The 288,358-nt window shown below is 40.4% G+C and overlaps 1 protein-coding gene and 2 long non-coding RNA genes across 3 annotated transcripts; 2 read left to right on the top strand and 1 right to left on the bottom strand.

The window, feature by feature from the left end:
- Positions 1-28,090: 28,090 nt before the first annotated feature.
- On the top strand, positions 28,091-29,189 carry LOC147650837 (uncharacterized). The gene is made up of 2 exons (XR_015275202.1): positions 28,091-28,186; positions 28,541-29,189. It is a non-coding gene; the product is annotated as an uncharacterized LOC147650837 (long non-coding RNA).
- Positions 29,190-98,817: 69,628 nt separating this feature from the next.
- UQCRFS1 (ubiquinol-cytochrome c reductase, Rieske iron-sulfur polypeptide 1) lies at positions 98,818-101,790 on the bottom strand. The gene is made up of 2 exons (XM_086846999.1): positions 101,500-101,790; positions 98,818-99,594 (listed from the first exon to the last, which is right to left on the bottom strand). The coding sequence occupies exons 1-2, from the start codon at positions 101,708-101,710 to the stop codon at positions 98,984-98,986; spliced, it is 822 nt and encodes a 273-aa protein (XP_086703125.1). The 5' UTR covers positions 101,711-101,790; the 3' UTR covers positions 98,818-98,983.
- Positions 98,954-232,461, top strand: LOC147650836 (uncharacterized). The gene is made up of 3 exons (XR_015275201.1): positions 98,954-99,631; positions 219,521-219,773; positions 229,199-232,461. It is a non-coding gene; the product is annotated as an uncharacterized LOC147650836 (long non-coding RNA).
- Positions 232,462-288,358: the final 55,897 nt, after the last annotated feature.

Here is a 288,358-nt window from a genome sequence, read left to right as displayed (position 1 = left end):
TTAATACTTCAGGATCTGTCAAGGTCAAGTTTGAAGTCTTCATTTTGCTCAGAGGTTTGACTTATCATTCTACAACTTTTCTAAGTAGAAGCAGCAGTTCTGCAGACTTCCAAAGAAAAAGGATGCCATGGGCCATAATGATCCCTTCCCTTTCCATTTCCACAGAGTTTAAAACACGTTGATCTTGACAACTGAGGGCTTGGAGACCGAGGTCTGGCACTGGGCTGGGCAGAGGCTGTGCCTGGCTTTCCTTCTCTAATACCAGCTCCATTGGCTGACTCTCCCTTCTGCATCAAGTACTTAACACTGATCATGTGCACCCTGAAGCTATTAGGGGTGGCTTAAAGGTAAATTTTTCATCTTAGATTGCAGTTTGGCTGAAATATTTTGCTTTGTTGGGTTTGAGTTTTGTGCTTCTGAATGGTCAGATCTCTGTGCACACACTTTTAATTTATTGTGCTATGAAAATCACACCTGAGTTACATTCATTTGTATCTAAATCTAAAAAAATAACATGAAATAAGGGAAAGTGATTAAATACAGCCACTGTGTTTTTTTACTGGAAAATTTGTACTATCGTTAATTGGGTTGAACTGTGCCATCACCTGCTGTAAACATATTAATTGTGGTAAACAAGATACAATTTTTATCTGCTCTCATCACTTCTGACAAGAGGTGTGAGGAGCTGTGCAATTGTCTTTGTTGAGGATGACTCAAAATCAAGGATTGTGATTCCACAGGGAATGAATGAGCTGGGGAGATGCAGCTTGGGCAGGTGTCTCTCAGCAGCAGCTGCACCTCCTGAAGGCTGCAGCACAAGTTCTTTGGCACCTAATTCTTAGCCCAGGAGCTACAGAATTCTATAATCTGTAAGAATCATAAGAATGAAAAGTCTAGCAGAAGTTTTGGTATTTCACAGGTTATATGTTTATATGGTTTATGTTTCCCCATAGTAATAATGGATGACAAAGCAGACTCTAAAGTGTCTTTCAAAACTGTTTTGATTTCAATTGCCTAAAAACTTTATTGGGTATGGAGATCAAGGGTTTTCAGTTCTTGGCCTTATGAACAGCTTTTACAGAAACAGAAACAAGTAAGTGAGGGTTATTCAGGTTTCTTTCTTCCCTCCTTCTAATTTTGAAATTAACCTCTAGTTCTATTTCTGTCAGCATTTTCTTTTCTCTCTTCCTCTTTATATGTAGTAGTAAAAATGGAATATTGGTTCAATTTAAGCAACTTAATGGTTCATTTTCTATTATTTGTACTTTTTATTATGAAGATAGTATCAAATTTTCTGAAATGATAAGATGCTTATATCCACCATTGTTTTTCTTTCTGAAAAGCTGTTCTAAATTCAACTAGCAATGTCTTTTGTATTGTATTGCTTCCTATTTGGCTGCATTATGTGTAGAAGGGTCAAAATACATGCCTTTGATTTATGTGGCAATGTAAAGAACAGCTACAAATGCCATAAGGCAGAGACTTTGAGTCTGTCCAATTGCTGAGTGTTTCTCTGTGAAAAATGACTCCTTGTTCTTTGGATCACAGAGATTGTACAATTACAATTTTAATCAATCCAACACAAGATTCATTGGTTCTTACTGTGCAGAGCACATAGTCACAGTCCAATAAATCTGCTTCTGATGTGCAGATCCAGACTCCTGGAGCCTCTGGAGACTGTGTACAAATGACAGGGATGTCTGCCTTGCCTGTGGATTTGCATGGTGTCAGGTGCAAGGAAGGTGTGCTGATATTGTTCTGACTTCTAATGTGGCATTTTATGGCTTGCATTTGAATGATTAGAAATGAGGAGCTTGACCTGGTGGATGCAGGAGGTGCTGCTTATTCCCGGATGCAGGAGGTGCTGCTTATTCCTTTCTCTAGTTTTTTTTTCCTTTCTTAAAGTGACATCTTGATGCACTTGGATTATTTTGTAGTGGTTAACTCTGGGTGAATAAGATATTAATTTTCTAAGAACAGAGAAAGGATTGCAGTAACAATTAAACAGGTTATATATCAGGGAAATGTTTTCCAGCCAGAGGGTGGTTGGGCACTGGGACAGGCTCTCCAGGGCAGTGGGCACAGCTCCAAGCCTGGCTGAGCTCAAGAAGCATTTGGACAATGCCCTCAGGCATGAGGGAGGATTGTGGGGGTGTCCTGTGCACGGTGAGGAGTTGGGCTCTGTGATCTGATGTGTCTCTCCCAACTCATAGTTCTGTGATTCTATGGTTCTAAAAACCTGTCTGGCAGGGTCCTTTTGGAAAAAGCACTGAACTGTCAAGTCCTGGGGAGTGAAGCAAGTGGTGGATAGGCTAAGATACATTTGTGTTGCCCTGAGGATCAGGCCTTTCTATACTGTTTTTCACAAGTTCTAGCCACTTTCCCAGGAAAGTAACTACAAATATATGTGTTCATACATCCCATTAAAGATACTCCTTTTGAAGGATGTCTCTCACAGCCAGTGTGGTTGGGAAGGTGGTAACCTGACTATCCAGTCTCTGGTTGTTGTCAAAAACCTATAAATACTGAAAGAACAAATAAACTTTTCTTTTTTTTTTCACCACACTTTGAGCTGAGTCTGTGTGAATAATTTTGTGTCTGACAGTGACACATCTGGGTGAAAGCAACAGGAGTGGGGAGAGTGAAGCTTGCCCAGCATTCCCTGTGATACACAGAAGTGTTTGTAAGTTATGCATCACCAAAAAAGAGCTCCCAAAGACAATGAACAGTTTTTCCTGAAAAGCAACTTTAGATCTAAGGGCCACGAAGTCAGCGAGGAGGGATATGTCCTGGGAAACCTCTCTGGTGAATTTAGACAAGCTTTAAACTTCTGAGACATTCCAAACATAATCCATACTGGTTTGTTGACAACTGCTACCTTGACTCTTGGAACATTTTGTGTTTACTGAATGTGGTTAGCACCAGTCCTGATGGTGGGTTTGCACTATAGCATCCCTGGACTGAGAGACAACAAACATGCTCCAACATGCAGGAGACAGTAATCAGGGAGGCAACTCTGTGCTGCTGTACACAGATTTACTGCCTGGCACAGCACCTGAGGGTAGAGAGTGTCTGTGCTGGGCTGAGAGTCTGGAGGCAGCAGGAGACACCTGCCTGAGCTGAATGTGAAGGAATGGCAAGAGAAGATAAACAGACAGCAACCTGCTGGTGAAGGAAAGGGCAGATAAGAGCAGAAAACTAAAGTGTATGAAGGGTGATAGATAACAGTGCTGAATAGGAAAGCCAAGGATGCTGTGGAAGGAAATAGCAGGATGTGAAGGAAGCAGGAACAGAAATGGTGCTGCAGAGGAGAGGGCTGGGCTGCAGGGCTGGTGGGAGCAGTGCAGGGCATGGACAGGAGCCATAGGAACGAGGAGGAGAAAGGGACACAAAGAAATAGGTTGTGCCATTCCTAGTGTTTCCTTAGGTGCAGCTATGGGATTTTAAACCAAACTTCTTCTGATGCAACCTGGGTCCTTTTGGATTCAATATCTTCTGACTGTCCTTTTAGTATTTAATTCTTTCCTGATTGAGGAAATAAGAAATAACTTAGAAGTTACTGCAAAAAATGTAGACTGAAAAAGGCATCTAGAAAATCCAGAAAATATCAAACATGTATCTGTCTTTTAAAATGTTTGTTAATTTAAAATAAACTAGCAAACAAGAAGCCATAATTTATGACTGACGACATGTGCAGTTTTGTTGACATCTTTTTTTGATAACTTTAGAGATGCTACAGTAAAAGTGAATGAAAAAGAAGTAATTTTGAAGATATTTTTTGGTAGGTATTGTCTGTTCATTTATAGGTCTTCCTCAGGGTAATACTGCAAATGCTATTTTTGAAGGCTTTGCTTTGTAACAACAGATGACATGATAAGGAATATAAAAAATTGAGGTTTTGTTTAAATAAATGTTTCTGTATACACAGGGATCCTGTACACACAGTTTGGGATTAAGGATCTGTTTTTTCTGTATGGCAATCTACAGGATTTCAGTTTGGGAAATGATCTTGTACTTACATCCAAACATTGCCTTCCACAGTTTGTGCAGAGATTTATGACTTCTGCTTAGGAGCAGCAGCTTTCTCTGGTGCTGGTCTATTGGTGCAATGTTTCCAAAATACTTTTTGTTGTTCATAGTAAATACAAAATATTTTCACAGCTCTGCTCTTGCCATGTTTGTGTTCATGAATTTTTGTTCAAATCTGGGAGTGGTGGTAGACAGTACATATTGGCTGTGGTGCTTGAGAGAACATAAAGAAGTATTTAGACCCCCGAGGGAACAGACCCAATATTAATCTGAAGTCACATTTCACTTTGCAGTTTGCTTTCCAGCCTACATTCATTTCTCCTGTGTGCTGCTGATATTCTGCCTGCTGGCGTAGACTGCTGGACATAGTCCAGGGAAACAAAGCCTTTCCAAAGAAGGAAAGGTTTTAGCATCAGGATGATTTATTTTGAGGAAACTTTCATATGCTCTATCAAAAAGGAGGTAGGATTAGTTACTAAATAAATTGTTTATGACTCTGCTGCATAATAAATGTCTTTCTCCTCTTACTTGTCCTACTTACGCCTCAGTGTAACCTGGTCATGTTATCACTGAGCAACATTTTCCTAAGATCCAAATCTTGTCAAGCAGCCAGGCTCAAGCAGGAGAGAAGCAAAGCTTTGCCAGAAGGAGAGGGGAAGGAGACACTGAGAGCCAGGGATTCCAGTCTCAGAACTGAGTTATATCTCTGAGTGAGGCAACTCAGTTTCACTGGGACGTGGAGATAACAGAACCTGACTGTGATGCTGAAAGGATTAGGTAGTTTTGGACATAGGAAGAACCATCAGAGATGAGAAGTCAGGCTTTAGATTATTCTTCAGGAGCCCAGGGCAGGAGGGTTTCCAGTGCTCTTAAGCATTTCTGGAGTGCAATTCTTCCCTGGAGCACAGTACCTATCCAGTTTTCTTCAGGACAAACGTTACCAGTAATGTAATCTGCCTATCTTTTTTAGAAGCTTTAGAACACAAATAGCCTTTTCAGGCCTGAAAAACAATTTCATGATTTATTTCATATTCCAAATGCAGAATGGCATGGGAGACTAGCATTGTTTTCTGACAGATTGTCAAGCCTGAGGCTAGTGTGCATGTCTGGCTGTACTGAATTCAAAATTGGTATTTTTTAGAGGAGGATGGCTGACTAAATTCCTGCTAGATTGGTTTCTTTGTAGAAATGTTCTGTTCTCCTGTGTTGTGATTCAGATTGTCTTTTCCTTCATAACAGGTGGTGACAAGTCCTTGGGGTGCCCTTAGAATTCCAGGAAAGTCATGTAGATTACATGGCACACAAAAACTCACTGAAGCATGTTCAAAACCTTTCTCTACAGTCATGTTTCTACGTGTGCTGCCCTCAAATTTGAAGCACCCATTTCTCCTTGTAAGCTATCAAGAAGGACAAGGCAGAGTAACCTGCTGTGAGCAAATTTAGTGCAAAAGTTTCATTCCTGGGAAGTGTGAGGCCATGCAGATGATTTGAGCAGAGAGTGCTTTAGGATTGTGGGGGCTCTGAAAAAAGGATCCCTTGCTGTTAGATGCACCCCGCTCCCAAATGCTGGGAGAACATCACAGCTGTCAAAGAGAATTCCATTATGCCAAAGTTGGTGCAGAGTTCTGCCAATACGGACAGAAAAAAGTTTTTTACCAAATACATGTGTTTTGCTGTTACATCATGTTCTGGTGTCTTCATTTAACTTTGGGTTATGTGATTGAAGTAACTTAATTTCTCTCCTCATTATGGTGGCATAGTTTTTTGCTTTTCCAGTCTTATTTTTAGAGATGTAGGGATACCATTCATGACAATTCTTTCACTTTACCTTTTCTCCTAATGCAATTAATAACACTCCAAATGATGCACTGGGCCGTGGTTCAATAGGCAGGGGCAGGGAGAGTGCTAAAAATGAGAAAGGCACTAATTTAGCTGGGTTGTCATACCACTTTTCATAAGGGTGCAGATGGTACCAGTGAAAAGAATTTCCTCTGCAGACTTTAGCATCTGAAGGCACACAGGTGTATCTTGGCACCAGTCCATAAGTCTTTAGCTGCTTTGGCCATGCCTGATTTACAGTGCCAGTCCAGCAAATAACAGAGGAGAGGAGCTGAAGCACTGTGGGTGAATTTACTGTATCGAACACAGTCATCTGTGATGGCTTCTGCTGACTGAAAAGGCTTTAAGAGGTAGACCAGGCTGAAACAAAACTTCAGGAGACAAAATACCACATGAAACATTAATCCATGCTCCTTGATTTCAGTTATTAGCTGAGTCAATAATTTTTGGGATTTTTCCCCCATCCTTCTCTTATGTAACTGTCCCTATCTGCTCAATAGCTGACATAATGCCTTTATTGCTCTTATTTTGTTTGCATTAAAAATCCAGTGCCTGGGACATGACAACACGTGCTTTTGACCTTGCAGTGCTGCCCTTATCAGCAGAGTGTTTCATAACCTCTCCCACTGAAGAAGATAAGGTTGACTAAACTGGATCTGTCTCGAGCCATCGGGCATTCATCCACAATGCTAAAGCCAATTTCAATGAGGTCACTTTTTTACACAACGAAACTATAATAGTTTTTGTCTCCTACTGTCTGATTTATTCTTCTGGCAAGGACTGCTGGTTTCCCTGAAACTGAGGAGGCAGTTTTTATTTTTAATTTTTTTTTTTTTACTCTAGATAGGAAAGCAATGTTTATTTTTAAGAGCATAAGTTTTTATATATAATACTTTACTATGCCTCGGTTGTGAAATTACTTCACGATTTTCCTTTTGATCTGCCTGCATTCTATGCTCCTGCAGGATTTGCATTGTGAACTGTACCCTGTTGCTATACATACAATGCAAAGTATTTAAATACTTTCCTACTTTATGGAGATAATTATAAGCTCTATTTCTTGAACAATGAAAGCAAGACAAATGCGTAAGTCTTCCCATTTCAATTGTAATAAAGCAGATGTAAAATGAGTTCCAAGGGATTAAACACCCTGGATGTACTTTGAATTGTCCCATTAAACACCTTGTCCCAGAGAGCATTGTAATTACCACATCTATTTGATAGTTTCTCATTAATTACACTGCCACTAATTCTTGGTATCCTATGCATTCTCTTCTCAAAGTTCTCAGAATGAACTAAAAGGAAAGCAGATAAGCATGTGTGTGCCCTAGAGGAGTTATTTGGGTCATTTTCACACTGGGGTTAAAAAGGAAGTGTAGCCCCTCACTGGGTTTGCCCAGGGCACAGTGGGGTAGGGGAATTGCACGTCTGAGAAGTGTTTCTGCAGTCTCAGACACTGACCTGGCACTATGACTGTGCTGCATAAATCAGCCATGGATACTCAGCAATGGGCTGGGGGATGAGGAATGGAGGCAGTGACTTGGCTCACGTGGGTATTGCTCAAATACCTGCACACAGACTGATGGAGGCACCTAGAGGTGTAGTTAATGTCCTGGAAGGTACAATTGCAAATACACAGCTGAGCAAGAATGATCCATTATTGCATGTCAGATTAAAAAAATTATAGTTTTTCCTTATCAAATCAAACTGTACTTCTTAGAATGTTAAAATATGGATACCTGCTCAGTCTCTTTTCAGGATAACCTCTCGCATCTTTTGTATGCACAGTCACACACATAAACTCACCCCAAGCAATCATCCCATGTCAAGAGAACTACATTTCACAAGCCTGTGAACCTTGGGTCAAGTATGTCCATAGGGTTAATATAAAATTAAAATATAGCTGCAGTTTACTCATTGAATTGATGTAATGAAATGAAGTTGGGAAAAGAGAGAATGTTATTTTTTTCTTTGACCAACAGATACCAATAGAACAGACAGGATTTCTGACTCGACATCAATGGTACACAAGGATGCTATCAAATTTATTTCTTCTACATGATTTCTATACTTTTCTAATTAAGATAGGTTTTAACATATTCTAATTGAATTAATTTAACTTTTGTCCCACGGTAATCTTCTCACTTCCCTGAACCCATTCTTGGTTGATAAAGGAGGGAGAAGTATTAGTGTGATGTCGTAAAATGATAAATTTCTTGCTTATGGTCAAACCCTTCTTCAGATACCATCTCAATCTAGAAAAGGAATGATGCCATTAGTTCTGATGTCATGGTAGCTTCCTTGGCTGACTTTGAGTGCAAATCATCATGACCTGTGGATTCATCACTCCTCCTGAGCCTTCTCCTAGTGGAGGAGTCTCAAATGCAGCCAGCAGGAAGCCAGCCCTTCACCCGTCATTCAGGAGGAATGGGTTTCCAAAGCTGCCACAAAGAAAGGGATAACACATCTTCCTAAACCACAGAATGATGTGGAAAGTGTTGAAATGCCTCACTGACAAGAATAGCAAGGAATACTGCAACCTTCAAAACCTTGGTGGTGAGGCTTGCAGTGATAATTGTGAAATGGCACAGATCTTCATTAGCTTTCAGTGGAGGAATTCCTTTTTAGGGTATTTTGTTTCTGCTGTCATGTCTGGATTTCCACAGTTGTGTTGGTATGTGGTGCTGTAGTAGCATCAGTCTTTAGGGCACAAATGTTCCTAGATTTATAATGGCACTGGTTTAGAGTCACAGTAGATTTTTTCTTGTGTTGCAGAAATGCATCTGTGTCTTTCATCACTGTGTTATAACTTTCTCTGGGGTAGTGTTTCTAGCATTGCAATTTTAAACTACAGCTCTTTCTTACTAAGAGATACCTCCAAGCAGGGGTTCCCATTATTTTAAGCACTGTGTTATGCCTCCAGAGGAGAATTCCTGAACCAAACCATAAACTTACCCTTTTTCTTTCCTTCTTTTATTTTTTCCAAAAGAAGAGCTTTTCCCTGAGTTACTCTGACAGTACACTTACATAATCCAAATAGCAGCACAAGATTCCCAGCTCTCTCTTTAGAGACATGCTTATACCAAAGAACACTCACAACTGGGAGGACCAGCAGCAATCTATGACAAATGTGTATACAAATTAATGCATCTCTCTGTTTTTCCTCCACTCAGACATTTAATATCCACGTGAAGTTCTCCCTTTTGCCTTTCTGAGGGGCTTCACTGCCATATATTCTTACTGTATTAATTACCTCTGTCCACTTGATAACTGCATCACAGGGGGAGATCATGCAAATAAGCAGCCAGTCAGGATAGAGCAGAGCTGGTACATAAAGCAGATAAATGAGTAGTGAATGTGTTTTCAGTCACAGCAAGCAGTAGTTTTGAACTAGCACCTTTTGCCATTTTTCCTTGCAGTGTTTGGGGTTCCAGCACTTGGGCAGGCCTGACAAATATGATGAAGCAAGATTTGTGAATGGGATAACAAGTAATTATACTGCATAAATTCAGCAGCAATAATGCACACTTTGTTTCCATGTCTGGGATCTAGATATATCTAGGAACACAACCACCATGACAGATGTTAAAACAGAACAAACACTGGTAACTGCAGAGTACAAATCTGGCATTGGTGTTGAGATTTACCGAGCTTGTTTTTTTTAATTTTAGTGAACAAAAGGCTGTTAATTCAAATAGAGTCTGTTTCTGAATTTTAGCAAAACTCTCTGTAGACTAGATTTTTCAGGGCATGTGAACATGATGAATTTCCAGGCTTAATGACTTCTGAGCCCCAGAAAGCCCTAATGTTCTGCATTTATCAGGGTGAACTGAATGCTGCCCTGCTTTTATTCCTATTTAACAGCTATTGTCAGATATGCTCAACAGAGCTGGGCATTAAAATAAGGTTTGATTAAAAAATCATACAATTCAAAAAATAATAATCAGATACAATTTCTGTAGTTTTCTGGGCTCAGTCTGTTCAGTTCTTTTAGAGGAGATCTATCAGAACAGCTCAGATCGACCTGCACATTAACAAATCTCTTTCTGAATAAGCCAGGCTATGCTTAGAGAAGGTTCTTTCAGCCCTGCCTGCAGGTTGTGGTGCTGCAGCCACCTTTGTGGATTTGTTTATAAATCAGTCATGCTGAATCAGCCACTCCTGGCATCCTGAGCACTGATGCTACAATGCAGAGCTCTGCTGGAACAGGCTGTACCACAGGTGCTTTTTGCAATAAAATACATATATATCATATATATACCCCCAGAGGTGTCTGGGACAGTTTAGGGTGAAGGAGTTGATGAGGTGCAGAAGTATTTCAGCTTTACAGATTGCATTGGGCCCACAGCTATCCAATCTTTTCCAAAGAAGACTCTTTATTTTCTAAATAATTCTCTTTTTTGGACAAGAGTGGTTAAATTATCAGGATGGTGCACAGGAAATTAGGCATGTGACACCTGCTAAAAAATAACAGTGGACATTTACCATCTGATTCAAGAGAGTTGAGTTTTTGAGTCTGAAAGTTAAACAAAGTGAAATTTTTCAGCTGATATAGGGAAGTTAGAACCAGGGAGCACAGATCCTCAAAACTGCTCAGAAATTTGCTGTCATCATTATTTGTCTTGTAGTTGCCCAAACAACTAAAAAGCCTGGACAGCTACTCCCAGGGAAAAAAATTATACTCCTCATAAAATAAAAATTACACTGGTAAATGTGACCAGTATAAGCAAACACTACAGATGCATAGAGGCACAAGGTTAATAAAACATAAATATTATCTGATTTAATTTTCCAGGTTTTATTTGTTTAGTTCTGGTCTTCAGTTTGAGGATATAGGTTGTAGGAAATACATAGATTTTTCTATTTCCCTTACACTTCATCAATTTCCCTTGATTTTTTTGGTCTAATTATCTACGAGATTACACTTTAAAGCTATACTGATATTGAGTATTTAAAAAGATGAGTTTATCCACTCTGGCCTGTAAATTTGGGTTGGTTTCTCTGTGCTGTGTACCAGCAGCACCTATTAGTTCCAGGATATTCATGCTTTTGCTGGTTACAGTAGGAGCAGGATGACCAGCCTCTTCCCCACTGCACTTTATATCAGATCAAATGCTGCCTGCAGCAGCAGCAATTTGATAATGGTCTTCATGAAACTACTACAGACTCATTACTCTGGGCAAATTGCTTTGTATGGTGTAATGCACTGGGCTGGAGTCTAAGGAGACATGAACCCCAAACAGTGCTTAATACAGACCATAAAATATTTAGAGCCTGATACATTAGTTTTAAAATGCTTACAAAGGTTACATTTTATCCAAAAAGAGAGAGAAAAAAATGCTGTTCCTATTAAGTCAGTGATTTAATAGAGTTTTCAGTACAATGCATTTACTCCATGATAATCAATTACCTCCAGCAAATTAAAATATAAATTAGGTTGTCTGGGAGAAAAGGAAGCTCTAAATCAGTTCATTCTGGCTGCACATAAATACAAATTTTATAGTTATGGTTTCCTAATGTCAAAACCAACACATCATGAGAGAAAGATATTTTTAGCTGCTGTGATTCTTAATGCATCAACTGTATTGATTGCATTTTTGTCAAAGTGGGGATTATCAAAATATATTTATAACCTTTAAAATGCTCCTGCATTTCTTCATTATATACATCAGGTATGCATGAATGGTATGAGAAGCAAACATTGCATTTCTACTCAGCAAAATACTCAGAAAAGCTCAGCAGATTTTTTTTGGGGGGTTTTTGGCTTTTTTTTGGCCTTTTCCTAGTATGCAAATGTATTGAATTGGAAATTTCATTTCTATTCAGAACTAGAGATGGTAACTATATTCAAATTAAATACTGAAATTGATAACTGAGCTACTAATACCATTGTACATTGTCCTAATTAATACTGCATCATTCTGAGTAATATCAAAATACATGGGGAAGGAATGGGTGATTTATTCTGGAAGCTGTATGGGCACTGCTGGATCCAGCAATATCACAGCTGTATTTTTGTATAGCTTCTCTGCCAGTGACAGTAACACATTGAAAATACTTTGAGGGGGCATAATTACATGTCAGAGTTGTGGTTGCTGTGTTATCCCCATTCTCTCACTGGTTTGTCTGTGGGGTCAGGAGCAAACCTGTCTGGATGGAGGGGTGGTATTTGGGGTAGCATGGCCTTGCACTGCCTCTCAGCTCCAGGTGAGATTATGATCCTTATGTAATTTTCTGTGCTTGTAGCTTTTTAGCCATCTTTCATGGCTTTTATCTGCAAAATGCTAGAAATCCACGTGAGGTAGGATACAGGGCTAAGAACAGAGAGGTCATCAAACCCTGATGATTGTCTAAGAAAATTAAAAATAGCTGCTGTGTGGGAAAACCAGCTTGTGGAGGAAAGACCATCTGATGCCCTCTGGGGGGAAGTGCAAGGTTCAGGTGCAGCTACTGCAGTCAGTTCTCCTTCCTCAGCAGAGGACATTGGAAACTCCAGGGGTTTAACACCATGACCACATTCCTGGAAGGGTTAACTGAAGTCCTCAGACTGCTGATGGTTGGAGCTGCTGGAGGAATGTGCTCAAGCTCAGTAATACCCTGGGGACACCTGGTGCTTGCAGTGGAAGCCTTGGGCTGTGCATCTCCCGTTCTGGGGGTGCCAGAACCCTGCAGGGTGCTGCAGAATGCCCAGATCCCCATTCTGGGGCTTTGGGAGCCCTGCCTTGGCTCCAGGGACAGCCAGGTCGTTCCTGTGTCACAGAAAGCAGGACAGTAAATGTTCTCACCTGCCCTTACTTTGCTGTCCGTGCCAGCCTCATATTCTGGGCTCTGTGGACAATTTTAGCCTTACATCCACAGCACAATTTAATTGCTTTTGCAATTGATTTTGTAGGATGGTTCTCCTCCCATCTTGTGCTTGGCTACAATAGGAAGAAGATATGTTTTAAAATACCCTTTTGAAATATATGGCCATTTTCAAAAAGGACTTCTTTATTTTTTTTACTGTGCTGTGTGGCTTGAATATAATAAATTATGGCTAGGAGTGGAAAAAAATCAATTTTGCAGATTTGTTAATGTAACAAAGATCCCTTGTATTCTACAGGAAGAATTGATTCTTGAAATCAGACTTAGATATTTTAAGCTTGCACTCCTGAGGCTTGTAAACTCTTGTGTTATTTAATTTTTATGTATGAATGTTTTGTTGGGAGTTTCTTAGATCATAAATAAAATCAAAATCATGCGACAGGAGGCAAAGGTTTTTCTTATGAAAAATTCTTTCTTTCTGATGTGCAATAAAGCACAGCTGAGTGAGTTTTGAAAAGAAATCCAAACATAAAAGCCCCACCATGAACCAGAGCTGCTTTGTGAGTAATTCTGTGATAGCTTGATTCTGTATCAGATGAACTAGAGATTGTGTCAGTGTAGTTCAAAAAGAATTGTGAGTTTAGTTTTATGAGTTGTAGTCCTATGGTCTCCATTCTAGTTTTTCTGTGGTATTTACCATTTGATACAGAACACATTTTTAGATCTTTATTTTACTTGACATTAAAATGTTATTTTTAGACTTGAATTAAAGGTCTCAACAACATTACATCAGGGCCATATTTTTAATATGGTAATAATTAACATTGACATCAATATAGACACTGAATTATTGTGAATATTTATTTAGAGTTTACACAGTTAAGACAGTCTTCCAAAAGCTTTTCACTAGAAAGTTAAAAAAAAAATAAAATTGTTTCCCAGTACAAAAATTTAATTTTTTTTTCCTAGTGAATTCTTGGAACTTGTAAACAGAGCTTCTCAGAGGAAGCTGGGCTAAGTTGGTGCCCAAATCTAGAGAAGTTCCTCCTGAGCATTCCTGAAGCAGTGAATGAAGGAGATACACTTCTGGACTTCAGTCCTGGATTTGGTTCATTTCCTGTCTGTGGGTTTTAGCAGATCAGAATCTGAGAGATGAGACTTGGGAATGAAGGCAAGAGTAACAAATATATACAAGGCATTGAGAGACACATTTCCATATTATAGGAAGAGTTATTTGATCTTCTTTAAGTAAAAGCATCTTATTTATGTACATTAAATGCAGTATTTAAATACAACCTGGAGGCTCATGGTGCCTGCCAGTCCCCACAGGAGGAAACACCCATACCATCGGTGGGAATTTGGGAGGGACAAATGTTGGTGTGAGACCAAGTTTGTGCTCTGTCTGTGCCTAAATATATGTGCAAGAGCTGCTTGGCTGTGACCTTTGACAGCTCTGCAGAAATGTGAGGGTGCTGTGCCCCCAGGCTGGGAAAGGGCCCAGGGAAGCAGCAGCTGCAGCCAATTCCCCAACCACCACATTGGGATTGGCAGCAGCTGTGGGAGCAGAGGGTTTAAAGGGAAGGGGCTGTGCTGGGAGGAGTTCAGGAGAAACTGTAAGTAATTTTAGAGTCAGTTTTTGGTGTCTTGCTGAAGTAGAGCTCTGCTCTGAGTGATGTGTTTGGGGTGGGGTGGTGTTCCTCTGTCCTAAAGAGGAGCTGGGGCCATGGATTTGCTGCTCCTGGCAGGGCACTCAGTGGGTTCCCTCTGGTGTCACTTCATGGCACAGCTCCTGAATCTCCCCAAATGGAGTGTAAACCATCAGAGGAGAGCAGCTTTCACCACTGGCCTGGTGCTGGGTACCCATGTGAGAAAGTAAGTGATGATTTCTGCTCTAAAAAACTCTGCTGTCCTCTTGAGACAGAAACCGAAAGGTTAACTTCACATAGGCAGAAGTATTTCTGTTGTAAAAGATGTTTTTATGTCTCATGTGCTGGTGAGCCACGAGGTGAGCAGTGCTGTGGGAAAGCAGCATGGGCAGACAGGTAAAAAGCGTTCCCAGTTCCCTTTTTGCTGAAAAAAACCTACGGAGGGAGAAGCATTTGTCACAAGGGCAGGGCATGGATGTCTTGAGGAGAGATGCTCTGGGAAGCAATCTCCTGTTTGCAACTTCAAAACTTCACCTGCCCCTGTTTTCCTGGGATTGATTTGGCACCAGCAGTAACAGAAGGAGCACACCCAGTGAGGCTGGGACCTCTGGGTGCTGAAATGTGAGTGCTAAGCATTGTGTGGGGCTGCAAGAGGGGTGGCAGCAGGAAACTGGGCTGTGGATGATGAATTTGTGTTATTTACCAAACACTGCACGGTGACACTGGTCAGGGTTGCCTCGTGTCATGGTCACAATTAGTTGGGCTCATGTTGGATGAAGGTAGGGTGGTGGTGATAACCAGTAAATGTTAGCACATGATTAGGTTAGTGCAAGTGAGCAGTGGTGTTTCTTATGACTATACTTAGCTTGGACTTGCATCTCTAAATGCCAAATTCCATAGATACCTTTTGTATAAGCTGAATAATAGTGCTCCTGGCCAACAAATTCCTGTCCCTGCCTGTAAGTTTGGGTTGTGTTGAATGCATCTGCTAATGGTGTGTATTTGGCCTTGCTGCCTTGGGTTTCAGGTGTAACTGATTGTTCTTCTCTCCTTCTAATATAATTTGGGGCTACACTTTCCCTTCTGTCTGGAGGACCAGCTGGACTCAATTCCCCAATCACCAATTAACAGCAAGACCTTAAATGTGTGTGGTTAGATCTTTTTTTTTTTTTTTTTTCTTCTTTCTCCTCCTTTTGAGGATGCTGAGTGAGTGTTTTGGGGTGGGGAAGGGAGAAATCTGGGTAATATGAATAGAGATGAATGATGGCAGATGAGACTCATCCTTCAATTCTGTGTTACTGTGGTAACATCCCGCAAGTATTTTATATTCTGATTCCAAAAGATACTTTATGAATAAGGAAAAAATCTATTAGATGCTGATCTTCCATGGCTATGCCCTTAACTAGAGAGAAATGAATGTTGTAGTGATTGATTCTTCCAGAGTAGTTCAGTGCTGTAAAACGTGTTCTTTCCTGTGCCCACAAAAACAGCTGTACCAGTGGAAAATGTTTATCCTCGAGGGGCTGCAACCTGGAGATTTGTCTGCTAATGTCTCCTAGAGGGGTTATTTTGAAGCAGTAACCCTCAGCTTCACGTGGCAGAAAAGGGTGTGCATGGTTTGACGGAGTAGGTGAATAAACAAACGTGTCCTCACTGCAGAGTTGACTGGAATGCTTTCCCTGGCTTGGCTCTTAACTCTATAGAGATCTTTTTCCTTTAACAGGGACATTTTTAGTTCTTTGCTGACTAAAGCAGGAGTTAACTGAGCTTTTCAGCTGTGAACGTGAGAACTCTGTGGAGGCTTTTTCCCAAGTGTACTTTTCTCATTTGAGCAAGTGTCCAGGGGAATTACTTTTACTGAAGGAAATGTTAACAACAAAAGGTACACAGTTGAGAAGCCCCAGGCCTTTAAGATGTGCACTTGTGATTCTTTGAAAATGAGCCATATGCTGAGAAGATGTGAATCTGTGAGCACCTCATATGGATTTTTGCTACTGGACACTTGCTATGCATCATTTGGAAATGCATGCATGTATTTTTAACAGGTTTCTTTTCTGCGGTGTGGGCTTGTTTGTTTTTTAAGAGCTTGTTCATGTCTTATTTTTCTCCTTCAAAAGTTTATTCTGTGTAACTTGCAGGAATCAATTGCAAGTATATGAAGCAAATTGTCGTTTGTGTAGGTGTTTGGAGTGCTGCAAAAGAATTTCTCAGCATGGATTTGGTTTGTTGCCCGTACAGTGATATACTGACTTTTCAGCTGCACTGGTCTTGTGCTTGACATCTTTCAAACACTTGTTTCATTTGCATCAGTGAGCATATCTATGGGACAGGGAAACTAATTGACTTCATTAGAAGTACTAAACTTAGTGGTACCCTTTCAAATTATTTTAGTTATTTCATTGCCTTTTTTTACTCCAGTCACTTAATGCTACTGTTATTTTAGTCTTTTTTTTAAAGTATTTTTTTTAAAAAAATTGAAGCATGGACTATATTTAGGGACTCCTAGTTGTGTGCTCCATCTGACAGGAGATGTAACATTGCAGCTGATAGCTATGGTAACTCAAAATTATCCAGTGGGAAGGATCCAGAGGCATTGTGTGTAGCCTGCATTGGGAATAGGGTGATTTGTGGAAGCTTTTTAAGAGGAGGAAAGCTGATAGCTGTCTGACAACACCACTGTCCTGGATAGAAGTAAAAATGTTTATAGACTATCAAAAGTATGTTTTATGCAGATGAAACCCTGAGAAGGTTTTCTTGCAACAAAGCCAGTGGATTGTTCTGGGCTGTGATCTCTGTGGTCCTTTGGAGCTGCTCAGGTGGTTTGGTGAGGGGAATCACAAACATCTTGCTCTGTCATCTGGCACCTGAAGATAATCTCCATAATTAGAGCTGAAAACAGGCATTCTCATGCCCTCATTTACAAGCATGTGGCACTTCTCTGCCATAGTCTGAGCAGAGCTGAAACTTCTGTGCATTTTGTGTGATCTTGCTGTTACTGCAGGGCCAGCTTCTCTATTGTTTTTCCAGTTAGATTTCATACCTGCCTGGACTCTTGTTCTGCTAATATAGAGGTAGAAACAAAATCAATCTTCATGGGATGAGAAGCAGGAAAATGGGAAAATGTGTCACACGATGACAGCATCAAACTAAACACCAGCCCTGATTTTAAACTTAGCAGAATGTCTTTCAGTCTGGCTTTGTCTCACTGTTTACCTTAACAAAAATGGAATAAAACTCTGAGAGGCAGGACAGCTGCCCTAAGGAAAGTATTTCTGAGTTTCAGACTGAAAATAATAACTAATTATTAGTTATAGAACTATAACTAATCACTTAGCAGCCCATGGTGATACTGCTGGTTTCTGCAGTGTGCAGTTTCCTTTTCATACAAATTGCCAAATGTCTTTGTTCTCTGAAGAAATATATATACTAGTCAAGAGAAGATATTAGTGACTTAGGCAAGGATCTTCTTCTATATATTACTCCCACCTAAACAACTATAAGAAGCAAACAGTAGAATAAATTGCCTGTCTGGTTCTATAAATCAAAAATACAATCTTAGTCCAATGCAACGCAAGGCAAATACAATGATGGTAAAATCTATAGCTGTAGAGATGATAAAGTATCAAAGGCATCTGCCCTATACTGAGGCCTGAGCATGGGATACATTATTTAAATGTACAGTAGGCAGTGGAAGTGATCAATACTTCACAAGCCTTGACTTCTAAAAAGTGGTGAATTGATTTGATCTTACCAGTAGATAGCTGTGGGAGCAGTAATAGGGATTGCTAAAATACATGCCATGGTCTTTATTCTCTTGTTGCAGTCTTTGCATAGCTGTTTAAACCTGGGGAACCAAACATGGGAGTGTTTGAATTGGTAATAAATAACCAGCTGAACACAAAGCATTGCACAATCTGGCTGGCCTTTTGCGTTCTCATGAGATTATGGGCATTAAGCTCCCCTATAATGGTAATTCCATTAATTCCACTTTTGCCAGTGTCAGTGAAAACAGGGAATCCCTTATTGTTTGAGACTTTGGAACTCACAGACCATGCTGAGACCGCCTAAGGGCAGAATTTGTCCTTGCTAGGTGGTCAGGAATGCCTTTTGGGGAAGCTTCTTATTTTCCCTGCTCTTCACTTTGTCTGCTCGGGTGGTTTTATTAGTGTTAAACTTGTCTCTGTGTAACTCATGTGCTGTAATATTTCCTCTGCTCTGTAGGCTTCAGGAAAACTGTCTTGAAGCATCTTTGAATTTTGGGTGGCTGATTTTCAGTGCAACAGATCTCAGCTTCCTGAGATACTAGAAGTGCTGAAGACTTTTCTTAAAGAAAAATACTTTGTAATTGCTGAACTGCTTCAGCAATTTTGCATTGTGACAGTTTAATTAGTAAATGTTCTCAAGGACTTAGTGAATAGTGAGATGCAGTTACAAGTCCACTCACAGCTGATGGGAGTTCTGGTATCCAAGACCACAAGCTTTCATTTCTTTTGCCTTCTAATTTTTAGGATACTTTTTACTTCTTCATTATAAAGTGCTAATGCTAATAATCTCTTTACAAGATAAAAGGTTAATAACATTTTGTCTGTGCTTATGGCTGTTTTTCCTGCAACCAACTTTATTGGTGATCAGTAGGTTTTTACTACAATTATGCAAGTGGTTTTACATAGAAAAATGTCACTCTGTGTAGCTCTAAATAGAAACTAGCAGAGCACAAGAAATGGAGTAAAATACTTGGAAAACACGAAATTGGCACCTGTGAATTTTCCAGTGAGCTGTAATTGAAAGCTACATTTTTTCTACCTGTTACTCTGGGTTATATCCATATTCTTTATTCCTAATGCCCTGCTAAGCTTCCTCATGTGACCAGCTGCAGTTTTAGTCTCTTCTTGGGACAAAAATGAGGATTTGGGGTTGGACGCTGAGATGCCAGGGCAGTACTCAGCCTCCAGACTCTTACAGCAACTTCTGTTATCTGTAGCTGCTACTGTCAGAATAGTGAGGGGAGGGGGATAAAGCCAAATAAAAACCCAAACAAAACCCAACACGATAAGTTTGGGTTTCTGCTACCAAACCCTTAATATTGGTGAATCATATGGAAGACTGATCACAGCAGGCTGGGCTTTGTAGCTGTGCTTGAGTTTTCAAAAGACTGGAAACTCAGTGGGTGTTATGCTTAAGGATCCTCTAATGAGAGAGAAATAAATGAGTAGATAACTTGAAAAGTATTGGTGATCCTCTAGAAAGCTATATGTTAATATGAAAAAGATATTAATTCACAAATGTGGTGAAACTTGTAATGAAGATGAAATAGGGCTGTTGGAGAGGGGAGGATGATTTAAGGAAGTGGAAAAGGACATTGGATGATGGTGGGGAAAAAAAAGACAAGGCCCAAGTGTTGCAGGGCTGGAAAAGGACCTTTAGGCCCCTCTGACACAGAACTCTTGTTTCTGAAGCAGGATCAAAGAGCACCCCCTGTGCTATTCCTGTACTCACTGTACACCTTCTGTGTTGTCTTTTTATACTCCTCATTACTTATTCTGAAGATTTTTGCCACATTTTAGGAATGCTGCTATTGTCCTCATTCCGCATGGACACAAAGGCAAACTGTTCTCTGCAGCAGATTTTTATTGCTTCAGTTTTCATTTCTTTATGCTAAATTGTCCGTTTTATTGCAGTAGCAGATTGTTTGTGCTGAAGTCTTGGGCCTTTTGGTCATATGTTGTTTTCCAAAGCACATCTCCAGTTTAAAATTACTGTGAGTTCTGTCTGGACTTGCACTGTATTTCCTGACCCTTCCAGCTTTGGTAGTTTGAAAACTGAATAATCAAAATCCTTAGTTCATCAGCCAGGCCATTATGGTACTTGATAGGGCTGACACAAAGGATTTATTGCTGCTGACTCCCCTTCAGTGCAGCCTTTCTCTTTGGCAGGAAATTGCAGTATCTTCACTACAGGCTGGTCATGTACACAGACTCTTGTACTCTGCACAGCTCTTCTGATGCCATAATTCTAATATTTTTGTGCTATTATTTGTCAAGGTGTAGATAAAGAATTATTGCTATTTTATTCTTATAAAGTGTGTTACGTGTCTGCAAGAAGAGATCAGATTAACTCGATGTGTCTGTGATAAATCCTGCTTGCTGTTCTTGGCCTTCATTGTTGCCTTTAATGCAGTGAATCCCATTCATTATTTGCTCTGCTATTTCTGACTGTCTAGTCCTTCCTCTTCCATGGCCATGCTACAATGTCTTAAAGAATAAGTTTAACCTTTTGCACTGTAGCCATCTCTCCTGAGTTCTCACAAATAAACTGTTGATGGCTCTGAGGATTTCACCTGCTAATTCTTTAAATATCCTTGGAGGAAATTCATCTTCCCATGTGGGTTTGGGTGTCTGAGAAAACAAACCAACTTATCTTCCTTCCTAATGGTTTCATTTGCCTCTTGCACAAAAAAGAAGTTGGTAATCAGTGCAGACAGAAGTAGAAAAGTATGATTCCAAGTATAAGCAACAGGTACAACTACAGGGTAAATGAATTTTTCTTCACACAAGACTAAATTTTTGTGGAGGCTGCTGTTGGTGCAAACAAAATGAGGTGAAAATAATAATGTACAAAGGCAGCAAACAGGTCTTAATTCTTTCATTTTGGGAACTTCCTTTATTCAGTTCCTTAAAAACACGAAGGTAAGGCCAGTCAGGTGATTGTGTATGTAATGCTGTGTCAGTGCTTATTTCTAAACATGAAAATTTTTTCACCTATGTCTTTCTGAAGATCAAGATAAGTGTGAAATAACCTGGCATAAGTTTAAGGTGCATGGTGACACCAGCTGGTGGTGAAATAAATGTGTATAAAAGTGTGAGTTCAGATCCATCCACTGACTTGGATGGAGAAAGGGAAAGTCCTGGAACGGGTGTTCATACCATGTCACTGCAGCAGTGAGATGTGGGAGCTGGGTTCCTTTGCAGAAACTGTTGTTTGGTGAACTTCAGTAGTGCATTTGTGCTACTGACATGGCTGGGAGTTCGAGATCCAGAGACTCACCAGCCTGACAGAAAAGCAAAATCTCCATTATTGTTATTTAAAGCTTTGTGCACATTAAAACTCTTGGATTGCACCTTTCTTCCGGCACAAAGGAACAACAGTATCTTCAATAAAATAGTGTAAGATGGAACACTCTTGGGGCTTCACTTGAAGTAGCTGAATAAACTTGGGGTTAGTGGCTTATGAGGAGTGTTAAAAAGGATTGAACTCATATATTTCCTCATGTAAAGACCTTCTTAGTTGTTGTTTGTGGGAAGGAGTGAGTGCTGGTCCATTTTTGGTTTGGGGTTTATTTATGAACCAGTGAAGCTGGAGCTGCCACTGCTTGAGCTGGAATAACATTCACCCATGCATGTGTAAAGCATGACCCAAGAGTGTAAAGCAGGGACGAGCCCTTACAAAAGAGCAAGGTATTTTAAACAAAAGGAAACAACTCCCTAGCTGCATCTTCATAAAATTCCAAGGTTCTGTTACAAATGTGTTGGTTTTAATGATATATTGTCACTTAATCTGCATTACTCTCTTGAATTTATTAGAGCTTGTTTATCTTATTTAAGAAAGAAAACATGGCTTTGAAATGTCTTGATGACTGTCAAGACTTTCCATCTCTGTGTGTTTTTAATGGAATAATTCAGAAACATGCATTATCAAACAGTATATTAACTCCTAAAAAGCAGTCCCTGATGTGCCCTATATGCTTCTGTTTTCTTACTGCAGGCTTGAAATACACCAAGCAATTTAATTCTCCCAAGCTGCATTGTTTTGATAGGATTTCAGTATCTGATATTTCCCTGCCTTTAATGGCCATGGGGATTGTCTCTGCTGAAGGGAGCAGCTGAGCTGCCTGTTAAGCAGTTTTCTTGGAAAAGAGTTTTCTTGTGAAAGGGAAAGCCTTGCTTGGGTGTATGACATGTAGAAAGGGCATGGTCTTTCAACATAATTGCCTCAAAGGCTCAGTATACAAAAATTAAATGTTTAATGAAAATGCTTTTTTCTCCCTTCAGCAACTAGTTGTGTTTAACCTTTTATCCTGCTCCACCCCCTCTCCTTTCTTCCTTTTGCACTAGTGAAAATGTGGGAGATTCAGAATACGCAGCCCAGAAAACCAGATTATTTTTCCATTTATAACACAGAATGCATAAATCAAATTGGCTGCAGTAGTATGCACTTCTGAGGTGCAAATACAACTGAGGTCATGTGGGAGTCCAGCATGCAAACATAGACAAAAATATTCTGCTTTGAATTCTGATAGCTTTAAAAAAAGCTAAATTAGTTCTTGTAGTGTTGTGACAGTTGGCTTCTGGTTTCCTTTCTAAGAAAAAAACATTCTAAATTATAAATTTGCTCCCAGAAATTGTTGGCATGACCCCAGTCCATTCTGTGATGTCTCTATTACTGTTTCATCACTGTCAGTTTGAGACATCAGCTGTGACCCCAAAATGGCTCAGCTGACACCATCAAGGTGAAAAGTTCTTGTTTTGCTAATCACCAGGTGCCAGGGTGGTTTGTGCTTTTTAAAAATAGGTTTCAAGGCCAACAATAGAATAAAAACCCCAAACAGCCAAAAACTAAGAACCACACCCCCTAAAAAATCCCAGGCAAGCCTTTGTGAAACAAACCTTTCTTGTGCCTCCACGTGAGCTGAAGCACCCTGCAGCTGCTGTCTGAAGAATGGAAAATGACTGGGGTTATGGTGGTTGTAACGTTGTTATGACAAAGCTCTTTTAACTGCAGCCTCTAGCCTCTGAAAATTGTTCTAAACCGTGGCTTTGCTGTAATCAATGGAGCTCCCCTGAAGCTCCTTGACTTCAGTGTGGATAAAACTCTTTGATACTTATCTGCAGATTATTTGGTTTTCTGTGCTTGGAGCTGTTCTTGCTCCTCTCTTGCTGAGTATCCAAGAGGAAGTTTGCAACTGCCAGGGAATTCCTATCAATCCCCTTCATCACCTGTCCCCTTTGGAGGTGTTTTGCATGTCAGCTCTCCTCACTGCACCTCTGCTCAGCGTGTTAGGGCAGTAAAAATCTTTCCAGTGACTCAGACTGCAGCACACCAGAAAGGTCAAAGTAATGCACTTGGACATCTCTCAGAGAATGCACAAGGGGTTCAAATTCTGACATGTCATTCTCATAAAACATGGATTTTCTTAGCAACATTGGCTCAAACCTGTGGAATGGTATTTTTCCATAAATACCCCTCATCCTCCCAGGGGGGTTGGCTGATGTAGGACAATGTCATATTCCTCAGTTTGGAATTAAACCCTAAATATGAAATGCAAGAGCAGCAGTGGCTTTACTATCACTAGCATTCTTGCAAATAGCTGATGGCAAGACAAGATAAATTGAGTTATTTATAGCATGAGATTATCAGTATGCTTAATACAATGAAATGTAAAAGCACTATGAAGAAAATATACTTGGTATGCAAATTATACAAGATAAAGTAGCCATTCATGTAAATCTGTTAAAGTTACTGAGGGTATTATATCATCTAGGGACTGTATAAGGTGTTGGTAGCTGCTGCAGCTGTTATTCTTGTTCAGGGTTAGACTGAATCAGCCATGACCATAAGATGGTTTTGACCAGAAATTTACCCAGCTCTTGTACCAGGTTATACCAGAAGCTTGCACCTACAGTGATCCATAGGCTATCTGCTGCTTCCCTGATAAACTGATTCATTATGGTGGCTTGCATTTCTTTTGCAATGTAATCATTTGCAATGATATGGAAATATCTGCCTCATTATAAAAATAAAAATAAAAAATTGGAGACGATGGCAATCCCAAAGGAACTTGTAGAATGAATTAATTTTTTGTAGTGGATTAAAGTGCATGAATTCTAATTAATTCTGGCATTACCTTTTTCATAAAAGGAACCATCACATAATAAATTCATAATTAAGAAGGATTGTGCTTGGTGAGATTGACCTTTGTACCTTTACTCCTTTTTATTTTAATGCAAGTGTCTTCAAAAAGGGATTTGGGCCTTGAGTAATCTTAGTAAGAAAATAAGTGGAATGGAAAATGTCATGAATATTTACAAGTATGTTGCCTTTTTGTTGCCATAGTTTGTTTATGGTTTGCTTATAAGCCCTCTTATAGGAGACTAAACGTGCTTTCTAGTGCTAATATTTTATTCATTAAAGATGCTGTTCAGACCTCAACTGAACAGTTGGGTGTTGTCATCTCCCCATTAAATTCATTATTCAACAAATTTTTCCCTAGAGAAAACAAACTTTTGTGGTTTTTCTTCAATCTTTTCACCCTCTTCAATGCTCTCCAGGCTTAAAGACTCCTCTACACCAGTCACTCCAGGGAGCCTGATGAAGAAAAATAACTTGAATGAGGCATTATCTTCCCTTTTGGATCCCTGTGTGCCCTGGCTGAGCTCTGGAGTGGCACTGTCCTTGGGACTGGCAGTGGAGGAGCGAACAGGCAGGGAGAGGGGTTTGAGCTCCTTTGTGCCGTGCCTGGCTCAGGTCTGGCTGCCAGCCTGGAGAAGCAGCTGGGGCTGGAATGCCCTGGAAGGATGGGGAAAAAAGGGCCAGAAAAGCTCAAGTTGTCCCATGTGGCAAGTAATGATATCCAGGAAAATTTGTCCTATGAAATATGCTGGAAAACAACTGCTCTCAGTCCAGTTTTCAGCTTCCAGCAGACCCAGAAAATGTTTGTCTGGGTGCTTGGTTTGCTGAAGAGCTCAGTTGGAGGTGGAAAGTTGGCTTTGAGCCTGCACAAAACCAGGAAAACTGTGGTTTTGTTTTGTTTTTTTCTGCTCCTGGGAGTGATTTTTGTCCCTTTATATTCTCTGCAAGTTGTTCTGCAGCTTGGTTTTATTAAGATATTATTTTAACTTGGTGCTGGATCTTGTCTACAAATGAGTGTTGAAATGCAGATCTGTTATTCTGATGAATAAATTGGATGACAGCTGCTAGGGAAGAGTGAATGGATGCTTTACTGGGAGAATAAAATGATCACTAAATAAATGTTACTAGAAATAGAAAAAGAATATACTCAGGTACAATTGTTTTGTGTCCAAAGACAAAACCTACGCATTATAAAACAACACTCATAAAAGTAAGTGAAAACCCCCTTTTTCTGTCACTTTTTACAGCCTGAGTTCTAAAACAGTCCAAATTTCTAAAATTTCAGGAGACTTATTTTTCAGTGTTCATCACAATTTTGCCAATGATACCTATACTTTTGGTATTTTTGAAACCATTGCAGTTATGTATTCACATTTCTTGTGTCCCTCAAGATGCTGATATTCCTTACAGTTGAGATTTGAACAGAAAGGGGCTGTCAGACTTGTTTTAATGCTGATGTTTGGAGGTGAATGTCGATTCCACTGATGGACACTGAGGGCTCGGGGTGCTCATGGGATCTGCTCCTTCAGGACTGGCTGAGCTTCCCAGATCCCAGTGAAAGCTCAGATGAGAGAAGGAATTGGGTTTCTGGGGTTTTTTGCATCTAGATGGACGTTTTGGTTTTAAATGCCAATCTCAAAGGATCGGTGCGAGCTGCCTGCCATGAGTTAATGAGGCCAAATTGTGTAATTAATGATAGAATTGGCTTTGCAGAGCTGTTCTACTGAGGAGCCCACGGAGCATCACTAGATGGTGCTGCAGAGTAGGCTTGGCTGGGGCTTTGATATTTAAATCCAGGGAGCCCAATCGGGTGTTTCAAACCAGGAACCTCAACCGGACCATGGTGCCTGTGCTTGTAGGGTTTTCAGAAACTCTTAATTTGACCTTATTCATTTCTTTTCGTCTACTGAAGACAATAGCAGGCCTTCCATTGAATGCAGAGACCACCAAATTAAGTGCAAAGAGGTTTTGACATTACTGTAGTTTTGAATGTGATTTAAAACCAGAATTATGGACAAGCATTTGCTGAAACTTTTTATTCAGGGCCAGACCTTTATTTTATATGTATCTGACAGAAGTTTTGTACCATATTGTTATAGAAAACAGAGATATTTTAAAAAGCATGGAATTGAAAGTCTAAAATATTTGTGTCATTGCTTTATGACAAGAGCTGTGGCATCAAGTGTTGTCCATGCCACAGTGCCCTGATGTCACCTCCCTACAGTCCCACAGACAGCAGATGCCCCAAAATGCCCCAGAACTCCCCAAATAGGTGAAGTCAAAGGTTGCACTGGCACAGAAAATGGCTTTACCTGTCTATTGATAAAAATCCTCATAGGTTGTTGTCCCCCATTGGCTCTGATCACAGCTCATTTAAATAACTTTTTATCTGCCCAGATGGTTTGAATATTTATTAAACGAATAAAAATGTTCAACTACTGGTAATTCTGGCCCACTTTCTTCATCTGTCCTACAATTATTATTTCCAGGTAATTTTGTACATGTTTAAGTTATATATTGCACATAAATCTTTTTCTCTGCATTAGCCATAAAAGACAACTTCTAACAGTGTAAAACAAGTCTTTAAACCCTACAGTGTGTATCCTGGACAGATACAGCAGATCCAAAACCCATTCAAAGGTTTTGTGTGTTTTTATCTAAGCTGTAGCATTTGGGGTTGTAATTAGAGATAGGTGTTGGAAGTTCTGGTTGAGAATTTGAGCTTTTGCTTTGTGAGCTGCAGTCAGAATAATGGCTTTGGGAAATAAGAGAAGTTATTAAATACATATTGATGTGGGGTTCTTTTTCTCTGTAAAACAGTGTTTAAACTTTTTATTGTATTGGATTTTATTTTATAGTTTCAGGTTTTGTTTACCTTTTGTGACATTGTAAAAACTCATTATCTTTGTCCCACTCAATCTCCCCAGCAAATCTGAGATAAGGCAACCTACAAATGAAGTACTTATTTTGCTCTGTAAGAACAATATCTAAAGTATTTTTAACAAATACAGCCCTTTAACTCTCAGTAATAGTCACTATTTTAACACTCCGATAAGAGCATTTATATTCAATATACAAGAGAATACTGGGATGTGCTTAGAAGTAATTATTCCCTGCCTAGATCTCCCAGGGATGCCTCAGAGGGCAGGTTCGGAGAAGACCTGGGAATCAGCTTCCTTCATTAATGACACAGTTTATTAGATGTGAATCCCCCTTAATAACAGTATTCGTCTTACAACTAAGACACTGTGGCAGAGTTATCTGATGCTGGAGGTAGATTAGCATCAGTGCCTTACTAATTGCTGCATTTTATTTCAGAGCTGGCTTCACGAAGGATGTGTTTCACAGCTGAAGGTTCACTGGAACCTCTCTTCTCCAGGCAGGCAGGAAGTGTCTGGGGGCAGGGACGATTTTGTGTTTTCGAGGCTGTATTTTCCATCCTGTCAGCTCTCTCTGAAGCCTCATGGCAAGGCAGGAGGGGAGCGGCAGGACTGGGTGCATGGGCTGCAGCAGCAGCAGCAGGAGGTGACAGCGGAGTGGCGCTCCCCTGGTCACTGTCACTAGGTGGTACTGCAGAATCGGGAAATGGCCCTGCCTCTCCTGTCCAGCTACAGGAGGGGCGGGGAGAAGCTACAGCAGCAGTGAAAGCACCTCCTTGGGCAAAAGCAGCTCCCAGGAGCCCTTCAGAAGCGTCTTTGGTGCTGCTCAGCTCCTTTTCTGCTTCAGCACACGTGCAGCGGAGGCTTGATGTGGCTTGGAGCTGCATCACACGAGTTGGTGGCTGGTGCCATAGACGTGGCTGGTGAATTTTCCTGCTGCTTCAGGAGTTTTCCCAGCCCTGCCAGGGGGGCTGTGCACGCTCCTGTGCCAGGCCCGGGGCTGTGCCCGCGGCCCAGGCCCTCACCGCGGGCTGCTGGGCCGGGGGAGGCTCCTGCAAGCCTCCGTTTGTTTTTACTTCATAGGTAACTGAGAAAGGGTTGTGATCTTTTAATTATCTACAGTGCGACATTTGGCCAAAGTCTGGTTATTTGTTTTGTTTTTTGTTTTTTTTAAAGTAGTTTTTCTGCTTTTGCTTGTTTCAGCTGCAACTGTGACTGTAATCCAAGGCTGTAATAGCTTCCTCACTGCTGCTGTGGCTCATTATGATGAGGACTTCTAGGGATTTTTCTGCAATAACTCCCAAATCCTTTTCTTGGACACTATATTGCAGTTGCATTTAATTTTGCAGACATTCTCTCATTGGGTTTTATTGTTCCAGAGCCTCTGGTGATCACATAACAGAAAACTTCCCCTTCTCTTTCCCTTCTCTCTAAAAGTTAGCAAATCTACTTTGGAGTCTGAGTGGCTGTTGGAAGAAATGGAGGCGAAAACGAGCAGAAAATTGGAAACGAGAGCTTTCCAGCACATGCCAAGACAAAACTACAAGCATTGCTATGCTCTTTAACAGTTAGATGTGAGAGAATAATTTAAAATTGATCACCTAGTCAACAAAACCAGGTACCCTTTTGGTATATAGTAGTGTGGGAGATGTATTTATTCAATTTTCATCAGAAAGACCTTATTCCATGAGATATTTTTTTTATAGAGTAAACTGTGTTATAAACCTGACCATAGCAGTATCAGTTGAAAACATGGATAATTCTTGCATTTTCTCTAAGGAAATGATTTGTTGAATGTAACTCTGCCTAGAACGAAACAGAATTTGAGCATTGAGAAGTCTATTCTCTTTCTTGTCTGCAGTATATAGATTTGGCTTTGTATAGTCTTGGCCAGCATCTCATCTGCTCTGCCACCTACATTCTGCTGCACACAAGAGAAATTTAAGTGACTAATCTGGCTAGGATTTTTACCTGTCTTTTTATGACTGACCATAAAGTTTGGTATTTTTTTTAACTTCTTGCCCACTCTTTTTCATGTCTTCCAAAGCTATTGTGTAGCTAATAAAGAAAAGACAATAATAAAAAAGAGATGCTATTTTATTATGGAGCAAAATGGGTCTAAATTCCACAACAAAAGGTGGTCATTTCTGCCTTGCTTTACTAGAAAAAGAGGATTTGATTTGTGACCACCATAGCTTTCAAAGCAGAGTATTTAATAGACATGAAAATGGTCAGTGAGGGTAGTGTGGAGGACTTTTTAGGAGGTATCTGTTGTAGGTGTATGCAGCTGTGCTGTCTTCAAGAGATTAATTTTTTTACAAAGAAGAAAAAAATTAAAAATATTTATTGATTGAACTAAGAAAAATCATACTTTTTGAATGGCTTAAATTTAATGGTTTGGACATTTGGGGATTTCGGTGTATGGTGCCATGTGTTTGAGCCTTTTGTTTCTCATGACATTCGCTATCAAGAAACTTTTCCTTTAGTGATTTTACACCAAGCAGTGTTGATGTTCTCTTGTTCTCTGTAGTATTCTGTTTTCCCTCTACTTGTTTGTGTGACACAAAGCTTTTCAGGTAGTGGGGTTATTAACTCAAACTAATCTCAAACCCAAGATGTTGTTAGCTCTATGTCACATGTAACCTTTTCATTAAGTATTATCCCTACACATAAGTTGTGTTTTAAAGAACACTTGGAGTCTTATTCAGTGTATAAAGATCTTGTACCTGATTGGAGAACAAGTTTTTTACTTAAATTTATGAGGTCTCAAGATGCACAAGTAGGAGAATTCAGAATTATGACAAGATAGAGGTGTTGGTCTGTTATGGTGATTGGAAAAAAAATTCGAGAATTTTTAATAACAGGGATTTTTGAGCTAATTAAAAAACTTTTAATAGTATCCAATACTATACTGCTATTTTTAAATATTTGATTTAAAAATTAATTTCTTTCCCTGAATTAGGTCTGTAGCAGGGAAGTAAATATGTGGCTCCAGAACCAATAACACAGACCATGAGTTCAGAAGTATTTTTATCACTTAGTAATTGAAGCCACAGGGCATCTCCTTAAGAAATGTGTATTTTGACAACTTGATGAAGAGAGATTTAAATTTCACATGCACTGAAATAATTTTATTGATTTTAAAACAAAATGAAAAAAAATGAAACAAACCAAACCCACTTCTTTTTCCAAGTCCCTTGACAGTTTTGTGCCCTTTCAGCTGATTTTAGATGATTTTAACATCCACCAATGCAGGTATATTCATTTGTAGTATAATTATTTATACACAAATTTATTGCTCTTTGGTTTGTCTCACTAGGAATTTTATCTTTTAACTTTCATTTGAAGGTAGACCACTTTAGTATATGAACTTTGCTCTGGATTCTTTTCTGTTTAACTGGCCACTTTTCTCACTGATTTGTGGCTTTGTTTCCCCAGCTCTGGTAAGAGTTAGCCAGTTTTCCTCTTAGGTCTGTTAAAAGACCATTACTACAGCATTTCCTCTTGAGGTGTTTTTACCCTTATCACATTTGCTATAAATTCATGAACTCCCATTTCACTTCAAGATATTTATGCCATATGGGCCATTTTCTTTTATAATCAAAATGTAAAGGTAAGTTCTAATGTTAAGTGCCTGTTACAAACTTCTACTGTAGATGAATGATCGCTGCATTTTTTTGCAATTACTGCCCTAGAAGAAATGACATCATGATAAAGACATTGCTTAATAAGACAGAAAATGTCAGTAAAAGCAAAAAGCTTGAAGGGGAGTTTTGCTTTTTTTGATCCTTCATTTACTTTCTAAGCATAAAGTGAAATTTAACACACATTTTAATATACTACAGCGCACTGAATGGTAGGTCAAGATTTGCAGCCAGCAGAGATTCTTTCATTTGAAATCTGCCCTTTTACTCTGAAGGCTTGCATTCTTCTAAAATCCCAAAGTGAATTAGGATACAAGACCTTAAAAAAAAAAATGAACTCCAAAACACAAAAATGGAAGAACCCAGGCAATGCTGTCCTGTCTTGTCCTGTTAGATGCCTTTTTACAGCCACAGTGGACATTTTCCAGGTGAGCCACAAAGCAAAGTGATTTATTTACCAGCAGTGCCACCAAACCTTGCAGGAGGAATTTTAAGAGTGAAATCTTCAACCTCCAGGAAGAATTTTTCAGACACATTTGCAGAAGGCAGCAAAACATGTTTGAATCATTTGATTAATGAAGAGGAGCCAGGCTGTGTTATCTGACCCCAGATTTGCTGGGAAGAATGGCACAGTGGCTGTATCCCTGGAGCTCACATTGTTACCTTGGTCGTGGGCTAAGAACTGCATTGGACAAGGCTGGAAATCAAATGTGACAAGAAACTAAATTACTGTTTTGTTGTCATCTTTTTTTTTTATTTGAGGACCATAAAGCAGGAATCTTTTGGCTATTGCTGAAAAAGGACTGTTGTTTTGAACTAGTTAGAAAAGAAATCTTCAGATAATTGTGTCCAGTATGCAAAATTCAGTGCAGTAACAATTCAGTTCTGTGAAATGAGAAGGATTGCTGGAAAACCATGAATTTTAAGATGCAGCAAATGCCTTTGTTGCTGAAGCAGGAAACATTGTCTTTGGATTTAGCAGCCAGTGGTATTCTCTCAAGTGCAGAAAATTTGGTCTGTGATACTGTAGTATTATACTTGCTGGGAAGAAAGAAAAGCCAATAAAGGAAAGAATAATAGTACATTGATCAACCCTTTATCACAGCAGGGTAACTAAATCTGCTGTCACCAAATCTATCACACAGCCACTTGATTAAACTCATGTAATTTGCTGAGATGGATGCAGGAGTTTAGCTGTCATCATCAGCTGTGGACAGAGGCAGATAAGGAGCATTGAAACTATAAGAGCTTCCAGCTGAAAATTTCACTTTGCTTTTCAAAGGAAGAGGGTGTTCCACTGTTGTTCTCCATATTAATAGCATGAATTGTTGTCTCCTTGTGGTTTGTAAATCACTAATACAACACAGCAGAGACACTACTGGGTTCAATTTGCTTTATTCTGTTATTGAATCAGCTGAGAGAAAGGGGTGGTGCTTTTTATTTAAAAGTAAAGAAGAGGGTGGAGAGTTGAAGGTAGGGGAGAACTCCTGCAGGGTGTTCTGGGCAATGAAACCTGAAGTGAGGAAGGTGATGTTCCTTTTGGCAGCAGAGGAGGCTTTCATGCAGTAAAACCCACCCAGAACTAGCAGTTATTTATTCTCCTGCTCAGTGTTGAAGAATGAAAGTGTGCATGGATGGGGGAGCCTTAGGATGTTATAGTGAGTCCCTCCTACCTTAGCAAAATGTGACTCTTCTCATTAGTGGGCAAACAGTTGCTCAGAGTACGAGGAAGCGAGTCACTGCTGGAGCTGGAAGGTGAACGGGCATGGCTGGCCTGAGCTCACCCAGGAGAGCTGCACTGGAGCTGGCACTGCCAAAGGCTCCTCCGGCTCTCCTGGCTGCACAGAGCTGACCTGGCTGCAGCTGGCCAGCTCGTCTCTCCTGCCACACCTCTGATTCCTGGCTGAGGAATGAGCTCTGCTATAAATCCCTACTCATGTTTATTATAAGGGTCTAAATTGCTTTACTTGTCAGCAAATCACTGAATATCAGAGGATCGAGCATTAAGCTAGAAGATGGTTCTGTTGTATGTGAAGTGTAAGGCAGATCTTTAATATGTCACTATTATTCCACTGAAATATCATTTATAATTGGTCCATGTTGCCTGGCTTTTGAACACCTTGTCACATGCTTGAACTCTCAGAGGAAACCCCAAACTAGGTTGTTTATAAGCTTCAGTTTGCCCACTAGGAAAAAGCAGTGAACATGGCCATTAATGCACTGTAATAAGCATAAACACTGAGTCAAGGTGCTTTAAATCTGGCACAGTATTTAAGGATCAAATGCAAAAATCTTGGTACAGGATTGTACATCAGTTCAAAAGGTAATGTGAGTTAAGCGGCTTTTGGTTAAAAATTTGTGCAGCTGAATTTTTATAGGATAATACAATGGCTCATATTTGTGAGTGATTTATAGGGTGGGAGTCACCATAGCAATTGCAAGAAATCAGCTCAGCCTTAGTGAAAGACTTTTTCATTAGATTTTGGGAAGAAAAATGTCCAAAGCATTTTGTCTGGTACAAGGAAAGGGAAGAGATGTTCAGAGATTATGAAAATATCAGGATTCAAATTGCATCTTTGTGCCTATGAGAACTACAAGCTAAAGCATTTCACTCTAACTGCAGAGAAGTGGGCTCTCCCACTTTATAAATAAGAAGGTATTTCTGCAGTACCTCTCATCTGTGGTTTTGCTCAACATTCCCCATGTTAAGTTTCAGCTGCTGTTGGTTTTGTGTTTTCTAATCGCATTACACTCCTGAGATCATTTCATGGGGTAGAAAAAGGGCAAAGTGCTGAAGGATGCATCTGAACTCAGGGACTAGTTTGGGTAATAGCAATTAAAAATAAGTAGCTGTTGGGTTTTTGAAATATTTTCTAAAGAACTCAGAAGATATGTACTAAATAGATCTACATTTCTGCACTGTTTAAATGAGGTAATTGATCTGGGGCAGTCTGGTCAGCTCACACCATCTTTCTTTACTGATGGACAATGTTAAGTTAGTGAATAAAATCCCATCTCCCAAGTGTTCCTCCAAGTAGGATAAAGGCATCATAGAAAATGACTCAATGATATGACTTTATGCAATAGCTAGGTAAACTAAAGCAATGAAGTATTTCTGATGGTTTTTTTAGTCTCCCTTGTATGTTGAAGAAGTTCACAGTAGCTCAAGGGTACTCTTCTAATTGGTTTTCATGAAGTTAAAATATGATAAGGTTTTTCAGTTTTGTGATGGAAAATAGATACTTAATTTCTTTAATTTATTAAATCTTGTCGTTGCTTACATATTGCATAGCAACGTTCTTCATAGTTAGGAAGCACTGTGGTATTAAAACAGATTTTTAAAATGAACCTTTTTTTTGTTAATTTGTTTAGCATTGTCTGATATTTTTTGAAGGTAAACACAAAGTCTTTGTGACTTTGAGTAATAAGCTTATGATTTTCCCTAGCTTAAAAAGGGCTTGTGAAATTAAACATGGGTGTTAGTAACCTTGTTTTTTATGCTGGAACTTCAAAATGTTTGCCAGTGCTTTTTTTTCCCCCAAGGTTTTGTTTTGAGTGATTTAATATTTCTTAATATTAAGGGCATAACTGGACATCAGTTTTCCCTCTGGGGCATCCAGTTCATGTCCCCTGTGGAGCAGAGAGGGGTCACAGCTCAGACCAGGCAGTGTGCTCTGCAGCCCCTTGGCTTCCTGCTGTTCTGGCACAATTTTCTGCTTATGGATGTCTTGGTGAGCACCAGGGGACAGGAGTCCAAATACAGAACCTCTTATTGCTGCCTTCTATCTGCAAAATCAATGGTGATTTTTTTTTTTTATATACATATATAGAAGAACAAAATGGGCCATGCAGTCACTCCAGCAGGCTTTGGTGTTCTTTCAGCTATTTTTGGGTCTGCCAGGAGCAGGGGAAATGTCTGTCCAAAAGTTTCAGCCATGAGCTGGTAGAAATGAAGAGATTCCTGTGAGAGATTAAAGTACTGACTTTCAAGGAAGGAGTAGCCTCTAAAAGTCTGGGAAAGACAGGAGTGTCAGAATATGTATTTGTAGGTCAGGGGAAGGTAGGAATAGGAGTACTCTTAACAGATGTAATATGTTGGGTACTTATCCCTCAGCACTTTGAGTGCTTAGAACACCGTAAGATTCCCAATTTTAGCACAGTAGAGCTATGGCTCCATTTGGAGAACCAAATGGTGCTTTGGGGAATATGTTTTATAGGCAGTTACTAGAATTACAATTAATTAGAGGAAAGACATAGCTGTGGTATGTGAACCACTCATTGCCATATTAGTGAAACACTACCAGCTCCAACATGTGCTCTACAAAACCTGGTGTGTAATTAGGACATAATGATTTTTCTCATTTGAATTATTTGTTTCCAACTTTTTTCATCTCCTTTAGTCCAACCATTTATTATAGGCAAGGTCTAAAGCAGACCTGAGGTGGTGAGTTTGCTGTGTAAATGTGTATCTGTCTATGTACAAGAAGATGAATATGTGGTGAATGCAGTTAGTTTCCTTTGTGTGTCAGCAGTTTTATCATCAAATCACTGGCCAACTAGAGACTACAGAAACTCAAATGAAATTCTGAGCCAAAGAGTAAAAGACGTAGGAACGGGTAGGAAAGGTGCTTATCTCAAGCATCATCAGATTTTGATTCAAGAACTATCAAATTCTCATTGTTGTGATTGTTTTGTGGGATGTAGGTTTAGAGTTTTCTTTTGCTGCACTGTCTTGATGGACTGTAATCGCTTTTGTAGAGTTTGAATTCTTAGTGTGACTGTATAAAATGAACTAAACTGCCTGGGAAACAAACAGCTGCAAGAAGATATTCTGAACAGGAGTAATTTTTTTGCCTAGGAGTTTATGAGGTTTTTAAATGACTTTTTCTACTTGGGAGGTAAGGAGTCTTACTGGTTTTGTTTGTTTGTTTTTCCTTTTCCATACATAAAACAAAAAATGTGAGAAACTTGACAGTGAGGTGCAGTCCTGAAGGATGCTTGTCAGTGTCTGCTGTATTTGGGGAACATAATGTGCTGTGTAAAGCAATGCCCTGCTTTGCTGGGAGCTGCTCTTTGCCTGCCTGTCACTCTGCAGTTGAGTCATCTGTTTTGTTCTGCACTTTTCCAGTCCTGAAAGGATGATGTTTGTGCACTTACCCTGCTTTACTGCAGCAGGGCCTTAACGATGCGGTGAAAAAGGGCCCCTCCATCCGAAGGAGAGACAGATGGTGCCTGCCCTGCAGAGCTTGCAGTCTGCTCCTGAGCCTGCACCACTATTCCCAGAACACTTCAAAGGAACCCTTGGTCCCGCTGCAGGGCAGCAGCGTGTCCTGCCAGCAGCTCCTGTCCAGGGGGCAGGCAGCTGTGGGGAAGGGCTCAGCTGCCCTTCCTGGCTGGAGCTGTGCCTCCAGGAGCAGCTGCCCCAGCTCCTGCTCCTGCTGGGCCTCCCTCAGCAGCTCCCTGAGCACCTGGCTCGTGTCCCTCGTGTCCCTCAGGCCACAGTGGGGAGGAGTGCAGGGTTGGCCTCAGTGCCTGGTTTCAGCAGGAATCAGTTTCTCTGGACCTTAGAGTCATTCAGCTTGAGGGCATTTAAGCTTTCCTAGTCTAACTAATCCATAATATCAAAACAGAAAGGGTCTTTTCTCCCTTTTGCAATACTGTTTGTCTATTTGAAGTCATAGGGAATTAGGTATCTTTCGGGGTTGTGAACCAAGGTGTTCACGTGCCACAAGAACAACAGGAGAGGACAGCAGGGACTGCATTTACCTCCTCTGTACAAAATGTTTTGCTCTCCTTCCTGTCTCTTAGAAGAACACAGTGAACATGTCAAAGCAACTATTTATGTTTTGTCATCATATCATGATTAATTTGTTTTGTTGTTTATGGAAAACAAAAATGCTCCTTTGGCTTGGGCTAGATGTTCACATCCTGTACTGAGTTTTCACCTATGACAGATGTTTCAGATGGTGCCAGACTTGAGTTCCCGTTTTGCTTTTAATTGCTCACAGTCTTCTACAGAAACAGTTAACAAAAATTTGAAACTCCAGAAGCCTCCAGAAACTATGCAATGCTAATAGGTGGAACAGTCTGTTACTTGCTTAATTAGTTATGTTAAACAACTTGAGCTTTGGTGTTAACAAATGCACTTAATCGTAGTAAATAATGAGGATTATAATTGAAATTGTGACCTTTTGCCTTTTGCAGAGTTACTGAATTGTGCCAAGTCTGCTCCACACCTGCTGAAGCAGGGCTGATCAATGACAGGCAAGGGCTGGACATAATAATGTATTTGCACCTCCTAGAAACTCTAGAGGAAGGAAATCCAGTTCAAACAAGCTTTGATGATCTGGGGTGTAATGTGAATGTTCTCTGTGGTGGAAGGTAACTGCAAAAGTTACTTTGGGAAGTGCTGGTACATGTTGCTCATGCAAATACAGAGTGGCCAAGAAAGCTAATTCTGAGCCCTAAATGGTTACAGCATAAAATCAGGAGCTCTTCCCAAGCTAAGAGGAGTGAGGGGCATGAGGGACTTAGATTTGTTGCCACTGTTTTCTTAAACTTCATTGAAAAGACTAAACTGAAAAAGATCTAAAGACTATGGAAAGCTTTGGAAGAAGTCAGAATCTTCATTATGCAGTGGTACAAATGCATGTGTTCATAGCACATCAGGTATAAAAAACTGATGGATTCAAAAAGATACTGTCCACTGGCTATTCCAAGCTATTCCAGGGCTGTGCAGTACTGGCTTCACATTTTTCAGCTTTTCTGCTGTCCAAGATCAAGGAGTACGTTTCCTGTTTACAGATCTAGTAACATTAAGTACATGTATTCATCCACAGCATAAAAATATTAAGGCAAAATATGATAATACTGCCTTATGGGGTCCAAAGTGTATTTATAAGTAATTTCCATGAAAAAGCTTCCTTTGGATGTATATGTTCTGATCTGATAAATGAGGAGAAAACTTTGCCCTTAATTTCCCTTCCTACCTCCTTCTTTTTTCCTTACAGCTGTGGTGCACACTATCTCTCAGCATATTTTTGCCCTTGCCCACCATCTCTGTGCTGTTACTTTGGTTTCTGTCTAAATAAAAGCCAAGTGTGCCCATCTGTGGGGGATGAAAGGGGCAGAAAAAACAGCCCAAAGTTTCCTAAAGTAGCTGCTAATTGCAGGATTCCCAGGAATTGCTTTGTGGGATGGAGCAGGGTATAAAGTGAGTTCCCCTTGCCTCAGACCTCTGTGCCAAAGCAGTTTCCAGCCCTGTGGGGAATGCAGAAAGGGAGTGTGGGGAAATGTCACTGCTCAGGAATATTGGACTGCTTGGAGCAGAGACCTCCCTGTGCAGAACCTGGGCTGGGAGGCAGCCCTGCCATGGCAGGACCAGCCCTGTTCCTGTGAAACAGCTCTTCTGCAGCCATTGCTATAGTAACAAGCTGCAGGAATCTTCTCTGCTATAATTAATTTGGGAAAATTATCTCCCTGTGATAAAAGCAGGACCTCCAAGCACACACCTAAGTAGTTTTAGATTGTTTCCTTTACACTAAAACCACTGAGATTGCTGCAGTAGACAACAGTGGGTGCAGAGCTGTGTTATTGGGAGCCTCAAGCAGTAGGAGCCAGCTACAGTCACAATCACTTGGTTTAATTCAGAGCCTCAAGTTTCCTATATACCCCAATTTTTAATAAAATCTGAATCATTAAAAAAACCCTAGCAAAACACCACTGCCACAAAAAAATGCTGAAACAAAAAAGAAACCAACCCCCCAAACAATAACAAAAACAAACAAAGCCCCCAAAAAAATGAAAGTAAAAAAAAAAAAGCTCAAACCAACCAACCAGCATCTCTGTTGACCTTAGATGTTTCTGACAGAATCTGCATAATATATCCTGGAGCTGAGGCACTTATTTTTGGGAAGCAGTGGATAAAGCTGAGGAAGAACTGTTAATTCTTGCTACAAAAAAGACTTTGAGAAAGATGTTACAAAACATTTCATAGCATTTGCAGACTTGGGGGCATGCTGGAGCTCCTTCCAGTTTACTTAAGTGCCTCAGGCAGAAACTTGTTTGCCTGCAGAGCTGAACATTAGAGAAATAAGCTATAAGCTATCCACTAGAAATGTATGAAGCACTAGGAATGAATATGTCAAACCTGACTCGTAATGAATCTACTGTGGAGCCTTTGGTATCTCTTCAGATACGCTTGGCCTTGTCTGAGATAGGAATAAACTTTCTGATGAGTATAATGAATGCCTGTGAATAAGGGAAGGCCTCAAGTTGCACAGGAAGTGCAGCAACAAGAAATAAATAGCTGTTGCAGTCTGCTGAGATTTAACAGCTTAAGATGCAATCAGCAGTTGTGTGTCATTGGAGCTGGTATCTGTGCACATTAAGGCAGGATCCCAGGAGCAATCCCAGAACAGTGACAGAAGCCAGTGGAATTGATCATCTATTTTTTAGCCTGAGCATAGGAGCCCAAATTTTATCCCGGGACCCCACTGTGGTAGGTTCTATTTAAGTGCAAAACCTTAAGAGATTTTCTTCTGAAAAGATCATTCTGTTTGTGTTGTGATTGAGACAGATCCAGCTTGTGCTGCATTTATGATTTATTTAACATTTACACTGATTGCAAACAAGTTGAGCCCCACTTTTACATGCAGCTGAAAAACAGGGAATGACGGCTAATGCAGTCTGAAAGGTGTGGTGAGAATGCAAGAAAAACAAACAAGATGGAGAAACAGCAGAAAGAAACTGTAGGCAGCTGGGGAGGTCATCATGTTGCTGTGTTTTTAAGAAAGGTTTAAACTGGGCTTTGCACCCTGAGCTCATGGGAGCAGTTTGTGCAGACTGGCTGATGAAAGATGCTGTAAAACTATAATTTCTTGTTGTTCACAAATTGTTGTGACCTTCATATTACACCTAATAAAGGTTGCTGGTATCGACACGTGCAAAATCAGGCATAAAACTTGGACCAATTCTTGTCAGGAGAAGCTGGAAGTGAATTATTTGAAAATTGCTTAAAAGGAAAGCAAGAAGTCTAAACCCTATGTTACCATTCCTATAAAATATTGTCATTTTCCCCAGACAAGATACCAAGTTATAGAATCACAGTATTGTAACATCTATAAACATTAAGAATAAATCAAATATTCTCCTTTTGGTTTGCTTTAGATTGCTTTATAATTAACTAATGTGCTTTCCTGAAACCAGTTTTATATTGTCTTAATGGCTTTGGCTACAAAATGAGATCACCAGCTAAATGACTGCCTAACCACAAGGACCTTTAATGATCTTTTAGGAAGCTCTGCATTACCTTGGACTGAAAAATTTTGTTGCTGCACAGAAACACTTAGATACACTACAGAACTTTCATATTGCATAAAAATCATTGTAATGAAATTCCACATACAAGTATTCATTTCTCTGTTGTCAATACTCCATGAGAGTTTCAGGAACGGGACTTATATTTTTTTTGTAATTTCTTTTTAATAACCTGGTTCAGCAATGTACTGAGAAAGCATTTAAGTCCCACTGAGGTAGATGCTGAAGCTCCATAAATGTGATATATATCTGCTGAGGATTTGTCCCTGTGGCACTTAAGATATAGTTACCTGCTTTCCTGAATTGAGACCTCAGAGAACTACATCACATTAAGGTGGTTAAGAGTGCATAAAATATTTCAAGGGGGTTAAAGTGAGGGTAGGGTTGGTGATGGCTGTTCTTAATAATTTAGGGAAAAAATAGAAGCAACATAAACACAGAAACAGACTCTGCCTTCAGAGATAAAACCTTTTAATAATTAAACTTTTATCACAGGAGATGTTTGATATCATTAGTAAATCTTTTCTCTCCACTGAAGCAATTCAGTGGTCTATAAAGCAATTACAATTCAAAATCATCATTTCATTTAATAGCCTGTAGCATTGTTCTTGGGTTTTGTTCACTCTGGACAATGTACTTTTAATTAACTCATGTAGTACCTTACTGGGTTTTGTTACAGAGAAGCTAGAGGTCACCAAATGCAGTCCATTCTACTATAGAGTGGGTTTTTTTTAAGTATACCTATCCTGCCTTGCTTTCTCCTCTAAAACTGGATTCTGACAGCAGTTAATTTATTATATTTTGGTCACTGTGTGTTTTTATGTGGTAGATGATAATGCAGGAATCTTTTGAGGGGGGAAAGACATCTAAATCTTAAAACTGACAACAACAAAAATGTTTCTTTGTTTAGGATTTTGGGGAGTAAACTTGGTTAGATCTTAATATTTCAATGAAATGTGAGAAGTTAAAGCTTTTTTATTGGGTTGCCAGCAAAGGGATATTTCTTGATGCCTGTTTGGATTTCAGGTGTGCACTGCCTTTTCTGTGCTCAGAAGAATGATGTACAATGGCAAGACCACCAGGCTTTCCTGGGCACCCTTCTCATTCCTGTGAATCTTATTTCAGCTCACATTATTCAGAATTCCTGGATGCTTTTGGCTGAGAAAGTTTCCAGGAACTACACAGAAAACATGCAATTTTGTCACTTGACCTGTTGTCTTTAGGAAGCAAAAAGTATCCCATATGTAAGAGCTTTTTGTGGTGTGAATTTACAAGAGGAGGCTACTTCAGAAGTGACTCATAAATAATATTCAGCAGTGAATAGAATGGGGAGCTTCCTTTAGAGCAGCTCTCCATGTTCTGAGGGTGTTTGGTTGCTGAAGGTGGCAGGAATATTCAGGAGATGTGTCTATGATTCTGACAACAAACCTTTTTATCCTCTGAATATATTGATAAGAACTGAGATTAATTATTTCAGTCTAAAATTATTTAACTTTTAGTTTAAAATAATCATGAAGCAGAATCTGGCAGGAAAAGTAATGCCTTTACTCTTAACAGTCCTGTAAGACTCTGCTAACTATTATTTAAGCAATGAATTCCTTTTCATGTCTGTTGAGCAGCTGCAGCCAGTTGCCTGCATGATTTATGGGCTGCTTGCCTGACAATTCTGGGGTAGTTAGTTGGTCTCATACATTGTTGTACCATTTTGTGAATATATTATCAGTTGCTGAAGTCTCTGTTCCCTTTGGATTTTAATGTTGTGAAGTTCCTGAAAGGACAAGGTGGAATGAGATGCTGGAAGTCAGAGCGTAGCATTGTCAAAACTGTCAGGCTGACACAGTTCTACTTCCAAAAGCAGCTTAGCTTGCTTAGGTGTCAGGAGACAAATAGGTTTCTGAAATCAGGTTCCTGAGCACCTAAATCATTCTTGACAGCATTTAAAACTTCTGCATGTTGAATGCACTTGTTTAAGTTCCCCCCCTTCTTGAATTTGGAGTTAGTTTAGTTCTTTGAACTAATCCATATCAAATCTTTGACTTGAGTAGAATTTATTTTTTTGTTCAATTAGATATGTAAGAAAACATAATGAAGACCAAAGTTGAACAGGCCATGTGCAGCACAGAAATGGTTTCTTTGGCTGAGATTTTACCTCATGAGTTTTCACAAGTGGTAACAATTCCAGCTAATATAAATATGTCTGCAGCACACCCTGTTAGCTGAGCTGGTGCCCATCGAGTATAGCAGGAAGGTTCATAATCTCTCCTTTGTTTGATGTGGAGCTCAATGACTTCTGAGAATTTGTGACTTGCAGATTTCCCATAGCACAAATACCCTCTCCAAGCTCTCAGGAGTTTATTGGACCTGGTACAGCCCCTTCCAAGCACAGCTTGAGTGGCACCCTTAGAACAGCCCAGAGAATCTTGCAGCTACTTTTGCTCTGCAAACAGTCCTGACTGTGTTGGTTCTGTGGCAGGTCTGTAGAGACTCCCTTGGGTGGCTGTTCTGCACCCTTCCTTGCCTGGAGCAGCACAGGAGAGGCTAATAGACGTGCACAGGGAACAGAATTACTAGGAGCTGAGATATAAGATAACTACTCTTAAATGTAGAAGTGGGTATTAGAATGGAGATTATTTCTTGCTGAGATAGTCAATAAAATTCTTTATAGAAGTGGTGACGGAGAAGTAGGAAATTATGGCAAGCACAGAGCTGCAGTGTTATGGCTCAACGTTTAAAATAAGAGTCAACAAATGCATAAATTACCATTGCAGTGCATTCTGCACCATAAAAATATTTGAAACTTATTTATACTTAGGCTGACTGAGCTAATGTTTTTACCTAATATGAGTAGCATGAGTTTTCAACTGTTTGCGTTCAATATTCTACAATAAGAGCTGCATTTATCTTAAAAACATGAAGTGAACAGCTTATTCCTGGTGTAACTGGGCTCTTGCTGCTGAAGGTGTTTGAATCCCTTGGTATTCTCCACTGTTGGTTCTGGTATCCCAGGGGTGCCTGAAGGATCCTGCCAGGACAGGAGTCCTGCTCCCTGGGGCAGGACTGGAGTGGCTTGGCACAGGGGCCATCAGCCCCATCCTCCAGCTCCACCTCACCCCACCAGTGCACTGGAACCATGTGTGTGCCACTGGCATCTCCAAAGTTTTGTCTGGTGGGCGTCCTCGTGGAAAAGTGAAGCTTGGAGGGCAGGCTGGGGAGAGGAAAGAGGCAAAGCAGAGCAAGGAAGAGCCCATTTGTTTATTATCTTATGTGTGTAATTCATATTGGATGTCTTGCTCTCTCTCTGCTGTTAATGTGCCCATACAAGGTGGCAATAAGGAAACCAGTTTGATGATTGTGTAGCACTGCAGTTAAAATTTTATTGTTGAAAAGATAAAACTGGCCTACACACCTCCTGTTAAACTTCAATCTTGCCTTTAAACCTTTCAGCTGATGTCAGACCTCAGGATGGCTCTATATAATCAAAAGATTTTTCCAAGAAAAGCAAATCTTCCCATTCTGCAGCCTGAGACTGCAAAGACAAGCATTTCACTGTCAAGCAGTGTCAAAGGACACACCTGCACAGGTAGGAGTTCAGAGCTGCCTTCAGGACAGAGCCCACAGCTCACAAACTGCCAGAGCAGTTTTGACTTTAAGGGTGGCCTTGTTTAAGGAATTAATTTAGGCATTTTCTTAAATTCTATCCTGGTTTACAACTAATTGAAAAATGTTTACACTACACTTTCTGAGGGTTTTCCTGCTCTCTTGGGTCTCTTTCCCCCTCTCTCTGGGGCCTTGAGGCAGCTTAATTTCATATATATATGCCCATGTTATTACAGGTCATTCAATTTAAAATACAAGTCTACTGTTTTTGGATTTCCCCCCTGCAAAAATCACTTTTTGTCTTCAGTGTCTTGCAAATATCAGATCGAAATGCTGAGGGAGGCAGGAAAAAGTAGAATGTATCTAAATTTACATATTATTTTGTTCCAGAAACAATGTTATTCTCACTATTCTCATTTGTCATTCTTCAAAGCATCATAACTCATTGCTTAGTCAGCACAAGCCATGTGGTATCAGCAGTATCTTCCTTGTATTTTTCATGCAGTAATTTACCCCTTGAGTTACTCCTAATTTACCCTAATGAATTACAATCAATGCAAGTGGTGAAGTTGCCGTTTAAGTGTATAGTTTAAAGTTCAGGTTTTTTCAGAGTATTTTTCTCAAGGTCTCAAATGGCCACAGGGTAGGAAGAAGTAAAAGTCATATACAGCTGAAAAAACCCCAAGTTGCTTTTGAATCCTTGTGAGTGCCATGCCCTGGGTGTCCCTTCCAGGCAGGGCTGGGAGTGCCCTTAGTAGGACTGGATCTGACTCTGCCAGGGCCAAACAAAGGGGTTTGGGCAAAGGCTGCCAGGGTTCCTTCAGCTGCTGAGGGAGCAGCACCAAGGCTGAGTCTGTTGAATTGTCTAAGGGAAAGCTCTGACGTGAGGGCTGTGAAAAATGCATTTAAGAAAGAAAGGAGGAGGCAAAGACCTATTTCACCCTTGATGAACCATCTTATCTGAATGAATGTGGAATTTTTTTACATCTGTGATGTATAATCATACCTTCCTGCTGAGGTGTGAAAGGATAATAAACCCCTCTCCCTCTGGGAAGGCAGTGGGGTCTCAATGAAACCCCAGCTCCAGGGTTGGAGCCTTATGGAACAAATCCCATGGGCACAAGCTGGGTGTTCTTTTACTGCAGCATGGGTGGCATTTCCCCCCAGCCCTGCTAGGGCTGGTCTGCTGGGTTACAGCACATCTCCAGCCAGGACAGGACACAGCTCTGGTATTTTCTGTAGTTGATCTTGGGATAAACTGAAAGTGAACTGCTCAGATCTCACTGAAGCATAAAATATTCTGGTCAATTTTTATCTTGTTTCAGGCATTTATTTCATGTATTCCCCTGGTTAGGTGTCTAGAAAGGATCGACTGATGAGCTCAGGGACTCTTCAGACCTAATAGGACTAAGATTAATCACCTATAACTAGCTGTTAGAAGAAAGTGAGTTGTTAAATTGCTCTATCATATCATATTAAGTAAAAGTTATTATTTTGAGCAAAATGAAAGTAGTCTGAGACCATGGGAAAGTTTTTTCAAGCTATCAAAGTGAAGGACAGATTTAAAATGAGAATCTATTTCAGAAAAGGAAAAACAGACCAAAGACAAGTTGGATGTGAAATAGAGTGGCTGTTTGATCTGAAGTTGAATGTTTCCAAACAATGGTCTACACACAGTGATTGTTGTGGTCAAGTGGAGTTGTAGCTATGCAAGACTTTGAGACTTCTATTTTAATAGGTATAGAAAACTGGTAGACAAAAACAGTTGGAAAGCATCGCAGGAGTTTTGAAAGTGATATTTTTAAACATGGTATTGGTAGAGTGAAATGTTTGTGTGAATACTGACCACTAGATCTTTTCTGTCAGAATATTACAGCCATATCATTTTTTTCCTTTGAGCTTTTGTCGCTCTTGTTTTAGACATTGCTCACCTAAAATATCCCACATGATAAAAGGAAGGTGTTTTGTTTACTTTCTCTCCTTGTCCATCACCCACAGCTACTGCACTTTGGCAAAGCACAGTAAGATTATTGACAATGTTCCTTCTCATTGTGCTTGATGTGTCTAATGATAAATGCTGCTTCATTCTCAAATGATTTAATTTGTGGTCTTTGTTTTGTCTTGTATCCTAAAAGAAGAAATCAGTGTGCAGTAAACAATAAAGGCCATTGAATGGAGAGGCTCAAATGGTTTGCCAGACTGAGTTGTAACCGTTCTGATATTGAGAATTTTAGTAAAGAATGTTAGAAAAAGGATGTCCTGTTTCTCCTGTTTAGAAATCTTTCCAGACCTAGGATGGGAGGTTATTTTCAAGACTGAATATGATTTGTGCTGTGTTATTCCAGGGGTCAGAGTTTAACATTCTTTAATAGCCAAATTTTCTATTGACCTCAAAGAGAGCTTTGTAGGAGAAAGGACTGTGGGATACAGCTCACAGTGATTTCTGTTCTTTTTTAATAAGGAAAAGTCTCGGCTGGCTAAAAACTGTGCATTCCAATGAAATACTGGTCCATCATTTGCAGAGTAAATGTACTGTTTAATATTAAAGAAATGATTCAGTCTTTTAGTGGCAAAGTTCTTTCAGGTTATTAAAGTAGCATTATAATTTCTGTTCTGCTGGTGTCACAAATGAAGTTCTGCAGGATGGTCGTGACCAATTAGCAGTAGGTTGAGCCTTAAAAAGGATCAATTTTAATCACTTCTTTCTATCCAGTGTTCAGTTTTTCGGTGTTGAATGAAGGTTTGACACTCAGTAGATTATCAAATCACTGAGGATTTCTCAGTTTCTTTTTTTTTTAAAAAACACTGCTAAGCAGGGTTCTTATCAGTAGTAAGGTCTTGTCCTGATGTCCTAATACAGTGTTCATTTCTTACATGTGCTTTTTCTTCACTGTGTGATACAGAGTGAAATAAATAGGTGGCTTCAGCTGAGCAGGGACCCAGTGATATTTGGGGAATATGCTCTTTTTGTAGTCTAGGTAGGCCAGAATACATCTCTGCACACGGGGAGGTTAATAAGTGAGAAAGGATAAGGGGGAGTTAATGAAGTTAAACTGGTAGTTGACAGACTTTTATTATTAGAAAATGGTAATTATTTTATATTCTAAAAATGGGCTTCCCTCTTATAGTATTTTTTCCCACATACTTCCATATTTTACTATCCTTGTTTAAAAAAGCTGCTTTTCTGCAAGCTTACATCATAATTAGTAACAAATGTAGTGTCATGGTAGATATTCTATGTATCAGAATATGAAGAGAAAAACGAGGTTGAAGGTACTTGTAAGATTTGAAAATACTATTTAACTTCAGAAGAAAGGGTTTGACTGATGTTCAGAGCCGTTTGCAGGAGAAGAAAGGCTATTCATCTTGGTTTCTGGATCCAGAAATTAGCCAGGCTCCCTCCTTCTGCAGCTGTGACAAATGTTTCTTACAGCAACGCTAGTGGGAATAACCTATTTACAGATAATGTGAAAAATGAAAGATGATAAATCACCTCTTGATAGTGGAGCTAGAGAAATTTTAAGCCAAAAATGAAAATGGGTATTTATGATGGTTCCAAGGACGCTTTTAATAGCTGTCTGTTCCATTTTCCCCCTGCTGTCTAGTGTACACGATGCTATAAAAACACACGGGGTTTTTTGTGATAGAAGTGTCATTCAGAATTAAGAGATTTCTGCATGGTTATGCACACTCATGGTTCTTTGGCTGGCTGGTGGCTGGAGCCTTCATTTCCTGACACCTCAATCCTTTGAGTGCTGGATTGTTTGACAAGCCATATGCCCATTTCCCTGCATGTATTCAAGTGGTTCCTCTTTTCCCCTGTTGATACTGGGTTGCTCCTTTCTATAGATTTGTTAAAAATGTTGTATGATAAACTTGTTATTGTTGTTTAAATTCAATATTTCCATAAACACAATCCCAGAGCAGAAGGTTTTTCAGGAAGGCTGGTAACACCTTACCTGCAGTGGGTAAACACTGCACTGTATTAGGAAGGGTGAAGTGACGACACAGACTCTCTAGCCTTAGTTGCACAAGAGAGCAAGTTTTATTCTTCCAGATCTTCTTTTATAGACTGTTCTGAGAAGGTCTGAAAAGGTAAAGCTTTCATTGGTCATCAAACCAGCACATCACCATCACTGCACAGTTAGGAACAACACCCCTTGACCTTCTCTTGCAAGAAAACAAGGTGACAACACCTGCAAAGGCTGTTTTCCTTCTCTGAGGACTGTTTGGGTTCCTCCTTATGATTGCTCAGGCCATGCTATCTCAGGCCAGTGTGAGAAAGTTATGTGACTTATTTTCACACAGACACTGTGCAGCCTGCCTGATTTCTGGCATTCAGCATCCATAGGTAACCTTGGTGGTGTCCCTCCCCGAGGTGTGATAGCAGCCTCCTGTTCCTGCTCTGCCCTGGGGGAGCAGCACCTGAACCGTCTGCAGCAGCATTTCATGGCCTGTGCGTGCAGCTGCTTGGGCTGCCACTTCCACTAAACACTTCTCTTTTCCTGGGGTGTTTGCTGTGGTAGATTGCCTGCAGGGCTTCGTTCTGAGTCTGGGCCTTCAGCCAAAATAAAAGCCAGAGACACATCAAAGCACTTGCTTAGAGGATCACCAAATATTACTTTTACGTAGAACAGAAAGAAGTATTTCTTCTGAAACCCTAGGCTGGGCATGGAAAATATTTTGTAAAGGAGAAATTCGGAAATCCTGGGGAAAAGTAATTGTGTTGGACAAATACATGTGGTTGCAAAGCTTAAAAAAGGACATTTTTTGGGAGCAGTATGCTTCAGAAAGACCTTCAGCCAGTACAAGTAGATTAATAGAAATGATAACTGCAAAAGGATTTTGTGAATAATCCAAAACCCATGGCGTTGACAATAAAGCTTGTGAAGTGCAAGCAAGAGATTATTTTGTAGTGCCTGACTGAGAACCAGTTTGGAATTGGAGCAGTGAGTCCCCCAAACAGTTCATATCACAGAAATTAAAGGTAAATATAGATATATTTATATAATATAAAATATCTGCAATTACTTGTCTTTGTCAATACAAAATAAATTTTCAGGAGCCTGCTGAAACAGCCTGGCTGGCTACAGGTGATATTGCCCTAGGTAGGCAAAGGAGGTGCTGAATTTCAGAGGCAACACTTGAGCTATGGACTGGCTGGTTTGTTTTGTGTTGCTAAGATGGTGTCAGGCAGCACACTGGGATCTGTCAGACTTCTTAGCTCTGAGAGTTACTGAGCAGCACAGAAGCTTGGAAAAATGTGTGTCTCAATGCTGAGCAAGAGACAAATCCCACTGATGCATCCCTGCTCACATAATTGGAGTTTTACCAAGCTCAGGATCTGCTCCCTCAGGAGTAGGTGTGAATTACATACCCAAAAATGTTCCAAAATGAATCTGCTCTCTGATGAGCTGGTCTCCCCTTGATTGGTGTGAGTATTGAGCTGTCCTGTCACTGCTGTGATCCATCTCCTCCCGCGTGCGGAACTCTTCATCGGATCGAACTGTGCACCGCAAACAAATCGTCAGGCAAATGGGGATAGAGAGTAAATACTAAAGGTTGTGGACATCGGTCTTGGATCTTAACTTGCCTAAATATTTGTGAAACATTTTTTTCTGATTATGTTCCCAGTGCTGGTAAAAATATAAAAGGCTTCTGAAGATACTTAGCAGATAGTTTTAGATATCTGTAGAATCTGCTCATTATTTTCTTCATCTGTCTGTTCATAAAAATCGCCTTTCTCTGTCAATTTTTTTTCAGATGTTTCCATTTCATTTCTAAATTTTAATATTTATTTGCTTTCTCCTCTGGAGAGTACAGAGCCCCTGATATTTTAAACTGGCACACTTTGATGTGTGACGGTGAAACATTTTTCTGCGGTATTAACAGCAGTGATGGGGATTTAGCACTATATAGCACTACAATACAGAGAAATAATCTTCCCCAAGACACAGAGTCTTGTTTTGTACAGGGTGCTGTCTTTCATATTGAACTATTACTACTGAACCCCAGCATAAGCATCTTTTACTTGCTAATATATACCTTCAGAGAATCTGAGATTAAATTGAAGGGAAACTAAACTTAATTTATACAGTTCATATTTATTCACTGTATTTCTCTGGAAGCAGGTTTTAAACATGATCATATAAAAATATTTGCTTTTCCACATTTGCTATGAATTAAAGTCTCTGCTGTAGCCACAGAGTGCACGGGTTTGCTACAATCCTTAAAGTTACAGATTTGGGTTTGATGCTTTGATTTCTCCTCCACAGAGGATTTACAGTTTTTCAATTTGAAATGTATTCCTGGGAAAGTATTGCTGATCTCACTGTCACAGTGAGGAATATTTGTGGTATGCAAGGTTAGAAGATGACTTCTTTTTGTGTGAGTAGGTAGATTACAAAGCCTCTTTGTAATTCATGTCTAGAAAGTTATTACAGAACATTCTAGATTAAGAGAGTGTTAGACCTTAAATTACTTGTGAGAGCAGCTCCTTCCCAGGAGAGCACAGCAATGCTGCACAGTGCAAAGGGCCTGTTCTGTTCAGTTCCTGCTGCACATGAACATTTCTCTCCATGGCACTTTGCTGAGCGCCCTTCCCCTTTGTTTATAAAAATCTACTGCAAGACACTGATTTTTCAGATTTAAATGTACAGCTAAGCAGCCTGCTCTGATTAAATACTTATTTTTCCTGAGGGTATTTCTCTTTGGTACTTCAAGAAGGATTTAAACATCTCTAACCTGCTAGTAATGCACATGTGGTATCATCATGCTTAAAAACCCATGTTAACAAATCTGTGTTGGCTGGAGGTTAGGCTTTTGCAGTTTGCTGCCAAGTGTTTTGGGATGTCTTTCGTGACTCACTTGTGGGTTTGCTACTCAGATTATGCAGTATCTCAAACGTGTGCTGTGAATTTTAATTCCTTTTTATGCTCTTTCTGTTATGGGTGTGGAATGAGGAGCAGAGCGAGGAAATAGCAGTAAGAGGCACTGTAGTATGAAAACATGCTTATGAGTAATTTGATGTAAAACTGCTACAGATTGTGCAAAATAAATATTTGAGTGTATTTCTAAAAACTGTAGAGATTTATATTTTTATTTTCATGTTTGTATTACACAAATTTGTTGTGTTCTTATACAGAACTGTACCCATTCATGCCTACTGATCATTATCCTAACTGTTGTCATTATCCTAAGCCTTCAACAGGATGTTTGCTACAATTAACTTCAGTAGTCTTGTTAAATTTCATGGTCATTCAATTATAGCTTTTGATATACAATAGTTAAGTTAGTTTACCCCTTTGGATTTTAACTCAGAGCCCCATCCAATCCCATCCTGTGCTTGAGATGGAGCATCTCCCACCTCTCTGCACAATCTGTTTCCAGTGAAACTGAAAGGTTGCCATAAGGTCTCCTAAGAGCTTTCATAATGCATTATGGTTTCTTCAGTGCTCTGGGTTTCTTTTCTAGTTTTTTCTACAATTTCTTCTTTCAAGAGTGTTTTATGGCGCTTTTCCAGTTCCTCTCTTTGGCTGTGCTTGATCTTGTGTTAAGTAACTTCCATTTCCCTGTGTTAGAGGCAACATTTCTGTCTCTATAGCACAGGAGAATTTAAGAAATGGCAGGAGGTGAAGGATCTATACCAGCAGCCAGTGTCTGCCACTGCTGTGCGCACATTGGACAGGATAATAGGCGATGGGGAATGTAAGTGATCTTTGCTCTCCTGGTCTAGACACTGCCCTGAGGGGATTACAGCCATATTTTGGAGGCTCTGTGGGAATGGCTCAGCCCTTAACACAAAAGCCACCCTCTTCGCAGTGGGGAGAAGGCAGAGGGGAGCTGTATCTACAGGCTGCAAGTCAGGAAACAAAGCAATTATCAGGTTTATTGCTGTGCTCTTCTATCGTGCCCTGAGCTGCTGGGAGAGTTTATAGGTGCCTTGAGCCTCCCTCCCCATTCCCATTGCTGCTGGGGCAGCCTCTGCCCATTTCCCCTTGTTCTGAGCCCCCCATGCTGAGCACAGCTCAGGCAGCCACCAGGGCTCTCAGCCTCTGCCAAGGAGGAAAAGATGTGCCACAAACCAGATGACCAAAGGAAAAACTTGAAAAGGGCAATTTTTAGTGAACAATTTCATAGACTGTTCATGACTGTTCAAGACTGTTTCATAGTCTTCCCCCTTTACTAAAAAATGCATGAAAATTAATGATGATATAGAATTATTGCATCTCTAATTGAGCAGACTTGCAAACATTTGCTGTCTTTTGTTCTTTCTAATCTAAATTGAATCTGTGAATAATAATGATCTCATGATGCGGGGGGGAGAACAAACGTAACCCTTCTGAGCCAAGTGTTAGTATGTGAAGTCTTAATGATTAGAGTAATACTTAAGTGAGCTAAATGCTGCCTGTGTGAGTAAATATGAGAGTATAATACTTCACCAGTGCTCCTTGTTCCTGAGGCTGGTCACTCTGATTCTGTCACAGGGACTCCAAAATTATGAGCAGCTTGCTCTGACCAGGGCTGTACTCAGCTGTATCCTCAGTCAGTGCAGGAGCTGCAGTGCCACTCATTGCAAAAGCTTTGATCAGTTTTATTTAGTTGCTTTATTTTCACTGTCAGTCTTTTGTTTAGTTAAAAAAAAAAAAACCAACCTGTAGAGAATGTGTAAGGAAAAGGAGACCTTAACCTGTGGTGAGGCATCACCATTAAGAGTGTGAAATATATTTGAAATGTTGGTGTGTCTTAGCCAGATGATCCAAAGGCTTCTGTAGATCTCTATCTTGAACAAACCAAGCTCAGGAATGAAATGCATGAGATTCTACAAAAATTAATTATTAGTCTTGTTTGACATTCGCCTAGCAGAAAATTACATTGTGTTCCATACATTAGAAATGATGGTATGGTACATAGTCTCTCCCCTCATTATGTGTTATATGCATGATCTTTTCTGGCTAGTCCTGAATGAATAACTGTTACAGATATTGTCTCAAAGATCTGACTAATTCTCAGTACCTTTTCATTCTCCTAATCTTAATTAAATCTGTGACTCAAGAGGATGCATGATGAGAATGAAAAAAATCAGCTTGAGTAAATCAAAAGCAGTGATATGAAATCAAACCGATCAGGATAAAAGTGTCTTTTGTATATAGGCTATTAAGCACTTTTTCTTTACCCCCTTGCCTTTTTGTTTGTTCGATTGAAGGGACAGAATTGCTGTTCAGCTCCTGAAGCAAACAGAGGGGGGGATTCTGCAGCTGGTACAGAGGCCTCTTGTGCAGCAGGAGCTGCGCTGCATGCGATTGCTGGGAAATGCGCTGTGCTTCCAAAGAGCTCCGGCGTTTTCCCTTCCGCCCACCCCAGTTGGACCACTCCTCCTCCTCCTCCTCCTCCCTTGGCCTCTGTGCCACCCAAAGATCCCCCTTTCTGCTGGGGGTATTTTAGCCACAGTCCATGGCTTGGTGCAGGTCACAACCAGAGATGGTCAGACCAAGTGGCTAGGCAACGCTGCCAGCGTAGAGGCTGGGGGAGAACGGGCAAGGGCAGCTGTGCCTTTCTGCACAGTAAAACTTCTGGAGTGGAAATCCAGCCCTTGGCACAGCAAAACAAACTCTCCTCACTGGCTTGAGTGCTGTGTCCAACTGACAAAGTTATGTTTATTTATGGCAGTAGCTGGGAATTTGTTGGAGTGCCGTAGTGTTTGTAGGAAATCACATAAATTGCTGATTCCAGTGGATTAGACTCTGTAAGCCTGGCTTGAGTAAGAGGATGTGTAAGAGTTTGCAGAAACTGCTTTTCCTAATTTGACAATGTCTTTTGATAAACTGATGCATCTGTGGTGCATGCTCAGAGCTGTCTGGTGGTATAAATCAGGCACTACTTCATTAGTTTAGCTTGAAACCGATGCAGGATGGAGAATTTTATGCAGTTCTGAGATTTTGCCAAGTTTTTGGGAAGTAGGATAGGAAGTGGTTTATTGTAAATCAATTTGGCCATATGCTGTTACAGTAAGTAACAAACAAAGTTTACTTGATTCGCATTTAGGCATTGGAACAGCGAACTAATAAGAAGAGATGGGATGTTTTAGTATTTTTCATATATCTATATATAACCCCTTATATTCAGTCAAAATATTGAATTAACCTATCTTTCTGTCTGGACCCTTTAAAGTAGAAAGATATTAAGACCTTGGGGCAATTTGAGTGATAAGAAGTTGATTTACTTTCATCCGTTGAAGTCTTGGCTTAAAAAACATATTCAGGTCTGCTGGTGTTTTGGTTTATTCTTTGTTCAAAGCTTTTTTGGCAGGTTTACTGTGGGCAGCTTTTGGCATAATTGAATTGATAGCATGGACTGGATTGCCCTATGAAATTAGAAAAACAGAACACGCCTTCCAGTAACATCCAGAAATGGAAAATACTGTTTTCCTTAGGAGTCCGACTGATGGTAAATATTCCCTTGGAGAGCTTCAGAAGTGCTGTGTGGCACTTGGTAAATGTTTTGATCAATATTAAAATTCCAGGTGCAGCTTTCATGCATCTAGGGGAAGACTAATCCTTTTTCATTTAAACTGCCATAGCTATGTTAACTTTCGCTCCTTGCAGATCCCTCCTTGCAGCTCCCATAAGATATGGAAGCAGCAGCTGCAATCTCTGTCACTCAGGAAATGTATTACAAATGAGAGGAATTAATGTCTTGATCATTTTGTCCTTGTGCTATTTTGGTGCAGAACATCATACATTTAGTAAATAAGTGAAGATACGAACGCCACAAAAGTCACAGCTTGAGATCCCTGAATTTTTGTTTATCTGGGTTCAAAGTCAAGTATTGCCTGCGAGTACGTCTTTTTGAATAAAGCAGGGATTCTCATTTCCCAGCCCAGAAAGCATTAGCAGGGCTTGGCTCAGCATCAGGAATAAGGAACAAACAGACTCCTTGCCCCCAGCCTCTCCCAGTCCTAGGGAGGCAAGAGTGGCTTCTGATAAATGAGTTTAAATATGAATTGCATAATATTTCATGGCAATTCCAGATCCAAAAGTAGTCCAAGGAGAAAGTTCTTAGAGTAATTTAGTTTCTAGGAGAAATTTAATTTTAAACAGACTGTAATAAGAAATAAAATGACCATTAGATATGTATCATTTTATAATCAGTGTCAGCTTTGCTACTGCAGATTGAGTGCTATTACCTACCTGCTGAAATTCAAGGTTGAAAAGGCTTATTGTTGCACAGCTGACTTCCAGAAAGCAATGTTCTAGTAAGAATCTGCAGTGTATTTGTACTCTATGTGCTGTTTTCAGGGCTGCTGTATGGCTGTGTCTGTGTCTGAAGGCACTGTGCCCTCAATAAGAAGGTTTCACTTGGTCAGCCCTGAGCTGGTCAGGGAGCTGGACATGATGGTCACTGTAGGTCCCTCCCAGCTGATCCTCTTCACTCTCCTCTGCTCTAAATGCCTGTCAGTGCCTCCATTTCTGAACTGCTCCTTAGTTTGGGAATAGAGCTAATAAAAACGTGTCATATGAGCTTGCTAACTAGACATTTAAGGTGAGCTTTTTGAGAAGGCTAATTTTGGGTTGTCCTCTATGAGTCACTTTAGGTATTGGGGAAATTTGATATTAGGCTGCAGCATTTCCATTCTGGAGCAGCATGTTGTAGTGCCCTGTGGGTATTCTCTCAGCCTGCTCAGAGACTGTCCTGCAAAGGGTTGTTTTGCAATGGCAAGAGAATGGTTTATTTAGGATCATGTACTTTCCATCTTTCTGGACTATTCTGGTGACTCACTAGTGAGCAGAGTTGAAAATCTATAAAGGGGCCTAAGTGAATTTCATTTCTCTTCAAATTATTCCAGCATGCAACTGTTGAAGACCCGTAGCCAAACAGTAATCAAAGACAGGTTTGAACCCAGTGGTTTTATATTTGATAGTGTTTCTTTTGAATAGTTTTCTGATGGATTTAATGTGTTTTGTCTACTTTTTTACATAGACTGTATAAATAATGGAAGACACACAAAAATGTTTTTTAAACTCTGAAGAAGGTAAGTTCACACACTGCATTCTGTTTTCCCTGATATCTATCAATATCTACACCTGAGGGATTCCCTCCCCCTCCTTCTTAAAACTTTTGAATGATTCTGTCTTGTAAAATTTTTCCTCTAACACTGTTTCCAAAGGAGAAGTTTTGTTGAAATCAAGATAGGTTATTTTGGGACTGAGACTTGGTCCCAAGAGAGTTTTTTTTCAGAAAACAACACACAAAGGCAATGACTCAAGAAACCTTGAATATAGTCCTGAAGTGGGCAGAGAAGTATATTTTTTCACTTGAGCTATTTTTATAAAAAATAGCTTTCTACCTTTGTACTTCAAAAGCATCAGCTGATATGTGTTTCATTCTGTGTTGAAGGGGGTTTTATTGATTTTTGTGGACTTGTGGCATTGTAGATTTTGTATTCCACAATTTCTCTCACCTCACTTACTGATCATATGTACTTTGCTTCAGCAGAACTGAGGTTTTCTTTGTTATGATCCAGTGGCAGCAAAAATGTGAAAATTTGCTACCATCTGCCTGTATTTCTTATTCTGTTGTAAAATCCAATATATTTGGGAACTTGCAAAACTTTTCATCTTTAAACTAAGACGTATTTCAGCTGTATGCAAGGTTGTTTGTCAGTGTATTTTATGGAAGGTAATGTGGCTGTTGGGGAGATTTCATGTTATGATCAGAACTCTGGAAAGGGCTGTTAAAGAATTATGGAATTGATGGCAATACAGGGTTAGTCTTTTGGATTTTTTTTTCTTTTTGTCATTGAAAATTGTCTTCGGGGTTAGTTGCTACTTATTTTTTTAATTGAAGAAAAATATTTTTTTCCAGGATTATGTTCATTAAGAGCATGATTGCTCACTTTATAGATTCTAAATACTATAAGAAAAAGAGGAGTAGCCTAGGAAATACTGAAGGGAAGAGAGTGTTTTGTTTCTTTAGTGGACTGCATTTACATCTGTGTAACATTCTGTGCTCTAAACAAAATGTATCAGAAATTCTGCAAACCAAGCCACAGCCAACAGCATGAAAAATGATGCAGAATAACCCAACCTGAATATTTGTCCAGCATTTCCCACTCCAGTGTCACAACACAGGATAGTAAATTCAGTGTGATGATCAGTCCATATCTGGACAGTATTTTGAAGGAATTTGGGACCAATAGTTGTTTCTTTAGTAACTTTAGAAACGAGGAACTGTTTCAGAGTAAACAACATGCCACACTGCCCTGAGGCTTGTGGAGCTGCAGTTCCAGAAGTCCTGGATAAATGTAGAAAATCTTCCCTTTCCCCAGCCACTTACCTACTGAGAAATTGAGATAGGGTCACGGGGGCCACTGGAATTGGTGCTGGAAAGGTCTGAATTGGACACACTCCTTGGCCAAAGAGCTCATGCTCTGTTCCTTATCAACTGCTTTGAAAATTTCAGCCTTTGGCCTCCTTATAGCAAACAGCATATAGAATTTCCTTTAAGAAATAAGCTTCAAAAATATATTTGATTTAATTTTAAGTTGGACTGAAGTCAAATTTCAGGCAGAGTTTTGCTATGAATGAAGAATTCTGTCCAGTTTCATCTCCAGAAAAACTCCTTTACATAAGATTGCACTCCTCTGCCATCTTTCCATTACTGTCTGGAGTGATTAACATACATAGATGCTTCAGCTAAAGAATAAAAAGCTCAGACCTTTTAATTTTGTAAGAACAAGATTACATTCAGTAGAGAAACATTCATCAGTGTTGTATGGTGTGCTGCTTTTATCTGGGATAAAGCCATTTTCTTTGTTGGGGCTGGTATGGGGCTGTTCTTTGGCTTTGGGCTGAAAAGAGGGTTGATAATTCAGGCTGGGGGTGCACAGCACCTTGGGAGGGGACACAGCCAGGACAGGTGACCCCAGCTGACCAGAGGGATACTCCAGACCATCTGGCATCATGCTCAGCATGTAAAGCTGGGGGAAGAAAAGGAAGGGCAGATGTCTGGAGTGATGGCATTGGTCTCCCCAGGTAAGCACCAAGCACCATGGAGCCCTGCTTTCCTGGGAATGGCTGAACACCTGCCTTGCTAATGGCAAGCGGTGAAAGAATTCCTCAGCTCGCTTTGCCTGTGTTTTGCTTCCTCTGTTAAACTTCATCTCCATCCATGAGCTTCATCGCTTTCACTCTCCTGATTTTCTCCCATCCCAAAGGCAGTAAGAGCTCCTGCACTGGTGCCACATCACCAGTGGGGTTACACCACAGCAAAGGAGTGCAAGCACTTGTGAGCAGTGTGGAAAACTGACTTTCTTCATGAGCAGTTGAACTTGTGGTGAAGACTCAAGCTCTGCAGGTGACTGACTTAATGAGGAAAGCACAGTTGATTCATCTCTGGGAGCAGATAACTCACATAGATGAGACCATCGCTCAGCTTAGACAACTGCTAAACAAAATACAGCATTCAAATCTTTGGGAAAACTGTCAGTTTCCAGGGATAAGATCATAACTGTCTGAAAAATGACATTAGTCCCAAATACTGAAAGTGAGTACAGAGGGAAGCAAGATATAGCCAAGTTATAGCCATTCACTTTAATGGTAAACATTGGCATTTCATCAACAGATGTAGATTGTAGCCAATAAGTTTTTTTTAAGAATCTTGGTTTTCCAGGACTAGATTTTGTTGTTGTTCATTTGAATGAAGTAATAAGTGTCTGGATAGGTGTATCAACCAGTACCTGCTGTTCTGCAGAGATTCCCACTGCAGGTGTGGGCAGCAGCTATCCAGGGAACTGTTTCCAGTCAGGAAGAGCTGGATCCAGGAGTCGGTGAACTGGTGAAAATCGTGTTTGATAGTCCCAGGGAAAGGGAAAGGTGTTTGTGTTACTGATAATGGTCTGGACAGCCTCTGAAGCACTTTAAATTTTCAGTAATAAGAAATGGGGTGGGGAATAGCTTTTAAAGATGATCAGGCATATATTTCTAGTCTTGGAAGTGACGTTTTCAAACTTGACATGCTGCCCTGGTGGGTGGGCGGCAGTGGGGAGGGGAAAGAGTCACTTGGGCTCTGTCCTTCTGCCATGGAAATCTCTCTGGTGTTCTGTCAGGGCAGAAGAGGAGCTCTGAGATGGCAGGGGGGAATGTGTGCCTCTCCCTACTGCAGGAGGACTTACCAAGGAAGAAAACAGAATTCCCAAATTAAATGTTTTAATTAAAACAACACAACTTTGCAAAGAATTTAGCGACTTCTCTGATCTTTTCAGGCTTCTGTTTGTGAATAAAATGTTTTTTAAAAGCCAACAAAAAGCCTCAAACACCTGGATCTGAGGCATTATCTCCCCTAGGCAGAGACTGGCAATGGCTTTTTCTAATTTCTTAACTCTTGTGAGATAGTGAATGAAAGTGCATCAGCATAAATAAATGTTAAAGAATCTGAGCCAGGAAGACTTGTGAATGCATAACACCATATTGGGCTATAAATTAATTTGGGGTGCTATTTCAAGAGGAATATTCAGATAGAGGAATTTATTATAGTTCAATAATTTCTGAATTTTTACTAATTAATATATGACAACCAAATTACTTCGGTGACGTTTTGGGGACCAAATTAAATAAAATGTCTATGGTATGTTAATTTGAGCTCATAAAAGTCTAATTTGAATATGTAATTTGGATCAATTAGAAGTCTCTTCTGAACTTTAGTGATAATAGAAATGTAAAAAAGACTGGGAAGCTGTTAGGATTAAGAGTGATACATCCGGGAAAAGCAAATCACAGTCATTTTTAAAATGCAAATGAGGTTTAAAATTTGAAGATAATATGCATATATATATAAACATGTGCAATATCTGAAATAACTCACAGTTCTTTTAAAAAAATATCTCTGTAGATAGTGATTTTTTTTTTCATCATTAATCCTCAGTTTTCCCCGCAAAATATCTAGACTATAGTTACATTTTTACTTCCAAAGAAAATATAAGTTTGGGAACTCTCCCAGAAACCCAAGTAGCATTAATTTTCTTCAAAAAACTTGAGAATAAAAACTGCAGCCTAATTTTGGTCCTTTTGAATTGCCACAGTGAATTGAAACTGAGTTTAAATCAGGGTAAATGAGATTAAAATCTGCTCTTGAAGTTTCAAGAACATACACAAGAAATGTAACAAAGTCCCTTAGCAAGGCACTTGAGCAGAAAGTGTGGGTGAGGCCGGGTTTGTGGGTTTTTGCTCCCTGCACAGTGGGAGGACCCAAAGGACAGGCAGGGTTTGGGCTGTTGTCCCTCCCGTGTCCCCTGGCTGTCCGTGTGTCCTGCTGACCTTCCCAGCCTGCTCTGGGGAGCTGATTTTATTGATCCAGTCGGGAGCGAACAGCAGGAGTGACCAAAGCACTTAAAATCTCTAATTCCATTTATTGTGAGCTGAGACATCTCTTGGCCTGCAGCAGAGCCCAGCCCAGCCCTGCACACACCTGCCCTGGGATGGGCAGTGGCTCCATCTGCCTGGGCATGTTTTGGTGTGCATGAGTGCCCTGCTGAGAGCCTTTTCTGTAAATGATGTACCCCAACACAGTCTGGCCAAGGTGCTTGTTGCCTGACCCTGTGTTTGGGGAAATAACTGAATTTGCCTGGCAGCAGCCCAGAACACTGAGGTCAAGGACTGGTTACTGCTACTTAGGTGGTGAAGTCAGTGTTTTGGAAAGTGTCTTTACAAGGTAAAAAAAAAAAAAAAAAAAAGCCAGGGAATAGGTTTCCATCAAAATGTAAAATCTCAAACTGTAAATGCCATTAATGAAAATCCAAGGGTGTATTTGGAACTGCAGTGTTTTGCATGGGCAGCTTTATGCATTGCTGCTGTACCACTAGGCTTGTGAAATTAGAATTATCATTTGAAAGAAAAAAAAAAATATGGCAAAAAACCCTATTACATTGATTTGAGAAGAGACAAGAGTAATTAAACCCACAGATATCATCAATGGAATTGCTCTCTGCTTAATTTAAATCCACACTGGGTCATTCTTACATTTTGCTTTCCAGAAGTTACATAGAAAAGCTGATCTTTTTGCTGCAGGAGAACACGATTAAGATCTCAGTACCCAAGAAGTTTGTTTTAAACTAAATTGCTATATGTTTATGGGAACAAATGTGTTTGCAGTCTACAGCATTGCATTAAGTGTAGCTGTGATTTCAGTTGGCTTCTTGCCCCAGAATTCAAAATAATTTCCTTCTAAACCACACATTACATCAATTCAATTGTATATTAAGACAACCCCTACAATATTGAAATTACTTTTACCCAAGCAGATCCACAGTGAGTTTGTGTACCTGGATATTTGACTGCCTGAGCCACATACTTTAGAAAAGAGGACATTGAAAAAAAAAACCAACTTTCTTCTTTCTCATAGAGTGGATTTGTGGCAAGAAACAATGTTTTAATAAGCTGCAAATTGTAAAACTTGTTTTTTGCTGATATCCAAATGATGAATTTTCACCATGCACTTCCTCCATTGCATTGTGTCCATTGGGATGGGTTGAGCTGCAGCAATGCCAGTCAGGAATGTTCCTGCTGCACCACTTTAATGTCAGTGTTTTGTAAAAATTTATTTAACTATTGAGAAGCAGAAATGGAGCTGAAACTTGGGATAAGAAATGGATATCTTTTAAACAAAAGTAATTTGTCTTTTAGAGGGGAAGCAGTCCTCAGCACATATTTTATAAGCTTTTTTCTATGGAGAACTTATTTTCAAATATTAGTCTTTCTTATCAACTTGTAGCACACTTAGCTGTGTGTACAGGATTGGGGTTTAACACAGTTTTTCCTTTTTCCTTTTTCTTGCCACTTTAGTAAGTGAAATCTTATATTACTTCAAATATTCTTTGCCAACATCCCTCAGATTTTAGGAATTGTAGTGGTTTCACCATCTACTGATTTGTGGGATCTGACATTCTGAGGCAATGACCAGCAAATTGTTTAGTGGGTTATTTTATAGTTTGTAGGGTTTGAAGAAAATGTGAACAGGACCCAAACAAATCCTGCCTGGTCCTGTCCCATCAGTATGTGGCATGGTCTGAAGGATCACTTTTCCCATAGATTAAGCAAACATGGAGAGATGTTAGGATATGTGTGGGAAAGGAAGGCTGTAATCTGCAAATTCACAGCTCCGAGCCTCACAGTTATCCAGTATGGGCACCAGGCAACAATGTCCAAACTGTTCAGAAGAGATGAGGAAGAGTTTAACAAGCAGCAGACATCTGGCCAGAAAGTTATGCTATTAAAAAAAAATATCCAGAGGTTAATACTTGGTGGTGAGTTTGGGTCAGAAGGCAGTGAACAAGATTTTTAAGCTGTTCACTAAGTTAGGAACACCCTTCAATGCTGAGCTACTGGATGAACTCTATCTTAAATTACTTATCTTTACAGGATCTTTTCATTCTACCTCTGCTGCCCCAGAAACCTGTCACACTGAGCACACCTCTATCTTTAGATAAAAAGCCTTTTTCAACTCAGCAAGTTGTGGTTGGTTGAGATAATGCAAAGTTTTGATAGCCATAAAATAGCCTTAGCAGGAATGAAAGAGACTTGAGCCAAGAGTCTTTGTCAAAAGTTAGTACCTGTCACAGGTTCTTCACCAAGTTCACTACTTTCAAGAAGACCACTTTAGAATTAAGAGGAGTTGGATGTAGGTTAAAACAGAATTATCGGTTCTCAGTGGGGGTCTGCCTAGAGATAAAGCTTGGAACCAGAAATCCATGCTCTATGAAAAGCTGTCTTAAAGCAGCTTCTCTTTGAGATGGTGGTAAAATGCTGCCAAGAGCTGCTAATCCTGGTGATCTGAGTGTCCTTAAATTAATAGCAGCAGCTTTAAGGGTCTGCAGCACAGGATGGCTTGCTACAGGTTTGAGGGTCAGATGAAACTCCTGTGATGAAGTGTGGCTTTTCTTCTTCTCTTTGTCTGCCTGTGGGCCCATGACAGTTTCCTAAAAATCTTTGACATCTCCAGAAGCTAACTCAAGATTTGGAAAATGCTGGCTCAGTTATTGCTTTCTGAAGTATTTAGTGCTTGAAAAGGGCAAAGGTTTGACAGAGAGGTGAGTGTCCTCACCTGGGGGAGCCAGTTCCTCTGCCAGGGTCACATTCAGTATCTACTGCTGACATTCTGAGACTTCAATAAAAGTGCTACACATTTTGATCAATATTTTCAATCAATTTTAATTGCTGAAGAAGGCAGTTTGTGAGCCCGACTAGGAACCATATCTCAAGTCAATTTTAGAACTTTGGCATAAAAAGAGGAATTTTAACCTGGCCTTCTAAAATGATAAAGGTAGGTTTAATCGTTGCACAAATGTATTTGAGCATCAAATTACTATCAATCATTTGTTTGTGGATTTTTGTACTTCAGCACACTTCCATGGGTACTTGGAAGTATACTGAAAATGAGTGCCCTTTAGTGGGAAGTGCTTAGATCCAAGACTGTAGGAAAATATCTTTCAGACCAGCAAATTATATATTTTATTAATTTTTTCCCCCCATCTATGCCAAATAATGAATTGCCTTTTATGATTTAACCTTGGATGCATAGGAATCCCCTGGCAGTGTGCACAGGGGGAAAACCCAGCAGCACCTCAGCCAGGTTGGTGCTTGGTGGTTCTTATGCAGTACACCACCAAAGCCTAGCAGTGCAAAGAAGCACTACAGGTAGAATTGTATCAAGTCAGGTGAATCAAATGGCAAACCTTTTTTCTTTTTTTTTAATGTATAAATATATGCTAATATATATTTAATACCTCTGTGGTGATGGAAATGTTTTCAGAATATGTAGTTCCCATGTTATCTCATTGGCCTATGGACTTTCAGAAGACTTAGAGTCCTAAAAGTTTATGCCACATATGGGATGACAAGATTCTGAGCCAACTTATCTCTAAGAGCAGTTTTCTGCAATTTGTTCACCTCCATTTTCTGAAGCTGAAGCCTAAACCGCCTGGGCATATGTGTCCTGAGGAAGCAGAATCGCATCTTGCATCTCCCTGGGTTTATAGAGTTCGAAAGGTTGATTATGTGTTTTCAATAGCAATTTTCCAGGCCAGCAGTTTCCTGTATCAATTACTGTATGCTGGGAGATGTGTAACAGTGTCTGCTGCACAAATGCACAGCAGATATGGTATCACAGAATGGCAGTTGCAGAACTACCTTGGTTTTTTTCTTCCTTCAGTTCCTATTTTTCAGGTTTCTATACCAAGCATCTGGACTGTTGCATCAGATCTGCTGATCATTAATTTTATTTTTCCCATGGAAACAATAAAGCAATGAGCAAACACAGTGTTAAGGTACTTAAGAGTGTCAGTGAAAGTGAAATGATATTCAGTGGCAACAAATGCTAAATTATTTAAAACAGAGAAGATAATCTAGAATTTTTGGAAAAAAGTTTTCTCTAAGGCAAATCTATCAGGCTGTAGGGAAAGGAGCAAGTCAAGATGCTTCTATCTAGAATGGAAAAAATGCAGAATATAGGAGCATGGGGTTTAAACCCTCTGGTCTAAATCTCCACAGGAACTGTGCAAAAGGGCCTCTAAAGAGCACATAATACCTACTCCAGCTCTTGCCATCCACTGCAGCCCTCAAAGCAATCTCCCAAAACTACATCAAACCTATATTTTTTGGGAAAAGACCAAAAGCCAAACCATGTCCATATAGGACAAGAACAGCCTAAAAGCTTGTGTTCTATTTAATTAGTTGGGGAAAATGCTAAGAAACCCCACAGGTGATCCTAAGATTATGACTGCTCACCAAAGCAAGAGCCCCTTTTCTGGAGATCCAGGTGACTAAATGGATATGTAAATAAAGTGCAGATGTGAAATAATGAGGGAGAATTTTTTTTTGTTGTTTTTTTACAGAGGACATTCTGTACCCTGCTATTCATCAATCTGGACAGACAGGAAGCCTTAATTCTAAAGAAAACAGAGAAAGAACTTGCAGAACAATTTGATGTATTTGTGTCACCCTCAAGTTCTTTCTCCATCAATTATATACGAATAGATTGAATCTAAATCTTGCTGCTTGTTCTGCATAGCTACTGTAAGATGATAAAGAGAGGTCTGGGGACTGAACTTTTGTCTCAGGTCCTGCAGTTTACTCTTTAACTTGACGAATCTTGTTTAACAACCCTCTCCCTTCAGCTCTTCAGGATGCTACATGTGTGTAGTGAGTGATAATGAAAAGGAGCAGCGTTTGCTTTTGTAATATATGCCATAATTTACATGAGCTTGTCATTATCTGAGCATAAAGGATGTGTAGAAAAGTTTTGTGCTGTTCTATCTGTCCTTTACTCTGTAATTAAGAGTGCACTGATACAGATGTATTGTAGACAGATATTATCCAAGTCCTGACAAAGAAGGAAAATTATTCATCTAATCTATCATGATGGCCATCTTGAATACTAACTAGGGCACTTCTTGATCAGAATTGTCAAAAGACACTTCCACTGTGCTCCTGCCAGGGAACATCTTTGCTGGCAGATACTGTCTTTCCTATGAACTACAAATGTCTCCTGCTTCAGTTTGCATTTCTCTGGCTGAGAAAAATCATAGCAGCATAAATGTGTCTGTCTTTTCTTCTTTCCAGTCTCTGTTGAATTTATTTTTATAGAGAAGTCTTTCATGACTTTGTTAACATGCTTTTCATGGCAGGGTAATTCTTAAAGCTGCCTGCATATTTTTATTTTTTTTTTAATACACACAATTCTATCAATCCTTTACTTCTTCCTGTGGGGTAGAGAGCCCAGAGTGGAAGATCTAATTCTGTTCTTGGCATTTAGAGTTTTGATTCTACAGACTTGAAAGGAGTTTATTCTTATTTATCCTGTGGATATAATAGCAGACTCAGGCTTTATAATAGAGAGTAATGTGGTGTTTTTACATAGCTAGAATTTAGTTCCACTGTAGGATGAGTGTGTAAGTTCCCTCTGACATTGCACACACCATGAACGTCTTGGGGAGAGAGAGTTTGACCCTCAACAGGAGAAAAGATTCAAGCTACCACAGCTACTTTATGGGAAATTTTATCACACCCAAGGGGATGGAGCCTGTCACTTGGGAGCTATGTGCTTTGTAACCTCAGTGAGACACAGAAATTTATTAACTTGGCAGGCGTTTCCAGTATTTTATTATTCAAGGGGCAGGATCTGTTGCATATTTCAGGAGTACCGGCCAAGTGATCTACTTGGGGTTCAATTAGTTGCTCTTAAATTCCTGCAGTCCTTCTCTAGTCCCTGGTGATAACTCAATTTTTAATACAGTGTTTTCTTTCTATATTAAATTTTAATAAATTAGTGCTGAAGTTGTAGTATTGATTTTGAAAATGCTTAAAGAGTGACTCTTTCTCATTCCTGTGTATTTTGAAAGCCATGAAAGTAAAAGCTGAGGAATCTTAGAAGCTCAGTTTTGTCACATTTCGGACAATTTCTGAGCAAAAATGCAACTGCTGAGAAATCTGGAATATTAAATGTAGCCAAAATTGAAGACCCTGGTAAAGGTCACAGGTATACTGGGCTAGATCACCTCAACAGAAAGGCTGTATTTTAGCATAGATAAAGAATGTATTTCTTCCTTTAATTCACCTCAGAAGTTTTCCAAAACTCACTAATGAAATTTTTTAGAAAGCAGGGTCTGCTGTGGATACCCAGGATGGGAAACTTCAGCCCACGAAGTTACAAACTGCATAATGTTGGGTGACACACTGGGATGGCTCAGGCTTCTGGAAATCTAAGTGCCACTGCCACCTCTATCTGAACTTCATACAGTGTCCCCCTTCTAGAAATGAAAACTGGCATGCTTCTACTAACACAGCTAAAGGTTTGAATGCCTTCTGCTCTATCAAACATCTTTGTGGGGGATGATGGTCAGAGATATCAGCTGGCAGACTTTGGAAGATGCCTTCCCATCAAAGGCATCTGGGTTCATTTGCTAACAGTTTGGGCAATGCCACTGGCAGCTTGAGTTTTCCTCTATGTTATTAGTGTGGATAGGTTGCTATCAGCTTTCTGGGCTGCTTTATTCTCCTGACACCATTTTTAACTTAGTTTGAACTCTGAAGAACAAACGAATTTTAGTTCTGGTTGTGTATAAGCCCTTGCATAAATTCATTCCTTTGCAGCTCTTCTCCTTGCTCCCAAAACTGTGATTGCTCCTGTTGTGGGTTATGTTTTCAGAATACTAAGCATGTTTGGGGTAACACATACTTTTTAAAGTATCCCAAGATCTATTTTTCTTTGAATTTGAAGAAACAAGACAGAAATTTTCATTTATAACAGTGCATTCTTAGGTGCAAAGCTTTTACTGTAACCAGACCTGCTAAAATGTGTAAATCCTCAGTGCACACTATGTTGAATTAACTTTGACTGTTGGATACACATTGTGCTATGTTTTGTTCTATGAATGTCCACAATTTGAGTTCTGGGGTTTTTTTTGCCACTTTCAGTCCTTTTTGCTTAATTTCATTTAAAAATCCGCGTGTGCTGAGAAGCCAGGTCCTGGCCATGATGTAAGGACACCTCGTGAAAGCTGTAAGCTGTAGAACATAGTGCCAACCAACATCCCCCAGGCTTCAGAGTAATGCCCTTCTGCCTGTGGTGCTTTACTGTAACACCTTTTTATAGTCTGTGCAATTCTTGTAAGGGTCTAAAAATACCAATCAAATATTAATGACAAAATTCTGACATTGCTTTAAATAGATAAATCAATAATACCAGTGCTACAGTACTCTGAAAGAGTTTCAGTTCAGCAGAAGTGTGATTTTATTTATTTTTTCTGTGGATGGTTGTGTGTGAGGGATGTTGGGGAGAAGAGGGGCAGTGGCACCAGGCACTCTGGGGCACTGCAGCACAGTGGGCACAGCTGGCACCTCCAGCCTTGTCCTGCCCTGTGCACGGAGCAGCCTCTGGAGACTGTGGCTGGTGTCACTTCCCCGTTCTCCTCTCCTCAGCACCATCCTCTCTTTCTCTGATTTACAGCAAGACTTTGGTGAAGGTTTTCAGTGCCCTGGGTGCCCCAGGAGGCAGCAGGGTCCCTGTGCCCCTATGAGCAGAGGGGTGGGAGAGCTGCACTGGCCTGGCCCGGCGGGCTCAGCCAGCAGAGGAAATCAGTGGTGTCCGATCCCAGTTCTCCCCATTTGACACAAGCCTGGTGGGTATCTGTGTAAACCCATGGAAACTGACTTTGATGGCAAGTTGACAATTTCAAATTAAATTTTAAAATAATTGTTTAAAGCCCCTGCACAGCAGGGTGAAGCTGATGAGCTCTGTGCAAACAAAACCCAGCATCACTGTTTGGTCCATGGGTGAGATATTTGCTGCTGGGCTTTTTCTAGAACATGAAACAAAGCTTGATGAAAAATAATTTTGCATTTTCAGAGGGGTGCTTCTTGGTCTAGCTAGGACATGAATAATTATGTTTTCTGAAAGAAAACCAGTAGGCAATGCTGGTTTGTGAGTAAGGTCTGGTTTGTGCATAGGAACCTGCTCTGGAAGATTTTTTTTTTTTTTCTGGGCCTGCTCTTATAGCCTGGCACTATTCTGTTTTTCAAGGTCAAAGAAAGAACTTGTTAGGGATAATCCTGATAAAGTGCTTTGTTTGGCTTTTCCTTTAGAAAATGCTATTTCTCTGTTATCAAAATGGTTGGAAAAAAAGAGGTGACTTGGAATTATTTTTTTTTTAATAACTTCAAGGAACTTTTACAAACTCTATGTGCTTGATATGTGATTTTAAAATCTTACTAAACGTGCTGTGGCATAATTTACAGTGTAAAGGTGGAGGGGAAGCAACTTCAGAATGAAGTATTTGAAGAGTTTTTTCACTTTGTGAAGAAAGGATTGAAGTTTGGGAGCAATTTTGGCTGCAATGACTGTGAATTGACTGTTCAGGATTCAGACAAAGACGAACAGCAGGATTCTGGCCTGTTCAGGGGTTTGCTTGGGATATAACCTATGAGTTTGGGCTGAGCTTTTGACACAGCCATGAACATCCCCTACGGCTCAGCACCATGCCCAGCTACTGAAGTGTGGAATTAAGAAGTCATTTTACATTGCAAAGACTTTGCTGAGGAAAACTTCTAGTGCACTGATGAAATTTGATTGGAAGATAGAGTAATTGAGAAAATTTATCTATTTGCTAGTTTTTCAGAGACTCAAGTGACAAAGCTTTTAGTGTATTCAGACACTACTTTGAAATGCTGGCATTGCCAATCTCACTTGGCTGCCTTTAAAATGACTTTTCTTTTCATTACTGGATTTATGGAAAGGTTCTAACACATGCATCTATCAGGTCTTGAGTTCTAAGCAACTTGCAGGGAAAGAGGATATCTCTGGGCTCAGATAAAGCCACAATCTTATTAGAGTTGTCTTGAAATAGCTTATCTGCTATTCTTAGCTACTAGCTGCAGACAATGTAAAAATAATTGTCCTGCTGTTGAAGGTATCCATGATCTAATTATCTGTTGTAATTTTTAGGGATGCCATATCTGTATTAATATGAGATTCTATTATATAAAGACTACTTTTTCAGAAAGAAAAAGGAAGATCTAAAATATGTGACAAATTTCCCCTCTGTCTTTAGTTGCCATTTTAATTCCTGTGGGAGAAATCATGGCAAACAGAAAGGGAAAAGCTACCCACAAAGTGCTGTAGAAAGATTTTGATCACTTGTCTCAGAAGGTACTAGATAACAAAAAGATTGTTTTGGATGAAAATGAGGTGAAACAAAATCACACAGTGCTAAAGGAAACACAAGGCTGTAACTTCTCATTGTCCCTCCTTGTGGGGTTGCACAGACTCTTAGGACCTGCATGGATTCTGCTCAAGCCTTACACATTTGTAGCAATGTTATCCTGGTCCTGGGGCATCAGAGATGTTGTGTGACATCTCCAAGATATCACCACATTTGGCCTGAGCTTAGCTGGATTTTTGGATTTACTATTGTTGTTTGACTTATTTAAATTGTAGTCCAAAGCCCTGTAAACATGAACTTTTTATGAAGGCGTCAGAAATACATGCCTGGTGTGCTGCCTGTTGACCATGATGTGGAGGGAAAATAGTAAAAACTTCTGTTCCATTCTTTTTACTGTGCTTGTGTACAGTCTTACTGCAGGTATGGCTGCTGGGGGTTCTGTGTTTCTGGACAGTTCATCATTTACACCCCCAGGGGGATCTTCTTAGCCACCCTTCCTTTCCCAGTGAAATGAAATGCTTAACTCTGTTACGTGCTTCAGTTTTGACTGCAGATAATTATTGCTCAAGATGGTTTGGTTGATACTGCTGGGATCTGATGCTGTGAGGACACTTCCTGTGCTTGTGAAAATACTGGTATGTCAAAAGCTGATGCCTGGCTCTCTTTTACTATTAGTTAGCTGAGGAAAATAGCAGTTGTGCCACTAACTGTAAATAAAAGTTTATATCAAAAGGTCCAACATATGCACTGAAAGCACCTGCTGCATGTGTGCAGAGAAGTGGGTGTAATGAACATGTGTTTTAGGCAGGGAGAAGAAAAAGCTGCACATTTCTGGAGCTGCCCTGAAGCATTAGTTGCTAATGTTTGACATGTTGTGCATTCTTAATGTCCATGCATATAAACAGTGTTGGCATAGGGTGTCACTTTGCCTTATATTTATCTCATCAAAGGCTTTTAGAATTTAGTGATTGATCCTTGACATTAAGGCAGTTTTTTCTCCCTACATGATTTTCCACATTCTCTGAAACTCCAGATGATATTTTAGGATGTTTTTTTGAAAATATTCAAATCCTGTGCATGTGTCTGATTTGAGTATTGCTTTCTTTTGTTCACCTGACTTTGTATTTTAATTTTATAACAGCCCTCAGTGAGCACAGGTCTCTCCCTGTTTCCCAGCTGCAGTCCTGGAGTTTGCAGTCTGCTTTACATAGCTCCCAAGTTTTTATGTCTATAGTGCTTGAAGTAACAACAATAATAATAAAAAGAAGAAAAAGAAATACAAGTGTGGGTTTATATATTGTAATCATATATGTGAGAAACTCCATATCTGCTCAATGCACTTACTGGGAATAATTATATGGGCTGCAGTCCTGATTGCAGTGTGTTTGTACCTATAAAAATAATTATTCCTGTGAGTCATGCCTCTTTCATCATTGATGCTAAACCATTCCAGGGTAGCTAATTAGGGAAAAAGGAGTTTGTTCTTGTATTCCCTACACACAGGAGTACCTTTCCAGACATATTTATTTTCCTTTGTATTTTGAGGAAAAGCAGAATTGTTCAGGAGGCTGGGTACACATTAGATGATCTCAGGCTGATAGCTTCCTTCCAGCAGATTAGCACTGGAAATAATAGATATTGCAGTAAAGAAGGATGCCCCACTTCATGCAGTTTTGAGTTGTATTCAGCCCCATAAAAATTAGGGAATTGGTCCCACCCCATTGTTTTTTAGCAAGGGATCTTCAAAGTCATTGTCATTCAGCTTACAAAGGCTACTGCCTGGAGAATTGCAACATTTCGTTTGGCAGCATCTTTCCTTTTTTAGCAAGCAGCAGATAATTTGGGCTAGTGCTGAATTTTGATTTCTCTTCTGGTCAGTGATGACTTGCTGGTGTTGCCAAATGGTGTTATTGGGTTATATTGCACCATGGGGGCCACCAAAGTCTGAAAGAAAACTTCAAGTTGCGTTGTCCTTTACCTGCCAGTTTGGAATTTTGTCCCCTCTTCTTGTGAATGGCTTCAGCTAGGTATGAAATCAGTCTTCTTCTATTCAGGTCACGTTCATCTTTTCTGTAAAAAAGACATCTGGCATATATTGAAGCATTTATATGATTTAACTAGGATTAACCTGAATAAACCATTTTTTTGTCACTGTGATTTACCACTGAGATTTTACCTGTTTTAGCATGTAAATTATGATGGCTGCTTCTGTGCAGCCTTGTGTTTAATTATTAACACAGTTTGACTGTAACTGCTGTCTATAACCTGGAGTACCTGACCAGCACTGCAGACTCTAGGGATGTGATGGACAAAAATCTTTGAAAATGCCTTGACTGCAAACACAGAGCTTTGGTATCCTCCTGAGAAATAGGAATAATTCTTTTTTTTGGCAATTGTAGCACAGAATCACAGTACTTTGATTTGTTATTATTTATGGAAGCAGGTAATAGATTCCAGCCAGATACATTTTTATTGTCATTTTTTGTTGTTGTTCAAAATGTCTGTATCACACAAAGGATTGCCTTTGTAAACAGAGAAAAAGCCCATTTCAAATGCCTTTGTGTGCTGAGAAAGTTATGATATGAATTTACTCTCAAGCAGACCCAAATGAAATTTGGGGGTAGGGCATTTTCCATCTATTGCTTCAGCTCAAAATTCGGAAAATATTGATTTTTTAAAGAAAAATATTATTGTATAGATTAAAATGAAACTACTCCTAAATGTAACCCTTTTCCCAGCTGTATCATCTACAGTTCATGTCTTAGAGCAGGAATGAATTCCTAATTTGAATTCCAAGAAAAGTATGGATGCAAATGGCTTTATCAGTTTATTAAACAGAAGCAAAATCTAGGATTATGGTCCTGTTTTCTCCTTGTAGCCATTGAGAATGGATATGTGGATGCTAAAGGAAGGACTCATTGCCTTCAAGGGTAAGAAAGGATGGGACTTATCCTTTTCTTTGTGAATTAGAGGGTGGAAGGGTGAGATCTGGCTCTGTATCCAGTATGAAAAGGACATTTTCACTGTCCTCATTCCAGGTCCCTGAATCCAAAGTATATCAGCAATTGAAACATGCACATTTTAGTTATTTGGACACTTGGGAGCACTTCTCAGCATTACACACAGCAGTGCCTGCAGTCATGATGTCCATCCATGCTATAAGTGTAATGTATATTTTTAAACTGAATTGCTAGATCAGAAGAATCAGGGAATGGCTGTTTGAAAAAACAAAACAAAAAAACCCCACCACCTAATGATGAAGGAAATATGGCACTTTAAAAATGTGAAAATAAGCATCCTGCAGACTCTGGATATCAAATTGTCGAGAGCAGTTTATGCAAGCAGCTTTGTCACTAAGGAAGTAGAGCCTAATAATTTTTAATAGGCCTATAAATCTCTTTTATGAAATGCAGCTACTGTAAACACCTCTTCCATATTTTCCCAAGTGTTTATGCAGTGTTGTTAAGTGTTGGAAAGAGACACGATTGCCACATCTGACCCCTGCCCTCTGATGGAGTTGCAAGCTCATTGGGGCAGGAGAGGGTAGAGAGCAGTGGACAGGGCAGGGGAAGAAAAATAAACTCCTAAATTGTTGACACTAGAATAATAGCACCAAATGGAACTAGAAGATGGATATTTTAATGGAAACTCCAGGGAGTCAAGTAGTTATGTGGGCTAGTTTGTGACTCCACTTGAAGAACTGTGAGAGCTGAGGGAAGGAGGGACAGATGTGGCATCAAATCTCTGCTGGTTCCTTCAGGGATTCTGAAACCAGTGTTCCTCTGAGCAGACCCAGCCCCTACCTCCTGAAATGGTTAATGAGCCCAAGCAATGAACAAGGGACAGGCACGTGAAAAAGCCCCTTCTGATTCCTCAGCTGTCCCCTCAAGTAGAAGGCAGGTGTTGCTGGGAGAACGATGTGTCTGTGCTGGCCCTGCTCCAGGGGGGGATGTGGAAGTCCTGAGGCTGAAGGGCTGTGCTGCAGCTCCCTGCCTGTGCCAGGCAGGAGAGGAGAGGCCCATGATGATGATACAGCTCTGTACCTGCTCTGACAGGGGTTCACAGGTGCTGCAGTCACTGTTACACTGAGGTTTGGCAGGAGATGCAAATATGGACTAGGTAGATTGGTAAACCCTGGCTGTCTTTTTTATGTAGGACTTGATCCAGAGGAAGAATCTGAGTAGATGAGAGGTGCAGCACAACAGTAACATTCCTTCCTGCTGCTCAGCACGAGTCCAGCTGAGTCTTGCAGGAATGCCTGCTGAGCCTGTGACAGAAATGCTGCTAAACACAAGGCTGAGTCAGAATCTTCTTTACTTCCACTGAGATCAAATAGCTCTGATGTTTTGGGAACTGGGAATTTCTGGTTTCTGTTTTGGGAACCAGGGCTGGGTTTACATATTGCTGCTGCTCTTTATTTTGTACTGTCCTGTTGGTCTGTCTTTCCCTGTACAAAGGATTCTGGTATTCATTAGATGCGTTAACTTGTGATGCTGCTCTTACATGGTGTGGAGTGAGGGTTGCAAAAATGAGGATTTCTGGGGAAGTCTCATGGAACTAGAGTTTCAGAAAACTCTGTAATGAAGTATATAACATATGTGTAGCAGAGAATGCTGTACTAGGGGACTTTGTGTGAATGCCTCATAGCTTAGGGGAAGATTCTGGGTCCAGACCAAAATTCTCAACTTCCTTATAATGAGAAAATTTGCAGTCTAATTCTCTACTGTGGTTCCCCTTTAGGCTTATATTGGTGGATGTAATAATCTTGATTCACTAAAGGCATGAGTTGCATAAAATATGACAGCCCTCAGCCCTAGCAGGATGCTTTGTCTCCCAGGGATGAATGTTCTGAATACTTTCAGGTAATGATCAAATGGATATACCTGTCACAAGTGAGTCACTTCTCTTTATGCCTGCAGAAAGAGTTAGTGCATGTTTCAATGCCTGATTTACTCTGGTGCTATTTATATTTCAAGGTCTTGGATAGAAAACAAGAGTGCTTAAAGAAAAAATTTCTAGTTTGGGGTTTTAATGTTTTTAAAAAATTCTATAAAAATGGTAAACCAGGCCCTGTGAACCCAAGTGCAATTCTTCTGTATCTTGGGATTATTCTTATTAATATTTTAAATATGAGACTATGAAAAAAATTTACTCAAGATGCCATATTGCTCTGTACAAAGCATACATGGAGTCATTTCAACTGCTGTTCAAACATAGCTGTCCCTTGTGTGAAGAACAGAAGCAAAGCAGAAAATTTGCCCACACAAATAATGTGGTTTGAGAGAGATTTTGAAAGACTAGAGTTGAGCAGGGATATACCTCTGAAACTGCAAACTAAGGTACTGCCTTGGAAAAATTGTTTGATGGAAGTACAAGACCTTGGCACCTTTTGTGCCTGAGAGTCTTTATGGAGGTCGCTGACACTGGGTGAGTTCCACTCCTGGGGGTTTAGCAGAGCCTGGATCTGCTTGTAGAGGAGAGAATGGCCATTATATTAATGCTGGTTTAAAGAGATTCTGAACTGAGGACTAAGGGTATCTATCACTTTCTGAGTACCTGTAAACAACCTCATGATTTGCATTAAGATAAAGCTGTAGAGTACCACTGTGTTACACTGTGCTGTGGCTTTCTGGTACAGTGGCTGCCAAAACAGTTAATCAGATCTGCTGGATGAGACCCAGCTGTGAAAGGTGAAGATTTGCCCAATTTTTCCTAAATGAGCTTTAGGCTTTTCTTGCCAGATCTATTTTGTGGTGAGAGCTGTGAATTGATGGTGGTGGTGTGTGTGAACTGTGCAGACCCACACCAGAGCAAGATGACATCAGCTGTGCAAACACATTTTATTTGCTTTCCAACCAGCACATAATGCTGCTTTTGGAATGAAACCCAAGTAATGCAGGGCAGACCCTGGGTGTCTTAAATGTTAACAGACTGTTTTTCAGACAATAAATGATCTAAGGTGAAGCCTGGGTAAACATATAGAAATAACAAATTGTTTAAGGTGTTACTTCTTGGCAAAAAAAAATACGGTAAGATTCCAGATTTTTATATATATATGGGTGTGTGTCTATATATAAAACTTAATAATAAAATTAGTCCATTCTAATGCTCTCCACATCCTGACATGTTATAACAGTCTGTAAGAAATGATGCAAATCATTTTACTTTTGCAAGCAGGAGTGAAATTCTGGCCCTAGCCTAAGGCAGTGATATTTTTTCACCTAAGAGCTTTATATTTGTGAAGACTGCATTGCTGACTATTTAGAATTAAATGTTGCAACATGAAGTTCAGTTTTTAAGGATTTATCCCAAAATGAGCTTTAAAATCATACTCAGAATTAGAAAAGTTGTATAATTAGGTGCAGCTTAGCAAAAAAATAAAAAAAAATTTAAAAAAATGGAGCTCTAAAAAAAAAAACATCTCTTGAAAATTTATTTAATATTTCACATTTTTGTTAGTCACTCAACTCTGCTTAACCCACCACCAAGATTATTTCTCTTTCATTTAAGGTGTGAATTTTATATTGTGCTCAGCTACTTGCTGTTGTAGTTTTGATTTGCCATGGGGCCACAGTACAAACATTGCATCAGTCTGCTGAGAAACGAGCTACATCTGCACCACATCAGCCAAGAGACACGCTTTGGAAAATTAAATAAATGTGGTTCTTGATGCGAAGGGAAAGGAATCTCAAGCCAGGGGTCCGAGAAGGTTGTGAATCAAATAGGAAATAAGGCCTGGCTGAGCTGTCGTGCTCCGCACGCCTCTGTGGATGCAGGCAGGGGGAGCCTGAGGAGCCGCTCCGGGCAGGGACACCCTGCTCCTCCTGCCCGCATCGCCTCTGCTGCCCTAAAGGCTGCAAGAGGGGAAAACAGGAAAGAGCGCCTTGGATTGCGCTGGAGGCGGCCGGGATGTGGCTCTGGGCGGACTCGCGGGTCCCCGGCCAGAATCCAGAGCTGGACCCTGCTGTGGCTGGGAACGCGGCTCCCTCCTCTCCTCCCTCCGGGACTCCGCAGGGACGGGGCTGTCCGGAGGTCCTGCCACAGCCACCGAGCAGCTCCTGGGCAGCACCCACAGCCCCAGGATCCCAACACACCAGCCTCACTCGCCTGTTGAGGGCTTGGGCTCAGACTCTCGTATTCTGCCTTCTGTCAGATTTTCATCATGGTTTGATAAGGGACAGCTGTGGATTCAGAATAGCCGCTTTTCACCTTAGAACAGTCGATAATTGTGCTGTTTTATAACATCACCTAGCTACACATTTACCACAGTCAGCCCAAAGACAGGACCCCTCCTGTTTCAAACAAATTGTCCTAGGGATGCACACATGGAGTGGGATGCTTTCTCTGGGTTTCATTCTGCTGATGTGTGTTTGTGCAGTTCTCTCTTACAAACAGGGGAGTTCGAGCTGGAGACACAGTGACAGAACAAATGTGGAGACCATGAGCCCAGGGAGGTGAATAAATACTTGTCTGGGAAACTGTAGGAATGCCCTGGGGAAGGGTGTGGGCTTCAGAGGTGGGACCGGGCATTTATGGCCTCCATAGCTAAACTGCTGTTAATTATGGAAGTATTTGGCAGCGTCGAAACTCCTCTTCCAAGTGGAAGAAGTCAAATCCCTGACTTTCTTTCTCCCCAGTGGCCCAAAAGGCACAATGCAAGTGAAACCTCTTTCAGACACTTCAGCTAAAGACCACAATTGCCAGGCTTCTTTATTATAATAATTTATGCTGCAATGTAATTCCTAAAGTAACAATAATAATTCAGATGGTGACAGACTCTTTAATTAAAATCACTATAGAAGACATCAGCTTTTAGCTGCTTCACTCTTCCTATTGTCAGTACATATTGAGTGCAACACTTTGGTGAGATGGAGTTAAAACAGCCTGGTGGCAACTCCAGGAGCTGAACACATCTCTCAAGGGATGTGCACAGAGCTAACTAGGGAAACAGCATTTCTATCAAGGTTTTACCTTGCTTTTACTGATCTAAAGATGTTTGCAAAGTATGGGAATGGATACCCAAAGGAAAAATTGTAGTAAGGAAGTGTGTGATCTACATCCTGGAAGATTGTCCTTAGACCAAAACTGAAAATAACTGAGGAATATTGAGCAGAAGGGGAAGCTAGCAAGTGTGTTGGATGCTGTTGGCTCTTAGCCAAAGCCACAGTAGTAACCAGCAAATTCAACTCTAGGCTTGCTTCTGGAAGGGGTGTAAAGTCTCACATTTAATTGGAAGCAGCGTTTCACTGCGAGGGTGGGTGGAACAGGAACATGACTCTAAATGTTCACCCACCTCTTCCTATTGCAGAGCATTTTTTTCCTTTCTAGGGCACAGTGATAAAAAGGATAAAATTGATGATTAGCCTGACTCCCATGGCAATTCCCATTGGCCCTGTGTAAATCAGGGATTGGAGCAGTCACATGAGTGATTTCAGTCCACTGACCTAGCAAGTTCCTTGTGTTTTATTTTACTCTGGCATTCATTTCAGGCACAAGTAGACTGATAAACAGATGATGACAAATAATTGTGTTAATCCAAGAAAGCTTCGGGGCTGCATCGAAGGCTTTTACACCTTCGCAGCAGGTGTAAAAACAATGCATGCAATTTCCTGCCTGTGTCAGGGTGGATTATCTAATTATTTCAACCTTCCAAGGTGTCCATTTGCTTATGTCTCCTAGGTGGGATTTCTTCTTGTAGGAGAGAGTCACTTTCATTAACTGCTTAAACTGAGACTTGAAGAAATGTAGCACAAAGTGTTACATGAGAATATTCACCATTAGTAGTAGATAGGAATCAGCTTCAACCGATGGAAATGCTGAATAAAAGAGATGTTTTATCAAGCATGTAAAAATATAGACTTTGTTATAATCTAAGTGTGCACATCAGTTTAGATGAAAGATGACCGCTGTAGCCTTGTCTTCAATTCATTCCTATGATATTCTTATATATATAAAACTTATTTACTCTTTTCTAGATGAGTCAGCTAAGGTAAATTAAAAGTTAGACAAGCTGGAAAGGAAGAATCCTTTTATTCCTCTATTTTCCCTTTATAGGAAAAGTTTCAATAGACACTTTAAATAAGAAACTTGAAGAACAGAATCTCTTCTGGTGCAGTGATCCATCAGGAACCTTAATAATTACCATATTTGAGGTTTCCTCCATACAGGAAAAATTCTTTTCATCCCTCTGGTATCAGGCGCAGGTTGGTCATTATTACAGAAAAGAACAAGAAGACGTAAATCAAGTTCCTTGTTCTTAAAAGGTATCAGGAGGATCTCTATGTCTCCCCTCTCTATGTGAGTCCACATTTATACATGTAATTTGAATTCACTTAGGATTTAGAAAAAGACATGTTCAAGTACCTTTTTTTCTGTGAAGTAAGAATTCAATTTTTTTCCCAAATCTCTACTGCAGTAAGTCAGAATGAGAATGATGTTACATGCACTACAGATTCAAATATCTTTGCACCCTTTTTGGTGCTTAATGTGTTTTCCTCAGATACCTGTGTTAAAACAGAGAAGCAAGTCTAGCTATGTAAGGCCTTTTTTGTAATTTAGGCTCGTGTGAAGTGTTTCTAGGTAACTTTTAGCTCACTGATATGCAAACAGGCAAAATTCTTTCTCAAGCTGACATCAAAGCTAACAGTAGATCAAAAATGTTTAATGAAAAAAACCTCATAGGTAAGCCATTAAAAATGCAACAAAGTGGTCAGTGTCTGGCAAAGTTAAAGCATGGATAATAACATTCATATGCTAATCCAAAGCTGTTTACATGAGGGAAATATAAACCTATCAAATTGTCTGAAGTTGCCATTAAAGTTCATGAATCCTTTTCTGAGATGAGAGGCACTCTAATTTGAATGTAGATAAATATTCATGGGAGGCTTTCATTTGGAGGGAGAAATTTTCTATTAATAAAATTATATCTGGTCGAGATACAACAGGCTGCTACTTCTGTGTTGCAATAAAGGTGGTTTGCACTGTATGAAAATGTGAATATTCATAGATGTCTTTAAAGCTTCTCATTACAGTATCACCAAAAAATAGCTATCTCTTGGGGTTTTTTGGTAGTGTTTTTGTTTCTTTGTTTGTTCCTTTGTTTTTAAATAAGATCGTGGGCATTCTACTGGGGCTGGTTTTTTTTTTGGTCTTTTTTGAGTTTAAAAATAAAGTGCATTTCATCTCAGTTTCTTGAAGGAAAACAAAACTTTCAACAGATCCATTTGTCTAATACTTTAAGGCTTGTAGGAAAAAAGAGAAAACTGCAGTGAAAGTTTTTGCCTGGATCAAGTCAATGATATCTTAGTTGAGGGGAGTGACAAGAGAAAGGGAACTTGTGACTGTGTGAAACTAGACAAGAGTAATACTGTTTTAACTTGTCCTAATTGCTAGTGTTTACTTCATGTATGGTTTTTACACTGTTTTTAAAATGGAACATCTCAGAACTTTCATTCTTCATGTCCAAAGTACTTGCACAGCTGTTTAATGGTATCACTGCTCAAATTGCTGTTGATCAGGTGTTTTGGTGGACAGTAAATCAGTGCAGCACTCCTTCCTAGGAATGTTTTATCCTGATTTTGTTCCCTTGTGTGATTTCTGTGGTGTTTAAGGAGAAGAGTTCATCACTGGATGGTTTTTTTGGGAAGTTTTTTGTGAGAGCTTGCTCCTTTTTTATTATTTTATTATTGGTTTGGAAGGATCTGTAGGATTGTAACACATTTCAGTTCTCTAGGACTGTAAAAGGAAAATTTGTGAAGTTGCTCAAACTCCAAAACTTTTGAAGGCATTGGTTGATATATAGAGAGTGATGGGTTAAAGTTTTGGGTTCTTATGGAAAACTAGCACTGTGCAACATTATTTAAACAGGGGAAAATGCTGTCAGACCCTTAGATCATGACAGATACTTGTCAATGAGGAATCAACGAGAGGGTGTTCTCATGAATCAGCATCAAAAATAATCTTATTTAGCATTTTTGCAGCTAATAATGAAGTCAATTAAAAATTGCTAATTCAATTTGCACTTGACCCAAGAGGGAAGGTACGTATTGAGGACAGAGGATGCTGCCAGCTCCCTTGGGCTTTAGCACAGCCAGATTCAACATTACACATCCAGGGAGAAGCAGAGTGTTGGGCACGCAGTAGGGATTATATTCTGGGAAACTCTAACTCTGGAATGAATTTAAGGGAATCTTCAGCTCCAGGAATCTGCCTTTAATGTGTTTAGAATTGTGGAGTGTGGGGCTGTGTGGGCCCCTGGCAGCCAGCCAGGATGGGGGAGCTGGAAGGCTCAGAGGTGCTGGGAGCCCCCACAGGGCAGCGGGTCTGGGGACAGGGATCTGATCAAGCCAGAGCCACCAGCCCTCAACGAGATTCCTCACATCCAAGCCTTGTGTTGCTCCATGGCTTTCTAATCAGCTCCTGAGCAAATCCAGGAAGTATCTGTTTTTTCTTAGGAACAAACTAGCCCTAAGTTTTTATCAGAGATTAGCAGTTGCTAGACTACTACTGCGCTGATATTATTTCCAAAGGATTGAAAAGAAATAAAAACATATATTGCTGGAGCAGATGAAAGATGCCTAATGGGTGGAAAGGGCTGATTTCATCTAATCAGATATGGAATAAAGCTGGATTAATACTCTTGCAGTTGAATGTTGGGCACAGAATTCACTGGATTCCCTCCAGGCTTTTTGATTAGAGACTATACCACAGTGGCAAATGCTGGGGTACTCTCAAAGGAGCAGGACAACAGAATTCACATTTGATGCTTCTCTTGCAAACCTCACTTTTAGCTGCCAATGTGTTAAATGTTTTATCTCATTCGGAGCCAAAATACTGACTGGATGTTACAGATGGTGATGTGCATGTTTTTGCAAAGATGATAAATGCCTCCAGCCCTAGCTACAAATGGCTAACTAATTAAATATTGTACAGTGAGTTTTGGATTGTGATACAGTGGAAATTTACAGAATTAGCTTTGGTGAATGTTTTCATTCAAGAAACAATAGCTTTTAAGCATAATATTTATTCATCAGGGGAAATTTGCCTCTACCTACAGAACAACGATAGAATCTATGCAGCACATGATTTACCTTCAAAACAGCAGTTAAATACAGAAGAGGAATTGTGTGTGATACCATCTGCCTGTGGAAAATCCAGAAATTCACTCTGAAGGTGAAAATCTTGGTGGGTCTGTGCATGTGGCTGCAAACTGGCAGCCCTTGTGCTTTGGCCAGGGAGGCTCTGCACTAAGCCAGATCATTCTGCAGGTAATCAAACTTGTGGTAAAAAAAGGAATGACTGTTCTTTGAGCAGGTGAAGTATCCAAAGAGAAGAGGCAAAGGTCAGAGGAATAATTTAAAAATTTCCTTGCTTAGCAATATATATTTTTGAAAAAAAAAATAAATCCATATATCCAAATCATCAGCCAGAGCCATAGGCCACAAGGTTAGAGTATAAACTGTCAATATTAACTGCTGCTAATGGAAATGCAGATTGCTGGAGCAATGAAGCAGAAGATGCACAGGCAAGACATGGAACCAAAGGGAGTGACAGCAAAGCAGAGAAGAGGTTGGTGTAGGGTCACAGTGCTGGCCAGAATAGGCCTGAGAAACAGGACTTGAATATATTTGCCTTTTTTTAGAAATTTGCAGTGAGAAAATACCAGCTTTACCATTAGCTTTTTCTCATTGGTGAAACTGTCTGGTTTTGGATTCCTGTGGAGGCTAAAACAGCTGTGCAAATAACAATGACTCAAACAGTAGCCAAAGACCCCATGCTGCATTTGAGCCAATCTGCAGATCTTCAGCCCTGTGTGTTCTGGTGAACAAAATAAACCTGATTTCTGAAACACCAGGGCTGCCTCATTCTGGTTCAGGGCATTGGGTTTTCTTGTATCATTACAGACACTGAGGGCTTGTTTGCATTTGCTGAAAGAATATTTCATTACTCTGGTTGCTTTTCTTAATGAAAACAAATATTTTAAAGTGGTTAATTTACGAGTATAAATATTATTCAGCAAGTTCCTAAACTCCCCGAGGTAAATAATACGGGCATGGTAAAGGCCAGCTCTGTTATATTAATAATTGATGTTTGGCTTCCTCCTAGCTCAACTGTAATCTATTCATCCTGCTTTGTAAAAGTGCAATTAGAGCTGAATTACAGTAATCAATAGAGCAGCAGCATTTAGAACCAGGGTACTTAAATAGAGGGAAATTTTGCACATAGGATGTTTTTTGAGGTATATGGCAAAAACTGCCTTAGTTGGATGGAGTCTTAAATGATCACAAAGGAGATTAAGTTGTAATTGATGTAGGTATTTTCAGAGGTTGTCTTTTAAACCAAAACCAACCTCTGTTCAACCAACAATTTGTAATTATTTCCCTTCCTTTTACTTCTGCTGTGTCTCTCAGCCCATTCTCCTGTGCTGTGGCTGATGCAGCTTTCCTGTGCTTGTCCAAACATCTGCACTGGTTGTGGGCAGGTGAGAGGAAGAGGGGGATGTGATGGGAAGCAGGCTCCAGACTGCTTGGCAGATGTGGGGGGCTCTAAAATGAGTAGTGGTAATGGACAGCTAGAACAGGAACAGAGGAGAGCTCATATGTGCTGCAGCCAAAGGAAATGCAGTGTTGGTGTGGGGGGAATGGGTATGAAATGATCTCCAAGATTCTGTGAGAAAGTTTTGCTTCATCACTCAGGTATATAAACTATTACAGAGAGGAGCTGATAGTAGTAACCACAGTTTGCTGTGGGAAGGAGCCATAGAAGAGGAAAGGTTTTGGAAGTCCTAGGTTTGAGATAATGAAAATAAGAGTGTTACTGTGCTGAGAAGAGAGGCTGCCACAAGCCTGGGGCACTGCCCTGTAAAGCTTGTGTACAAGCTCACACCAACATCTCTGAGCATCCCTGTGACTCAGGAAGATTGTGCTTTCTTTGTATCCTTGGGACTTAGGGAAGATTTGGGTATCTTAAATAAAATCTGGGTGATGTTTTCCATGCTTTCTTTTCCTGCTTCCTTTCATGTCAATGTGTTAGGAACAGCCTTCCAGAGTTCAGGAAACCCTTTCTGGCCCCATCTCCTCTGTGGGGCCACCAAGGGCTGCTTGCACTGGGTTTGTTTCTGCGTTTCAGGGTTCCATTGGCTCCAATCAAAGCCTAATTCAAACTTACAGAGCCATCTTCCCCTATAATTTCATTTTTTCAAGGTTAAGGGCTCTCTGAAGCTGAGTTAAGGTCTGATTTTTTTTTTTGCTGGGACTTGCCCAAATCTGGCTGCTGTCCCCATGGCTGGGGAGCAGCTGCTTGGGCAGGACACTGGACACTCCTGTCCCTGCAGAGGAATTCTCCAGAGGGATGAGCTGGAGGCTGAGCTGCTGAGTGTAGTGAGCTGGATCCAGGGCTGGTGGGAGTCACTCTCAATGAAAAAGCAAATACTGTCTGATTATTATTCTTATTAATAATCACCATTGTATTCTCCTTCTCTAGAGCATTGTGGTGTTTGAGGTGAAACTAAGTGCTTTCAGTTATTTAGGAAGTGTGGAATGGCTCAATAACGTATTCCCTGTTGTGACTTTTGGACTTTATGCAATGTCAATAAAGGAATAAAACCTGTTTAATTAAAAAGAGGCTGATTTTATTGAACAAGTATGCCAAATAAAAACCGAAGGAGGAGCATTAACGTGTTGGTCTCTTCTCAAGTACAATTTTCAGTTTACTGTAGAAATCTAAAAGTTAAACATCTATTAATGTAATTAAAAAAATTAATTTAATTAATATTTATTTTTCTGGTGGAAATAGCTTATTAAATGGGCACTACCAAATAGATAGAAAGGTGTTATTTGAATTGATATGGAAGGAGATCCTGTCTTGGCTAGAGCTTTGAACTTTTGAACAAGGAAATGAAATAATTAAAGCTCTGCTTACTGCAGTCTATATTCCTGGGAAGCATTACCTTGTCAGTGTGTAATGCATGCACCACTCTGCGTGTGCATTATGTTTTAATAACACCTCCATCTTCCTCATAAGGCATATTGTCTTCTAGTGCAACCTTCTCCAATAACCCTCTCCTGGCAGTTGTCAGGTGATCTGATTGCTTTTAGTGAGTAGAATATCCTGTAATTATTTTTCTCTCCTATTAAGTTTCACATTCTCTGTACACAGAAATGCACCTTCATACAGTAGTATAATGTGTATTGTTTTTTGATTTTATTTGTATAAGCATAATGAAATGATCCGCCTCCACATCCTGAAGCAGCATAATGCTTCTTGATTTATTGCTGTACCAATTTATGTTGGCTTATCAGAAAGGTGCTTCCAGTGCATTAGCAAACCCCTGAAGTGCTTCTGGTAATAGCAAAAAGCACCTGGGTAGCTGTAAGTATAGGAAAGGAGGTTTGCAATTTGATAAAACTTAGAGCAGGAAATGCCACTTGGGCTGACAGTGTGCTTGGCCAGGCTGTCCCACTGCCAGCCTTCTCCACAGGGCGGCTGCTTGCAGGAGAATTGAGTTTCTCTCTGGCCCTGGCCTGCTGCCCTTGGCAGTGTTTCCCAAATGTAGGCAGCAATGCCCTCATTTTCTCACTTTGTTTACCCTGCACTGAAACAATTTGTGGTAATGTGAAGAGGCGGGAGCTGCTGGGTATTAATGCTCCCCTGCAAACTGAGAATTGGACACTCAGTTTAAAGACATTTCCAGAGGCTACATCAATTTAGGGTTAGGAAGCCTTTAAGTGTTGTAGCTTTCTTATGTATTTCCATGTGCATCCATCTGGGAGGAGAGGAAGCAAGCAAATCAACAAACAAGTTATTCCTCCCATAAATCTCTTCTGATTGAACCTGAGCACAGCACAGTGCTACAGAAAAATAAATAAACCGATGATAATAACAGAACCTGATTACACAGTGATGGGCAATAGCAGCAAATAGGCTTTATCTTGCACTGTGAAATAGAAACCCACAGCCAAACGAGTAAGTCTGGATTCCCAGAGAGAGCGTTTTCAGCAATCCATGAGCAGTGACCCTCAAAATTATGTATTCCAAAAAAAGAGATTATTTTCAGAAGTGTGGCCTAGGCCTGTAGTGCAGCTGAGAATGAGATATTTGTGTTGCTCAATTGCACATGCAGCCTATCATCAAACTTTCACCCCAGTGAGGAGTGCTGGTGGTCACAACTGGGTGCTGGTCAGGACCCAGTCACACATTAGCATTTATACCTTCTACTCTTGCTTGCACCATCCACTCTTCCTTCTTCCTCTCCATTCAGATAAATAATGACTTTTTAGAAGTGAGATTAGAATTTTAAGCCACTGAAAATGGACCAAGGATTTAACCCTTTGAGCATTTACCTGAATCAGCTCTACTCCCACAGGTGTACTCCCCTTAGTGTGCACTCGGCTTTAGTGTGTGGAGGATGTATTAGAAACTGGGTTTGCTTTTTCACACAACCCCCAAAATTTGAATGTGTTTGCACATTTTTCCAGCACTGGAAAGAAATATTTTGGCAAATGATATTTAGATACAGCTTTTGTATGGTGGTTGAGTTATGCGTATTATGATTTAAAACCATGTAAGTGATAAAGGCCTGACTGCTTAGAAAGGGTTGGATTTTGCCATAAAGTTTCTGTCATTTGCATTGTCTGGGGACTTGGTGTCACTTGGAGCCTCCCTCACATCTCAGGAGTGTCTCAGCAGGGCTGTGGAACACTGCAAGGGCACCATTGGAGGGGAGCTGAAACTCAAACCACAAGTGAAGCTCCTTTCCCAGTGGCTGTTCAGCATGGTGCACTTGGGGAGCACACCTGTGCATTTACTGAAGGGGAAAAAAGAGGGGAGTGGGCTGGTGAAATCTGATGTACAGCAAATCTGGCTTCAGTCCTGAGCTTTTCTGTCTCTCTCTTGTGCAGCTGCATTTTTTGCTTGTTTCTCATTTGTCAGCGCCTATCATTATCCTTCAGGTTTTCCATGTCAATTTGTTTAGAAACAATTTCTTCCAAAAAGTCCCTTCTGTCATTCATACTGTGGGAAAACACAGGATACAAAATAATTATGAAAGATGATTTTAGGTCTGATATGGACACGGAGTTCCTAGTTTATTAAATGCATCTCATGGTGTGTACCAGTACATACATAAATTTGAAGCTTTTGAGTGCACACAAACATAAGGAGTTTAAAAATGTTAAACTACGTGATAAAAGTCTAGGCAAGGAGTACATATTTATCACAAAGCAATTAAATATCTTGGTTTGTTTATTCCAAAATTAACTTGGCACATTAATTTAACATGAAAAGAGTGATTTAATGAAATCCTCAGAGAATTACTATCTGCCCTTTGAATAAGTTATCTAAAATGCTATTTTATTATGCAAAGCTATGTAAAATAAATTGCATTCAAGCAGTGGTTCAGAAAGTAGCTTATCATAACCTCATGTTCATAAAGAAATGACATAAAAGATCTGGGGATCACTGCTTTTCTTTCAAAATGGGAAAAAATTAAGCAGAGACAGTATTTAATTTGAAAAGAGCTAATTTGACATGGAGATAATTATCTTGGTGCTTTGAAATGTGATTAACTAATTATAGCCAGAAAAAAACCCTACAGGGAGCAGTGAAAATGCAGTGTGGAAGCAGCAGTGTGACCTCACGTGTGTGATTCATGTGATGGGGCAGGTCACATTCGTCCTGTTAAAATACACAAGCTTTTCCTCTGATAGAAATTCCTATTTGCACACACATTCACCCCTCAGCACGAGAGTAACATGGACAATGTTTACATTAAAGAACTGACTTCACTGCTTGTGTGGATGCAGGCACACAAACTACAGCTGGCACATCACTTAATGCAAAATCCAGGAGCTGTTTTGTCCCTGGACAATCACTGAACTTCCAGCAAGATCAGTACGTTGATTCCAAAAAGGGGATTGCAGGAAGGCAACCCAGCAAGCTGTTTACTGATTTTTATTTTTTTTCCAATTAATGGAAAAGACTGTTCTCCCAATTTAGTTTGGTAATTAATTTGAAGCGTGAGGACTAGTGGTGCTAAATAGATAGTATTGTTCTACATGGCTGGAAATAGTTTCCAGAGTTTGGTTTCCTTTTAACTGAACCTAATGAATTGCTCCTCTCACTCCTGTTTTCTGACAGTGACATCCATAAGTAAATCCTATACCATGCTGGGCTTTGGTTTTGTGTTATTTTTTAAGCCTTTCCCAGTATTTGCCATAAAAGAGATTTAAATCAGGGATCATTTGCCTCAGCTGAGGTGGCAGATACAAAAGTCCATGGAAAGAACAGCTAACTAGCATGGGTTATTTAGTACTCTCATACTGAAGGCAGTTCCTGATCAAGGAGAGGAAGTCAGAAGTCTGGCTGTCATTATCCACTTACACAAAACTCAGAGATGTGTGACTTGCCATTTCAGAAAATGCTCTCACATTCTTGTTTTATGGAAAACAGTAAATGGGATTATGGCTTTTTAGTTAGTGTGTTATATGAAGCTCTGTGTCTTTTCCCAAATGATCTGACCATTCTAACTGTTTGTTATGGAATATGGGACAATAAATGGATTATTATTTGTGTTATTGACAGTTTAGCATTCCTTTCAGACGAGCTTTTGAGTGGTGTGCTTTCTGTTACATTTCAGCCTGTTATCTCAAAATTGCCCACTGCAAATGGTTTCATTCAATAATTGAATGTTTTATTTTACCAGTTTGGTTTATGTTTGGTGGGGGTTGTTTTTGTTGCTGTTGTTTTGGCTAAGGCTTTCTTTGGTTTACTTCATGTGTGTAATTTATTGACTGATAAATTTGGGCATCACAATGTCGAATGTGGCTTCTAGGCCCTGAGCAGCTTGGTTGGTTCTGTGCGCTATTTAAACTTAGATCATTCTTTCTGCATGTGAGGAAAATAAATGACATTTTAAAACTGTAGTTTAGTTATTTGGATGTGGCAAAACCACGAGAAAAGCAAACAGATTAATTAGGTAGAGATTGTTACCTAAGTTTCCTCTTTAATATTACACAGTATTACTGAACTGAGACACGTGTGGAAACTGCTCCAGTTGTTATGACTCAGCTGATTATTTCAATCATAGAATCCTACATTTCCATCAGAATGGTTTGGGTTGGAAGGGACCTTAAAGATTGTCCAGTTCCACCCCTTCCATGAGCAGGGATTTCTACTATCCCAGAGTGCTCCAAGCCCCATCCAACCTGGCCTTGGACACGTCCAGGGCTGGGGCAGCCACAGCTGCTCTGGGTTCTCTCTTCTACTGCCCTCACAGGGAAGAATTTCTGTACTGTTTGCCTTTTTTTTTTTTTCCTTATCAGTTATACAAATATGTAACTTTTAAAATGATATATAACTTATACAGTTATCCTTTTTCATTTAGTTTTACTTTTAATCAAATAAATGCAAAAATCTTGTTCTGTAGAAAAGTTGTTGCTGCAGTAGTGGGGAATGCAATGCATGCTGTAAAAAGTGTAAAGCAAAACATTTTTACTTAAACACTAGGGAAAAATCTGAATATTTTGGATAGAAGAGGGACTATCCAAATGACCCTAGCAACCCTAGTATTGAAGTATAGGAAAGGAGCTTAAGCAGCTCAAAAGCCAGCCTGGTATGCTCCTGCCCTTGGACACAGTTCCTCTAGGCTGGACAGAGTGCTCTTGAGAATGCAAAACTAATTTCAGTCATCACATGCTCATTCAGCAATAGCCTTTCACCTTTTATTTTGTTCCACCCTGTGCCACTTGTAGCTTCTGACTGATCCCACAGTGACAACCTAAAATTTCCCATAAAAACTCCACTGAAGTTTAGTGAAGGACTCAAATTGCCAAATTTCCCATCCCCACAAGATTGCAGAACTGCAGGGAAATGTCTTTTTATTTTAACTACTGCCTAAACTTCTTTAGACAAGCTGATAAATAATGATCACATCTGCTGGCTTTCCTATATTGTATTTAATATGGTATGGAAAAATTTATTGTTCCAATTACCCAATTTTCAGGGTTGGGGGAGTTTTAGCCAGAACTGTGGCCTCCCTTGGTGGCTCCCCTCCATCCTGAAATCCACCCACTCATCCTCACATCAACCACCTCTAAAAATCACCTGCACAGCTACTGTTGGGTTCACCTTCTTGTGTTCCATATTATTGCTACCTATATTTTTTTATATTTTTTCCCAATTTCTGTCACGTATTTGCAAGCCATGAGGTGGTGATGATCCCAAAGCTGAGTGTGTTGGAAGGGTGGGAGAGTAAATGCACTAACCATGCATATAAACCACCGTGAACCTAGAAAAAAGTACTGATCCCCTTAGCTGCATCCTCATCATTCATATTCTGTCTGTGAACGAGGAGCATGTTGTGTTTCCAACCTACCTTTGTTATTTATTCTCTTCAGTAGGTCTAATATTTGCAGAAATGCTCAAATAGAGATAAATCTTTTCTAATTCCTTGGGATTTTATTATAGCAGTGTTCATCATGATTTCTTTCAGTATTTAAGAAAATCAATTGTCAATTAGCTTTTATGGGGAATTATACATTGTGATTAGTCATCAGCTGGGCATTATGGTGTTATCTGACAACAGTTATTAAAATATACAGTAATTTGCTTTAATTATCTATCAAATAGCCAGCACAGGTTTCAAAAATAGTATGAGCTTTGGAATTATAATTAGAGAATGCTTTATTGGGAATTGTTTTATTTTACAGTGTTACTGTTCAGAATTAATTATTTTGTTTGAAGAAAAGTTGTTATTTACAAGAAAAGGTAGCCTACCTGGTTTTTGATTTATTTTTGTAAATGCTTGAAGAATTACAACTGCATTAACAAGATTTAAATAACTAGATAATCATTCTAAGGTAAACAGGCTTGATTAAACAATGAATAGTTTAAAAAAATATATTTTTTTTGTTCAAAACAAAGGACCGGTTCTTACAAATCTGTATTACTGATAAAGTCTTGTTCCCCTTTGATTTGGAGGTTGGTGCTGCACTGCAGGATTGGTCCAAAGTTTCTTTAATCATTTCTGTAAGCAACATCTATAAAACATTAACCCAACTTAGTAAATTCTGTAATGAAATGGTGCATCCGTGTGTAACATTAGCAGCAAATGTTTTGAAGTAAATGAGAGCATTATTTTCTTGCTGAAGAGCACAGTAGAAATGAATTGATGCAAACCCAAACAGGATCCTATGCTGCTGCTCCTCCTTAGCTGCTGAGTGTATCCAGGATCATCCTTACTTTGCCCAAAGATATTTATTGACCACAGCATTCATTACAGAACATCCAAGTACCAATAACCTAAAATATATGCCAGTTTTAAAAGTCTATATGTAAGTTTTAAACGTTTTTGCTTGTGAGGGATGTTCTTACCGGCCTTCTCCTGTCTCATTTGGAAGATGGAATGTCTATTTGCTCTGGAACTGGCTTGGCTCTAAGGGAGTCATTACAGTGGCTATTTGAACCTCTAGATGCAGCACATCATGGAATTATTGTGGCTTCCATTCAGTGGAGTATCTTTAGTGTAGGAGGAGCATGTGAAATCAGTCTGCCCAAACCTTGGCTCCATAAACATTTTTACACTGAAAGCTTTTCTGCAGTAATAATAATAACAGCATTACTGGTAACTGCCACCCACTGTATAAAGGGTACTTCACCCAAAGAGCCCAAAATAAATCTGCAGCAATCTGATGCTCAACCATAGATATTGTAAAATGAAAGGCAGATTATTGGCACTGAGAAAGACAATTTCCAGGTGTACTGAGCTCCTTGCCAGAGCTGTGTGGGGTCATGACTGGCCCACCCTGTCTACATCATCAACCAGCAGCAAATACTGAGAGAGAGAAAAAGAAGCACACAAGACTAGAGTTGTCTTTCATCTGGATTTCCAGTGCCGATTTCCAGCACTCTTCTGCTCTGGGTTTGTCTTGAACCAGAGATTGTGCAGGAAGCTTTGAGTTCAAAATTCACAGATGGACCTTTCCTCCACGAAACTTCTGTTGCACTTGTATTTTTATGTCTTCCCCACATTCTGAAGCAATGACAGCATGTGGAATCCACATTTCCTTTCTTTTGCTTTGTTTTTGTAGTTTGATGGTTTTTTTCCTGCATACTTTTTATCCCTTCTTTGTCCTTTTATTTACTATTAATTTGAGAGAAGATCTAAATGGCCCATTGGGAAGACTTAGGGTAGCTGAGTGCTACTACTGAATGTACTTCATCCTGATACCAGAACATTCTCCTCTGCTCCCTTAAATGTCTTAAAAAGATCAGTGTTTTGAGCAATGTTAGGTTCCTGTGCAGTCACAGAGTTTTAAAATGTTTCCCTAGCATCTTCCCACCCACTTACTCTCCTTCTCTGTGAGGGAAGACTCATCCATTTATAATTTACAGCCTAAGAAAAGGGGCTGGTGTTAAATACTGTGCTAGCAGAAGGTAGAGTCTGCTTCTAAGATAGGTCTTTAAGATTTCTGTCAATTATTTGTCTTGCTGTAATGTTGTCTTCTGATTTTTACTGCATGAAACAGGAGTTTAAAGGAATTTAAGTTCAGGTCAATCACCAATCAAATGTGCTGGTGCAAGTCTGTGACAAATCAACAGATTATTTGAACTACTGTAACCTGTACAGAGGTGCCCTATGTATCCTTAATCTGCCTCAAAGTTACCTGTGCTGTTCTGCAAAGAATTGTATTCCAAGCATTGCCATTCCCCAGGCAGTGTCCTTCTGCTGGGGTTAAAAATGGCCATGGGGGAGAGGACAGGACTTGGAGCTGTGTCCTGACAGAAGCTGTGTCATACCTGAATTGCTTTCCACAGCTGAAAGGAAATCTGACTTTAAACCACCTGGGGGAACTCTACACGTATAACCACTTGGTGGAATGAGTTGGATATATCAAAGATGAGAACATAACTGAAACAGAAGTAAATTTTGCCATAGATCAAGTTTCTGTGGTTACTCTGAAGGACATTACTGGGGAGTCAGAGATCAGAGACGAGTGAGTGATGAGCTAATATCGCTCTAAATAAAATATGAACCAAGAATAACAAAAACACTGAGATGTATGTTCTCACAGACTTGGAACAGTTTTATCAGAAACTACAATTAGTTGTCACAAACATCCCTAAGCCAAGACTTTGTTGTATCATTTAGACTTCAAAGCAGCGTGTCATTCAGAACACACACTGCAGTGCAACTGGGAGGCAGCTTAGAAGATAATGGGAATAACACTTTGAGATCCTTAGATCAGAGTTAAATGAGTTGCTAAAGATAACTTTCATCAGGGACTTCAGTATTAATTGTTGTAATTGATGTCAAAATAGAAAGAAGAGATAAATGTAGGTATTTCCAAAAGATGTACAGAAACAATTGTTTTGTAACTAAGTTCAAAGAATGTAAGATAGAGACCAAATATGTACAGTGTTTAGATTTTATTTTTTTTTTCCCTCTGGTACTGATAAAGTTAATTACAGAAGAAAGTGGGGAAAACTGTTCTGTATTGTCCAAACAAACACATTTTAGCTAAAAAACATAACCTTAAAGCCCACTTGGGTAGAGAGAGTGAAAAAGGAACACACAAGAAGCTGACAAAAATGTTAATAGATTATATCTCACCTGGGAGAAACATACTGCTGATAAGATTACTGATGAATGAAAGACAGCTAAAAATCACAGAATGAGGCAATTTCTGCTGCCTCTCAGCTTTGTGGAAGGTAAATGGAAGGGAAAATGACTTTAACATCATGAACATGATGGGAAGAATGCAGTCACAGATTCAAGAGATTTTTGTTCATAGGTTGCTGAATCTTCTCTGCCCAAAGGTAGAGACTGTGCCTCTGACCATTCTGTGCTCAGTGGGGCTTTGGAAATTGGGAAATTGTAATTCATTACTGTTCATGGGGCATTTATTTTGCCTCTAAAGATTGATGCTTCGCAGCACTGTTCAGTTTAGTATTAAAATGAGGCATTTTTAGTCTACCATTGCACCTGTAGGATGTTTTGCCTCCTCCTGTGTGCTGTGCTTCGATTGCAGCAGCTTCATTTCACGCTGACTTGAGATACCTTTGAAGATATTTATGCTTCCTTTGTAGAAAAAATGCTGGATTAATTAAGACAAACACTGTTTCTAGGCTGATGGGCTCTGGACATCAGGGCTGCCTAATCCATAACCACAAGCTAGGCCATGACTCCATGATTTTATTGCTGATCTTCCAGGTTTTTCTTTAGCCACCCAAGGGATTCATCCCAGAGTGTTTCCTGGGGTTGTGAGTGCAGCTGACAGGCAGGGCTCAGAGTGTGGCTGCTCACAGTGCAGAGCCTGTGGAGTGCCCCTCCTGTCTGAGAGAAGCTGATGGATGTGATGCCTGCTGGCATAACTGGAAATATGTTTGCCTGGGAAATGAAATTAAGGAAAAAAAAGGTGAGGAAAAATTTGGAAGACAAATAGTGGTGGAAATGCAAACCGTTACTGACCTCAGTGGAACAGCCTAGGGATGGCAAGAAATTCAGGGTGGAAAAGCTGATGATTTATAGACTGCTTGTAAGAATGGCCCATATCTATTGCTGTGAATTAGAAGTAAGGACACCTAATCTGTCAAAATACAAAGCTGTCCTCAAAAACAAATGTTTCTGAAAAATGATTGGCACGAGGTGAGGAGAGAAAAATGATCACCAACTCTTCTGAGTGCCATTGTGATTAGGCCCAAAAATTATTGGATGAATTCCAACCTTCCAAAAGCTGATATAGAAAACATTAAATAATAAATGATACATTTAATGTATCAATGTAATATGTAAATATTAAATGATACATTATGAACAGTCTGACATATACTTATTTGCATGTACAATAAGCATATATAATCATATAAGTACTTTTTTTTCTTTTCTGTTACCATAATGCCAGAATTTCTCTATCAGATATACAATTTCAGATTTGCCTTGGGAGAAAATACCAATGCTTTATTTTAGTTGGAAAAAACACAAATGTTTTGAAGCAGTTATTCATCTTCCTAGTCTGTATCAAGTAGAGTGGCTAGGAGGGAGTTTTATTTTGTATTCTAATCTGAAGCAGGGGTATTAAAAGAACTGAAAAGAAGAATAAATAGTGGCTTCTGCTTGTGGAAATATTATAGTCTAAGTAAAGCCATTTAAATCCAAGCATATTACAAGTTCAAAAAAGAAAAATATATTGAACTAAATAAGCAGTCTTTAATCAAGCATCAAAATTGATGTTGTTATAGAGAAAAAAATTCCTTCTAGGTCAGAAGTTTCATGCCACTCTAGGTACTTCAGTGGGAAATCTGAGCCACATCTTGTGTGTGTTAAATTCCAACTTGCACAGTACCTCAGTGTACTTTGGACCATTGGGGTATCTACAGTCCTCAGCAAACTGCTGGAAAAGCCACTGCAACTCCTGATATTTTGCTACTTAATTCAAAACTGCAGTTCAGTTGGATCTGAAAGTAGTGGGAAAAGGCAGCTGTAGCCTGGCACAGCTGATAGGCTGTTGTGTAGAGGTGACATCCTCCAGGACACAGCTCAGGCTCACACCCGAAATGCTCCATCACACTTGCTGCAAGCCAGGTGGAGACCTCCAATTCTGGGTTGGTTTGTTTTCAGATAGCCATGTGGCCTAAATGTACTCAGTCACCAGCTCTGTGTGAGTTATGCACAACAAGTATGGTTACAAAATCAACTTCCTGGCATCCTCCTCCTCCTGGTCCCCACACAGACTGACAAAAAGCCTTGATGCTGGTAATCTGTAAAATGAAACCTTCCTGTTAGCTGCTTCTTGCTATTTATTTAACTTCTACAAAGGTAGGCAAAGAAGGGTAATTTCTGTGCATGCTAAATCTACCCTCTTCTTATATATATTCAAGCAGTTTATATTATGTTTTTAAGTGCTCCTTTTAACCATTAAATCCCCCTACATATAAAATTTCCTGGACCTGCTAGGAAATGATGCATTTCTCAGAAACTCTTTTGATCATCCTAGGGCTGTGCAAACCAATGGAGTTTTTCAAGAAGCTGACACTCTGTGACGGGAACTAGAGGCTGGCATTATCTTAGAGGTCTTTTCCAATCTTTCTGATTCTGTGTGTTGCAATTTCTTGTAGATTATACAACAACTGAGGAGTATTTGGGGTTCTCTTGCTGTGTTATGTGGTGGGAGTGAAGCAACTCAGTCCAACATCACCATTAGCTTGCTTGCAGAAAGCTATGGGCAGAACCTGCATGTTGGGGATTTTTACTGCAGAATTTTTGCTAAAGGTGATTTTTACTGTAGAATTTAACTAAAGGGAACTCAAATACAAGCTTGTGGTAAGTCCAGAAGCAAGAGCCTTTCATTTGTACTGTTTACCTTCTGATCCCAGCTCTGCCTCTGTGAGTGTAACTTCTGCTTGGTGTGGTAGAAGATAAAGTCATTGTTTGCCAATTCTTTGACTGACTGACAAAAGACATGAGCCATCAGTTCTCTGTTATGTTGTTAGAGGTGGAAGTTTTCTTCTGCTAATTCTTTGTTACTTAGAGGCAGAAAAGACACCCTCCTCCTGTCTCATGTTCCAAGCCCCTGTAAAAGTTGGGAAGAACCAACAAACTTGTATTTCAAGTGTGCTTTAATTCCAGAATTGCTAATTTTAAATTTCTAATGTCATAGGGGGAAAAGTGCATTTGGTAAGCAATGTAGTATATTATATTTTGATTATGCATAGCTAGCACAGGCAATGTCATAATTTATGTCTTGAGGTTATTAAAATGTTATAATGCTAAATACTTAATGAAGAAAATCTATCACAGCTGACACAAAATGGTCACCAGTAGTGCTAGTACAATAAATGCCAACAGTTCTGTGTCTCTGAGCAAAGCAACTTGTGTTGCTTCTCTCAGTGCTGCAGCATGTTAAACAATACAAAGATGACTCTAATGAGTCAGACAAAAAGCTCAAATAGCTCAGTCACCTGTCTCTGACTGAGGCTATAAACTGACACTTAAAAAAGAATTCAGCATAACACATGCATTCAGTGATATTTCCTTCAGATTTTTTCTCTTGCAACTTCCTGACAGGAGGAATGTTCTGTAATCAGTCATTTATTTCCTCCATTAGTTTGTCCAGTCCCTCAGCTTCTCCTATTCCTGTATCAAGAATTTGATTCATTTTAACATTATAATTTATCCCCACAGATTTTAATCTTTAAAGTTATTTTAACATTTGGAGCATTGAAAGTGTTATACAACATCCATTATTGCTTTCATGGGTATCCCAAATCCTTTTTCTTTCACCCTAGTCATTATGTTGAATTCTTTTCTGTAGACCTGCTCCCTAGCTATTAATTTCTATCACAACACATGCTGGCTTTGTAGGGCATTATTTGTCCAGGTTATTTTTAACTCTAATCCTTTTTGCATCCAAGTTCCCAGGTGTACAGAGTTCACCACCATATACAGCTTTACCGAGCTCATTCTCTGACAGCTGATGAACAGACATAGTGGGCAGTGCTGGGCTCACAGGCTCTCACTGAGCTCCTCACAGCACGACTCCTTGCTCCAACAGGGAACTGCTGGTACTTCATCCATCAGCTCTGCTTTGGGAGCAGCTGTTCTCTACAATGCTCCAATTTATACCAGGTTCCTTAATAGACATCAGAACGTTTTGTGAGATGGTGTGAAAATCTGATTTGAAACTGTGGTAGCTACTGCTAATATCCCTGTTTCCAAGGCCTGTTATTCTATTATAGCAACAAATGTGATTGCATTGACTTGATTTGTTCCTGATAAATCCATGGAGGCTATTACTTATCACCTTCCAGTATTCTAGTTGCTTACAAATAGGATTATAGCATTATGTATTTTAATAGGCACAAAATATAAATGAAGGCTTTAATAAATTGAAGCATCATTAATTTTGAAAATTTAATATTAATACAGCTATTTACCTAAGGGACTATGTTATGTATCACAACTTTTGTCCTTTTACCTTTTCTACACAAATTTTCTTCAACAAGTGAGCCTTGTTGAAGTCCCCTTTTCCTCCTCTCGTTGCAAGCACTACCAACAAATGATGGCAATACATCCAATGGGTGTGGGAATGAGCAAAGTGCTCTGGCCGTGCCACTGCTACCAACCCTGGACTGAGGAGCACCTAAAGGCACTCAAAGGGCTGAGGCTGGAGATGGAAGTGGCTCCAAACCCATGTTTCTCTTGCTGACATTCACCTGAAGTTTATCAGTTTTGTCTGAATTCTCAGTAACTGCTGTTTTGCTGAGTTGCTAGATATGCAGAAAATAAAAAAACTCCCTCTAAAACACAAACACCTAAGGCTGGGTAATGTCAAACAGAGCTGCTGGTTGACATTTCTTACTTATTGCCCTTGTTTCTCATGCCATGGTCCCCTCTAGAACCAGCCAGACTGGCCATCTCTGGGGATGCCAAGGCAGAAGTGGGAATTAATGGAATGTTGCATTACAGATCCAAGTGCCCCCTGTAAGCACCCACCCACCCCTGTCTCCTTTGCAGTCATGAAGGGCTCCTCTGGGTAGGATTTATGGGATCCAAGTCAGAATCTGTGTCTTTATGCAGGATTGGCCTTTAACTTCACCTGCCTGAGCCAGGGGCCTTGGCTGGACCACATACACCTTACAAGTTCTCCATTTTGTTTTAATATGCCCTTTCTTTACTTGCTCCTTTGATTCAGCTACAGGAGCTTTGTGTTGTCTGGATCCATTTGAAGAGAGGGAGAAAGCAATTTTGTCTTTTCTTTCATGAGGCACAAAGGAAAATATACTTTAGAGTTAATATCTGCATGCACATAGGATATGAGTTTTTCACCAAACAGGCTGGACACAAGGGTTTTCAATTTTTACTGACTGCTACTTGCATAGATTGTGACAGAGTCCCTGAAATGAATGACACCTCTATTGCAAAACTGGTGTCAGACAGAACTCTCCCTCACTATATCCACAGAAGAGTATTATGTCAGACCAGACTGTGGTCTCCGTTTAATTCTAGCAATCTCATTTGTTTACTAGTTTAATGTGAATAAGCTTTTATTATTTGCATCTTGAAAATTCTGTCAGACTTTTCTGTAGTTTCTGAGGATTTTAGTTTCTATTCTGCAATTGGGGGAGCACATCAGTGCAGTGCAGGACAGAGGTTACTTTCAGACCAGTTGTAAAGAATGGGAAGGAAACACAAAGTACAGGATAATTGGTGTCTTTTTGCTTTGTTCTAGAAATAGCAAACTTGGTTCTCATTCTGTTCTGCATGCAATGAAGCAGCAGCTCTGTGCTGTATTGGCAGGACCAATGCTGGCTAGAAGATCTCTTTCTGGCTTTGTAGCTCAGTGTGTACCTCAAATCAGCAGCCCTTCAGGAGGGCTCTGTGTTCTGGGTCTGCATCTTCTTGGCTGGACACACTAGAAATCTGTACACAAAGAAATACACTCTGTCGTAAGTCAGGAACAAGTGCTCACTCCAAGTTTTTATTGAAATTGAACACAGTATTCAAGCATGGTTCTGGTTGAGAATCTAGATAGCTAATCTCTGTTTTTACAGTATGCCTCAGTTAACCCTTCTGGTGTACATTCCCAGGAACATGGAAGTGAGCAGGCACCTCGTCTCTCAGCCGACCACCACCGTGTCATCCCCAACAAACTGGTAAACTGGGACCTCGAGGTTTAAGGGAGCAGGACCTTTCCTGATTCTGCCAGAGGCGTCATAGTGGGAGCCGTGGCAGGGGCAGTAGTAGCCGCCAAAATCCCCGGAGTTGGCGATGGGGACACAGCCCAGGTGAGTGCACACACCCACCAGGATCACCCACTCGGGCTTCTTCACTCTGTCTAAGTCGTGCTGTGGATCCCTCAGCTGAGACAGATCAACTTCAGCCTCCTGACTAATTTCTGCCTGGGTTCTGTGACGCACAAAAAGGGGCTTCCCTCTCCACTTGAAAGCCATGTTCTTCCCTTCTGGAATGTCAGACAGCTTGATCTCGATCTTGGACAAGGCCAGCACATCAGCAGAGGCACTCAGGCTGGAAATAAACTGCGTGACAACATTCTTGGCAACGTAGGCAGTTGCTACACCTGTGGCTGCAGTCATCAGGTAGGAGAAGCCTTTCCTGGAATCACTGCTGCCTTGGGAAGATGCGTGGGGATCTTGCACATCCTCGCGGCGATAGGCAGAGAAGTCAGGGACCGTGACATCGTTGTGGACACAGCGCACGCTGGCAGGGGCTGCACGGAAAAGAACAGCAAATGACACCACTTGCAGGTAAAACACACCGTCATGCATTTGAAATGTTATGTTATTCCAAAGTCTGGGTAGGGTTCCATTAATAGTTTCAATTTTAAGTTATATGAAAATGGTTTTCAGAGGGAATTTTTGGTACATTAACAGGTGATCTGTGAAACTGGTTTCCCTACTGTTTGAAAAAGAAACCTGATCAGGGTGCAGAAAATCTGTGGGAAGTTCTGGGTTTCTGTGAAAAAAAGTGAAGTGTTTTATAAGTAAATTTCAAGAAAAAACTCCTGTAGGATACCATGACTAGCTCAGAAAAGACAGACCTGTTTTCCATTCAAATGTTTCCTTGTAAAGAGCTGCTAAGAAGAAATCTGATGTAGTGAAGTTTGCACATCTGCAGTGTAACACTTCTGTGCTATTTTTTGTCTGAAGTAACTATGCCTGTAATAGTATTAAGTGTGTGGTTAAGCATTTTTAAAATTAAAAATATCAGGCATCCTCTTTCATATTAAACTGTTGCTCTAGTTAAAAGCCACAGTAAATAATTTTAAACTTTCAGTCCCCAGGCTCACTTTTCAGCAGATTTAGAGATAAAGCTAACAGCTATCCAATTTTAAGCGGGATTCCCCCATCAAACCTGTGTGCTAAAGTAACAGGATAGGAAGGATAACTAAAAGGCCTCCCATGAGTTTCTCTGACAAAAGAAAGCTGCTTCCCCCACTGAAAATCTACAAGCCAAAGAAAAGAATATGGCAAGGACAGAACACATAACTTGACAAAGCACAACCTGTTACTTGGAAGAGTATTTAGTATTTGTATTTTCTTGTAGTTGGCACAAAGTTAGCAGATGTCTCAAAGTACTTAAGCTCTCAGGGCTTTATATGCCTTATAGTGAGAATAATTACATTTATTTACAAGTAACTCAACATTGGGAATGTAATTGCTATAGGATTTTAACTGCAAAGAAATTAAGCTGAAAAACAAAATTCTGAGATAGTGCTCCATACTAAGTTATTTCAGTATCAAGGCTTAAAGCATGTAGTAAAGAAGTAATATGGCTAACTTCTAAAAAATTTGCTATACTCAGTGAAAAGCATGTTTGATGTTAATTAAAATGTAGAGCTAAATGGCTAAATGTCAGCTATGTCAGTTACAGATTTGTAGAGTTTTCACCTGAACAAACCCTTTACAGCTGAGGGTGAAGGAAACAGCTGTAATTGCTACAGAACATCTGCACGGCAGTGCTCTGCGTTCCATCAGTGCCAGCTGCCGAGCCGGGCAGCAGCTCTCAGGAACTGCAAGCCCGTGTAGCCACAGCCCTCAGGCCAGAGGTCGGGTTCTAAGGAACAACTCGGGGACACTCCCTGGCTGATGCCTTTCCAACCTGGGGGCACCACAGGGTAAAACACAAGGTGTGTTCTCACTGCACCCGTGTCCGCAGTTAAAAACCTTCCCGAATCACAGCATTGAGCTGCATTTCCTCAGCGGTAAAATACAAACAGCCTGAGCTGTCCGTGTCCCCCCGCAGAACCGCCTGGAGCCAGGGCTGTGCCCTGGGCTGACCCTGCCCGGGCCGAGCTCAGCCGCTCTGGTCCCTGCAGCCCGCCCCGCTCTGGGAGAGTCACTGAGAGCCAGCTGGCATTCCAGTGCCCTTGAACGAGCTCTGGAGCTGTAAATGCGTGCGAATTGCGATGGTGACAACAGAATCAAACATTTAAAAACCCCGAACGGCCCACCCGCCCTGCTCTCCTTCCCGGCTCTGCTCCCCCGGCGGCCGGGCCGGACCCGGTTCTCCCGGCCGGGCCGGGCCGGGCGTTGCCCAGGAGCGCTGGCAGGGCCCTCGCTGAGCCCTCGGCTGTGGCAGCCCCCGCCCGCCCCGCCGCGCCCCCGGCCCGCACCGTTCAGGCTGGCGCTGGCGACGAGCCCCCCGCGGGCGGCGCGGCCGCTCAGGGACTCCCGGCAGAGCAGAGGCTGCTTCGGGTCCAGCGGCACCTTGCGGTCCCGGTGCGCGACGGCCGGGGCGAGCGGACGGAGCGGGCCGGGCACGGCGTGGGCGGCGGCGGACACGAAGGGCGCGAAGGGCCCGGCGCGGGCGGCCACGGACAGCATGGCGGCGTCCCCCCGGCGACCTTCCCCGCCGGCGCGCGCCCCTTACACGTCACGGCGCCGCGGGCTCGCGCGGCGGTGACGTCACGCGCCGGCGCGCGGGGGTGACGCAGTCGCGGAGTCGGTGCCGTGGGGGAGCGTGGGGCTCCTGGGCAGCGGCTCCTTTGCCTTGCCTTTTCCCTTTCTCTCTTTTTTTTTGTTTCCTTTTTTCCGTCCTTCCCCACCCTCCTTTTCCATTCCCTTTCCCTTTCTTTCGGCCTGCTCGTGTTCTGTGTTGGCGCAGGTGTGGCTGGATGTGTTCCCGGGTCACCCTCGGTTGGGGCAGGCCTGTGCTGTAGGCCCGGGTCCCTGCGGGGATCCCCGAGGCAGCTGCAGTCACAGTGGGACATTTCGGGAAGGGTTTGGGACACGCGAGCGCTGCTCTGCCTCCCCTGCAGGACACGGATCCTTTGAAACACAGCGGCGTGACCCCAAAACACCTTGGAGAGCTTAGCGTGGTTTTTTCCTTGCTGTTCTCGGGATGTGATTTTGAGCTGTGGAATAAAAATACTTGGAAGAGAATTGTGTCGCTTCTAGGATACTACATGTCCTTCATTATTCTACTTGTGCAGTGCATGATTTTTGCTCCTTTTTCTTTCTTTTCTCTTAGCTTACTCATTTCATTATTTTTTTTTTTTTTTTGTCTTTGGTAGTCCTGGACCAGTTTCAATTTGTGAAAAAAAAATAACTTTTTTCAGCTTCTCATAAGAAATTGGTTGAGGGGTACATTTTACTTATGGTTTGAGGATGCAAAGCATTTGATAACAAGCCAGTTCACTCTAGGGGCTGTTCTGGGGGTGGGGGTTAATTGCAAGGCTAAGGGGACAGTAAATATATCACATAATTTATATCACATAGCTACATTGCTCTGGACTAAAGGAGACAACTACTCTTCCACTAATGACTGGAGCAAATAAATAAATAAATATCTGTTGAGTTTTTGGTGTGGTTTTTTTGTGGTTTATTTTAGTTTTTTGGGTTTTTTTTCCCATTAAATCTATTTTGCTTTATAATAACATTCTTATGCTTGACTTGTTACAGCTTTCAATGGTAAGATGTAGTTTGTTAGTGATGGATACACTGGTGGATGCTCCAGTCAACCCTTTTAACCTTCTTTAGAAGCTTGACCTTTAAGCTTCTGAAAATTTCCCAAAATGCAGGATCAACTTGACACAGAGATACATTTGAAGATATTTAAGCTGAACCATCCTCTAGAAAACAATTTCCCAGCTACCCAGCCCAGGCCATTCATGCTGTGAAGCTTTAGTGGCTCATACTGGCTGTATGAAGAACTATTATTTTGAAATTCAGCTCTTGCTAATGATATTGCTACTAAATTATTTTATGATTGTACATTAAAGCCCCCCCCCCCCCCCCCCCAATCTTTGTAGAATGGTAGTTTAAGGACTGGCCTTATTAAGATTTATTTAAGGGGTTGACTTTTTCATTTTCTTTTTAACTGTTAACTGTACTGAAATATGGTAGTTCTAATTAAGTGGGATGGATCATTCCAGTCTCAGTCCTATTGATCTATAATTTATTTCTTTCCCAGCACATTTGTGACATCTAAGCCTGAGTAGATAATGATTTACCCAACTCAGTTCACTGTACTTTTGGTAACTGTAGTCACTGGTGATGCAGTAATTAAAGGGCACCATAATGATATGCAAAGGTAATTTGTAGAAATTATGGGGGCTATCACTCAGTACATGGGATGGGAATAAACAGTATTCAGGTAGAGGGGGTAGAAAACTGGGAAGGCCATTTTAACAGCACAAGTTTTATAATCATCACTTAGGAGGAAAAGAGCTACAGAAAGAGGATATTTTCCATTACCTAACAGATGATAAAATTATTATCATAGAATGTTCTGGAAGAGACCCCTCAGGATCATCAAGTCCAATTCCTGGCCCTGCACAGAACACCCTGAGAGTCCCACTGTGTGCCTGGGGGCATTGTCCAAACACTTCTTGAGCTCAGCCAGGCTTGCAGCTGTGCCCAGTGCCCTGGGGAGCCTGTCCCAGTGCCCAGCCACCCTCTGGGTTACCCATGTTTTCCTGCTCTCCAATCCAAACCGCCCCTGAGCCAGCTCCCAGCCATTTCTCAAGTCCTGTTGTCGTTCAGAGAGTGAAAAGATCTTGTCCTGCCCTTGTGCTTCTCCCTGTGAGACCACAACGAGGTCACACGAAAGCTCCGATCCCAGGTGAATGAGTGCTAGTAGAGCTAAAGGAGATATTTTGTGGTTCACCATGAAAGTGAGGATTTGGGCTAATACTTACAGGAGGGTTTCGTTGGCAGATATGACCTCATCTCAAATGATATATTATTCTGACTTGGGGTGGGGAGACTGTTCTCAGAGATGTTTGGCAAAATGTGCTTGCTACTTGTGGAGTTTTTTGACAAAATGAGGTACTGTGACAGAACAGTAGTTACAGGACAAGGAGAAGTGGGTATAAATTTAAAGAGGGGAAATTTAGGTTAGATACCAGGAGGGAATTCCCTACTGTGAGAGTGGTGAGACACCAAACAGGTTGTCCAGGGAGCAGGTTGGAAGGAGCTTGGAGCAACCTGGTCTAGTGGGAGGTGTCCCTGACCATGGCAGAGGAGGATGGGACAAGATGATCTTTAATGTCCCTTCCAATTCCTTAATATTCTATGATTATTTGGGAAAGAATGGTTGTGAATTTTTTAGACTTAAATCTGAATTCAAACTCCAGTGTGGTTAGAATACAAATAAAACATTAAAATATTACAGCAAAAAGGAACTACATTCTATTATCAGAGTTCAAAAAGGAATAATTTTAATTTTAAAATGACTAAGCAAATTCTGGAGTGTAGGTGTTTCTTTGAGATCTGTGGTTCAGCTTGTATTACTGAGCATCAATACTGAGCATTTTCCAGCCAAACATGAAAGTAAAATGCCAGCATGGCATTGTGTAAACCATCCAAACAGACCTCTGTGACTGTTTTTGTGCATTCATACAAGCATTAGCCTCATGTAAATTTATATTGCTTAATGTTCCTGTCCTCCTAAAGTTAAAAGTTCCTTTGCATCAAGACAAAAGCTATAAGATGTCAGGGCTGCAGCATTATGAAGTAGATGAAAAGTATTGTAATGCTTTTGTACAGTGCCTTTTTCCATGTAGAATTCATTCTCATGTTTGTTTTCCTTAGAGATAAACCGTAGAACTTGGATGGCTTTTTGCTAAAATGTTGGTCACCCCAGGCAACTTGATCTCACCACAAAGTTCTCTCTTCTTAGTTCTTTGCCATCTTGCATAATTTTTATGCCCTGAAAACTCAGTGCTACTAAACTTGAGATGTCAAGGTTTACATTTTCTTCTTGGTTTTGAATTGGTAATCATTTTTTTTTCCCTGAATAAGCTTGTTCAGAAACAAAAAAACCAAGAAAACAAACAAACAAACCACCAAGCTTCAGCTGTGGAGTGTTTTTAGTACAGCAGTCGTTGTTAATCAGCTGTTTAGAAAAGTGCACCCTACTCTGAGAGCAGCTCCAAATGTCTGCAGTGGTTCCTTTGCAGAATTAATGTCCATTACAGCGCTTTTGGTCTCGTGCTGTGGCACTGGGGAATCTGTCATACAAATTTGAAGGTAGATTTGTTTATGCAGGACAGTTTGTTTAAGGTTAAAGTCATGGAGACCCTTTTATAATAGTTAGACTTTCTTTGAATGTTCTTTGAAGTTGGTCTATCACTTTGAAAAGTCACAGGGTGTGATCTAAAGGAATGTATATGAAATGTGAGGAACAAAAATAGACAGTAAAATGAGGAAGAAAAAATCTAGGAATATTTGGTTGGTCAAACATTTCCCTCCTGCTACTCAGATTAGTTGAGATGATGACACCTCAGTGCTACAGTCTAATCTAAATTGAGCTTTTATTCAGGCAAGGAAGAAATAAGTTCAAGTATCATGAGGGAAGAAGAGATCTGCTGGAAGCTTTTTACTACTCTTTCTATTAATGCAGGAGTAATTAGCAGGTGTTCACAGCCTCAGCAGCCATCTTATTCTAGATCTCTTACAGCCCTGCTCGATAAGGCCAAGATAAATTGCCTGGAGCAGAAGGGCATGGAATATCTGTTACCAACAGACATGCACTCAATGTTTTGTGTATAAAATACTCAAATAAGAGATAAATACAAAGAAAGCATATTTCTCAAAAAAAAAAAAAAAAAGCATGTGAAGCATTCCATTGGACAGAAAGCATGGGATATTCTGAGTCACTTGTAGAGGGGCAAGAAAAAAAAACCCATTGGAGGAAATGAAATTAAAAGACTAAGATCTAAGATTACATTAAAGATTTACATAACTGTGACATGGACAGAGAGTCATATATATGTGAGATTGATAAGATCTGCTCACACAAATCAGAAATGGCACCAAAAGGTGTCTGACCAAGCAGAAGCCAAAGGCTACATGAGAACTGCCTGGGGCAGCATCAAAGGCTGCTCAGCAAGGCGGCAGCTAAAGCCTAAATGAAGTTGCCTGGAGCATCATCAAAATGTCAGTTTGAGGGAGAATATTTTCTCCCTTCCTCTTGTTTTCTCTATTCACATTTCATGAAAAAACCCTGACATTTCTTGAAGGGCATGTGTTTGACTCCCATCTGGCTTCCACTATTATATATTATTTGCTTTTTATGACACCTGAAGATGGAAACTTTCCAACTTCATGACCATCTTTGACTAAAATCTGAAAGGCTGAACAAAGGAGAATCCTGGTTTCTTTTGCTTTTCTTATGTATTTCTTGCAATTAATGCATTTGAAGAACTCCATCTTGTGTCTGGTGCCCATCTGACAATGTTTCTGGGGGATGGGGAAAAGAAATTCTCCCCAGAGTTGTGCATGAAAAGGGATTAGACTCCTGGCTATGACTAGTGAGTGACTAGGCTGTCCCTTCCCAGTCTGCTGACTGCCCTGCCTTTGGTTGGTGAAACCCCTGGTGTTGTTTAAAGCTTTAGCTGTGTATGCTGTAACAACTCTTCTGAGATTGATAGCAAATCTCTCACAGTGGCACAGTTAAGCACAAAGCTTACAGAAATAGAGTATTTATAATGTTTCAGAGGACCATAAATTATTGGTTTGTCAGAATAACCGTGTTCCTAGGACTACAAAGCAGAAGCAGGGAGGGGAATAGTAGCACTTGAGCTAAGCTTGCTGCTTGATGCAGGGCCAAAAAATCTCACTTGCTACCGTGTGTGTAGATATGCCACTATGAGACCTCAGTGAAGTGGCAGAATATGGAGGGTGACATTTAAAAAGTGACAAAGGAAATCACTTCATGTCAATTTTATGGTGTATAGCACAGATCTTGATCATCGTTACGCTCTCCTGTAAGCTTTTCCCTGATGCAAGGTTGCTGAACCTTGGCTTCAAACTGGCTTTAAACCAGCATAAAGCAGATAATGGCAAAGGAGGAGCATTTTTGTAATGCTTGGAGCTGTTGGCAATACAGAGCCATGCCATTAAGAGCTAATGCAATGAAAGTGTCCCCATGTCATAACTTTCTCCCTTTCCTCCCCTTTACAATTGCTGTGCAGAGGCTTTGCCTGTAGCCTTTTCTCATCTGGGTGCTGAAGCTGAGCTGTAGCAGCTGATTCTCCAATAAACCATAATGCAGTGTGTGTTCCTGCCTCGGTCTGAGCTGCATTCTGAGATCTGTGCTACTGGAGGGGACAGTAGCAGTTTATAAACACTGCTGAGAGCAAAGCACTGGGCCTGTGCTCAGTGCAGCTTGAGCTCTGTGTGTGATAAGTGGGTAACCTGTGCCTGAATTGAGCTAATTGCCCACTGTCATCATCACCTAAATTATCTTAGAGCTATTTTAAATGCTTCAACAGTACCTTATAGAAACTTGCCTCTAATGCAAAATAATTTTTTTTTATCATCTGATTTTTTTTTTTGTGTGATGCCTTTATTTTCTGTCCTTTATATACAGAAAGAATAAATAAAAGCCTTTTCCTCTCTTTTTGTGCTTAGTTATGAGAATAATTATGCTACTGAGGCTGAGCCTAATGGCTCCCAGTGGAGTTACTCCAAGTTTTTAAATTGGTTATATTTCATATTTTCATACTTTTAGTGACCCTTGGTGCAAGAAGTAGACATATACTAATGAAATCTGCTGAGGCAAACTTACCAAGCACTCTTTACTGAGGGGAAAAATCAGAATATAATATGGAAAGAATTAGAAAACTTATTTAAAGTTAGGATGAAATTTAGGATTATGAAATACAAGAACATTTAAAGATTCACACCAAATGTTTCTACCACAAATTACAGATTTATCATCAGAAGTGACGGGAGAAGAAAGAAGATCTAGCTATGTAGTGGGTGATCAAAGTATAATGGTGCACTGTGTGTGTTAAATAGGTAGTGGGATACTGGGACTTTCAATATGAGATTCTCAGCAGACAAAGGAAATAGTAATTTTATTATACAAAGCCCCTGCCCACGTAAGTAGACGGTTCTTCCTAAACCACTGAATGTGTAAATATTTTTCTCAATTTGCTGAACTTACTTTTCCAAAGAGTTCAGTGAGTGTGTCTCTGTGGGTCAGTCTCAGGGATGTTAGATGATAATCTTGGTTGTAACAAATTGCTGTGGAATGTTTGGATAAATAAATAACTAATCTGAAATGGGCAGTGCAATTGAGAGCAACTACACTGATTTCAGTTACTGAAACACATATCCCTGCCTACTTAGCAAAAGAAGTCAATGTGAATAAAAATGCAGATTATACTTCAAAGCTCATTCAGAGGAAATGGCTAATTGCAGAGGGTTTTTAGTTTTCTTTAGCCAGGTATGTAGATTAGTTTAATGATGCTGATGTGGGATTATCTGAGAAGAAAGGTGCAAAAAGGGTGATTTTTGCAGTGCTTATGTAAATGCATGTATATAATTTTGTCCCCTGTTAAAGGAACCTGCAATACTGTCAGCATTATTAAGATATAAATTATTGTCATTAAACAATAATTGTATTAGCTTGAATAAGGAGGCCTGGTAATGCCTTTCCATTCACATTAGTCCTTTTTCATGTGTACTGCTATAGGCTCTTCATTTTTCTCTCTTTTTTCACTTCAGTTATTGCAGTTATGCTGAACACTGGCAAAGTGTGTCATGGCATTGTGGTGAAGATACATTGTGTGAAGAGAAGAAATTTGAAATTTTCACTTGCTTACTGAAGTCTGAAAATACAGAATACATTATAAAAGGGTCTAGCTTCCACAGTGTCCTTCTTGAATTGTGTCATGTTTAAAAGAAATATATTGCTGCCTGTCCTTAAAATTAACAGCATAAAGAGGTGCCAGAGGACCAGGTGATTGTTGGCAGGCAGTTCACAGCCCAGAATGGAAGCAATGTAAGGTCAGAGCTCTCAGTTCCACTAATCCCAGATTGGTTCCTTTGCCATCATTAGCTTAAGTGGGGCACCTATAAAATCTTTACAAAAATAACACAACCTTCTTTGCTATCAAGAATAACATGAAAAGAATGCCATGAATGTAGTGTAGCAGGGTGAGCACTAAGTTATTATCTAAATTTAAAATACATAATATGTCAGAGCTCAGAAGTTGTCTTGTGCTCTGTCTCAGCTTTCTTAATGTGTTGCCAGACACAGGAAAGATGTTTGGTACAGGAAAAAACTTGGGCTTCTAAAATACTGCTTTGTATATTCTGAATTTCACTCTAGGGACACTATAAAGCAGAGAAGCCTTTAAAAGCATGAACAGGGTGATTCTATTTAGTTCTTTAACACAACAACAAAAGCTTCGCTGAAGTATCTTCCTCAGGTTTGTCTGTGCAGGAAAATTGACCTCAGTGCCACTCTGGAATGCATTCCCAAAGTGAGGTACAGCTCCCAGTGGTCACTTGGAGTGGGTTTGTCAGCCATGCTGGGGACAGTTCTGACACTCAGTGTGTTGCTACAGGTTGACTTCTGTCCACAAGGTCAGGTCTGTGAGATAAGAACTCTGTGATAAAAGAGGAAATCAGTTCAGCTCACAGTGCAGACCCATTTGATAATAAAAGCCACTTTAGCCTGGAGTAATGAATAAATTAGTTATTTAAAAAACATGACTGCTGACACAAAGTCAGCATTGGTTCATAAAGCAATGAAGGCCTATGAATGACATTTTCTAAGGAAGGCACTTGTCTGTTAGAGACAAACAGTTAAAACAGGCAGAAAATGAGTCTGAGCAGAAGAGAAGATATGCTGAGAAACTGGAATGAAACCATGGATACTGTAGAATATACTAACCAGGTTTCTTAGGAAAATACAAAAACTGCCTATGGCACCAAAGTGACTGAAAGGAAAATAAAGCAATAAATTGATTACACTTAAAATCAGTAAAATCACCCTGATTCCATAACAGCCTTGTCCTTGGTTCAAAGAAACAAACCCCCATTAATTAATTTTTAAAAGTGTAGTAAAGCAGGATATAATAGGTGAGAACTTCCAAATCTTAGAATTCCAGGGATGTGATCTGAAGCAGATCTTGGGGAAATGGAAGTGATGAGAATGTGTTTGTGCTCAACAGCATATCCCAGGTTTAAAAGTGGCTGCATTTCTAGGGTTGATGCTGTTCTTCAAAGTGAAAGATGATTATTGAGAAGAGTTTCTGTGTGGTTTGTGGACTCTTTTCTTGGGTGTCTGACACAAGGCATTTTTTATTTGTTATACCAGCTTTTATTTATTTGTAGAAACAGATGAACTGTCTCTATAGTGAATTTATTCTCTGGCAGAAACTCCAGCACTGTGTACCCACAGCACAGATAGTGTAACTACTATCATGTCCAAATTTACTTTCCCAAACAGAGAATGAATAGACAAAAATAATGTTAGAGTTCAAAGCTATTTTTGTACTTTATATAAAACATAGGGAATACTGGATCACTGATTCACATTTTCAAGGCAGTTCTGGAGTGGCTTTTTTTCAATACACTGCTTCATAGCAGAACAGGTTATAAATCATTTTATGGATGTTTATGGGGTCTCCCCCGTGCTCCATGTAATAAATATGCAGGACTGAGAAGCAGAGCTTTTTTTTGAGAGATTTTACATGTGCTTTTTTCATATGTGTTAAATTAAAGAGCAGGAAATTAAAAAGGGTGAATTTACTTGCAATTCTGTAGGTGATCAATTTATTTGCTGGATTTAGGATCCTGTACTTCTATGAATATATTTATTAATGCTGAGGGGGTGGACAGCTGAATTGGTATTAACAGAAGTTTAGTCTTTTGGAGAGCAGGATGTGGTCTCTGTTTTCACATTCATCTTTGTGTAACCTTGGAGATTGTTCTTTCTCTTTTATGTTTACTTTTCTTTTTCTCTTCTTTCTTATTTTTTAAAATTTTAAGTGGAATTTTTGTTTTGCGTGTTGAAATAAAACCACCTCAATAGGAGGATTTAGACCTCCATTTCTCTGTGCTTTAATTTCCTAGGAGAGCTTCTGCTGGAAAAGTATGACCTGGTATAAATTCATTCCTTAGAGCACTTGAGTCTTTAAGATGCTTCTTAGTTTGGTTGTTTTTGGGTTTTTTTTTTGCTTTTGGTTAATGCTGATTAATAATTGATCTCTCTTATCTACTCTGACTTCCCTTTCCAGGAGGAAAAAAGTGATTTGACATATTACTTTTTTAAAAAGCTTAAATTAATGAACATAGTAAATGTAGGCACACTGGTAAGCAGCATCCTGACCTAAAGAAGTAATTAAAAATAAATCATCCATCTCTAAGAAAGATAAAAATAATACTCGGTAAGAGTTGTTTCCGCAGCTTGAAAGCAAGAATAAATTTCTTAAAGCAAAATGAATGTTATAAGCATTTATTTTTGTGGGTGGAAAAAAGAGCCTAAAAATACTTAATACACAAAAAAAAAAATAAGAGCAAAGGCTGAAATAGCATAATCCTTTCATCTTCAAAATATGGAAATGGGATGGAATAGAGAAGGGAAATAGATCTTTAAATATTGAAATTCATTATCTTAAAGGAATTGCTCTGAACAGCACATTGGCAGTGTTAGTGCTGGCAGGAAAATCTGCCTGTGGGAGCGTGGAATGAAAATCGCCCAAGTGAGCTGTGGAAATCACTTTTCCATAGCAGCTGCCCATCAGATTTACACAGAAGTACATGAACAGGGTGTGGCTGCCCTTCGCCCTCCAGGACAGGGGCAGACAGATCTTGACTCTCATGTCTGAGCTGAAATCTCTATTCCCTTCCTATTGCAGGTGCTGAGTGACCACGCTGAAAGACTGTAGGGCCAGACCCAGCTCTCACTGAAGTCTGCTTTTTACCTTAGTAGCAAGCAAATTGGAGCAGCCATAGTTACTTATGATCCCTGTCAAAAATGTATCTGTCTCAGTTACTAGTGATGTCCTTTCGGGTTGTAAAATAATTTAGGGCTGTCCTATAAATAGCAGATTGCATTGCCATGGCAATTCTTTTTTTATGCCTAAAAGAACAGTGTCAGCCAGCTTGGAAATGCAGTGGCACCTGAGCTGGTCAGGAGGAAAGGAGCAGGCAGTTTGTCAGAAGCACTGAAGGATGGAGTTCAAGGCAGTAGGTCAAGGATGAAATCCTGGCCCTGTTGAGTTCAATGAGCTGTGTGTTGACTTAATTGGAGGCAGAATTTCACTCGAGATTTCCCTGAATAAGGGAAATTCTTTGAACAGTTGACATGTGTCCACCCTCTTGTCATCTTGCCCTCATTCTTCTCCCTCCTCTTGGCATTTCAATATTAGAAATGATTGGATAATTTATCAGTTCTTTTTGAAGCATGAGAAAACCTGGCAGAGGGTCCAAAGTTGAAAGTAACTCATCCTACCACAGTTTGAGATCCATGCTAATCATTGATTTTGAGTAGAGGTGATTTCCCCTTCAAATGGCTTCTCCCAGGGCCATCTCCCCACGTGCCTTCATGGGCAGGGACACAGAGGACACAGAGCAGCCAGGTCAGTCAGCCAGGGCCATCCAGTGACTCCAACCACTTGTGTGGGAACCTGGCCTCTTGGATTGCAACATCACCTCTAAAAATGTCACAGAACCTGAGGTGAGCATGCACTTGATACAAAGGCCCCATCCCTTGCAAGGGAATTTTGACAAGTAGCAGAGAACAATATATGACTTTGGGGAATTATTTTCATTTCCCAGCTCCCCGTGGATTTGCTTGAATGGCTAAAGAATTACAGATTGAAGTTTAGTCAAAGACAACTGTCAGTTACATTGTCTCAACATTCATATTGAAGATTTTAAGTGGTTCACAAAATGCTTTTTACATTTTTAAATTACTTCATGAGTATGGATCAATCAGCAAAATATAGCAGTAATGAGTTCCTTTTAATAGCAAAGAGCTTGCTAATTACCATGCTGATTATATGAACCAAGTTTTTAGCCAACAAAAAAGCTCCTGCAGGCAGTGTCCTTCCACCTGCTGAGGGGCTGGCAATTCTCATTAAAAAATAAGAGGAAATAATTACTCTTTTTAGTCTGTTTCAAATCTTAGGGAAAAAAAGTGTGCTCACTCACTTTCTATGTGTGACATCATCTGAAATTAGTAGATGCTTTCACGGGTATTTGAAAGGAAAAAATTAAAAATAGCTGCTCACAAAACCCATCCTTTTCCATTTCAAAAGGAAGGCCTTCCAGGGCTGAGGTTTCATCTGGGGCCTGTCTGTGAGCAGGTGTCCCTTTTTCCAGGATGTGTTTTTGGTTTCTCCCAGCACCAGGCTCTGTTGGGCAGCCGAGGGATGAGTTCTGGGCAGGGGGAGCTGCCTGCTCTCCCTGGGCTGAAAACCTGATTTTCCTCCGCTCAGCCTGGCTGCCACAGCCTTCCCCACACGCTCAGAGGATGAGTTCTCTCGGAGGCAGCAGCAGCTGGGCTAAAATCAAACTCAAAATGAGCTTTGGAAATGTGCTCTGGGTTCTCAGCTATCCCAAAGCCAGGGGAGGGGCTGTTGGTTGTGGAATTGTGGAGTTTGAGAAATCTGTGGGCTCCAGGGCAGCTTGGGAAAATTACTGTCTCTGTGTCTCATCTGGGGTGCTCCTTGTTAATTCAGGAAAAGTCATGAGGTGCTTAGAGGCTGGGGCTAAACAAGGTAATCATGTAGGCTTTAGGCAGGAAAGAACAAAGGAGAGCAAATCTGAAAGCCTTTTTGTCATTATTTTTGTGTTCTAAAATTCCTTATATTTCAAAAGAAAAGTTCATTCTAGCAGATGCTTAAACCCTTTTTACTTTAGATAATTTGGAAGAAGAGAGAGGGAACTGTGAAATATCCCTTGGGACTCCTGCCTGATCTAGACCTGGCAGTCCATGCATCCATGGCACTGTTACTTCCTGAAATGATTCCTTCCTCTTGGATTTATGGCTACCACACAGATTGGATTGTTAATGCTATGCAAATAGTAGTTGTCAAAAGGTTCATTTCCACAATTTATTTATCTTTCTAAGGAACTTCTAGTGCAATGAACCTTAATTTTGAATCAAGTTGGGTGTTTTTGGTTGTGGTTTAGATGGAAGAGGTTTGTATCACATTGTTCAGATTCTGAAAGCAAGGATGTTGGAGGGGGTGCTGAACACTAAGCAATAACAGCTGGCAGAAATCTGAATTTCATCTAGGAAAATCACAGGTGACAAAGTTACGGAACATTCACCATCTCATTTTAAATGTGGGTGTGTGTTCAGCCTTGCTTCTTAAAGATAATTTTATCAGAAATTGAACTCCTTACTCGTGCTCCAAGCAGAGACCAGGGTGTGTCCAATCCTTGCTCCTAAAAATACCATAATGATAGCACAACCTTGGGTGGGAAACAACATGGACTGCTTTTTCCACATGTTTTGTTTTCTTCAATGGGTAAAGAAGGAAATTCACCTTTAGCTCCTAGAAAACCAGTATTTTTGTCAGTGGTATAATTCTTTCAAACATAAATGAGGATCCTCTACCTTATTTTTCTCTGCAGGAAAATAGATTATTACCTTTTTCTACTGGAACACTGAAAAAATCTTAAATTTTAAAAAGGGAAAAAAAAATGAAGATAAGGATATTTCCTTTTAGTGTCACAAAATTGTTTATTTGAATGTCAATCACTGAATATTACTGTTTTTGCACAGAAAAGAACACTTAAGACTTGTGTTATTGCACATTTTATTTAATTTATTTTGCCTGTAGGTACTAATTTAATTCATTTTCATTGATTTGAGGAACACATTTGAGCTGAAATAGTATGCTTAAAGGCATCAGCAAGTGATATAATAGGACTGTACCTGTCGTTCAGAAGGAAAAGATAAAAGAAACTGTTATTCCTAAGGAGAATTAAAAGGGAGAGGAGGAAAGCCCTTTTTAATAATGGTTCATTTGCTTGCTTTTTAGCACAAAGTGATAAAAGGAAATAAATTCATGTTCCAAGCCTCAGACAAAGCGTAAGGTCATTTATGAAGATGTTATCTTCAAGGGTGAGGAAAAGTTTATCAGAAGTTGTTAGTGTTGAAAGTATGGAAAGTGGATTAAAACATCACAAGGCAAAATCAGATTGTCAAGATGACAGAATAAACCTGTACACCTATTTTTCAATTTTCATCTCCACATGAAAACACAGCATGATCATGAGTTTCAGTGAAAGGAAACAGAATATATTGGTCAGCAGCCTGGTAGGAGGGGAATCATGGTTTTAGAAAGCAGATATTGGGTTTGATAAAACAGAAACATATCCCTAACTTAGTGCTTGTGTTCTTTGGAGCAAGAACTGGTTTTTGAACAATGTCCAGTATTTACTCAGGAAAATCTCATTTCCAGATACATGTGTGTGCCCTGGGCATTTGAAGAGACTTTCAAGGAAGGCTGTGGTGCTGTTTCTGCAGGGGAAGCTCAGTGGAACACGGGCCCAAGGAGCAGCTCTGGAAGGGAGAGGGTTCCATAAACAAAGTGTCCCTTTGCTGGGTGACCTGCAGGACAGGGTGTGAGGGGAGAAGGTGCAGGTATGTGCATCCATCCCGATGGACCTGGAGAAAGGGATGAGATGGGGAGGGATTGAAGGGGAGATGGGAGCAGAGGCTGCAGCCGTAGTGCAGAGTGAGAGCTGCTGTGTGTGTGTGTCAGCAGGGCTGGTGGAAGGGGTGAGAATGGCTGGTTTGGAGACACAACACCTTCTGGAGGAACTGAAAGGGGAATCCCTCAACAGCATTGGCATTGCTACTGCAGTATTTCTATCAACTGCTTCATCCAAAGGGGGATGGAACCTTCAGCAGCTCTCTGTGGGGTTTTATCCCTCTGGTTTAAGGGCAGTTTGGCTACTTAAGATTTATTATAAAAAAGTAGAATGATTTTTCTACTGTTGCTCTCTTGTTCCTTGCAGTGACTGTAGGTATCTATTGGCTGTACCCTGTTTCACTGTGCAGTTAGAAGAAAATTACATTCTTTGCCTCAAACAAAAAGGAGAGTTCTTGGGCATCAGCCTGGTTTACCAAATATTGCCATGAGCTGTGTGGGTCTGCTGATGCCAGTTGTGTAAACTCAGCAGAAAATCATGAAGTTTAGAAGCATGTTAAAATAAATTTTTAAAAAGTGTCTTTTCACCAAAAAATATAAATTATTGCACTTTGTAGGATGACAACTTCATTACCATGGACAAATCAGGACCACTTCTTATTTTCTCAGTAACTATGCATCTTCTGCTTGGCTTTGGGAATATACTCCTCAGCAGATCTGTCCAAAATCGTGGCACAGGATTTCAGTTATGCAATAATGTAAATCCATTCATAACGTTGTCTTGGCTCAAAGCATGACTTGATTTTTACCTACCTGCTGCAATTCCATTTGATTTGCTTTTTTAGCCTTCCTTCTTCCTCTAAAGCCATTTTCTGATTTGGTTGAGGAAAGAAAGGAGAGATGTAAAATTTGAGAGATAAGAATCTTAATGGATGTATATCATAGTTGAAATACATTTGAATTATTGGGGTTTTTTCTCACTAGTAGTGCTTAATACCAAATTCTCTAGAGGCACATGATTAATACTGTTTTCATTTTCACTCCTGTGGAAGAGAAGGATTTTTCTTTACAGAGTTTTCCTTCTTTTTATTTCCAAAACTGTCTGCTTTGAATGAACCCTTAACAGAAATACCTGTTTAAAGCATCAAGTCACCATTCACATGTGATCCCTACTGTGTATACTCAGCATCATTAGGATTTTATTTATTTATTTTTAAAATTTGCAGCAGTCTTTTGAAATAGTTTTCCTGGGTGAAATGTGTGGTAAAATAATGCCTACATCTTCCTGTTTCTCCACATGTCCTATTTTGTTCTTTTTATTTGGTTTGGGGTTTTTGTTGTTGTTGTTATGGGGTTTGTTTTGTTTGTTTGGGTATGTTGTTGGGTTTTGACTGCTCCACAATCTCCTGAACTGATTCCCTCCTTCCTTTGGCAAGAGGGTTGGTTTCTCCTTGAGAGGGGAGAGAGCACTGCTGACAAAATACACTGCCCTGACGTGTCTGGCTCTGGAATTCTCTCCCCTGCTTACCTTGGTCAAAAACCATCTAAAAACCAATCTAGATCATCTCTTGGATTTTTTATTCTCTTTTTTTTGTGGTATATTTTTGGTGCATTATGCTTCTGTGTATGGAAAAAAGAGAAATTTAATTTGGATTTTATGAGGTGTGGGTTTTGATTGAGCTTTCAGTGGCTGTGGGGGTATATTTATTGATCTACAAGTGAATAATAAAATATGATCATTTTCTATCCACTGTGTGCCCAATGCATCACTCTTCTCCTTTCATCAGTGAAGGAATTAACTTTTTTAACAGAATATTTGGAAGGAATTGACACCATAGTTTTCCCACCTTGCAAATTGTGGAGATAAATTTATTCAGATGAGATTTTCCTCTTGTGCTCAGTGGTCTTGACTTGACCTTTGCAGTTTGCTCTGTGATCAGCTCTGCCAGTTTTATGGGTAGTGTTGGCACAAAGCTGCTGTGCTGGGGGCCTGCAGGAGCTCCTGAGCTGCACTGAGGGAGTCAGAGGAGCTCCAGGAGTTCTGTATTTCCCTTTCAGAACATTTTCTCTGTGTTTCTCACAAGGAACTTCCTTAACTGAATGGTGGAACTTTGTAAAGCTTATGAAATATCCCTGGTTTTTGTTATGCTTTGTAATAAATTGCTGTTTGTTTCCTTCTGATACCACAAGTGTTTGCAAAGACTTTGACAGGTAACAACAGATTTAAATAGTCAACATCAAGTACAAAAAGTTTATGAATCCTAAGGAAAACATCTTGACAAAAGGTGAGCAGTCTTTGCAAGGGTGAGATAGTCTGCATGTTTCAATGTCTCTTTTAGTAGAATCACATCTTTACTTTCAATTTCATCTTTAATGTAACATTAAATGTAACATTGTTCTGTAAATATTGTTGCTACTGACAAGAACATCAATTTATGTTATTCATAAGGACACTTTCAGTATCTGAGCAAGGAATAGCAAGCAGGAGGAACAATGGTTTGCATTTTTATTTCCTAATACACATCCCTTTGCTAAAAAAGGGAAGCAGAGTCAATTTTACTCTTATCAAACATAAGCTTTTGGGAAAAGAGCTGATTTTTAGCAAAAAAATATTCAAGTGAAGGGAGGTAAATTTATTAAAGTATACTTATTTCCTTTACATATTACAAGATGCTTGCCAAATAAACATGATTGGGGGACTGGAGATGTTATGCGAGAGTTATAAAATTAATGGTTGTGACAGGCTCATTTTGACAGGCACTGCACTGAACAGTTTTTGCACACAGGAATTGGCATAAGAGGTGTGGATGGGGACATTTCTGTGGAGAAAACCCCAGTTTGGATCAATTGCCCTGAGTAAGGCAGTAGTGATTGCCATGATCTGGCAGGACCCAGCCTTGTTCCCTTCCCAGGGCCTGCCCATCTCTGGCTGAAGCCCCTGGGACCATGGGCACACGGCACTGCAAGGCTGTGCTGAGCTGGGCTTCTGCTCAGTGTAGCCCTGCCTGGGAGGAAATTACAATTCCAGCAATGCTTGGGACTTTGGTGGAATGGTGTTGATGATGTTAAAGAGCTTCGAGTGCCAAGGGTGGGGTTGGGATGGGTAGAAATCAGAATACATCACCTTGGGGTCTGCTCAGTGGCTGTGGGGGGAGCCCAGTGGAAGAAGACACAGAGTAAAAATGTGCATCTCCTTTTTCCCTTTTCCAAATCCAGTGTCACTCTGCCACTGTGTTTGCCCAGGCCCAAGCAGAGCTGCATCTCTCAGAGATGGGAAGAGCTTTCCTAAAAGGTCAGTGCATAAATGCCAGGGAAAAGCTATTAAAATCCTCAGAGTGTAGAGCGTGAGCTTATGATCTCAGGGCTGCCAGAGAAGTTACTGAATGCCTCCCACTTTCTAATCGTTGTGAATTTCAGGTGCTTGGCACGTCTGAGGATTTAAGCTAAAATCAGGAAAAAAATTGAGTCATTCTGACAGTGCAACTTGACTAATTGTGAAGGGTGTCTAAGCAAGAGTCACAGCTGCATTAAACAGCTTAGTGTACTGTTATCTCCTGCTTCTTCAGCTGCAGAAATTGCTTTGCCACGTAAAGCAGGGACCACCCAACCCAGAAATCTTTACGTGTCATGTGTATATGCCAGGAGACACTGGGAGGGGAGCAATGAGCCATGAAAAATGGTCTGCTCCTGCCTTGGTAGCTCTGATATATGCAGAAAAACATTTTGTTTCTGGTCTTTTTAAAATTATTATTGTTCTTTTATTTTTAAGCTCTGTTCCTTTTCTAATGCCCAGAAATACCTTCCTTAGAGGGATAAAATTTGAATTAATTTTGCATTTGTGTGCACACACATGCGTGTAATTTTCATGCATATAGTGGAAGGAAAAAGGTGTTCTGTCACAAAATTCAGTTTAATCTGGTCCATGTTATGTGGTGAATAATAGTGGTCCTGGCACTGCTGCATAAATGCTCTGTGGCATGACTGCAGCAGTGACACTGTGGATCTGCTGGTACCAGCTGTTGTTTTTATAGACTGATTGATTCAGAGGGGTGGGATGGGAGCAGGTCTCTCCTTTATGAAATGCCCTCTACCAGCCAATGTTACTTTTGTGATATGTGTGTAAATCCATAATAACTATTTTACTCAGCTGCCCCTTAAATAACTAAAAATATTCAGCCATGGATTTTGCCATTTACAGCAGCTGTCAGAATGGATTTCCTGCGTGTTTGGTGTGTGCACCAGGACAAATTTAACAGTTTCCTTAACAATACTTGGGTTTGCTCTGCTTATCAGAGAGGTAGTTTGAGTGTGATTAGATCTACTCCTTAGGACTTCACAATAAAAATGATGTTCCAGCACCTTCACTACAATGTGCTTTTCACTGTCTTTTGTGAAGTTCACTCTGAGTGATGAAGAGCACAGAGAAGGGGAAACAAGAACCTGCTTCCTGGGAACAAACACTTCTGAAATGTAAGGATTATTAATTGGAGATGTTACAGAAGGGATAAACTATATTAACCAAGCACTTTTCTGTTTGTTTTCTATTCAACTCTGTTGTAAAAATAACTTTTTTTTTCAGCATTTTGGGTATATAGAGATGGAAGACCCTGTTCAAAGTAAGTTCACAAAAGTTCTGCTTAATGATATTCAGTGAAGCCTTGGGGCACTTTGAGAGTTGCCATCAGGAGGACATACAGTTCATCATTTTTATTAGGGGTTTGCATCACTGACAAGAAAAGTTGTTCTCCCTCTCTTATTTTTGTGTGAGTATATGAGGTTGCTGGTCATGGGCAGTTTTAAGTCCTTCTAAATATGCATTTCCTTTAATTCATTAAGAGACTTTCATGTTCCAACATATCCATTACAATGACAAACTGACACTGTAAAATTAAAAAGCCTGCAATTACTCACTTGGTTTGTATTTTAATCAAAGCTATTGTAATATGACTCTAGGGAACTATAAACGGCCAAACAAAGGGGTTGGGATTTATATGGGACTTCTGTATACAGAATATCTAAGTGGAAGGAGCTACTGAAGAGCAAAAATGTTGGATTTCTTCCATGCAAGAAGGATAGCTACAAGTGCAGTTTGACCAGAGCATAAACCAAGTCTCTGGCCAGCCCAGGATCAGAGATCCAAACTAACACAGCTTCTCCTTTGTTCTGACTTCTGGGCATTGAGACCATCTGACAAAGCCAAGGTGGGCCCAGACATTACTTTTATCAATCAGTTCATGAGGAACTTATGGAAATAAAGAAATACAGGAAATGTTTTTTGCATGCACTGTGGCTGTTAGGAAGGCAGCAGTGGTATCACTGACTTCTCTTAGAAAGCGCTTGTGTGTGGCGGTGCTGGCTGGGGTGTAGGCAGGACAGGAGGAAAGTGTGCTGCTCATCCTTTGTGGTTTGTGATTTCAAGAGGAATTTTCTCATTTGGTGTAAAATAACCAGGATTGATCGTTTCTCTCAGGCTGCAGAGGTCAGACATCAACCAGTGAGGGGCAGTGAGTGTAGCCAGAGTGAAACTCGTCCGTGCATTGCTGCAAGGAGCTGTGTTCCCACTGCTCTCAGTGGAATTGCACACTCTGTCCTTGCTCAACTCATGGATTTTGGGTGCTCTTCCCTGGGAAGGAACAGGGACAGCTCGTGTGTCACAAAGCAATTCTCTTATAATTTTTATAGGAAGTTTTATGCTTTTCTGTATTGCCTACAAAATTTACACAAGACTATAATTTTGAAGGAAGTTAAGTGAATAAAACTGCTCTGAAGCTGGAATGGCAGCTGTGCCTTAGAACTTCTTTTTTTTTGTCTCCAGGGTTCACATGGAAACTACTGCAGATTTAATGAGTATTTGTCACTTGCATAGCAAAGATATGAACAGACATTCTCATTTTGGACCCAAATTTGTATTTACAAGAGATGGAATAGAAAGTTCTGTAATAAAGGCAGCATCTTGCAGCGGCTCTTTCTGCATAGGGTTCCCCTGAGGATCTGATTGAGATGACCTAAGGTCACCAACATTCACAGTAAATAACCAGGATCTCTGTAGATCTTTGAGCAGCTGGAATTTCTATGTCATTCTCAAAGAATTTGCAAAACCTCCATAGGTTAAGACTAAGAGGTTCACTTTAGAATTTAGCAGAAGCAACAGACAGTTAACCACTGCTTCTCTTTTCTGCTCAGCTTGTCAGCTGATGCATTGACCACCTTGTCAATATTTAAGGTATCATGAGAGAAAGGGGTTTCCTCGATTCTGTGAGCAGTTGCAGGTACAAAGTTGGCCTGTGCCCAAGTACCCATCTGTCTGAACTAGCAAATATTTCACAGACTATTACTTGTTAAGCTGATCATAGCCTTTTCTCATTCCAGCAAATCCAAGTTCTATTTTGCTCATGTTCAGACCATTTTTGGTTTGTCAGCACAAAGCTCTTCTCACTTGTGTGTCAGAGGAAGGAGCAAGTAACCATGATGGAGAAAAACAGCCCAGCATATAATCCAGTTACTTAATATTGTGACATCTGAAAGGTGTGACACTGATTTCAGAGTGACAATTCACCCAAAGGCAAGACTGGAAATATTTTTCTTATTAAGCCAGATTCCCTAACTCCTAATGAGGAGCTACCATGGCCCCAGTGGAGAGGCTTTCCTCCCCTTGGTGGGCTGGCACTGGTGGAGCTCTGGGTGCAGATATTTCAGTGTCTGCCATCTTCATCCCAAGGCCTCGTTTGCACTAGATGGCACTGTAATAACACTTGTTACACCACCCCATTTGTTTACAAAATAAACCCCACAACACCGAATCCAGAGGAGCTCTCAGGGTGCAACAGTGTTTTCATTCTTTAGCTCCCTTTGAATAGCATTGGTTTATTGGCAAATGAATGCTGTTACACACGTGGATCTGCTGTTGCAGTCTGGTGTGACTGGGAGTCCAGAATCACTGCACACAGCCACACCTCTGGTGAGCCTGCTCAGACTGGCTTCCAGGCTGCACTTTGAATCCTCACTGGATTATACAGTGCTCTTTTAAAGCCCTCTGTCACTCTCATTGTAATTCAGGACATGTAATGTTGATAGAGCTTCAGCGTTTAAATATTTTTTCAAATATATTTTTTTTCTGCCAGGACCTCCTACCCCCCATTTGTAAATTCTTACAATCAGCAGATCCTTTATGTCTGAGTGGCCTTTCAACTATTCACCTCAAGTGCATTTCACAGTACTTTCTTTTTAAGCCTTAAAAGCCAAACTTTAACTTAGGTTAAAAGTCTTTGCACCTGTGTCTCATAATAAAACTTTTCAATTTTGTCTGCTTGCTCAGCCACCCCTTCTAATTTCTAAATGAGTTTTACATCTCTCTGGCATTAGCAGCGGGTTTTGGTCTGATTAAGTCTTGCATTTCTGTGATGATTCTCATCCAAGTAGATCCCCTGGTGCTTTATAAACTTTATTAACTGGTGGAACAAACTACCTATCCTTTGCCCTTGATCAAATTAATAAACCTTTAGACTGAAAGACAGTAAATGATTTTGCTGAAGGTGGAAGGTGATGATGGAAAGCATGTGATATTATATACAAACTACTCCAGGCTTTTCACCTGAGCAGGAAAAGTGAAATGACTTATCAGTGTCATACGTATTTCAGCAGTGTCAGAATGATTATGTGAATTAATTCAAGGTCTGTGGTTTCTACTTCAAAGCTCAAAGATAGAGCTCACACTGTTGCCTAAAAAGGAACATCTGCTGTTCTAGGTCTTATTTGTTGTGAACAGTGATGGTATGTGTAGCCTTGGCTCTTTACTGCAAAGAGGAACACCCTCCAAAATCCATCCAGGAGTGTTTATAAGAATTTCCCTGTGAGGATGTTTCTGGAGCTTGCTGTTATTATACTGAGAGGCAGTGACTGATGTATTGTAGATAGATGTGTGCTCAGCACAGCTGTTCTCCGAGGTCCCTGCACAAAGCAGGTAGGAGCAGGGAGCTGCAGAGCTCTGGGGTGTGGCACACGGGAGGCTGGAGCTGCTCTTCAGTCTCAGTCCTGGCAGGACACCCCAGGTAATAACTTCCTGCTTCCTAAAACTTCCAGAGGTTTTCAAAGCTCTTGGTGAACAGGAGCTGTGGTTGCAAGTGAAAGAACACAGCAAAATGTAAATATGGGCAAAGCTGGGGTACCAGAACAGGAGGGAGGGAGGTTTGTCAGCTGTCAACTTGGGATTTTTGTTTACTGCATCTGCTGGGGGTTTTGCTTAATAGCACTGTAGTAGCAAGAATGAAACCATTGGGCTTTTCTTGGCTGCTTTTCATTGACTTTAAGGGAGATAAAACATCAAGATAATTCTGTACATTAATTTACAGAACTTTATTATACATGGTTTCCAAAATGGAACCGAATGTTTCATGGTAGTCACTACTGTGAAGTATTTTAATTTTGGATTCTCACAATCTGGTGTCGTCTTCAAAGTATCTTTGAAAGTCCTGCCTCTGGCCCCAGGCCTGGCACACCCTGATAGTTTTCTGTTGGCATCTATGGAATTCTGCATTCAACTTCATTGCAGGATGTGGATTTTTATCTCTTTCAATTTATCTATTCTTAGCACTTCCTGAATTCTGCCCAGCAGTGTCTTTTAATGCATGACACTCTCTAATTCAGAGGTATTGAAAAAAGCATTTTCCTCCCTTTCATCTGTAAGCTTTTCTGACTTTATCCCAGTGCTGAACCAACAAAATGTTGTTTTCACTGCAACTGAAATCCAGTCTTTAGTTAAGTTATTAAAAAAAAACCTGTTTCATTTAAGTAGCAGCTTTGGGTCTTAGTTTACAATGAAACCAAAGCTGTGCTAAAATACAAGTGAGGAACATGACTTTAAATAATACAATAATTCATTTCATATGGAAGTATTCACTTTGAATGAATAACTAAATATTAAAAGTCATTAAATATAATTTTATATCATTACTTTGTGCATGTGACACAGCAAATGTTGCTGTTATTTTTATCCCTATGGTCTGGCTTATTATTTTTCATGTGATACAAAGTCTAGAAAGGCCGTGATGAAAAATGCAACATTTAAAGAACTTGAAAAGCTCTTAAATTAATCTATTACTGTCTGAATTTCCTTGAAAAACCATGTCATTTCCTGCCATTTAAAAAAAATATATATTGATTTTTCCTATTAAGTAGAATAAACTTTATGGCATTTGATCATAACATACTCCAGCATTTAACACTATCCCTGAATTTCTACTGCATTGTATTTTAATCACTTTTGTTTGTAAGGATTAGGAAGGTTTTACCTGTAATAATTAAAGCTGACTTGCAGAAGCCCTGCTGATGGAAGTATTAATGTCTGATTTTGTGGGTCTGCAGTGCACAGAACAAACTAATGGGAAACAAGTGATTTAAATCTGAATGGTGGACACTGAAGGACCCCAGCTAATTAATAGGCTTGTGAATGAAGCTCTTGAGAAAGCCCACCAAGAGCTAATGGCTACCCTACAGCTTCACTCATAGCACTGTGATTATATATAGAGGTGCACTCTAAATCAATTAAATCTTCTTGCTTTGCACCACATTATTAAGTTTATGCGGTCTGGTCATTGTAGCTTTACATCCACACTGTTGCCAGTTCTACACAAAGGACAGATTGCATTTTAAAACTAAAATTGCCTTTTTTTTTCTTTAATATATATAGGAAAAAACTCAACACTGTGTTGAAAGCTGTCTGAAGTGTGCATAAATACAGATGGGTGGGCTGGGTCTTGAAAATATGAATGGACCAACACAAAGGCTAACAAACCTCTTGAAAAAAAACAGAATTTGGATCTACTAAAACATTTTATCAAGATACATTTGTTGTCTTCAATCTAAACGTTCAGGGCAGCTCTGAGCTTCAGAGACATCCAACACAAGCTTTACACTTGGAAGTGCTCTTGTGTGGAGACACATTCTAGGGAAGTGAAAGAGAAAAAAAAATACTTTAAATGTGGATGATTCAGATGAAAATGCAATTTCACTGTGTCAACTGGAACACGCACGGCACAAGAACTGCCCCCAGCAGAACTGTGGGGTCACCTCTGATAAATCACAGCCCAGCATGTTTGGTAAATGCTGTATTATGTAAGAACATGTGGCTAAAGGCAGTAGTGCCCCTCTAGAAATATTAAAAATACCCAACTGCATGAGATACACACGTTTATATATTGTCCTGGTGTCTGTCTCTTTTGGGATTCAGGGAGCTTAGAGGATATCAAGAGGCAAAATCTGCTTTGCATAACTTTCCTTCTTGAAATCTTGGGATCCTTGTACAAAACAGGAGTTGGAACCACCTTTCTTCTGGAGGTGACCATGGTGCAGTTCCATGGTCTGCTGTCCTCCCAAGAAATGTTCTGTTTTCCCTTGGCACCCCAGTTTCCCAGGCCTGTGTCATGGCCTGTGCAGTGTGCAGATTTAGGTATTTCCTGTGCCAATGAGCACAGGACAGTATTTCTAGTATTATTATGTTTTTATTTATTATTACTTCTTTTCTTACATAACTCTTAAAAATTTCATCCTGCCTCTCAGCTCTGAGTTTGGTTTTTTTTTCCTCTGAAGTGAAATAATTTGTGTTTTACAGCTTAATTTTAATATATAACAATAAGGTGAATTTATTCCTTCCTTTTTTTGTTCTCCCTACAGTCAAATGGCAATGAATACTACTAATCAGAAATCTATAAAGAAATATCAAATTTCTTTAATATTTGGAAATCTCATTTGCCTGAAGGAAAAACAGGGGAATATTTCCCATACTGGAATAATATACAATATCAGTTGCCATCTCTAATGAAAAAATAAAATACAAATATTGCATGCACAACAAAAATGTGCCATATTATTAAAAAAAGTATATTGCTGAACTTTAGGTGTGGTTTGTTAGATATTACATAATCTCTGAAGCATTTTGTAAAACAATTAAAATAAAGGATTGGTTTCTCCATTTCAGATCCACTTGACCAGTACCTGAGCAGTTCAGAGCTGTGCTAACATTTCTGTGGGACTGAGTGTGCTTAAAGTGCTGGATTAATGGAACTGTTTATTTAGTTCTACTCACAGCCACTGAAGCAGTGTTCCTTGAATTTGGATTTTGATGTTTTTCTTTCTCTGGGGTGTGATACCACACTTTGCCAGCAAGGTCTTTGTGGGGGCCTGACGACGCACTCGGATTTTTAAAGCTCATTAATAATAATTTTCTTCCATTTTTGGTTCAATGAAAGCCTTTTATGGTAAGCAAAATTAAGTTTTATTTACTTTTTTTGTTACCCAAAAAGACCCAGCACATTGGTGGTGATGAAAATCTATCTATCAGCGCTTCTGATGGAGGAGACGCTTTTCCCAGGGAAATGTGGAGAGGAAAGGGACTGGGGACTCCCACAAACCACCTGCCTGCCTCAGGAAAAAGTCATTTTCTCATCAGTGAGCTTAGAGACCCCTGCAAAGATTGCTGTGTGCTCACCTGTGCTGGTTCCTCGCTGTGCCCTGGGGGGAGCAGAGCTCAGCTGCAGCCTCAGAGCTGTGCTCTGTCCTGGGACATCCTGGAATGCTGATCACACACAGGGAAAGGCATTTGTATGAGCCTATGCAGCCATTTGCTTCAACTCTATAACTTTGTACAGTTTACAAGAATTCTCTGAGGTAATTTCTGGAGAAAGACATTTTCTGTGGTTTGGCATGAACATGAGGTTTGCTTTATTTTTCATACAGACTGCCCCTATAACCCTGCTTCCATCACCTGGCCTCCTGTCTGGTAGAATGGGCTGCTGGCAATTCCCTGCATTGGAGATGTGTCTCACAAGCTCACAGTCATACCTTAAATCTGTGAAACAAGTATACAGTGAGGGGGCTGTTAGTAACATAGAATTACTACAGCTCATTTTAGATTGCATTTACTGTGGTGTTAATGCATTTATGTGAGTTTTTGGTACATTTTCAAACTGCTCTTTTCTTGATGAAATAAGTTGTTATTATACTGGTGTCACAAAACAGCTGGTAGATTAATCCTGGGTGCCTGGAGGTAGTTTAGGCTGTGACTTCTCTCCACTCTTTGGGATTTTCTCATGTGACAGTGTCTAAATGCATCTACCATGCTAGTGGTAGTTTGAGTTAATTGACATAGGTGGAAGAGATGGAAACAGGTAAATGCAGATTGACAACCTGCCTTGTCTTCAGGACAAACTCTAGGAAAAAAGGAATCCAGGAAACTGAAAATAGGACAGTTGTATTTTCCTGCTTATAAGCAATTCTTAACAAACACAATTGGAATTTTAAGGAATCTGAAATTATACTAGGTGTGTGACACAATAAATTTGACCAGCTGTAGCTGAGTTGGCCTTGTGTGAACACCAATTAGTGTGGTACATGGTAAAATAATTAGGAGTATCAAGAGGAAATTAAGAAAAAGGGAAAGGTAAGCTGAATATCAGGTAGTTTGTTATTCTCAGGGGCTTTTAAAACTAAACTGCAGAAGCCATAAGGAGATCCTGTGCAAGAAACCATTTCATCCCAAAAAGGCTTGGGCTGGCTCATTTTTATTTCCAAGTTCTATGGTTGTGTGCTCAGTGAAGCATCCCTGGATAGCCCCGACAGCTGCTATGTGTGGGATGTGTTGACTTCTCTGCTAATGATCCAAAGCAAACAAAATAAATATTGGTTATTGTGTGCTGCCCCACGGAAGCTGTCCTGCTCCTGTCTCCCAGCAGCACCACACAGCTCTGGTCTGCACAGCAGCTTCTGGTGTCCCACACTCTCTCCTTACTCTCGCCCAGAATCAGCCAGATTACTTACAATCTTACAGATGGCATTGGAATCTGCAGAGGAGCATGAGGAATCCTCAAAAGTTCATGTGTGAAGGGTGCATTTATGCTTCATTTACTAAGTAACACGCAGTGAATTTAAAGAGGACAGTAGTCCTTATTTCTCTTTCCTGATTCCCTGCCTAGGGATAATATTGGAGGAGGAGGTGGATGTCAGAAAAGAGAAATGTTATTGCAGAAGCATGAGGAATATAAATGCCCTATAAAGCCATCTGGCATGGCAGGCCTATGTGTGGCTGTGGCTAGATAAGAAATCCTTTTTCCAGCTGGTTGGTCTTTGCAAAAGGACTTAAGCCCCAAAAAAGTTTTGGGGTAACAGATGAAACGACAGCAAAATGAGTTTTCAAAATCAAAGTAGTATGTGAAATTGTGCAAAGGAACTTTAATGTCAGCAGGATTCTCTTCAAGGTAAAACTCAAGTGAGATAAACTTCACTGTACTCTGATTGGAGAGACCAGTTGGGCACCGAGGACTTAGGACTGTGTCCCATGCTCTTGTTTTCCAGGTCAAATAAGTGCATGATATCAAACTTTACATTCCACCCAGGTACTAGTTTCAAACTCTCTGAATTTTTGTTACCAGGAATTAGGGCATGGAAATATTTGCCAGTGCTTGATTGCTGCCCCTAGACAATACATCGGTACATTCTCGTAATAAAATTCACAACTGCCTTTACATCACTATTAATCTCAGTGATGCACAACTGTAACAGCATTTGAAGTCTGTCCAAGGCACAAAGTTTCTTAGATTTGCAAGGCAAATACTTTTTATTAGAAGAATTTATTTTTTTGGCTCTTTTTTTAAAAAAAAAAAGAAAAAGTTGTGTGGTGTCCACCTCCTTCTGTAGATGTCTGAATACAGTTAAAGTAAGAATTATAAAAATAGCAGGATTACTATTATTGGTTAATTGTTCTCATTTGAATTTGCATGTTTCCAGAGAATCCCTATGCTAAAGTATTATAGAGAAATTAATTTTCCCCTAAAGTGTAAACCATATCTTTTTTCAACCAAAATCTGTCAGAGCTTATTTCCATTAAGCTAATCACAATATTCCTGATACATTTTATAAGAATAAGAAAATGTAATGTTATTTAAGTATGCTTGTCAAAACAGTGCCATCATCTATGACTTTGATTTCTTGTTCTGTAATTTACTTATCTGGGCATACGTTGTTTTATTCATTTAAACTTCTTTTTGACTCCAGCATTATAAACAGGCTTCTCCTCAGAAATTTTCAGAACTGTGGATATGAGCAAATTAAAACACCAAGAATGTGAGATTTTTTTGGTGTATATGTATGGGCAGTTCCATCACACTTCTATAATTAATCTTTGAAAACAAAAAAATACATTCCCCCCCAGAAAAACCCAAAACACAGAAGCCCCAGGAGATGATAGAGTCAATAAAATGACAGTCTAACACATCATGAAGCATGAACAAGGAATGAGAGATTAGTGATGTGTTTAATTCTCCTGTCTGAATGGACAATCCATCCAAGACCACTTTGATCTGTGGTACAGAAGAGAGGCAAAGTCATTCCATTCTTGTCACACAGAACATGCTTCATGTTCTTTTGGCACTGGGAAAGGGCAGCAAGAAATATTACACAGATGAATCCAACTCCAATGTGCAGTCCTGGGATGCTGTCTTAGAAATCACTGGCATGTTTGCTGAGATTTCAGTTACAGTAATAATATTAAAGATGCTTAATTACTGTATCTGAGATCAGTATCTAATACAGGTGGGTGGGAAAGAGTTTGCAGTTTCCTTCCTCTTCTGTTTTCTTTCCTGGGCCACTAGAAGACAAGATGATGCTTTTTAAAAGATAGTCTGGAGAAGGGAATAAAAAAAATCTTATTTAAGAACATTAAAGTCACTCATTTTGGTAATTTTGAAACAATTTAATATTTTGCAAAACCAGATTACTTACAAATTAACTTATATGTCAATGTGTAATTTGCTTTGGCTCAATGCTAGATATTTTTTTGAAATGAAATATTTTCTTCAAGAAGTTGAGAAGGGAGAGTGTTCTGTGGTACTTTTGTACCCACTTGAAAAATCTTTTGAGATTTTATGATGCATTTTATTTCATTAGTTGGGGGTTTGAACCTTTCTGTTACTTCTGATATTACTTAGTGGCACACATGTCTTTGGAAGAGAGTTAATGGAGTACTCAATAAATAATTGTCAGCAGACACATAGGATGGGAAGGGCTGCATTTAACAGAGTGGGATTCTGTCTTCTGTGGCTCTGGGTACTGTGGGATAGCCTGGGGGGATTGGCAGTGGTAGAACTGCTCTCTTATGAACTTGAATTTCAGAGACCAAATGGTTCCACTGTGCAACTTGCAGCTCTTTTGTTGTCAGTGTGGTGTGTTGTGTTCTTCTCTGCACAGAGGGAAGCTCACTTGAGTGCCAGGAAAGGTAACTGACTCCAGATTTGATTCATTGGAACTGGAATTGTTCATAGTGAATTTTCAGCACCCTCAGAGAAAGCTGTGTAGGAGCTCCTGTTTTAAGCATTAGTTGAAATCATTAATGGTATTACAATGCCAGTGATATTTTTTTACTTTTCAGTTAATAAGAACAGACGTGTTGTCTCAAATGTCAACAAATTACCCGTGATGTTTTCTTCTCATTTACTGATAAGCTATTGTGATTTCAGACTGCTTGGAAAGAGCAGCATATCAGAATTGGATAACAACAGTTTTTTCTCTGATGGAATTAAATTTGCCATGTCTGTACTGTTTCATAATGTATGTCTTATTGTGCAGTGCCTTAAAAATCGAGTTTTTTCCAAAGTCTTTTTGAGATCTTAGTAATATACAAAGTTTTACCCAAATACGTGAGCTTTTGGATGAATAAGCAAGTTCTTCATTATCATTAATCATTACCATTTAATCAGGTTGTATTTGCATGAGATTGATTTCTTCACTGAGTTTTGATGGTGCACTGAGGTTCCCACTGTGCTCATCTATTTTGCCAGTGCTGTGCTGCAATAATTGGGTTTGGGAGGGGCGGTGACTCCAGCGAGGAGCCCAGCTGGGCACAGCACTGTGACACTGCTGCTGCCCCAGAACAGCTGCCTGGGGGACAGCAGGGCTCTGAAAAGGAGTAAGGTAACATTTTGAGTGACTTGCTGAAGGTGTGCATTGGAATCTGCTCCTGTACATTCAAGTTTGAGGTTAATACTAGGAAAATAATACATAAACCAGGAGACCATCACACTAAATGAAGAAGAAATTTTTGTTATTCTTTTTTCTTGCATCTTTACCTAATTTTTCCCTCTGTGCTGATGATGAACAAGCCACTTAGCTGTTTTTTCTTCCTCTTGATAAATGGGATGAATTTTTAATATGTCATTGATATTTGACCCTTTTAAAAATTACCTGCTTCAGAAACGTATTTGTTTATCTAGGGCTCAGCCAAAGAAGCTGTGTTTGAAAAGAAGGAGAACAAATTAGATAACCTTCCCACTATACTTAAAATAGATTAATCCTTCCAAGAAACTTCCTAGTTTTGCCATAAATGCCTTGTTTATAAGTGAAGATGGCTTGTGTAAAATTTTTACATGTAAAGACATTGTAAAGGTACATAAACTTGGAATTACTCTAAAAGATGCCTGTGGTGTATAAATGATACAGTAGGCCTTTCCCACCTATAAAAGATCTTTTTTGAGTATCATCTTTTGCTGTAATGCTCTGTTTCATGGAAATAAACACAGTGCTATTGCATTTCAGGATCTCTCATTAATATATTCATGGGTCTTTTAAAGGTGCTTAGCCGCCTTATTAATCATGAAATGTCTTTTTCTTTCAGATACTTTTCCATGAACTTTTGTTATCTCCAGCTGAAGAAAAACCATAATTTTACTGGTAGAATAGTTTCAAATGGTATTAAGATCGCCACATTTGGCATGTTCTTCAGGGACCATGTATTGCCAAAATCCCTCTGGCTGGGTGCAGGTCCATCCATTTCTCTTGTCACCTTCAGGCTCCTGATTCTGTAAAAACTTATCTGTGCATACTTTTAGAAGCCCCAGTGTTCAGGGCCAGCCTTTGCATCAGTCTGCTCCAGATATGGTGTCAAGGGGCACACACAGCAGCGTGGAGCTCTAGAGCCCTCCTGGGTACAATGGGCTATTTGGTTTGACACAGATCTTCTGCACAATCCTTCAGAAATACTGGTTTCTCCAGTCATTGGTGTTTTCAGAAGTGACAAGTATTTGCCAGTCTTATTTTGCATTTTTTTTGTTGGTCACACTGCACCACTTTTCAGAATGATTCCAAATTGTAAGAAATTATCCTAATTGAGTCTACACTTGCTGTTTTCTGTGCATTATACAAGTTTGTCAGCATGGGTTTTCACCAAGTGGTTGCTTTCACTGTTCATTTTCCTGTGTTCCTCTTGAGGGTTTATATGCTCATTATTGTTTAAGAAGGATTTATGTTTATGTTTATCTGCCATTGGCATCTTGGTGGTTGTTCCTTTTCCCAGATAACTGATGAATATGGAATACACAGAGGTTCTGTAACAGTGTTTTCTTCACCCGATCGTTGAAACTTTATTCCTGTATTTTCTTCTTTCTTTTCCTAATCTATCTTAAAAACCTGTAATTAATCTTCTGGCTACCTCCTTTCCCATACACTGCACTGAGCAGTATTATCTCACTCAGACATTTGTTTCATTGGAAGTTTGTCTTGAGTAAATTGAAAGCATGAGTGTACTGATAGCAGCCCACTCACATGGATAATGAATGTGCTGAAAATGGGGTGGCAAAGGATTAGGCACAGATGAAGAAGCAGAATACATCCCTAGCTTTGCATAGATGGGGGTCAGTCTGGGGGTGAGTTCCCTCTCTAAATGTCTTCACCAACCCTTTTACGTTAAATTAACTGAGGCTAATCAACCAGTTTGATCAGCAGATGCACCACAGTTACCAGCATGTATACCAGTGCCTCTGCAGGTGTAATGTAATCATAATGTGCTTTGTTCAATGAAAATCCACTGATAAAACTTCCATACTGGATAGCTCTGTGATCAGCAGTGAGGCAAAAGAAACCATTTTATTCTCTGCTGTCTCCTCATTTTCCAGCATTGCTATTTATTTGCTGATATTCTGTCAGTTTGTGATGAGAGATCTCACAGAAATATTTAATCAGTTATGTAATTCTTTACAGCATTTTACATACATCAAATATTTGTACTACAAAATAATTACAACTGAACTAAGACTGAGGAGGATTAGTCATCACTTTCTTGGCTGCCATTGATTTTAAAAGCCTGCTTTCTTCTGATTTGGAAAAAAGGCTCAATCTTGATTATTTCTTTGTCAGCCTGTGAACAAGCTTCTAAAGTGCCATTAATTGTGTTCAGAAATGTGTAACATTGTTCCTAGATTCTGTAAGACCAGTGCACTCTTACAGCTGGAACATGGTTTCCTCCATGAGCAATTCATATCAAGACAACAAATCCCCAGGATAGACTTAAAAAAATAATGTAAAAAAAATCCTATAGCAAAGCAAGCGTGAATTGGGCTCACATTACATCTGCATGATCAAAACAGTCCATTAAACTTTAATCTTCTTCTGAGACTAACTGAGGCTAATACTTAACTGACAGATTCTAAGACTTTCATTTTTATATTCTATTCAGTTGTATAACTTCATATTAGCTGAAAGACTGATTCTTTTTATCAGCAACGCCTTCATACAGCATGGCAGTGTAGAAATAGCTTGAAGCTGTTAAAACACTTTACTTTCTGAGTTTTCTAGATCTCTATCTGCTGTTACCTACTGAATTTTGTGCAACCTGTGAAGGATGATAGATGAATACTAAGTTGTCACTTGGATGACTGCAGCAACCGGTGATCAGAATGCTTAAATTTTAATTTTTTATAATTCCATTAATAGTTTCAATCAAAGGAGGAGTAGCTGTAAGAATTATAAAACCTTCCTGACCTCATTATAGTTGTTAGTTAACTCCTGTCTTTCAGGCTAGCTGGAGTCTGTGTGCTGGACACTTGCATAAAAGTATGTTTTAAAATCTGTGCATGAGGCCATGTAGCTGAACAAATGGCTGAGATTTATGACAGAACATAAAATCTGAATTGACACTTGAAAATGCAAAACTTAAGACTTCCTGGATGAACAGCCACATTTTGTAATTTAAAAGAATGTCCCAGACTTTTTGGTAGCAGCGTGTAGTTTAATCCTTGTATCTCGCTATGTGTCACACAATACCAGCTTGTTCACGGTCTGCTGCTGAGTGGTCAGATGGCTCTGCTCTCTGTAAGTACAGGAGGTGATGCCTGCATTCTGAATTTATATTGTGGCCCTTTCCAGTGATGGCACTGACCTCTTTGTAAGGCACCAGTTTGAAGGATGTCCAGTCTGGGCACCTTGGTGTGGATGGGGTGCTGTGATGCTCTGTGACATCCAAGCCATCCACAGAGCTGGGGGGAGGGATTGCTCTTTTCTCTGAATCACATGAACTTGTAGCAAAGGGGACTCTGGAAAATGTGTTTTTAAGGGAGCAGGGTGTGAAAATTTCTACTCTAGCCTTCCTCCTGAATATGCAAATAAACATGTTGGAATATTCTTTTATTGAATATGTATAGCATGTGCTCAGTATTAATCTGCCTTTTGCAGATGAGCAAAAACTGAGCATTCTGCAAATGATTCTAACCTTTGCTAGATGGCAATATACCCTTTGGTGAAACAGCAGCTGCCAGGTATGAGAATTGGGAACTTACCCATTCCTTCAGGGATCTACTTTGAACAGCAGCCATTTGTTCTGCTTTGTCAACAAGATAGCAGTGAGATCAGCTCGGGACTGACGACTGACTGCTCCTTTGGTCGCTTCCTTCTGACCTGCTTAGGTAGACACAGGAGTCTGAAACATTTCTCTATGCATGCCACTGCTTTCAGCAGTTTTGTGACACTGTGCCTGTGGGGAAGTTTCTGTATCTTGGTGCCTTAGTGATGCAATTTTTAATTTGCTGTTCACTGGAAGGCAGATAAATGGCAAAAGGCTGGTGAGTTTAGAGGCACTTGTTCAGTGGGAAAGAGCTGGTGGCTGTACTAAATATGCCATTAATAAGAATGTGATAAGCTCTGGTGCTCTCAGTGCCATGATTTAAAAGGTGGGACTTGGTTAGTCCACAGAGAATTGTGATCAAAAATTATCACTGGGGCTGTGACCTCCTTCTCTTGAGCTGTGCTGGGTGGGGTGGTACAGCTGAGCTCAGCAGAGTCCTGCTCTGGAGCAAGATACAAACTCCTCTCTTGGGAGAGAAGTGCTCTCAGAGCTTGCTTTCAGCTGCCAGTCGTGGTGCTCATGTCACCCTCACAAATCCCCACAGTCACCCTCCTGCCAAACTGCTGCTGGCTGCTGTGTTCTCAGGTACAGGACAGATACAGGACTTGGATCACCCCTAACAGACCTTAAACTAATCAGGAGGTTATAATAGCCAGCTACTCATGTCCCTCCTCAGAGTGCAATGTCATCTTTTATTCCCTTGGTGGGGCTCAGCTGGTCTCTCATTGTTTGGTTTAGGCTAATTTCTTAACACCAAAGGCAGGGTTTGGGACTGGAGGTGTTGGGTTTGTTGTTTTGTTTTGGTTGGGTTGGATTTTGGGGGGGCTGGTGTTTTTTTGGTTTGTTTGTTTGTAGCAGTGGTTTGTATCCATTTCTGAAGCGTCCAGCATAAATGGAGCTGATAGTTTGTACCATCTGTGATTATTTATTCAACCTGAACTAAAGACAAACCAGCAAATGTAAGCATTCAAAAACAACCCCCGTCATCCAGGCCATGATTTGAAGTGAAGGTAGAAACACTATTCCCACCCAGATCAGGCATGTAGAGCTTATCCCTATGCAGAATCTTGGTGCAAATTTTACCTCTAACTCATTTGCTTATTCTGCACATCCAGCTGGACACCTGCATTTCTTCTCTTTCACCAGCTCTATCCACAGATGAAAAGCCTTTCAGCAGCAAAAAAGCATTTCAGAAAGTGCCTGAAAGCACTGGAAAAACACTGAAGTGCGTCTGGGTTTATATAATTTGAGGGTGAGTGAAGTTACATGACAGAGCTTAAGATGGTCTAGCAGCTGTATCAAAACTGGAAAAAAAAGCTTTCCCTTTCTGTTCCTTTTGTCTGCCATGGCCTCATTCCTAGTCTTAACTGATTAGCCCAGAGAATAAAAAGTCAAGTCTTGTTTGCTAAATTCAGTCCCAATGATCACAAGAAGTAGTGCAAGGGAGGATGATCTTGGGTCTGTGTGGCCAAGAGGTGAAGTCACTGCTCCTTGTCACTCTTTGGGTTTGCCATTACATTTATTCTGGGTTATACAAATAAGCAGATTCAAACACTGTTGTGTTTCTGTGGATTGTTTGGTTTTTGGTTTGTGTGGGTGTGTTGGTTATGTTTTTTAAATAAGCCCTGAAGCTCAAGGGATGGAACCTGGTATTGGCTTCCCCTGGGTTTGCACTGAGGTTCTCCTCTCCTGGAGCTCCTGTCTCTCCCAGTTATCAGAAATGTTGCAGCCCTTGTTGGAGAAGCCCTGATGTCACAGTTTCCTTTGGCTTTGCGTTAATATTAAGCAAATCAGCCAACCAGACAATTCAGACACCAAATTCCAGATGCTTGCCTCAGTGTCCAGAGTATACCTTGGGTTCTCAGGAGTGACAGCGTTGTGTTAAGGATGTCTCACTTGGCTGAATACCCAGACTGCCACTGGAATTCTGTGGCATTACTGAAAACTCTTCAGGCAAGGTTTTCAGCAGGGACAATTAGCTAACATCAAGCTGTGGCCTGCCAGATGGTTTGTCCAAAGCTGTTTTGAGTGGGGATGCTGCTCCTGTGGCAAGACAGGAGATGATTGATTCCACCCTGGCTGCATCTGTGAGAGGTGTGGAGACATTCCAGGCTGGAGCTGCAGAACCATAACTGATCACCACCAGTTTTGTACCTCTTTCCCACAGAATCTGCCTCTCTTCTGTGGGACACCCCAGCTTTTAGGCTCATAGAGTTTTTCCTTCATTTCTAGACCCGAGCCTTGTTTGTGACCCTCCAGTGGTTTTACTTTGTTGGGGCTGTTACTCTCTCTGTTGGCTGATTTGATGAACTAACCTCAGCATTAAGCTTCAGCCTGGGTTGAAGTACTTTTGGAACATTGGGACTTTTTTTTCAGAATTAGAATCTGAGATATCTCTTAACATTTATGCAGGCAAGAACCAAAACAAATCAAGTACTCGGCAATAAGTTAGTAAATTACTAAATCTTCATCCAAAGTTCCTACTTGGAGTTGTGTTTTGAAACCAAAGGAAAAAAGCTTATACAATTTTATTTCAAAGCAGTAAAGAATCAATAGCTAGGGTTTTGTTTTGTATCTTAGTAGGAAAAGTAAATAAAACTTAATACAAAATTTCTATTAAATTCAATTTAAATTTATTGTAAAGGAAAGACAGCTAATATATCTTTTTGGGGCAAGAAAGGAGAAGAAATTAATTGTTCTTTGTGAACATGAGCTTTCAGTGGTTAGAAGCAGTGAGTGCAGACAATACATTTTATTCTTGTCACTTGGAAGCAAAAAGCAAACACAATTAAGGGGACATTTCATCAGCTCTGGTAAGGAATCTGAATATCATAGATGCAGCTGCTGGGGCACTCTCCTGTGATAAGCTCAGTGTAGCAGAAATGGAAAAAATCAGTATCCACATGAATGAGGGAGAGGTTGATTCTTGGCTGTGTGATCCATTTTAATGAACACCACACTTTCCATTTGCTCTCCTTTCACACCAAACAATGGAGCTCCCCTGAAGCACCTGCAAGGTAATAAATGGTCTCCCACTGCAAATAACAGAGTTCACCAATAGCCCAAAACATTTCTGTCAATAAATCTATTAAGATTTACATGAAGGACATCACGTGTTGGATGAACTGAAGGGACAGGGAGAAAAGGGGATAGTTTGGGGTTTAATAGAGGGAGGTGGTTGCTCTCAAAAATTAATGACCCAGATCACTCCAATATAAGGTTTGGTGGGGTTTTTTTCTCTCACAGCAAGTGCTGTGCAGGCATATGTAACATAGTTTCTACATATTTATGCAGATTAATGATCATAACCTTACTACTAAAAAATGAGGCATTTTTTTCTTCTGATGCAAAGTAGTTAACCCTGCACTGTAGCTAAGATCTCAATTTCTTCCTTTTTGGGAGAAAATATCAAACATGCTGCCCTATATTGTTCTGCAATTAATTTTTTTCAAAGGGTGTTTGAAATGAAATAGTTTTTTTTTCCTCTCCTATCAGAAATAAATATGGGAATTACTTGAATGAATAAAATGGCTGAAAGATATAACTTGCCCGTGTTTTTTTAGTAATAGTATTAAGTATTGATTATTTTACTCTATGATTGCCAAAATGAGAATCTTCATACTGGCACTTGTAGCAGCTACTAAATTACATTGATTTGAATCTCTTTTTATCTATAGGGTTTCATAATTCAGCATTTGTCAATATCAAATCAATCCAGTGCAAATTGCAGGCACTCTGACTCCCAAAAAAGAGAAAGGACCAGTAGACTTTTTATAATAAGAGCAAAGCTTCAAACTTTCAGTCCCACTCACCTACACAGTATTTTAAATTAGGGAGTAGAATATGATGATTTCTAAAAATTAGCTTTTAAGTTTGTAAATTTAATAATTTGTGGTGTTCATGAGAAGAAATAATAGGACCCACTAGAACATAGTCACAGAGACTAATAATAATAATAATAATAATAATAATAATAATAGTGTAGAAAGGAACACTGGCATAATTATTATTCTATTATTCTCTCTTGATGCTCTGATGAAAAGCCTCTATCAGGGACTCCAACTGCCCCGTGCAGTCTTTCTAGCTTTAGTATTTTTAAATTTGCACTAGAGCTGGATGGACACAATCCAATTACTTTCACTTAAGATTTAGTTCATTTTGAAGCATGTTTGCAGAAGTGCTTGGCACTTATAACCCACTTATAGCAGGATCTGTCTTGGGGAGAAACTCTTGCTTTCTTTCCTTGCTTCTGGGAAAGAACCATATGGCAACAGTTTGGAAAATACTTGTAAGCTCCAAGATGCTCTGTCATCTCAAACTCTCTGTCATGACAACACCCTGTCATCTTAGTTGTTTGTGCAATATGTGTTGGATGGCTCTCTGAAAACAATATAACAGCACTTTTCAAAATGATGCAGAAATCAGGGACCTTCCCAAGGGTCATTAAGTGATAAAACCAGATTTCAATTCAATCTCTAATTAGGGAAGACTATAAATTCCAAAGAAGCTGTTTCCTTCACGCCTTCCAGACAAAGCTGAAATGTTTTTCCAGGTGAAATAACATCCCAATAAGATTTTTTTTTTTTCCATTATAGTTTAAAACCTTTAGAGGTAGTAAAGCCAGAAGAGGCTGCATTTTGCTTTCTGAGTGGTATGGAGTCCAGACTTCATGGATTGATCTGGAATGGAGAATGACTGCATTCCAGAGTGCCTCAGGCCTCTAGCTTGTAACCATGGGGTTTAGGATATAATTTATTGGATGCCAGCTTCTCACAGTTTATTGTTTACAGAAAGTAATTCAAGAAGACCTGGTAGTTCCTTCTCCTCCTGGTGCCCAGCCACATGGAGCTGTGAGTCTGCTGCAGTATTTGAGTTAACAGATCTGTGTAATTTAGCTCAGATCTTGTGTTCAGTTCTTGCTGCCAGAAATCTACTCCAAAATAATGTTTTAATCTATTTATATTTGTTGTGTTTAAAAATGTGGCCTACCTGGAATATGGGCCTGCCTTCCTGGCAGTGGCACAGTTACACCCAGACATTTCTGCCTTATTCTGTCATCACTGCAGTGGCTGGATTCCAAAGGCATGGAAAGGAAGTTGCTCTTTGTTGGCTTGGCCTGTCCTGCTCCCTGTGATGAGCCTGTAGAGACTGTCTGGCAGTGTGGGTGTGTCTGGGACTGCCAGTGCTGCCAGGCACCTGCACCATTCCCTGCCTGCCTCCTGTGTCTGGGAACACACCTGAGCTGGATTTTTGTCTCTGCCACTGCCCCCTATCCCAGCACACAGGAGGTTAAGATGAACTCTGAGTATGTGTCTCCTGCAGGAGGCACTGAATAATCCTTCCTTGTCCCAGTTCAGAGCACAGAATTCTGTGGACCTATTCCCCACCTGGAGTTAATTGTGCCAAATGTAACGTGCAGGAAATCCAGAGAGAGAGATTGGGCGTGCAAAGAATTCAATCTCAGGTCTTTCAAGATTAGGAGTTTCACTGACCGTAATTATGTCTCAGATTTCAGTAGATAACTGTCTTGGCAAAATGACCATTCTCATGGCTTGCCATGAATCCAAAATATTTCAGCACATGAAATGCTATGAAGTATTTTCTTTGTCATAATTAAAAGGCTTGAAAGCAATTCTTTCATTATAATAGCCTTTCTTTTTTAGTAATTACTCAAGAGCCATTTTTTTCCTGTCAAATGCCAATTTATCTTGAAAGTATTTTTTTGATTGCTCTTAGTATCTGAAGATAATATTGGAGCAAACAATAGTGTACTCTAGTGTACTCATAGTGTACTCTATGTTTAGCTCTGTATTAATCTTTATGTAAGTAACTGTAAACCATATTGGGCATACAAGGATTTTTAAGTGTAAGAATTGTTGTAAGAAATCTGCTTCGCACCTGCTTTGTGATTTACATTTCTGTTGCCTCCTATTACTTTAAAGGTTGAAGTGGATTTTTTTTTTGTATACTTTATTTTGTATATATGACTTTTTTATAATGCTTATGGATTATGGCTCTGGTTATGTTTAAAAGAACTACTGCACACAACAGTGGATTGATCAGGTGTCACTTTGGCTTACATTAGTGCTTCTGTTAGGTGGGGCAGGTGGTTGGTCATTGTAATGAAAGGCCAGTGGCATATCTCTTTATCCTGATGGAGCAACCAAGTCTGGCAGAATTTAGATGAGGATTGTTAGCTTTTGGATTCAATTGCTAGCCCATTTTTTCCAGGCAATTCATAGATGTGTCTGGGAACAAAGTGGTCAGAAGGATGGATTTCTTCTGATTTTGGCCTGGGGATTTTCTTATGGATTTTCAAAATAATTTTGATATTGCTGTAATAGAATGTTGCAGTGGGTTCTGGACAATAACGGTGAAGGTAGCACTGAAGTGTAACAGCAAAGTCTTTATTTCCCTGAAGCTTTTCAAGCAGTTTGTTTAACTAATTAAAGAGAACAGACTCCCATGCTACCACTTGGATTTACTGCTTTGTTTTTCCTCTGAGAGCCTTGGCAAGGCAGAAACTTTCTGCCTAATGCTCGTGCAGTGAATGCTGCAATGTGCCAGTATCTGCAGGGATATCATTACAGGAAAACCCAAACGTGCAGCTGATTCCAGCTGTGTACTTTCTACACAAAGTTGTTGGATTTGAGGATTCTTTTCAATGATGTTGGGTTTGGTGCTGGGTCAGACTGGATGGCACTGAGCAGATAAGGTTTGACATGGTGGTCTGCATGGTCAAATACTCCCTTCCTACTCTTGAATAATAGGCTCTGCTCTGCTGCAGACATCTCCAATCCTCCACAGTATGTTTGAACCTTCAAAGCACAACATTAAAATGCCTTTAATTCCCTTAAAGCTTCCCCTGGATGTGATAGCAACGATTTGATCTGAGTGCTTTCTGTGAAGGAGCAGGAGCCTTGCAGCAGACAGACCTTCCCACCTGGTTTGTGTGCTGCACTGGGCTCTGCCTTGGGGCCCCAGCTTGTGGCAGCTAGCAGGATGCAGTGCTCCATGAAGAGGTGGCCAGTGTCTGCCTCTTATGCTCTAAAAGCCATCTGAACCTCCAGAAATGCTACATTTTCTCATGATGTTCTCAGGGATGTTATATATTGCCTTCTTACCCAGCTAGTTAAACAAATATATGATACCTTTACTTACAGTGCAGATGCTTTCAGGAGAAAAATACCAGTTTTTCCAAAATTTTTCATGGTATAACTGCTTCCCCTAATGTACATGCAGGCATTTCTTGCACCAATAAAAAGGGATTTTGAGCTATAGATCTCTGAAACAGAAGCCACATCCAGTTGCTAATTAGATAAGTGCCAGATGTCGGCTCCATTCTTCTCATCTATCTCATGCACACCTCATCACTTTTAGATCCCTCCTTGTTATTCATGTAGAGCAGAGTTACAGCACAGACCCTCACACATTTTCCTTTGCTGATCTGTGTGCTTGTGGCTCTCACAGGTGTGTCAGGCATTCTCTGCAGGAAGACAAAGTGACATTTTCGTTAAGGCCTGGTGGCAGGGCTGCAGCCCTAGTCCAGATGTGTTTCTGCTGATGGCAAGGGCTGGTGTCCAGTGTGGCCTGCAAGGATTCCTCTGTGTCTGGAGCAGAGAGGTTCCCACTTCTGACACTGCCAGGCAAGACAGAGAGCCCTCTGTCAGAGCTACCTGGGCCAGGGCCCCAGGGAGAGTGCAAGCCAGCACACAGCCACAAAAACTGGCTCCAGCTGTCATTCTGTCCACCTGAATGTCAGCTGGACTTATGAAAGGAATTAGCAATGACCCCTTGGAGCCTGGCTTTCCCTTGAGCTGCATCACAGGTGCTCTAAAGGAAAGAGACATTGCAGGGAGAGAAAAGGTGCCTGCTTGTAGCGCTGAGGAGCTGCTGTTTGCATTCCTCCCTGGCTTGGCTGTTCTACTAATTAATAGGATAATTTGCCTCTACAGCTACAGTAACTTCTTGCATAAATGGGAGAAAAGTGGAATGGACATCTCCTACTTGCATGTGTGCTAAATGCATTTGGAAACTGTCCTACCATGGCCTCATTGGGCCCTGGAGTTAGCTCACTCTTGAGATGAATCGAGGAATTCACACAGCAGATATGCAAACGGGGTAGCTCAGCCAGGACCAACATCTCTTATTTTTTAACATTTATCTTACCAGTTATCAAGGTTGAAAATTAACTCCCCTAATTTTTAAAGTTGAGTTCTATAATGTAGAGTTGGCCTTGGCCAGGAAAGTAAGAAAAATATAACAAATTAGTGCAGAAATTAGTGACTCTCCTTCCACAGCCAAGGTTCAGCTAAAGAAGCAAAACAATGTGATGAAATTGCTTCCTTTTATTAATTTTTGCTGCATGATTTTCACTATTTTTTAAACTATAAATCATTAAGTTTTGTTAAAACTGGTGTGTTTTTGCCTTCTTTTCCTCCTTGTAGATGCAGATTTGGAGGTGAAGTCAAGAGGGAGGGTTATGTCTGCTGCTGGGTTTATTTACTCTTTGCTGTAGTTATTTCCACCTGCCATCACCATACTTTTAATCTCTGCAAGCATGTGGCACGTTAACAGAAGTGAGCTAAATTTAGCAGCTGCCTTTGTGAAATTAGCCCTTCCTCTGATTTTTAATATCATGGATGGTCACATAGCCAAGTGACAGGCAGTGAGAGAAAGAGAAGGCAGGGCTGGTTTTTGCTGAGCTGAAATGAGGAGTTGCATTTCTCTTCACTCTGCCAGGGCTGAGCTCCTGGGTGAGTGGGGCTGGTTTGTGTGAGCAGCACATCCTCCTCAGTGCCCTTTCCACTGCCCACTCCCATCACAGTGCAGTTCCGGCAGCCAGCACTCAGCTCAAACCTTGCTGCTTGGGAGCTGTGGGGCTTTTCTTTCCCTTGTACTGACTGGGTTCGGGTTTTTTTCCCTACTGTGTCATCATCTGAAGGGAAGTGTTTTGCTGTGATCTCGGGGATAGGGATTTTTCACATGAAAGAGAAAAAAAAGCATTTACTTTGGGGCTCACTTAGATGCAGGAGGAATACCTAACAGGTCAAAGGAGTGCTGGTTAGAGTCAATTATTGACCTGCTTTGATCAAAGTGATCTGAGAACTTTGTAATGTCTAGAAACATGCACTCTGCTCTCACAAGGTTGGGATTTTTCTTATGAAAAATCACATTTGCTTTGGAAACTAATTCTTTCATAGATTTGTATCTTCTGTGATAAATTGGATTTAATGATCAGCAGGGGGATGCACAGATTAATCCTTTTACTATAACCAAATTTACTGCATCAAATTTACTTCTTAAGGGACTATTTGACTCTTCTGTGCAATGAGCAAAATAAACTTGGCAATCCTGTGCTGAGATACAAATACATGCAGATTATGCAGATTCAGTGTCTGTTGTGCTGTGTTTAATCTTGGTTTATTTAGTTTATGATACGCCACTCAAACGTGTCTGCTTGGGTTTTCTGATTTTTTTGATTTTTTTTGACTCCTCTTCCAAACTCATGATCCTACAGAGCAGTGGTATTTCATATTTCTGTAATACTTAGTTTTAGTGCAGCCCAATGTGTAAGTAACTTTTTGAGGTGGCTGATTCTGGAAGGAATACAAGGTCTGTCTAGAAACGCAGTGACATTACAGAGCCTTCTGAGATGGGGAGCAGAGTGGTGTCCAGTGAGGGACCAGTGGAGAAAGTGTTTGGAAATCCAAAGGTGATTAAGTAGGACAGATTTTGGCATAGAACAGTATCATCATGTGCCAGGCACTGTGGAGGGAGAAATGCTTAGGCTCAGGTTCCCACCCAGAGGTTGTCTTTTCAGTATGCTGCTGGAGCATGTCTGCTACCAGAAACACTTAATTTAAACCAAATTCCAGTGAACAGGAGAGTCTGGGAAAGTGCCTGGTATCATTATTACACTGCACCTGATGATGAAAAACAGTTAATGTTCATCCTTTTGCTGGGGGCAAAAATGAACCTTGAACACTCAGTATTCGAGCTCTGTGTCTCGGAGGCAGCAGCTCTTTTGAGATCTTCCCTAAAACACCAACTTCACCACGTCCTGCTGCCTTGCCATGCCCAGCAGGATGGCAGGGCACAGGAAAATTAGCTGCACCTTAACAGTGGCATCTATTTCTTGTACTGTATTACATTTGTGCTAGAATGCATGACATCTGACCTCAAGACAGTGGTTTTGTGAGATGAAGTTCTATTTTATTTGTGTACTAAAGTGCATTTACAGTAACAGGATCAGCTTTTAGAGAGTTTCCTTTTACAAAGAGCTGGCACAAAGGCTTGGGCTAAAAATAGACTGTGGTCATTGCCAGGACCTAATAAAGGCTTATAATATAATGATGATTAGCAGACTAAATCAATCCAATTCTGCAAAAAGGAGGCAAATTCTTTGCATGTGATGGTAGAGATTTTGACAGGATTTTTGCTTGCCAACTGATGTAAATTCTTGTGCAAAAGAATGTGTTTTTCTTTTCAGCTGTAGTCACAACATGAAAAAAAAGTGTTGAGAAATTAAGCTAAAATATAGAAAATGTAAGAGCAATTTAAAAATTACATGCACTGTGTGTGAGCATGCACATGTCTATAGAGAGGCACCTATATATACACACACTTCTGATGAATAAGCTTTGAGAGTCTTTCTAAACAATAATCAATTTCTCTTTGTCCTTTATGAGATCAATAATATGAGTAACACACTAAGAATTTTCTAGACTCACAGTGTGTTTCTATACAAAGTGCTTTCTTTAAGTCTGTATCCAAGAGATCACCACCCTGGCATAGAGGAGAAAAATAATACAGAGCTCTTGCAGGCAGAGACAAATGGTTTTCTACCTCAGTACACATCTCTGCCTCTAAAAGAGTGCTGCAGAAAGGAAATCCATTTACAGTTTTTCTTTTACATAACAGTTGCAATGCCCTGAAGAGCCCCTGGTTGTTTCCATATTCTCTTCTCCGCTTGTCCTGCAGCATAGCTGCGATGAAAAGCCTGTTTATGGAGAGCTGGTGATCTGCAGTGTCTCTCAGCAAACCTTACAGGTCAAAAGCATGAGTTTGTCATCTTTGCAAGGATTCTCAGATAACATGGAAGTTCCTACTTTTTTCAGTACAAGAGTTATTAACCCAAGTGCAGGTGCCTTTTGCAACGTCAGTCTTGCTGTAGGCACACGGACGAAGGCAAAAAGTGAGTGGGGATGGATTTGACTTGAAATTGCCATTTCCCTGCTTGGCCACAGTCTGTGTCCCCCTGTGCTCAATCCCTGATGAGTGATGGGCAGCACATGCACCCTCTGCACAGCTGGGATGCATTCTTGGGCTGTGTCTCTGCATTACCTCAGTTTCTGTGACTCCTTCACCTTCAATCCCCTTTTTCTTTACCTGGCTATCCAGTGACCAGATTTTTGCATACAACAACAATCTCATTTCATATCATGTTCTCAGAGACCTTCTAGTTCAGATCTGCAGTTTCCTCACCAGTTGTGCCTGCCCCTTTTGGTGGGATCCACACTTGGTCCCCACTGCTCAGCAGGCTGGAGGACTCTGAGGTTTTTTCCTTATTCTCCTTTGATCCTGCACCTAATTGTTTAATATCTCCTTGTTTAATATCTCCTGCATCTTAACCCGTGTTCCACTCACAGACCTGTTGGTGCAGTTTCCCTGTGTGTCTTTTCCACCCTGCTCAGCCATTTGTTTTTCCCTAAGCACATTCAAATGCTGTTGCCTCTGCTAATATTTTTTTGGATCACCTTCCCCAAAAGAAATCACAAAACCTATTAAATTGTCTTCTGTCATCAGTAATTTTGTTTATACTACTGAGTTCAGTGTGATCTTAAAGCGGAGAATTGGACTCAAGCATCAGACAGGCAAATGCAACAAAGGAAACCACAGATAATGGAATATTTGGCCTGACAGCTCAGTAAAACCAGATGTGGTGTTTGTAGCATATTGTAAATTGAATATGTGGAATATGTGGACAAATATATATATATATATATATATATATATTTGTGCTGTTACCAAAATGGGGGAAAAAAGGAGTTAATTTTAGTTTGGGATGTCTTAACTGGAATTTTGGATCTAACATGAGGGAGGGACATTGCTTCGTTTTTCCTGGGATTTTTGAGCCTTCAGCTGGGACATGGATGTGATCCTGAGTTTCACCCTTTAAGACAGACACACAAAATGAGAGAAATATGGAAGGGAAAAAATAGAAATGAGAAGTTCAGCAGATCTAGCCTCTGAGGGAAGGTTGAGGAAATTAGATTATTTTGCTCTAGGTAAAAAAGGCTGAAGAAAACCCCAGTAACAAATATCTAGTCTGCAAAAGATGCTACAAAGAGGACTCTCATTTCTTTCTTTCTGTATTCTCTGAGGCTAGAAAAAGAAGTAATCAGCTTTAATTGTAGGAAAGAAGATACAACGCAGGTATTTGAAAACACCAAACTTTCCACTGTAAAAAGAGTGGAGCAGTACAAACAGGCACCTGGGTGTGTGGCAGGGCATCCTTAGAGAGTTTTTCTTAAGGAACTATTAAGAAAACATCTGTCAGGAGTTGTCTTGGGTATTCTTGATTTTCAATAGCACAGGAGATGGAGCAGATGATTTATGGAGATTTTTGTCAGACTATTTGTAAGTTCCTGCCATAGACTGTAGCCTCTCATTTTTACTGTATTTTGATTGCTATAATACTAAATTGAAATAGTTCAACAGAACTCTTCCATGAGCTGTAATAAGATCTCACGATGAGAAATGTGGTGGATATTGCAGGAAATTCATTTTATGTGCCACAGAGCAGGTGTTGTACATCTTAGATCAGGGGCTATTGTGTCTTGTAATAATGGCATTATGAGTTTGAGTTCTCACAAAGTGGCAATTTCCACACTTGCTGGTTTGTCAGGCTACTGCTTTTTACCCCCCTTAGAAGTCCAGCCTGAATATATTTCTTTTAATAACAGTGTAAAAGTGCTTTTGCCATTTCAGCTTGTTCTGTCTACTCCAGAAAGGGAGAGGGGCAGAGGAGACAAAACAAGCAGCAAAACAACCCTCAATTCAGTTTTAAATACAAAAAGCTGACATTCAAAAACATTTTAAACTTTTTTTTTGACGTTAAAAGGCTCCTGTTAGATTATCTCCTCTGGCCTTGACTTCCTTTAATTTATTAACAGTATCAGTGCCAGAATGTATTCTGGTGATGACACAGAAACATGTTTTTATTTGAGAGCCAGCACAACTTCACATGCCACCTGAGGCTGCTGTGGGTGAGCTCCTGTGTGTATGCACACATCCTTACTGAGCATCCTTTATTTGCATCACTGAGGTGCTGCCTCTTCTGTGTCATTAACAACTTTATTCCATTTGTACAATTCTCTTGCTTTCTGAGCACATTTCTGAGTATTTACCAGAGTGAAGGTTGCTGGGAAGCAAACCTTTCATACTGTGTTAAGAAATATATGATCAAGTTTGCAAATGTAACAAAAAAAAAAGTTCAATAATTATTTTAATACATTTTTTTTGATGGAATAAATAATTTTTCTAAAGCCTTGGTTTATGTTTTCCTTAAATCATAAATCATTTAAACTCCATGAACATGCAACTTTGTGAGCATTTAATATTTAACATATTTCACCTGTAGATAAATGACAGCTTTCATCCTGATGGTAATATATTTTTCATTAATTAGAAAATGCTTACTATAGAGACTGAGAAATAAGCTATTGGAACAGTAACTACTGATGGCTATGTATGAGGAAAGTTCATAAAAACCTCCAAATAGATAATTTTATTCTTTTTTTTAGGAGACTTTAATATGATACAATAATCATGAAATTTTATATTATTTTCTTAGACTATTATATGTGTTTTTTTAATCAGCTGTCTTTTTTCTTATTGCATTAGGAGCTAGAAATACCTTTTTCTGCAGTTGTATAAACTGGACACCAAGCACCCTGCCTCAGACTAATGTGTTGATATCTAATACAATTAAAAATAGTTCCTTAGAATTCTGACTTAACAGGATACTTCAGCATGTGCTCAAATCTTAAATACATCATAAACCAAATATAAGCACTGAAGAATGAAGGCAAATATTTCAATGGCATTTATTTATTTAATATGCATAGACCAAAAGGCAGTTCCACTACTTATTTATTTCCCATATTTCCTTATTTATTTCCCAAGCATTCTCAAAGTACATTTAATAAATGTTCCAGTCCTGAGGCCTTTGCAGGAGTCATGTCAAGTTTGCAGACTCAGAGCCTGAATAGTGACACTGTTATGTACCAAAGCAGCTTCTTGTTCTCAGTCTTTTTTCAACTCTTCAGGAGTTCATTATTTTCAACAACTAAAAAGGGGTTGATTATCACAGAGAAGCCAAATGAGATCACTTGTGAATTGTAGGAATTCTGCCTGTACCCTGTGAGCCTTTCTAGCACAAATAGGATTTTTTTTTCAGAATTGTATTATGTCTTTATAGTCAAGATTGGAGTGTTTGGAGTGGGGAGCTGTTAAAGAGGCTTGAAATGAGGTGCTGTGAGAAGGGAGTTTGATTGGAAAGGTTGAGAGCAGTGAAATCCACCTAAACAGTGAATTATGGGTAATTATGGGTCCCCCTGTATTATCAGAGGAGCAGAATTAGTACAGCCCAGAAGAAAAGGGAGTGCACAGTATGACAATAACCCAGGGCATATCTGAGAGGAATAATGTGAATGTAAAATGGAATTATTTGCAGTGCACAGTGCAGACACTATAGACAGTAATGAGAGAAAACAGGTACAAGTAGCAGCAAACATTCTGCAAAAACACCAGTTAGGTACTTTGGTAATTGCTGTTTGTTGTGCCTGGACATGATCAGCTCCCACAGCAAGTTACTCAAGAAACACGGATTTTCCAAAAGCAGCAAACCCACCCTGCAGGGCTCTGTGCAGGCTGTAGGGTTCTTGTGTTGCACTCACACCCACCACGTGCCAGTTCTCTGTCTGAGAGAGGTGCACTGACCATTTGCATCATCCACTGAGGAGATGCTTGTTAAATGCACGTGTGAGAAAGCTGAGGTGCTTTTCTCTCATCTTGGTGTGGTGACCAATTTTTTCAAGTGCACTGGAAGCAGGTTTAGACTGAAGCTGCACCACTGGAAGTTGTGCATTCCCCCACCTGGGAAGCTCCAGAGCTCTGAGGTGTGTCCTTCAGGATGTTCACTACCTGGTCCTCAGCTCCATTACTCTTTCCACAATATTTATGTGAGGTTCTTTGGATGTTTTTAAGTTAACTGCCAAAGAGAAATAATTTTTTCATCATTTCCTGGTTCCATTTTGTTTCAGTACACAAATGAGTTGCCATGCAGAAAAGGCTGCAGTAGGATGACTCGCTCCAACTGATATTACCAAGGAACAAGTTGCTCAATTACATTATATGACACCACATCTACTACTTAATATTTTTCCCTAAAGCTTCCTCTGGCCTTTGTTGTATCACTGCTCTTCTGTTCCTAATGTGGAAATAAAATGCGATGTGTGAGTTTGTGCCTTATTTCCTCTTGTTCTCTGGTACTTTTTACTTGAGAAGCTCTTTAAAACAACTGCCCATCACTGTGGGTTCTGCAAATAATGCTCACTGCAGCCCCCTGGGTTCTTTCATTCAAACCTTGTTTTAGGCCATATGTATCCTAATTTTACTGAACTGAAAATGTTTAGTAGATGTTTGTCCAAATCAAAGCAGAAGCTGGTGTATTTATTTTGGAGCTCATAAACATGATTTAAGATAATAATTACCCAGAGCTTATTTCTGCATTCAGCAATACTGAATACCCTTCTAGCCAAAGCCTTTTCAGGATGGAGCAGAAGAGCAGAGTATCATTTATAAGTTGTGCTGAGGTAAAATCAGATGTTCCTGTTAAGTCTTGCTCCCCAGGTTTTACAAGATCTGTAATTTCAGTGCTAGAGGTGGTGTTGCCTGCTTGTGTTTGATGAGCAAGTCAGAGTTGGTGGACATTGATTTGCCACTGGGAGCTGAAACCATTAATTGAAGCTGTGGTGACAAATCCATTTCTTTGTTCTGCTCTGTGGATCCTGACTTAACAGTTTCTGCTACAATCAAAAATTCATTCATGCAAATGCACCTTTTGTGATCAAAGTAATCAATTTTTCTGGCTTGTGGTCGACAGACTCAGGATTCTAAAGATGTATCCACGTGCCAGTGAACTCCCCAAAGGAGCTGTCAGGGTGGGATGTGTGTTCCTGTGCCTGGAGGGATGGGACACCAAAACAAACCTCAGCATAAAGTACTCAAAATGCTGCCAGCTCTGAGTGCTGTGAGACAAGACCCTTGAATACAGATCTTTGAAATGAATGTATTGGGTTTGGGGTGTTTGTTTTCTAGTTTATAACCATTCTAAATGGGTGTATCAGAGATACTGTAAATACAATAGTGAGGTAGATATTTTATTTTGTCTGTTTTTGTACTTGCAGACTCGGGCTCTGGAAACTTGGTCTAGATCTTTCAGGTTTGTTTTTTTTCATCTATAACTTCTTGTGATGGAAGGAAAGAAAGCATTTACTTGGGAAAGGTTTGAAGAGGACACTTTTAATCTAATAACATATAAAATACAGTGAAACACTGCTAATGGAAGCTTGAAGAATATATATATTTTTACTAATTGGTATTTGGGGAATTATTTGAACATCCCAATAATAAATATTTTATCAGTTATTGATAGGACATGTATGGATGTAAATCACAAATATCTGTGCTTTCAGGTTCACACTGGCCTGATTGAGATTAGAAAATAGCCTTTCCCATCCCTACAGTTCCTGTGTGTGAATAAATACATAACTTCAATGCTACATTAACTGACAAGTGCATGAGATTCTTCATGTTTTCCTGCCTTCTTTCCTTAGCCTTATTGTACTCAGGTGTCTCAAATGCTTGGTTCAGTTTTGGGATGTTGGTAGCTGCAGGTTTTTGTGGCTCATGATCTTTTAAGTCTGTGTCAGTATGAGTGTAAAATTCATAGGTGAAAAATTAAGAGGATCTTATGGAGATATTATGGTAGAAATGTTTATTCTTGGTCCTCTTTTCACTCAGCATGTTGGCCTGCAAATATCCTATAATTTTAGTGAAAGTCCCAATCAAGTTGCTGTTAAGATTTCAAGAGTCATTGTTTGGCTGAAATAGTTTAATTTATGGATGGAAGGGAATTGGAGGAGAAAAGCTCTAGCCCTTTTTATATAGGAGAGCTCTGTAGTAATTGTGTACCCTAAAATTTCATAATTAAGGAAATTTCTCATAATTTCTGATCATTAAGCAACAGTGCAATGCCCTTGGTCCTGATATTTTCTCCAACTAGTATGTTATAGATAATTGGGGTTAGAAAAAGGCCATAAAATATGTAGGCTGGTGTAAATGTCATATATATAATATAGACTATCTTGCATAACTGTAGAGTCTCAGGTTGATTTTTTAGCTTCACAGTAATTAACACAGATAAAATAAACTTGCATGTCCTTGGTTAAGACCAAGTGCAGTGTTAAATAGCACAATGACAACAGCATGTGCTTAATTTCTCAGCATTCCCTCCAGAAGAAATCTCTAAGCCTTTTGTACTGTTAATTAGCAAAGCAATATTACTTTGCTGAACTGCAGCCACAATTCTCATTTAATAGTTTTCACTGCAAAGTCTCCATAATTGCTTATCACTGCTCACACACGTGTGGCTCCAGCTGACACAGCACTGGCTGAAGGAGAGGGAAAGATGCCCTCAGTGTGAGGGAGCCACTGAACCATGCTAAACAATCGTGGGAATAACTCTTATTTTCATGACTTTTGCACATGTAACTCTGAACCATGAAACTCTATTCAGATAGATTTGTCTGGTTTAATACACCAGCACTGTAACTTCCTTAAGGTCAATCGCAGGAGGATTTTGCCTTTTCGTTTGCTGCCTTGGAGGGGATGCTTTGGTTTTCATTTGTCTTTGTCAAGTTACAGCATTTTATCTTGTTTAATTCTAGCATCAGGAATGTCATATCTGGTGGATGCTTTTTTTCCTGAATGACATAAAATGTATTACTTGAAGGTCTCAGATGTTAGTTGGAGTGGCAGAAGTATTGCTTTATTCAAGTTTTCTGGGATTCCAAAGCTTAAAAAAAATCAGTGTGTTATATAGATGCTGAAAATAGAACAGGTTAAGAAATGATAAAATCCTGAAAATGGCATTTCTGAGCCTCGTTAATATCATAAATAACAGAATCTCATAAAATTATTCTAATTGAAAACAAAACACAAGTTTGGAAATAGGACAGATTTCATTGGGATTTACTCTTTAAATTCTTTATTTCCTTGACCTTTGTAAGAAAGGAACTAAGATCCTGCAATCAAGGACTATTCTTTGTTAGGGTTGGTATTCTGGAATTTTTAGGTATCCAGTGTGGATTGTATAGAGTATGTGGGAAAAGGGAATGTCTGAGTACTACTGCAGTGTGACTGTAGATCATGGAGCTCCCCAGAGCCAGGTTTTTGGGGTGAATTTTCCTACAGCAATCAGCCTTTTTGTATGTACACTGTGCATATTAATTATTTTTGAATTCACATTGAAATTGGGCATTTTTTGTAAAACCCTTAAAATCTATGTGTGAAATTAATTTCAAAAGGAAATTCTGCAAATGGTGGCTGACCTGCTCTCTTTCTTCATTTAATATTTATATTTTGTGTGCAATAAAAGCTATGTAGTGCTTTCTAGGAACTTCAGCATCTGGCCCACTTCCAGCATGTTTTTCTCTAGCCAGTGTTCTGAAATAGCTGGTGATTATTTACCTGTATAAGTGATTAAAATCATTCTCATTACAAATGAAGCTTAGCAGGGTTTTTCCTTGTGGTCCAGGGCAACATATTCCTCATCAGTGTTCTTTAATAACTTATCTATTTCTCCTTCTCTTCCATTTCATTTCTGTTCAGGACATTTTCTGACTCTGCTGACCACGTTAATCTTCAATGGTGCCCCAGGGATTTTGCTTGTCTGCTCCTTTGGCGTAGTCCTAAATTAGCTCTGTTCACATTTGTTCAGGATATAGCACTGAACATACACTATAGCATGGAACAGGGCAGTCTCTGCTCTTCTCTTGGATAATTAGTATTCCAAGATAGTCTCTCCTGTGACTGGTGATTTCAAATCAGAACATTTGTTGGCTTGATATTAGTTTTTTTCTTCCTTGCTACCAATGCACAGAACATTTTGTCAGCAAAGGCAGCAGTTTGACTGAGCTCATCCTGCCCTGACAGATCGCTCAGTAGATAGAAGTGTTAGATTCCATTTTCCTCAGAAAAGCTCAAACTAAACAAATAATTCAATTCCCATATCGATGCTGGGCCCCTTCCACATTTTATCCAGGCTGGGAAGATGTAACTTTGAAAAAATAGCTCAGTGGGGCTTTTTTGTTTGTTTTGGTTCTGCTTTTATTCCTTCCCAGTGCACTGTTGTGAACACCTCATTTGGGAGATAACAGTGGTTATTACCACATTGAAATTAAATCCCCAATCATAGTTTCTTCAGGCTTTCATGTCCTCATACTTGTAGTCACACCTGCTGACTTCCAGTCCTCAGCTCCTGGAAAAAACCTCTGCATAGCCAAAAAAGCAAGGATGGACTTGCTCACTCACTGACTGGTTGGGGATTTATTGAGCTGCTGTCCTACATCCCATCACTGCAAGGAATCTGACTAAATGTTAAGATCTTTCACCCACAGGTTTCTTTTGCCTACTGTTCCTGTTTTTACCCGTCCCACCAAGATTCAACAATGCAGAAAGTACCAGGAGACTCTACAGTATTGAACAGGGGGAAAAAAAAACTTTATTTGCCTGTCCTCAGTGCCCCAGAATTTAGTTTTTTCAGAGTGAAAACATCCATATGTATTTTTCAGGATGATATTTTGCTACTTATGATTGAAATCCTAAGTTGAAATGTAGGTTTCTTCCAGCATGTTTTCTTTCTCTGTAAGAAAGAGTGGAGTGATCAGAACTGGAGAAACTACTGAAGGACTCCTTGTGACAGCAAACAGCTTTTTAATGCAACAATGAACACTTGTTTGTTCAATGTTGCTTTCAGCTCCAGTCTTTCATTCATAAAGGAAGAGAGAACAGAAAGTAGAAAACAAAAATCTAATTAATCTAAAGGTATTGAATGCTTGTTAAAATTCACCTGTCCCAGGATGTTCATTTATCTTGATTATGACTGAACAACCAAGCTAGGAAAGGTGCTGCTTCTTCATTTGATGCAAAATCATGATTTATCACCCTGTTTTTTAGTAATGGTTAAATCTAATGAACATTTCTGCATGACAAATCATTTGTCTTCAGAGTAAAATTAGACATGTTATTCTTTCATGTAGAACATTACACAGCAATTCATGGGATATAGAAATCTTGTATCACTAAATTATTGCCAAGGCACTGACTGCATATATAAAGAACATGTGGGTATTAATGTTTTAATATTATATGGTCTCCCTTTTGTAAAGTATGTAAATATTTTCATTCAACCTAATCAGTTTGAAAACTACATTTTCCTTTATGCTTATAAATTCCTTGTCTGAGATATGAAAAATACATATTTTGATGAACAATGTCTCCTTTGTCCATTCATTGTATGTACATATAGATGTAACATGTTCAGTTTTTATTTAGAGGAGTCTATATTTAATAATGATACTTCCTACCTGAACAGGGCAGCTATATTTTTCTTTTTTTCTTTTTTTTTTTTCTTTTAGGAGGAGATATTTTAATATTACTGCTGCTCATCTGCTTCCAGACTCCTCTTTATAGAGATCCTCCTGAATAATTTTTACAGTACAGGCAGCTGCCAGGTTGGGGTCTCAATGCTGCTCCTTTAACAGAAGCTCCATGGATTTCATAAAGGATAATCATTCTTTAAATGTTCCAGTAGCAAAAAGAGCATGTAAAATATTCCATAGACTTCTGTGGAAGTCTGCCTGTTTTATTATTCTACCACTGCTGTAGTACCATATGTTTCAACCTGCTTCTAGGCTCTTTGAGTCATCAGAAAAACTTCAGACAGACGGTGTTCTAATTAAACCTAAAAAACCTTAAAATTTGCTGTAAACTGAGCCAAATTGATGATTGTGAGTTTAGATTGTGCTAGAACTGGGCCTTACAGAAGACCTCGTGCTTCAAATGTTTGTACTCTGGTGTCCCCCCCATGCACAGTGATTTATTGTGGGCAGTAGCTCTATACATTTATATCAGGGTGGATTTAGCAGGCCAGCCTTGGGTGCTGTTTTACTGAGTGCTGTGCTACAGGAGGGTCTGTGATCCCCTGAGAAGCTGCTCAGAGTCTCTCTCAGTGCTCTTGGAGAGCAGAGTGCAGGACCCAGGGCTGGCTCTGGATGAGGGAAGGGACAGTGCTTTGGTGATGCTCTGCCTGGTTCCTCTGGCAAGGCCCCTGTCCTGGGGAGGGATGAAAGCTGGTGTGAGTGCCACGGGACCTGGGGCAGAAAATGAGAAGGCATTTCCAGCCAGCCTGCTGACCTCCCAGCCCAGCTGCTCTCACCTCTGACCATTCCTTATGGAATCAGCTCCAGTGGCACCACAGGCTCTCCAATATCCCTGAGAAACAGCGATGTGCTCAGAGGATCCGCTGTGCTGGATCAGCACTGGGCTCTGCTGATGGTGAGCAAATGCAAAGGGCCTGTGCTGCCTTCCTGTGCTGCAGGGCTCTTAGTTCCACCTGAGAAGCAGCAGCTGTGAAATGAAGCAGTTAACTTCACAGGGGAGAAAAAAAAAAAAATCTTTCTGTACTTTCAGTATTTTTCAGCATTTGGTATTATTTCATATATATATATATATATATATATATATTCAGTACTCAGTTGATTTGATATAATTATTTTCCATTAGTCTCAGGTCAAGAGCTTAGAAATCTAGTGGAAGTGCAGTAATACTTTTTGTTCTTTGAAGCTATTGAATTCATTTGGTTAGCACATTTCAGTCTTTGCAGTCAACAAGGTGGTAATTTTAAATGAAAGTTGGGAATGCTATGCCACTATTTCATTGTTAGTGCATGGTTGAAAGTCCCAATTATGGCAAGATTCATAATAAAACTTGAAAACAAAACAGCAGCTGAAGTGGAAGGCTGGAAAGATAGATGAAAAGTAGGTAAAATAATTAGCTGTCTCACAGTTGATGTGGCAAAAAAGCATCTCAGGATAATAAATAACAACTACTGAAAGCAATCCATTATGTGCAAGGAAAGGTAAGACAATGACTAAGTAATAATTGTTGCAGAATCCCTCACAGTTTGGATATAAACATGGTTTTAGTGTCTGCATCTGTTACAGAGGGGTCTTTTCCTGCTGGAATGCACCAACTTCTCCCAAAACCATATTTTCCCTCTTTTTCTTTTTCTCTTCTTACCTAGGAGGTAACCTGGTGCTTCATCTTAATTACCCTGTGTTGTTTCAGTTCTTTGGAGATACAAATGTCTTTGTCAGACCAGGTGGTGACATCTGTATTAGCTGACTTTACATCTCTGCTGCAGCAGAAACAAACTTAACTGTTCCTTCCCCTTTGGCTTGAGTTTTGTGCATGTTTCAGCATGGAATATTCTGTCCATTGAACATTCATATTTTATACCAAAATATACAAAGCATTATGATACAGGGGCAGAATACCCAACCCTTCCCGTCTGCTGTGGGGTAGATGCTGTTTCCCCTAAGTTCATTCCTTTTAGGAAAGTAAAAAACATCCCAGGGTAGATTAAATGTCAGTAAATTCTCTCTCACCTGAGAGAGGCTGAGATTTTGGGTTGTGTTTTTTGCTCTCCAGTGCAGGGAAGAGGGAGGGGTAACAGCCAGAGCTTCTAGAGGCTGCTCTGTGTTTGTGACTGCCTCAGCTTCTCCGGAGGTGGAGCCCTGGGGAGCTCAAGAGATCACTAAAGTTTAGTTGAAGAAATGAATGAGCTTTTGGAGAGGGGTTGTTTGATTCAGTAGGTGTATATTCAGCTCTGTAAATTACAGGGAGATGTTTGGTCCCAGTTTCACAAACAGTGAAGTGCAAGAAATCTGTCTGGGGTTATTATTGTCTGGGAGTTTTTCAGCATCCCTGAACTCTCTGTACTTCCCCATAAATATGACACTGCCTACCACAATACCAGGATTTCTGTGTTCTAGGATGAGCTACTGTATTTTAAGGAAATTAAAGAAAAAAACCCAACCAACCAAACCCAGTCTTCCAGCTTTGAAAATAATAATTAATCATTCTGTTGTGGATTTTTTAATGTTTGCTTTCTTATTAAACAGTGTCTGAGGAACAGTGCCTGAGCCTCATTGCCCTCAGCAGTGTTCTTTGTGACATCTTGTTGAATTTATAGGGAAGATGTGAAAGGCACAGTGTTAATAAAATAATCTACACCTCATGGCAGATCCTTGAGCAAACATGGTTCTAGAAGAGATCTGAAAAGGCTCCATACTCTCTCTGCAGCAATGGTCAAGTTTATGTACTTGGATTTTTTTGGCCCTTGGATGAGTGGTTGAAGAATTGATTTTGCCTTTCATCTGATCCTCTGTGGGCACTTTGTTATCCCACAGGTACAGAAGTTTCCTGTAGTGATTCTGTCAGTGGTGATGGGTGCACATGATAGCACAAGTCCATGTTTCCATGACTGAAACTTCTTCTTTCTTTTTAGCAATAGATAATTTTTGTTTGTGACCACAAAATTCACACAGCAGTATAGAACTACATTTGGGATGCTTCAGCACTTACTGCATGAGTGAGCTCAGGTTATTTTTTCAGTGTATGTCATAAGTAGCAAATGATACACTGTGTAAAAGTAAGAAAATTAGGAATTCATAGTGTTCTAATTTGTAACAACTATCCCTAGCAGGACTGGACCACTCTAATAACTGCCTGCCCTTCTAAATAACATCTTGGCTTAGTGTCAGAAAGCTGTGGGCACTCTTCTGAGCAGACAGTGTGTGCTTTCTGAACACAAAGGTGAAAATACTACAAAATATGTTTTGCAGATTCTCAGTGTAAGAGCTCATTCTCATGCATGTTGGAGTTTTATTTCCAGTCTGTGGAGGTGAATGCCTGTTGGATTTGCCCATGAGAGGAGAATTTTATAGTTTCTTTTATTTGTTATATAGACACCAGATTCAATTATGGACCCTGAAGAAGGAAATTCTATGTTTATTACAGAAACTGGAAGAGACAGTAAAACACAAGGTTTTGATTTTGACTGTTGGTTGCATCAACAGGGGAAAAAAATTAATTATATATTTCTGAAGATCTGCCTCCTAAACAGCTTCCCTGTTTTTTAACTGAACTATTTATCAGAGTTGATAAAGCCTTTGGGACAAGAGAAGGTCACTTGCTTCTCTGGAAAATGCAGGGATGGGTAAATAGTTCTGAGAAGTGATAATGTGCCTGTCTGTTTGCTGTCTGCTTTTGCTGGAGTCACAAAGGATGTGGAGCTCCCAATGGATTCCAGAGCACCTCCTGCTGCCTAGTGAGAAATCCTGTCTTGGCATTCTCCCCTCCTTTCACAGGGACATCCTATGTGTTTGCCATGCTTATGTGGACATTGACATTTTAATTTGAATATTTTAGCCCAGTTTTATTTTTAATAGAAAGAAAAGTATCACTGGGAGTAGAGGATGGAACAGACATTTCAAGCAAACAGTCCCCTAAGCATAGAACAGGCAATAGAAAGATTAGAAATTTCTCCAAAGCAAAGTAATCCCCAAGAATCCTCCTTGTTCCTTAAGAACCCACTGTATTAACTTAACAAAATACTTCCTCCCTTAAGCAGGGCCTCATTTCTCTCTTTTCAGGAGTTCAGATCCTCTTTCCCCCTCCCTTAGTGACCTTTTGACTCGGAATTTGGAATAAAATTTGCAAACTTCGAAGGGGACAGTGTCACTTTTCAGTGACAGGATACCTCAGTGGTCAGAGCAATGGCCCAAAGGCACGACTCCAAATCCCAGATTTTGACATGTGTTCCCAGGAAGCAGATTGGAGGAAATATACTAAATGTGCTGTCTATGTGCTCATGTAAATGAACAAACTCTTCTGAAAATAGTGGTGTATCACAGGGGGGAAAAAAATGAGATGACAGGAGGAAAAATTAGGCTAAGCTGTGTTTTAAAACTGAAATACATATCTTGATACATGTCAGAAACCAGTCTTAACTTTTATATGGCATTTTATCAGAACTCTGGATTTGGTGTTTGCATTATGCCACAGAGCTCCCTGGCTTGTAGAGGAATTTATCTAAGAGGATTTGGGGCTTACAATTCAGGCCTAAAGCTATGCTTGTCCATCAATAGACTGTGGGTATCTCTGTACTTCTAGTTCTGCAGTTAATTAGCTGGGTTTTTATGGGTTCAGGAGTTCTTGTGCTATTTTTATTGGTCTCTCTGCTTAAAGTAATAAAATGTTATAACAAAGCTTTAGAACTGGTAAGGTTTTGATAGATGGGGCAACATTAGTATTTGAAACAGCAATACTAATTTGTATTGTCCCTATTTGCTGAACGCTTGGATTAGATTTTTGTCTCATGGTCATTTAATATGCTGAGTTTTAAACATTCACAGCTCAATTCTCTCTCCTGCCCTCGAGCTTGCCAATGTCATATTTTTCCAAATTGAGTTCTGCATCTTTCTAGTTTAATGACAGTGGTTTTTGATCTCTGATCTCATGCAATTTTATGGATTTCTTCCACTGATATTCTGTAATACTGCTTCTTTATTCATATTGAGGCTGTATACTTCCACAGATTCCTTTTCCTTTCTTCTCTGATTTATATTTGGGCCAGTATTAGCCACTGATTGAACACATGACAGGAGGGGCTCAGAAGGGTACAGGTAACTCAACTTCACAGCTCTGTGCTGCAGTGTGGTGCAGAAATTTGTGTTGGTGCAGTTGGGCATTGTCAAAGCCCAAAGCATTGTTCAAAGGTCAGCATTTGGTGTGAGTGAAAAGTCTTTAATTCAGCACTGAGTTTAGGAGTCACTGGAATTCCAGGCTGGAATTCTCAGCATTCTCAGCCCCTCAGGTTGCAGAGGACCCTTCTGGGCAGACTGACCCGAGCATTCCCTCAGCATGCTGGTTACCCTGGTGTTTGATGGAAATTTGTGATTTTCACACCCAACTACTTTTGGAAGAGAACTAGAATTCTTTATAGATGCTTTATAGAGACAGACTTTCTTCCTCTCCATTTTTGTCCTTGTTATCAACACTTCCCTGCTAATGATTCACAAATGCATTAAAACATCCTCATCCAAACCTGATACCAGAAATGCAACTCAAATGAAATTTCTCAAAACTGTGTAGTAAGCAAGGAAAACATCTTGTTAAAAATGTAGATGTTTACTTACCAGTTAGCCTTAGACACCGTGATGTAGGAGAGCTCTCATTTACTAAGCTTAGTTGCTTTGTCAATGCTGCTCCATTTAGCTGAATTCTTCCTAGTGAAAAGTGGGTAATGGCACATTACACTTTATTCTTATTATTTATCTCTGTATGAAGAGGCAAGGGGAGAGTGTCCTAAATGCAAATACCAAAGACCTTGCCTTGAAGACACCTACTTTCTATTAAATGCATTTGATTCAAAGCAATAAATTAAAAGACTTATTGAAATTCTAAGCATTATTTACATTCTCATTTTACATTAATCTACAAAATGGGCTCACTCTTGATAAAGCTCCAAGAAATTTTTAGTGATTCAGTCCTTGCCTGTTGCTATTGCAGGTGGTTTGGCTGTTTGTTTATTTTACTGCTCTGAGTTGAGTAGCATTGCTGAGGAACACTTTCTTTTCATCCTCTCTCCCTTACTACTTCTTTTGGCTGCATCAATGGATGGAAACTCTAATTTTATGATGGATAGAGCCTCAAAATGGCATCTCATGTTAAGACTCAGAACAGGGGGAGAGCTGTGCTGGTGCTGCCTTTTCCTTTCTGTCCTCAGACTGTTGGAAGTCAGAACAGTCAGACTCACGGGTTTAGACAGGGTGTTGTGCAGTTGGGCTGTAATACAAAGATGCACAGGATCTGAAACATTACCCTGTAAAAGAAATGAATGTATTTGAGAAGATGAGAGTTGTTAGAGTAGGAATGTTATAAGGAACCATCAGCAAGTGAAACTCCTGTTAAATCAGCTTTGCTTCTGAGCCTCTGATACACAAAAAGATCATATAACCTGTTACAAGAGCAAATATTTGCAGTTCTTTAGACTTCTTGATTGAAGTATAGATTAAAAGTACAGTGTTGTATTAATGTGGAAATTCCTCACTTAGTTGGTCTCTGTTAGGGTTAAAGTTATTTTGCAGGCTGTACTCTTACTGAATATATAAATTTATTTTTTCTCACTGCATGTCATGTAGCACATTTGTCTGACTCAATGCAGGTAGATCTAATGAAACACTCCTTGCAAATTAATTTCATAAATTGCAATATTAACTTGCATTCCACCTGTGCTGTAACAGGCTGCAAGAATGTTGCAGATTGGCAAAATTATGGATCTTGCAGATCTTTCTGCTTTTCTTACACAAAGAAGCTTTGACTCCCATCTCTCTTCTAAGTTACTGAAGTGCTACTCAACAGTGCTACTTTCATGACTCATAAAGTGAGGAACAGCTGCAGCCTTCAGCAGCATATTAGCAGTTCATGCTGTGACCCTGGTTCAATAATTGCTCTGCCCAGTGCATCAGTGAAAATAAAGTATTGAAAGAATGGCCATTATTAGCTGAGGGTTCCTCCTCTTAACCATCCTTCATGTGCAAACTTTCACCATTTTCCATTTTCACAAAAGGAATCAGCCAGATTCAGAATTGCTCACTCCAAGTTTGGAGGTTCTCCCAAGGCTAAATGAACTGCATCAGGCTCACTTGGAAATTGGAGTTTTCCTTCTGCCAGGTGAAATTCAGTCCAGGTCCTGCTCCTGTCAATTACAATTAATGCAACAGAACATCTCCCTTCTCTGTCTGTGTGAGGCTTCTCTTGTGCTTAGTGCTCCAAGGGCAGATTTCCAGTGGATCCCAGCCAGCTCTCTGACTTTTCATGGGAGACTTGAAAATGTTCTGGTATAAACATGTAATTGCCCTTCTTGGAGCTACAGCATCCTTACAATGATCAGCTGAGCAGGTCAATATCTCCCTTCTAGAAGTGACATGCCTAATGGTTGAAATTTCCAAACAGTTAATTAAAAGATACTGCTGAAATCCCATCCAGTAGCTGAAATCAACTTTATATCCTCTGAGAAGCACTGGTAGACTAACCTGCTAATTTCAGTAAGTTTTATAAACATGGCAGCAAGCATGCAGCATAAGGCTGTTGTGTAATAATGAGATTTGAGCACATTTTTTTTCTCCAAAATATAGTTCCCTTGGGGAAAAAAAAAATAAATAAAGGCATCTCTAGTGACTATTTTTTAATTTCCACAAAGATCCAGCTGTGACGTTTGGGCATGATGAGATAGAGTGAGGGGAAGCAGGCACCAGCATCTTTCTTGTGGTTGTGTGAACATGGATAACCTTGGTCAGGGCATGTGAGCCTTCCTGCAATGCTGTTCTTTGCTGGAGAGGAAATCCTGTTTTGAAAGGATTAATGGAAAGCTGGTCTGGCCTCTCTGCTGGATCTCTTAAATGCTGAAGCAGAGGATCTGATTTGAAAGATCTTTATTCACACTATCTTACGCATAATTGTTTGGAATAAAAAACTGTGAGTGTTCTAACATAGTGAGTATCTGCCATGGGTGATGAATTGTGTTTACAGCTCCCACCCTACTGATGGGATAAGCACCTCCCTTGGCTGGCAGTGGTCACATTCCTCCGTGGCCAGAATCCAGGGCTGTAGTTTCTTGCAGAATTGAGGCTGCAGTTGTGGAGCCATTTCACCTGGAAAACAGGTGAAAATGGAAGCTTTCTTCCCTGATGGCATTTTGTCAAGTTGCAGTAGATGTATCATCCTTCAACTGTTTGACTTAGTAGAAATCAATGATAAGTTCATATCCTCAACTGGAAAAAATAAATCAATTAATAGCCAAAAAAGGGCAAAATCAATACAATGTATAAAACAGTGTCGGCCTAATTAAAATGTCCTGTGCACCTCAAAATTACTTAATGCCTAAAACTACTGAACAGCAATTCCCAGTCTGCCAGAGGAAGAAAAAAAATAGTGATTAAAAAATGCAGACTCCCATCATTTGCAATGCCAATTTTAAAAGGAGCTTCCTTTTGGATTAGGAGCTGAGAACTTGTAACTGCAGTGAGCTCCAGAGGCTGCTTTTCCTGAAGTGTTCAGGCCAAATCCTGCTGACCTTGGAGCAGCTTTGGGGCTGTGTTTCCCTGTCTGTGAGGCCTTTTTGAACAACTATCCTGATATGTCAGTCTTGAGCAAGTTTTCCATTAATTCTGGTCAGCCTTCATTTCCAGCCTGCCTTTCTCTTCCTTCAGAGCACACCTATTTAAATGTTGCTTTTACAACAAAACCCTGTTGTTTGTATCTCAGCTTCCCCAGATATGCTCTAGAATTGCCCTGGGCGGTGATGCAGAATTTGGAGCTGACACTTCCTCACACCTCTTTGCTTTCCTTGTGAGGAAGACACCTGTGGATTCAATCTCTGTTTCTTCTAACCCTTTATTTAGACTTGCTCATACTAATAACTCTGGATGTTTTGTGAGAGAAGGAAAAATAAGGTAGCAAATATGAGGAAAGGAATCATACAGTCATGTATGGTTCTGATGGTAAGAAATGAAACAATGCCAGAAATGTAGCTGTGTTGTAGGGTGTATTATTTTATTATTTTTTCTTTTTGTGTTCATTGTTGGCACAAAAGTGTGTCAAATTTTTTTTTTTTCCATCTTTTGCGTGCTAAAATGAATAGTAATACTAAATACATTGTGCATCAGCTTGGCTCTTCTACCTGTCTTAGATTTGATTTGTTTTTCCTGAAGTACAGTTATAATGATAGCTTCAGGAAAGGACTAATGGAGGCATTATCACAGTGTATAAGTGACTTTTATCAGCATGGTTATTCTTATTTTGGTAGAGCATCTTTTCCACTCTTTCATTTGCAGGAAGATAAGCAAATTGCTGCAGTTTTCTAGCGTGGACAAGAGCTCCATTTGGCAAGTTCTAACATATGTGAGATTCCGAAAACCTAAAGATGGGAAGACAGCTGTTACCCAATGAAATTTAGTAAGGCTCAAAAAGGGAACTGAAAGCAAGATGTGAAGTGGTAACCCTGCCATAATTTTAAAATGGGTGGGATTTGTTTAAAGTTCCTTTTAGGCTCTGCTGTAACATCCTCTAAGATAGAAAATAATTAGACACCATCTCATTGAAATGTCTGCCTGCACAGATTTCTTCATTCTGCAGTAACCTGAGAATTGGAAATCTTGTGATCTAAACAGCACTAATGCTGCTTCTTTATAGATATCAGTGTGAGGGGAGGTCTTGTGGAAAAGTTCTTCTGCCAGACCAAGTGTGGACTGATGGTTTAGGGCAGTCAGATGGAAGTGAAAAATACAATTTTAAATCCTTACACCAAATCAGGGATCCCTGATAGAGATGACTCAGCTGACTGTTCTGATTCACAGTACACCTCATTCCTTCCTGTTCACCACATTTCTGTCCTGGTTCACCAAAGGGTGACTTCAGATTGGTAGCCCCATCATGTACAATACATTGTTACTATTACAACATTCAATAGTTAATATTGATTGGAATAAATATTTGGTACTACAATATTGGTGTTATATCACCCTGTAATATCTGTATTGAATTAACTGCTTTTTTGATTATACAGAAAACTGAATTTCATTTTAGGAGTTAAGACCCACTGAGTTAGCATATGATCCCAAGTCACTTAAGTTGATCTGAATTATTTGGGGTTTTTTGGCAATGCTAATGTATGCAGCTGTGGGCTTATTGTTTAGTGTTTTATTTTCAGTATTGCAAATCAAATAACTGTGTCCAGTTACAGAAACTGCTTGGATTGAATCATAAGTGACTATTACTCTTCCAGTCTTCAAACATTTGTTGATAAATGCCAGCAAAGGAGACTCTTTAAGACGCTATGGAAAACCAAAAGCAAATAAACACAAGAAAAACATGCAAGTAAAAATTAATATCTCTCCTTTGGTACTGCAGACTAAGAAGTTCACCTGGTCTGTAATTGGTAATAATTTAGATTGCCTAGCCCACATTTTGGTTTGGCGATTCTTTTTTTGTTGTTTTGTTTTCTGGACAAAATAAAATGTTCTGAATGTGTCAGGGCTTTCACAGAATGGGACAGATGGATTCTCTGTGTTGAGTAGCTGGGGGCTATAGCAAAAGGTTCATGTCTGCATGACAAGAGCAGAGCGTTTATCAGGATATTGGTGCTCTGGGATCAGCCATTTGACCCAGAGGAGCCCAGGACAGTGATGGGGAGGTTTTCTTTGAAAGTCCTTTCTCTTTTTTTTGAATATGCAGAGGTGTGCAGGCTGTAAGAATGATAGTTTCAGTCTATTCTTATTTATTCTTCTCTAGCTCCTGAAGGCTCATCTTTTCAATATATTAAACGTATTTGTTTCTTTGATTTTTTCCTTAGTTTATAAGAAACCTTTTTCTTACTTGATAAATGCATCAGTGCTGCTTTCCCTCTGCTCTCCCAGCCAAGCTGTGCCTGCTTGGTCCAGCTGCCAGCCCAGCAAATGTAGCACTGCACAGCCTTTTCACCCATCTGGGAAATGGGTAAATGCACTCATCCAGAAAGCGGCAGTACTGATCTTTGCAAAAAGCTGAAACATATTTCCCATTCCCTCCCTTCAGGGATTGCAATTATATCAGTATAATTATGTACTTGCAGAATAGCACAGAAAGTTTCTGTGGGGTAAGACATTCCTGTCAAGAGAAAGGCTGTGTTGTTTACTTATAGAAATTAGACTATTGACTATTGACAGTGTTAATGGTGTTTAAAGTAGACATTTAGAGATGCCACTGTTTGTGTAGAAATGTTTTATAATTAATTGGAAGTACACTTGAGGAAAGCTAAGCTGATGGGATCATAACCATAAGGCTGGTTTGTTGTCCTGATTGGTATGTGGTGTGCCTAATTGTTTGTTGATCTGGCGTGCCTCACAGATGCATTTAATGATTCCCACTTGAGTTGCCTTGGTTTGCATTGATCCTCCTGGACACATGGGAGCCTGAGATGTGAAGGATGTGGTTTAGTTAGGCTACAGCTTTATTAATGTAGCTCATCTGGGAGCTCTTCAGCAATAACTTATAAAGTACAGGTCGTGATGTCTTGAGCTGCTGCCAGCTGGTAGAAGTTTGCATTTCCCTCCCCAGGCTTTTGCTGGGCACCTGCTGCAACCCCATATGTGAGGATTAAAGCGCTTGAGGTCTCTTAGCATGGCAGTAGGTGTTAGACTATGACTTTATACATCACTTTCCAGTTCTTTCTCAGTGTGGAACCAGGTCTCTCCTGATAACTGATCTGCACTGAGCAGCTGATGGAGTGCCATCAGTTATTGATTCGTTTATTTGTGCTGCCCAAGGTTTCTGGATTGCTAATAGTTAATAACTTTTACAAAATATGTTCCTTGAGGGGCAGGAGCTCAAATCAGATATGATTATGGAAAGTAGTCACTGATTTTCATTGATGCTTTTCCTGTCGCTAATTTATAGAGCTTCTGGTTTTGTACCCCTGTTAAGGGCTAAGTTCTCCCCTGCAGTATTTCAGATCAATTTATATTTAGTGTTATAGAAAGGCCTGGGTCTGTCACCAGCATTTGTGTGAGAACTCATACAGTATTTCCACCCACCTATCCAAACAATCCCTTCATCTATCTACTTTTCATACTGGACATTTTAAAAGGGGCAGAACTGGCCCCAGTACAATCCTATTCTGTCATTCTTCTGTTCTGAACTGCAGTGAAATCAAATTAGACTTGTGGGTCTTCTGTAGCCAGCCACACCTGCTCAGTGCTGATGTCACCTTGTAAGGAGTTCCTGTGCTCCAGGAGGAAAAGATCAGCAGAAGCAGACATGTGTGAACAGCAAGTGTTTAATTTCTCTGGAGGAGATTCGTTTGGAATAATTGTGTTGTGGTCCTAGCCATGAGTTCTGGGTTGCTTTGTTTGTTCTTTTTTTTTTCTTTTTTCTTTTTTTCCAGTTGCAAAACACTGAACATTGCAGTGTAGTTGCATATATATATATATATATATATATATATATATATATATATGTATATATTTATTTCAGCTTTTTTTTCCCCTTTGAAGAACATTAAAGAAGTTAAGATGCTTTCTGGCTGCCCTCTTCCCCTCCAGAACTCATCTGCTGTGGCTCAGGAGGGACACAGGGGTGTCAGGTCCTGGCTGCTCCCTCGCTGTTGGGAGCAGTTGTTCTGCACAGCTGTGTATAAATCTTTCTGTGCAGGGTTTTACTTGGTTTGATGGATATGACCCCTCCTGCAGCATTACCAGTGACAGAGTAATTCAGCACCAGGAAGTATGACTGTTCTGATCACAAGGGAATGGCTTAAGCTGAAGGTTATAAGGTCCACACAGCACTGCAGGATGCAGAAGAGCCGGTGATTGCTGAGCACTGCTGCCTGCTTCCCTGCCCTCGTGCCCTGCAGCCATTCTTGTCATCCCAGCCATGGAAATAAGTAAATCCTACTCAGTTTTTCCTGTTAATCCAGATATAGCCTAAACCCCTGCCTTTAGGAAGGAGGAGTGTGGTTTAGGACCTTTTTACCATGTGCTATGGTATTCTGTTTTTCTGGATGCACAGCAGTTAGTACAGGTTTCATTTCAGGGTGACACAATGTTTTTGACGTGCTGTTTTAAATTATTACGTATTTCCACTGAGTGTAGCAGTTCCTGGTTGTTTCATTTCTTCTAGAAGGATGCTGTTGGTGACTTTTTAATTTATTTGTATTGAACTGTAGAGTATAAACTTGTATAGCTGGAAAAAAATATTGTCTTAGATGGATTCTGTGTTCAGTTCAGAGGCAGGTCGTCTTATGTGAGCTTGGGAAGGAATTTGGATGAAAAGTACATCTGATGTCTGGATATGTCTATAAAGCATATGAAAGATTGTGCAAATAGATGGTTATTTCTTCAAAGGCACAAACAATTTGCCACTAATCCTTTTATTTTTACTGTACAAAAAGCAGCACTTGTAGACTGGTTTAAGCATTTATTTGCTGCTATACAAATGTTTAGGAAAGCAAATTGGATTACCTAATTATGAAGGGAAGTTAAAACCAGGGTCTTGGCTCTTCTGTGCTTCCAAATTCTGTTGTCTCTGTATCATCAGCTTGATAGAAGAACAATTTGCATGTTAACTTGTTTAGTGCAGTGCTGCTGCTTGTTGTGGTGTGGATGGTTAATTAGGAATCTGGAATCGTATGCAGTTAATGCTTTGTTTGTTCTCAGCTGGTCTGTGCTTACATAAACTTAGAAAACGATGCACAAGCACAATTCCTTTGGAATTAGGTTATAGTTAAACTGTAAATAATTTAGTCTTTTAGCATTTTTGAGATAAAGATCTCCAGCTGTGAGTTTGCTGGCTGACAAGTCTCCCATTGGAAAGAGAGAGGTGAGTTCCTTTTCTGTGAGTAATTTAAAATACAAATAAATAAATGCTATGAAAAAAAAATAATCATAAAGAAATTCTGCACTGTTTTACTTTGGTTTTATTCTTTGGCTACTTGTATTCTTAAAAGGTTTTGCTTTGTAATAAATAGTAGTGAAGTTATGGCTGCTGTTGTATATGTTTGGAATATTTCTGGAGTCATAATTCAGAGAGCACCAATATTGTTAGCAGTCATAAGGCAGCAGTGAGATATGATCTCTCACAAACAACTTTTTTGTTCTGTTGCAGTTTTCCCATTTAATGATGTAATAGTTTGGTGAGCAGCTTGGTGCTTTAAATAACTTTATATTTTCCTTTTAGACCCTGTTGTTGCTCTGTAGCCTTTGTTAGCTTTTGTACATTTTAACAGCATCTTCTACAAGCGTAGACTGAGTAATTTCTAACTACAGCAGAGAGTTCCTGATGTCTTTGAATCTATTTTGCCTTGCTCTGAGAAATGGATTGGTTGATTTAATCTTGGGGAGGTGTGTGTGTATCATTGTCCCATGTACCTGTTGCAGTCTGCCAAGGATTTCCCTAATCAGGATTTTCATCCACTATCTGAAAAAGGAAAATAACTTTTGAATGATGAAAGTGTTGTTTCGAAGGAAGCAATTCTGCCTTTCACAGAAAGGGCAATGAGGAGCTAGAGAGAAAATACAGCCAGACTCCTCTCAGAGATGTGCAGTAAGAGGACAAGAGACAAAAGAAACAAGATTCAACGGGGGTGATTTCAATGAGAGGTCAGTAAAAAGTTCTTCACACTGAGCATGGTCAAGCACAATCAGTGGCCTCAGAGGATCTGGGGGACTGGGCAAGGCCCTTATCCATTCCTGATCTCAAATCTAACTGTCCTAGAAGGGACCTCTCGTGTTCCCTGTGTGCTGAAATTGAGATTCTCGGCTGGGTCAGGAGAGGCAGGCTCCCCTCTGTGATGTAACACGAGGAATAAATCCTGCACAGAGAGCACGTGGGTGGGAGATGGAGCTGGGCTCAGCCCTGTCTGTGCTGGCTCCAGCGTTCCCTTCTGCCTCCCTGTGCTGGGGGAAAGCCCTGGGGAGAGGGCTGGATAACTCTGCTTGATTTGGAAACGTGGATTATGCCTCTCCTCAGGCAGTGTGTGTAACTGGTGCACAGTGGTGATGTCCAGATCCAAGCAGAGTCTTCTCTCCTCTCAGTCTGATGCCTCACAGCTGCTAGCAGAACTTCCAGCTGACCTTGGATTCAATAAAATAATCTAGAACACAATTGTGAGACACAAATAAAGCATCTCATGATTAACCTGTATGGTTACACTGCAGCCATCTGACTGGCATTGCTCAGTTCAGTCTTTGCAAAGACAACATTAGATTTTCAGCTGTAAGCACTGATATTCTATCTAGAGATCTGCTTTGACATGGAAGGAAAAAAAGTAGATTTTTTTTTTTCCTTCTTAGCTGGCTTTGTTGTTTGTTTGGTTGGCTTTTTTAATTGAAATGGAAATTTTGTTGTCAGAGAGCCTGAAGCATATGAATTCTCAAGTCTTATTCCTAATAGAAGTATTTACATAGTGAGGAATAATTTTGAATAGTGGGATTTTTCAAAAGTACCTGAAGAAAAAATTTAGACTATTAGCCTTTTAGATTTCTGGAATAGTCCTCCTAAAAGCACACTAAAAATACCCTTTATGCATCTGTATTAAATTCCTAGCAAGCATGTGCTTTTATTGGTGATATAATAATGCAAAAATAGTCCTGAGACTTAGCAAACATAAATGAGTGAAAATATACCATACCCAGAAATCTATAAGCACTGTGAAGTATTTAACATATGTCTGTGAATGTTCCTATTAAAATGATGATATCTTATTGATTATCTTGAGGTAGAAAGAGATATTTGTGCATCATAAACATCAAAAACCTTTGTTGCTGGAAGGATAATGCAGATGTTTGCCATTGGACATGTTCATACAGAAACCTGCTCTCCTTAGGCCCTGCTGAGGAGGCAGTGGGGCTCAGTGCAGGCACATTGCTGTGCATGGAGCAGACGAAAGAATCCAGACCCAGATTTTCAGCTGTCTGGAGACCAAGGACAAAAGGCTCATCATTACCTTAAATCTAAACCAGTAACGAAAATAGAACAAATTGGTTCAGGGGATGGGGAGAGATGATGTCTGGCTGAGGGATGGAGTGGAGAGAATTATAGAGGGACCCATGAGAACACACTTAAAATAAGCTTGGGAAACGAGCAGACATTATTTGGTCTGCAGCTGTACACGCTACATGACTGAGCAATTAACTATCATTCACTGACTTTTACAGATTTGAAGTAAAGCAGGATATATTTTTATCTAAAAAGTGGTGAGAGTTGACAGCAGCAGCCTGACTGCATATTCTAGGGAAATCCACTCTTCAGAAAATGGAAGCAATTGTCTAAAAACAGAAAAGAAGAAAGAATAGAAAAGAAAAGCTAGGCTGTGCCTTTACCTATAAAATCATTCCCTTGTTTAGAATTTCAGCTTCTTCAAAGTCCCAGGTGCTGTTTAATGAGGTTTAAACCCAAGTTCACCTTTGTGTTGAAAGTCAAACATTGATCTTTGAAGATGGAAGTGATAAAGTCTGGGGATTTATTTGAACCCAACTGGACTGAAAATTCTTGTATCTCTTCAGAGATGTGTGACAACTGTGCAGCAAAATAGGCAACAAAATAATATGAATACTAAATAAACCTAAGATGTTCCAGAGTTGCAGTAATGCTTTACAGTTACAGTTTGTATTTCCCTGTTATAGGGCTCAGAAAGCCATACAGTTATATTAAATGGTATGAATTTTTATCTTTTGGAAGGATTTGTAGGAGGAAATTCTTCAATTATTAAAATTGGCTCAGAAGATTTTGTCCGAGATTTATTTGGTAATTAAATGTGGCAACTTGGATTCAAATTTCAAATCTCATCTGTAGAGAGTTGTCATAACATACAATAAAAAACTCTTTAAAATTTATAGCTGAAGATATTTTTGCCATCCATGTAATATTTTACAACAGTTCTCCCCTTCATTTGGGGTGTTTTTGTTTATAGCAAGGTCTTGAATGGTAGATATTTATTCTAATGCACTAACTTTATTTTAAATATAGTGAAAATCCAAAAACTCTTGTCTTCTCCCTGGAGACTGGGTTTCTTTCTGCTGTTGATGTGTTTTTTTTCCTTGAATGATAAAGCAGTTGAAACCCTTTCAAAGTATCAACTGGCACCTAGACCAAGAGAGGAGTGGAAACTGGTGCAGGTACTCTTCTTGTAGGTTGAAATTCAGCAGCAATTCCAGCTAGCTGAGCAAACAGTTAATTTCTGTGCAGTTTTCTGCTTTTGAGAGAGACTGTGTGTGGGAAGATGTGATGGGTTACCTTACTACTTGCTGTAAAAATTTAAGATCTTTTCCAGAGAGTTGTCATGGACTTCACAAGAGATATTTTATTGGGAAGAATTAAATATAAAACATCTCTAAGGTAATAAGTAATGTTTTTGTTGTCAAATTAGTTTTATTCATTTAATATTCAATTTTTACAACAATGATTTAAAATAGCTGAACTAATTTGGGGCCCTGAGATTTGAATATTTTTAAATGTTAATATGTCAGACTGTTGTATTATCCTGTGACTTATTTCCAAAGCAATGTGCTGGAATACTTTATTTGCAGTGACTGGGTTTATGCTCTATATATTCATTCCAACAGCACCATTAGCCTAAACTTAGCACACTTCACCTACCTCCTTTGCAAATGCAGCTTTAAGAGCTGGAAATTGTCTGATGTGTGTGTTCTTCAGTGGAATGCAAAGGATGTGGAGTCACTTGGGCTTTGAGGAGTGCTAGCACAGACACACGTGTCTCCAGACACGTCTTTGATTTGAACTACCTCAAAGTTTGTGTGTAAATGAATATAGAGACAGATGATGTCATTTAATGCTAGTCACTTCTGTGGTTTCCTAAGCTACCAAAGAGCAGGAAAACTTGTTTCAGGGAATAGCAAGCCCCGGGGCAGTAATGAGATTAAAAGCCATGATTGATCAGCTCTGTGCTGTGTCTGGCTGGGGAGGAAGACGCTGCTCTGAGCAGGGATCTGGCCATGGGAGCACCAAAGGCTGCTCTGCTCTGGGGGCTCAGTTTGCTTCAGTGCTTTGGGTTGTTGTAACTCAGTAGAATCTTACACAGATTCTTCTGCCTTTGCATGCTGTGACAAGAGTTTTGCTTCTGAAATTGCTGTGCTGTGCTGATGAACAGAAGACACTCCTAGAGGACTGGAATACACATAATGCCTTAACGTGGAGGAGAGGAAATGGGTTCAGTGTCATTCTAGAGTTTCTGCACAGACAGGTACATTTCTAAAGGATTCCATCACACAGAGAAGATGATACAGGTTGGAGCTGTTTTTAAATAATCAGTACATATCCTTTTTCTAATGTTTCTCTAAACACAGCAGGGAGCAGTGCCATCCTATTAGCCTCAGACATTCCAGAAATACTGTTTTGCAGCACTGCCTGGACAGTGACTGCAAAACAGAGGTAAAAACATTTTATATTGTGTTCAGTGAATACTAAGTGTTAATCCTGTGTTAGGGTGAAACAGTTTCTGCAAATACTTAAAAGCAGAGGAAATTACAAGGTTGAGTGTCTATTTACTCCAGTTTTGCAAGGCTTTAGTTTTGTTGATTCTCTAAGATGTGCTGGGGATATGTGATGTGTCTGGGCCCAGAATGTGATGCTGGAGTTGAGAAACCCTGTGGCTTCAGTTTCCCCTGTGGTTTCCTTATATCACACGAGAAATTCTGGTTGTCTGACAGTTTATCTCAGGATGAAAAAGATAAAAAAGGTCTGGATACTTGTCTCCCTTAGTGCTAAGTCTGTGTTTGTTCAGTTTTTTTCTTGAGAAACTTAAGGTCTCATTTGCATGCCATGAATTAGGAGGAAATTGAAATGCTGGAATAATAGGAACTGGTGGAAACACGACGATGCAAAATGTGCTGTTTGCAGACTCTGAGCAAGCGTGATGTGACAGCACAAGCAGTCTGGAGTCCAAATGGACAGAATCCAGGGGACAGCCACAAAAAATACCACAAATCTGGAAAAGTAATTGACAAAGGAGCATTGACAGTCACAGCTGCGCCCCCTCAGTTTGCTCTTTGTGATTGCCCAGAGAAGGGTTCTGTCCCCCTTGTTGGCTTCACTTTGGAGTGCTGGGAGATATTCCCTGAGGTGGAGTGGGGCCCTGGGCTGTCTGGAAGGTTGTGTCAGATCTGCTCCCTGCCTTCTGGGCATCCCCATTCCAAAGAGAAGGGTGGAAGCTGGGAGGGGCTGGCCTGGGGCTGCCGGCCATGGGAGGAGGAGAAGGCAGAGCTGGTGATGGCCAGGGAGGTGCCACAGCAGGGCCACTGCTGTCCCTCTGCCTGGGTATCCCATGGGAAGGAAAAATCACCAGAGAGCCCTTGCTCAACTCACTGGAGCTTGTAATTCCTGTGGAAATAAGAAAAAGATGCAAAGTCTTTATTGATTGATATCTGACATTTCAATTGAAGATCACCATTGACCTCACTCTTTAGATAATACTGCAGTCATACCACTCTTAAAAAAACCCCTAAAATACAACAGTTCCTCAGTATTCAACCCAGACTTTTGTTTGGTTGGGTAATCTTGTTTCTTTTGAGTTCCCTGCAGTGTGGAACTCTAAAATCTGAGTAAAAATTTGTTGTGCTGGTACACAGTGAAAGTTCCTCCACAGTGCCTTTCGCCGGAGTCAACTTTTAAAACCTCAGCCTGCTCTTTCTGATTTTGCACAATGCAATTCACTTTATAGGGTAGTTTAGGGTATTATTTATTTTTTTTTTTTAATATCTCTTTTGGCTTTCTTGCACACCTCTCACAGACACTAGATTGATGCTATTGCCTAATATAGTGAATGCAGGAAAGAGATTGGGGATTAGAAAACCTGATAAATTAAAATATGTGATAATACTGTAACCTGTGAAAGACAGTAACAGCAAGAAAAGTTGATATTTACCTCAGAAACAGCAGCACAGAAGTATTACATTTTGTATAGTGGCTTCTATTCTTGTCCATCTGTTCTGTGTTGAAAAATCATGTAAGAATTCATCGACTTGCTTTCTGTCAGCTTGACTTGTTCCTTTTTGACCTGAGCTGTGTGGCTGGAATTGTAGTACTTGAATTACAGCCTCAAAGACTGCAGGTTCAATAATAGTCATTTTCTGAAGTGCTTTAGAAAAACATTCCATACTGTTCATACAGCTTAATTGTTGTAAAGTTGTGTAGTTCAAAGCTATTTTTTGTTTTCTCTGCCAAAGGTTCAAAATGTGGTGTGGGGTTAGTGGGGGTGGTGTTGGTTACCTTTGAACATGGAAACAAACCAAATGCTATCATATTGCTTTTTAAGCACAGTGCATCTTGTAAAATGCTTTGGATAGTCAGATTTTGATTTATATTTATTATAAATCAGGGATTTGAGAAAGTATTTACCCAATTCTTCCTATCCTTCTACCAAGAGAAATGAACTAAAAATGAAATTAAAATGTCAAAGAGAAAAAAAGAACCCTGGAAAAAAAAATTCAGAAAGATGCTTAATTATTGCAGCCATTAACATCTTCAGCTTTTGAACTGGGACTGTCAAACATCACCTTAATGGTGAAAATGTACTGGGTTTTTTTGTTGTGTTTTATTGCTTAGGACAATTAAACAATCATTTTATCCCAAGGATTTTGCCCCAAAGTTCTTTTGGGCAGGTGAGATGAGAAAATTGATTCCATGTGAACTTATGGAGGAAGGAAAAAACCAAAAGTAAGGCTTCTGTAATAGGCAGTTAGGCAGTTTATATGTGTGTATTGATTAGTATGAACATACACATGTGCATTCAGTAGTTATTTTGTTTGCTCTCTTTGTCAAGTGAATGTGATTTGCCTGCTCACTAATTCACCTCACCACTGATGCAGGGTGATGGGAGGTGGATGAGGCTGCTTGAGACCTTTTATCAGGAGAAAAAGGATCAGCATTCAGTGGATAAACAGTGACAAATTCATGGCAGCACCCAGGCAGCTGCTGTTGTGCTTCTGGTCTTCTCCAGATGTGAGAGAGTACTGTAAGCAGCATTCTTCTCATTCATAATTAGTCATGTAAGTACAAATTAGTTACAATAACTGTTTGCTGTAAAACCTACTGTAATTATTGCCAGAAATGGAACAAATGTTTCAGAAAACAAAGCTCTGCACTGGAAGCAAAGCTAACCAAAATGGCTCATGTCAGATTTTGATTTTGCTTACACCAGCAAGAGCCAGGCCAGCAATGTTGATAAAGTCATTCATTCCTGACTAATATCAGGATTTAGTTATGCAGATGTAGCTGATAAATTATTTTACTCTTGATTTTAATCCAGTCATTGATATGGAAACAGTTGAGTTTTTCTTATCATTTAGGCAAATGATTCTTAAGCAAAAAATTAGAACATTCAAAGAACTCTCCAATGAAGTGCTCAGCTTCCACAAGATCTTGGAAACTGCAGTCGAATGTTCCCCTTACCTATTGGTGACTATTGTCACCATTTCTGTGACTACTGGCAACTGGCAGTATTAGCTTTCATTTCTGAGTCTTCTGAACTCTGCTTTTTGGTGCATTGTGTGGGTCTGCTCTTCACAGAGTGTCCAACACTGGGTGGCACAAGGTTCTTGTTGAGGGGCAGATAGCAGCGTGTCCTCAGGAGCAGAACACCGAGGAGATCAAAAGCAAATCAACCTCCTTATCTGTGAATGCTTTAGTGAAAACCCAAACAGAACAAATGCACTAACAAAAAGCCAACAAACACTCAGTTGTACCCTGTCATGGTGAGCCTCCCTTGCTGATGGTGTCTCTTAAATCCTCTGCTTGCATCAGTGTTAGCCTGCAGCTCTGGACAACTGAATGTGCAAGAATATCGCAGACTCTTCCAGCTACTTACAAGTAACATGATTCTGCTAGATTCCTGTCTTACCAAGATACATCATCTGGGAAAAAGTCAGAATTTTGTTGTTTTGAATTTGGTTCCTTGACTATATTTTATCAATTTGCATGCATACAAACGTGTAAATTTATATGCAAAGTACCTGATGTTCCAAAGACCACAAAAATCTCTTTGATCTCTTTGAGTTGCTAGTACTGATATACAGCTAGGTTATTATTTTGTTTATTTGTTTTATTCTTGTGGGCTCTTCAGTAGCAGAGACCCATTCCAAAATCAAATGTGTAGGATTGATGCTTTAGGTATTTTCAATTTTGTTTTTTCATGCTTTCCAGTTCTTAACCTTCTCTTTTGGTGCCCTACAGGCATCTGTAAAAAACCTACTGAAGTTTCTATGAGCAACTGGGTTATTTCATTGAAGATGATTTCATGTAGGGTTTAATTGCTGCAGAATCTTAGGCAGACTTCCTGATTAAACTCTCATCATGCTTGATATCAGGGCTTCCTGCATCAGATATCTGCTTTGTCAGGTCTGAGTAGGCTCATCTCAGCCTCTAACTTTGCTAACAGGCAAATGTACAGAGAAATTCAGCTAAAGACAGAAATCTGGAGCAAATTGCACCTACAAGCCTGGGTTCAGCTGAGGGATGAATTGTTTCCTGATATAATTTCCCAGAAATCATGTAATACAAGGCTGGAAGAGCCTAAAGCACTTATCTCGCCTGAAGTCAGGAGCAGTAACCTGTATCATCTTTAACAGGTACTTACCCATTGTCTTCCTAAAAGCTCCTAACTCTGAAAGCTCCTGGCCCATCTTTCACTGCTGCCCCACTGTCCCTGCAGCTCCCTTATGCAGAACTGGCTTCATTTTCTCCTCACAGAAGTGGTCTGAGAAAGCATCTTCCCTTTTCTGCAGCAATCTTTTTGAAGCATAATACTCATCTCCTCTGCTCCTCTCTGTGCTCAGCTCTCCTGCTTTTTCCTTGTGACTCACATTTTCAGCCAGCTCATCTCATTTCTCTCATCTGGGTTTTTTTCCTGGTTGAGTCCCATCTTTTTATTCTTCTTCCAGAAACTGAACTATGAGGAGCTGTCTGGCTCCCTTTTTTTGTTGAGGATCACCTGTCCAGGTAATTGAAAACAGTGACAGTGATGTTTCTGACACCTTGAGTTACTTGTGGTGTGAATATTCTGACTGTGAGTGCAAAGGGATTAATTGGTTACTAATTTGAAATCCCTTAAGTTCTTGTCTGTGGTGTTGTTCTTGTTCGGTTGGATTTTTGCTTGGTTGGAATTTTTTGTTAAGTTTTGTTTTGTATTTAAAAATAAAATTGTCTGTATTGATGTATCAAATGCAAAATTGTGCAAAACCAAGGGGTAAAATATGATGTGCTTTCAGTTATTAAGATAACCCTTTTTCAAATTAGTCATCTCTTAAGCCACACTGCAGGATTTTATGATAAAACTTGCAACAAGAAATTCCATGACATGAAAGTCTAATTTTGTATTGTAACTAAAAATTGCTCCACGTAGCATTTTTATTACAATGCCAAATACCTGATAGAGACCCAAAAAAAAACAGTGGAAAAGCTTTTGAGATATTCTCTCACAGGTTTAGTGAGCTCACAACACAATGCATAGGCAAAGCCATATTCTGCTTTCAGTACAGGCTGCAGCCGAAATTTATAGGTGAATTATGCAGAACTTAGGATAGAATAGTGGGAAATTATCTATTTCCATTAACAACACTGAATTTATGCAGTGCCATTACATTGGTGCCTTTCCTTTGGAGTAGTGCTCAGTAGAACTTCAGCTGTTTCTGCTTCTTCTGGGAGAGGTTCTGTGGGGAGGAAGCTGACTGTAGGTTAGTTGGATTACAAGGAAACACCTTGACTGATGTCATTCACGTGCATCAATACTTGTTGGAAACCAAAAAGTGCACAAATGTGCCTTGAAATATACAGCAGAGAGAGTCTTTTGGCAGTGATACAATGAGATATTAAAAGGAATTATTGTACCTGAGCTGTGGGAATTTATGGCATCCTTTTGTACAGGCAATCTAAATGTTAATTGGTAACTATAACAGTTTTCATCTTTTATCTTGAAGCTTACCATTAGCTATGTTGTCTTCCCTTGCTTTGCAGTTTTAGTTGCTTTGGTTTATGATGAAATATCTCAGATGTGAAGTTCCATAATATTTTGGTCTCTTAAACCACAGAAGCAATAAACTTGTCAAATTATCCACTAAACCCAATGCAAACACAGCATAACATGATCCATCATTTGTAGTACCTGGAAATAGCCATTTGCCCAAAAGCTTCCAGAGGTACTCGCTAATTTCAAGATCCAAACCAAATGCCACGAGTCTGCAGCCTTTTGGATTTTTTACTTCACATCTTCCTCTCTTAATTGCTCTTTGTTCCTTCCCAGTTGCCTCTGCAGGACAGAGTTGCAGCCCTGCGAGGATGAGGCAGCCTCTGAGCCTCCCACGCTGCAGGGGCAGTGCCTGGCCCCAGAAGGGCACTTAAAGCCATTCTGTGTGACAGAACCTGAGGTGATGCAGGGCTGCTCCAGGGGAAGGCAGGAAAATAAAAGAACTGTGGGGAAGAACAGGGCAAGGATGTTAATGGTAACAAGTCAGTTCGCAAGAGAGAAAATGTTCTAAGGGCCTCTTTTTTTTCCAAATCCCACATTAACAAACACGTCAGGTTGTGTTTCCCACCTAATAGGATGCTGCAGGATTTGAGATATGTAATGAGAGTATAATAAATACTTTGCTAATACAAAAAGGAGAGATTCTCTCAGAGGTGAGAAGGTGATGTTATAGAAGTTAGACATAGTGGAGATGTGAGGGGTCTGGAAAATTGCTTGTGTTAGAGGCTGGAATGTCAGGAAGCTGGTGATGATCTTGGGAGCCCAAGAATGTGGGGAGTATGAGTAGAGATCAGTAACCATGGCTGAATGAAGAGGAAAATGTGCTAGTTAAATTGGGAATGAGGAGGGTGTGAGATTGGGAGGCACTGTAGGAACAGGTATAGAAGTAGAAGCCTGTTCTCTGAAGTTCCTTTATGATGGAATTGGAGGTGAAGTCAAAAAGCGCTTAAGAACCAAATGAAGACTTCAACTCCTTTATCCTCATTCTCTTTCATGATCTGCACAACTGTGAGTGCCATTCCAGAGCTGATAACCATGGCACAGTAGTGACCAGTGAACTGACACACCTGCTCTGCCTTTGCTGATTTTTTTTTGCTTTCTGATGTTGTTTTCTTTGTTTCTTTATTGATTTCCTACATGACAGTATTTGAATGTTTCTCCCTTAGAGAAAACTGAAGCTGTTTGTGTCAATGCCTACACTCCACTCCATTCTGGCAAGTCCCTCAGAGATGTTCTCACACAAATGGTGCCGTGTACAGGCAGCAGCTCCCATCCCCAGGACCAGGGCCAGGTGTTTGTGTGTGTGCAGCAGGGGTATCTCCATGACTGGAAATAATCCAATTTCACTGCCTGAGCTGTCAGCAGCTGGAGTGGATTCTAAAAACTCTGCATCTCCAGACTCAAGCTGCTGCTGCCTGGTGTCAAAACATAAGTGACTTATTGCCAATCTAGCTCCTAGACAGGAGCAAAGTGCCAAACTACTTTTCATAGAAGTTTTCTTATGTGCTACCTCTCTATCTTTTCTACTTTCTCTAAGAGAAGCTTACAGAAGAATTCTGCCTGTGTGCATATCCCTTTAGATTTTCTTTTCCCTGTCTTTCAGTGTCTTCTGGTAGCCCAAGAGCTGCCCAGACTCCCTGTCCTCCATAAACTGCAGCAAAATGGCTTATGAGAGGCTAGAAATGGCAACAGATAACCTGAAAAAAAAGGAATCTTAAAATTAATTGTATTTATGTATTTCTTATTAAAATAGCATGTCTGATAACAAAGGCAAAATGTCTTAGCATTGATTTCTGTTTATGCTAGAAGTATTATGTTGATTGAATTGAATGTTTTTGACAGAGGAGAAGCAGCAGCAGCAGGAAAACGTTTAGGGTGAGTTTATGTTTTGCAGTCTGCTTTCCTTTTCATTTGAAGTTACCTATCCTGGCATTTCTTTTCATTTTCAGAAAAGAGAAAAAGGAAGACCTGGGGATGATTTATCAACTCAGTTCTGTCTCTTTTTTTAAATGTAGGTCGTTGAACTAAAGAAAACTGGCTCCTAGGGAAAGCTTCTCTTTGCCAATCAACAGCACAGCAGGGCCAGTTTTGTTCTTCCAGCTGCCATCAGGTTTTTGTCTGGGTGCTGTCCCTGCTGGGGGGATTGCAATGAGAGCTCAGTGTTGGGGAGTCAGTGTGAGAAACTGGCAGTGTCTGCTGCAGGGAACAACGAGTGGCAGGTTTCTGTCCACTCTGGAAAATCCTCTCTCACATGGGAGGGGTGCAGGGTTTTTGAAGAGCAGTGCTATGCAGTGGATGCCATCTCCCTGGGAGAAGCCTGCTGTTTAGACATGATAAAATTCATCCTCTCTCAAGTAACAAAACTATAGGAAAACCTCATCAGTATGCCAGCTTTTATGAGTTTTGATTTTAAACAGTGCACTGACAAGTTAGAGGCATGTGACTGCCATAATACTAAAACATAAATTAATTTTTTTCTCCTTCTCTCTCAATTTCAGCCCTGAGAGCTCTGTGTGAGCCTGGTGGGTGTCTGGATACACTCTGAGGATAACCTTGTTTCACTGAGTGACTCTTTCAATAACCACTTCTGCATATGGGATGTCCACAGACAGAGGAGGCAGGTGGCTGATTAGAATTAATTACTTGAGGATTCAGAATCTGTCATGTTCAAGTTCCTGTCACTGAAACCAAAAGAAACATAAACCAGAGGCTAAAGTGGTATTATCTGTTTCCAATTGCATCCTGAATCTGGACTCAGAACCAATGCTGTTACTGCTTTTCCCCTCTTCCAAGGAGTGCCACAAAGTCTTGTTTGGTTTATCAGTTACTAGGATCCGTGAAACATGTCATTATAGTGTTTTGGGTTTTTTAAATAAGTATCATCTTTCTCCAGTTTATATTTTGTGAAAAACAGATTGAGAGTTTCCAGAACTAGGTTAGTGGAAGACTTTTTCCTGATTTGAAGTGAAGAGGTTGTAAATACACTGATGGTATAGAAGTAGAAGAATTTCTTGTAGGGCCACGGGTGGCTCAGTTTTGATTGCTGAATTTGGGAAAGGGTGAAGATAAATAGGACCAGAAAGTGGGGGGATAGGGAGGGGAAGAAGTGCTCTGACTTCTGAAGTTTTATCCTAGATTTGGGAAATAAATACACTTCTAAGTCCTGACAAGTCAGGATTTTCTAAAGCAAAAACATTTAGGAAAATCCAATACAGTTCAGTGTGTAACAGCATAAACTCTACATCCTCTGACATTTTTGTTTGTTTTAATACTACTCAAATTTGCACAAAAGTGGAAAATTTTCTTTCTTTGTACTTCAGTTAATCCTCAGCATAATATTTATCCCATTTGTGTTTGGTAAGTGGTTGTGTAAATTTGCATATTGCATAAGGTTGTAACTTCAGAAGGAGTATAGGGACACAAAAAAAAAAATTGAAACACCATCCAAATTTTTATTTAAATGCTTGAATTAATCAAAATTGAAGAAAGGAATGGGGAGACTGAGGACTTCAGATTTTTTTTCCTTTTCTCACAAAGAAGGTCTGCCTGGACTTCAGCAAGGCCTTTGGCACTGTCTCCCACAGCACACTCCTGGAGAAGCTGCAGCCCAGGCTTGGGCAGGAGCACTCTGTGCTGGGTTAGGAACTGAATCTTTGATCAGTAAATTTGCAGACACTAAGCTGGGAATGTGTGTCTATGTGTTGGAAGGGAGGAGGGCTCTGCAGACAGGCTTAGAATAGTTGGATGGATGGGCAGGGTCAAATGAGATGAAATTTAATAGGTCCAAGGGCTGGGTCCTGCATTTTGCCCCCTGCAACATTACAGGCTGGGGATTGTGTGGCTGGACAGTGCCCAGGCAGAAAGGGACTGGGGGTGCTGGTGACAGCAGCTGGACACGAGCCAGCAGTGTGCCCTGGGGGCCCAGAAGGCCAATGGCCCCTGGCCTGGATCAGGAATGGTGTGGCCAGCAGGAGCAGGGAGGTCATTCTCCCCCTGTGCTCAGCACTGGTGAGGCCACACCTGGAGCTGTGTCCAGTTCTGGTTCCTCACTTTGGGAAGGACATTGAGACACTTGAGCACATCCAGAGGAGGCAACGAGGCTGGTGAGGGGCTGGGAACACAAACCCTGTGAGGAATGACTGAGGGAGCTGGGATTGCTGAGTGTGGAGAAAAGGAGACTCAGAGGTGACCTTATCACTCTCTACAACCTCCTGAGAGGTGGCTGTGGGCAGGAGGGGGTCCATCTCTTCTCCCAGGCAACAGCTGACAGAACCAGAGGACACAGCCTTAAGCTGCACCAAGAGAAGTTTAGGCTGGACTTCAGGAGAAAATTCTTCACTGAAAGAGTGAGTGTGTGCTGGAATTGTCTGCCCAGGGAGGTGGTGGAGTCACCAACCCAGGACATGTTTAAAAGAAGCCTGCACTCAGTGCCATGGTTTAGTTGATGAGGAGGTGTTAGGTCACAGGTTGGACTTGATAATCTCAGAGGTCTTTTCCAACCTAGTTCATTCTGTGATTCTGTGAATATAACCTGTATTCTTGTATATATGCACAGAGAGAAGTTTTGGGTTGCTTTCTACCTCCTCAAATCACATTTTCTTCTTTTCTCTTGTTATGCAAATAGGAATGGGAAAAGCATTTAGCCTGCAATAGGCACTGTGTAAGCATCTTGACTTCAGTCCCAGAGCACTCTTTATAGATAAAATGTACAAAATTAGGAGTAGTATTACATACTGGAGTGTATCAAACAGAGTCAAGCAATAATGCTCCAAATTGAATTAAGTCACTGATGTTTTGATATTAAGTAATTTTTGTATGACTGGTAACTTTGTTCAGTGCCCTTCTTTTTCTTTCTGCATGACATTTTGCAAATAAAACTGTAGAGATCTAATTATACAGCAGTTATAATAAAATACCAGCCTCCATGCAATTTTTTACACCAACTTTAATCAGCAGCCACACAATGAAAAGTTTCAAATCCCTAAGAAAGGCAAATCCTTCTAAGTATGGGTTACACTTGGGAACTCTCAACTGTGTTGGTGGTTTTGAGATCAGTAACACTTATGTAGGAAAAAAAAAAAAGAAAAAAAAAAGAAATTGACTTTTAAAGGAAATTACAAGGACTTGTGGCCCTTTTAGCAGTTAGAGGAACCCTGTCAAGGCCTCTTAGCTCCTAAATATTTGTGAAACATCTGTCCAGAACACTGTATAGAAATATGGCTGAAAAGGGGGGGTGGAACAAGTATCCAAAAGATTTTTCAAAGATATGGAGAAGAAATACTTAAAATGATACCATAATGCAGAACTCACTGTTTGCTTTTTCTTTTTTGGAGGGGATGTAAGAGAGTCAGTTCTTCTATATGTTGTCAAGCTGCATAAAAATAGATTTTCAAGTGTATTTGACCTGAATCACAAGTTTCAGTGTTTGTTTAGGCCTCTAAATTGCAGCAGTAATCTTTGAACTGCCTTCAGATGTTCTGAGTGGTGTGGGTCAGAGAGGCAGACATGGCATCTACAGGGGAATTTTTGTCTGCTTTCCAGAGGGCAATGCAGGGCCTGAAAGTACCTAGAAAACCTTTAAGACACAGATATACTGTCAAACTGGAACAGAACCTGTCATTTTGGCTGGGAGCTGGCTTTATTTAAAAGACTGGAGGAATGTCAATTTATGTTTTTGAGCCTTAGCCTTGTTCAATTTCAAGCAGAGAAGCTCTGAGCCCCTTGGAAAGCGAGGTTGAGATGGAAACGCCGACAGCCCCTGAACGGCAGCGGCACTGCTGAGCTGTGCAGCAGAAACGTGCCAGCGTGGGCTGTCAGCTTTAATGCCACCAAACCCTACCTGGCAGGGACAGCAGAGCTGCATGAGTGTCCTGGCTGGCAGCCACAGCTCTCCTCAGAGGAAGAGGCTGGGATGCCCAAAGATAACTGCAGGCAGACTGATGGGGATGCTCACCAAGCTGCAGCTCAGCACTTTGCTCCTCAGCGAGCCAGCAGCTTGTCAAACCTGGAAACTGAAATAGAGCACTGGCAATAAACAGCTGTTATTAAATACCCTGTGCCCTATTGCAGCAAAGAGCTGCAGATCCAGGGCTGCAGGGAAATGTTCTCAGCCTTTTGTTTCCTGGCCCTGCAGAGAGAAGTTTAGGGAGGCCTCAAGGCCCTTCTGTTCTGCTGACCCAAACATTGAGGCAGCTGCACTGTGCTTCCAGAAGTGACTGAATGCTGGGGCTTGCTGCACAAAGTTGTCTAAATGTCCTGTGGGAAAACAAAATGCAGAGCTTAACTCTTCAGCCCCTCTCATCTGGCTGGTGACACATAACTTCAGTGCAAAGTGAGCGGGGACCTCTGTGCATCAGGTGTGGGGAAGCTGCCACACATTCAGCTGATGGAGCTGTGTTTTAGCAGCAGTGCTGTAGCAGATTATAGGAAATTCCTTAACCATGTGAGCAGCAGCCTCAGCAGAGGTGATTGTTCCAGGGAATAGTGATGTGTTTCAAGAATTGTGTCATTGAAAATGATTCATGTTTCCTAATGACCCTATTCTCATGGAGGATTTGCAAGAAGATCTTTAATACTAGCAGTGTTGAAAAGTACTAGTATTTAACTCTTTTTTTTTCCCCATTTATTTTCTTCTTGTTACTTTAAAAAGTAACATGTTAAAAGTTCATTAACACCATATTTTTCCTTTCATATTTGAGACAGGATTAGCCATTGTTCAGGCAGTCCAGAAAAAACTGTATGTGAGGGAAAATATTTCATATACAAGTACAGTATTGCTTTCCTCTTCACCACTTGTACACCTGTACACGCTGAAATGAAAAATTGTTAAAATAAAAAAGTGAAACAGGTTATGTGGTCATACTGGGGCTTTTCAAAGGTCTGTTCTTACATAAGCCACATACTTGACCTCTCTTGTGCCTTTAAATCCAATAAGTACAAGAAGAAAGAACAAAACTTTTTTTTTACTGCTTCAACAAAATTATGGTCTACATGAGCATCCTTGTAATGTGGGAGAAATAATCTTTACAACAATAGTTTTATTTCATCTTAACATTGCATACAAAAGAAGTATATACCTAGTGTGTGGTTACTCATTAGTTCATGATTTAAATGTATGTTACATAATGATGTCCTTTGGGGATCCAACAGGTTTCAGCCTGTTTCCTTTTTCCTTTTCAAAATTCTGTATGTTCCTCGAGATTCTCTGAATCACTGTTGAGCTTCTTTTGGTACTTGCATATAAACCCAGTAGTAAGCTGTGCTCATCATATTCTCTTTAGAACTTATTCCTGCCCCAGGAAATGTGATTAACCAGAACAGGTTGGGTAACTGACCCTGCTACTGCCATTTAGCTACAAGGAGGCTGTGCTTTACATTTTGCAGTTACAAAGGATCTTGTGTCAGCCTGTCCATTTAGTTTGTTACTCATTATCAGTAATTCCTCGTTGTCACAAAGAAATATCTGTGCTTTAGGAGTTTTGCACTGAATAGCTTATCTTAATGAGGTTATTAAACCTATCTTGGCTTTATCTGCATCTGGCAATTCCTTTTTCTGCTACGTATTAGGAAAACATTCTCAGTCTATTTATTATTGATATTAATTTTTAACGTTCACTGTAATATGTGCTGGGTAATGTTATGAACTGTTTCTGTAACCTAAAGAATTTTTTACAGGGTGCTTCAGCAATACTCTGCTGCTTGCATGTGAGCTCCTGGTCAGGTTCTGCCCCTGAGCCCCTCTCCTGCAGTGTGTGCTGAGCCCTGGGAGCTGCAGGGTGGAGTGATGAGCTGTCACTGCTGGGCTGGAGTCAGCCTGACAGAGAGAAAAGGAGGGGTCACGAGCACTTTAACAGCTCAGGTGTGTGGAGTTAGGGAGAAGGAGGCAAAACACACTAAGTGCAGGTCATGGAGTTGGATTCAGGAAGGGGATTTGTGTGTATGGGAAAACAAGGCCCATGTTTGCACTGCAATTTGATGAAAAATTAATTTCTGTTTTTCAGTTTTCCTCAGTGAGTAAGCATTTCCCAGAGATGTTTTGTGGTGGTTTCCTGTGGGGTGAACAAATACAGTGGTCCATGTGCTCTCAGAGCAGGCTTCTGTTTGTTAATCTCTATGTTCAAAGGCTGTAATTTTTAAAAGTAGGGAATGTACTGGTTTTTCTGCATTCATTAGAATACTCTCAGATCCAAATCCTGTATCACTTTTTTTGTCATTGATGTGTTATTTATTCTATTAAATTTGACACAATGAACTAGCTGAGGTGCTACATGAAAGCCCATCTCTTTTCCATTTGCTCAGAAAATAAGAGAATTAGCTGTTGAATGTTTCTCCTAGTGCACAGAGCCCTTTTAATTCCATTAACAATGCATGATTATGGAAGTAAAATGGCACAGCCAGTGAGTCCTGGTTGTAGATAAAAATAGATAAGAAAGTAGTTCTTCTGATGTGCTGAAGCAGAAGAACCTGCTCCAATAAAGTTTTCTTCCAAATAATGGAGCCTGAGCTTTGCCACAGGTCCCAAGACTTAGGGGGCCCAGCTGCCAAAAGTCCAACTTTTCCTTTTAAAAATCAAGCCTGCATCAATAATTACCTCCAACAGAGTGCTCAGAGATCCATGGCTCTGCTAATGTGTTATGAAAATAAAGTAGACTCTTCTAAACAGAATACAGGTGTTCATCCAGAGTGCTGTCAGACTCGGTTATTGAGGGATAATGGGATTCCCAATGAAAATGACAGTGGCACAAGGACCACATTTCCATTTTTATTCCAGCTGTCATGGAAAGCCCCATGGAAAGGCTGCAAATCAGTTGAGATGGCGATTGGGGTTGAGATTTTCCAGGGCCAGAGTCCACCAGTGCAATAAATGTCATGTCTTCATTAATAAATATCAAATTCTTTGTATGTAACTCTGAAAATCTGTTCAATTCACAAATGGAAATCTGAATTTGCATCAGGTATAACCAGGGTGAGCCATGTTTGATCCCCTGAAAAGGAAAGCATGATTATAGGCTGCATTGCTCGTGCTAGTGAGGATCCCTTGCGTGAGGAGGAGGTGTAGGGTCGGGTTTGATGTCAGGGAAAGAAAGAATCTGTGCACTGCATAAAAGTGAAGCAGGACCCATTATCCATGCTCCAGGCACAGAGAGCAGTGCAAGTCCAACACACACAGATGAAAGGATGCCTAATAACAAGCCAAAAATGCCCAGTGTTTGCCAGCAGTCCCTAATCAGCTCTGTGGATGTGATTGACCATTCAGTAGGGAGTTAATTTCTCAGTGATAGTCCCTCTTCCCTTTCTGGGCCAAAGATAAAGGCCATTTTAAGGCCACTGGAATTTCAGAGCAAGGGACTAAAATAGGACACAATTCCACCTCTTTCTCCTCTCTAAAAGATGAAGACTGTGAAATTTTTGAGACCTGTGTGCACTTTTCATGTGCTTATGTTCAAAGTGTACCCATGCCTCCATCTCTGCAGGTGTTGAATTCTCTCTTTATTTTGAGTTGGCTCGAAAATAATTTCAGAAATGACACCCTTCTATTCCATCTTCCTAATTTTTCCTCAGCTCCTACCTTAGGAACTTGAAATAGCAGCAAGACTGGTAAAAAGATTTGAAAACTCTTATTTCTGATGCTATCCGATGTATATTATATCTCATTTTGACTCCATCAAAATTAATACTGTGTGTAACTTTATTGGTAGCCATAAAAGAACTCAAATGAGTTAAATACAACAAACATGGACCATTAAGAGATTATAATGTCTGGTAGACCCAAGATTCAGTACCTCTAAGCAAAATTGCTGCTCCTATCTCGTGCACTGAAAAATGTTTTAATGATTATCTGTAGGGTAATTCAGGGTTAACTTCCCCCCACTTTCTGTTGCCTTTGTAGCTGGACAAGTCATCAAATGGAAAAAAAGAAATGGTCAACATAATGGCTGCAGAGAGGGACAAAACTACTGTGACGTTAACCACTTGTGTAAAAAAGAAATCCTGCTGGTAAACTTCAAGTTCCTTTCTCACTGACTCCCTATGTGCTGTATTTTTTTCCATTCTTATTTTAGGTTAGCCTAAAGATGGCTGTGATTAAAAATGTTTTAAAGTTAATTGCACAGAATGCATACGATTCATAAATATACACTTACCCCTTCAAACGAGGTTCACTTGCCATATGCCTGCTGGTTTAGAGCTGAAGTGCTATTTCCTCCATTGAATATCTCTGTGTTTGGTGACCTCAGCAGACTGTTAAAGTGCTGCTAAAATTCACTTATCTACGAACAAGCAAAGGGGAAGTGATTCAAAAGTAAATTTTGCAAGATAGAATTTGTCTTCATAAGCTGAATTTTATTCTTTATATAAATCGTTTCATTCATACACTGCAGAATAGGTTTTTATAAAATGAATTTAAGAGTTGGTTTATTTACACAGATAAGACAATATCTAAAGATATAAAAATTGACAAAATAGTACAGATATAATACAAACATATGGACGTTGCATTATAATTATAAAGCAAAATCTATAAAAAAAATAAGGTGATATATTTCTTTATTATTATTGTGCAGCCTTGGAGGTATTTTAATGCTCTTTTTTTCATAGGGTAAAAATGACTGCTTGATATGCTAGAAGTTAAATCTATGGAAAATATTCTCTTCATTCTGTATAAAATTACCATGAGTTGTGTTTGTGTCTCAGGGGGTCTGGCAGCTTGGTGATGCTCTGCATCTGATGGTGGGACACATGAAAGTCTTAATTTATAGTCTGCTTTTTAAATGTGAAGGTTTTTCTGTGCACTATATATCTTTTTATGGCACAGAATACCTTGGAGGAGTATCTGTGGCTCCACAGTTCACTTCTGGATGTTTAATAACAGCAAACAATAAAATTTATTTAGTGATGGTGAAACAGAGGAACAGAAATTCCTGAGAGGGCTGAGTTCTGATACATTTACTCAGCTGAAGTTGCAGGAAATAAGTAGCAATGAAATATGAGTAAAAATATTATGGCTAAACAAACGTGAGAATCGTTTCAATCTCTGAATCTCTGACTTTCTTTGGGCTATTGAGAGAAGCTTCAAATCCCAAAAGATCTTGGATTTCAGATGAAAATGGATTATCAAGGTGCAATTGTTATGAGTAGTTGCTATGGAAAAAACCGAGCACTGTCTTCCAGTTATTTTTCTGAACAACTTTCATATTTGGTCCTTGAGCTGTTGGAAATTTTCATGAGAGATGAGCACATGGCACAGCACAGAGCTGTGCTGGATATTCCCAGCACACCCAGGGGCAGAAATCCCCACTGCTGCTGCAGGCTCTGCACAGCCCCTGCTCTGTGGTGGGCTCCACGTGCAGTCCAGATTTCTGCCCTTTGCACACACCCAGCTTGCTTTAAAAAGTGTGCATTTTATTGCTTATTTGATAGCTGATGTTTAGAACTTAATAGGCTTTCTCTGTGTCTCTTATAACTCAGCTGGGTTCAGAAATATTTAGTGTGATGGTCAGGAAGTGAATTTCTAAGTGAAAATTCTCCCATGGAGAGTAATGGAATTGTGATTATCCAAAAAACAAGAATTCTGTCAAGTAAAAAAGTTTGTAATAAGATTTGGGTACTTTGAACTGCAACAAGTAGGGCATTTGAAAATATTTCATGAAAAATGAGGAATATTGCAAAGGAGTTAGTAACTGTGAGGTAGGGATAATGAATGTTGGATGATTTACATGCTGTAGGACCAGCATGTAAATCATGGCTGGACACTTACCCAGGATCTGGAACATCTGAACTTGTATCCTTCCTTCACATTTCTTGACTAGCAATTCCCTCCCTGAGCTGGCAATTGATTTCTGAAAGCAGCTTCTTCCTGAGGATGAGAGCTTGCTGTAATAAAGTTCTGGTTTTGCTATTAGCATTTGGTAATTGAGGAAAAAGTGTTTAATTGCATCTGCTCTGATGTGAACACAGGGAAATCTTTTAGGAAAAAACCAAACCACAATCAATCAAAAGTCTTCCAGCAATTAGTCCAAGTAGGAAACTGGAGATCTGAATGAGTCTCAGCTTTCAAAGAAATTGTAATGTGAGGCTTTCAAGTGTCTTACTGAGGGCTTTCTCTCCTATATTACCTGTCTAATTTGAGGCCTTTATTCTCTGTGGGTTTTCGGTCAAGAATTTTCATAGAATTTGTCTATGATCTTTCATGCAGATAAATATGAATGCATAGTTTTTGTTTTAAAGTAACATAAAAAAATAAAGGATTAAGAAAAAAAAAGAGCATGTATACACAGAAAAACAGACCTCCTAAACTCTCACTCATCCTATGCAATAAAATAAAACTCCTACCTCGGGCTACTGGAAGGAGTGAAGAAATGACAGCCTTTTTTATTATCATCACTTTATGTATCCCGTTCAAAGTTAAAATTGCTGGTGAGTGTCAGTTCTGAATAATTAATGAAATGCACATTTTCCTTAATATTTGCACTGTATCTTTAGCAAAAATTATTTGGATGCCAAAAATACAGTTGGCTATATTTGTGTTGAGCAACGCAATTTAATTTTCCTTTGGTGCTGCCCTGGTCATCAGGTCCATTTTGGAAGATATATCTCAACCCTCCTTTCTTGCAGCGGTGAGTCTAAATTTGGACTTGATTTGCAGGGCTGTCTGCAAGGGCCTCAGCACTGATACCCAGGCAGGATTTGGTGGTGGTATCACTTTTCATAAATTATTTTTATTTTTTTTGAATCTGCCAAGGTGTTATTGCTAGGAAGCCAAAAGCAAGCATGCTCATAATCTTTGATTTTTCATATCTGGGCTGGGGAGAAAGGCAGAATATCTAAATGGGGATTAAAAAAAAAATCTACTGTGGAAAAAGTGAGTTGTCTAATTCCTTATTAAAGGATGGAAAGAGAGGGCTGCTGTCTCACCCCTGGCTCATGAGCAGCTCTGCTGAGGAGGCAGCCCAGGGCAGCCAGGCCACCTGCCCGAGAGCCTGGAAGGAATCGGGTCAGCACAGAGATATTTCTGGTGCTGCTTCCCATAATTTCCCTGTAGAGAATTGTTTCACTCAAATCATTGTTACAGGCACAGATGAAGGGAAAATTTAAAGGACATAAATGTGTCAAATCTGTGGTTGCTGATTTCACCCAGTTGAACTGAAGCACTGTTGGTTCTCCACTGCCTTTGTTTCACTTGAGATGAATGTGGACAGTCAGCTGAAAGAGGAGATACTCCAAATCATGCTGAGGGTTAATCTCTTACAACCCAAAGAAATTTCCTAAGCTGACCCTCATCTGTGCTTTTGGAAATAAAGGAATCATTTGGCCAATGCTCTCTCCATTTGCAATTAAGCGTGCTGGCAGCTCTCCAGTGGGAGCTCTGTGGGCAGGAATATTTAGCAGCACAGAGGATATAATTTCCATACACTGACCCAGGCTGTTGCCAGATGGAGTAGAGGGCTGTGGAAAGAAAGTAAATCTACAAATGTTTTTGTGAGCAAAGGAAACCACTTCTGATTTTGGGTAGGAGTGTGATACTGAGATAAGGAAAGAAACACAGATTTCTTCATTATTTTCAGGGGATTCCTACCCTTTTGTTTTCATTGGTCTTGTTTGTTTTCATCTTATCTTGAAAAAGAGACTACAAAGCTTCTTGTAAACTCTATTATCTTTCACTTTGTGCCAAAGTGTGAAGTGACATGCAGCAGTACTGCTGGAGCTGGGAGCGCTGCTCTGAGCCCAGGAACTGGGGGAAGACTTGGGGGAAATTGCAGGTCTTGACAGATTTTGCTGGAAATTCTGTCAGGCTCTGGTTCCAGTGATGCTGCTGGGCAGAGGGGCTGCCAGACTGGCACACCCAGTCTGCTCCTGCCTTTGTTTCTTGCTCTCCCTCTCATGCCAGGGTCCAGCAGGCTCCTTGCTGCAATGGGCTGGTTCGTGGTCAGGGAGGAGAAGACTTTTCCTCCCATGACTCAACTTCTCCATTCTCCTGTAAATGAGCCTCTTGCCATGGGTGTAATGTTGACAGATGACATTTGGCTTTGATTATTTGTGTTTGCAATATTTTGGAGCGTGGATTTGATGGCATAGGTTTGAAAAGTAATAAAGACTTCAAAATAACGAGACCTCAGCATTTGGCTGCTCACACCATGTGAGGGCTGGGGAGGGAGGGTGGCCCTTGGGCTGTGCAGACTGCAGGGGGAGGATGGCAACACACTAGATGGGGGGTTCTTTTACAAACTGGTTTTGTTGCTAAAACTAAAATAACTTTAGACAGATCTTGGTTGCAAAAAGATTACTACATTTCTGTTTGAAGTAATTGTTTTTTAAAACTAATTAATCGTCCACTCAGGGATTTTTGGGGATGCTTAAGAATTTTCTGGTTTGAGCAGACTTTTCCTTGTCCAGTTTTAAAAGAATCATTCTCTTCTAACTACCATATAGAAGCTGTTTTTAAAGCTGTAAGTCAGAGTCCATAGTATGCATTACCTTCTTACTACAAGTTTCATCTGTGCATTTGTACTTTTGTAAGGTCACCAGGCCTTGATCTTTTTTTCTGCTAAGCACTGTCTCCTTGCAATAATGAGTGTCTTGCTGTAAGAGGATTTCAGCTGGACAGATGTACCTTAATGTCTTGCAGCAGGATTTACTGTTTTATAAGACTGATTCTGGATTATTGTGTTCTTGGTTGGAATGTGGCAAATACTCAGGTTAAAGGAGCAGTGCTTGTGGCAAGGAAACTTGGATCTGTACAAATGCAGACATCCTTGTACTACAAACAAAATATTTTAATTAAATTCAGCTCTACAAGTAACTGTTATACTCAAACTAGCCTATGCTGTATTTCAGAAATAACAAATTTCCATCAGGCTGGCTGAATCCTGTTGTGCAGGAGCATAACTTTGATATTGTTCTAATTAGGTGTTGTATTTGAAACTCTTAGTAATTGTTCAGTTTCTGAAATTACTACTATGCAAATGGCTTTCCAGTGCACATTGTGGAGAAAAATAATCTTGGCCAGGTGAAAGCTCCAACCTGTGATTTCCATACATAATTTCATGAACAGGCCATCTGTTGGCTATAGGTGCTTTTTGGAAGGTGTTAAGGCAGTTCCAGTTGCCCAAGATCCTGCAGTGCAGAAACTCTCCCTGGAAGGCTTCACGTGCCCCTCAGGGCAGACCTGGGGGATGCCCTGGTCCCTGCCCTGCCCTGTAGGATGTGGCAGTCAATAGTCTGGTAAAGAGTGGTGATTACACTTCATAGAATTCCTGTCTATAAATTATTTTAGCCACAAAGAGAATTATAAACCTGTTAGTGTACAGAGAGCAAATGTTCAGAAAATTTATAGAAACAGGCTTGTTCCTGATTCTTTTGGGAGTTTCACATGTTGGCTAAACAGAACCCCTTTCACTACCACCAAATCTTCTTGCCTGAATTTCTATATTATGGGGGGTTTAACTTAGTAGAATCCCTGGTTGGGATTGAGCCCTACAGGATGTAGCTGCTCTTTAGCAGCTTCCTCAATGTCTCATTCACACCTTTGTTCTATCTCAGCCTTTGGCTGTTGTTTCATTGCTGTCCTTGTGCATCTCCTGGAAGAGCTGCCTTTTGCTTTAACGCTCAGCATTTCAGCAAAATGATGCTTTTGTTGGAAAATTAAGCACAGAGGGTGTGGGAAAAATCCCAAGCAACATGTAGTTTTCTGTTTCATTGTGTAAATGCTTACCTTCCTTCTCCCTAGCAGTATGTCTGGGGGAGGTTGATGAATTTTTTTTTTTTGAGTAACCACTTGACACTTTTACATGGGAAAAGGTTGGCACTGGTGTTGAACATTGAAGTTGAGTATAAACCTTTTGTTCTTGGTTCTCAAAGGCTCCTTCCTAACTCCTGTAACATTCTTATGCTTTTTCAAAGTTGCTTGTCTGAAGTACTGCTGCAAATTAATTTCCTTATCTAATTCTTTTTTATTTCCTTCTGAATGCTATTGGGGAATAAAATCAAATGTATACAATGTGCACCAAATGGGATTGCCTCTTCCTTTAAGGTCTAGTTATTGTAGACATTTGCTCTTGCTGCGCAGAAAAATAATGTTAACAGCTGCTTAATCTAGTTAGAAATGCATCTTGCTGTGTATTAAAAATTACTTCCACTTATCTTTTCTAGTGGTATAATTTGTAAAATCACATTTTAAAAAACTGAAACAGCATAAATGTAACCTTGTTCAATCTTTTTATGTGTTAACATACGGAGGGTGAACATTTAAAAGGCCTTTGAGCATATGACAATTAAAATAGACACCTAAGAAATATCCACCTCCTAGGCACTAGAGTACTCCTAGAAATCTTGCCCAAAGGGCTTGTAATGGTGCTAGATTATTTCAATGTTAAAAAAAAAAAAAGAAAAGAAATAATTCTGCTTCTTTTCAAATGGGATTTACTATTTCTGGAAACTATGTTCAGACTGAGGACCCACCCTTTATAAATTAATGCAGCACAGAAGAGTAATTAAATTTGGTAATCTCATTAAAGCTTTTAATGGAATTGATCATTTCAGGGAGTTTTTCTGGTTATTGGGATTTCTGAACAAAAGAGTCACTATTGGATTATTACTGCTCTTTCCCAGGAGCAGTTTGTTTTCGGCTGCCAGGCAAGACAGTCATCCTGGAAGCTCAGTTTATTTCTGCTGAGGATGGGACCAGCATGCTCTTCCCCCAGGAGATGAGAATCTCAGTTGAAGTGTTCTCCCCTACACTGATAGCCACTAGTTGTTTTTCTAAAGCTGGTTACAAACTTAGATCTACTTTAAAAATGCTTGTTCATTAAAGCAAAAAGGTAAAGCAATCAATCTTTACTTTTTGCATATATATTTAGTAACATGCAAATTATTTGTTCAAATCTACCTGATTTGATTCTTCAGTAAGGAATGCCTTCAAGGTTTCAGCAGTATATAGTTACTGTGAAATAAATACTTATTCCTCTTTTTCCACTTAGAAACTGTTAAATTTGTACTAGTGCAATATAATGAAACTGCAATGTGTCTATAAAATTGCTTTGCAGAGCTGTACTTTTAAAAACTTTTTCTTACTAAAAATACTTCTATATTTTTACAGAACTTTGCTCATCGTTTTTATGTTTAAAACAAAACAATGTAAAAAGGCAAGAATAATCCTGAGCAATTCTATTTATTATATATATATATTTAGTAAATCCTACACTGTGGATGCATATCTTTCATTATTTGTGTATGCATATATATATGTTTAAACCTATTGCCTTGCTTTGATGGCCCCCTTCTCCATGACATTTGTGTCTTTTCCTCAGTCTTTTCCCACCTGAGAAATTCCACTAATTAATCTCTTTCTACATATCCTTCTGTACCTTTCCTGCTTGGTGATATCTGTCCCTGAGATAATCTGTACAGATGTGAGAGGCAAGAGCAGCATTGTCTGTTGAATGTTGATGGTAGATGTAAAGGAAGTGAGAATACAGTATAAATCCTTGCTGTAGGAGGTAGAAATAAGTTTTTTGGATGTGTGGCCAGTTTTCCTGCCATCCTGTACATTTTTGGTTAACCTCCAGGTCAGAATCAGCACAGTGAGTTTGCTTCTTGCATAGGACTAGAACAGTGGGCCAGGTTAATATAACAGCACAGCAGGGAGAGCCAGTTTCCATGCCTGAAGCAGCCCTGCTCCCAGCTGCAGACAAACAATCCTGGGCCATGCTGGCTGTACATCCCTGCCTCCCCTCCATCCTCATCCCAGCTGCCGTGCTGGGGCAGGAGCCAGGGCTCTGCAGGCAGCAATGCCACCTCAGACACAGAACAAAGTTTGTTCTCAGGTATTAATTCTGTCCCAGCCTCTCTTGAGAAAGCAGATGTAATGGTGGGCTCTGTGTAATTACAGCCATTTTCAGCAATATTTACCGTTTTTATAGAGAAATGTACTGTGAGAACTTTTATTGACATAAAATGGCAATTAATGTCAGGCAAAAGTTTTTCAATTGTTCCTTGCATTTAAAGTGCATCTCCAGGAATAAATGTTGTGGAGTTGCTTCAGACCTCTGTGAATATTTGTTGTTATAGATACCATTTCTTTTACTTTCACTGCTGAAAGATTTGTTGTAAGAAATGTTTATGAAAAGATTGATAGATCCCATTTCAGAACCACCTGAAGGGGACTGCGCAGTTGATTTGCAGGCACCAACTTCCAGGCTCTTTGTAAAATCAAAGGAGTGGGGGAAACCAAAGCAGGAAGGACAGAAGGTTCCTGCAGGTATTCAGCTCTTTCTGTGCTGTGACTGCCAACCCTCTCAAGCTTCGTGTAGGAGACAATCAGATGCCAATGCGAATCCTGACTGTCCTCCTTTGATGTTCAGTGCCTGGGGCAGAGGAGAAAGCTCAGCTCCTGCCCCCTGGAGATTGCTCAGTGTGCAAAGCAAAGGAGCTGCAGTGGGCACTCATTTGCCTCCTGTTAAAACACAGAAAACACAATCTGAGAGATGCATCGTGGTGATACCACCTGGGCTTCCACGGGAAGAGCTCCCTTGCTTATCTGAGATTCACTGCAGGCAGTGAGAGCAAGAGGACAAGATGCCTCTGACTGCAGTGCAAGGAGGGTGCTGGCTGAAACTGCCCAAGTGAATCCACAGCACTGGGTCTGAACATTTCCTTGTAAAGAGAGAATCAGTTTTAACATCATGGGAATCTGCTTAACCACTTCTCTACTATCTCAAAATTCTCAGTAAACTATTTTCAATATCATCACGGTGATTAAAGTGCTAAAATACTCCAGGAGCAACTAAAATTATATTAATCTTAGCTTTACTAATTATCAGTCTTATTCCTATGAATGAAGAATATAGTCGACTTTGTGTTAATCTCTTTTATCAGGCAATACCATATACCAGAATGAAAAAGGAAAATAATCCTGATTTGAAAATAAATTAAGCAAAAAGGGAGACAAATTCTTGCAAGGTTTCCCCTGACAGCTGATTTTCATGTGAGTCTGGTGACTTCAGAATATTGAAACATGGAAGGAAGGCGAGCACACTGGTGAGAATTAGGATTCAGTCTCTTATTCTTTGACCCCTGACAATGCCCAAGGAATAGAGTTTCTGTGTGCCTGAGGAAATACATAATTCTATCACTAATTCCTTTAAGTGAAACAATTTTTTAAATTTCTGGCTTCAGACTGTATTAAAACAGCTGCACTTTCTTGAGGAATGCTGTGGTATAACTGCAGTTTATCATCATACAACAGAATTTCCTTACATGTAAAGCATTCCAATATTACCCTGGAGTACTCTGAGTCTAATGAAGACTTATGTCTCTGTTAAGAAAGGCTTACCAATGTAAAAGTTTGCCAACTAAAGGCTGGGCACTTGGGAAATCAGATAATGGACTTCATTAAGTTTTCTGAGAGGGTCAAACCAAAATATTTATTGTTTGAGGTACCACCACCTCCTCCTACAAACAGTCCTCTGTTCTGGACTCCTGAGCTGCAGGCTGTGCCTTGCCAGCAGTGTGAAAACAGGCTGGGTAGAGAGGGAATGGTTTAGGTGAAGGTGTCTGTAAATATTTTCATGTACAAGGGACAGATTTAGTGGCAGTATAACACAATACCTGAGAGACTGTTTACTGAGAGGGTATTTACAAGAGTATGAAGTGACAGGACAAGGCACAGGAATGGCTTCAAACTGGAAGAGAACAGGTTTAGGTTAGAGGTAAGGAAGAAATCCTTGACTGTGAGGGTGGGGTGGCCCTGGCACAGGTGTCCCAGAGAAGCTGTGGCTGCCCCATCCCTGGAAGTGTTCAAGGCCAGGCTGGAGAGAGCTCTGAGTGACCTGGTGTAATGGAAGGTGACCCTGCCCATGAGAGAAGGATTGGAAATAAATGATCTTTAAGGTCCCTTCCAATCCAAACCATTCTATGATTATATGACTGCCTAAAAAAAGCTACAGGATTATGCATTGGCTTGTTCCAATTTGGCTATTCATGCTGTCTGGAAGTGCCTCCCATTTGCCTCCTGAACTTGCTTTTGGCATGTTTTGTGTGGACTTGTGCAAGAGGAGTCCTTCAGGGGTACAGCTGGGGTTTCCACTGGGGAAGCACAATGCCATCATTTGTGATTGATCCTGCAGAATGCTTGTGTCTGAGCAAGGACTGGGGTGTGCTGGGAGCAGCCTCCAGGTGAGCTATCAATAGCTCTGTGCATTACTTGGTCAGAGCATTTAGCTGATTGTGAGTCCAGTTCAAAAGACAAAGAGAACAGGAAGCATTCCTGAACAGCATTAATTAATGAATCAGCCTGGTCACTGTCAGTCTGCCCCAAATGCCTCACACAACACCCAGGCACTGACCAGCAGGCTCTGGCACACGGGGTTTTACATTAGTGCAATTTATCCTCTGCCTAGAGCCTCAAGTAATTGCATTAGCTTTAATGTAAGGTATTTTCAGATGCTTTTGGACATGGTTGTAACGTTTGAATATGTGAGCATACGATTGGAGTGAAGTAGTTATCCAAATGGGTTTAATTTGCTTGATGAAATCTGAATTTAGCTGAAATTCCCTGGATTCTTAGTGTCTGAGCATGGAGTCTGAGCTTCAGGAGGGAGTTTTGTCTCTTTGAAATGAAGCTGTCTTTTCAAGGTATTTGATAAAATTAAGACCTTCTTTAATTCTTGAGGTTTCCAGTGCTGCAATTCTAAAGCTGATAAATTTGAGATTCTTTTGTTTGATTTGAGCAAGTAAATTTTCATAAGAAGTATTTTGTATGCTGCTTTTCACCTTATAGTACAAGGTGATGTACTGATGTCAACTTTTTGGCAGCATTATATAAAAAAGAGGATTTTATATAGATATATATATATGATTATAAACTGTCCTAAATATTTTCTGTAGGCTAAATGTTGACTTAAGATTTTCAGACATCTATTTCAAAACAATTACAATAAAAACCTCTTTTATGGCTCTTAACCTATAATGTTGAAATATCTTAGCATTTTCAGAAAGAGCTGCAAAAGTTCTCATAGTATCTTGCAGAAACCAGAATAATTTTCAGTATTACTTTTAATGAGCATGTTTTCATGTAATCTACGGTTGATATAATCAGCCATGCTTGAAAAAACAAAAGTATTGAAATTAAACACCTGAAGTCTTTAAATGGGGATCAGGTGATTCTTCCTTAATACCCTGCTGTAATGAGGACATTTCCAGCATCAGAGAGCACCTGCTCCTCCTGCTAAGGAGTGTGTGCATGTTGGTGTAGCTGGGCTTTTGCACCCTCTGATCATCACAGTGTCATCCTTGCTCTCAAAAACAACCTGTTGATCTTGAGTGAGACAGTGGGGACCTGTAAAAGTCACACATTTTTCAGGACAAATTAGGATTTGTTACATTTAACAGCTTTTGTTTGTATGTGTTGATTAAATAGCACATTGTTTTTATGACAAAAATCTCTTTGCATATAGCTTAGAGTAGAAACTTGACATTGTGGCTTTAACGGTGCCAAAATAAATGTCTGGTAAATTAGCACAAATAAATGTTCTTGTGGTTTGCTGTCTGTGGGGAAAATTAGTTTTCACTTGAAAACATTGGAGCTAGCAAATTGGGAATATTAATTTATCCCTGCTCATGCTCACAGGCTCTTTATTCTCAGGTGTTTAGCACTTGTGAGTGTTTAAGCTCCCCTGTGATTAAAATGCCAGTCCTGCTTGGCCTCATCATAATTAAGAGTGAGAGTGTCCCCAGCCAGCCCCGTGTGGGTTTTTGAAACCGGGCTGGGTCAGATGCAACCTTGGCTTGCAGGAGGTGGCTCTGGGTCCCTCCTGGTCACACCTCTGGTATTTTAGAGTCCCCATGGCCTGTGGGTCAGGGAGGATCCCTTTGGGCCCCCCTAGAACTGTGATGTTCCCTGCACTGGGGCACTGGTGCTGCTGATACAAACCAGCCTGGTGATAAGCTTTGCCCTGTGCTGTCACCTCCTTTCTGTCCCCACCCCTAATGAATGGTACCAAAGTCAGCAGTACTGCCTCAAGAGCTGAGCTGAAAAACTAAGGCAAGAGCCTCAAGCCTTCTAGGCCAGGAAGCAGTTTATACATTCACAGCCAGAAATCATAAAGCTCAGGTCACACCGTTACTGAATTTGTCCGAAGCTAAGAGAAGGAAATAAATCTTGGAAGAAGCTGTTAAGGATTAATTTTGAGAAAGGTCAGCTCCTCCACATTTTCTGGATTCCAGAAGTACTTGTTCATTCAGTTGCAATGCTGTTGGCAGTTTAAAATATGGGTTTGGACTTGATGGGGATGGGGGTAATCTATTAATCAGCACTTCATCAACTACAACTGCTTATCTTCTCTTTTCTGTAATTCCTCTTTTTAGTTGGACATCAGCATTGTCTATGTACTTCATATCATCCATCAGGAGGAATGAATGAAGTACACAGCAATATATCAATTTGACTAAGCTCAATAAAGCAAAAGAGAAGCAGAAAATTATTGCAATAATCTTAAATCTTTAATGATAGTGGAGTTAAATATATAAAATTTTCTTTACTCATTACTGTAGTGATAAAACCCTGCTCTAGTACATAGGCCTAATTTGAAATAGAAAGTTTCTTCTTCTGTTAGGTAAAAATTTCCCTCCCCCAACTTTTTTTTTTTTTAAACTTTTGGGACAAATGGTGTCTGAACTGTTTAAAACCACAGTTCCAATAGATCTTGGCCAATACTTCTTCTGGACTTTATATAAAAAATTAACTGAGCTTTGGAAGGAATTAACTTCACTCCAACTGTGTCTCTTTCCTGTGTGTTTGACAACCAAAAAAACCCAGTATGTTAAGTTTTCAATGAGAGAGATTCAGCTGTTCCAAAGAATGAATGGCACTCATTTTTGTCTTGGTTAAAAATACTTGCAGATGTTTCATTAATAAACTGTAGTGCCCTCCTATGAGAAGAGATTAAATTTGATGGGAATGCAGGAAATGTTCTTGCTGCTATTTGCATGAAAGTTTTCCCAGCTTTGGCAGAACTACAGGAAGCCAGAGCTTATTGGGCTTGGCTGACAAATGTTCTGAGGATCCTGTGGCTGCCTGGTGAGCTCTGCCCCAGAGCTGCAGGGAATGAGCTGAGCTCCCACAGCACACCTGCCCTGGGACTGCAGGTGGGTTAGACTGGACCTGAAAGCAAAAACAGAGATGTTCTTCCTGTCCTTGCTGCCATAAGACCAGGGAAAATCGGGGAAGACAGGGGACAGAGGAGAGAAGGATAAAAGTGATGTGAGAATTACAGTCTGGTGAGGCTGGAGTGGGCTGGAGCTGACAGCTGTGCCAGGACAGAAGGGAAGATAACACTGCAAGACCCTGTGGAGGATGAGGGGAATGGAGGAAGGCTGTGAACAGGAGCATGTGTTAGTGGTGTCTGCCCCACCAGAACTGGGGCAAAACCACCAACTCCTCTGCTGCCAGGGTTAATGGGTTCCCAGGAAATTTACAGGGATTTTCTAAGTTTATATCACTTTGCTTACTTTATGCAATGCTGTGTATTCAAATTCGCTTATTAAACTTTGGGATGAGCATTAATGTAAGGCTGAATCAACAAATGTTAGAGGGAACTGAATGAACGGGTTCAGATTAATTTATTGTTTTCCTCCACTCCTTTTAGTTTAGGACATCTCTGCAAAGAAATTATATCAAGGTTAAGGTTCTGAGACTCGACTTTGCAAGTTCAGAATTGTTGAAATTACCTGTACAATGATGGATGGGGCTACACAGCAGCAGCACAGTAATGTTTTGGCAGCCCATTTGCCAAATCTTGCAAGAGGACTGACTCAGAACACACACTGCCTCAATCAGTGAGAAACTTTCCAAGTTAAGAGTAATGCATGCAATGAAAAACAAGCTCTTTTGGTGCAGAGGATAGAATATGAAGTCATTGCTTTTAATTAAACTGTTCTGAGTGAAACTGAACTTTGCAACTTCAAAGCATGTGTAATTGATGATTTAGTGCTTTATACATATCACCATAGTCCCAAAAATTCTGGTCACGTTTTAGGTAAGTGGTGGTCATGAAAGCAATTTATGGATTAACATGGATTAAAGGGAGGTTCTTTCAAAGGAGTATTTCAGCAGTAAGAGTGATAGGCCTAAATGGCACTTGTTGTAAAGTTTCTAAAAACTGCACTTGCTGCTGTGGACTAGACTTATAATCAAAGCTGATTTAAATTTTACTTAATAACTTTATGTTATAACTTTTCCTTTCTGTGCCCTCTAAATTACTTTGTCTATTCTAGATAAATGGATCTCATCAAGAGTGAAAAGGACATCTTTTGTGAAGCATCAAATCTTTCTTGCTGGAATCTAGATTTATTAACTTCACATTATCAAGTTAATAAATGTTGTCCCTCTCTCCCTTCAGAGGCCTTTAAAGAGAGAATGGACAGAACACTTAAAGGTTTAGGACATTTATGTGTAATGAGGAGTCCTTAAAAATGAATTGCATCTTTATCCTAAGTGGCTGACACCCAATGTTTGGGTAAAGCACCTTCTAAAGAATTTGCTGCTGGTGGTGGGTTTGCTATTTTTTGTTATTTGAAGAAATCCATTTGGGGCCTCTTAATCTGTTCTCTCAGACATTCTGTGTGTAGTAAGATGTTCAGCTGTCTTCAAGCTCCAAATGGAGAATTAATGAACAATTTTAAAGAGCCAATCTAAACATAATTATAGAAGAATGTGTTACTGGGATTGCAGCTTTGAGTTGTACAGTAACTTTCAGGTATCATTCCCCAGAGGACCATTCTCCCAGCAGTGTCAAAGGATGCAGAGCACCCCAGCAGCCCAGACTCTGTCTGTGTGAAGTACAGGCACACACAAGGGAGACAGAAGAGTGGCACAAACACTGATGTACAGATTTCAGAGGCAGTATCATCCCTTTGTGCTCCTGAAGATGCCTCAGGAAAAACTGGGTGATCTTTTTAAGTGCTGGATATGTGTGCTGATGACAACTACGATGCCAGCAAAAGACAAGCTTTCAATTATTATCTGTACTTATTCAACCTATAGAACACACTTCCTTACATATGCAAGCTATTCTCAAGCACAGCAGATTTTTATTTAGAACATTTAAGACATACTTCAAATATTTGGACCCAAAAATGAGATTTATTCCTCACAAAGGTGTCAGTATCTATATGAAAAAGCAGTCAAAAATCTTGAAATGTCAACACTCTATTTGTAGAAGAGGTACAATTCCAGCTAAAGAAACATACCTTCGATTTGCATGAACAAGAACAATTTTTTTCCTCTGTAAGCTTTCTTTTGAAGAACCAAACCAAAGTACTTGTGACTTTGCCTGAAAGCTATAGTTAGCACTAATTTATCTAAAAGTATGTAACGAAGAATATTTTATCCAGCTGTAAGTATGTGATGATGAATTAGTGGAATATATAGCCATTTGTTATGCTTATAGAGCAGCTCATAGCTGTAATAATCCTGGATCACTTCACTCTTCTCTGTGAATTAGGCAATATTAATATCCATTTTTGTCAATGGAGATTGAGAGACAGAGAGGCAGAGAGCTCTTACCATCTGCTCTTAATGGAGGCTTAACCTCCCATCTCTCTCCACCCATGCAGATAAACTTCTCAGGAAACTTTAGAGGTACTTTATTTTTAAAGTTCACGGATCTCCTAGGACCACATTGTCACAGATTTGAACTCTTGAACAGAATACCTTTGTTTTGGATCACACCTAGAGGAAAGGCAGAACAAGTGTGCTACAAGGTCTCCCAGATAATTTCCATCATTTCAGCCTAAGGGAATCATTGAATCACAGAACGGTTTTGATTGGAGGGGACCTTAAAGGTCATCTCCTTCCATCCTCCTTGCCATGGGCATGGACACCTTCCACTGTCCCAGGTTGCTCAGAGCCCTGTCCAACCTGGCCTTGGACCCTTACAGGGATGGGGGAGCCACAGATGCTCTGGGCAGCCTGTGCCAGGGCCTCAGCACCCTGATGGCAGAATTTCTTCCTAACACCTAATCTAAACCTACTCTCTGTCACTTTGAAGTCATTAAAATTGAATTCAGTGACTCTGTGACTGAAACACCCTGGAAGGTGAAGCAGGATGTGTGGAGCTTTGCTGTGGGCATGCCTGTTTGAAGATTTACCTGATTTGGGCTCCTGTCCTGGTTACCCAAGCTGTAAGGCCCAAACTTCAACAATTTTCCTGAAGGTACCTGACAATTCTGTTGTGGAGCAAACCATTTAAATTTCTATCTCCAAGGTCAGTACGCCCCCATTGCCTGTTGATGAGTGGATTAGAAGCTGTCTGAGGCAGTAGGTTGGTGCTTTAACCCTGCCTGACCTCCCCAGGGGAGGGTTGGAGTGTGCCAGCTTCCAGCGTGGTGCCTCTTCCCAGGCGATTTGAGAGCAGAGGAGCAGCGTGAGAGCTGCAGCTGTGCCACTTCCAGCCCCGCTGCCAAGCACTGCCAGGCGTTTCCCTCTCCAGCTCTGAGCCCTTATCGACTCAGGAGAGGAATAGGGGAGAATTTTTTCCTCTTCTTGGTTCTCCATATCGTTTTATACATATGGAAAAGTATTTATTTCTATGAAAGGAAAAAACTATCTGCCAAGGCCAGAGGTAATCTCTCCCATCAGTGATTCTTTTTTTCTCTCTCTGTAATTTTGTTATTTGGATCCATTTTCTGATAGCGCTGTCTTATCTTTACATTATGAGAACTCCTCATCTTACCACAGTCTCTGCACCCAGTTCAAACCTACCAGGTTTTTATGAGTGCTTTTCTTTCATTTCTGGTATTATTGTTAATGCACTTTTATTAAGAAATCTATACAGCTCACAAAACACCATTTCACAACAAATTCCTGATCTCCATAAAACTCACTCTGTACATGTTTATCTTCTGGTAATTCAAACTTGCTTACCTTTTCCAACTGTCTGCTTTTTGAATTACCATAATCCTGATTCAAATCTACCTGGTTATCAGTTGACACAAACAGGTTTATTGAAGTGGCTTATTCTCTCTGTCTGACAGATCTCATATTTAGTAATGTGTTTCACTTCTACCTTATTGACCAAAAATTCCTTTTGAGTCACACATCTTTTTCTTCTAGTTTTTGGACCTTGTTCCTCAAATAATATAACAGTTCATTTTACATTACAATATTTGTAACCAGAATCTCTTATGTTCTAATTTAGTTACAGGGAATACCCCAAAATTCCCTTCTAAACCAATCAGTATTTTCTGAGTAATAAATAGGTCTGTCAGTGTAGCTGTAAATGAATTTTCCCTCTCCTGAAGGTTTACAGGACTTTGCTATGAAATTTTCTACTTGCTTTTAAGTATAAAGAAAACACCTACACTTTTTAAGACACACATTTCAGAGCTGGATTCCCAGTCCTCATCACATATTTTGAGAGGCAACTAATGTAGATATCTGAAATATCTACATCATCTGCAACATCTATATTTTATACAGATATGCTTATTAAAATAAAGCCAAAAGTGGATCTCACCTGGGCAAAGCTAGAGATGAGTAGCAATTCTTTTGCAGCCATAGTGAACTATGCATTTTTGTTCATCATTCCCAGTGGAGCCTGCTTTTGCTCATTTCACTTATCTATATATTTATGTAAGCATGTACTGGTGAGATTGGCAGAAAGTGTTCATTTGTGTACATGTGTTTATACAGATAGGTACAAGTCATCTGGTGTGCTACAGTACAGAAAATCAGAGTTAAATAACCTATACTGAATGTTGTTAAGATTTTGATTTTTTAATTATATTTTTTTTAATGTGAATTATGCCCTGGTGTCCTCAAAACACAAAATATAATGTCCTTGTTGTTACCTTAATTAGAGCTTCAACATGAAACTTAAGGGTCTGATGTCAGTGTAACTCTGGTACTGTGTTGTAAAGTTGCTGGCATGATGAGGGATCTGGAGAAATGTGCCTTCTACTTAACATCTTGTAGTGATAAACAGTTTCCATTCACTATTTTGGGCATCTGCAGGCTTTGGCTGACTCGACAGAGCTCACTTGCATGCCATCCATTAGATGTGGTAATTTGTATTTCTTTCCATGCCCTCTCAATTGATGTAAATTGGTGTGGCTGGCAAAGCAGCAATAGCTCGGATTGTCCTACTCTAAAAGAGCCCCAGTTTGGTGCTCTAATGTCACCCAGGGATTAAAGAAGTATTTTGGGGAGTGGCTGTGGTTGTTCCCTATAAATGGACCAAATGGAAGGTAGAAATGTCATTTGAGTTAACAGGCTGCACTGGCACCAGAACTGAAATAGTTTTCAAAAATTAACTTAATTTGGTAATAAGGTCACTAAACACTAGAGTGGGGATGTTCTGGAGCAACTTTCCATTTAGAGTAGTGGGGACAAGAAACCAAATTACTTCTAAGATAGAACTTTGTCATTTATGAAGTGTTTGCATTATGTGGTTGCCTGTGACAGCAGGGAATTGTGTTTGATGACCCAGGAGGTCCTTTCCAGTCTTACTTCTTCTGCCTATGCAAGGAAAATAAATAAAGCTGTTTGTGCGCTTCACCGGGTGCAAAATCCTTTCTGTAATAACCCTAGGAACCTAGCTGGAAATAATTAGTAGAATTGCCAGTTATAATCTGAAGATACATAAAGCTGCAGTGACTGAAGGAGCAATGTGCAGAATCTTTTGCTCTCGGGGTTTGGGTGGCTAAATTGTCTCTGATGCACTTCCTTGAAAGGGTAGTTGCTATTAAAGCAATTTGCTTTATGTCCTTTGCTTGCATTTACAGCAGCACATCTGTGGAACCGTGTGTTCCCTCTTCTATTGTGCTGCATCTCTGTGCGTTTTTAGCTGTCCATCCCAAGCTTCTGTGCTGTATATTTAAATAATTGGCAGGAGAAACTGCTGGCATGTACTTAATATCCAGAATTAAGCTGTACAACATTTCCTTCTCTACTAAGAAAGCATGAACTCCCTGCTGTTGCAGCCATCAGTGGTTCCCAAGTGACCTTCTGATCCTCAATTCCTAGATCATCCCGAGGTTACTGGGGCTGCTGCCTGGATTTCTGATCAGGCCAAACAAACAACACTGCTGGAAATCCAAATATGCTCTACAAGGCATCAGCAAAATACTAACCACAAATCACAGGTCTGTAGCTGTGCTGCAAATCCTGTGATTCAGCATGTCAAAAAGCAACTATTAGGCTTCCAGCTTGGGATAAAATAATCACAGGAAAATAGGCGGATCTGTCAAGTTGTTAAAAGATAATGCTGAAATATGCAACAATCTGCTCAGCAATAAGGCTGTCAAAGATGGTAAATATTAGTCTAGAAAATGGGAAAATAGACATTTTTTTTACATCAGTGCTTGTGAAAATAACTTGTATTTGACTTTGCATTTCAATATTTGCATCTTTAACCAGCACTGGAAGGTTAGAGCCAAAAATAAAATATGGAGAAAGAAATTATGTTAAAAAGAAATACAAAATATAAACAAAGGAAAAAAACCACCAACGACCCTAAATCCCTGCTGCATGACCTTGCAGAAGAAAAATACAAAGCAACGGTTTGTATTAAAAAGAAATTTACTTAGGCAAATTCAATTGTTGTTTAAACAAATCTTTAAGGTTCATTTACAGTACAAAATCCTAATGGCCCTAGAGACTTGAGAAGAAGGAATGTAAAGTTTCAGGTTCTTTCTGCAAAACTGCAAAGTCACCTTTTCCATTATAAATTTCTAGAAGTCTCCCCAGCACACTTAGTGACCTAAAAGACAGTAAAAGTATACTGGCTTGTGATGGTAAAGGGTCACAGGACATTTGGACAATTCCATACTGGAACTGTTCACAGTCTGCAAACACAAACCCTGCCTGTTCCATTTCCTAGGATCACCAAGTACTCCACTGGAAAAATGATGTCTCTGCTTTTGGGGTTGCTGATAATTGATCAATCTCACAAATGAACACTAATGGTGCTGCATCGCTTTGGAGTGCAAGAAGGTGTTCTCAGTCCACTGCAGGTGTTCACATCCCTCAACATTTTAGACATATGGCTTAGACAGGAAGGAACTTATTGTCCCCTTTAACTCCTCAGAGATCATTAAAAAGCGATGCACTGAAGTGTGCAGTGCTTTGCTGCCACTGTGCAGAGCAGGGAAATGCAAGCCTGGAAGATGGGATGTAGGCATAGCTGGTTGTGCTTCCTTGAGTTGAGGTTAGTTTCTGCTGAGCTGAGCTTTGTCAAGCTGATGTAGGCTTGACTGCTGCTATGGGATGAATTTGAGACTTTGTCAGTAGAAATAATTGAGCTTCTCCTTGCAGGAGGACTGCATTCTTAATTGTTGTCTGGAAAGCTCTCACTCTTCTGTGTTTCAGACATTTTGTCTGGAGGGTTGTTCTGTCAGTGGGGATGAGTCCTTTGTTGTTATTCTCTTGAGAATCCAGCTAAATTTAGTCATGTTGCTGTTTGATTTTAATTGCATGTGCCTCATTAGAGGCTGAATGGACAAGAAGACATCACTTTTCCTGAGTCTGCCCTGGCTCAGGGATACATCCAGAGCCACAGCTGCTCTGTGGTCCTGGTAAGGCATCCTGACTTCAGGTGGGCAATGCTGCACGGCTGTAGTGCTTCTGCTGGGGCACTGAGGTAGGGTAACTCCCAAAAACTGAGTAAGCAGCAAGGTCTGGAGCTCAGGAGAGACACTTTGGCTGGACAGAGAATGCTGGAAGCTGAAATAAGGAGTTCTGAGGTGATGAGTGACTTAGAGTGGCTGGAGGAAGACTGTTGGCAGGGGAGTGCCTTTGAGTTTAATCAAGCAAGGTTCATAAGCACTGGTGTGAGTGGTGGGTCTGTGGGGTAGCAGCAACTCTGGGATCAGAGTACTTAGGACTCCTGTCTCTGAGAATTACTCAACCCATGATATTCCCAGGGTAGCAAAAAGGATGCATTCATAGAATTATGCATGCACAGTGCTGTGATGTCTGCTTGAAGAAGCCGAATTAAGCTTAACTGGACTTGACTTTGCAAACTGAATAATCTTTTACAACACTGTTTTGCATGCAAGAGAGATATGTAAGCCTAGTTTCAGCTGGATTTCTGGGTGGTTCAGTGCAGATGATTTATTTAAACAGTGCTCTTTCATCTCCCCTGCATCGGAATTCACTGCTCCCTCCAGTGAGCCCCCAGCCAGAGCAGTTTGTCCTTCTGCCTCTTACCAGCCACAGTGTGATCCAAGCTGGTGTCCCTGCTGTAAATATGTTTAATGTGGTGGATGTGGCTGTAATGTAAGCTCCTGAATTTCTTTGTGTGTATTTGTGGCAAACAGATCTGCTGGTGTATGGCATTCTTAGTCTGTAGCAGATGTCCACCTATGTACCCTCTACAGATGCTGCTAACAACAGATCAGCTTAACAACTGATGTAGTCTAAAGATAATTAAATATTAAGTCTTGAATAGGCTCTAGTATCCTATCAGTAATTGAACTACGATAATATATTTGCCAATGTTTACTGCTGTTTGCTAAGCCAGATGCATTTCATCATTTTGATCCTTTTCACACAGCTTTTCTCCTATAATGCAGCTTCCTGTAAGCAGTTGTGCTAAGTAGCAGCCCTACATACTTTCCATCTGGCTTTGCCATGAGAACAAGCTACATGCAATAAATGCATCTCTGTTCTGAAAACAAGGCAGAGCAATTGCAGACACATTCTGTAGTCATCTACTGGAAAAAAAATCTGTCCAGGGTACTATTAATTCCTTTAAGATTTCATGACTACGACTTACTATCCTCCCTCCTTTCATTATCCAGTGTGTTTCCTATCCCTGACTCTTTTCCCTTGCACTCTCTATGTAGTTATAATTATTGTTACAGGATGGTGTGAACCTGCATGGTTTCCTGAAATTGTTCTACACTAAAACCTATGGCTTTGTTTATTCCAGAACCATATAAATTTTGCAGTGTGTCAGTTTTAGGGGCCCACTTAAGCTGCTCCCATGATTGCCTTCCACAGGAAAGGGGTCAAGGGGAAGGCAATGATGCCTTTGAAGTTTCTAGCTTTGTCTCTTGCCCTGGTTATGATAAAAACTGCGCCTCTGGATTTGCCTGGGTGGTAGTTAGGCAGCATGGAACTAAAGGCAGTGAGAGCAGCAGGAGCAACGTGTTCCTTGGTCACTTTTGGGAAGCTGGACCCTACAAGTACCTCAGACATCTCAGGGATCACCTCAGCACGCTCTCTAGCACTCAAACACGAGCTGTGACCTCGTGTTCAAATAGCACAGCAGTAAGCAAGTGGAGAGAGTCATTTTCATTTCCTTGCTTGTAGCACCGTGGCTGTGCACTGTGGCTGTGGTGCTCTTTCCCCAGCTGTGTCTCAAACATGGAGTGAATCCTGCTTTGCTGGAGCTGACAGTCCAGCCTCTTGCTATGAATGTGCTCAGCAAAGCAGTCTCTTTCAGGAGAAAAAGAAATGACAACCAAAGATGTAAAAGCAGGCTGCATGACAGAGAGCTAGATACAGAATACCAGCTAAAGTCTGCGGGGTTTTTATTTTTCTTTTTTTGTCATTTTTCCTTAAGGGGCAGAGCTCAGTTCTGCTGGTTCTTTGCCCCACCCACTGGACACCAGTGTCCAATAGTGTGCATTCATTATTCCCTATAAATTGAGAAGTTATTCTAATTAGACAGTGCTGTAATCCTCCTCTTGCTCTGGATCAGATGTCTTCCAGTGTAAACAAAAACCCATCAGACTTGAAGAAGTGGGTCAGATCAAGAGACATCACAGTGCATTATAGCCTAATCCAGTGGAATTGATTCTAAAATGTTGGCTCTTGGTGGGGGATGGGGACACTGGGCTGTAACCTACACTGTAAAAAGGTCACCGCATTGGAAGAGCGTAAAAATTGTTTGTTGATGTCATGTTTTTTATTTTAGGGCATGTGCTACATTTACACAAGGAACTCCATGTCTTTCATGTGTTTTGCCTGTCAGTACTGCACAAAAAATTGAGTGAAATATCCTTTCAAAAGTCCATTTGCAGAGCAATGAAATGAAACCATCTTAATCTAACAGTATGTAAAAGTGTATAAATTTGGCAGTGACATATGGATGTATAATTGTACAGCTTCTGTGCTGCATTAATGAGGTATAAAACTTGTCTCAGAAATGCAGCTATGCAGTGCCTTTCATTCCCCAAATCCATCAGAACAGCATATCAATGGTGAGAGCATGTTCTTTCCACAGCGTTTGGAAGGCGTTTGTTGAGCATTAGCGCCAGTTGTCACACGGTTCAGAGAGTCGCTGTGAGGCCTCAGAGCGCTGCCTTTGCCCTGCTTGGACTTACTCTCACTGAACTGTTAGCTGGGACAATTCAATATTTCTGTCAAATGTCAGACTGCTGGGCTGGAAGGACCAAAAGGATGTGGGGAAGTCAGGTGCAGGCTTTGCTATTTCTACACTTCTGGCTCGGAAGGAATTTGAAGGGGGTGCTGGAACAGGCATGAGCACAGGGAAGCCCAAAGCACCCAAAGAGAACACTAAAGTGTGGAGGTTTTGTTCTGCTGGAGATGAGAATTCTGGGGAGAGTGGCCTGTAGATCTCTGGGCTGTTTGCACAGCTCAGCTCTGTCGCTGAGGGATCCCTTTTCACACTCTGTGTGTTGTTACTCACAGTCCCATGGGTGGGAGACGCTGAACCCAGGGCTGGGTGGAGAGATTCATTCTTCTGTAGACAGCTGGGATGCAGAGCTGAGGGAAACCAGCCACATACACCTTGAAGATTTACAGACATAACCTGGGAGCATGCAGAGCTCTCACTGAAGCTCAGAAACATAGATGAGCAGACCAGCTCAGAGTTGTAAGAAGTTTGAAAATTAGCTTTGAATCTTGCCTCAGTAGTTAATAAAAAAAAGCCAAAACCAAAACAAACAAATAAAAACTAAACCAAAAAAGCTCCAAAACAGAAGCTAAAAAACTCCACCACCCCGTGTTGCATTTCTTATTAAGTAACTTCAGCCAAATTTATTTGTATAATTGTTAATGGCTTACCTAAATGCAGTGGAATGCCTTTCCAGAGCTGATCAGGGTTTTATTTTGCACTTTATCAGAGTGAAGTAGGTAATCTAAGCCTTTTCATCTCTGGGTACTCATCTGTGCTGAAGAGAGATCTGTTAATTATAGCCTTCCCTCAACATGGATTTTCTTTCTTTCTCTGTGTATGTGAGCAGAATCAGTGTTTTAACAAAGCAACCGAGAAAGTTCGTGTTAAATGCTCTGTGGCAGCGCTGGATTTGCAGACACAGAATGCAAACCTGTTGCCTTTTGTGCTGGGGAGGAAGGCTCTGTCCCTTCGGTGGATGAGTTAAATAGAAAAGCAGTTTCACACCTGATTTGCCAGTGTTCTAAGTCCTGTAGGCAATCGAGAAACCTGGCATTGCTTTTTTCCAAGCTACATATTGAGAGAATGGATTGCAGAGGTTATATCAGCCCAGGATATCAGTATGATTAAATGTGTTGTGTATAAGCTTTGGTATTGTCTCTGTGGCCTCCAAGAAATGCATGAGAAATAAGAGACTTGAGGAATGACCCCATTTTCAAATGGATCCTGAGTAAAACTTTAAGTTCAAATACATATCTAGGAGGATATCACTCCATTGTCAGAATCAACATTATCTGTCTTTTAAGCAGGCAATGATTATAACAGTAAAGAGATGATGTGCAGATGTTACCAATAAAAAGGGAATAAAAGAGAAAATGTGAACATCCCTGTCATTAAAAACCTCAAAAAACCCAGTGGTGATCAAACTAGAGGGACCAAAAGAAGTTAGTCGTTCCACACATAAAAGCAAAACTACAGAAAAGACTTGTAAGCATCTGCTCAAGATAATGAGAGACTTGGAAGGGAGATTGAAGTGCTAGAACAAGCAGGTGAAAAGTAATGCATGGAAGATCCTACAATTGCCTATAAGATTTAAGTTTATCATTACAATAACTTTTTCACAATGGACTAACAAAAACCAAGTTGAGAACTTTACTGATGCAATTTGAGAAAGTGATCGAAACATTGTAAAACTCTTCTAACAACATGGAGTTTAGATTAATGAGTTGACTAGCTTTTGCACATTTTCAGATTGTGTCCTTAAACCAAACTCTATAAAAAAACCCAGATTTTATGAGTAATCTTAGTAACAGTGCATGTTACTAGGTGGTATTATGATACTGTATATAATAGATGTATTTTCCCTTCCAGTGCAGATTCTTCAAATGCTAAGATTCATTATTTATACATTCCTTGGTTTATTTATTGGAATTTTACCCTTTTGACAACTTGCTTGAAATCTCTCACAGTAAGTGCCTGGCCATATTTCTTAGTTTTTAATTTCAGTAAAATGATCCCATTGTTTTTGTCAAGAGGATTAAAGAAAATTATATTCCACTGCTCATTTTTACCCTTACAGCTGGATTACTGAGAGAAATCATCACCTTTAGGCAAAAAGTTCACACAGTGTTTTCTCAAACACTAGGGTCATATCTTTTGGCTTGAAAATTCAAATTAATTGCAATTCAGGCCACGTTAAATTTAACACTGAGAATGGCAGGTGTCCAATATGTGAGAGCAACACATGGAGCCTGTCTCAAACACAGAGGCACCTCAGTGATGAATTATGGTTGCTTCCTTGCAGATAAGCAGATCATGGTCAGCTAGTAATAACATTAATTTTTGTCACCTCAAAACCTCTATAAACATAAGTTGTTTTTTTTAATTTTATTTTTTTTACTGTAAGGATAATCAAACAGTAGAACAGGTTCCTTGGAAAGTTTTTGGATTCTTCCTGCATAGAGTTAATCAAATCTCAGTTGGACACAGCTCTGAGCAACCTGACATAGATGGACTAGAAGAGCTCCACAGGTCCTCAGCCTTTCCTTAATTTTATATTTGCAAGATGCTTACTGTGATTTTGGTAGATTGGGACTTTCCATGCCCTGAAGTGCATTTTTATGACAAAGTTTCAGTAAGAGTTTTGTAGTGGAAGGGCTGACAAAACCTTTCCTACAGTGGTATAAATGTATACCACCATATATAGCAAGAACGTGGAATAAGGTCTAGAATTAGGGATTGATCTATAACTCCTGCATGACAAAGCATTAGAAATGCTTTGTAATTAGCAATTATCAGTAGGAGTCTCCTACAATTTTCTACATCATATAGCCCTTTAAAAACTGCTTTGAATTTCCTCTTAAATTAGCAGAACATCTATTTCATACAGAACATCTGTTTCATAATGCATTTGATCTCATTTTCTTATGCTTTCAAAATATATGAAAAGAACCAGCTGCACCTACTTTGATTTTTGTGATTCTAGGATTGCATTTTATTATTTGTACAGGGGTGAATTTTTGCTTTTGGAGAGAATGTCCTCTATGTAGTGTATCTGCTATTTCAAACTCTAATGAAGCTTAATTTTTGAACTTAGATGCTTTTTTTGGTTTTGGGTTTTTGTGGGTTTTTTTTCTTTTTTTATTCTCTTTAATGCCACACTTGTTGAGGTTGGGAGCAGGAAACTATTTTAGAGGCAGATGTTCAAACTTGGTGAACATTTTCCCCTTCCCTTACCGCTTGGGATGTGGTGCTGCATTTGAAGAATAAGGGGGAAAGATGTTCTTGTTCCTCCATGTTTATCTTGGGGGTGCTGTCATTTCTGCACTGAGAATGATTTGAGGTTGCCTGAGCATTGTTGAATGGACATCATTCTGCAAGCTGCAGTGCACTCATTTCCCATTAATTTTATCAGCAGCTGGGACCACTCAGGACTTTGAAGCCAAATTATGTAAAGCCTGTTGGGAACCTTTCTGGAGGAGGGCAGGTGTTGTAAGGAATCTAACCTGTTTATTCTCTTTAACTCAGTCACAAGTGGTCAGAACAAGGAGTTGGAAAGGGACTGAACAGAAAAGGAAAGCCTCCCTGATTTAGGATTGCAAAAGCAAACTTGATAACAGACAAAACTCACACTTGCCTCTTTAATTTTTAAATTAAACACATGTATATTTGCACCCTGTATTTAAATATTTCCTATTTGTGTTGGGTCCACTTTGATCGCTATCAGTGTTGAATAATTTATTTCATCATGAAATCGATCTATTTAGGTTGATTTTTTGAAATTATGTATTTATGTCTTTTAGTAGTCTCTGACAAGGAACCTTGGCTATGTATTTTTATTAATGTCAAGCTGAAAATTGAAGTAATTTTTATCTATGTTTATGTTTTAATTGTGAGTAATTTATGAAATAGGCTGTATTAAATTTTTTTTTAAAAAAAAGCCTAGGAGATAAAGAAGGATAAGATTCTGTGGTAACTGCTAAATTAATCTTATAATGTATCTTCTTTCTCATGAAGTTTGTAAGTAAATAAAATGCCACTGTCAGTACATCTTGTTTCACTGGCTGAGGCAGTAAGTGGGGAAATTCTGATAAAAGCCAAAGGGAAGTTTCAGGTTTTTCCCCTCCTCCTGATTAGTAGAGAAAAACACCTTTCATTTTCTTTGCATCTATTTCCTCTTAAATTTTAGTGCTGGGTATTTTAACAATCTTTTATGTTGGTTCAGGAATATTTATCAGTTTATTTAAATTGAACTGTACTTTCTAGATGAAGTCCTAAAGAATAATCTGTGATATCCCAGAAGCTTGTGAGTGCATCACTGTACAGCAGGGCAGAAACCAGCTGGGCAATAGTGCTCCTCTCCAGTCTGTCAGGTTTTCTGTAGCACATCTCAGCAGTGACGAAGGATTTAGTGCTCTCTAGATTGTCTGAGTTCTTATAAGCATATCTGATAAATTATCCACTATATAAATGCGTGAAAATTTGCAGTATCTCTGCAAATGACAGGAATATCAGAAGTGACAGATAATTTATTTGGTATGGTTGTTAACTGGACATGAAGTCGCTATGAGCTATAACCAGAGCAGTTTCTTGTCTCTGACAGTGAAATACTGGCTTTAAACCTCATAAGCCTTCAAGGTTTCTGCCTACAATGCCCTGTAAAAACTAATTGTTAAATATTCTGTGGGACTTCTGGCAGCTGTGCTGGTCAGACATAAAGTTTTCTTTTATTCTCCATTAATAGCTGAACTCTGTGTGATGGTGCAGAAGGGGGCTGAACAATTCCATGTGCTGGATTGCCCAAATGAATCTGCCCACCTGGGTGCTCTCAGAGCAACAAGTGGCTCCTGCTGCTGGACTGATGTGGAGAGATTCCCCTGGGCATTCACAGGTTCCTCTGCTCCCAGTTACAACCCCTGTGTCACATCTGCTCCCATGTGGTGTGTGGGTCTACTGGTGAAGGGGAAAATTTTGCAGCTCGTGGTGTTTGTGCACATTTGGGAAGCCCTTTTAAGCCATGTCAGTGTTGCACAATTGTCATTTGTCTGAAGTTTTTTTAGTCCTTTTTATTTCTTCACATTGTTTAGTGAACTTGGAACCTGCTTCCTCACATTTAAAGGTCCATTGGATGCTCTTGGGGAGCTAGCATGCCTGCTAGAGCATTGTGAAGCTACTGTTGATGAAAATACACCACAAAGTGATACAAAGTCAGATGCCCATGTAATTGACACATAAAAAATCAGAAGTTTAGTGCAGAAGCCCACTTGGGAATGGATGTTGGTTTGTTTTTTAACAGAGGTTTACAGTTCCCTTCTACTTCACTGTCACAATTAAAATATAAGTTACTTTTAAATATACTTTGCAAATAGCAACTGAATTCTCTCTGGGGCAGTGAGAAACTTTGTTCTTTAAAGTCCAGCAAAGCTTGCACTTTTGGGGCTGTATAAGCCTGGGGAAAAAAACATTGTCATTCAGAAGTCAATTCTGCTCACCCATTAGGAAAGCACATTCACACTAATGGCTCTGCAGTCAATCAGTGACAAAGACCTACAGGAAAACGTACTTGTTTCACTGTTCACTGATCTTGCAATTTGATCAATATTATTTTGAATGAATCTTTTTTTTTACTTCATCTGTAACATCTCTTTTTACAGCCAGACTGAGTGTGCACCATAAAACTGTACTGCAGATACTGCTAAAAGAACCAGCCATGTCTTTCCAGGTCTGAGTCCACAGCAGAGGCTCAGCTTCATTCAGCCACATGGTTTTATCTGTTTTCAAATGAGCTTCTATTATTCTGTGGTACCCTGAGGGGGTAATAATCGTGATCTCTTTGCTGACTCTGAGATGTTGCTGTTCTCTCTAGCAGAATTTCTCACCGTGTACCACAGCTTTCCATTTGCTTCCTAAGTGTTAGAGAAGCTTTTAAATTTTGCTGTTGCGTTCACAGAGTTTAAGAAATATATTAATGACCCTGAGCTGAACTTTTACCTGTTACAGGTGGTCTGTGGCTGTGGTTTTGAGGTCCATATCGTGTGGGACCAGAGGCAGAGATCTCCCTGTGCAGTCAGTGCAGAGGATGTTGGATTTCCTGTGCCCACCTGTCTCTGGCTGGATCCAGCTCCCAAGAGTCCGTGGGATCTGTGTGGATGCCACTTGGTTGGTTCTGTGAAGAAAAGCTTCTTCCAGTGTTTCATTTCCTCTCTGCTTTTCAGTGCTGCAGCTAAACACAAGCTAGATTTCCACGGAGAGGGTAAGAATTTTAAATGAAAGTAACTATAATTCTGTGTGTCATTTGTGGTTCCATCCAAAGACTGAATAAAGTGTAGTATAAGGAGCACAGTGGAGATCAGAGGCTTGTAGCAGAGCAGTTTGCTTATTTCAGTCAGTCTTGCATTTCATTGGACACATGATTTCCCATAAGCTGTGCATTACCCAGCAACAAAAATATTTCTGCCCCAGGGAGAAAATTAGGAATTTCTCTTACACTGAAATTTCAATTGAGAGGGAGTGCCAGAGATGACCAGGTAATCTAATTGAGATCTTACTCTTCAGCTATAATGAAATGGTTTGTAAGGTGTTTGGAGTGTGTCAAATTAAGTACAATACAGAGGAAATTGTGTCTAGAGACAATGAAACAGAGGAAACCATGCCTACTGTCCTAGAGCAATAAAAAAATGATTGACTAATTGATGCCTTAAACAGCTGAGAAAGTGGCACAGGGAGAAGGTGACTGTTGCACCATAAGTGTTAGTACAGGCAACAAAACATGTTTGGATGTTGGAGCAAAGAATTTTGTAAGGATTTTATAACAAGGATGAAATAAGTTTCTGCAACACTGGGATCAAGAAATGTCCACAAGCCACATACTCTGAAAGCAGAGAGAATTGCTGTTAGTTGTAAGCAGAATAGAAAACTGAAACAATCTCTGTAAAAAGTGGTTAATACAGTTCTAATTGGGAGAAAAAAACAACCCAACAAATTTATGAGATTTCTGCTGCATAAAGTGGAAGAGAATGGTACGGTCTGGGCAAACAGGATGGAAAATTGGCTGGATTCCACTTTTCTGGTCCAGAATTTTTCACTGACTTGCTACATGGTTTTCCTGTGTGTAAAATGGTGTAGAATTGATGCCTGTCTTCTGAGGGGCTGTAATATCTTACCCTTGCAAATTAATTAGATTCACTGCATAATGGCAAACATAAGTAACTTCTCATGACTGCATGTAACTCATCAGAGATGCCTGTAGGTTGTACCTTCCAAAATGTGTCTGTTCCTTCCTGGGGTCATGGCCAAAATGTTCAGGATTCAATTGACCCTTATTTATAATTTATATTTATATATTTGATTTATATAATTTATATTTATATATTTAGATAGTTAATTTTATTTATAATTGAAGTTAGCAGAACTAACTGCTAAATTCAGATGCTATAAATAGCAGAATTATGGAAGAGTGTAATTCTGTGAGAATTTAACCCCATCATTAGAATAATTCTTGTCTGCTACTCTTCATTAGCTATAGACCATCATCAGAAGAGCCATTTTTTATCTAACACAGGTTGTGATGTATCTGCATTTTATAAAAGCTATCAGTGGGTTTTCAACAGAGATGTCCTGAAATTTTTTATTTTCTTAGTCTCCTAGCAGTGCAATTCCATTATAAACTGCAGGTATTATGAATAGAAAGTCATTTGTTTGAAGAGCATTTAATAGAATAAATGGTAGAAGTACATTTGTAGTTTATATAACTGCTACCATAGAAGTAGAGCCAAAAGTGCAATTTTTTTAATGTATAATTCTTTTTTTTTTTTAAGTATAGGTTATATTTACTTTTTTAAATTATATTGGAGAGTGGAAGCAAGCTTTGCAAAGCCACAGACAAGATGTTCAACCATTTATAGACTTGCACTGTCAGCACAATCTGTTTTGCAGTCAATTGTTACTTGTCTCCTTCACTTGAAAACAGAGGCTTGGTGTTCCTTCCCCCTCTTTTCTTCCCAATCTGCACATCTAATTGAACATATTAATACAGTGGTGCTTGATTAAAAATGGTAGCATGAAATTGAAGAAAAAAGTTAAGTGTCCCTAACATGTCAATAAAATTAAATAACATCCTTCCTTTTCTAGATTTTCTTAAGCTCAGGATTTCCTGTGTTCTTTCAGCAGTGCTTTTAATGGGCTTTGAGCTCATCATGTTATTGCATTGGGGATAATCTCCATATGGTGAAGGTCCTGCGAGCCCTACCAGAAGGGCATTGCTATTCCTCAGGAGCTTGGAGATTTTGAACAGAATAGTGGGCAATGAATTTTAGAAATTACAAACATAATCAAATCCCTATTTCCAAAATTATGAACTTTTTCACAATTAAGGGCATTGCTTGTGGTGTATCATCATTTTTGAAGCTATTTTCAGAGCACGTACTCTCTTTGTCAGAAAGAATCCTCCTGGGGATAATGTATTAAATGAGGGTGAAAATGGGTACCTTCAGCGTGAGTGCACTGGAATTAAATTCATAACACATTACCACAATTGTAAAGATATTGCTGAAGAAGTTTTTATCATATTGTATTTGAGAAGTATTTAAAAAAGTATAATTGAACCAACAACCATGGCATGATTTTAGGGATGTGTGAGAACCAAAGGTCTGATTTCATTCATCTGAAAGGATTCTACCCAAATCCCTGAAGGCCTAATGAATTAATGTCTGCCCAAATCATGTTATAATGAGCCATAAATTATTTATATTGTTTTTTGTGGAGGGGAAACCTCTTTAAATTTCAGGGATTTATACCAGTATTTAGAAAAGTTCTTTTTTTAAATTGAAACTAGGAATGAGTGTTTCCCACATTTATCTTTGGTTTCATTCATTTGTACCATAGTGTCAAACTTGTTGATATTAATGGTCTGTTCCTAGCCTGACTATACAATATCTGTAGCTTGTTCCTAAATTTTTACTCCTGTGATGACAAAGGCAGTCTTGGCATGAGCCACAGCTCTTGAAATCACCAGGGAAGTGCCCACTGCTGTTTTTGGGCACTGCCTCCTTTACATGGTGTTTAGTGACTCCTCTCAGGAGAGCTGCTGGCTGAGCTGGAGTCATCCCTCAGCAGGAGAGGACCAGAGGCCAGGCTGGCACTGCACACCAAATGCAGCTGGGAGATGCTCAGAGGCAGAACCCATTGAGGCCAGAGGGGCTGTGAACCCTCTGCATCATCTGTCAGCCTGTCGGGAGGGAGGCACCTGGAGTCCAAAACCACCCCTCTTCCAAAGACTCCAAACAGGGCAAAGGAAAAAGAAAAAACACCACCCAAAAAGAGAGGTGTTAAAGCACTGTTCTGTACTCACACACTCACGTGCTTAATTTTACACTAACAGCAGCTCCGTGCGGGCTGCAGAGCTGAAATGGGAGAGGGGCTCAGCCTGGCCTCGGTGTGCAGTGGGTACAGGCTGGTCTCCCTAAGCCCTGCCTTGAAAACACTGCAGTCTAAATACTCTGTGGTCCTCAGGATAACTCCCAGATTTTAAAGTTTTACTGTAGTTTCATGCTGTTTATTTTAGTCAATAAAGGTGAACTGTGTTATGACACTCCACAGGCATATTTTTTCAGCATGTAGAATCTCTCCCTATAATGGTGTACATGAAAATACATTTCTTTGGCAGGCAGTGAAAATCATGGCTAAAAAGAGTACTTCAGAACACCTACTGAACAATCAGAAATCTCCCTTAGACTACTGCTTTTAACAGAGCTGTAATTTTACAATCTATGATATTAAAATGGAGTTTGGAAACTACAGTATTTCTATGTGGAATGTCAGACTGGTAAAAGAAAAATGCTATGCTGAGAACCAAGAATTATCTCAGCTTTCTCAGTTTGGATCCAACTAAATCTATCAAGATAAGTGACAGGTGATTTATACTAACAAGGAATTGTCTGAGAGGAAAAGAGAACTGAAAGAGAATTGAATTGAGATAGACATGAGTGAGGAGAACAAGACACTTGAATTTCTCAGATGTGTCTAAGCATGTCATTGTATAGACAAGAGCTAAGGGAGCAAAAAGAAATCACTGATCAAGCACAGAGGCAACTACCAAACAGAAACCAGAAAAATAAAAAAAAAACAACTCTGGAGAAACTAATTTAAGTATTCTGGACAAAACTAGATAATGAGGAATGTACCTTAACACAAATTTATTCCACTGACAGCCTTAAAATGTCACCTGTGTATTTACTAAAAGCATTTATCATTGTACTTTTAAATCCTAGCTAATAAACCTGCAGCCACTGGTGCAAGAGGAGCGTGGCTTGCAGAGGAGGCAGTGGGGCCCTGGAGCACATGGCTGGTGCTGTGTGGCCTCTCTGGGGCCAGGCAGCTCAGCAGCTCACACTGGCATCTCCCTTTCCTTTTTTCTTGCCCTGTGCTTTTTTTGGGGGTGGCAATGCTTACAGTGGGCAGGGTCTGGAGCAGTGAACCTTCCTGAGGGAAAAGGCTAACATTGCAATGTATTGGATTTTTAACCTCTGCTGTTGGAAAGGAGGTTTTGTTCTAAGAAAGAGCTAACAGTCCCAGTAAAGCATGAGTAAGGCCTGGCCTGTTGTGAGGGTGAGAAGCAGAGCCAAGAGAGGAGCCCACGGAGGCAGACACGGAGCTCCTGCTCCCCGGCTGCTCGGGCAGCAAGGCAGGGGCTGTGCCACCCTGGAGCAAATGCCATGGGGTGAGGGGACAGCAGTGCAGGGAGAAGGACACCAGGCCATGGGGTGAGGGGACAGCAGTGCAGGGAGAAGGACACCAGGCCATGGGGTGAGGGGACAGCAGTGCAGGGAGAAGGACACCAGGCCATGGGGACAAGGGACAGCAGTGCAGGGAGAAGGACACCAGGCCATGAGGACAAGGGACAGCAGTGCAGGGAGAAGGACACCAGGCCATGGGGACAAGGGACAGCAGTGCAGGGAGAAGGACACCAGGCCATGGGGACAAGGGACAGCAGTGCAGGGAGAAGGACACCAGGCCACCTGCAGAACAGCAAAGGGACAAAGGGACGACGGAGCTGCTGGTCCTTGGTGAGCTGCAGGGCGCTCTGCTGAGCTCCACAGGTTTCAGGGGCTTCAGGCATGTGCTTGTCAACCTGAAATGCATCAGGAAGGGGCATTATTGAACAGTGAGATTTGCTTAGGTTCTCACACTTCCATTTTATGAAAGGCAATGAATATTCTGCTTGTTGAGAGGTTAAATATAAAAGCTTGTGTCTGGTGCAGCTGCCATTATTCTCTTGCAGTGTACCTTTCTCTTTTTTGAAGTGAAAAATTCATTACTTCAGACCAACTGTTCCTTTTTTCCTTCTTTAACATTTTTTAAATAATCTTTGAAATTCTAGAATAAAAAGCTGGGAAGAAGTGTCAGAGCTGAACAGATCAAGTTCCTACACTGTGGTTCCAGCATGCATAATTAGATCTTCTAAACTTAATTAAATCTTCTTTTAGTGCTGTTCAGACCTGTCTACAGCTTTCCATTTGGTTATATAATAAACCTGTATCATTGTTTAATTACATCAACTATGTTGGTTGGCTGACCTGAAATCAGGTTGCTTACTTGAACACACAGCATTTGAAAGAGAGAGAATTTATTCTCATTTTCTTCACTGCATGCTTTGATGTGTGTAGTGTTCACCTGTGCCTGTCTGTTCATTGTTTCTAAGTAATTATTGCAATTTAAGATCCATTTAATTATAACTTGTTATATTTATTTTATTAATAAGCCAAAGGAGTATATATTTCTCCAGTCAGTACAATGAATTCTTTTTGTGGTAACAAGGGAAATTCTCTTTTCAGTAATGATGGCTACATTCTGGTAATTTACGTAGCCTAATTGGAATATTTCTTGTCACAGTCTTTAAAAATAACTTTTTGGGTGCATTGCCAGTGCATTCCAATGCCAGTTACTCACACAATTTGTCTTATTGATGCCACTCTTCTGTGCCTCTATGAGTATTAAAAATTCTGACTGTCATTGTATAGATCCTGTTAAATGTTAAAACCATCTGGGAATGTCTCAATTGATTAGCCTCGTGCAAACATTAGATGCAGAACAATAGCAGTGAATTCCATCTTCAGCTTATGCCTTAACTGTGAATGCTTTAGTCCTTATGGAAACTTCCTGAATTTTTTTAAAAGTTTAAGGTGATTATAAGGAAAGCTGACAGGTTGAGGTCTAGAAGTTGGTGCAAGTATCTATTTAACATTCATACTTAGGATGTCTAAGAAATAGCAGTAGGATGCAATTTGTACCCTTCTGCATTGCTTACTATGTCAAGGGTATGTTTTTCAAGTTGAAAAGGAAGGAGAAATCCATTTGCTGCCTGGGTAGTTCCATTTTGTGTTTACATGTAGTTTACAGGGAAGGAAATGCATTTTTCTTCCCTCTGGAAGAGCTGACTCTCATATCCATTTGCAGGCTGTATGGTATCTGCTGAAGCTGGGAGACAGTAAATACTGCCAGTAAAGTGTAGCTTCTATACTGAACTATAATAAATACTCAGATTCTGATATTTTCCAAGAATTCCGATGCTGAGCAGCTTAACTGAAGCACAGCAAGCAGCAGCTTGCTTCACACTCAGTTTCCCAACAGATTGTTTTCTTTTGAGGCTAATAATTTATCAGGGTGAGCATCTTCCTAATTGTGACCCAGAGGGGCTGGGGTGGTGTCTGGGCAGAGGAGCAGCAGTGGCTCAAGCACTCAGTGGCTGCAAGGCTGGGCAGCTGAGGGACACCAGGGGCACAGGGCAGCCAGGAGAGCAGGAGAGGGCTGTGCTTCCCTTGCCCTGCTTCTCCCACCCCTACCATGGATGTCCCTGGACAAAGGGCTCCTGCACGTGCATAGCTGCACCATGTCTGGGTTCACATGGTCATTCCCGATGAACATTTTTGGGGCTTGGTTTGTTCATTTTTGAGGGATCTCACTGAACGCATTTCTTTGCCCCAGGTATTCTGCAATCACTGATGACTTTTATCTAGTTTTCCTTCAGACACTGAGACACATAAATGTCCCTTTATGGACAGTAGGCCTTTCCCCCAGTATACTGTGGTTAGCAGTGTGCTACAAAGTCTGCACCAGCAGTGGGAGCCCACTCTGTCCCAGTGTGCTCCTTCAGACCCTTCCTGGACCTGCTGCTGTCAGGTCCTTGGGGACGAAGAGGTTCAGTGGGAGCACAGAGCATTCAGCACTCCCCCTGACTGCCTGTGTCATTGTGTTCCCAAAGTTCTGCTGAGCCTGGCTTTCCTTCTGCCCAGAACCAAATGGGAGGGGCAGACTGAAAAATTACATTTTCAAATGTGGCTGTTTAAAGGCACTTTCTATAGGCTTTGCTCGAAGCACATGGAACAAAACCAAACAGCTTTGAGCGGAACATAGAAATATCAAGAACAGAGAGTTCATGTCCCTTGACCTGCTGACTAGAAGATTAATTAATGTGTTAGCCTTTTCTAGTCCTTTTTTCCCTTTTCCCTTAATTTCAACCAAAAGTATAATCCACTTCCAATCAAGAACCATGTGGCAAACCTCATAAATTACTGCTCCATCTGTGGCTGCCCCTGCTGATCCCCGGGCTGAGAAGCCCCTGTGGTAAGAGGCTGTGTCTCCTCTGCATGGAGGCAGTGCTGGAAGAGGTTTGCTAACAGGACACCAAACCTGAATGTCCCTCAAAAATAGCAGCATCTTCTGGAGTCATCATGATTTATTTTTCTTAAATGTGGAATGTTGCTTGCCATGACTGCAACCCTGTTTCATTAAGAAGGGGCCCTAAAGCACCTTACCTGTGTTTGACCTGGCTCTGCCACTGTCTGGGACAAAATTAGAGAATGTAGTTGGAAATTATGGACCCAAATAATCTGCAGAGGTCAAAAGAGAAGCCTCTATACAGCTGCATATTTTTGCTATCAAAACTTTGAATCACAGTGATTCTAAAAGAATTTGAATCAGCTTTTAACTTTATTTTCTAGTCTTATCTAATATTGTCTGCTGGAGAAAATGCAGGGAAGCTCTGATAACACACACACACCTACATGTAGCTTGAGCAAAGATCAAGGTAACTGCAGAGTATTTGGCTGGCAATTATTCAAGCCTTAGGACACCATTTTCTTGAAAATACACACAAGGGAGAAATGAAAAATAACCATAATAAATTATTCACTTTAAGGAAATTAATATGCTAGCTGCAAAAATAATCACTCTGAAATGCAAGTATTTCTAGAATAGTTTAGCTGGTTAGATATGTTATAATTAAAACTATTTATGGAAGTATAGGATGTCATAAAAGCTAGCTTTGGATACATAGCTGCTTCTGCTTCAATTCTACATGAATCAGGTAAATACAAATTGTGTTATTTCCTACAAACATTTTAGGCTCTAATTTTATTTTTATTTTGACCTTAATGCTTTTTTGTTTATATTTGTGATTCTCCAAGGTATAACTAGTGTTTCATCTGCTATACAAATACACTATTTGCTTATTGCTGAAAAGGAAGCCTTTAAATATTTAACAAAATCATGCTATGGTTGCAGAAACAGAAGAGGAATTTATTTTTTTTTTTAAATCAAAATGCTGAATAATGTGTTTTTAATGAATGTGTGATGAATTATAACTTTTTCTCACATATATGAGCTTTGAGTATGATGGTCCTTTGGACCTCATTTATGCTATAGACTATAGGTAAACCAAGTCGCTTTATTATTTTAATTTTCCCCTTTCTCAACTACTTCACTGTGTTTAACACATTTGCCATTAAAAAAATTGCATTTCAAAACCATCCAGGCAATTATCTTTGACAAATTTTAAAACAAAAATACTCGGAAGAAGTTAAAGATGTTTCTAATCACTGGAATTGATTGCACTAATAATCTTGTTCTGGTGGGAGATGCCAGTGGGTGTCCCAGGGTGGCTCCTGTCAGTTCCTGGAGGAACTCTGCCACTGGAAGTAGGTGCAGCCTTCAAATGTGCCACCTTGTGATCCTTGCCTCCACAGATCTTTTTCAGATTAATTAGATATTTTGAAACCTGAGAGTAACCTTTTTTTTGAATCATTGGTAGATAAAGAAGGCACTGTTGGGTGGTAGTTTTATAGATTGTTGTCATCTGTGTAACAAACTAGCTGATAATAATTAATTTGATCAGTAATCTTTGGGAAGAGTGTTCACTCATCTCTATTTGTTTGAAAGCTGACTGTTAGAACAGGAGAACCAGTAAAAGCTGTTTCAAGTCCTGGGCTTCTCAGTTTCAGTCATACCAAAGTAAAAATGCAAATGCCACAAAACTGAAGCCAGAAAAAGGGAAGTCTTTCACAACAGTGCTCACAGAGCTTGATCTTCTGGCAGTTCACCTGTAGACCTGTTTAATTTCTTGGCACAACACTTGTTAGAGGATTCTGGGTGGTTGGTGTATCACTTGTTACTACAGAAATCAGTCACCCAAAGAGCTCCTAGAGCACCTGAAGTGCTTTTGGAGTTGGGTGGATTGACAATTAATATGATTGAAAACAAAATAAATGTTTCATTTATTGCATAAGAAAGATTCCTTGTGTTTATAAACCTTCATCTTAGTACAAGGAACCTTATTGAGCATTTTCTGTGTTAAAATTCTGTGTGCTTTGATTATGATGCTTATCCAAGCCACTGTTTCTCCAGCTGTGGGGTGTCCCACTTCTTGAAGACTACAGAAGAATGCCAAAGGAATTGAAAACAAGCAGCAAAAGCTTTAAAGTGTTCAAAATATTCTACCAGCTATCTCAGAATTTGCAGGCAGATGGAAACAGAGCCAAAAGCGAGTCTGAGAAATACTGACAGAAGAAATTCTTAAGCAGCTTCTTTCTTCTTTATATTCAGATTGTTAAACAAGGATATTTGAACTTTCTGTGCATGGAAAAACACAGAGGGAATCTGATGGATATTTCTATTTTAATTTGAAAGACTACAGTATATCAGGGGAACATGTGGGAAAGAAATATTATGGAAGTGTGTAATCTATTTTAAGCTAACCTACTGTAGTAAGTGAAAATGAGTGGAAAAATAATTGTGGCGGACTCTGAATCACTTTAACACCAACACTGACTCACGTGTTTTGAAATTGCATATTCTGCCTCATCCACATTCTACCTCCTTCCTGTTCTGGGGCTGTACTGAATGTCTGGGTAATACCCATTGATGCAGATAATGGTACTGCCACTTTCACCTTCCAAGCTCTGTTTCTGTGTTGATCCTTGGCCAAAATTCCTTCCTTTGGTATATTTAATACAGGAGATGCCAAATACTTGCCATTTTGCCTGTGTTTCATTTACACTTATTCCATTTTGTCTTTGCAGGTAAATAATGATGTGAATTACCGGGGTTGCAGGGGGAAACTGGTGTTAATGAAATGCAAAATTTAGCCTTCCTTGGCTTTGTTTTGAATTACTGTTTTTCATTTTAATTAGATTTGCAGCAGACTTCTACTTAAAATGAATACTTTTTTCTCTTATTTTGTGACAATCTCAGTAATTACTTTTCTGGATTTGTACTTTGGAAAGTTCTGTGTTTGGGTTTCTTTCTCTCACTGCCTCCTTCACAGGTTTCTGGAGTGCCTGGCTCCATCACTGATAAATTTCTACCTAGGATGGGTTTGTATCTGTCACTTCTGGCTCATTCATTTTCTTTCTTGTTGGGAATAAGGGACACAAAAAGTGAACTTTTTCAGGTGTCTGAGAAGACAGAACTCTGCAGTTTAGTAGAGTTAGCCTTCAAAAACTACGGGGGTGGAGGGGCAGGAGAGAGGGATTACTGTGGAAAGCCTCACAGATTATACATCTGCCCCTGTAATTCAAACTGGGATTTAACACAAAACGAGTGAAGTTGATTGAGTAACTTAATAGTGGCAGAATAATCTCCCTTTTTCAGTGAAATGTGTCTTGGAAACCCTCCCTCCATAACCACCCCCTCCTCTTCAAATGTTTGAATGCTGTTGCTGTACTTGCCAAATATAAAATTAAACACCTGCATGGTTGTTATGCACAGCTGTACCCATCTGCTGAGCATGCCACTTGCCATTTGCTTTGATTAAGAGCAGGTTAAGAGACTTTAATTAAATGAAGTCCATAATACAGTGAAGCATCCACCTCTTCAGCCCCTTGCCTTGATTATATGTTTCTGTGCTTTTCTCCTTGATAAAGACAAGGCTCCAGAAGTGATACAATTTAATGATAATGATTTTTCAGTTTCAATACAGGGCACACTGAGGCTGAAACATTGGCTGGGGTTCTGTGAAGCAGTGGTTCTTTCTGAAAGGTGTGGAATGGGGCTGACAAACTTTGGAGAGGCAGATTCTCTTTGCTGGTTCTGTTGCCATCATGTAGCAAAATCATATTGTATTGTCCCTAAAAAGAGAATACTTCTGAAACCATGGTTATCTGTGATTACAATAGTGAATGTATTAGGAATTCTTCCATGGAAAAATCACATAAACCAAGAAAAGATTACACAGAATTCTGTCATAATGAGCACATTTCCCTTTGGATGCAAGACAAGTATTTCAGAGTTACATCTCTAAAAGGCTCTTAAGGGCACTGAGGAGAATGACCCCAGCCCAATCCCAAATAAACATTAGAGCACCCAATCAGAACATGCTCCTGAGTCACAAACTTTCTTCCTTCTAATTGCTGTGACTCGGTAGATTTGCATCTTAATGAGAATTAGCTATATTGAAGTCAACAGTGCTGAAATGCATGCAGTAATTCCCGTGTACATTTAATACAGATATTCTGGTGTAGCACCTTTAGCCTGATAGCAGCCATGGTCTGCACTTTGCAGTAAGAGGAGCAGTCAATGAGACATTTAAACAAAGACAAATCTTATGTGTGCATGAGATTATGAAATCAGAGTGGGATATGGGGGCACATAGTCTAGCTGGCTGCTGATGGCCTGAATTTTACTAACAAATGAGAAGGACAAGTTAGTGACAACAACCTTCAAGAGATTCTGTTCAGTTCCTGCTGGTCATTTTTCTTGAAGGCAAGCCCAGTGGACCTCTCTGGAGTGAAACTGTGGAACTTAGAAGCAACTAATGCAACACACTTCTGTTATTCAAGAAAATGTAAAATAAATGATTCTGGATTGCACCAGAAAATTGCTGAAAAGTAGTCATGGGTGAAATTAAGCTTCAGTTGTTGTTTTGCTTGTTTGGGAAATATTAGGGAACGTCTGCAGCTAGAAGGTGTGTCCAGAGTAATTTCCTGGCTTTTTCAGTGCAGTTCATCCCGTTTCTAAAGGCAATAAAGTGGAATAAAGAACTTCAGAAGGGCATTTAAACAGAACAAGGATGAACCTTTGCATTGAGACTGTGTTTGGAAAAAAAGGTACAACATATTAATAGAAAAAACCTTACCAGGATTAGAGAGAAAAGACAGATTTACTTTTCAGTCAAATGGCAGTCAGTTTTTTAATTAATGTCATGTTAAGAGAATATGTCATTTTAGATCTGAAATGCATTTATTTTTACCTCTTTGTCTTACAACATTTACTTTCCAGCTTAGTCTGAGTGTCTTCTTTTCCTTCTTTTCCTCACATTTTCATATACAGGCCTAGCAGACATAAGGTACAAGTGAAAATAGGAAAAAGCAGATTTCAAAAGAATCCTCCTCTACAACACAGGCAATTTGTTGAGACCTCTAGCATTTTTATATCTATTAAAATTTTATCTAACCACATCTTCTGCAGAAGTTTGGGACTGATTTTGGGTGTATGAAAGATTACTTTGTTCAAATCCTGCAATGAGCAGTATAAAGAATGTCAGAATTTTGTTATAAGCATTATCAATGGAGGTTGTAAATGAGCCTTTCCTAGGTATATCTTGATATCTTCCTAGAGTTTCAAATTGCAGTATGGCTGTAATAAATGCTGTCTTTCTGACCTTCTCAGCTTATTGAAATCATGCTTTTCTGAATGCATAATGTTTTTAACATTGACTGGCATTTGGGAATGTGTGGCTTTGTCTCAAGACTCAAAAAAAAAAAACCCAAAGAAACCCCAGACAAACAAAGCAAAACAAAAATAAACCCCTTATTTTGTGACCAAAAGAAATGAGGCAGGTTTTTTTCTCACTATTCATTTATGTCTTGGGATGTCTCCTAATACAAAGAACAGAGGGGTTCACCAGTCCTTGCTGAACAACACAAAATGGGGTGAGAGCTGTGTTCCACCTCAGGTATCTCTTTTCTTACAAACATAGGGAATATGTGAGTATTCCCAGATCTCATTCTGACCAGAAGTTTTCTCTCAGACATGAAAATATTTCTGTGCAAAATGACCCAGATTTATGTCCTTGTAAGAATGTGGTTTCAATAAATCTGCCTTTTCCAGTGAAAAGAAGTTTTCTGCCCCACTCTTCTGTGCTGGTAACGATTCAGTTGTGCTCGAGGGGAGCCAGAGGAGCTGGGCATGTTCCCACTGCTGAGCAGCAAATTCAGTGCCACATTCTGTGTTCAGCAGGAACCCCACTGGATACACTCCCAGTACCTGGCCAGAGGGTTGTTTTTTTTGGTGCAGCAGGAAGCCTCTCTGCATGGTTCCCTGGCTGGAAATACGCAACAAGGGTCCAAAATCCTGTGGGAGCATTTCATGTTGCTGTTTGCCAGGTTCTCGGTCACCTTCCCGAAAGGAAAAGCTGATCTCTAAGTGGTAACTCAGTCCCCAGCCTGAGACACTCCTTACACCTGAGGTTCCTCTCCAGAAGGACATTAGGTCTTCCTCAAGGCAGACGTGGATGGACAGAGTTGATGTTTAGCACTTGTTGCATACTTCAGCTTTTTCAGAAATATGGAAAAAAACCTTTCACTGCCACTGCAAATGGCTACAACTATCAACAAAACCATTTATAAAAAATGACTCCAGGATAGCAATCAGGTTGACAAGTTTTACAAAACTGACCTTTGTAAGCCAAAGAGAACTGGGTGAAAGTCACTTTGAATTCTGAATAATACCCATAAAAAGCAGTGCAGGTACTGCAGGCACTTAAACAGTGTGGGCACAAATGATCTGTGGTGTGATTTAGATGATAAGAAAAGTCTGTTCTCTCTATCCGGCCCTAAAGTTCTATAGACTGACCTCAGAAGTGAGGTTTACAAAGAATCTGTAACATTAGCACCTAATAATGGTGTGATGTTTCTGTGTTCTTTGAACTCACATTGGAAGTTTATAGCACTCTATAGTGATTTCATATTTATTTAGCATCAAAGATTATCAAAATAGAACTATACGAAAAACCCAAAGGTTATGTCCTTTCAGTGAGCCAGAGTCTGAATTTGCTGCTTTATCTTACTCCCATCCCGTAGCAAAATCCTGCCTTAGATTTTTGCTGGTTTAAATGCTTTCAAAAACAGCTTTAACAATCCAGATTAGGGAGGAAATCAGTCTAGAATTTATCATAAGGTGCTGATAGGAACCTGCCAGGCTAGGACCAGCAAGAGCAGGTTAATTAGGCTGTTCCCAAGGCTGGGATGGCTGATGACGTGAAACTGCAGGCTGCAGCTGGGAGTTTATGCAATTCATCCTCAGTGAGCTGCAGGTAGAATCTCTCTGTGGTCCAGAACTGGGCTTGGCTGACTGAGTTGGGCTGACTTGAACCTGGAAGGAGCAGTTCAGTGAAGACAAGCTCCAGAAGGAGAATCTGTAGTGTTTAGCCCAGTCCTTGTACCCCCGATACTGTTTCCCAACTGATCCTTTCTACCTCAAATCATCTTTATTTCAACTGATAACCTACTGTCCAAAAATAACCCATTTACCTGGTACTCTGCATCTCACTGTGGTTTGCCAAAATTATTTTGAAATTTGATTTTTTTTTCTGACAAGTCTATTAATAGAAAAAGCAAGCAGACTTAACAGCATGTATGTCCTCTAGCAAAACAAAAGTGCATGTCTTCAGGGTAGGAGAAAAAAAAGGGAATGTGGGGCAGCAATTGGACTGCAACTGTTATTCCAAGTACTTTTTACCTTCGTACTGTGGTTCAGCGAATCATCTGAGGCTCTCTAACCCATCTTCTGCTTGTTTGTGAGATCTGCAGGTCCATAATTATCTGATATGTACCTCTGGCTGCTTGTGAGCAGTCTTAATTCTGTATATAGTGCTAGCTCTCTCTGATAATAAGTTATTATACAGGCCACCAAAGAACTGACATCTCTTGTAAATGGACACAGCAGGAATGCAGCAAACACCATCAGTGGCGTCCTGGATAGGAGAGGAGCACAGAATTCAGTGATTTATTTCTCTGTCACACTTTCGCTGCCTTCATTCTTTAAGGGTTTTGTCATACCTGCTCCATTGGGGAGATGTAGTCCTGTCAACTCCAGGCCAAACTGATGATGATTCACTTGTATCCACTGTAACTATATTTCTAGATCTGTGGAGATTTTTCTTTTCCTTATGGAATTTATTTTTTGGTTTTGTTTGGGTTTATTTTTGTTGTTTTGTGGGTTTTTTTGAGGAAAGGATAAATAAGGTCTATGTGCTAAAGGATTTGAATGCAGCTGTCCTCAGCCAGATGCCAGCCTGTTTCTAGCCTGCCATGGTCTGAGTGCAGAAGAATATAACTCCTTTCACAGGAACACAACGTGATTGGCAGCCAAAGTTTCCCATGAGAGACTTCTTCAAAGTCAATCCCAATGTAAGCAGGAAGGGGAGAGCACAGGACATGGGCAGCCAGGGGCTGGGTTTGTGGCCTTGCTGTGACCTGCTCCTACTGTGTTCATTCCCAGGAATGAAGGTGAATTCCAATTATTTGTCACTCCACTGCTGCCAGTTCTTTTCTTTTGAGCTGCCAGAGCTACACCTTGCGTTGTGAGACACTAAAGATTCACTGGAACAAGCACAGATTCTGTTCGTGGGCATTGTCTGCCCATTTTTTCCTGCCTGTATCTTGTTCATTCAAGGTTTGCATCAGAAAATATTTGGAGCTGACATAAATAGAGGTGCAGAATTTCAAATTCAGTTATGCTGAAAAAAATGCCATTAGAGTTTTTTAATAAACAGATAATGTCAGTTCCCCTCCCTCCTCAGTGCAAAGACACACAGTGTCAATAGAAACAATTACTGTGTGGTAATTTAATTTGAAAGGCTACTGGCAGACAACAGGCAAGCAGTTTAGCAAGATTGATGTAAATGGTGGATTATTTAGGATATATATGGATCCAGTCTAAAACCAGGAGGCTGCTTTTGTGTGTCTCACATAAGCATTGAGAAAGGCTTGAGTTAGAAAAAGTGGCATTCGTTTTTCTAAAATGTCTTTGTTTATAAAGCCTGCAGCTGAACCTGGATCCAGAACTAGTAATAATATATTGTTTTCTTAAACTAAATTCAAACCCTGAGTTTTTTTAATACCCTATCAAGTTTTGCCCTTAACTTTGGTTGAGATGTCTGATGTAGGAACTCTAATTTAATCATGTGTAACAATCAGTTGTAACAACACTATTACTTCTTCAAATCATGATAACCTAGGTTTGCTGAGAGATTATAAAATGGGATACTCTCTTATTCCAATAAACACAACAAATTGCTTTAAATAACTTGCCTTAAGGCAAACATACAAAGGTGAAAGTTCCTGCAAATCCTGTAGTGATTTCCCAGTGTTGTTCTTTACAGTTGCAGTGTGTAGATATGAGATCAGGTTTTTTTGAAGCAGTTCAATGAACATAAAAGTTTTGTTCTGAGCCTTAAAAGGCAGTAAAGTTGATGGCACATCATACAGCCAGCCTTCTTCCTAACAGCAGCCTAATTATAAACCTCATGTTTTAAAAAGGAAGTGCTTATGCAGATGACCAAGGTGTAAACACAGAAAAAAATGTGTCTTAGTTCCCAAAAATTGCAGGTTAGCCCCACATACTGAACAATTCACACAACCTGTGTTTCTGCAGTTCCTGGCAGTTAAGCATATGGACATTTGTATTTCTTTTAAACTAATTTGATATAGATCATTTTAGGCAGACTGTGTTCAGGGGGAGTGGTGATCTTGGAAGTTTATCCTTGGGTATGTTGAAGTCTGGAGCACTGGGACAAGTTATGGAAATGCTTGCAAGTCTCCTTTGTTACAGCCCTTTGGCAGTCTGTATTTTTACTTTGCAGGGCACAGATTAGGCTGGGGCACGGAGAAGCAGCCATCACTGTTTCAAAGTGACTTCTTTTCTACAGTGTCTGAGTTTCCCTTTAAAAATGGAGTAATAAAGGCTTTTCTGTTGAAGAAATCAGGGCTGTGAATTGATGGCATGCCATCTTTTCTGCTCCACATACTCCTTCATGCAGTCTCCATGGTCATGGTTAAAGACATCCCCTGTCCTCGGCCTCTCCCAAATGAAATAGTTATAAGTGATGGAGAGATATCAGCTAAACCTGAAGGGAACCTGCTGTGGTGGAGTGGAGAGCCACAAACTGCCTTGTTTACCCTGGCACAACTTTAATCAGCTGTCCTGCACCATCAGTTACATGTCCCCCTTGTTAACAATTTAATTGTCCCTATCAAAGGGGGAGGGAGAGGATGATGGATAATGGTCACAGTTCCCTCTTTGTGACCTCTCATTTAGTGCCACCACGAGAAGGCAGGAGCTGCCTTCAGCACCACCTCAGGTGTCCAGAATGCACTGATTGGAATAGGCTTGAGAGGAGCTTCCATGGACTCAATTAATTATATACATAAATAACTCACATATTGCAACTTTTTCAGCTTCCAGTACATCCTTTTCCTTACGTGAATATATAGCTGTGCATATATCTGCATTTCCCTCTTCTCTGCTTCCTGCTAAAGGAGTATTTAGTCATGCAATGGGAAACAATGGTTTTTGGGAAGAAAAAATTCACCATTCTGAATTACAACTGTGAGTTCTGTTGAGCTTTAAGAGGTGGTTGCAGGCCCAGTTTTTAATATGAACAAAGGTGTACCTGCTATTCGTAGAGGTAAAGGTTTCCATGTGGGGTTAGTCAAAGGGGAACAGAAATAAGTTTATATAAGTGGCAAAACCAGTAAAAAAGAGAGGGGAAAATGGAAATATTCAACCAAAGTAGCAGAAAAACTTGGACATGCATAAAAAGGCACATGGAGAAGGGGTGGGTGGCTGTAATAGCAGGAGCAGCAGCATCTGAGGCAGAAATGAGAGCAATGGTGGTAGCCGGGACAGGAGCAGATGCCGAAATAGCACCAGCAGTGACATCTCCTCTCACTGCACACCCAAACCACACATTTAGGGGTGGTTTAATGGACTGTGAGAGAGCAAACAGACCATTATGGTCCATTGTACAAATATGTGTTGGGAGGAGTGGTGCTGTGCAGGGCATGATGGAACAGGAGCTGCTGTGTGTGTTCAGCAGCCCTGGAGCCAGGCCGTTCATGAGCAGCAGCCTCTCAGCAGAGGGGCCTCTTTTCCTCTCTGAAAGAGGCAGAAATTAAGGTTTTTATAATCAAACTACTCCAAAATTTCCAGATAAACGTTTAAGGTTTTTATTCATTATTTGTTAGCTTAGTTTCGTTTATTTTTTTGGGTTTTTTTAATGAGAAAATACTTTGGACACCAAATGTGTCTTCCTTAAAGGATGAATATATTCCTTAATACATTTCCTGGACTCCAGGATGACTTTCACAATTCCTCTTCCTTTTCCTTTAAAAAAGTTGCAGTAATCCCTTAGCTGTTGCAGGTACACATTCTCCCTTTGAATTACCTTGCTGCAGCAGCTTGTAACAGCAGAGAACCATCCTCTTGCCCCCTAGTGTTGCCCAAGTGTTTATCTGTGTTTGAAAAATGGTACTTTAATCCTTAATTAGAAATTAGTAACTACAGTTACTTCAGCTGACTTTACAGTGGGTTTGGATTAGGACTGCACGTGCAGAAACATTAGATTTCTCATCCTGTCCTTAAAAGTGCTCACACATTTTAGAATCTCAATTTGTTGTCTTTATTGGAAATGTGTGTATATCCAAGCCTCTTATTGCCTTTGAGCATAAAAAAAGACAAGAGGGTACTCTATGAATAGACTGTGTGAAATACAAGAAATAAATTTTTTTAGAGCAGCAGGGCCTTGATTGAGCAAATTTTGAATCTAAGCAGCGCACTTAGGAGTTGCCAGGCTGCAGCAGCAGAGCATTGCTGAGAGCTGTGCGTGACTGGGTTTAACAGTGCATCCTGTTAATCAGAACTGTGTGTCTCTGCTGTGGGCATCTCCCAGCACTTTCTCCCACTGGCCAGGCTCTGACCTCCCAGGCACACGAGCACGGCTCTGCTGAGTGTGTCTACAAGTTTCTACCCACAAATATAACCTAAAAATGTCCAAACGATTAATTGTAATAATCAAGAAATTTCCCCCCGTGCAAAGATGTCTGATGGTGCCTTTCACCTTGGAGATGAATTTTAGATCTAAATTCTAATTTCTGGTAAATTTAGGATTAAAATGGAGATGTTGACACAGCAGAATCGCTGCCATAGAGAGAGCAAGTCACACACTTTATTGTAACAGCCCTTGATTGCCTAGCAAAGAAATGCATAATGAATAAACATTATTTTAAAGGGCTTGATAGCACAATGAATTTTTCAGTGGGAGAAACAGAAGACAGAGTATTTAAAAATACATGAGTTTCATATTTGATTATAAGTCAAGAAGCAGCAGAAAGAACCAAGAAAATTGATAGCAATGGCAGCAGGCACCAAGCTTTCAGTCTGGAATTAATGAGGTTATTCATAATAGAGAGGGAGTGACATAGTGATTAGTTAATTACTGTGCAGAAACATACAATTAATGCAGAACTGGAATTAGTATACAATGAATTAAAATGCCACATAATGCAAACACCAAAACTGAGAAAGAAACCTTGATTGTTGATTGAAGTTGTTATAACAGGGAGAAGTCTGTTGAAATCACAATAGTTTAGCTATGAACGTGTCACTGGTGTGATCTGGCTCCAGCCCGTAAGCAGCAGCGCTGCCACGGAGAGCAGAGCGTGCATCTGTCACAATCTCCTCTGCACGGGGGGCAAATGAGATTGCAGGGCCAAGGGGCTGCCAAGGCACACTGATAAGAGGCTTGTGTGCATTGTAACCTTCTACAACTTCTGATAAAACTGATAGATACTCACCTGACTGGTGTATCAGCCGTGCTGCTGCAGGGCTGCTGGGGCGGAGGGGAGAGCAGGAGAGCTGTGCTGCCCATGGATCCCCCAGCAGAAGCACTGCCCATGGTTCCATGGCTGCAGAGGGGCTGGTCTGGACATTTAGCACCTTGTAGGAGCACAGGGTGAGGGATGGTTCTGCACAGGGCTGTAGGTGTCTGTTCTGTATGATCTCTGTGCACCATAAAGAACAGGGGCAGCTCCAGGTCAGGAGCAAATGGTGTTTACCAAGCCAGTCTCTTTTCCTTCTGAGGGAGTGGGGGTTCAAAAAGGTTCAGTCATGTAAGGGAAGGAAATATCTCAAACTGCACCATAACTTAGAGCTGCCCTGGGTCTGCTCTAAGCTGTGTCAGTGAAAAAAGCCTTTTCATTTTCTATCCTTCTCTCTCTATTTATCTCTCTACCTATCTTCTATATAACAGCACTCTTGGTACAGCTGCTGCCCAGCAGCAACCAGCACACTCCAGGCTGCATGGGAGCTGCAGGGACTGTGCTCCAGCTCCCAGCAACCTGACAGAAGGCTGCAAAACCTTGGCCTGCAGCATCCTGCATTTGGCAGAGCATTTCTGCAGCAGTTTAGAGTTTGGAAGTGTACAGGGTTTTAACTTCAGTTGCAGAAAACTGGGCTGATAACATTGAAAGATCAAATTTATTCTCTTTTTCCATTTAGCAATATAAATAAGAGTGATATTTTAGAGCTAAGATCTGATTTCTATCCTAAGTAGTTAAAAAGCTGAAGTGGGAAAGTAATTTATAGTAGTGTTGTACATAAAGGTATCCTTGAGGAAATTAGGTGAAAGAGAAAAATTTGAATAGGAGCATTTTTCAGAAGGTGATTTACATGTGGCAATGTGTGGTTATGATCACCAGTTTATCTTATTGTATATTTGTTATGGTCTAACACGTATTACATTGGTGGTAGTTCAGCTGCATTTGAAAGTCACTGGTAGTGCATTTTCCTGGGACATAGAACTGTACCCTTTACCCTTTTACTTCAGATGAGTTATAAAGATCAATAAATTAATAGCAAAAACATTTCTTTAAAAAAGCATAGTCAACTATTGTGCCACTTTCATGCCAAACCAAAAATAGCAGTACTATGTATTGTTATAGGAATCTAAAGATGTAAATGCTTCTGGACAGAAACAAGAAAACCAATTAGCTGTGATAAATTTAAGTCTCTGATTGAAAGAAAGATTTAGTACTAATAAAAAAAAAGAACTCCTAGCACTCTTCTGTCATGGGCCAAATTCCACAGAGAACACAAACATTTTAGTTTAGTTTTAGTTTAGTTTCTCAGAAAGAGTCTTCCAGACAAGTGAAGCTCTCTGAAAGCCTTTCATTATGTCCCCAGAAGCTGTAAGACAGGCACTAATTTTTTCCAGGTAATTTCAGTAAGAGTGTGTGAGAAGGTGCACATTTACTGAGTGTTTAAATCTGACCCTGTGTGCTGAGGGCAGAACTGTCACTAAATTTAATCACCTGGCCCTGGTAATGCCAGCTGTGGGAAGTGAGGCTCCCTGGCTGTGTGTGACTGCTGGAGTGCTGAATCTTCCTCTCCTCTCCCTTCTTTTCCATAATCTATCATAAAATAAATCTTTTCCACAAAGATTTCAACAAAACAATTTCTTCAGAAGTCTCCCCAACCACAGGTTCTGGTTAAAATTCATATTATGTCACTCAGTCTGCCCTTACCAAATTAGAAGAGAATTCGAGTTTATACAGCCTTATCTCAGTTTCTTTTTCTCCTGTCCCTCTCTCAACTGCTGTTCCACTGAGAAATTAACTCAGCCTTTCAGTCAGAGTGAGAGCCAGGCTGGGAATTACAGGAAAACCTCAGTTACTAGGAAAGGTATTAGTTTCTAATAAAGTGTTGATCCTTGAAATGTAATTTTCCTGTTTGAATACAGTAAAATAAACAGGACCAGAAAACCAAGTACTCTTTAGTTTAAATGGTTGGTTTGTTAATAGTTACAGTATTCTAAGCAACAAAATTAACTGTCTGTACTTGGAGCAGTTCCTGCAGCCGTGTTTTCAGGAAATGATCATGCTTTCTCACAGGCATTAGGTGGGTGTGAACTCTCTGAGTTCTCTGCTGTAGCTGAGGAGGAGGAGGGAAACCTCCCAGTGATTTCCAGGCCCAGGCTTTTCTCCTCACCCATTAAGCAAATTATTTACATCTCCAAGATGCTTCTGCTCACAGAGGTAAAGGAGAAGATCATGTTGCTCATCTTCACAGCAGCTCTCTACCTGGCCTTTTCCTGGAGCTCCTCCTGTGTGTGTCACTGATGGAGTCTGTGGAAACCAGTGCTGTTCATCTCCTCTCCCTCTGGGTACTTTTATTTACATTACAATGCCAATATTAGCCCTTACTGAGTGTGGGAAGAACTGCTTTTCTGAGGTAGGTGCAATTTCAGGTGGAAATGGATTTGATTCAGTGTTTGCAGCCAGGAAAGCAGTAAAATCTGGATCTGTTAAACACACTTGTGCAATAATTCTGACTTATATAGAGCCTGTGAGTCTTTTAAAATTAATTATTTTCAAGTATGTTGCTCTTGACCACTGGCTCCCAAACACTGATGGCATTTTCCCCCTATAGTAAAATATTAACGATAGCAACAAATCTCAAAAGCTGGGAGGTTTTGTTTGGTTGGTTTTAAGACCAAAGCTTTGGCTGAGACCAAACCCCCTAAGAAAATTAAAGGCTAATTTTAGAGATCTTGAGTCCAGGATTTACCAACACTGTCACAAGAGGCAACTAGTATTTCAGGCTGCAAAATAAATTGTCCTTTACAAAACACATGACAAATTTTTTTCTTTGGTAACATCATCCTGTGTCACCTTGAAAAATCTCCTGGGCTCCATTCTGAGGAAAAAAACATTTTATCCTAATGGCAAACTAAAAGTAAATTGCTGCAGAGCAGAAATTGAGTGGGGAAGGCTTCTGCTACAGTCTAACAAGACAGGCATTATTTTATATCACCTCAGATGCCTTTTTTGGTACAGCAAAGACCTGCATCATAAATACAAAATGGTCTGGAGGGTTTGAAACTTTTCACACCACAAAAAGCATTATGCAGCTCCATCAAACCCAAGTAAAGGCTGTGCCTTTTTCTGCCTTGTACAGGTAGGGATAGAAGCTGGAGTTTAGCTTAGAAAATATTTTCTTCTCTCAGATGTGAAGATTTAGTTCCTTCTGGAAAAGGGAAATCTGCAGGTAGGTTTGGAAAGGTTCAATGTATTAAATGTTCTTAATGCAACAGGTACTGGATATGTATTTGACTGGGTAGGCAGCAAAACTTCAGTTATTGAGGCAGTGGATATTTGTGTTGGGGCAGAAAGATTAACAGTCAGTGAGCATTATCCCTGACAGAAAACCAGCTAGAACTCATCATTACTGGTATTTTACTGAAAGTATGAAAGATACTTATTTACAATCCTCTGTCTGCTAATTTCATCTTGGAGTCTGAATTCTCAAATTAAACTCAAACAAAAACAATGAGCAGCCACTAAAAAGCCAAACAGCAGTGCCCTCATTTTTTTCCAAAATATTAAACACTAAGCAAGCCTTCACCTTGCACCAGGGTGGATGGCAAATGCTGCCAAAACTTCATGAAAACCACAGACAGCCCAGTGTGGTGTTTCTGTGTTTTACCAGACTGAGTCTGAACGTTCTGTATTGAATTCCCTGAGTTGTGGGATTACAAAAACATCATAAAGAGATACCTGGCAGTGCACAGCCTCGCCAGGCAGTGACAGAGCAGCACATCCAGGGCTGCCCCTGGTGTGTCCCCACTGCCATCCTCGTGCCAGGGATGAATCCAAAGGAGGGAAAGGTCCTGTGCATCAGGCACAGTTCCTGCCTCACCTGAAGGATTACCTGCTGTTAAACAGAGCAAATGTAAAACAAAATCATCCCTGCAATAAGCAGGTGAGGACATTTTACATCCACACCAAATGGTTATTCAAATAACTTCTAAATGTGAAAAAGTTCTCAATAGATAGTTATATATAGAAATGAGTTTTTGTATAATATATAAATATATTTAATGTATAAATATATAAATATAAATAATCTTTTGGTACAAAAATACCAGTTCAGGGTAATTGCACACAGGGGTTTGTAAGTGGGTGTTTTGATGCTGTGACAGTCATATCTGGGGGAACTGAGTGAAATAGGAAGGAAATATTCACATTCTTAGAGGCTAAAACCAAGGTGCACCTACAGTCCAGATCTACAGTGTCCCCTTACAACAATGGGGAATGTAGTGAAGAAACACAGGGTTGTTTAACATATAGGAAAAAAATTAAGGTGCTAGCATGTTGACAAGTACTAAATGACATTTGCACCAGAGGCTTATCCTACAGGGTCTTGTGCTGTTTTTGAAAATGTGTTCAAGGTTTTTTCCTTTTATTTCCCTGCATTTCCCTCCATTTCTAAATGCATCTACTGTAGCCATTGTTTTTAGACCACCCAAAAACTTAACATTTGGGCACCAGGTCTGGCAGCAATCAGATATCATACCCTTACATTCATTTTCCTACATGTTCTATTTTATTTTACAATGCCAGAAGAACACAGGATGAGTTTTCTATCAGCTGTAATTTTTCTCTCTCCTTGCTGTGTGAGGGTTGTGTACCTCTCAGGGTATTTTAAAATACCTTCAACATTTTTTCTGGATAATTCTATTTCAGAATGCCTGTTCACATTCTGCCCACAAGTTTGTCTTAATATCTGATATTTTTCAAAGATTGGAAAGCAGCATTACACAGTAAAGGCAGCTGACACATTTGATTTCTCTCTCTCCATCTCTCAGCAGAGGAGGTAGCATTTGTCATCCCTGGGCAGAGCAGCTGTTACAAAGCTTTAAGGTGAATTGACCATGTTCCCAGCCCTTCAGAACAGCATTTTTGTAAACCTTTTCCTTCAACTGTTTATTGCAGAGCCCTGTCTTAAGGTCTGTGAGCTGAGCAGAGGGACACTTGGTGCCTGTGGTGCTGGAGCCTGCTCTGGGCACTGCTGCCAAGCAGGGCTTTTCCACCGGCTCCAAGGGGCTGCTGCTCACCTCTCTGCACTGAGCTGCGGCTCACTTCCTCACAGCAAAAACCTACTGCATTTGCTGCATTTGGGAGGATGATTTTTAACCTAGGTGTTCTCCTCCACTCTGAAATACTTTGTGAGAATGTTTTCTGGTGTTTCTGGTTTCCACACAGATGCCAGTCACTCAGAGGTGTTTGTATCTGCTGCTGGCAGAGCCAAAGCCTCATCTCCTGCAGTCTCAAACAAAGAATTCTTTTCTTGTGTTTTGGGGAGGGGATAGGAAGGTATAGCCCTGTGCTTTTGACTCAGTATTCTTTTATTACTCCTGGCCATCTGTGCACTGAGGCATGACTTTGTATTAAGAAATGGATTAAAATGCAGTGCTCTTTTCTTGGTTTTGATATTGTTTCACTCTCTTTTGCCTTCTTTATTCCTGACCTTTTTTTGATTTCCAGGCTACTGAACTGTATTTCTTGTGCAGTACCAGATTTTTCTGTTTCTTTCTCTCATAGGTAGCACTTTAATTGCACTTTGAGTGAGATTATATTATAAAAGAGGTGATGCTTTATTATGCTACAGATGCTGATATATGGTGGCTGTTTTTAACAGCTGAACTTAAAAATACAGCAATATGCCCTGAAATATTTTTCAGTTCTCTTGAAAGTAAAAATTCTTCATTTGGCTAAGTCAGATCTGACACATGAGCGGCACTGCAAGATGAACTTTTCTTACCCTCATGACAATGCAATGTCATTATCAGGAAATTCCTAAACTGACACCACTCTCAAGCAAGTGAGCAGCATCATGGTAGAGCCAAATGCTGATCACATGGAATCAGTTTTCTTTACTGATTTCAGTTACTTTTTGGTGTGGATCAGGACCAGCTATCACATTAGCATTTTACTATAATGCCATTTTAATTTGCTCTTTTGTTGTCATCCTTGTGCTGATTTTCCCTCTTTTTTGGCATGGCTAGAGCAGATATAGTGATTTTCACCTGCTCAGAGACTACAGAAAAGTGAAGGAATGAGGAAGGGTTTCTGAGGAACTTTGACTTCTCCATAGCCCACAGGATGTGTCTGAGTCCCTGTGCAGACAAATTCCTGTGTGCAAGCAATGGCCATCCATGGCAGACTCTATGCAGATTAAGCAATAAAAAGTTGTGGTAAAAAGCAACAATGATGAAAGTCCTTGAGACTCTTGCCAATTTCCACAGCAAGAAGTAATGCAAATTTATGCAGAAATGCCATTAGTTCAAGGCTTTGCTTTCGATCCAGCATGGAAAGGTCTCTGCAGGTTTGAGATAATTTGGTATGAAGGAGAATCGTTTCAGATCCCCAGGCTGTGCTCAGGGTCCCTCCTCTGCTCACCAAACAGCCTTGGGGACAGGCTGATGCCATGGCCTCGAGGCCTCTCCTGGACATCCCATTTCCTCACAGAAATGCTGTTCTCCCGCAAGCTTTGCCACTGGATGTTTCCCCTCTAGCTTTATGGCACAGGTTTTCTTCCTCAAACTGCTCAGAACTCAAGTGAAAACGAAAGCAAGGAGCAGCAGGAGGTGCTTTTGGGAGTTTCCAGATACGTGCTTATCTGCTTGAACATTCATCCCCTGGCTCTCCAAACACATGGAGCGCTGCTCTGGGCAGGTAAAGCAGTCAGAGTTATCTGAATCCCACCGAGTCTCCTCCTTCATCCCAAACTGTCACAGAACCATTAGCCTTAAATGACTGCTGGCTGCTAAAATATCCATAATCTTTGCAAGCTGGAGACGCAGTGAGGTTTCCTGCCTGCTCTGCACAGCCCAGCATCTCTGCAGCACATAAAAAGCCTCTGTGAGCGCTCACAAAGGGCCAGTGCCTCAGCTGAGGCCCATCGCCTGCGCTGGAGCTTTGCCAGCCTCCACCAGCCCAGAACCTTTTCTTCTTGTATTTTCTAAAGAAACTATTGGGAAAACACTTTTGAAATCCAATGAACAAAGTTCAGTCAATAAAAAGTGAGGGGGGAAAAAAAAAAATCATGTGCAGAAATTGAACGAATGAAATTGAATTCAGAGGTGACTGACTGGTGCTGGTTGATGCATTTTTTTATCTGTATTACTGATTTGGCAAAATGGGAGCATTTCCCAAAAATGCATAAGGTTTTATCAGAATGCTGTGGGAAATCATTGGAACCTTATGTGTCAAATATTTTGTTTTGACTATTATTCAATGAAGATTGAAAAATCCTTCTGGACACAAAGCAGTTTGATTCTCCTTAAAGAAAATATTTCTGGAGTCTGATTTTGCTGTAGATTTTAACTTGTTACTCAAGTCTGACATAAAAATAAATGCCAAAATTCCCAATAAAAAGGTGATTTAACACAATTTTAATAAGAGCTCTTTTACTGAAAGAGAAGTATTGCCTTTGAGAACTGTAAGTGTAATAGGAACCTTTACTTTTAGCAGGGGTGTGCATTACAAGTGAGATCTTCACAATTCCTTAATAGAAAATGATAAAATATTAAATAGCAGCATAGCATTTATGTGTTATTTTCTTCTGCCTGTGTTTAACTGTGATGAGTTTCACAAGCTCTCAGTCTAAGTGCAGAATACAGATACCTGCTGGCTTCAGGAACACATTATTGGCATAAACATACCTGGGTTTTCTTAACAAACTTCCAGATGAAATGTAAGAATGCAAGAGGCGACACAGAATCAGAGGCAGTCTAAGTCAGAAAGAGTGACTTTGCTTAAGAACCTTCTACTGACAACATTACTGAGGGTTGTTATTTGGAGTATTCAGCACTTGAGTTTCTGGTATTTTCATGCTGCTTCCCCACAGATTATTTTTCCTGTTGGTAAACAGTGGAGGGAGGAGATAATGCACTACCTCTGCAAAATTATCGATGCTAGAAATTTGATCCATTCTCCGAGATGGGCTCTGCTGGTAAGGCAGGTATATTTAGAGATCTTATAGTGGGCAGGATGAGTTGGGTTTTTCTTCTTTGAATAATGTAAACCATTTATCTTCTTTTCTGCCTCTGGAGAGAATATTTTCTGTAACTTAAAAAAAGGCAATAAAAATACTTATCTGAGAAGCACTCTGCACTTGGAAGTGTGTGAAGTTTTGTACCAGAGCTTCTTTGGAGTCATTCCCTAAAAACTGCAAGAATGGGCTTTCCATTAGGAATAAAGATAAGTCCAAAGTGCACTTTCATGACCCAATTTGGGGATTTATTCCTCTCTTCTGTATTGATAAAAAGTCTCTTCTGTTTCAAATGAAATATATTTCTATTCACAGTGGTGTTTCTGATCTCCAAACTCATAAGGATATTTGCACACTGAAGTGGAGCTGCTTTTGTTCTAATTTCCCTCATTTCACATATTCTTTAATTGTAGGAGGTAAAAGACTTTTTTAGATCAGAAGATCATTATTGAGAGAAAGGAGTTTAATCTCCCTCTTTCTTGCTACCTGCAGTGTGGTGGGATGATGAAAATTCATCTCTAGCCACTCCACTTCCTTTCAGAGAGGGAAGTCACAGAAACAACTTTTGTGTTTGTAAACCCAACTGGAAAAAGTAGGTGGAGCAACAGATTCCTTCATTTACTGAAATTTTCCTGACTAGTTTCAGTTCTGCACCTTTGTATCCAGGAGCACCCAACTGAGCATGGCTTGATGTGCAAAGGCCATGGAGTGCAACAGCTTCAGGGGCAGACCCACTGTGGTGTCACTGATGCCCAGTTTGCTCCCGTTCTCTGCTGTTGGTGCTTGTGCTGAGGGCTGTTTGAGAAGCTGCTTCTTTCTCTGAGCAGCACAAAGACCACAGAAAACCTGTGGGGGTTTTTATTCTGGTGAGCTTTCAGTGAGCTCTGCTGTTCTGGAGCTCCACACATGCTGTTGGCATTCCAGACTCGCAGCTTTGACAGTTCAGGCAGGATTTTCTGATAACATGTGGGTCAGTGTCATCTTTGCTACCCTGTGTTTAGGGCAGGAGAGATGTTACTCATTTTGCTCTGCTTTCTGGGTCCTCTTATAGCAACTACAAGAAATTGTGGACTTCAGTAATCCCTTTCCTTTGTCAAAATCCACTAATCCTAATCAGTTACAGACATGATTTCACAACCCAGAATGTCAGAGTATTCCAAAATTATGCTGTGCAGCTCTTTTTTTTGTGCAAGTCTCAAAGCTCATCATAACTTGGGGAAAGATGGCTACCTCTATATAAATACATATTTTCTTTTTATATTTATTAATTTATGGAGTTGATTTTATATGTATGTATCTGTAATGATTATGAAAGGAATATAACTCCCAAATGCTTCTTTCTTTTTTTTTTTAATTTAGAAGTATGAGTCAGAATTTCCTGAAAAGTAAAAATAGGCCATAAAGTCTATACTCATTCTGAATATTAAAACACTTGAGGAATATGAAAGAACTGAAGATTTGCCTTGCATACCTCTCTCTGAAACTCCCTGATAATATGGTGCTAGATTAAAAAAAAAAAATTAGTGACCCATATTTGCCTCAAATTCCTGCACTTTGATTCCACTGATGCCCTCTCTCACTCAATTAATGAACTCTTTAGGGATTGTGCAAAAATCACACTCAGTAGTCCTGTGCTTCTGATGCCCTGTGCACATCCCACTCCCAGGTTTAAAGGAGGTCCAGTTGGCCACATTTAGCCCCGAACAAAAGCCAGCAGAACCCCTGTGACATCAGGTCAAGTATTAAATCTCGAAGGCTTCCTGCATTCCAGCAGCCCTCGGGTTCCCCTGTCACCCTTATACCCTAAACTCAACCCTAAACCAGGTTTGCAAACAGCATTGAGACTTCTACTACTCTTTGTAAAACTGTTTCCATTTGGGTCAAATGCATTCTTTGTTCCCCAGGACTGACACAGCCGCTTTTGAGCGATGCACTCCTCTGAATTCAGCACAGCTGACCCTCCACGTTCGCAGGGAGGGTTGTGCTCATTTTTCAGCCACCCAGAAGACACTTTAGTTTCTCCTGCAGGCTGTGCTTGGATGGCCTGTGGGTTAATGAAGATGCATTTCCAGCAGTGAGTGTGCTGCAGGGACAGGGGACAGCTCCTGAGCAGCTGCAGGGACAGCCTCAGGATCGTTTTGCAGTTTTGCTCCAATTCTGAACTGGTGCAAGTCTCAGGGAGTTGTTAAAGACTCCTGTTGGTTTTGATGTGTTAATCTGCCTTCCATAAAATATACACTGGTTGGCAAATGCCAGCAAAATCCCAGTTGCTGGAGCCGTGTGTCTGTGCAGGAGAAGCAGTGAAACCTCAGTAGCACTGGATTATTACCAATGCTATGGTTGTACCTCTCTGTGCCATTTAGCTTTTCCTTGGGTTTGGGGTTTTTTTCCCTTGTTTGGTTTTTACTGTCACCTGATCTGATTTCTTTTATAATACACATGAGCTACCTTTGTCAATTAATTGTTGTAGAAAATATTAAGGGGAAAAACTCCTGTAACACAAGAAGGTCTATACAGGAACAGACTATTATAAGAAAAGAGTAGTGTGAGAACAGGGTTGCCTTTTTGAGTTAAATAGGATCTCCTTATTTCTGTGAAATTATAATGTGTCAGGGTAAATATTAGTTTTATAACTGATTGACATACAGATTAGGCTTTCCACGGTGCTTTGTCTCAGCCAGCAACAGCAGCATAACATTCCCCAGGCATTCAAGCTGCTTTGTGTGAGCAGGGGCTTTACAAGAGAGCTCTCTGGTGAGAAGCTTGCCCTATTCCTGGGTCTCTTTTCACAGCAAATGTGACCCATTCATTACTGCAAATGGCTCTGGGAGGGCTGTGTGCTCCGGGGAGTAAAGAGTAGGACTTTGGCAACAAACTGCTGAATGCAGATTTCTGTGCTGATTTGTTCTGTAGGTCATTGTTCGTGACAAGCTGTTAACTAGGATTTTATTTTGGCTTTTTTATAAAACCAAACAAACAAACCTGCATTTTATACCTTTTTTATGTCAAGACAGTTATCTCAGCCTGCCTTCATTTTTCTTCTCTTGTACTCCAGTTTTGTCCTTGACTCTTTCTTCAACTTGGGAACTGTTACAAGATTTTGAGTAGTCCTGTATTTTATATCCAGTAAGGCCTATCCATCTTTGCTTTATTTTCTGCCAGCAAATGCCCTTTTTCTAACTGCTTTTGTGGCTAAGTGAAAACTACTAACAAAGCAGTTCTAATATGAGCAGAGATTTCTGTTGATCTCACAAACCTCAGCTAGCATGGGCTTCAAACTGGGATGTCTCTTTTGAGACTTGTCACTTTAGATGCTTCTTGCTTCTTAGATCAATCTTGAAGGAGCCCTCAGCAAGGATTTTTGGATGTTGAGGTTTTATGGTGATCTGTTATCACGGGAGGATGAATGGGATGGGACAAAAAAGTCCATGTGGAAGTTGCTGCACAATTTCAGTGTGATAATCTGGCCTCTGCTAGTTAGCTCAGGGCTGTTCCTTGCACTGGCAACTTCCACTGTCCATTAGGGCTCTCCAGGGGCATTGTTAAAGGGGTAGAGATGCTGGAGCTGTTTCTCTCGGCAGAGTAAATCAATTCCCATGACTTATGTCAGATATACCCATTTCAAATGTGAAACTCCTATGAAATACTCTTGGCAGCCTCAATATATGTTAAAGTGTTTGACTCCAGGTGAGTCTAAGAGGTGTATGCTTTATGTGTATGCTCTCTGGGAAATAACCTCTGCGTTTGAAATGCACATTATGTGTCAAAAAGTAAGTTTGATGGTACAGAGCAGTGCTGTATGGAGTGGTTTAAAACTGTTGACTTAAGTGCTTCTCATAGGAATTCAGGGGACTGCAACCATCCCCAAAAAATTTATGCTTTCATAATCAAATAAATGAATTTAGCTAGTCAAATTAAAACAATTGCATGGTTTATTGAAAGAAATAAAAATAGAATAAAAAGATGGCAGTGTTTTTTGGTTTGCTTTGCTGTTAAGCAGACTGTCTGACCTCTGGCTGACAGAAAAAAAAAAAAAAAAGCAATTTCACTGCAAAAGAATTTATTTCATTCAAAAGTGATGAAATGTCATTGCTGGGAAAATGCAGAAGAGATTGCACAGGACAGCCTGGGGATGGCTTGTGTAGGGCTGGGATCCCAGGTGGCCCTCTCCATTTACCAGCATCACAGCAGTGCTCATGGAGGGGAGCAGGGATCGTGACGTCCGTGTCAGCCACAGGTACAACTGCATCTGACAGACAGGGAACTCTCTGCAGTCCTGCAGCAAGGGCTGCTTTAAAATTCCTGGGCTGATTTGGGACTGCTCAGTGCCCACCACGGCACAGGCTGGCTGGTTGTTAAGTTCAGCTGCAGACAGACATGCTTTGATTGAAATGTGTCAGCGCTGAGCTGTGAGCTGCCCAAGTTTGTGGCTGACACACAAGTTTGTGGTTATCTCACATTAATGGGATTTTGGCCAGGGCACTGATCCCTCTGCCTTATCAGATCACCCAAGGGGACCAGGCCATTCCTCACAAGGGCTGCAAACCCTCTGGCTCTCTCCAAGGCTTTAGCCCCTCTAAACACTCAGGCTGTGGCCTCTCTGCTCTCCCTTCTAAGGACAGCAAAATGAAATAGCTGCCTCTTTCCTTTTGTGCTCCTCCTGTGTGGGCACTGATCATTAATGCTCTGGCTTTCCTGGGCCCGTGTTTAATGTCTCATTGCAGCTTTTGTGCTGCTCAAGTGGGGCTGTTTCAGGCGATTAATGCCAGAATGCCAGAGCAAGCTTTTGTACGTGGTCCTCTAGGCTGCCTGTGTGCTACCCAGTAGAAATCTGTAGTCAGGTGTCAGAGCTGAATCTTGGCCTCACTCACTATAGATTGTCCCAGTCTTTCCCCTGAATGTGAATTTAGGTCGTTCTAGTCTCAGCTCTTGTGCCAAAGTTTAAACAAACAAAGGATGCCACCGGCACACAGGAGACTTGCTCCTCTGTCCTGGGAATGCTTCTGGTGGGAGGAACCAGGGGACAGCTGATGATCAGACAGAAAGGGCAGCTGCCACCCTGTCCTCTTTGCCACCTTTTAGAATAAATACACACATTCTTCAGGCAGATTAAGTAATACTTCTTCACTTTTTTCAAAGCACGTCTACTGTAATCATTAAAGCCAAAAGCACTGAGGCCACCTGACCTATGAACTGACTCTGCTGAATAAGGCAACTCTTACCAAAATACAACATTTGCAGTTGTTGTGAGGGTTAAAGCAAGCTACAGCTGAGATGGGAAAGGGCTTCCTTTCCAGTACTTTTCTAGATCAAAACCAAACCTCTACCAGTGACACTGATTTAGATGGTTGGCTTTGGGTGTCTCTCACTAAATTTCCTGTGATACAGCAATTGTTTTCTTTTGCAGTTCTTTGCTTCTGCCTATCTCTGGTTACCACTGCATTTGTTCTCTGCAGTGACCATACCATCACCCAAGGAAGTTCTAGCATCGTTATAAAGGATGAGAAGAAAAAAAAAAATCACACAACTTCATTAGAAAAGTAGTATACCCAGTACCCTTCTGCTACACAATGAGAATCTGAGGCTTGGAGGATCTTCTTTTGCTTGCTCTGATTATTGGCTTAATTATAGTTATTTAAGCAATCTCAGAAAAAGATGCATATCTATAAAAATTGACAGGAGACAGTGGAATTACATCAATAGAAATCTGAATCCATTCTTGAATGCACAAGAAAATTTTGCAGTAGTTAAGAAACTAAGTTCTTCATTCATTATTAAATCCAGCTGTGCCGTATAAAGAAACAGATTGATGGCATCTAACCAGTAAAATAAACACCCATTTTTCATGGCAGTTGTGGATTGATGCACCATGAAATCTTCTAATAGTCCAGATCTAAAGGCACAGAACCATAAATTGTTCTATTGACACGTCTAGCAGTAGTTTTACAGATGCACTTAAACTGCCGCAAGTAAAATTTTAATTGCCTAATTTTGTGGAAATTATGGACCCAAATCCAGACATCTACATCTGCAGTATGATATTTGGAAAAAAAGAACTTATAATTCATTCATAAGATTGAGAGCAGTGTGAATTTGAGTGCACTGCAGCTCCTAAGTTAACAAAATTACAAATCATTGAAATTCTTGGGAGTGAAGGCTGGGGAGCCTGGAGAAAAGATTTCTGAGGGAGTGACTGGGGAATTACATTTTGATCTTCCTTGGTTTGCTTGAAGTCCTGGCTGAATAACTTTGCATCCATGGTCATGCCTTTAGGCACTGATGGTATATGTTTCCTGCCAAAATTGATCAGAGGTAGAGGGAACCTCCTCTCAGATGGATGTCTAGAAACTCATTTCTCTGGCCTGTAAGAGGATTTTGCAAAGCAATTGTTCTGTTGACTTGTGTAATAGTGATTTCCAATAATTCATAATCCATTGTACATGGAAATCAACCGCTTCACTTCAGACAGTTAATTAAGGTTGCAAACAAACCCTCGCCCTTTTAGATGGCTTTGTTTTCTTTTCCTTGCTCCTCTTCTCCCCACTAGGTCCTTCTGATTTACACTACCACACTGCAAAGGACTTGCTACATTTAGCAGCTTTGTGCAGCCCCCTTGTGTGGGGCTCCTCTGAACCCATGTGGACACCCAAAGGTCACGTTGGAAATGTTTTCCCCAACACTTAGACCTAAATGTTTTCATTTTCTAGGGCATCCACTAGAACAGCTTTTCCTTGGAGGAGTCTCTGGTTATTTGTGCTTGAAGCAAAAGTTAGTGAAAAGTCTATTGACCCTTTAAGACACCAATATTCAGCTATTTGCTTGTTGTTCTTTACTTGATAAATTACTAATTTAGGGTGAAATCATACTCTTTAGTGGCTCCCTGTTCATAAATCACAATCTGACATTTTTTCTCTAGGGGAAGATTGCTGTTTGCAGTATGCTCTGCCACCAGAACAGATGACAATATTAGTTTATCAGGAGAAACCTATATTTTAAAAATAAATCCTGATACAATAAATCCCCAGCTCTCTGTATTGCTGCTTGAATGTTTTTATTGCCAGATTGTCTCTGTGATCTTGAGCTCAAAAGCCTTTGTAGGCAAAACAGAGAGATCCAAAATGGAATTTATGATCAAATGGACAGAAAGGGGAAATCATGGCTTCAATTTGACAATAGTTTGACAGCCTACACAGGTTACTCATGCTGATGAGAAATCACACACCATTTTCAATGAAGCAGCATTTAATCAAGAATAAGATCTTACCAAAACTGGAATCCAGCATTTTCAGGAATATTTGAAGCTTTTCTTGTTTGAAATTGCCTTCACAAAATTTAAGGCTATATTTTTTTTGTGTTTGAACCCCCAACTGGTGCAGAACTGGAAGTTTATATTGGATATTGGTGCCAGGCTTCTCTAACGAGCACACAAGGCACTCTGAACTAGCCTAAAGTCCCAACACACATAACCTGCAGTTTCTCTTTGCAGGAAGAGAGAGACAGGGAAACTTCAGAGTTTTTCCTCTCTCTTAGATGACAGAAATGGCAATTCCCATTTCAAGCCCTTCTGCTTGCCCCCAGGATGGCCAGCCTAGGTTGCAGCTGCCGAGACCAGGACCAGCACCCCAGCCTGGCTCCGTGCTGGTGGCAGCACACCCGTGGAGGGGCAGGGGAAGGAGCTGCTTTCCCTGCTCCCCTGGGCAATTGCTTTCTCTGCCTGGGCTGGGTTCGTCTCTCCTCCCCTTGGCTCACACCTGGGGTGAGGTGAGTGACGGCCCAGCCTACCCAGCTGAGGCTGTTCCTGGCAGCACCAGGTGTATTCCGGGGATGAGGATAATGCCCTGTGTCTGCTCCATGCTCCCACACTCATCCCACGGGACACCAGAGCTCTGAGCAAGCCCAGGGAGGCGTGGGATGAAGCCCTGAGTGTGCTGTGGAGCTTTGCCTCCTGCTTCTCCGGGGTAAAACAGGAGCAGCGTGAGAATCAGTACTCAGGGCTTCATTCTGAGCAGAGTGTGTTCTTCACTCTCCTTTTCTCAATGCTTTGGAGAAAGTTGGAAAGGAATAACTAAGAAGTAGGAGGGAGTGAGGGAGAAGGGCAGGAGATGATGCTCAAACTCAGTTCTCCTCCTGGCTCCAGCTACTTCTGTGTCCATTCCTGTCCTTACTGCCCTTTCCCTATGTGCCCACCAGTGCCAGAGCTCCTGCTCATACATCCCTCCTCTTGATGCACATGTGTCTTCTGTGTGTCCATCAGGTCTGGGAACCCAGGCTGCTCACATTCCCTGTGCTCCTGGCCTGGGACTGGCAGGGATTCAGCAGCCACAGCAGCAGCCCTAGGCTCCTCAGCCATGCTAAACACATTTAAAAAAGTAAACCCCACAGGTTCTTTTGTATTCCAGTAGAGTGCTGCTGGTATAAGAACACTGTTCCCATGGGTCTGGAAATGTCTTTACATCCTTAATGTGTCTCTACTTCAGAGAAAACAGGCATGTGCAATTAATTCTTATACGTATGCTGCTTGAGCCTATTTGAAATTGTGTGTGTGTATGTGCAAGGCAATTAATTCCCATTATTCAGATGTGAGAGAGTGAGGGAAGTTTTTTCCCTTTTTCCTTTTTTTGCAGTGGCGGGGTAAAGATTCAAATTTAAGGGGATTTTTTTTCTCCCAGTTCTGTGCTGTCACTTCCAGATCACGCTGCTTGGGAAAGTATAGCCCTCATACAGAGGAACCTCAAGTAATAAAAAGTGAATGATCAAGAAAGCTGTGTTTTAATGATTATCAGTATGCAGCACAAATCAAGGAAAATTTAATAGCAATCTCTGATTTAGTCCTTCATGAATTTAGGATAATTCACTTATTTCTGGGAGAGCAATGGTCCTTCTGAAGGATGCTGTCATGATAAGAGCAATAAGAAGTGGTGATCTGTTGGAACTAAGGCTCATTCTCCAGTGCAAGTTGCATCCTGAAATTAGTTTGTAGTGTACTTCATGTACACTGGGTTTGGCTCTCTCTATGGTGCCTCTTTAAAATGTTCCTCGGGGTACGAACTTAAGTGCTTAGCTTCAGGGTTTGCAAATTTTATTCACTATCTAGAACCCTTTCCAGTGTTCAAGCAGGCAGGGGTATGACCTCTGCTAAAAGGCAAAAGAGGAGAAAGAAGACCAAGTAACAGACTCTTAGTGTAGTATCTTTAAGTTTGCTTCCAAAAATAACTTTAGCTCCTCAGAAACAAGGTTAATGCACACAGGCAGCTCGAGACAATTGCTGTTCTTTTCCATTCATGATGTAACTCATAAAAATGTCTTGCACCATTTATGTGGAGTCTGTTGTACTTGACATAAAAAGGTGGAAAGAAGTTGTTTCATGGAGACTGTAGCATGGTCCTCTGGGAACCATGAAACTCAATTTTCCCTGACTATAATTAATATCTTTCCCATTATGGACTTGGGGAAGGTCCATGTAGACTGAGTTGGCAGCAAACTAATCACCAGAAGAGACACAGGGCTGGGAGAATCATATGCTGGATAATCATTTAGGAAATGAACTTGAGGGAAAATCTGAGAGAAGCACTAACATCAGGCTTTATGGCTGTGCCCTGCCATCTGTACAAACAAAAGGGGGCCTTTCCCTGGCCTCCAGCAGTTGTTGTGCAGTGGGTCATTTCAGCAGCACCTTTATCACATTCTGATTGCACACAAGGGGCCAAAGCCAGTCCTTGATGCAATCCCCCTCGCTTTGCTGAAGGAGCACTGTAGCTGAATTTGGTTCACACTTGCTGTGAATTGCAGCCAGAGACACAGATATTAAAAGGAGAGGTCAGCACAACATTTTCCATCCCTGTGAAATAGTTTTTCTCAATAATTATGGGCCGTGACATTTATCACCAGGAAGCTGTTCCTATCTTTCTGTCAGATGTAGTGCAGGCCAAAGCTGCCAAGCCCACAGTGTCACTGGTGACTGACTGGGGAGGAGCACAGCCAGGTGCTCCAGGCAGGGCTTTTAACTCTGGGTGCCCAAACGGGCCACAAGTGCTGTGAATTCTCTTTGTGTGACACCATGGGGTGACAAAACAGTGCCTGGACCTTGTGTGAAGCCTTGATGAGCAGACCTGTATGACAGTGTAGTTCCAGGGAGGAGACACTGCTTGATGAAGAAACCAGAAACCTGAAGATGTCAAAACCATCTTTTATTCCTAACCACTGGAACACGGCTACAGCAGCAAAAGGCTTCCATGGATTGAGAGATTCTGCCACTATGAATTTAATCTCTGGGGCTTTTTCTTTTATTTCCCAGTAGGTCTCTCTCCTCGTGGACCAAGTGTGACAGCCACTCTCCCAACAGCCAGCACAGGGCTGGATGTTCTTCTCCAGATTTGAGTGCTGTGGAACAGCACTGCACCTGTCAGGCTGGGTCTTTTCTGCTGTCCCTTGGACATGTCCTGCTCATCAGTTTCCACTTTTATCACCATTTTCTGCTCAGGGACATAAACCTCTTTTATGTTCCAACAAAAAATATTCTCTAAAGAGATTTCTGACTTATGTCTGATGTCTTCTGCTATTATACTTGGTTTTTCAGAAGATAAATTCTTTTCTATGGTGTTCTGGGTGAACCAGTTCAGACTTTTTCAGGGATCTCGCCCTGCTGACATCTCTGAGCAAGCACATAGGAGCTCAGTGACAAGCTTGCTGTAGTTAAACCACCATGGAAATCTCCCCAAACCCTGAGTCAGTTCAATAAAATGCAACATATTTACTGGTGGAACGAGAAACCAATGCTGTGTTTCCTGACCAACCCCTGGAATGTTTCCATGCAGTGAAGGAGACTGAGCTGTGTCTGAGTCAGCAGCAGCCTGAAGGAGCCTGTGGTGTGATTTTAGCTCTGCTGGAGGAGCCATGGGCTCATCACACAAGGGCAGCTTTGGGAGGGATGGAGCTGTGAGGCCAAAGAGGGCAGGATCCTGGCATGGAAGCGTGTGGCATTCCTCTCATTACAGACACCTCTCCCTTCCATGGGTTCATTTTCAGGCCCCTACAGACAATGAACTTGTGAAGTGTCACAGCCATCTCAGAGAGGCACAGGATACTAAACATTCACACCTCACACCGAAGCCAGGGAGAGTTCAGCATGTTTTAATTCCGACTGGCTTCACAAATTAGGACCGAGTCCTTCGTTTACCAGTTATCTGCACTTGTCTGATGGTGATCAAGTCTACTGGTGTTATCCTATTTGTATAGGTCAACAGCATTAATTGGTTTTCCTGTGCCTTGTATATTGAGCATGCAAAGCGTGGACTGTCTTGCCAAGAATAGAGGCAGAGGCAAATTACAGACTGCTTATGTTGGGGTAATCATAAGATGCTTCCAGGTAATTTTAATAAATTAGTTGTTCAAGTCGCTCAGATAGCACTAAATTAATATGTCTAGAGCAATGTGCTGCATTTTCTATCAATCTTTTTTTTTTTTTATTCTCCTTAATTACATTTCCTCCACTTTAGCTATTGCCTTCTAGCTGTGGAACCACTATACCTTAGCTGCAGTAGGTACAAAGATTAGAATACAAACAGTGCATTTAGCTCTCAGCAGGAGGCTGAGTTTAAAAATGGTTCAGCAAGTGAGTGCACAACAATGTTAAATGTGGAGTGTACCACAGATCGAGGAGTGGTTCAGAGAATCCTGTTCAGCTAATGCATGAGGAACATACCCAGGGCTACAGAGTGTGCAGAGATACTAGAAAAGACAGCCCTGAATACCTAGTGGGCTATTTTTGTGTAGATAATGGACGGCACTTGGCTTTTACTAAACATCAGAGATGAAAATTTTTAATAAAATAGGTTACTTTCAACCTAGCAGAGACTTCCCTTCTCTGCACAGTGGTATTATCAAAGTCCTTGAAGCTAAAGAAGCCATGGGAAATGTCACTTGCATCTTCAAAGGCCATTTTTTTCTTTCTCTGCTGCTGATATGTCAAGAGCAATTCTAGTGAAGTCCAACCAGTAGGACTGGCAAAGAACCAGTCCAGATCATCTCTTCAGAATATAAGGCCCTGAACCTGCAAATCTGTCCTGCCTTCACAGACAGCTTCTGACATTCTGTGCAAATTCATGAGTTACCTGCACTGAGCTCTTTAGCAAATGCTCTCCAGTAACACCTCTCCAAAACTTTCAGCATGCTTTAGTGGGATTTCAGCCTAGCGGAACAGGAGGATAGCAGAGAGTGCTGAACCATATTGAACATACCAACACAGCTTTATTAACTTCTTCTTACTTCTGGAGACAATGAATTGGCAGAGCATATGCAGAGAGATTTTGAAAAAAACCTGGGAATTCAATGCAGAAACCCTGGCTTACGGCCATGGCTCATCCAACCCTGAGGTTAGAATACATTTTCCTTGGGTGTACTCCAAAGGGAGGGGAATGTCTGATGTACTAGCAGGGGGGATGTAAAAGCACAAAAATTACAAAATTGGCACAAATCTACTGAAGATATGAGTGAGAAAATCATTCTTAACTGGCACCAATAAAATCTTTATGATGAAATAGCTATATTTAGATTTCTTCCTGTTTCTCCACGCATTTTCTGAGCGTGGTATTTCTTTCTTTTTCTAAATCTGTGAAATTTTACACGATATTAATAATAATGTTGGCACTAGGCTAGTGCATCCTTTAAGACAAAACCTACATGTTGGCTGGGCTCCAGGAAGCCAAGTTGTTATTGTTTATGCATGATGTCAGCCAGAGTTGCCTTGGCAGTAAGGTCCAGCCCTAGAGTCTGGACTGTTTGTGTATTCTAATTCACAATGAATTTACATATATTGTGTTGGGTAGTTTGCATCTAGAATTGTTTTGTTCATATATTTAATATTCTGAGGATAAGATAGGCAAACTGCAGCAGTCTCTGTTCTTAAGAGTCCTATTTAACAATGCTTCACCTGCACCTGTTTAATTCAAGCTTTGTAAATGGGGTTGCATGGTGGATGTTTAGGGGAAACACCAAACTAGTTTTAGCTAAAGTTCATCTTGAGTTGAGGGGTTTTGTTCGTTTTCCTCTTGCATTTTATCTTTTTTTTTTTTTTTTTCTTTCCAGTGTATCACTCTGAAATATGTATGAGTGCTTCCAATTATGGTTTCTGGCCATCTGTGCAGTCTAGTGGGGATTTCATGGGATACTTCTAGTAAAATTTCTCATTTCTTATCCATTTTCTGGAGTACCAAACTTGTACAGGAGATACGTGAAGAATACCTTTGAGATTCTGAAGTGCTGAAGAGAAGAGCAGACAGAGAACAACACAACCAAACAAAAGCTTAAGAGCCACTGGAATGTCCTTGAATACTCAATAAAGCTGAACACACCTTCCTTTGAAGGAAGGCAATGTGTGCCCAGTATTAGAGCAAAAAAAGTAGGTACAGGTTATCAAGACAAATATTTTAAAAGCAAGATCTGCTTTATTGGGAAAACCTCTCAAGAGAAGGAGTGGAAGATTCTTCACACAGCTCTTTGCAAAATGAGATTGGTCAAAAGTAATCAGTCTTGGCTCAGTGCTGCACTAACTAGGTAATAGAAGACAGCCTCAGGTCTTTTCCATGTCTAATTATTATGCTTCCATGAATATTCTCCAAATTCAGGTCACTCAAATCATTAGGTGCTGATCACAGATTAACATTTCCTAGCCTGATCTGTATTTTGTGCTCCAAGGTTTTAGGAATCATGGATGAAAATTTAGCATCTGTGGATGGAAGAGCTGAACTAACTCTGTTTTATTGAAGATCGAAGGCCAGCAATTGTCCAATGTGCCTGCAGCTCTAAGAAACACAAGTGTGAATTTCCCCTAAATGAATTGTTTTTGCTCAATCTTGAAACAATTGTTCCAATCTTCTAATTTTAATGTTTCTAAAAAGTCTATTCACAAGTTGTTCTTCTAGAATTTCTCATGTTAACCAAGAATAAACAAACTGTTCCCACAGGCACAGTATTTAGAGCTCAACATACTGGTTGTTTCATGGGGAGTGATGAAATTAATAGATGTGTTGTTAATCTACCCCAGCAGACTGCAGAGGAGAAGTTTCCAAATGCAGTCACTTTTCCAGTGCAAAATTCCTAAGAACACAAGGACTAGTTTAGTTTTGAACATGTCAAGTCCCATTTCAAGAATCCCTTAGATTCTTGAGGATAAGGTTAGGCACTTCTGGTATTTGTATAACATTTATCCCCTAGTGGAACACTGTTAGTATAAAATTCTCCTATGTGTGCTTTTTGTTCTGTTCCAGACTGGCTGTGGGCTCTGGTCATTCAGTGGTGGTGATAAAATGCCTATTTTCCCCTACTGCAGTTTGGTTTCTGTTTCTCATCGTTGTATGTAGCATCCAAAACAATTTTTGTACCCATTTCCTATGGCAGCTGATTTTTAATTTCTTCCTAACTGGTTTCTATTGTGAGAACAGGTTCCACCAAAAGAAAAAGCTGAGTTTGTGTGTTTCTGGTCCAGCCAAAACCATCTTCCAATTTACTCCTGCTAGCACAGCCTCAAAAGCTCTTTTCATTTACAGTGAGACCCTTGTAGGCAGAGCATAAGAGCAGCTTATATAAAATAGAAATATCCAAGGGGCTTTAGGATATGCTTTGAAAGGATCTTGAAGTTTTAGTTTTGCTGTTGATCTCAGAAGTCTCTAGTAATGAATACAAAGAATTTTTCCTATAATAATTTGTGGTAACCTGGTCATGCACCCAAGTCAGAATATACCTCAGAAAGTACTTTTATGCTGCAGTCTTGGTTAGAGCCCCATGGATGAGGGAAAGCTGTGTAGAAAGTATGATTGTGAAGCTAAACATTCACCAAAAGATGACCTTAGGAGTTTTGGCGCTGAAATTCCATTCATGAGGTAGAGAGAGGTTATAAAAGCAGAAAAGGATTAAAAGGCTCTTGGCTGCTTAGGCTGTGAGTGCAGCTGGCTAAGAGCTTCCTGAACACCTATCTCCACCTGCAGTTCCTCATCCTCTTCCTCTGCATTCCACACAGCATGCCAGCCTGGATTTTCTATTTAGAATAATAATCCATGCAGTAGCACAGGTATCCTGTCCAGGCACCCCCCTCTCTTGTCTGTGACCCTCACAGGCCTTCGTTCACTCCGGTCACTCACAGCTTGCCAGAGCTTTCATTTCAGTTTGTGACAGGGTTTATGGCTTCATTTCAGACATGTGAGAGCTCCCCAGACCCACCTGGCTCATCCCTGGATGGCCTGAAAAGCAGCAGAGAGGTCCCCTGCTCGCTTGGCCAGAGCTCCCACACCTGACAGTGACAGGATTGCATCCTGCAGCAGCCCTGCCACGTCACACACAGAGCTGCTGCCACAAACTGAGCGGGCACTTGGGAAAACTGGGCTCTGGAAAGGTGCTGGTGATGCCTTGGACTGCAAAACCCCACAGGCCTCTCTCAGACCTAGCAGTGAGAAGTGTCACAGGACTTTGAACGATGATCTGAGCTTTAAAAACTAATACAAAACCCATGCCGGGTCCATTTTTTAAAACTACTTGAAGCATCATGTATCAAAGTAACTGGAAGCTAAGCTGAGGGAAAAACCTTTTGTTTTTTGCTAAGCAAATTCATTGCAGCTTAACTGGGAAAAGTTCGCAGGAACATTTTTCAGTGTGAGACTGTTGCCTAAATTTGTCACATTTCATGAATGTGCTGTCAAGATGAAAAATGTCACCAAGAAACCAGCTACAGAAATCAGGAACATGGGATTTGGGTAGTTTTGGGGTTTGTTATTTTCCATGGGAGAAGGAGCCATGGTTTTACTGCTTCTGAGGTTTCTGTCTGCTCCTTCATAGTTTGAATTGAAAGTAGTGGGAAGAGCTAAGCCAAGCCTGGAGCCAGGCAGTGTGGGTGCTGTTTGGCTCTGTGGGAGTCAAAGGGGTTTGTTTCAGATGAACCAATACAGCTATTTAATAATCTGTGTCTACCACCTAATATGTTAAGCTCACTGTACTCCCAGTAGTGTCTGGGGATGCTGGAAACCTGGTTTAAAGTTAGTGCAGTTCTTTGGTACTTATTTGGTGTTCAGTCTTTGGTGATTTAACCACAAAAGAGCTTGGAAATTCACTCATGAAATTAAAGGGATGAAATGAGCAGTTTAGTCTGCCAGGCTTAGACCTGTAGGATCAGGGTAGATATTCATCTGTAACTATTGGCATACTTTGATTTTTTACTGAAAGACCACTTTCCAATGTGGATCTCTGCTGTCGCTGTGAGGGGGAGATCAGAGGACCCCTCAGTGTAGAAGCTGAAGAGCAGATCCTGTCAAGGAAGAGAAATCTGGCTATTTTAACAGGGACTTTGATCTGAGTGGAGGCAGCTGTATTCTGTAAATTGTCTCTGAAAAAAACATCAGAAGTGTATTCTCCAATTATTCACTGAGCAGAACTTTTCCTATTGCAGTAGCTATCATGCCTGTGACATAAAGCTGTGAGAGTCATGTTATAAAGTTCAAGCATCCTATTTATATTAATTTTTTCAGATTTGTTTCCTCTACCTTCTGATTAAAATGTGTAGCCACTGTGATAGAGGTGCTCTGCTGGAGCTTCTTCTTTCATATGAAGGTACTGATAATGTCAAGAAAACAAATGGAAGAGAAAAGCTGTCTGATTGAAAGTAAATACTTAGAGCAGTTTCAGCAGTCCTTTGGGTGGGAGCTAATATAAAGTTGCTTAGTAAATCAGTAAACAAGTTAAAATGTGCACAAAAAAGATAAAGAAGTAGAATGCCATCTGAAATGAAGGGCTCCCAGGAAATAAATCAAACAATCAAATATGTGAGGAGCTGGGCAGAATCTCAATCCCCTGTGCTGCAGAAGGCACAGACAGCTCTCACACTTCTGCATCTCTGAAGTTATTGGTCTTAATAGTAAATATTTTGTAGTTCTGCCAAAACTTACTTAACCTTTATGGCCAGTGTGCCTTGATGACAGACTTCTGTGTGGAGGATTGAAGAAAATTTGAATTACTGCCATTAGCACTGTACCAGTAACTGCTACAAGTCTTGTGCCTGTTTGGTATTTATGTTTTTGGATAGGTGAAGATAATGAAGTTTTTCAGAACTGCACTTTTCCAAAATTTAAAAATCATATTTATTTCAACCAATCAGGTAAAACTGCAGTAAAGTTATGTCTCTAATGGGTGACCCAGGTGTCTCCTTTGAAAACTCATAGACAGCAGTGTTTACCAGCAGCTGTTTAAGACAGGATTTTTGCTTAGAAGTTAAGACAGATCAGGAAAAAAACAATTAAAGAACAAGCTGAATGTGTGTTTATGGTTTAACTTAGTCCATGCTGAGCAGGACAGGTTTTCCCCTGGAATGAGAGGGAAGGTGTGGGCCAATCTGCAGCCTTTTGGGGCTCACCTGCTCACTAGTGGAAGTTGCACAGGTGAATTCTCCCAACAGAAATATGCTGAGAACATTTTCCCTCGTGGTATCTGAGAGTACCAAAGAGTGTGGCATCCTGTTTCCTGTGTTCCTGTGACCAAACTCCAGCCTGGAGGAAATGCTGGCAGCCTACACCCCAGAGCAGCCCCACTGCTCCCTTGTCACAGAGGCTGTGCTGCAGCATGCAGGTACTGTCTTTTGGATTTGATGCATTAAAAATCTTCCTCTGTAAAACCAGTTTAGGTGCTCATTTCCTCCTTTGTGCCCCATCAAAATCCAAGTGGTGTTTTGTTTTTCTTGGCTGTCAGTACTTTGCATATCTTTCACACCACTAGCAAACTCCAAAGTGCTCAGCAACTTGTCCAGAAGTGCTTCCTTTGCTCTCCTGTACCCCAAAGGGACAGTGCCAGACCCCGTGTGTGCCACTCTTGCATCAGCTCTGGGTCCAGTCCTTATGGTGATCAGTGACCCCTGCACTCATCGCATGCATCAGGAACATTCTCTGAACCAGAGAATTAAACTTCTGTCAAGCACTACGTGAAGCAATCAGTGTGTCTGGGCAATCCTGCCTGGTTAGCCCCATGCTGAAGACAAGAATAAATAATGATGGGAGCTTTCAGTCAGCCATAACCACGCTCTGCTGGCTGGTCAACAGGACCAGGGACTGTGGCCAAAGCCTTTAACCACTCATCCAAACCAATTTGCTCTCTCTCTCTCTCAAATGTTCCACAATTTGAAAGCTTTTTGAACAAAGAATAAAAGTTTATCAAATGCACCCATTCTAAATGAGCTTAACAAAGCTCTCACAGGAAGCAGACTTTGTGATGCAGTCGTGTTTGCTAAGTCATTGTAGCTTAGTGCATAACACTCAGTAAGGAATTTAAATCTTCCTGAATTGAGCTGAACTTGAAAATGTTATAATTACAAATGCTCTTTTTTCCAGAGATAGGAAAAGGAATCAGTGTCCTTTTTATTCTTGTATTTCAACAGCATAAGGTATTTAGATTATGTTTCAAAGCTAGGTATAGACTATAGAGGTGAACTGCATGTTCAACAAATCCAACTTTCAGAGAAGCAGTTGGTATGGGACTGGGTTTTTTCCTCTGTGATTAATCACAGATTGTGAAGTTGTCTGGCTCAGGCCTTGAAAATTCATTCTAAGCATAGGTATATTTTTTAATATTGAGCATGCAGATGTGACTACTGCAGTTTATCTTTTAATGTCCTGTTTAGTCTTGCTGCACACCCACTGTCATTGGATCACATTATTTTGTTTCCTTTTCCTTCCCTTCTTCATTACTCAAAATGAATTGAAAAATGAAAGTAAATTAATATTTGTGCTTACTGCAAGCCACATCTTTTCTCCCCCTATCATACAGTTCCCACTTGTGTTACTGGCATTTAATGAACTGGCAGTACCCAAGATAATAATTTGATTCTATTATTAAGAAGAAAATAATTTTGTCATAGAATAGCTAATTTGTAGAGTATAGTAGTCATTTTTGTAAAATTTATTTTCTTTGGGATTAAGGAAATGTTTGTGAACTGGCTCACAATTTCCTAATCTATTCTGCCTCCAGAAATAGTTTATAAATACTACAAGTAAGCAAAAAGCTGACAGGCTGCAAATTGTTTATGAAGCAAGTTTTGAAATTCTGGTTTCAGATTGAATGTTTACTCAAGAAAAATAGTTGGGTTTTGGGGGGTTTTTACTTGTTTTTTTGGGTTTTTTTTAAAGAGTCTGTGATATCAATCACAACCTACCTGTTAGGTATAGCTTAATCAACAATCACATAATGAGATCAAATATGCTTGGTCAGAAAAGTCTGTTTGTGCCTGCTGTTGCTTCTGACTGGAGCTCTGGGCAAGTTACAGTGTACACCTCTATTTCAGTACCCCCTGAACATCAAATGATCTACATTTTCATCAGGTACTGGCCAAAACACTTGCTAAAACCTTGCAAGAATTTAGTAAACATAAATGGAAAAGAAAAAGATATTTCTAGCAAAGTATTGGTATGTTAAATCAACAATGCTTTTCTGGACTTGCATTTTTGGGAATGGAAATAAGTCTTAAAATAGAAATTTGTTCTTTTAAGTAGGTAGTGCTTTATGAATTGTCATGAATTCCTGCTTTCTTTACAGATCTGTTCTGGCATAAAAGCTCAGTTTGTTAGCAAGTCCATCTTGTAACGGGAGAGACAGTTCTATTTGGTAGTTACTTCTCTATTTTCATCCCATGATTTCAGAATTAATGCCAATTCCATAGACCTAGGTAATCACCATTCAGAGATAATCCCCTCTGCTCCAGGCCTCCCGTTCCCTGATGTGCAGGGTGACACAGAATTCGGTGGGTTTGCTGATGTCAGGTTTTGATCCCCCCCTTTCTGACACCACTGGGTTATTTAATGAGGTTTTAATTGCGTGTCCTGCCTCGCCTGCCCCATGGGCTGGGCCACAAGCAGGGCAGAGATTGTCACCCCCTGGTAGGGCTGGGCACCACGAGAGCTGCTGTGCCTGTTGCACGTTGGGCTTTTTGTTTGCGTGTCACTGTAGCTTAGCCTCATGTTTTAGGTCTTTAGAAACCGTGGTGTGTTTAGCACTGATCAGATTAACGTGACAAAATTAATAAAGTGCTTTAATACGCAGGGTGAAGAGACTGAAGGGAATTGAAATTAGGGAGACAGAAGAACAAAGGCACTTCTTAAATGAACATTTTTAGCAGGAGCTTAACATTATAAAGATTAATAGGAATTAATTTGCATATATAATGCAGTGTACAGAACACAATTCAAACTGACTACCAATTCTACAAACACTATTATTGTAAAAGAAGAGCTACATAAGATAGGCATATCTGTTTTCTTGCCCTGGCCTAGCAGGCATTCATGACTAAAGGCACAGCAAGTGCTAGTCATTTCCAGATGTTCTTGTGTCATGTGCCTTTGTCTCAGCCATCCTGTGTGTTGGCTCTACTGTGAGTACTCTGGCTTTATAGCAGATCAAAGTATACCTACTTAGAAGTAATGATAACACCAATAATCAACATTTATAACAATGTTGAGCCAAAAACAATTGATAGTCTACTGGTTGGTTGCTTAAGGAAGTCAGAATAAGCCTCAGGATCAAGTGATAGGGCAAGAACAGGAATTTTATGCAGTGTCCTTCAGTACATTAATGTGCAAGCTTCAGCCCAAAATATGCAGGTCAAACCGAATAGGTTTAGCCTCTGTTTTCTCTGTTCCTCTGAATATTCTCTGCTCATCCTTCCTCAGAGTAAACTGCTGTAGGGATACACCCATTATCTCCCCAGCTACATGTGTATTTATAGTGCCATATTTATATTTATAGTGCTGCAGGAAGGCACAAGTCTGGGGAGCAACTGCAGTCCGGCTCTGTTCCCAGTGCACTCCTGGTCAGAGGCCAACATCCTCCTCTTGCATAAAGGTAGATTTACTTGCTTGGTGGGTGCCTTTGTTTCTGGCTTCTGGAAACCTCTGTCCTCGCAGGATGCTCCAGTACTTCTGCATTGGCATAATCTGCCTTGCTGCCTTGGGTGAGGGGTTGTGTAAAGATGTTATATAAAAAAAGCAGAAGAAGGGAAGCTGGACACCATCTCAGGAAGTTTCTGACAGCACAAGGTGGCTCACATGGCAGGAGGTGTGCAGATGTGGCCCCCAGGACAGCTAGTTAAACAAGGCACAAGGTGCTGGTTTGTGGGTGCTCTTTGTGACAACAAATGACTGGGGGTAGTTTTGGGACAGCAAACAGATTTATCCCAGAGCTGAGATAACAGTACCAAGAAGCACTAATCTGTGACATTGGAGTGTCCACAGAGACATTTAGTATCCGGAAAGATTCTGGTTTAGACAGGTAAAGGTTCCTGTACCTGTTTGGAGTTACTGAATGTTTCCTTTCCAAATGCATTCACTGCCCTGCAATGCAGTTTGGGGTTTATAGAGAAAATCTTCTTGGAGCAAAATTTCCTTTTTTATCATCAGAATAACCATGTCCCCAAGGCCAGGAGTCCCTGCTCCTCAGCCTCTGTGCAGCCACTCAGGAGCGGTGCTGCTTCACACTCGGATGGAATAGCTGGGGCCTCAGTTTTAATTTTTTTTATTACATCATTTATCACTTTAGAGAACATCTGTGGGTTCTGCAGGTAGCATGCTGCTCTCAGCCATTTTCTACTCTGGAATAAGGATCTCCCAAAATCCAGACAAATACAGAGTCCATGGATTGATCCAAGCTGGATCACACCATTAAGGGTAGCCTGTCATTTACAAAATAGGTTTGAGATTGGTTTGTTTGCTGCAGCTGGAAACCTTCATTTCATTACACAAATTATTTCTCTGAAAGCTGCTAAGAAGGATTGTGGTCTATAATTAGAATAATACCCCACAGGATTACGTTCACAAATGTAATTATATAATCATTTAGAACTAAATTGTGCCATGAAACTACAGGGTTTTTCAAAATGGTACTAGCATTTCTGGAGGGTTCTTTTTAAGATTTTCTGTTGTAATGCAGTTGCCACAGGCCAATTAGAAAGACTTTCAGTTCAGCTGAGAGCTCGTCCCTCATTTTCCTATCAATAATTTGAGATAAATCAAGATTAGAGTTTATATTCAAATACCTGCTGTGATTCAGAACCAGTTAGTGGCACTGGAATCAGGTGCAGGTGATTTGCTCCCAGTGTTTAAGGTGAGGTTGTGGAAGCTGGAGTGTGTTGGAATCCCACAGAGGAAGGCTGCTCTACACAGGCTCATTTGGTGCTTCAGTGCTGTTTAGAAGCAGAGCATGAAGTGGTGAATTGGTTCTTTGGGGAAGAAGTACCACAGCCCTGTGCCAGGGAGGCTGTGAGCTGTGTTTGTGTCCTTGGGGGAGGCAATTCCTGTCTGTCCAGAGCCAGCCTGGCTGTCCAGCCTCACTCAAGGACATGCTGCAGGGTGTTCTTGTGGGGTGGTACAGCTGCAGTGTCCCTGTTCTCCTTGCAGGACAGCCTTTGGACCCCCTGTGATGGCAATGTGAATACACTGATCCCTTTGCATACCTGAGCCTGTGTGAATGTGTCAGTGCAGCTCATGGATGAGCATTGACACAAAACTATTTCACACTACATTAGTTACGCTGCTCTCCTGCCTGAAACGATTCATAAATACAAAATAAATAAGTTTTGCTTTTCTTCTTCATATTTGCAGAGCACTTTTTCTTACCACTTCTATTAACACTCGATATCAAGCTGAATCCTCTCTTACATTGGTTTCTTCACTTACAGTGCCTTGTCTGTTGCACAAACAAAACTGTACCAGGTTTGTTTTGTGCAGTAAAACTGCAGAAGTAGGAGCAGCACATTGCCCTGTTTTATTAGGAATTCACCCACTGTCCTTTCAGGTTGCAATCCCCTGGTTAGTGAGTCAATGGGCAATAGCAGGGTAAACTAATGAGGTTCTGCAATATTTGCAACCTGAGAAAGGCAAATATTTCACAGAGCTCTCCAATTATCTCTGGTAGCCTTGTACACTTCTAATGAGCACAAGGTAATCAGCCTATCTCTTCACTGTATTAACAAGAGCCACTTAAAATTCTCCAGGATTCCTGTGGAGAACTGATATATGGACCCAAATGGATAAATAAAGAGGTGGTGCAATTACCACTTCAAGGACTGCCATACTATTCCCTGGGCTGGCTGCCTCTGCCTGTGCTGTGTTTTCTTGATGCCTTTATTGTATGCAAACTAAAGAGACAGTGATTTTGGAACTGCAAGGGTGCTTTAGCAGCAGCTTAATCTGGCTGCTGTGAGACTACAAAATCATTCTCCTCCAAGACAGCATCTCCTAACAAGGTGTTCAGCTGCCAGCTCACAGCTCAAGCAGTGCAACTGGGCAAGAAACAGGATGTCAGGAAATACAAACCTCAAAACACCAGCAGTTGCTGGTTGGGCTTTTACCATCCCATCCCTTGTCAGGGAGAACAGGAGGATCTCAGGAACAGCCAGCACAGCACGATGGCCACTTGCTTTGGAGGGAGTCTCCTTTCCCACAACCTCCCATGGGAAGGAGTGTCCAGGACAAGACCCGAGGCTGTGGAAATAGGAAGCACAACAGAAGTGTGTGGAGTGGTAGGAATAGCTAGTTGTGTTCTTGTTTATCATATACCTCAACACCCTGGAGACTAAAGATGAAGATAAATGTTAAATGCCTTTGATCAACAAAAGTAGCAGTATTAGTTTGAGATCTTTTAAAATTAGAACAGGAAAAATTGTTGCTCAAATAGATTTTTCCTGTGAGATTGGAATATACAGAAATTTGTTAATACTCAACAGAAACTTGTACAGGAATGAGAATTTGTGAACATTCTCCATTCCAAAAGTCTGTGGTCATAGTGAAACCCACTTATAAGCAGATGTTTACAGGAAAAAAATATCACTCATTTAAAAAATGTGAACTGGCAGCCAGTATCCTTTCTAATTCCCTAATCTGCAGCTGTGCTGAATCCAAACCTGCACTTTTGGATGCTCAGGAGATTGGTACTGGGGTATGATCTTCCAGTTTTAGTACCTCCTGCACTTAAAGTTACACCACATGTAACCACATGTGTGGCACACATCTGTTTGGGGTTTTTCTAGTCACACAAACACAGCTCAGCTGGGGGACAGTGCACCAAACCCTGCTGTTCCTGTAAGAGACTCCAAATTGCAGAGCTGAGGTTTTAAGCAGTGTCTTTGTCTTGCACCAGGAGGCTGAAGGGACAGTCCCTCCTGTCTCACAGTGCCTCAGTGCCTGGGGGGACGTGGGGGTGTCACTGCACCTCTCACTGGGCAAACACCTGCACTCCAACACTCCCAGCCACCTCCTCTCTGTCCCTGCTGGATCAGTGGAGCCCTGGGAGTCCTCACACGGCACCAAGAAAATCAAAATTCTGTCTAAAGTGCAAGTAAAAAGCTTCATCCAGCAATGCAGCAGCTCCAGGATTTGCTTATGAGAAAGTTCAAAGCCGAGAAGCAGCCAGAAAGAGCTGGGGGTGTCAGGAGGCACCAGCTCAGAGGGCTGCCCGTGGAGACAGCAAGGGCAGCAGGCTGGGGAGAGGAAGGAGAAAAAGAAATATTCATATGAGTGAAGTGTTGTGCCTGTGTATAAAAGCTCGGTTGTAATCTTGTGATACCTTTTCCTTTGGCTTATGATGACATTAGGCTCTCTAAAGGTTTATTTTTTATGTGCAGCTGGATGTACATCAGTCTATTTATTAGTCATCACAAGGTTGTTGACATTATTTCCACAGTGCTTTTACATTAAGAGCTCACTGAAATGATATATTTGTTAGGGTACCAAAGTAATTTCCTCATATCAGGACAGCTTAGAAATACAGGGACCTAAGCTGTTGCTGTAATGAATTTTCTGCCTCTCACAGGGATATTTATCCAATCTGTTCTGTAAACAGAGAAATTAGTTCAGACTTGTGCAAATGCTTTAATTACACTTAACTGGATTAATGGCTCTCCTCTGAGGAAATGTGTTTCCTTAGACAAAACAGTTTGACCAGGTCAACGATGTATTTTTAAATTCAGCCTGGTGCCTCTGGCCAAAGCCAGCCTGTGTGAGCTGGGCTGCTGCTGGAGCCCTCGCTGGCCCTGAGTGATTGGGGTTGGATGTGAGGATCTGTGACATGAAGGACTGTTTGGATTTAGTTTGTGACAGCTCCTCTCTTCAAGCTCACTTCTTTTGGACAGAAGTTTGTTCTTGGAACCTCCAAATTGTGGCAGTTTCACAGCCCCTTTCTTCTCCATGTGAGTGAACAACTGGCTCCAAAGGTTTTATGGCGAATATTTGCTTATCAATTACCTAAAGGTAAATGCAGCAAATCATGTTAAAGGCTCCCAGTCTGCTTTCTTGCACCATATTGTGTTAGCTTGAGCAGCTGGCTCAGAAATTCGGTAACTTCTGGAGGAATGACAGATGCTTTGTTGCTTTTGTGGCTTCTGTACCCCCTTAGAGCAACCTCAGCCATGTCCTGAGTGAAACATGCAGCAAAACTCCAGGCAGCCCATCCCAGGCACAGCTCCCTGCATCTTCCAAAACCACTCTTTGGCCCTGAGAAGGGTTGGATTTCTCATGCCACCTTGCCTCATCTTCTCATTAAATTGCTACAGCCAGCCTCTTGCTCAATGTGCTCCTTTCGGAATTTTGAAGCATTTCTATTTCATTTTTCACCTTAGTGACACTAAGTACAGCTGGAGAGAGGGGTGAAGGTCCCACTGCAGGGCCTGGACCACAAAGAAACATCTTGAAATGTTTGATTGTGTCCAGTCCCCAGGAGCCCAGCACCTCCCTGTGCCTCCCTCTGAGTGCCTGGGAAAACCCTTGGCAGGGAGCCCTAAGAGTAAAGGAGCTGCCTCCTTTCTTATTGATTAAAGCTAAACCTGATGAGTGGTCCAAGGACTCATGGACATAAGGCAGAATGACACCTTGAAATTCCACTCTTTCTTACCTGCTCAGGGTTCTTTGCAGAACAGAATTTCTGTGCTTTCCATAGATATGCAAAATATCAGCACTGTCACCTCTGCTGTTTCTAGAGGTTCTGAAATTTATTTGTCAAATGGCAATGCTCAGCCTCCTTTCCCCATTTCTCCCCTGCTGCAGCTCCCACTCTCTCAGCCCTTTGGCCGTTTAGAGGGAGCAACTCGGCTTCTGCTTTAGTTGCCACTGTCTGAATCAGAAATCCCTGAGAGATGTGGAATTCCTCTGGTTTCCTGGAGATCCTGAGACCAGAATTCCTTCTCAGCCACAGCTGCAGTAGGAAAGTCTTCATGGCATATTCCAGCAGTGCCTCTGAATTGTTTTCTAATTACCTGTTTCTGATAAAAACCTGTTTGCTATAAATATTACATACACAGGCAGATTTCAGGCAAAGCAGATATAATTTTAGTATACACACACACTTCCATACAAAAATGAAGGTTGACTTTGATCATCAAAAATAAGAAAACAAAAAAAATTACACTTTTTTTTTTTCTGAGTATTGTAAAGACACTATTGTTAAAAGGACATCTGTGAGCTCTGTTCTACAGAGGGTTTGAAATAGCTCTGTACAGAAAACGGGGAAAGGCCAGGATTGTCAGATCCTTCCAGAAAAGAATTCAGCTACTGTCAAAGTGTGGCATGGCATTGAACACCTCACCTTTCCTTGCATGCAGAGCTGGGCTAAACAGGATCCCTAAATTCAGCACGTGTCAATTCCCTGTAATTTAGAGTTCACTGCGAGTTGGCCCCGCGTCTCTTTTGATTTAAAATATTCCTGATTTGCAGTGGTTCACCTCAGGAGAGGGAGTCTTCCCCAGCTTTCTAATATTAACAGTGAGTGGAAATGCCATCAGCATTTATCATTTAAACTTAGCTGAATACATTACACTGCAGATTTCATTGCTCCTTCTGCAGAACGAGGAGAGGGAGGGAGTTGTGTTAAATGCTCTGTGGTTGTGCCAGGAGGCTCTTGCTGCTCCAGGAGCAGAAGGATCTCCACTGTGCCTGCAGTGCCCTGAGTGGCTGGAGAGCCTGGGTGAGTGCTGGGAAGATGCCCAGGGTCACCTGTGTGTGAGCTGAGCTCACAGCACAGCCCTGGCCTGTGTTTCCTAGAGCTCCTCCTGCAGTATTTTGAACAGGATGGGCTGGGGGTTTTTAGCCAGGGGAGCAGTGGCAGAATTTGGTTATTTCCCCAGTCAGCACAGGAGCCCTTCCCTGCCACCTGGGGAACAGGGAAAACAGCTTTGTCCATCACAGAGCTGACTGAAAGGAGGGGCTCATCTCCTTTCCTTTCTGTTCCCCAAAACAGGAGCAGTTCAGCTCATGCCAAAGGAACTGCGCTGGCACCGACAGCTCAGAACAAAAGTGATTGAAACTCATCAGCTTTGCTTCTTGTCCTGGAGCTGGTGAGGAGGGAAGGCTTACAAGCAAAACCTCATTTCAGACAAGCAGAGAATTTCTCAGCACTTGTTTGGCTTTAGAAAGGGTAATCACTTGTGTTATTACCATAAAACAAATATCTTGGAGGTTTTGCCAGTTTTTAGTGAGCTACTGAAAGCTATACCGGAAAATGGTGTTAGTGAGAAATAACACACACAAAAAATAAAAGTCACTGCTCTCCGTTTGCAGAGGCAGCAACAGAAAAAAGCTAAATATCAGTTTTCATAGCAAAATTGCTATTTGTTGGTGAATCAGTTTTATGCATATAAAGAGTGCTTGGGGATTTTTGCTCCCATGCATGTTTATTTATGAAATGGAAAGGAAGCAGAAATTTTGAGTAGTCCCATGGTACAACCCAGAACTGAAATGTAAAGATAGAATGCAGAAGCCAGTGATGCTAATAATAGAAATGCAAGGTCTCTGAGAGTGAGCATGATCTGTGGGGAATGCCAGGACTGTTGCAATCAGGAAAGAAAGGATTCTTCTGCTTCACTTCTTCCTAAAAATTCAGGAAAGCTTTTAGTTTGTTTTAAACTTGTGCTTCACAAAATCTGGTAGCAATCATGACCTGAAGGAGTAGTGCAGAAGCAAACCACGAACACAGAAGCTCTAGAGTTTGAGGGCAGAGTGAACATCCAGGTTTTGGCTTTGTGACATTCAAAGGAGAAAATTAATTCCCTCCAGGTCGGCTTTGACCTTGCCAGCTTGCACAGGGCTGAGGGGTACCCTCTGCTACCACTGAGATAGAATGCCATGACTTCTAACTGCTGACATGAGCAGTGATGAGAGCATCCTGTGTCTCAGCAGCAAACTAGCACAAACACAGTGAAGGTCCCCACAAGGTGCATTTCACTCTCCCTCATCCCCTCACTGCTGGACTGAGACCCTTGGGACATATTTATTTCAAATTCCAGTGGTGTGTGCCAGTGCGCTCTCCCATCACGCAGCTTTGCCGCTGGAATTGTTTCTGTGTTTGTTTGTTCTCTCTGGCAGCATTTAATGCCTTCTTTTAGTTTTCTCCCCTTTCCCCTCTGTCCCTGTTAGTTCTTCAAGCAGTCTCTCCTCCCAAAGTGGCCTAAGCGCCTTAGCAGGCTAAGCCTGCAGGGATGGCTGCTCCCGTCTCACCCCGTGGAGGCCGAGGTGATGGGGCCCTTTCCCAATCCTATTACCTCCCTGTGCTGCTCCTGCAAAGAGCAGGCGATGGTGGTGAGCCTGCCACGAGCAGTGCTGTGCAGGACACCACTGCAGCCGTGATTTAACACTATCATTCAGCAGATATAAGCCACTAAAGCTTTCAGCAAACTTGTAAGGCTTAACCCAAAGCACTCGGAAACAAGATAAAAGCTTAAGCATTTCCTCATCTCCCATTCGAACCCGGAGATACGTGTGTACTGACCTTTCATATTGCTGGAATCAGTGTGCAGTGAAAATCCCTCTGTAATTTAGCGCTCCAAGGAGAGCAGTCTGACTCATCTCTGAGAGAACACTTCTGTCTGCCACTCAGAGGCCAGAGCAGCTAAGTGTATAAATGAAAACACCTAATGAAAATAGCATTCTAGTCAAGGAAAGCAGACATATATGATCCACTCGGTTATTTGGTCCACTAAATACAAAAACTGAGGAACTGTGAAGCAGCTCTCAGTTATCCAGGTCTACCATTCACCCATTCCTGCAGTTGCTTCAATCACATTGAGATAAAGAGAGATGTGCTATGTGGGTCTGGGAATATTTCACACCAATTATTTATATTTTTTGGGCACCTCTGGATAGTTTTGAAACTCACTTTGTTGGAAGATGGTCTGGTTTTCCACCATGGAATCCTGGCTGTGGAAAGTTGCATAGCTCTTGCCTTGGTCCTTTTGCCAGGGTTACAGCTGTACCCCTGTCCTGGGAGAAAATTAAGGGAGGCCTCTCCAACTTTACAACAGATGGTATGTTACTAAATAGAGGGTTTTAAATAAACCTTGGATGGTTTTGGTTCTCTTTCCCATATCCTCACTGAGCACTAAATTTTCTGCCTAACTGGGGCTGTACATCTCTGTCTAAGCAGGACTAGTAAAACAAACAGCCTAAAATTGTTTAAAATATCTTCAAGTGTCCTGATGAGGCGTCTTCATGGAGTTACTGAAGTTCAGCTTCAGCGAGAGATAGAAAATCTTTGAAATTAGTCACCTTCCATGGAGGAGGGAGTGCACTGGCTGATTAGATCGTCCTGGTTGTCAGGGTATGACCACTGGTGAGAGAAGCAGGAGCTGGGCCAGACTGGGCTGTCCTCTAACTCTCACTGAGGCAAGTGCACTGCATCCAGAATCAGTGTGGCACTGGAGTGTCTGCAAGGGCCTGGGAACAGCAGGACAGAAAATATGGAGTGATTTCCCATCACATAGGCAGTGGCAGGCTCAGCAGCCAGCTCTGTTTCTATACCTAGAACTTTCACTTACTCTCTAGGTTAAATAACTTCTGGTAGCAGCATCCATGATGCCTCTGTTGCCTAAAAGTCCTTGGCTTTTCCAGCAGGGGAAATAGATTGGGCTAGTCAGGTTGTCTTCTGTGATACCTGCCAGTTTAAATTGTGTGACCTTTTAGTGAGCTCTGAACCTCACCTGTCGAAGTCAATTTGGTCATGTCTTTGCAAGGCTTCACAATTCCAGAGTTCTTTCAGCTGAGAAAACTAATTGAAAAAGGTTGGCAAATACTTCACTTAAGAGTAAGTAAACTTGGAGGAGAAATACCTCTTCTGTATGGAGTTTCCTATGTTGTTCAACTTAACCTCCCTCAGATGAGTTCTGCTGAAAATATTCACCCCTAAGGCAGCCCTTTATCTTTTTTAGCTCTGCATTTGACTGGTTCTCAGAGACCAAGATGTGTGGAAAGTAATTAAATTAAATCTTTTTTCCTAATTGGACTGGATCTGTGCAGTTGTTGCCCATTTCCTTCAGACATCTCAACACAGAATGAACTATTTCCCCTCGGATCTCGAGTCTCCTATTTTCTGTAACAGCACCAATAGCTGTATTTCACCTTCTCATTATGACAGTTCTTGTTTGTTTTTTCTAAACAATGGCATTCTCCAGATTTCTCATTCTGAGAAGACCCCTCCGTGTTGTCTCTTGTATAAGATCTTCAAAAAACCTCTTCAGGTCCAGTTTTAGTTACCACAGCCAGGTCTCACACTTCTCTGGGGGTTTTGGTTTGTTGCCAGCCGTAGTGCTGGCACAGAGGGAGGCACCTGCCATTCCCAGCTGCTGCTGCACTCTGCTGTTCCCACCCAGAGGCGAGCTTTGCTTCGGTTCCTCCACGGCAAACACAGCACCTGGCTCAGCTCAGGGGTGGCAGAAGTGGGGACAAGGGATTTGCAGTGTCCTGTGATCCGACAGCAGCTACTGCATTGCAAAAGTGCCTGGGGAGGTGCAGCCTCACAGAATCACAGAGCCAGTGAGGTGGGAAAAGAGCCCTGAGATCAGTGAGTGCAACCTGGGACCGAACACCTCCATGGCACTGAGTGCCACATCCAGTCTTTCCTCAAATACCCCCAGCTACAGTGACTCCATCACCTCCCTGGGCAGCCCATCCCAGTGTCTAATCACCCTTTCTTTAAAGAAATTTTTCCTGATGTCCAACCTAAGTCTCCCCTGTGTCCTCTTGTCCTATCACTGGTTCCCTGGGAGAAGAGCCCGACCCCTCCCCGGCCACACTCTCCTTTTGGGAAGTTATAAACTTCTTTTGTTCCCTTTCACCACTCCAGCTTTCCCAGGGAATTCTCCTGCCCTACCTCCAGTCTGAGCTGCCAGTCCCACTACAGTCACTCAGAGTCCCTGCACGCTTACCAAAGGTGATTGGTGTGACTTAAATTTACTGAAATCTGTGACAAGGAAGGTTTACACACCAACTGCTAATGGTATCACCAGCCCTACAAGTGCCCCTGGAAACACTTGTGAAATCATTTGCCACCCTCAGGAGTCAGAAAATTTCCAGCTCTCAGTAAAGATACTATGCTGTGTCTCAGGGGCATGTGTTGCCTCATCCCCTGCCTTTGTTACAGGATAAGCACACTACATATGAATATGATATGAAAAAGTGTTTGGAGAACACATGTCAAAATCAGGGCAGAAAGATGGCTATTTAAATCAACCTTTCAAGAAAAATGAAGATTCCCATTTATAAGGGTTCTAAAATCTATGTTGTAAAGGAAAATAAGGGGTGAGAGGCAATCAACAAAGTTCTTGAAAAAAAATGTTTAAAGCTGAGAAAAAAGCTGTTCTCAGCATCTACTGCAGCATGGCATTATTATCTTTGAGGCTGGGCACTCCAAGGGAGAAGAGGCTTATCCATCCTGCTCAGTGTTCGGTGTTGTTGGAATTCCTACCCTGATCAAAGCATCAACTCTCCTCCCTTACGGAATGGAGTTATCAACAGGCTCAACGCTGCCTAGAGCAGGAGGGAGCCAGAGGCAAGGCCAGGCTGGAAATCCCTTGTCCATGATGAGTTTTTGAATCTTCCTTTTCCATTGCAGAGCAGAGAAGAGCCTGATAATTTAGAGAACAGTGCACAGGAGCCTATCAGAGGAAGGCAGTGACACCTCACCCGCTGAGGAACCCTGGAAGAGAAAATACACTCAAATGTATATCATCCAACCTCAATTTCCAACTTGTCTCTCTAGGGAAGGAAGGACCCAAGCATATAAATCCACTCATAATGCGATCTGAATTTCGAAGTCCTTGTTTCATAATTTATCAGATCCCATTTTGACTTGCAAGATGTGTCCATACGCAGAAATTGGGAGAGCTGCAGCTGCATTGGCGAGCAGTACTTGTGATTTCACTCCATCAGAATCACTCAGGAGCTGCTCAGCAAAATGAATAAGAAAAGGTCTGGTGTAATTGACAGTAAAAGGCCTCTGAATTGAGTTACTCTTGCTTTTCCTTTTAAAGTTTCTGATTAGAGTGTAATGGCTGCTCAGTAGAAGTCTGCAACAAAACTGCCATTTTTCCTCATCCGTGTATTTTTGGTTTTCTGATACCAGTGTTAGTCAGGAGCAGCTCAGTAATTTCATGGACTGGGTACTGCATAGGTCCCTCCAGCTTGTAATTAAGCTGTTATCTCACAATTCCTGATGCTTATTTGACATCAGCACAAAATATGGCTGTTGACCTAGAATTCATTGATAGCAACAAACAGGCTGAGGTTATAATTTGTCAACTGTGTTCACTGGGCACAGGAATTGTCGCGACCGATGGATTTCACACAGGGTTCAGGAGCCAAATGCACAACAGGCAGTGCCCCAGGCAGGTGGTACTTCTCCATGCTAGTGCAAGTGCTCCCAAAAGCCCTAAAATTAAAGAAGGGGCTGCAGCACAACAGGGAAGGAGGCAAACACGTCAGGCTGGGGGAGAGAGAGACACTGAAACTCTGGCAGTTCACTATGCACTTATAACATATGAACTTATGTGAATTTCAGACAAAGCACAGTAAGAGTTTCTTTTGCTACAGAGACATTCAAGCAGAATGAATAAAGAAGATAAATTGTCTTTTAGAAGGGAGGGAGGGTTTCCAATATTCCCAGCAACCTTTATGGTTTTATGTCAAGCAGTAGTGGGGAGGGGGGAAAAAAAGAGTTCTCTTCTAAGGGATCTTTCCTTAAAGGATATGATAGATGATTAAGGTGCACAGAAAGCTTCAATAGTATATATGTGAGAAGTTCCCCCGGCAAGGGCTCATTGTAAAACAAATGTGCTGCTTTAAGGATAATGGCATGGTATTATTTATGTAGACAGTTCCAGCAGTTCCCAAAGAGAAGTAAATGCTGTAATCATACCCATAAAGGCTTGCCTGCTTGCTTGCACATTATTTGGCATTAATTTTAGTACAGAATAATTATCAAAGGAACATTTGGATTTATTATCTGTAAAGGCAATTTTAAATGAGGTATGAATTCAATACAGTAAGTGTTCTTCTCTCAGCAGCGTGAATCCAAAATAGAGTCGTCGTCTTTCGCCCGCTAAGTCAAGCTGTGCCTGGGCATATGGAGATTTTCATAATATATTCTATTCAAGAATCAGAAAGCAGTAAATATTTGTCAAAGTGATAATCAGCAACTGTTTCTGAGGGCAGGAACAAAGTACTGTAAGATTTTGAAATGAATCCCTACAGTTAGTGCTCCTGCCTGGGGTGCTGAAGCCCTGGCTTGGTTTAAGGTCTTTTGGGGAGAGAAGGAGGCAGGAGGGCGAGGTGTTGAAACACTGAGCCTGAGTTAACACTTCTCACTACAGTGATCACCTGCAGTGGAATGTTCACCTAAAATTTCAGCGCTGCCATTTTTCAGCTTCTAAAAGTAAATGGCTTAGGAGATGGTACAAGCCATCTGTACTGCTGCAGCCAGTAGGTTTTATTGGGCTATTTTTGTTCTCACTGGACTAAACTCTGCTCCTGGCTTGCTAGACAGCTGAGAAAAGAAGTGTCCTTTTCCATCTGCCCAAGCCAAGTAATTTATTTTGCTCTTCAGGCTTGAAATCTGGTTTATGCCCTCACATCCTCAAGTCTTGACAGCGCAGTAATGGGCATTGTACAGTGCTAACCAGAAAAGCCACGTTCAAGAATGAATTCAGATCACCCCACTTTTGATCCTTTTTGATCAGAGTAAGCCAGCAGAAGAGTGACTTCCCTTTGCTCCATGCACTGGTGTTTGCTGGCACTTGCCCAGGAGCCCATGTCACTGAGTAAATACTGCAGGCATTTCCAAGGGCCTTTCAGGTGAGTTTTCAGATATTGCTTCTCTTTCAGTGATCCCCTGGTGTTTGGGAAGAGCTCTTAGAGACAGCCAGTGGAGCCCACTCTGATCTTTCTCCTGCCACTGTCTGTCAGCACATGAGTCTGGCTTTGAACAAGACCTGGTAATCTTCTCTCTGTACATCTCCTTTGTTTACTTAGTTAGTTGTGTATTTATTTAATAGGAATCATAGATAGTCTGGGCTGGCAGACATTGCCCCAGCAGGGTGAAAAGTGCCTGTACAAATATAAAGAATGGTGTTGAGCAAATCAAAACTGGCAATTCTCAGGACTCAAACTCCATTTTGGACTTTTTCTAGTAAAAAAATAGCTTCAAAACCTGCAGGGCATTAAAACTTTTTAAATAGGAGGAGAACAGTGTAGCAATTCTGAACAGTAATGATCAGCACTGCCAGCCATGAACTCTACTTTGTGGAGTTTCTCCTGGATGTGGAAACACAGGCAGGAAAATACAGCAACCTGAACAAAAATCTTTGTTTCCTATCTTGAAGTAATTGATTAGAGCACAAACCTTGAAATCGGAGAGTTATGGTGCTCACAATTCTGAAAGCAGACACAACAAAGTCATTGGGAGAGGATTGGTTAAGTAATTTATCCCTTCTCTCTGCTCATGGTTTCCTTATAATCAGTGAAGCATTCCCCAAATGGATGAAAAGAGACTGAGCTGTCATGAGCAAGATATTGATGTCAGTCCCTAAAATCCAGCGCCAACAAGCGGATTTGGTAGAGCCAGCACAGAGGACGCGGTGCCCACGAGAGGGAAAGGGCCAGAGGGCAGTCTGCAGAGGGGAAAGCTGTGCTCAGCGTGCTGGGGTGGAGATACAGGAGCAATAGGAAAGCTTAAGAGGGAGGCAGCTCAGGCAAAGAGAGAATGGCACTGTCAGGGAGGAGAACAGGATTCATGGTCCCATAAAAAATGAAAGTAGCAGACCAGATTTCCTTGTGGTGTAACATGCTGCTGCGACCATTCTGATTTTCACCAGGTGAGAACCCATCTCACTCTTTCCAAAGGGGCTGCTGGGCATGTCTGGCTGAAAAATGTCCTGGCACTCCATGAGCAGCTGTGGCCCTGATGCAGAAGTTACAGGGGGGTGTCCAGGCACCACGAGGTCAGAATTAGATGATCACAATTTTCCCCTCTGGCTTTAAAACCTATTAACAGCTATTTTACGACGCTGGTCATTTATCATCGCACTGCAGACTGCAAGACCAGGACCACCATGATATACTTCATAGATAATTTATTTCCATTAGTTCACAGCTAAACTTAATTTAAAAGAATTTCTAAAAAATTAATTATAAAGGAGAAAACCTAGAGACTTTCCAGTGCAGAACTATTTTGGAGAGGAGGTGGGGGAAGGAATTTCTAGAGCTGTGAGTTGGCTGTAGATGTCTGATCCTTGGCTGTGCCCCACATTTTAGTTGTACCTTAAGTTTTACCACACATTCCAGGACACAATTGTCCCACAGAAGGATAAGGAAGTTCTTTTAATGATTTAAGGAAATGTTGGCATTGTTTTTCCACTTGTGTACATTACAGTATTTTTTTTTCCCCTGGGAACTTAATCTTCTGTATTAAATTAAGTCAAATAAACTTCTTGTCACTATAAAAATAATTGCCATAACTTTCTGAAAAGAACATAGGAAATAAAAGATATTTTAACCCCCAAACCCACGCTTTTCTTTCCAGCATTATTTTAATATTTAATACAGTGTTAGATTTAAAGAACCAATTAAGATGAAAGCACAGGAATGACCAGCTTTGTGTTTTGAACATATCTGCTGTTGTTGATGCTGGATGCTGCCTAGAGCTTCCACAGGCAAAAGTACTAATTGGTCTAAGACCAGCTAGATTTTCTTTCAGACAAACATTAAAAAATAAAAAAAAAAGGAAAACAAATATATAGAGAACAAAAGAGAAAGATCTCCTTGGTTTTTTTTGACATAAGAACCCAGAGACAAGGAATCAGCACTCAGCTCCTCCAGGTCTCGTGTCACTATTGAATGTGCTCCCCTAATCTCTGTCCTCAGCCCAAACTGTGTCTCCTCCAGCCCAGGCTGCCCAGCCCCAAGCACAGAAATGGTCCCAGTGGGAGAGGAAGCAATGACCCTGAATCAGTAATGTCCCTTTGCATCTCTTAGAAGAAGCAGCACTATTTTTAGAAGTTTTCTTTGTAAGAATTACTTACATTCCTGTGCTCTTTGGCACAGATCCATTAACCAAATGTACTTTACCATTAGATGTATGAGCACTACAAAATACAAACTGCACTAGCAGGACAAGATTACTGATTGCTAACACACACAGAACCAGGGTTTAAATCAGTGTTGGAGGAAACTCTCTACTCCCTGTGCATTTTCTGCACTGGACCATAAGCCCTTAATGGAGCTTCCCAGTGAATTCCCAAAGGGGAGCAGAGAAAGCTGAAATGTCTGTGACTGGCACCAGCCCTGGCTGTAGACAGGGCTACTCTCAGATTAGCCAAGGCCTGAGTGCTTGGATAAATCAGGACAGCAGGAAATGACCCAGTATTTGTAGAATGCTTTTGGCGTTGTGAAGTTTATTTTCTCCTACAAACTCTTTTGTTTTCGGCTGTTTAAGTACAAGGATTTTACCGCACTGTTGCTAATCACAGCAGCAGCTCCACAAGTCCTGAGAAGCGTCCTGAGACCAGCTGGCTCTGCTCACACAGTCCTTGCTGCCTTGTCCTGTCAGAGTTTCCACAAAGACTCACCACGTGTGTGTTCCTTTCCAGTGTCAGGATGCCTGGATTTATTCCCCTGCCGTGACTGGTGATGCTTCCAACATCCTCTGCACAGCTCTGGGATTTGTTTGTTTGTTTACAACAGCAGCTTCAACAAGAGGCGGGAGCAGGAAGCATCACAGAGCTGATGTAAAGAGAGCAAGAGTCTTTTGTAATTCCTTGTAGCTCTTTCAAGTACATCCATTTGTTTGACACCGATGCTGTTGTATATTTTAACCAAATACACATGAACAAAGGAGCCAGTCCTGGAGCCTTTGCTTATTCAGTGTTTGGGAAAAGACTTCCAGATGTTCCTTATAGATGTTTAAACTCTTTTAATGTAAATTTTAATTTTACATCTAAAATGAGGGAGTATTGCTCCCTGCCAGAATCTGAAGCCTGACCTGGAGCAGAAAGTTAAATGAACATACTGATGCCTGCTACTGGAAGCTCTCCTGAGATATTCTGACACTCAGGGAAGGATACCAGCTTTGTACTCCAGTTTTAAGATATTCCTAAGCCTTGTCCTGCAAATTTGGTAAAGTGAAGGGTTGAGTGAGAATATTTATATTGTTTTTGTGGAGAAAATTCTCTAAATGTGGAAGTAAATTTCCATCTTTTTCCTTGCCATCATCTAGCATCTCCCATGGTTTTCTGTTTCTGTGATATCACTAATTTACTGTTCTGAGACCCTTTGATATCATTCCAATCCATCACAAACTCTAAACATTATGCTTGTGCATGTGTTTTATTCCTTTATTTTTTAAATAGATGTACACAAATGAATGCTGACTTCAGGCCTGATACCTGATTTACACAGATGCAGATGGGTTATTATGCCTTCAATTTGCAAGCATGGTTGATATAATTAAAGACATTTCTGCTTTTTAGCCACACAATTGCATATGGCTTTTTAGAAGGAGTGATACTCCTGAAGGATTTTTCCCCACTAATGAACATAATGATTGAACATCAGGTACAAAACCATTCTGCAGGCAAGAGAGTGATATTCCAGGGAAATTTCACATGGGCTGGTAGTTGCATGGTCTGAAAACAGCATTATTACTAAACAGATCTGATTTTTGCTGATCATCCTGATGTACTGCCCTTTCTTTTGGGTGATGGAGGGGAATTTACAGGAGCACAAATATATGATAGTCCATAAATATAACACTCCTCAATTAAATGATCTTTTGAAAAAGTAAAAACTTTGCTAAAAATGCTTCAGTACCATATAATCTATTTCACTCCTTCAGTAAAAGCAGAAACAGCTTAAAAATTTCAATAATTTTGTGTAGAATATTCCCGAGGAACTCATTTGTATGCTGGATTTCCACTTGATGCAATATGAAACCACAGAGATACCTTATCATACTCCAAGGCTGACATTCTAAGGCACAACTGGAAATATTGCAGAGCTTTGCATAGCAAAGAACATTCAGCCAAGCGGCTGGAGAGAGTCCTGTGCTCTTAAACACAGACACCTCTGCTGCTTCAGTATTATTATTTCAGGAGACCAGAACCCAGCCCATAATATTTATATCATTTTTAAGTGTCATGGGGGAAAAAAATCCAAAATGAAAAGGAAAAAGAAAAAAATAAAAAGCCAAGGGTGAAGGGGTGGGGAGAAAAAGCAATCTAGCTGGGAAAGCTCCAGGGACTCAGCTCTTGCATACTGACATTTTCACCACACTGAAAGCTTCTTTTAATGCTGGGCTGTGCAAACAAACAGAGGGATGTCTCTGCTTCGAAGTTAGAGGCTGATCTGATGTACCCCACGTTCTCTGTCACCCCAGCAGAGCATTTGCACAGGGAGCTGGCAAAGGAAGGGTCCCCAGCATGGCAGGAGGGTGGCACCGTATCTGTCAAAACATGCTGCCATAAAAACCTAGGGCTAATCCTTAAAAACAGCTGGGTTTGATACCAGGTGTGGGCTGGTTTTGAGTTTTGTCTTTCTGCTTTGTCTAAAATTTGATATTTAAATTGTGCCTTCCTTAGGGAAGGCTGCACTTTCAGATACCTCTTGTTTTCAAGTAAGACCTCAAGCTTTTATGCCTGGTTTTCCTGAAGCCTTTGGAACTGGATATGATTTTCCCATGGAATCAGAAATAGTGTTTATGTAGGTTTTAAAATAATTGGTTTTAAAACATCTCCCAGTGGCTAAATCCTTTGCTTGCAGATGATAAGGAAACATTTTTTTGCTGGATGTTTACTGCAGTTTTCATGGCTTTGTGAACCTAAGCTTTAATTTTTCCTCCCATTTGTGCTTATGTCCAAAGGTGTTAAAGTTGAACTATTGTAAAATTAATTGCATCAGGAAACACGGTGTTATTTTTCTCCCATATCTGATGTTCATATTGTAGCTAAGGGAGGGAAGGAGATGGAAGGGGAGGTTTCTGAATGTTGTAGCAGACAAGCTGCTTGTTTTCTTCACTGATAAAGAGAGTGATTCCTTCAAAGTGGAGTAGAAAGATGGCTTGGGGCTTTGGCTGTGAATAACATCACATGCAGCTGCAGCAGGAGCAGAGTCAATATCATGCTTTGTGGCCTCTGAGTGTCTGGCAATGAATGCTTCATGGTCACGTTTAGAGCAGGCTGAACCACGTCTAAACAAGCAAAAGAGTTTTATATTCCAAAAACTCTAACCTTTGCAGAACATCCTACATATTCTATACTAATAAGAAGTGTAGTCAAAAACAGCTCTGAAGATTTACCCTGACACATAAACACATATAGATGCTAATGTGTATAAGGAACAGTGGGAGAGAGGAGGCAGATTTAGATGTGAATGCAGGAAGGAAAAACTAAACACAGTTGGGCTGTTGTAGCCAGAAAATGAATTAGTACTGCATTTCTCTGCCAAACACAAAGTATCCATCTCATTTTTAATTTTTTTCCTGAGCTATGGCTATAGAGCTAAATAGATGTGATAAAAGGTCAGGGGTTTTAAACTCCACACTGAAACAATAAAAAAAGGCAGGACCAATTGTCCTGAGACCTTTTGCAGCTCATAGGAAGGACAAAGACAACTTTGGTGTGATAATTTAGACTTGATCCTGTTTCGTGGAGTTCAGGGAATTATTTCCCTCACCTTATCCCTCAGAGGAAGAGATTTCTTCCTCACCTGGACATTTACAAACTCTCTGCTCAAATACTTCCCAGGAAGAATGGGAAACTTACAATGATACTGCTAAACTTGGTGTGATTTTCAACTCTCCCCATCTTAATTATCAGAGTCTCTGAGGATTTATTTCTCTCTTGGGGCTTGCTGTTTTCTCAAAATCTAATGAATCCCAGTCCTCTGCCAGTAATGAGAAAACTATAGGGGCAAATATAAAAACTAAATAAAATATAAAATAAAATAAAATAAAATAAAATATAAAATAAAATAAAATAAAATAAAATAAAATAAAATAAAATAAAATAAAATAAAATAAAATAAAATAAAATAAAATAAAATAAAATAAAATAAAATAAAATAAAATAGACAGTGCTGTGAAAAAAGTAAAGGGCCAAAGTCCACATACATTTCTAAGAACTGACCCTCTCTGCAGGCAGATTTACCCCCATCTGCAGAGAAGCCATAATCTGGTTCTTCCACTTGCTTTTTGAGAGTCCCAGCTCTCACTCCCCTGATGCCCATCTCAGAGGGGTGACCTTCCCCCAGCATCCAGCTTTCCCCTTTCTGCTGCCTCCCCACGGGGCTCTCTGCCCTCCCCATTCCTCCTGCTCTGTTGCCAGCCCCACTGAGCAGTCTGGCAGCGCCGTGG

The sequence above is a fragment of the Cyanistes caeruleus genome, chromosome 12 (assembly GCF_971803275.1).
Source record: "Cyanistes caeruleus chromosome 12, bCyaCae1.hap1.1, whole genome shotgun sequence".
Lineage (NCBI taxonomy): Eukaryota > Metazoa > Chordata > Aves > Passeriformes > Paridae > Cyanistes > Cyanistes caeruleus.
Note: the sequence above shows the minus strand (reverse complement) of the source record. Positions and strands in the feature narration are given on the sequence as shown.

Coding starts and splice junctions, on each gene's coding strand:
- UQCRFS1 (XM_086846999.1), bottom strand. CDS start 101,710: ATGCTGTCCGTGGCCGCCCGCGCCGGGCCCTTCGCGCCCTTCGTGTCC. Junction 99,595..101,499: donor CGCCAGCGCCAGCCTGAACG/GTGCGGGCCGGG, acceptor TTTTCCGTGCAG/CCCCTGCCAGCGTGCGCTGT.